At 51.0% G+C, this 249,699-nt stretch overlaps 5 protein-coding genes across 7 annotated transcripts; 2 read left to right on the forward strand and 3 right to left on the reverse strand.

Annotated features, from left to right (window-relative positions):
- Window positions 1-18,561: 18,561 nt before the first annotated feature.
- LOC131570816 (collagen alpha-1(I) chain-like) lies at window positions 18,562-22,486 on the forward strand. The gene is made up of 5 exons (XM_058823198.1): window positions 18,562-18,998; window positions 19,322-19,506; window positions 19,726-20,556; window positions 20,651-20,770; window positions 22,462-22,486. The coding sequence occupies exons 1-4, from the start codon at window positions 18,656-18,658 to the stop codon at window positions 20,765-20,767; spliced, it is 1,476 nt and encodes a 491-aa protein (XP_058679181.1). The 5' UTR covers window positions 18,562-18,655; the 3' UTR covers window positions 20,768-20,770; window positions 22,462-22,486.
- Window positions 22,487-30,176: 7,690 nt separating this feature from the next.
- Window positions 30,177-36,597, reverse strand: LOC131570827 (claudin-8-like). The gene is made up of 4 exons (XM_058823210.1): window positions 36,046-36,597; window positions 34,889-34,964; window positions 32,886-32,988; window positions 30,177-30,402 (listed from the first exon to the last, which is right to left on the reverse strand). Exons 1-4 carry the CDS (start codon window positions 36,595-36,597, stop codon window positions 30,177-30,179), a joined length of 957 nt encoding a protein of 318 aa, XP_058679193.1.
- Window positions 36,598-54,489: 17,892 nt separating this feature from the next.
- On the reverse strand, window positions 54,490-197,365 carry TIAM1 (TIAM Rac1 associated GEF 1). Of its 2 annotated transcripts, XM_058824750.1 has the most exons (28): window positions 197,254-197,365; window positions 162,478-162,537; window positions 130,724-130,902; window positions 124,447-125,435; window positions 113,186-113,636; window positions 110,955-111,127; window positions 107,827-108,051; window positions 104,794-104,979; window positions 102,395-102,541; window positions 100,729-100,803; window positions 100,100-100,270; window positions 95,445-95,549; window positions 93,407-93,488; window positions 89,458-89,544; window positions 86,010-86,234; window positions 77,756-77,859; window positions 68,190-68,369; window positions 67,742-67,810; window positions 67,391-67,516; window positions 65,400-65,508; window positions 62,757-62,936; window positions 62,527-62,645; window positions 61,699-61,807; window positions 60,913-60,971; window positions 60,022-60,124; window positions 59,790-59,877; window positions 58,575-58,747; window positions 54,490-56,739 (listed from the first exon to the last, which is right to left on the reverse strand). In XM_058824750.1, exons 4-28 carry the CDS (start codon window positions 125,422-125,424, stop codon window positions 56,297-56,299), a joined length of 4,767 nt encoding a protein of 1,588 aa, XP_058680733.1. In that variant the 5' UTR covers window positions 125,425-125,435; window positions 130,724-130,902; window positions 162,478-162,537; window positions 197,254-197,365; the 3' UTR covers window positions 54,490-56,296. The 2 variants fall into 2 exon arrangements, with proteins under 2 accessions (XP_058680733.1, XP_058680734.1); XM_058824751.1 differs by lacking the exons at window positions 77,756-77,859; window positions 86,010-86,234; window positions 89,458-89,544; ... (11 more) ...; window positions 162,478-162,537; window positions 197,254-197,365 and adding an exon at window positions 71,834-71,962.
- Window positions 197,366-208,007: 10,642 nt separating this feature from the next.
- SOD1 (superoxide dismutase 1) lies at window positions 208,008-211,023 on the forward strand. Its single transcript, XM_058824748.1, has 5 exons — window positions 208,008-208,105; window positions 208,522-208,615; window positions 209,029-209,098; window positions 210,380-210,494; window positions 210,756-211,023. The coding sequence occupies exons 1-5, from the start codon at window positions 208,031-208,033 to the stop codon at window positions 210,864-210,866; spliced, it is 465 nt and encodes a 154-aa protein (XP_058680731.1). The 5' UTR covers window positions 208,008-208,030; the 3' UTR covers window positions 210,867-211,023.
- Window positions 211,024-212,995: 1,972 nt separating this feature from the next.
- On the reverse strand, window positions 212,996-243,539 carry SCAF4 (SR-related CTD associated factor 4). 2 transcript variants are annotated; one of them, XM_058824746.1, is made up of 21 exons: window positions 243,404-243,539; window positions 235,164-235,247; window positions 234,555-234,599; window positions 232,517-232,678; window positions 230,340-230,475; window positions 227,973-228,112; window positions 227,300-227,476; window positions 226,984-227,084; window positions 226,442-226,489; window positions 225,240-225,348; window positions 224,757-224,924; window positions 224,071-224,156; window positions 223,199-223,389; window positions 222,222-222,322; window positions 221,148-221,261; window positions 220,304-220,460; window positions 219,385-219,539; window positions 218,490-218,652; window positions 218,315-218,395; window positions 218,044-218,232; window positions 212,996-214,150 (listed from the first exon to the last, which is right to left on the reverse strand). In XM_058824746.1, exons 1-21 carry the CDS (start codon window positions 243,431-243,433, stop codon window positions 213,324-213,326), a joined length of 3,264 nt encoding a protein of 1,087 aa, XP_058680729.1. In that variant the 5' UTR covers window positions 243,434-243,539; the 3' UTR covers window positions 212,996-213,323. The 2 variants fall into 2 exon arrangements, with proteins under 2 accessions (XP_058680729.1, XP_058680730.1); XM_058824747.1 differs by lacking the exon at window positions 226,442-226,489.
- Between the last annotated feature and the right edge of the window lie 6,160 nt (window positions 243,540-249,699).

The following is a 249,699-nucleotide window of genomic DNA, read 5'->3' on the forward strand; positions in this document are numbered from 1 at the left end:
GGTGTCTGGAGAGCCCGGCCAGGCTCTGAGCCCCAAGGGCAGTGACTTCTGGCAGCCCCAGCTCCTGAGTGTCCCTTGCACCTCTGCAATCCTCTCTCAAACCTCTCTTGTTCCCCTTCTGGCTCTCCACATCCTTTTGGCATGGCTGAAAACCCGAGATCCTTTGCTGACAAACTGCTGTTCCACCACAAATTGGGTCCTTTTTAGAGTCCAGTCAGTGGCAAGGGAAGGAAAAGCAGGTTTTCCTGGAGGAAGCTGAGTGCCAAGCCAGAGGTGGCATCCAGCTCCCACTCAAGCTTGGGTAACAACCTGCTGTGGCTGGGGATTTATTTATTTCACGCCAACACCCTCATTCTGTGGGCACAGGGAACGGCTCACAGAGCAAACAGCTCTCTCTCTCTGTGCTGCAGGAACTTTTGGAGGTCACCAAGGCAAAACTGGGTTTTATTGTGCTGCTGACAGGGCCCTGGACACAAATTGCAGCCAAACATTTTCACGGAGAATTAAACTCGCTGGAAGCTCCGGCTGTCCTGCCACGCACAGGCAGAGCACGAGCAAACAGCTGCAGCTGGGGAAATGGGACAGCGTTGGAGCAGGGATGTGTTCCCAGCTCTAAAAATACCACCCTTAACAAGCGCTGGAACAGGGAAAATTGTCAAGCGCAGCTCTCATCCCTTCTGCCTCCTAATGCCTCCCAATATTTCACCTTTTGTAGCAGAGCTGCAGAGTTGTCAGTTCCCAGGGGAAATGAGTTTAAAGTAGTTGCAAACACGCATGGGGTGTTTGTGCCAGAGGTGGCATGCATGGCCTACAGGAATTCAGGCTCAGAAATTCCTTTAAGGAAGGAAATAAGGGGTTTTATTCCAGTGATGTGCCTATATGCAAATATATATGCATATATATGCATATATATATGAATTTATTACGCCAGCTATTAGGATTTAGTTGGAAGTGCAGCTGTGTTTGATGTTCTTAAAATCCTTTGAGTCAATGGATTAAGGAAGAATCCAAACTTTTGAAGTTCTTCCTAACTTAAAACATAACTCCAGCTTTTATGATTTAATGCAAAATTCATGAAGAAGAACCTAAGGACTTTGAGACCCAGAACACATAGAAAGAGTCCAAGTCAGTCATTTGGGTTTAAAATAGGATTTTAAGCCAATTTGAAACATTTCATGGTGGTGGCAAAAAATTCTACACGCTTGGTGTCAGCGAGTTTGGTTCAGGTCCCAGACTCTGAGTCCCAGCCTTCGGAAGCCCCCGTATTTAATTTTAATTTTAATTTTTTATTTATTTAATTTCAATTTTCATTTTAATTCATTTAATATAATTCAAATTTTTCATTTCATTTAATTTGCTGACGTTCCTGTTTCTGTACCTCCCTTTAATGTCAGAACATCCCAAGAGAGGCACTCCATGGACACACCGAGTGTGTCCATCTCTGCAGTGCTGAATGCCCAGCTGCAGCAATTGGAGGTTCCTGTGCAGCAGGAGATTCTGGATACTCTCTCAGTGAGCAGCTACTGATGAATGAGGTGTTTTCACTCCCTGTTGGTGTTTATTTAAGCACAGGGAAGCCTCCTTTCCCTCCCCGTTGTCCCCTTTATGCCACAAATAAATGCATTTGTTTGTGTTCCCCTGCCTTGCTGAGTTATGATTTTTTTAAGGCAACTGTGTGAAAAACAAATTATTGTTATCCTGGGAAACGGGGCAAAAGGACACCTGAGCAATGTCTATAGCTCCCCACCTGTACGCCCGGGCCCCCAAGGCTGTGGTGTTGGGAGGGTCCCCAGGACAAGGGGAGAGATGAGAATTGACTCCAAGTTCTCAGAAGGCTGATTTATTGTACTATATTAAAAGAAAATGATATACTAAAACTATACTAAAGAAGGAGAAAGGAGACATCAGAAGGCTGGACAAGAATGAGTAATAAAATTGATGATACACTCATGATACACTCAGAGAGTCCAACACAGCTGGGCTGGGATTGACTATTAATAAAAAAACAATTCACATGCTGGGTAAACAATTCTCCAAATCACATTCAAAGGAATAAAACATGGGAAAGCTGAGGCTTCTCCTCTCCCCACGAGGAGATCCAAGGGCAGAAAGAAGAAGTGGGTTTGATCACTCTGCCTCAGCAATGAGCTTTATTAATCCAGGACTGAAAGCTGTGGTTTCTCTTACAATAACTGCAGAATTTGAGTTATCCTGCCCCAATCCTCTCCAAGCTAAGTGAGGAAGGACAAACAAAGCTGGATGTGTCTGTGCATGAGATTAAACTTGCTAAATTGTAACTCTCCTGGTGGGCCAAACTCTTCTGCACCTAAAGTCACAACAATGAGTTTATCTAGGACTTAAAACACGGGGAAACTATTTTTTGTTTGTTTGGAAATGTTTTACTTGTTTTACACACAAAATTATCTGCCCTTTGAATTTCCTAGAATGCAAGTGGCAAAGTAGGAGTCAAATTTAGGTGCGAAACTGTGTCTTCGGCTGGGACGCCTTCCACTAGCCCAGGCTGCCCCAAACCTTGGACTTTTCCAGGGCTGGGATTTGTGTTTCTGTGTCTGTCTACTGGATCATTCTGACCCCTACCCCACACTTTGTTCTTTTCCCTACAGAGTTCGGGGTTTACCTCCCCAAAGTGACCCAATTCCAGCACATTCATTCCTGGTTCTCCAGCAGCTCCCTGAGGGCACTGGCAGGACCAGGCTGCCCAGTGTCAGTGCTCCCTGCTGTACTGGAATCTGATTTTCACTTGGGCTTTCTGCAGTGAAATCTAAGCAAAATTTACACTTTTGAAGCACAGAGAGGGACCACCATGGTGAAATTAGCATTAAAATGTTTTTAAATAAAGTTCTTCTGCTCCAAGAAAACCACAAACTGCTAATTTACATATTAATAGCATAACTTAATGCTTGGGAAGATAAAAAATGCAATCTTTGGCCAGATGCAGAGAATTAATTACAGCGGTGAAAGGATCCCGTGAAAAGCACAGAGCAAGGCCTGAATATTGTGAGAGAATGTTGTTGTCAGCCAGGTGTGAGTGTGTGTGGGGAAATAGAGAATTGTGGTGTTGTTGCAGGGCGGGTATTTAGGGTGGGCTGTCCCTGTGGGACATGCTGCCAAAGCAGATAGAAAAGATGAAAAGGAAAAAGAGATAAAATGGAACACAGAGGCCACTGGAACCAACCCCTGGGCATTTCTTTTTCTGTACTTCCTTCTCTTGCTCTGCAATGTTGGTACTCATCCTGGCAGTGTCACTGTTGACATCGACCAAGGTTTTCTCACTGAAGTTCCAGGAAATACATTTGCCACCACATGAATTATGCAGGGAAACATGGCAGCATCAAACCCCATTAAACTGATATTTTCAGCTCTGCTTCTCCTGTTCCACAGGGGATCAAACCTCAGAGAAAAATTAGAAACAACAGATTGCAGGGAAGGTGTTGAAAGGGAGTAAGAGAAAAACAAACTAAAGAAAACAAAAAATAATTACATAAAAGAATTCAATAAAACAAAAGAATTACACAATTTTAAAAGTCCCCAAATGTACCTTAAAGGGAGGGGTGGATTTTCAGTCACTTGTTAGGGGAGTAAATACACAGTGAGTAATCTGTGCTTGGGTATTTCCTGCTAACTGTGGGAGAGCTCCATGGTTAGCACCACAGATCCACCAGAGACAGGAGACTCTGAAATCTGGGAAGGGATTTTAGGGGATGGATGCACTGTCCATCCCATTAGAAATGACCACCCAAGCATCTCCAGGGCTGCAGGGCTCTGTCCATCCCATTAGAAATAACCACCCAAACACCTCCAGGGCTGCAGGCATTGTCCATCCCCTCACAAACACCTCCAGGGCTGCAGGCATTGTCCATGGTGTGCCCTGCATGGCACAGTGACCACTTTTTGTGTACCCTGTAAGGGACAATGTGTCACCAGAGCCTGGCCTGATACACAGAGGGATTTTTTGGGCTCCTTGAGAAGGTGAGTGATTTTGCAAAGAGTTTGGTGGCTGTGGCAGGGTGAGAGCCCACGTGCAGGGCATGGAGGGGTGGCTGAGTCTGCCAGGAATTGTTTGGAAAGGGATCCCAGGTTGATGAAAGATGTGGAAGAAGGTATGAAGGGTACAGGCAAGGATAATGGCACAGTTTTGACACCCCCACAGTTTTTTACATGGGAAAAGGCACAGGGAGCCCCAGGAGCAAAGGGAAGGGGGCAGCCACCAGGACAGTGAGTGGGAAGGAGTCAGTGTGCCTTTTGTGAAAAGACCACTGGAAATGGATTGTTCAGGGTGCCAGGATCTGCTGCTGTACCCGGCCTCACCACACTGCAGCCCTGGCTGGGCCAAGAACTGTTCCTGGCAGGCACAGGACTTCTCTGTCTGGTGGGAATTTTGTGCCAGAGGGGGAGCAGTTGTTCAGATGTTTTTAGTGAAGTGGGAAGGATGAGCAGGTGCATTTGATTCAAGCACTGCTGGTGAATGTGTGTGGATGGGAATGGGCACTGTGTGTGTTACATCCACAGCTGCCATTCCCTTCAAACACCTTGTCCAGGGCTGGGAGAGGCCAGGGAGAGTGAGACATGAGCAGTCTCGTGTCCGCTGAATTGTTTTACACTTTTCTCTGTGGAACAATATGAATTACTTTGGGTTTTTTTGCCCAGTTTAGGACTCTGGGTACTGAGTGTGTGCAGCAGAACTGAAGGGGCTGCCACGAGCCAGGTGAGATCTCTGGCTGGCTCAGGTCCTGCTGCTGAGGAGCTGTCGTAGGAAGGGGACCAGGACACCAGGTGGTTCATCACAGGTCCAGTTTATTGAAGAAAGTATCAAACACTTATACAGCAAATAATAAGCTTATGAATATTCTGTAAGCCAAGCTATCTAATGGTTAAACTATACCATCAACTCTTCCTCATTCCTAAGGGGTTACATCTCTCTTTTCTCATGTCTCTCTCACTATTTGTTATCCTACTACAGCTAGGCCCAAGGACACGCTATCTCACAGGTGCAGGACTTGGAATTAGCCACGGTCTTGTACTTTTCCATTCTCTAGTCTCCTAAATTTCCCAACAAGGAGCCAACTCCTGGAGGAGAACAGATGGATGGAAGGACCAGGCAGGGAGGGAAAGTGGGAGAGCCTGCGTGGCACCCCTGCCCCTGCCAGCCTGGACCTGGGACCTGGTTCTGGTGCCTGGGCTGCTGCGGGCTGCTCCTCCCTGGGAGCTGGGGGTGCAGAACCCCACGGCTGCTTGAGGTCACAGGGGTTTCTTGAGGTCACAGGGGTTTCTTGGGGTCATTTTCGGTTTCTTGATGTCATTGCAGTCCCTGGGTGTGGTCATGTCTTGGGTTAGAACAGAAAATGAAACTGAAGGTATGCATCCTCATCTCCGTGAGCTGTTCGAGCATGTGGGACATGCTCTCCTCCATGACTCATGTCCAATACTCTGTCCACGGGATATTTGTGTGCAGGTGGCCCCCAGAATCTCTCCGGGTGACTCCCAAGTGACATCAGTGACATCAGCCCATGGTGAGATGCCCTGCCCAGGGGAGGAGCCGAGCAGTCCCACCTGCACATAAGCCAGCACTTGGAGCACCAGGAGCCTGTTGCCTGCGGAGTTCCCAGAGGAGAAGAGGCCCAGGATCCCAGGGGACCTTCAGAGGAGGACCAGGCCCTTCTGCAGGATCACAGCTCCGACAGAACCACGTCCATCCCTCCCAGAGAGCCTCAGCCCCCCTTGATCAGACCACCGGCGTGCCAGGTTGTATTCTGACTCTGTCACTTTGGGCCGGTGCTTTCTGCCTTTCTTTCATTTCTCCTATGAAATTGTAGTTCTGACTTGGGATCTCCCACTGGTTTGCTGTCACACTGGTACATATTTGGGCACCCTGTGCAGAGCCAGTCCTGAGAGAAGTGAGAATTGCAATGTTGTGTTACAGAAACCTCCTGTTCACCACGGTGCTCACCGTGCTTACACAGCTCTTACACCTTGCTCTCTGTCTGTTTCCACACATGGGGAGCTGCCTGTCTGCTGCAGTGCTCCTCTTGAGCTCAGGGAATGCTCTGGAAATTGCTTTGTTGGTGTATTGTATCTATTGCATGATAACCTCTGGGAAAGTGAACATAACTTGGGACAAAAATTCACTTTTGTTCCCTTGTCCTGGGCTGGGCTGCTGCATCTGCATCCCCCTCAACAATCACAGCCAGCCCTTGGGGGAAAGAGCAGAGAGTGGTTTCCCCCTGACTCTCAGACTTGACAGAGCAGTTTTTGAAAATTTTGAGTTGCCTCTGGCTGTCAAAGATGGCATCATCATCTTGCTGTTAGTTCTGCTTTGTGCTCTCTTTGTAGCCTGCACCCTGTGCACCCTGTGCACCCTGTGCACCATGCTTAGAGACAGAGGAACACTCAGTCTGGTACAGCAGCGTCGTGAGGAGGAGGAGGAGGGGAGGACAGAGTCAGCAGCCACCACCTCTGCACAGCCTGCCATGGAGAGAGGAGGAACCCACAGCAAAGGAACAGGCACCACAGCTGCACAGCCTGCCATGGAGAGAGGAGGAACCCACAGCAAAGGAACAGGCACCACAGCTGCACAGCCTGCCATGGAGAGAGGAGGAACCCACAGCAAAGGAACAGGCACCACAGCTGCACAGCCTGCCATGGAGAGAGGAGGAACCCACAGCAAAGGAACAGGCACCACAGCTGCACAGCCTGCCATGGAGAGAGGAGGAACCCACAGCAAAGGAACAGGCACCACAGCTGCACAGCCTGCCATGGAGAGAGGAGGAACCCACAGCAAAGGAACAGGCACCACAGCTGCACAGCCTGCCATGGAGAGAGGAGGAACCCACAGCAAAGGAACAGGCACCACAGCTGCACAGCCTGCCATGGAGAGAGGAGGACAGCCCAGCAGTGAGTGTGTCACAGACCCCACAGGACAGCCCAGCCCAGCAGTGAGTGTGTCACAGACCCCACAGCCCAGCCCAGCAGTGAGTGTGCCACAGACCCCAAAGCACAGCCCAGCCCAGCAGTGAGTGTGTCACAGACCCCACAGCCCAGCCCAGCAGTGAGTGTGTCACAGACCCCACAGGACAGCCCAGCAGTGAGTGTGTCACAGACCCCACAGGACAGCCCAGCAGTGAGTGTGTCACAGACCCCACAGGACAGCCCAGCAGTGAGTGTGTCACAGACCCCACAGGACAGCCCAGCCCAGCAGTGAGTGTGTCACAGACACCAAAGCACAGCCCAGCCCAGCAGTGAGTGTGTCACAGACACCAAAGCACAGCCCAGCCCAGCAGTGAGTGTGTCACAGACACCAAAGCACAGCCCAGCCCAGCAGTGAGTGTGTCACAGACCCCACAGGACAGCACTTTTGGGGTTGCTGCTGCACAGACAGAAGCCATCAGAGAGCTGATGCCCTGCCTGCTCTCCCAGATGAGCCCTCTGCTGTGGGACTGCTGAGAGCTGAGGAACAACAGGAACCAATCCCCAGAGCAGCCCTGCACCACCAACAATTCCTCATCATAACATGAACTGGCTGTAGAACAGCCCAGCAAAGGCAAAGTGCTTTGTTTTCCTTTCCCCCCTTTATTAAACCACAATAAAGCCCTGAATAAGCCTTGTCTCAATGTGTGTGTGAGATTCCCATTCCCAGGAGATGGTTTGGGAACTGGGGAGCCAAGGGGGGCTCAGCACGGCCTGTCCAGCCCTGTAGGGCCATGCCTGGGTCCAGTGCACATTTGGGATTATTTTCAAACCAGGACAGGTCACTTAAACTCATTTAAGTCCCTACTCAAGGGTACTTTAGGTCACAGGGGTCACGAGAGGTCATTTGAGGTCACAATTGAGGTTACTCCAGGTCATAGGGGTCATGAAAGGTCAAATTGGGGTTACTTTTGATCATAGCGGTCATTTGGGGACTCAGAGGTTACTCTAGGTCTTTTGAGGTTTTTTTTTGGTTTTTCCAGGGGTTACTTTAGGTCATTTTTTTGTCCATCCCCTCAGAAACATCCCCAGGGCTGCAGGGCATTGTCCATCCCCACAAAAACATCTCCAGGGCTGCAGGGCATTGTCCATCCCCACAAAAACATCTCCAGGGCTGCAGGGCATTGTCCATCCCCTCACAAACATCTCCAGGGCTGCAAGGCTCTGTCCTCACAAGCAGCCAAACATCCCCAGGGCTCCTGGCAGCTGCCCCAGGGTAACTCCAACTGGGGCTGACACTTCTCACCTTAAAGATCAGCTGGTGACAGCAAGGACCTTTGCAGGGGCTGCAGTAACCCCTGACCATCATCCTCCTCGGGGTGTAGGGGAACAGCCAGAGCGTTTCTGTGCCAGCCCTGCCATCCCTGTGGCTCTGTGCCATCCCAGGGCTGCAGGGATGTTTGGGCCCTGTGTGTGTGAATGGCACTGGCCCGCAGTGCCACGTGAAGGCAGTGGGGCACAGAGCTCAGCCAGTTTGCCATGGGATCGCTGAGAGCTTCCTGCTGCCAGGGGAGGGTTTCCAAACGTGCAAACAGGTTTGGGGTGTCACACAAACCCTGCTGGCTGTGGGGAGCGCAGCAGAGGAAATCCCTGAGGCAGGGCTGGGCAGGCAGTGCTTCATGGCCCTGCACACATCCCTTGTTCCACAAACTCCATCTCCTGATGGGTGCCAGGCAATCCCTCCACAGGTAGTGCTTCATGGCCCTGCACACATCCCTTGTTCCACAAACTCCATCTCCTGATGGGTGCCAGGCAATCCCTGCACAGGCAGTGCTTCATGGCCCTGCACACATCCCCTGCCCCACAAACTCCATTTCCTGATGGGTGCCAGGCAATCCCTGCACAGGCAGCGCTTCATGGCCCTGCACACATCCCTTATTCCCCAAACTCCATTTCCTGATGGGTGCAGGCCCATCCCTGCACAGGCAGTGCTTCATGGCCCTGCACACATCCCTTGTTCCACAAACTCCATTTCCTGATGGGTGCAGGCCCATCCCTGCACTTGGCTGTTCAAGAGACGTGCACAAAGCTGGGGAGTGCAGTGAAAGCTGCTGGAGCCATCCTGGGGCAGCAGCACTCACATCTGGGCACCTGCACCGTGCCTCTGCTCCCCAGGAACCTCTTGGAACCCCAGAACCATTCAGGCTGGAAAAGCATTGCCCTGCCAGTCCCTGGTGCTGCTGGGCTCATCACCTCTGGCAATTCAGGGCAGCTGAGAGGGTTCAGGCCCTCAGCAGGAATGGGGAACAGAATTCATGCCCTTGCTGTGGCTGCTCCAGGGAACAGGTGAGTTTGCTGCTTTTGAACGGTGTTTTGCACAGAGGTGTTGGGTTTGTCACTGAAATTGCTGCGAGCCCTCAATGTTTTGGTGTTGTTGGAATGAAGAGAGATGTTTAAAGGAGAGGGAGGTGCTGAAGGGAGCTGTGTGATGTGTTCATCAATACACAGATTGTGTTTGGTTAAAACTGCACCTCAGAAAACTTCCCTTCAGCAGCAGGATTTGTTCTGGGGGGTGCTTTGAAGGGCAGCACCACTGGCACCGACCCTGCTGGGCTCACTGCCTACAACAGGAAAGTAAAAGTTTACAGCAGAGATTACTTTTCCACAATGCCTCAGAATACCCCACTGCTCAGGTGTGACACATTGGAGTGAGGAGCCTTTTTGGAGGGACAGGCAAAGGATGAGCTAAAAGAACAAAAAGCCTAATGGTAAAATTAGCTCCCTCTTTCATTTTTAAAGGTCTGGGAGTGGAGGGCTGAGATCCCAGGTAGCCATTTGTGCTCTGCTTTTGTTCTGCTGCAGACAGCTGAGGTCAATGTGGATTTTCTCTTTCCCCCTGAACTGTTTTTAGGATGAGACAATTGGTTGTATTTGCTGTCACTGAGCACTCAGTGGCTTCAGTCCCTCCTGATCCCTGGAATGGAACAAACTCTGTGGCTGTACATGGCTTGTGACCCGTCCTGTCACAGCCACTCCTGCTCCTTGGCATTGATAAACCAGAACATTTGTGCTTTTGGGTGCGTTGTGTTTGTCCTCACTGACAGCCGGAGCATTTTCTGCATGGCAGCCCAATAGAGGAGGCACTGACAGAGATGCCCAGCTGGAAATGCCCTCCCTGCCCAGCACAGTTCTGGTTTCTGCTGCTCTTTGCTTCTCCAAGTGGCCAGGGAAGGCCAGGGGAGCCTCAGTCAGACTCTGGCTGGATCAGGAGGGCGGGTGGGTGAGCCAGGGAGCATTTCCAGGGCGGGCAGAGGGCAGGGATTGGTAACTGGGGCTCAGCCCTGGCCCAGCTCCCCAGGCTGCCCTGGAAAACCTCTCCTGCCTCTCTGCAGGCTCCTGTGTGAGGGCTCACAGGGATCTGCAGCAGAGCTGTGGCATTGCTGAGCACAAACACATTTACTCTGAATGCCCCTCACAGCCCAGGACTGAGCGCTGCGTGAGTTTGTTTGTCTCAGAGCCTGCCTGATCCCCTCCCTGCTACAATGAAGTGTTTTGCTAAGCCATTGTTTTCACCATCAATGTATTCCCCTGGCTGTATCTTTGTGGTGGATTATTTGCTCCAGAATGTTTTCTTTTCATCTCAGAGATGAATATACATTTCAGGAGCAGGTTTTGAAACACCCATTTGCTTCAGGAAACTTCTCATGAGCAGGTCTGGGAAGCCAGCACTAAATCACTTTTGGATATTTTATTTCCCAAGGAATCAGGCCCACTTTGTTCATTATCAAGCAAAACCCCAAGCAGAATGTAAAAACCAAGCCTGAATCAGAAAGGAGCATTATAAAAATACTGAAGCTGTCTTTCCCTGGCAATGGAGAAATACATTGCTTCACGGTAATGTGAAAAAGAAATGGTACAATGGTAAAGGAATAAAAGCAAAGGCAAATAAGAGTCTGAGAGGAAAGCTGATGTGTTACAGACAGTCTGAGGGGTGAGGCTGGGGGTGTGAGGCTCTGGGATGGCTTTGGTGTCTCTGCTGCCTTTGGCAGGTTTGTTACACAGCCCAGGCACTCTGGGCTCTGCACAAGGTGAGTTCCTGAACTTTGGGGTGAAATAACAGGGTCAGGGGGGAAATGGGGCAGGTGGTTTGGGAAGGTGTGGGAGTTTGGGATTTAAGGAAGCTGCAGCCCTGAGAGAGAGAGAGAGAAAGGAAGATAAAGAGAGAGAATGAGAGAGAGAAAAAAATGGGGGAGAGAGAGAAAGAGAGGAAAACACAGGAGAGAGAGAGAGAAAGAGAGGGAAAGAAAGAGAGCAAAAAAGGGCGAGGGAGAGAGGAAGGCAGGGAGAGAGAGAAAGAGAAAAAACAGGAGGGGAATAGAGAGAGAGAAAGAGAATAAAATAGGAGAGGAGAGAGGGAGAGGGAGGGAAAGAGAGAATAAAATGAGAGAGAGGGAGAGAAAGAGAGAAAAAAAAAAGAAGAGGGAGAGATGAAGGGACAGAGAAGGAGGGAGAGAGAGAAAGAGAAAAAAACGGGAGAGAGAATGAGAGAAAAATCCAGGAGAGAGAGGGAGAGAAAGAAAGGGGGAAGGAAAAACCCCTTGGGCACGTTCCCCAGTGCCTCTCCCTTTACTGGACTAAAGCTGCAGGACTCTCTCCTTTCTGGGACAAAGCTGTGGCATTTCCTGGCAGGTGGGGAATTGTCTGGGACCCTGGCACGGCCCAGCTCCAGCTCGTGGCCGGAGGGGCTGGGGGTGCCTGGCCCAGTTTGGTGCCCCCAGTTTGGGCCCAGCTCCCCTGGGTGCTGCTGGCACCTGGAGGTGCACGGGGCACCTGAGGCTGCCAGGACACAGGAGAGGGGACATGGGGGCCAGGGGCAGGCACAGAAAGGAGCACATGCATGTCCAGAGCGGGCACTGAGGGAAAGGCAGGAAGGGTTTTGGCAAATCTCACTGATGAGTGCTGTAAGAGCTGCAATGAGGGATGCAGGGCCCCAGGCAGCTCTCCAAAATGCAGTGTATTGTGTCCAAGAGGTTTCAGGCTGTGGGTGACAGAGCTGTGCCCACAGCTGTCAGCTCCAGCTGCAGGCAGGCCTGGAGACCCTTTGTGTGTCAGGCCAGGCTTTGGTGACACATTATCTCTTACAGGGCACACAAAAATGGTCCCTGTTCCACACGGCACAGCCTGTCCTGTGCCTCACATGGACACAGAGCTTGTCCTGTGCCTCACATGGCCACCAGAGCCTGTCCTGTGCCTCACATGGACACAGGGCCTGTCCCTGTCCCTCACACGGACACAGAGCCTGTCCCTGTCCCTCACACGGACACAGAGCCTGTCCCTGTGCCTCACACGGACACCAGAGCCTGTCCCTGTGCCTCACACGGACACCAGAGCCTGTCCCTGTCCCTCACACGGACACCAGAGCCTGTCCCTGTGCCTCACACGGACACCAGAGCCTGTCCCTGTCCCTCACACGGACACCAGAGCCTGTCCTGTGCCTCACAGTGCACACCCAGCCTTTGCTGCGGGGATCCCGGGACAGCCCCGGTGCCGGGCCCGCAGTGCCGGTGTGGGCCTGGAACTCTCATTTGTGTGGGGTGTGCTGTGTGGCCTGAGGGACAGGGATTCCTCACAGGGACAGGCAGGGCTGGACGAGGGGAATGGCCTCAGCATGAAGGAAGGCAGGTTTAGATTCAGTGTCAGAAGAAGTTTTCCCTGTGAGGGTGGGCAGGCCCTGGCACAGCTGTGGCTGCCCTGGATCCCTGGCAGTGCCCAAGGCCAGGCTGGGCACTGGGGCTGGGAGCAGCTGGGACAGTGGCAGTGTCCCTGCCATGGCAGGGGTGGGATGGGATGGGCTTTGAGGTCCCTTCCACAATTTAGTGATTCTGATCTGTAGTGATTCTGATCTTTAGTGGTTCTGATCTGGGCTTGCTGAGGTCAGTCAGTCTGAGGAGCTGCTGCAAATTCAGGCTGAAAGATGAGTGCTCATAATTTACACCGTGTAAAGCAAGAATGAATGCCTCAAAAAATGATAATGCATTATTGTTTGGGGTTTTGTTTTTGTTTTTTTGGGTTTTTTTTAAGGAAAGGGATGGGGTGAGGTGCTTCCTTTTCTCCTGAATCAATGTTATTTCTCACTTAGAGCTTAGTAGAAACCTTATTCTGCTCTGGCTGCTCAAAGACCCTCGGCAGTATCTACAGATGCACCTCAAGGAGCCTGGACTACAAGAGAGATTTGTTCTGTTTCACTATTGACTCCATTGAAAGGTGAGTACAGAATGTTTGTGTGCCAGCCCCAGGATTGCACTGAGGGCTCTCCTGTTATACCTCTGGGAAGTGCAGAGGAGGCTTTTTCTGCTGCTCTGCCCCAGAGGGGTTTTCTGTATTGCTGCTGTTGGCATCACAGTGCTCAGTTCTGAGGAACATCACCGTGTAAGGCAAATTCTAGGGAAAAAACCACCCCAAACCAGCCAGGTCTGCCTTTGGTATGAGAAATTGCATTCCTGCCAAGGAAATACCAGCAGGTGCAGGGCACGGGAGGGTTCCTTCTCCTTTTCTCTGAGGAGTACACAAGCCAAGCACCAGACAGGCCTGTCTGGAGCCCCTTTGGGGTCAGCATTGCCAGCAGGCAGCGTGGCCAGAGGGGCTCAGGCAGGACTCGGGGCAGGTCTGCCCTGTGCTGGCCACATCTGCTCTGTCTCTAGGGTGGGCAAGGCAAATCTGACAGCTGAGGATGAGCCTGAGGCTCTCACTCAGCCGTTTAAAATCTGTCTAGAAAATGAAAGTGTGCTTGGGCTTGGTCAGTTTATAGCACTTAAAAGTGGTGTTAGGGTATTGTTCAAGAACCATAGAGTGAATCAAGGCTTTGTGCCAGAGTTCCTTTATGCAAGCATTGTTCTGATGGACAGTGTTCACCTGAACTAGTTTCAATGTCTCTGTTTTCTTCTGAAGTTCCCATTCATTTTGCTGTGGATGTTCACCCTCATGCTCTGGACAATGCTTCTGTTTTGTTTTTTTTTCTTAATTCCACAGCTAATTCCACACAGCTTAATTCCACACCTGGCCAGGCCCCTGTGGGTGCTGCTGCTGTACCTGGTGGTGAGGTGATAACCAGCTGGGCTTTGCTGCCAAAGTCAAACCCAGCAGTTTTCCTGTGAATCCCAAACTGGGCCCAAGGGCTCTGTCCCTCAGCCTCTGCTTCCATTGGTGTGGAGGGGTTGGATCCCAGTTATTCACCCCAGGAGCTGCCCCTCCGTCCTTTTCCCCACTGTTCTGTTCCAGTCGTGGGAGATACTTGGGTTTTGGTTTTTTCCCCCTGCAGTTCACTGCAGATCCCAAAAAGCCACAGGAGAGAAGATGTGCTTCCACCACCAGGTGAGGAGCCTGATTGTGGAATGTTTGATGGAATTGTCCCAGGAGCTTTTCCTTCTGGGCTTCCCGTAGTCTGTCCATGGCAGGTCCAGCCTGTGCCTTTAGCTTGGAGCCCTCAGTCCTCAGGGAAATGAACCTTTGGCAAGTTCTTACAGCTCTGCCAGTGCTGTATGGACTGGGATGATTTTCTGGAACTAGGCTGTCCATTCTGACCCGTTTGTTCCCTCTCCCTGCAGACTGTGCCTGCTGAAAGGCTGAGGTGACACCAGGATCTGTGAAACCCCTGACTCCCCGTGCCTTCCTAAGGCTGAAGCCACGTTTGCTGTCAGTGACCACAGAGTGGAAGATGCTGAAGACTGAGAACTTGGGCATTTTTCTCCTGAATCCCAAGACTCTCTGCAGCTGTACACTGTCTATCTCTTAAAAAGAGTTTCTGGCTTTTTAAAGGTTTTTACATTGTGGAATATTTATCTGTAACTCCAGTAAAAAGAGTCATACTGTATCAATGTGGTGTTATTTACTTTGTTTGAGTTGGTTAATTAAAGCAAATTATTGATAAGGGGTTGGAGCTGGCAGCTCTTATTTGTTTTCTCTTCATTCCTTTAATTCCTTTCAATAATTTCTTAAGCAATTACTGCAATTAGGATATACAATAAGGGCAGCAGCATTTCTGCCCTGCTGGATTGGGAAATCCAAGCCCAATTCCTTGCAGAGACTGAGGGGATGGCTTTTGACAGTGGGAATTTGGTGAGGAAGAGAGAGGAGAGGTCCCACAAAAAGTTCTGCTGGCTTTGGGTGCTCCTAGCCCAAAAATCATCCTGGCTAAAGGAACTTGGGGAAGCAAGGGGCCCTGTGCCGGGGGCCTGTGCTGGGACCCCTCAAACTGCAGCCAGAGGCGCTGGGCACTGCAGCCTTTTGGGACACGGCGACTGAGAGGCTCCACGGCCTGATCCCGAGGGTTTTCCCATTGCTTCCTGTCGTGCTTAGCACCGGGCAAGGCATTACAGCCCCGCAGGCTGAAAATCCCATCGGAGCAGTTGGAATCACAGACGAGCACACAGAAACCAGGCTGGGAGAGGACAGGGGCTGCTCCATAGATTTATTTTTTACAATGTGTTTTGAATTGATACCAGAATGTCTCCCCTCCCCTTAGATCCCGTATCCTTGAGTTTTGAGTTTTCTCATAAAGACTCCTCGGGAAATGGTTCCTACACTGGGAAATGATTCCGTGGCACCGGGGGAGCTGCGGGGTCTGAGTGTCCTAGGGCCGGCATGGGGACTCCCCCTGCCCCGGCCGGTTCCCGGTTCCGTCCGTGTGGAGCCTCTCCGTTCTGGAGCTCCCGCCGCCCGCGGCCGTGCCGGCCCCGATCCCCGCCCCACACCGCGCCCGCCGCGGGAGAGGCGGCACCGCTCGGGACCCCCCGGCAGCCGACAGCGACAGGAGCCGAGCCAGAACCCCGGCCCATCCCGGCCCCGCCTCAGCGCTCGGGGCTCCGCGCAGCGCCGGGAGCAGCCCCGGTTCGGCCCGGTGCGACGGGCGGGGCCGGTGTGAGGGACACGGGCCGGGCCGGTGTGGGGGACACGGGCGGGGCCGGTGTGAGGGACACGGGCGGGGCCGGTGTGAGGGGCAGGGGCGGGGCCGGTGTGAGGGACACGGGCGGGGCCGGTCTGGGGGACACGGGCGGGGCCGGTGTGAGGGACACGGGCGGGGCCGTGAGCGATGACCCCGCCCCCATCCCGGGTAGGGCGGGGCGGACTCGGGGCGGGCCCGGGGCTCCGTGAGGCGGGGCCGGGGGCGTGGCCAGAGTTGCGTGAGGCGGAGCCAGGGCGGGGCCAGAGCTACGTGAGGGCGGGGCTCAGGGGCGGGGCCAGAGCTACGTGAAGGCGGGGCCGGGGCTACGTAAGGCGGGGCTGGGGGCGGGGCCAGAGTTGCGTAAGGCGGAGCCAGGGCGGGGCCAGAGCTACGTGAGGGCGGGGCTGGGGGCGGGGCCAGAGCTACGTGAAGGCGGGGCCGGGGCTACGTGAGGCGGGGCCAGGGCGGAGCTTCAGGGGCGGGTCCCGCCTCCGGCTCAGGTGTGCGTGGTTGGGGCGCGGGACCGGCTCAGGTGTGCGGGACCCCAGCGCGGCTGCGCGGGGCGGGGCCGAGGTTATTTAAGATCCGGAAATCTCGTTAACCGCCATTTGCTCACTCGGAGCACGCTGCGGACGGGTGACTCTCGTCCCCGCTCCGCAGCTTTTTCTCCTCTCCTGTTCCCCCTTCTACCTTTCCTTTCTCCTGCTTGTATTCCCCTTCTTTCTCTGCTTTTCTCTCTCCCCCCTTTTCTCTCCTCTCTCCTCCTTTTCCCTCCTCTTTCGGCCTCCCCTCCTGTCTCCCCCTCTGCCGTTCCTTTTCCTCTCTGTATTCTCCTTCTCTCTCTTCCCCCCTTTCCTCTCCTCCTCTTTCGGCCTTCCCTCCTTTCCCCTCCTCTACTCTTGCTTCTCCTCCCCGTATTCTTCTTTGTCCCCCAGACCCTCCCCTCCTCTTCCCCCTACTCCTTTCTGTTCCCCCTCTCCCTTCTCTGTCCGCTGTCCCTCTGTCCCTTCACCGCCTTTCCTTTCCCTTGCCTTTCGCTTTCCTCCCTGCTATCCCTCCTCTCTTCCCGTTCTCTCCGTTCCTTCTTTCCCCTCAGCCGCGGGGCTGGGGGTGCCGGACAATAATAAAGCCCAGAGGGCCGGAGTCCGGCGCCCCCGGCCCCGCTGGAGCCCCGCTGGTGTCCCCGTGCAGTTCCACGGTTGAACGCAGGGGGCGCCGCCGGGGCTCCGCTTCCCCCATCCCACGGGGGCCCCTCGTTTGGAGGGGGTCCCGGGATGGGGGGTCGGGTTTGGGGACCCCCTTGTTTGGCGGGGGTCCCGGGGTGGGGGACACCCTCATTAGGAGGGGGTCCAGAGGGGGGGATAGGAAGGGGCCCCCTCATTAGGAGGGGGTCCTTGGTGGGGGGTTAGGAAGGGCCCCCTCATTAGGAGGGGGTCCTTGGGGGGGGGGGGGGGGGGGGTAGGTAGGGCCCCCTCCGGAGGAGGGGGTCCCGGGGGGGGCGGGGCGGGCCCCCTCCGGGGGAGGGGGCCCCCGGGGGAGGGGGGCGGGGCGGAGGGGGGGCATTCCCCCCTCCTGGCCCCGCCCCCCTCCCCCGGGCCCCCTCCTCCGGACGGGGTCCCGGCCCGGCCCCCTCCCGGGGACCCCCTCCTCCGGACCGGGGCCCGGGGGGGGGAGGGGGGGCGGGTGGGGTGGGGGGGAAGCAGAGGGGGGCACGTCACTCCGCGCCGTGACCCGTACGTACACGTGTAAAAAAAAACACACACACGAACGGCCCTCCCCGTCCGGCCCCCCCACCCCACCCGCCCCCCTCCCTCCCCCCCGGGCCCCGGTCCGGAGGAGGGGGTCCCCGGGAGGGGGCCGGGCCGGGACCCCGTCCGGAGGAGGGGGCCCGGGGGAGGGGGCGGGGCCAGGAGGGGGGAATGCCCCCCTCCGCCCCGCCCCCTCCCCCGGGGCCCCCTCCCCCGGAGGGGGCCCGCCCCGCCCCCCCCCCCGGGACCCCCTCCTCCGGAGGGGGCCCTACCTACCCCCCCCCCCCCCCCCCCCAAGGACCCCCTCCTAATGAGGGGGCCCTTCCTAACCCCCCACCACCCCCCGACCCCCTCCTAACGAGGGGGCCGCTGTACCCCCCACCCCGGGACCCCCCAGTGTGATGTAGGGACAGCCGGAACCCCGGCGGTGTGGGGCGGTGCTTGGAACTGCAATGGGGGGACCCGCAGAGCGGCTCCGGCCCCGTGTGGGGACCCCAGCGGGGCGGGGGCGCCGGGCTCCGGCCCTCTGGGCTTTATTATTGCCCGGCACCCCGCGCCCCGCGGCTGCGAGGAGAGGAGGAAAGGGAGGAACACAGAACGAGAATAGGGGAGCGGGGGGGTACGTGAGGGGAAGGCGGGGAGTGGTCGGGGTGTGCGGGGCGGGGCAGGGGGCGGGGCAGGGGGCGGGGCAGGGGGCGGGGCAGGGTGGGCAGTGAAGGGAGAGGATGGAGGAATAGGGTAGGGCAAGGTAGGGATGAATAGGGTAGGGGTCAGTGAGGGAATAGGGAGGTGGGATGGGAGCGAGGGGCGGGGGGCGGCCGTTGGGGGGGGAGGGAGGGGAGGGCTAGGGGGGAGAGGGAGGGGGGGGGGTTTGGGGGGGGGGTGGGTGTGGGGGGTGGGGGAGGGGAGGAAGGGAGGGGTGAAAGGAGAGGTGTAGAGAAACAGAAACACAAAAGAAAAGAAACGCAGAAGAAAAGAAAGAGAAACAGAGATATAGAGCCCCCACCGACAGCAACCTACCCCGCCGACCTCCGAGGAGCAAATGGCTCCGCCGGGCCCTCCCCGCGCCTTAAATCCCCCAAGGCCCCGCCCCGCGCAGGCGCACTGGGATCGCTCACACCTGTGCAGACCCCGCCCCGCGCAGGCGCACTGGGATCGCTCACACCTGTGCACGCCCCGCCCCTCGCACCTGTGCCGGCCCCGCCCCCGGGGCCACACCTCCCCCCCGCCCCCCCTCCCGCCCATAAAAGCCGGCCAATCCGCGTCCGTCCCGCTTCCTTCGGGGGATGCTCGGCTCGGGATGCTGCGGGAGCGACGGTCGGAGCGCTACAGGAGATCCGGATCAGGGGTTGCTGCTGGTGCTGCGTGGGGCCCGAGGTGCTCAGGTAAGACCGGGATCGGGCTCTGGGTCCGGGGCCTCGGGTCCTCGTCCTGCCGGGGTCTGCTGTGGGAGGCGGGTAGGGTGTGGGTGCTGGGTGAGACCAGAATCGGCTTCTGGGTCCGGGGGCTCGGGTCCTGGTCCTGCCGGGGTCTGCTGTGGGAGGCGGGCAGGGTGTGGGTGCTGGGTGAGACCGGGATCGGGCTCTGGGTCTGGGGGCTCGGGTCCTGGTCCTGCCGGTGTCTGCTGTGGGAGGCAGGCAGGGTGTGGGTGCTAGTGTTGGATGGTCGAGGCGCAACTGAGCCCGCAATCGGACCGACATCGTTGCAGGGGGAAAGATCCGCTCCAGGACTGACGCTGCGACCGAGCCCGGCGCTGCTACTCCGGCTGCGGCTATTGTGGGGCTGGATGATCGAGGCGGGACTGAGTCCAGGATCGGACCGACATCGCTGCCGGTAGGAAAAGCCGCTCCGGGACAGGCGCTGGGACCGAGCTGGGCGCTGCTGTTCCGGCCAGTGCGAGGCTGGGATTTCGCCGGGGCTGCATGGTCGAGGCGCGACTGGGGCTGGGATCAGGACCGGTGTCGTTGCAGGGAGGAAGAGCCGCTCCGGTATGGCTGCTAGGACCGAGCCTGGTGCTGCTCCTCCGGCTGCGGCCAGTGAGGGACTGGGGTCCCGCCGGGGCTGGATGATCGAGGTAGGATCGGGACCAGGACTGGACCGGCATCGCTACAGGTGGGAAGAGCTGCTCCGGGACGGGTGCTGGGACTGAACCGTCGCTCCTGCTCTGGGCGGTGCGGGGCTGGGGTCCCGCCTGGGCTCTGGGCCGTGGGGAGCCGGGGCTATGGTGGTGCCGGGCCGCCAGGAAGACGGCGCTTCCCTGGAGCAGCCCCTGGATCACGGCTGGAAACGGGTAGGGCAGGGGAATGGCCTGTGGCAGCCCCGGGACCCCCCGGGCCCCGCCGCTCCCTCAGCGCCGCCGCCCGTCCCGCGGGGCGCCCCCTGGCGGACACGGCGCCGCTCCTCAGCCCTGCGGGGACACCGAGCCCGGCCCGGCAGCGCCGCGGCCACCGCGCTCCCCAGTACCGGGACACCGCACTGCCCTGTGAGAGCCACAGCGCCCGCATCCCCCCGCTCCGTGTCCGCATCCTCGGGGGATCCCCGCCGAACGAGCGGGGCTGGGGCCGCTGCTCCCGCTGCGGCTGTGCCCGGTGTGGGCCTGGAGGAGGCCAGAAGCCCCCGAAGGGCTGGCAGCCCTCGCGTCCTTTGGGATCTGCGGGAGGAGCTGTGCCTGCAGCGTGCCGAACACACGTCCCGGTGTGGGCACCGGGGTACCGGGACAGCGCTGGCACAGACACGGCTGAAGCGCTGCCTGTGGCCCCTCAGCCAGGGGCTGCTCTGAGCAGGCACACGGAGATACCTCAGCCCGGACAGACACCACCGACAGCCCAGAAGGACCCCAAGGAGCAGCGAGCATTGCCTGGAGTGGAGGCACGGACCGTTTGCAGAGGGGCTCAGACAGCAGTTCCCGTTTCTGACCTCCCAGAGCTCCCACACAGCTCCCAGGTATGTCTCAGCCACCCCAAATCTTCGCTCTCCTTTCCAGCCTGAGGCCATTGTTCCTCAGCAGCGCTAACACCAAAGCCATCTTCCCTCACAGATATTGAATCCCAAGCAGTATACCTGGGAGATGCCTCAAAATCAGAGGTTCAAGCGGGATGAAGTTTGGAACTTCCCAGGGAGCCAGCTGAAGTGCAGAAGTGAAGGAAAACTTTAGCAGGTGGGTCCCACTGGAGGTGTGCTGAAGGCAGGGATGTGCATCCCTTTCCTGAGGGGAAAAATGTGCAGAGGCTGCTGCTGAAGCTCTGAAAGGAGCTGGGCTTGTTCAGGGAGAGGTGTGCTGCCTCAGCACAGGCTGGGAGTGCATCCAGCCACTGCCTTGTCCTGCTTCAAAACATCAACTGGAGCCCGAGCTCCAGGAGTGGGGGTGAAATCAGCTGGGTTCCAGGGAACTTTGTCCAGTGACCCCAGGGACATCAGTGGAGCTGGGGGATGAGGGTTTTAAACAGCAAGTTCTATGGAGTATAGACCTGTCCTTGTCCTGATCCCACTCAGCTTCCCTGAAACCTCTGCTGGCTCCTAATACAGCTGGTGTAAAAGTGGTACCTCTGCATGGGAATTTCCACTCTCCATGAGGCGCTGTCAGGTTATTCCAGCAGGAATTCATCAGGGAATGTGGGGCTGTGGGTGTAACTCACCTGAACTAGCAAAGCTGATACCAAACCCCAAATCCAGGCACCCCAAATCCAGACACCACATAGAGAACAGTCTCTGTGCTGCCCTGTCAGCTAAAACCCCTGGGCTGGGAAATTTCAGCAGCCAAATACATGGAATGCTCTAAATCCCAGCAGCCAGCATTCCCCAGGGGGACAATCCAAGTTCCAGGGTGGCAGCTGGTGTCCTTCCCCTGCTGCTGGTGGGACAAATTCCCCTCAGAACGGGCAGGAGCTGGGAGCAGGAGGGGTGGGAGCGGCATGGGGAAGTGCCAGGAGATGAGGGGGCTGGAATGCCGGCTGAATCGGGAGATGAGGCCGCTGGAATGTCACCTGAATCGGGAGATGAGGCCGCTGGAATGCCGGCTGAATCGGGAGATGAGGCCGCTGGAATGTCACCTGAATCGGGAGATGAGGCCGCTGGAATGCCGGCTGAATCGGGAGATGAGGCCGCTGCAATGCCGGCTGAATCAGCTGGGAACATTCCTTCCCTGCAGGAACCAGAGCAGATCCCTCCTGGCCAGGCTGGGGGGCAGCTGCTGGGTCTGCTCTGGGGTAGAACCCCTGCCCTGCCAGCAGCCCTGACTCTGCTTTCCCTCCCAGCTCCTGAGGGTGTCAGGGCCACCGTGAGGGAGCTCAGACCCAAAAACCCCACAGCCCACAGAGTGAACGATCCCAACACAGAAATGCAGTGTTGTGATAAAAATTCTGTTAAAAAGGCTGTGACAACACTGTAATGGGATTCCCAGGAACCTTCTGGTTTGCTCCTGGGTCTGTTTTTATGTATTTTTAGTCCCTCAATGGGCAGTTTGTAGTATTTATTCTGGGACTCCGGGGTTGAGCAGGGTTGGCTTTGGATTGGCCTTCACCTCTGCTCCCCCTTGGGCCGAGCTGGGCGGACTCATCCCCTCAGCTCTTCCCTCCAGAACACCCCTGACTCATTTCCCTGCAGGTGACCCCGGGTTTTGCCCCAAGCTGTCCCCTGCTCACCTGCCCTTGCCCTCACGGTGTCCCTTCTGTTCCCCACAGTGCCCTGGGGACACCAGGGAGGTCCCTCTGCCTTTCTCCTGCTCCTCTCCAGCCCCGGCCGCTCCTCTGCTCGCTCTCTCTGCCCCTGTCCCACACAGCAGGGCACAAAATGAAAGGGGTCATTAATTCAATTAATTCTGCAATTAATTAATTATTTCCAGCTCCCCAGTGAGAAGAACATGAACTCACAGCCACCAAGGCCTGACAGGTTCCTGCAGTGAGAGCTCAGTGCACGTCCACAGAGGTAAGTCCAGCATCTGAAAAAAAAACAAAACACAGGTGAAAAAATGTGATTTATTTTGCTTCTAAGTTATTTCAGGTTCTTAGAGCCCAGCCAACATTTGCTCTTGATTTTGGTTGAGTGAATCGTGAGCAGGTCATGCCATTCATGAGGGCAGAAAAAGGAGATTGAGCTCACCTTATTTCAAGTTATTAAAAAAGATTTAGAACTCTTTAAACACAACACCCTTCAATTACCATAATGTTTCTTCCTTGATTTTAACTGATTCTCAATAGATTTTATAAAACTTAAAACAACACCTCCTCCTTAGCTGACTCATAAAATATTAGACAAAAAGTCCTAATACCAGTCCCAGGCTTACACAAGAGACCTGCCCCATAACCAAACAAAAAAAACCAAACTAATGTACCAAAAGTAGACATTATTAACATTAAAAATACAATTCAACCATATCAAAAAATAACTCCAAATTTATTTCCTCCAAACACCAAATACTCTTCAAATTCTAAATCAAAAACTCTTTAAAAGATAACAAAAACCATTAAAATTATTCAAATATCAAAAACCTATAAATAAATATTACTCAAAGCCCACAAAAACATAGAACATTCTAATCAATATCCTAAATACAAAAAAAACCCCACTTTAAAAATTAGTACCATTCTAAATAGAACATAAATAAAAATCTTTTACCAAGAAATGTAGCTCCCAATAAATAAAACCACCATGTAAAGATGTAGGTAGTAATAGTAACCCAACAATCTAAGGTTTCTCCAAAACACTTTCAAAACTTCAATGTTTATAAATAACAACCTTCAGTAAATCAAGTATTAATAAAATCAAACACAATTAAATTTCACTACATTTAAGTCTAAATAGTCTTAAATTTCATTTTATTGCTGTAATGGTCTAATAAAATTAGGTTTATTATTCCTTACTATCAGAATTAATTAATTCTAAATCTTATTTAATGAAACTTACCCTAAATTTTATTATAAATAATTTTTCCAAACTATAAAGTATGTAGTTAATTTTCTTAAAAAAGTAAAACAACTCCAATTAAAACAACTACAATAAAATTCTAACAAACACCTACTCAGAAGTAAAAAAATACAGTTTATTACATCATCCATTTAATTAAAAAATCTATTCTTAATTACAATGTCTAGTTTTTATCTTTTATAAAGAACACCAAAAAAATAGCAATTACTATTAATATCATACTATTTTAAATTTTTTACTCTATTTCCCTAATACATAAATGTTTTTAGAAAGTTATCTTAGGTTCTCCAAACACTTAGTACTAATAGACTAATTATAGAAAATTATTAAGTTTATAATAAACTTATTTACAACATGTTATTAGAATATTTACAACCGACTTTCACATACTTCACCATCTCTTTATATAATTACCAAAACCACATAATTTCAAAATCCCACTTTTTTATTCTCTAACTACTTATACATCTCTGAAACCAAGTGAACTCCCTAACTAATCTCTACACTAACTCTGTCATTTAACCTAATATTATCTCATAATTTTCAATATTTTTATTTAAAGTTTAAAAAAAACTTTATTAAAAACCTCCTCCAAACTATTAATCTTATAACTTTCCTCAGTTATTATTACATAAACACTTCTATAAAAAATCCAACTACAACATTAATTAATTTTTCTAAGTTTCATACTAAGTATTCAGCCTCTCCCCTACAACTACATTTCCTCCACCCTCACACTCTCAATATCCAAATCCAAATTCACAATCCTGTCTATAACCACTTTCAAATCTTTAAAAAATAAGTTTACTATACTCAAAACATCTCTATTCTAAAAATACTTTTCAAAACCCAATTATTATATGATTTAATCTTTAATCCTGAATTTTTTACTCATAACTACTATTTTTAAAAACATTGCATAAAAATGTATTAAGTGACATGCACTAATTACAATTTAAACAATAATCAAACTCTAGCACTACCTAAATAAAATCATTAACAACAATCCCAAATGTTTGCTATATCAAAAATAAATTTCAAATAGTTTTAACTTAACAATTCAACTTTATCAATATAGCAACTAAACCTATTTTTAACTATTGTGTAACCTTCCGCTAATTTAAAATTTATCAACTGTTACTAACTCTAAAATAATATACAATATTTTAATACTTAATAAATATATAATTTCACACATTACTAATTATATATAATCTAAATAATTCCTAATTATTTTTTCTTTACTGCATACATTATTTTAATCTAGTATTTCTCCATACTTATAACAAAAAAATTATAATAATAACATCTTAAATAAGTATCTCACAAATCTCTATGCAATTTTACAAACCAAGATGTATCAATAGTTTCTCATATGAAAACATAACGTTTACTTACATCTCAGCAGGTACAAAAACCCAGGTAAATTTCAATAGAAAACATAAAACCACATCACACAAACAACCACACTGACCACTCCAGCACTAAAAAATCAATGGAAATACAAATGGAAATTACACAAAAATCCCAACTTAGACCTAACATCTTGTATTACACCCACCAAAAACTATTAACTTTAAGTGTCTTTATAAATATAAAAATCAATAGTATAAAATTCTTATTAAGTAACTTAAAAATATACAATTCACCCAAATATTATGTCTCTATTTAGTTTGTTTACTTTTAAGTATACAACTTTACTAATTAACCAGCCTAAACCAAACATTTAAATAACTTCAAATAAAGTTTCAAGTTTAAATACTTTGTATTTGTCACTACTCAAAAAAAAAAATCTGTTCTTTACTTACCTAATCAATATACCAATTGCAAATTATCCATATAAGTCTATTAATAAAAATTTCTTAATACAGAGAGAGAGGGGAGACGTGGGAATTGGAAAACCAGAAACTTCCAGAGACACCCAAAGATTGGATCTGCAGCCTGGGAAGAAGCTTGGATTGATGTGAAAATACAACACACAGGCATTAACAGGAAAATAATACATAAAGCAGGTAGAGCTGTGATGGCTTCTAATTAATGGCCAATCACACCCAGCTGGCTCACACTCTGTGTGCCAGCCACAAGCCTTTGTTATTCATTCCTTCTTTTTCTACTCTTGGCTGGCCTGCTGATGAAATCCTTTCTTCAATTCTTTCAGTGTAGTTTAATGTGATGCATACCATAAAATAATAAATCAGCCCTGTGACCCTTGGAGTCAGACCCTGGTCCCTTCCCTCCCCCTGGCCCCTGTGAGCAGCCCCAGGCTGGGCTGGCAGCAGTGGCATCCCCAGGCAGGGAATGCAGCACAGGGGACAAGAGGAGCCCTGTGTGCCTCTGACTCACCCACAGCAGGGCAGGGCCTGAGCCCTGCAGGGCAGAGCCTGTGCTGGGGCCTCTTGCCTGTGGCTGCTCAAACACCAAAGCTTTTGGCAAAGGGGGCAGGAGGTTGGTGACTTGTCCTGGCCTGAAAGAGAGGAGGAAAAGAAAATTATTGCACTGTGGAAGTCCAAGGATCCAGCTTTCACACTTCTGCTCTGAGGGCTCACTGTGGGGTTTTATCCATGGGAGGTGACACCAATGCAAACATATCAGTGCCCTTTGCCAGCATTTCTATTCCTAACCATTTCAGACATTAAAAGCAAGCTCATTTTTCTTATTGCACTCTTTGCCTCATTTTAACAGAACCATTTTTATCTCCCATCTCACTTGTCAGTCCTTTAGCACTGGGCTTTGTACAAAGGGAGGGTGCCTCACAAGCAATCCCAAAGAGAAACCCCTCCAAAGCTGCCAGGGCAAGGTTCCAAGGCACTCCAGGGCACAGCCAGCTGTTCCTGCCCTGCCAGGCCACACAACCCTGTCCCATCCAGGGACAGGGGCTGCCCTTCCTCCTGGGAGCACAGGGAGACAGCCTGGGCAGCCCCTGGGAACAACAGGGGAAAGGCAAAATGAAAATGTTTACCGTCAGAAAATGAGTGTCTGCAATCAGAGCTTCTGGACAAATTCAGTGACAGCACTTTCATATGATAAATATGGGCCCTGCCCATCCTGGCAGCCCAGGTGAAAGCAGGAAGGAGAGCTACAGGAACAGCAGGAAGGCAGAGTCCCTTACTTGGATGGATTTACCAAAGTCTCTTCTGCATTGTACACGCTGCTCTTTAAAAGAATGGATTGCTGCTACAAAAATGACATTTTATCAGCCACAGCCAGGGCAGGGTGAGCTACAGCTGCAGAGCCAGGTGTGGGGCAGAGCTGGAGAAGTGAAGAACAGGCAATCTTGTCAAAAATAAATCTTGTTCAGATTCACCAGTGCTGGGAACAAGGAGAACACGCTGTCCTGGATGCATCAGGGACACAATGGCCTGGTTTGGCTGTTGTCCTTTGCCCCCAAGCTCTGGCCTCACCCCTCTCCAGAGGAGCAGGGAATTCCTGCAGGGTCAGGGGACTCTGCTCCCACTCCAGGGATGTGCCCAGCAAAGGAGGGAGCTGTTCACAGTGACTGAGCAGTGAGGAGCTGTGCCACGGGCAGCTGGGGCTGGGAATCCTCACTCAGGATTGCACACTGGATGTGCCAGGAAGCACATGCACTCACCTGTGCCCATTTCTGTCATGTGTCAGTCAGAAACCACGTAACCAGCACCTTGCTCCTCACTGCACCACTTAGAAATACATTAAAAACAGAAAAACCCCAAACAAACCAACCAAACAACAGCCACAAAAGAGAGGGCTCAGCGCAGCGCCATCTCACTGTTCTGCTCAGGGATGGACAGAAAGGAGGAGGAAAGCTGTTCTTCCAGTGCTGCCAGGTCTGGCCCAAGCAGTCTGAAACAGCCAAAATTGCCTCAGCTGCAGCTTCCCCCCTTGCCCTGACTGCTGAGGGACAGAGGCACCACAGAGCCCAGGCTGGCAGCACTCACACCCTGCCAGCACAGACATCTCCATGTTCCATCTCTGGCCAAACAGCCCCAGGATGTTTCTGCTTTCCTGCCAGACTTGGCAAATGTCACTGACGTTTATGCAGGCACAGACACCCTGTGTGGCTCTGGGGCCAGAGCCCCTTTGGCACAAACACCCCAGAGAAGGTTGGGAGGAATCTGATAAATCTTCCTCACACAAAGCTCCTGTTTATCAGATTATGCTCTTTTCTGACCCAGACATGGGGCAACCGAGAGGCATTTTAAAAACTTTGATCCCATGTTCAGTCTCGTGTGAAGGGTGAGACAATACAGATGTTATAATTCACCCATCACAATCAGCAGCCAACTATTTCCTAATTCCAATACACTGTAAGTGTTTCTTGGCCTCTCAGCTTTTGCCACACCATGCTGTAAATGCCTTAAAGCCAATCATCTAAATTACCCCTTGTGAATCTTATTACAATGCATCTTTCATAGTTCTATTTCTCTAAGGTATCCAGTCTTATTTACAAAGTCACCCTTTAAAACTTGTTTCCAGCTCCAGTTCTCTCTCAGCAATGTCTGTCCTATTCCGTGGCATTTCTAAGTCAGCATTTCTTATCTCAGAATTTCCATACAGATCCACACTATGTGAGCCTTCTGTCAAACTCTGGAAATTTCCTGCACATCCATTTCCCTCCCAGAGCTGTTCCCCGGCCAGCCCAGGGGCTGTGAATGCTGCTGCAGGGCACAGGGGCTGGAGGAGCCCTGCAGTGTGACATTAAAGCCAAAAAAAGCAATTGCCAAGCACAAAGAGATCCATCCTACCTGCTCTGATGGCTGAGTCCCTGGGGCTCATCCTCAGCTGTCCCTGCTCCAGGGAGGAGGGCCTGGGCTCACACGCTGCCCTGCCAGCAGGAGAGAAAGGGTTAATGGAGCTTTTGGGCACGTTCTGTCCCCAGAGGGGTTTGGCACGGGCACGGGAAGCTCTCACACACACAGAAAGGGTTAATGGAGCTTTTGGGCACGTTCTGTCCCCAGAGGGGTTTGGCACGGGCACGGGAAGCTCTCACACACAGAGAAAGGGTTAATGGAGCTTTTGGGCACGTTCTGTCCCCAGAGGGGTTTGGCACGGGCACGGGAAGCTCTCACACACAGAGAAAGGGTTAATGGAGCTTTTGGGCACGTTCTGTCCCCAGAGGGGTTTGGCACGGGCACGGGAAGCTCTCACACACAGAGAAAGGGTTAATGGAGCTTTTGGGCACGTTCTGTCCCCAGAGGGGTTTGGCACGGGCACGGGAAGCTCTCACACACAGATTATCCCGAGCCAGAGCCCTCCGGGGCACCCTGGAGACAGAGAGCAGGAACAGACCCGGCTGCAGCACTGATCCTGCTCCTGCTTTCCCAGAGGGGCAGGGACAGCATTCCCTCCCGGCCCCGAGAGCCCCAAGGACAGTCACTCATTGGGGTGGCGCTGGAGCTGCCACTTTGCTGGCACTCCTGCCCTGCAGCCAGCAGGTTTCTGTGGGAGCAGGAGTTATTTGTGCAGGTCAGAGGCTGCACAGCCCCAGAGCATTCCCTTAGCGACACAAAGCTTCCCACGTGCATTCTGCAGTCCAATTTGTAATTGAAATGCATTTCGAGAGAGTTTCAATGGAATGAGGTGCCCTGGTGCCAGCCCAGCATCAGATATGGGGCATGAGGAGACTCACCAGACACATTCCCTGCAGACTCTCCCCTCTCAGCGCTCCAGCTGCAGCATTCGCATTTCTCACCGAGTTCTCTTTCCAGGATTCCCAGCAGGAAACTGGTGGCCGCTTCCAGATGCAGATCCCCGAGGCAGCGCTGCTCCTCTCCCCCCCCGAACCCCCCCTGCCTCCATCCTTTCCTCCTTTTATAACCACGGCTCCACCCAGGATTCCAAGGGAGGCTCCCAGGTGCTTCCCAGACCCAAATCATTCCAGGTGTTTCGGGAATTAACAGCAATAAGCTCGTCCCTTTTGGGGTCACAAATTATCTGTTTCCCCATTTCCCCTTCTGTCTCCTGTTCCCTAAGGCAAAACACCCGGATCAGGTGGGGCCGGGGTAAAATGTCACGTCCAAACCCAAACCAAAGTTGTTTTTCCGTCGGTTTCCCTCAGGACTGTTCAGTTTTCCCCGCTGTTCCTCGGCCACAGGAGCAGCTTCTCTCTGGGACCCGTGGGTCAAGGACCTGCTGCCTCGGCAGGGCAGAAGGTGGAGCTGCTGTTGGTGATTGTGACAATGACCCGAATAATCAAAAATCAGTGGGAAGTTGTTCAGTGCACCGGCAGTGATAGAGAATGTGCTGGACTAGTGTCACACGTAGAGCTGGGACAATGACCCTGAACACCCCAAAAAGGCAAAGAAACCCTGAGCCACGCTGTGATCAGACCCCACAGGGGCGATTTATTGGAAGCGCCAGTGAGGAACAACGGGAATTCCCTGGCCCTCAGCTTGGTCCCGCCTGCCCACACCACCGCCCTCGGGAAGCGCTGCTCTTCCCGGCTGCAAAGCCAACAAACATTTTTTCCTCCGTCCCTTAAAACTCTTCTCCGAAAGCCTCTGTTCTCCCGCGCTTCTCCTCCTGCAGCATCCTCCTCCTCGCGTCCCTCGCATCCCTCCCCGGGCCCGTGGCTCCGCTGCTCCCCGCGCTCCGGCAATGAATAGAATGGATGCGATTAATGTAATCGATGTGAGCCTCGCCGGGCGGCCCGGGGCGCCGGGGGCTCAGGCCAGCGCCGGCCGTGCCAGCACCATCAGGCGCTGCAGCTGCTCGTAGGACACGAACACCACCACGTTCCAGGAGCCCAGCCGCAGGAAGGACGGGACGAAGCCGTGCCGGCACAAGCGGGGCTCAGGGGACGTGCGGGGACATCCCCAGAGCGGGGATCCCCCAGATCCTGCCCGCGGGTCGGGGTGTTTGGGGCTCCGTGCCGCGGCCCGGGCGGTGTCCCTGCCCCAGGGAGGATGGCCTGGGCTCGCTCACACGCTGCCCTGGCAGCAGCAGAGAAAGGGCCCCTCAGGGTGTGCTCTGAGCCTCCACACTCACACCTGAGCTCACCGTGCACGACACCCTGGAGCCACCTCTGCCCCATCCCTCGAGGTAATTTCTGTTTTCTCTTGCAGGAACATGGGATGAGAACCCCCCCCCTCCTCAGCAGCCTGGGTAGCTGAGCTGACAAGAGGAGCACCCTCCACAAGAAGGTCACCAGTGCTGCTCCAGCCTCTCGTGGACAGAACTGCTGTGGGTACAGCAATGATAACATGGCTGGCTCTCGTGAAGAAGCAGTCCTTGCTCTCAGGAACACGTTTACAGGAGAGCAGCTGTACCTTGGCCAGGGTTAGGGGGCCCTGCTGCCAGCCAGGTGGGGGAGAAGGAGAGCTGGATCTCCTGCAATGTGTGGGTCCAGGCAAACAGCTTTGTCTTCTTTCCCCCCTTAATTAAACCACAATAAAGCCCTAAATAAGCCTTGTCTCAATGTGTGTGTGAGATTCCCATTCCCAGGAGATGGTTTGGGAACTGGGGAGCCAAGGGGGGCTCAGCACGGCCTGTCCAGCCCTGTAGGGCCATGCCTGGATCCAGGGCACATTTGGGATTATTTTCAAACCAGGACAGGTTACTTAAAGTCATTTAAGTCCCTACTCAGGGGTACTTTAGGTCACAGGGGTCATGAGAGGTCATTTGAGGTCACAATCGGGGTTACTCCAGGTCATAGGGGTCACTTGAGGACGCAAAGGTTACTCTAGGTTATTTGAGAATTTTTTGGTTTTTCCAGGGGTTACTTTAGGTCATTTTTTACCCTCCTCGGGGTCATTTGAGGTCATTTGACTATTTTAAAATTTGTTTTATAATTTAGTTTATTTGCCTTTAAATCTTTCCTTGAGTTCGTTTGGGATGACTGGAACAGGAAGCTCAGTGCACAGCGACTCTGTCTGTGGCGTTTGGTGTCCTTGACGCGCAGCCAGGACAGCAGCCAGGAAGGACAGCAGGACACGAGTGGCCATCCCGCACTGGGGTCAGGTCTCCAGGGCCCTGCAGACTGGGATTTCTCAGCTGGAAGAGAAGGCTGGCAGAGCTGGGCGCTCCGTGGGCAGGGATCTCAGGGTTCAGGGGCTGGCAGAGCTGCCAGCGCTGCTTCACTGCCTGCATTTGCCTGCAGGGAGCAGACAGAGAAAAGGCAGGAGGGGCTGGTTAAACGTTCCAATGTTGTTAAAAAGGGTTAAGGCACTGATACCCGGGGTTTGTAAGGCCAAAGCGAGATGCGGAGGGACTGAGAGGGAAGATGAGTGCTCGTGTCTTTACAAACAGTTTGGGGGGTGAAGGGCTGGGTGTCCATATCTTTGCAATGTTCTTGGTATCCCTGCAGGCTGTGGGCACCAGGTTTGGTGCCAGCCTTGCTCCCAGAGGGACGAGGGGCTCTGCACTCGGATGCCAGTGTGAAAAACGCCAACCACTTGTTTTTAAATTTTTAAAAGTTTAATAGTAATGAAATGGTTATAAAAATAGTAACAAAATTAGAGTAATAACAATTTCGACAAATTGAATTTGGGCAATATGAGACAATAAAAACAAAGAGTTACAGGTGGTCCGGGTACCTTTTCCTGGGCAGCAGGAGCCCAAAAAAGGACCCCAGCTAACAAAGGATTAACCCTTAAAAACAATGGCCTGTTGCATAGTCATACATCTCATACATGATGCATAAATTCCATTCAAACACAGGATTCTCTCTGGTCAGTGTCAGCTTCTTGCTCTGAATCCTAACAGTGCCTCCAAGGCGGTAAGAAGTTCATTTCTTCTGATAAGAGGGCAATAAATTCCCTTTCTCTGAAAGATCTAGGTGTCCTGTGGCTGCTAATCTCGCTGCAAGCCCTTTCTGTTAAACAAAGCATCTCACATAGCATCGTTTCTGTTTTAACAATTTTTATAACCTAAAACTATATTTAAAACAGTACTTAAGAGAATTAACACAGCATTACTTTCTAACACAACACATACAGTATTCATTTTAATATTTGCCAAAAGCCAATCATAAAACACGTGCATTTTTCACACCAGGTTCCAGGGGATGTGGGGCAGTGGGGACGCAGGAGGGCGGAATGCAGCCAGGAATTTGGGCTAAGAGGAGGCGGTGCCCTCCCCGTGGGCTGTGCCCTGCTGCACTCCGCCTTTATTCAAAGAAAGCTGTCTCCCGTTAAAATAAATAAATTTTTAAAAAATCTCAGGCATTTGTGGATTTCCTTGACAAGTCCATGCGTTTATTTCAAATACACAGCAAGAGCTCACCTAGACACATTTATTTCCCAAGTCACTTTGTCCCGCAATCACCAAACATCAAAGCATATAAACCAGCAGGATATTACAGCAGAGATTTATTCATATTTAACAATATTAACAAATGTATTAATATATAACAATATTCATGTAACAGTGTTTACCCAGCTCTTTCCCAGCAGCGCAGGGAGGCCGAGGGCTCTGCCTGGGCTGTGAGCACGGAGCCCCAGGGCAGCTTCACCCCTGCCCTTGCCCTGGAGAGCAGAGCTGCAGCCCCCAGAACCTGACACAAGCTTTAACAAGCGACATTCCCCAGGCCGGGCCTGTCCCTGGCACAGCAGGGATCATTCCCACCCCTGGAGCACAGAGGGACTCCTCCCCAAAAAGCCTTGGCTCTTGTTCCTGAGCATCCTCGCCTCACCTGGCTCGTGGACGGACACTCAGCCATCCAGATAGACTCCAGGAATCCCCCTGGACACAGGCTCTGGCTGGATATAACCCAGCAGCAGCAGCCCTGGGCATGGGGACGTGTCCCAGCTCCTCCTCCAGCCAAACTTTTCCGCTCAGAAAACTCATCCACAGCAGCTGTTCAGCTGAAAAGTCCAGGGTTTTTTTGCTAAAGTCTTACAGCTTCCTTTTCCTGCTCCCAGGGTCGGCTCAGAGCATCTGAGCAGGGCAAAGGAGGAGGGAAATCTCTGTGTCCCTTAGCAGGCACAAATGCACCCCTTCAGTGCCAAAATACAGACATAAAACAGCTGCTGATCCTCCAAGGGGGCTTTTCCCCACCAGAATCCACGACTGGGAATTCCAGCTCTGCTCAGCAGGAGGAGGCACCCCCAGTTGCCCGTGCTGCAGATCAGCTCCGCCTGAGACAGCTGTTCCTGCAGCCAGCTCTGAAATGTGAGTGCCACACACCCTGAAATGTGCTCCTGTGAGCCTGAGATGCCCCACACATCCCAGAAATTGCCATTTGTGCCACTCAAGCCCAGATGTGCCAGCAGCCTGGCTCTGCCCTGGAATCAGGGCTGGATTCCAAGCCCACACAGGAGCACGGGCTGCCTGAGCTCCTCTTTTGATCAGTAAAAGGCAGAAATGGGGAATATGCAGTCATCAGGTGCTAATGCCAGACATGAAAAGCTCAGGTTTGCTTTGAAATGGGTGTTAAACGCTCAAATAAAACAGTTTTCTCTTTCTGCTCTTTGCAAGTAAAGTTGCCACACCCAGTTCCAGTCTGGTTCCGAGATGAGCCCACTGATAGTGGAAGCATTCGGGATCCTCTAATTAATGGTACAGAAAACTGTACTTAATTACTTCTTAAGCACTTACATCTGCATAAAGTTGCATTACACTGAGTACATCATCGTTTAAATCCATTACCTACACATAAATATGTATCAGATTTGCATTGCAAATGTCTTCATCTTCTGCTTTGTTAATCACAAATGTCATATCTAAATGACTCCAAAACATGCAATTCTGGCTTACCCACCAAATAGTTCCATATTGAACAAAATGAAAAGCACAATAAAGGAAAAAATCACAATAAAATAGGAGGTGGAGCTCCTCAGGGTGGTGGAAATTATTACCAAAGTCACCAGGATGGCTCCACTGAAATCAGCTGTCAGTGACAGCTGCCCGGACAGACTTCATAAGACAACAGAAAAAAAAAACCCAACAAACCATGGTTCAGTGCTAGAAGAACCTATTTACAAGTGTTTTCTTCAGTTTCCACCTAGGATGAATAAGTGCTGATTTGACTGCTGGAGTGATGAGCTGGAGACATCAAACCAGTTTTGTGGGGCCTAGAAAACTCCCAGTGCAGGATCTGAGCTGGCTGCCCTCCATGCAAATGCTCCTGAGTTAATCCATGTCATGAATTTCTGTGGAGCACGGCACTGCCTCATCCCAGTTTAGCTGAAGGCAAGTTAATGAAAGGCTCCTTTAATTAAATGCAGCTTTCCATGTTCCCTTTCAAATGGAGCAGCCAAATGAGTGCACAGAGACACTGCTCTCCTCACCCAAACAGCCATTGCAGACTGTCTCAGATTGTCAGGCACAGCACAGGGTCAGCCGTGTCACCAAACTGTCCCTTAAATGCTCAAATCCATCACTGCTGGGTGAGGAGCCAGACAAACCCTGCTGGGCTGGGCCTTCCCTGGGCACTCACCATGGCAGCCAAATGCGGGCTCCAGGGCTTTCAGCTGGGAATGCTGCAATTCCAACCCATGCAAATGCTGTTGGCTCTGCAGGACGGAGGGACAGACAGGCAGGAGCAGGCTGCATTCCCAAGGGCAGCGTCAGGGCTTGGCTGGCTGGGCGTGCTGGGAGCCGTGGGCAGCAGCTCCGTGCTCCGAGGGGCAGGTGGGACTGCCTGGTCCAGCTGAGGTGTTAGAACATGGGCTGGACTCAGTGACCTTAAAGGTCTCTTCCCACCTAGAAATTCTGTGATTCTGTGATTGATTCCCTGGCTGGGAACTGCATTTTGCATGAGCACAGGAATTCCTGAGCAGAGTCTGTGCTGAGTTTTACAGAGCAGGAGGGGTGGCAAGAAGCAGCAAAGCCAGTACTGGGAAAAAGATCAAAAATCTGTTCCATGAGCCACGTTCCATGCCCTGCAGAGGAGATGAGGAGGATGCACCAGCTCCAGAAGCATCAGAGACATCCATGGGCAGTCCCAGAGGGCTCTGCTGGGGCAGCACCAACATCTCTGTGCCAGGACTGGGAGCTGGAGCTTCTCTGTTCTCTGAGCCGTGCTGCCAGCTCCAGGCTTGTCCTGGGCACTCCTCAGGGACGCTGCACTCCCCAGGGAAATGCCCTGCTCCCCTTGCCCCTCAGGGTCTGGGTACTGCCCAGCACAAGCTGCTCACCTTCCCTGAGAGCCTGCTGGCTGCTGCTGCCATTCCCCGTTCCCAAAGAGATGGAGGCTGGGCTCTGAGCACACACCTGTGTGAGAGCAGCTCCTGCCAGGCATCAGAGCAGAGATCCAAGGCAGCGGCAAACAGCACAGCACCAACATCACTGCTCCTGGAGGGAAACGAAGAAGTCATCAGCACATCCAAGCGGGGAGATGACAGGATGCCCCCTGATCCCTGGCAGCGTCCAAAGCCAGGCTGGACGGGGCTAGGAGCTCCCTGGGATGGTGGAAGGAGTCCCTGCCATGGCAGGGGCTGGGGTGGATGGTCCTCAGGGTCCTGTGGAGCCCAGGCTCGCCGTGGGCAGCAGCTAGACGTAGGCATGGACGCCCAGGGCTGGCGCTCCCGCCCGGGGCAGCGCTGCCCGTGCTGCCAGCCAGGGGTGGCTGTGGCTGCCAGCCCGGCCCCAGACGTGGCAGTACATGGCCCCCGCAGCCAGCAGCAGGGCACTGCTGGCCCAGCCCACGTAGAGGGCGGCCCCCAGCTCCCGTTTGAGCGGCACGGGCACCGCGGGGTCGTAGAAATCACGGACGATGCCGCCCCCGGCCCAGGACACCGGCACCAGCGCCAGGCCGCCCGCCAGCAGGAAGGCCACCCCCGCCACCAGGATGAAGGGGCTGACTTTCTGGGGTCTCTCCTTGCTGGGCTGGCTGTACTTGACGCCCACGATGGCCACGAGGAAGGCCACGACGGCCAGCAGCACGGCCAGGCACATGAGCGCGCGCAGGGCCTCGAGCGGCGGCGGCAGCGCCAGCACCGAGTCGTAGAGCTTGCACTGCAGCCTGAGCCCCAGCTGGCTGACGCAGTCCATCCACAGCCCCTCCCAGACGCTCTCAAACACCACCAGGTTGGCCTCCACGTGGGCAGACACCCTCCACTGGGGCATGGCCGTGGCTGCCAGCGTGCCCAGCATGCCCACGGCGCCGAAAATCAGCCCGGTGATCTGCAGCACGCAGCACGACATGCTGCCCAGAGATAATCCTCCAGCTGCCCAAAGATGCTCCAGCTGCCCAAAGCTGCTCCTCCTGCTGCCCCAAAAATGTTCCACCTGCCCCAAAGGTGTTCCTCCTGCTGCCCCAAAAATGTTCCAGGTGCCCAAAGATGTTCCAGCTGCCCCAGAGATGTTCTTCAGCTGCCAGGGTCACCTACTCACACAAACCATGCTCTGGAGAGCTCCGGTGGAATCTGCAGCACAGGCAATGTCTTCTCCAGCGTTCCCTCGTGCCGGGTTCCTGGGCAGAGGCTCCATGCGGCCCGGAGCCCCAGAGCTGGGATGCACTGCCGAGCGCTCCAGCCCTGCTATTTACCGGCTGTAAATCCCCTCGGAGCGCGGCCCGTCGAGCCGGGCAGGTTTGCAGCCAGTGGCAGCCCGCAGAGGTGGGGCAGGGCTGGTTTCCCTGCTGCTCTGGGCTGCCCCAAGGGCCGCTGGCATTGAGCAAGCGACAGGATTCAATTAAAGGCGCCTCATTGCAGGGCTCACCATTTCCTAACCGCACGATTGCGGCTCTGCTGAAATCCAGCGCAGGAGGCCTGAACTCGCTCCTGCTGGAATATTGTTTGAAATGGGTCATTACAGCTGTTCCTGCAACAAAAGCTCCGCTTGAGGCTGGAGTGGGGCTCGTTTCCCGAGTGCTGGGCAAACAGCCGGTTGGTATTTGCCTTCCCATCCAGCCAAGAGGTACCTGGTGCAGCCCTTTAATGCAGATTTCTCGTTTTGATGCAGCACAAAAGCCTAATCATGATCTCAGGCAGGTACAGGAAAGTCAAGTATTCCAGCCAGCATCAAAGCCAAGCTCCAAAATTCACCAGGGCAACCAAGCAAAGAAGAGGCTGAGCTTCAGAGCTGCTGATTTTGGATCCAGAGCAGAGGCACAGCTGGGGGATCATCCCCACGAGAACCAGGAGGAAAATGTGGTCACTGTGTGCCACCCCAGGGGCCTCGGTGACACTGGGGGTGATCTGACACAGAGGACGTGCGGGGCACAGACCCAGAGTCACTCCCAGATCCCTGCAAGCCTGGGCAAACACCCTGGTGCCTCAGGCAGCCCAGGAAATGCTGCTGCTGCACCCACCTGGGCTGCTTTCCTCTCCAGAAACTCAGGGGCTTTCAGGTTTCTACCTGATTTGGTCTGCTATTATTTACTGACGTGTAAGAAAGGCACTTTTTTTCTCAGTAGAAGTATGTTTGAAGTATACTTTTACATATATTTTTAATGTGGCTTTTATATTTTTTAGATGCCAAGTGCCATTTTGTATTCACTACATCAATCCTGTACAAAACTACAGGTGGCACTCTTAGTTAATAATTTAATGTAAACTGTTGACACTTAGAAGAATTGTCTGGCCTCTGAATTTCATGGAGCTAAGTGTGTACACTTGTCATAGATTTTAGAAAACTTACACTGAGTATTAATATTAATTGATATTTAGTGTAAGTTTTCTAATATATATCAATGTATCAATATCAATATAGCAGTATATTGCTAAATACTGATATATATATATATATCAAGATATCAATATAGCAGTGTATTGCTAAATACTGATATATGTGTATATATATATATATATATATATCAGTATATCAATACAGCAGTATTGAGACAAGGCTGGATGGTCACAGCTCACAGCTGGTGGAGAAGCTGATGTGCTGCTGCTTTCTCCACCTCTTTGAACAAGCTAAAAAAAATACAAGTTAAAAAATAAACTCGTAATTTGGCCCAGCAAAGCCCTAGGAGTGCTGTGGAAGAAGGAAATATTCTGGGGGTTTTTGCTTGTGTGGAAACACCAGCCATTGCCTATGATGGCATTAATTTAATTACAGCTTGAGGTGCCTGCACAGCATGCTGAAAGCCAAAGCTAAAGCCATGGAAAGGAAACTGTCCACCCAAAGCACCCACAGCCCTGCTGGTTCCTGGAAGGAAGGGCCAGGTAATGCAAATTATTCAGTGCAATATCACATTTCCACATGGAAAACGCTCCAAGGCGTGCGGGCAGCTCAGCTTCGAGTCCACAACCAGGAACGTGGTGAGGAAAGAATGTCCTCAGCTGAGGTGTGGAACACAGAGACAAACAAAGCCAGCACCAGGTTTGTGCACAGAAACAAAGCCAGCACCAGCTTTGTGCACAGAAATAAACAAAGCCAGCACCAGCTTTGTGCACAGAAATAAACAAACCCAGCACCAGGTTTGTGCACAGAAATAAACCCAGCACCAGGTTTGTGCACAGAAATAAAATCACCACCAGATTTGTGCTTACAAGGAGAGCAGTTCCACAGGCAGAGGAGAAGCAGAGCCCTGTGATGCAGAAATTGGAGGCCCTGTGATCCCTGCCACAAAGGAGGAGATGGAATCAGAGGCCACAAAGGAGGAGATGGAATCAGAGGCCAGCATGGGAATCTCCCTTCCCTGGCAGGACCCTGCTCCCTCACAGGAACACACTGCACACAGACCTTGCTGTTCAACCTGAACACAGTCTCCATCATCTCCCTTTACCCCTCAATTCCCCAAACTGCTTTGTGGATTCCTTATTTTAACTCCAGAACCAGAAATCAATTTTTGATGGGAAATCTCTCTAGAAACCAGCATTTAAATGTAATTTTGGTTGGTCTTTTTTAGCCAGGAGAACACTTTTCAGGCAGGCAGCCCCTGCAGGTGAGCACAGCTGGAGCACAGCCCCTGCCTCATGCCCTGCCTCCCCTCTCCTGGCTGCTGGAAATGACTGGGGCATGGCTGCAGAGGGGATGAAAAGTGCTCAGAAAAACAGGATTAGAGTGCAGGAATACACCCAGGGAGTGCCCCATGGCTGGGTGGGGCTGCTTTGGGGCAGGGATCAGAGCCTTTGGTGGGTGAGACACAGCAGGAGGAGAGGGGACACCCAGTGACACTGCTGTGGGACATGGGGACACCCAGGGGACACTGCTGTGGGTACAGGGACACCCAGGGGACACTGCTGTGGGTACAGGGACACCCAGTGACACTGCTGTGGGTACAGGGACACCCAGGGGACACCCAGGTGCCAGGGTGGGCGCTGCAGGTCCCACGGATTTAGGGTCAGATGGAGGAATTCCCGGGACATCCCTGTGCACACCCCTGTGCTGCGCTGTTTGAAGGTTCTCCTGCCTCAGGAAACAATTCCTCAGGAAGCAAAATAAAATTCAGCATGGATGTGGCAAAAACATAAGGTCGGGTTTTGTTTGGTGCCAAAAGTTGATAAAATCCAATCTATTTGGGCCTTATTAAAGCACCTGGCAGGGCATGGGGAGGAACAGAGACACTGGAGGGATGGCAGGGAGCAACAAGAATGTAAAGCGCAGGCAGAACCCAAAACCACAAAACAACAAAAAGGCTGTACTGGGGGACAATGTCACATTCCTATTTCCAGACACTGATTCCTGCTGCTGTTGCAGGCAAGGATTGCCCTGGGGTCCCATCCTCAGGAGTCCAACAGCAAAGGAGGGAGTGCAGCAAGGAAATGCAGTTTATACACCCCTCTGGGGATGTGCTGGCCCTGGCTGAGCCCCACAGCCTGGATAGCGGGGTGCAGGGAGCCCCACACACCTGGGAAGGGTTCCCCTGGCTCTGGGAACCGCTTACCTGGGCTGGGATCACCTGGGGGAGCAGGGCTGCCCTGGGATGCTCCGGGCAGCTGCCATCGGGATTCGGTGTGCAGCTTCCCCTGGGGTTCTCTGCGTGGCTTTGGGACAGCAAACCTGGGAAGGGAGACCAGAACCAGCCAAAACCAGCCTGAAGGGGTAAATGGGTGTAAGGGGGGTGACAAGAGAGGAAAGGGCTGGAGGGGAAGGGGAGGACTGAGCAGGAGAGGCTGCAGAATTCAGGTGTTAGCAGGGAAAGATTTTGGGAAGGAAATCATGGAGCAGCCTCAGCTGCAGGGAGGAGATGATGGAGTTCAAGCTTCCTGGAAGGGTTTTCCTCAGGAGCAGCTGCAGGGCATTTATCCACCCGCAATCTGGGTGTGCTGGGGCTCCGGAATGGAACGGGAATAATGCAATTTAGCCTGTTTGAATGGGAACTGTGAGCAAATATTATGGTTGTTTATGTTCCTTATGCCTATAAACTGTGCTGGTGTGTGTGAGTGGGCCTCAGCAAAAATCTAGGGCTGGTTGTACAAAGGATCCCTGTATAAAAACATATATATTTAAAATATATATATTAAAATATATATATTTAAAAATCGAAATATATATATTTTAAAAATAAAGAAATAGTATATATTTTTAAATATATATTTAAAATAAAGAAATAATATATATTTAAAAATATATATTTTTAAAAAATATATTTTAAAAATAAAGATATAATAATTAAAAATTTATATATACATACCACAAGAGTTCTGCGGCAAGCATCCTGTGTTTGTGTTGTGTGCAATTCTGGAAGAGAAATGCTGTAAGCCACCAGTTTGCTGCCTCTAAAAAAAGGCTGCGAATGAGTTTGACCTTAATGGGCTACAAAGGAAATATTAACTTTCCCTGGAAGGAGGGTAATTGGGACGTACACAGAGAGCTGTGTTTATTCTCTGAAATAAGGGATATTTTTTCATGTATTCCAGCTTACCTTCCTCTGCTGGATAAACTCTGCAGGCAACCCTCCATTAAGCCTGCAATAAATCAATCCCTGAGTGAATGCTTTTCTTCTAAACCATTATTATCTTGTCTTTAGTCACTGTTATCCCTTCTGTCCCAGGCAGAATAAACCCCAAACCCTCAGCTGTTTAACTCAGCTCCTCCTTGCAGCAGGATTTCATACCGTGGTGTAATCTCAAACCATTTATTGCTGTTTGTCACACAGAATGCGCCCCAAGGCAGGGGCAGAGCCTCAGCACACAAAAGCTGTTCCAAAATATCTCAAATTACTGCCAAAATAACAAAAAACACTACCAAAATAACCCAAAGTACTACCAAAATAACCCAAGTTACTACCCAAAAAACCCCAAGCTGCTATCAAAATAAGTCAAGTTACTAACAAAATAACACAAGTTACTACCAAAATAACAAAAGGCACTATCAAAATAAGCCAAGTTATTACCAAATAAGCCAAGTTACTACCAAAATAACACAAGTTACTCTCAAAATAACCCAAGGCACTACCAAAATAACCAAAGTACTACCAAAATAACCCAAATTACTATCAAAATAATCCAAGGCACTATCAAAATAACATGAGTTACTAGCAAAATAACCCAGGATACTATCAAAATAACCCAAGTTATTCTCAAAATAAACCAAGGCACTATCAAGATAACCCAAGTTCCTATCAAAGTAACCAAAGTACTTCCAAAATAACCCAAGTCACTCTCAAGATAAGCCAAGTTACTACCAAAATAACACAAGGCACTACCAAAATAACATTATTTTTATATATATAACATTATTTATATATATACAACGTCCAGAACCCCCTGGGGTGGCTGAGCCCCCAGCCACAGCAAAGAGCAGCAAGGGGCCAAGGCAGGTTCTCATTCCTTTTTGCCAGACCTCGAATCCCTCTGGAAGAGCTGGAAGCAGCCAGAGCCACTGGGGATGAATGTCCCTTCTGAGGCAAGTGCTCTGCATGGGAATAATTATTTTAAAAATCAATAATACAGAGCCCCAAGCCCTGCCCTTACCTGTGGCTGTGTTCATGCTGAGGGATGGGAAGGCCTGGTGCAGTCCCTGGGGGGTGCTGAAATCAGGAATATTTTATATATATAATATATATTTAAAATATATATTATATAATATTTATATTTATATAAAATATATATTACATAATATATACAAAAATATAGATATATTTATAGATATAAACAAAACCAAAACCCCTTTAGATTTATGGCGAGAAGGTGAACTGCCCATTGAAGGTGTCTTGTCTTTGTTTTTTGCTTTCCTGCAAAATGCCAGGTGAAGATATTTATGAAAACCAGAACAACAGAAACCATAGGTAAAAGTCTAAGAAAAAAACCCCAAACACACAGGGAACAGTAGATTCTTTGTACAAATTCTTATAGCTATGAATGCATGCATGAAATATTGAGGCTAATCTGTGAATGTGCCCTAGCATGGGAAATAAAACCCCAGGCACAAACCAGGATACTTCTGTGGCCAAATTGAACTCCATGTGTTAAGAGAAAACCTAATTTGTTACACAGTAAAAGAACAATTTAGGCTATAACTAGCTGGATATTGAAATCCAAGCCTGCTGCTGTTCATGCGAACTTTCTTTTTCCCTTGCCGTTTATACGTATTCAAAAGCAGAAAGCAAATGCACGAGTGCTGAATGCGCAAAGGGATAAAAGTCCCGTTTCCAGGGACTATTTTGTGCTGCCCAGGTGTGTTTGTGTGTGTAAACCATGGCTAGGAGGCAAAGTCAGAAGCATTCTACAAATCTTTCCACATTCAGTTTGTCTTTCATGGCCAGCGACTTACCCAACATCTGCTGCTGGCTGCTGCCCATGAAAACATGGAAAACGTGGACAATGGGAAGGCAGGGGTTCTCTCCTGCTGCTTCTGGCCCTTGGAGCCCTGATCTGTCCTTTTGGGTTTCTGCAGGTGTCTGGGTCCAGGACTTGAGGAAAACTGAGTGAGGAAATTTCTTGGATAAGCAGATTCCTGGAATCTCAGAAGAACTCAGGTGAGAAGGAGCCCCTGAAAATCATCTCAGCCACCCCATGCTGGGGGTATATACACTAAATATAGTATAGTTTTTATTCTACAAAATATGTATATAAATATAGTAAAATATTTTCTATATATTCATTTGTGTAGTGTCTATTTTAGGTATAATCGGGTTTCTGCTGCTTTGCCTGCTGCAATCACTGCTGGGCACAGGACTTCAGGAAAAGTGAGTGGGGAAATTTCTCGGATAACCAAATTTCTAGAATCACAGAATAATTTAGGTCACAAGGAAGCCCTGAACATCATCATCTCACCCACCCCACGCTTCAAAATCACTGGGAACCCAGCCTAGGTCCATCCCCAGCATCCAAAATGTCCCCAGGGTTTCCCAGGGGATGAAATCCTGCTCCCCCAGTTTGGGTTTGGAGGACAGCATTTCCCTGCTGGAATGGATTTGGCCGGGTCAAAAAAATGGAATTATCATTGCAGCCCCCAGCCCAGCAGAACAAACAAACAAACACAAACAAATAAAGCATCAGCAGGCAAACACCAACGGGGCACAAACAGCAGGGCTGCTCCTCCCTGGGACTGAGGCTCTTCTAATTTACAGGACACGGAAAATAATTAGCTGAGCAAATATCATTTAACCATGTTATTGATTAATGTACAAAAGCATTAGGCTCCCACAGAAACTCGTGGTCAGATTGTGTCTGCATCGGGGATTCAGTGTCTGTGCATTCTTGGAAGGATTAGATTTAAGTGCCTCATCTTGCTCAAAACCGTTTTTGGAAGGGAATGTGGGCAAATTCTTATTTGATGTTCTGAATTGCATCTGCTTGTTTATAATTAAAACCCAGGGAAGGGGCAAGGCAGCAATCTCATTAGCTGTTCCTCTCTGCATTCAGACGTGTCATTTCATCAAGGGCAAGTATCAAAATGCCTGCGAGCAGCTCATCACAGCTCACTGCCAGCCTCAGGATCCTGTGGTGTGGTGGCAAACAAACGTGCAGGGACAATTTCACCTTCCCTTTTGTCCCCATTCCCAGTGTGTTCAGGAATTTGTACCCCTGCAGTCAGTTTCCAGCTTTTCTGTGAGTTTTCCTGCTTGGAGCTCTGCCCTTCTCTCCAGAGAGGGTGAGAGCTGCAGGCACTTTTATTCTGTGTATTTGGACCTAAAATGTGCTGAAAATTTGGGTCTGAAACACCTTCCAGGCTTGGAACAGGGACAGAGAAACCCAAAACGGGATTTCTGTAGTGGCCCAAGAGCTCCAGAGGCTCAGCTTTCCTTGGCTCACAGAGGGAGCTGAACCCTCAGATGGACATTGCCCCAGCTGGTTTGGTTAAGAGTTTCCCATCATTTGTGGCTCCAGCCCTGGAGGTTACACCACCACCACCACCACGTTACCTTTCATTTTCCCTGCCCACAGGTCCCCAGGCTCCTGTGGGCAGCATTCCTGCCATTCCTGCTGCCCACGCTGGCTGACAGCACTTCCAGCTGCTATCTCCATTAAAGATAAAAAACCACTGCTTTGGTTTTACCCAAGGGCTGGGCTCCAGCCTCCCTCCGTGACTGCGCTGAGATTGCACAGGTGGGAATGGGATATAAAATTAAAAATGAAAATAATAAATAAAAAATGGGAATAAAATTTAAAAATTTAAAAAAATTATCAAAATAGATTTATGACACGGGCGTCATTACCCCACAGTTCCCTCTCTGCAGGAAAGCAAGGACAGGGAATTTTTCTTATTCCAAACAGGCCAGGTTCCTTTCATGGTGGTTCTGCAGCACTGTCCTTGCTCAGTGACAATTTCTGAGCAGCTCCAAGGACAACAGCCCAAGGGAGAGGCTGGAGAGGGATGGGGAGGATGAGGAGTGTGGGGAGGAAAAGCAGAGCCCTCAACCTCCAACCCCTTTCCTGCAGTGTCCCACATAATCCTTATCTAAATATTTTGTTCTGAGGCTGTGTTGCCTCTTATCTCGTTACACCGTGGTTTTGTATTTGATCTTTATCTTCCTCTGTTCAGCTTGTACCAGCCTCTGGCCTTTCCACATTTAAGGATTTCCTGTCTGCAGAAATTCCTCATTAGGAGTAGGGGAGGATAAAAAAGTGTTTCTGTGGATAAATTATCACATAGGATCCAACATTATTTGTAGGAAAAAATAAAAGCTAAGGCCATTTGAGCATGAATTCCTTTTCCTAAAGGTTTAAGGAAAATGAAATAATTTCTTTTTGGACGGAGGCAGCGCAGTGCCATGGCACCAGTTCACCCCAGAGCAGCTCCACAGGCTCCAGGCTCCCAGCAGCAGCTCTGGGGGAACGTTCACTCCAGCATTCCCCACCAACTGCAGAGCCAACAGCAGCTCCAGGGCTGCCAAATTATCCCCCCTCACAAAAGCAGCCGTGCAGGAACGTTATCATTACACATCTCCAACAGGCCTCTTCTTTTGGGAGGCTGGTACAATTCCCACGTCAGACTGCTGCTGAATATCAATTCCCATTATCCCAAAACACCACGGAATGTGCAGGCAATCACCAGTTCCTCAGGAAGACAAGCAGGATTTCAGCACCTACAGGAAAAATGGAGAGAGGCTGTTTGCAGGGGTTTGGGAACGGCAGGACACGGGGAATGGCTGCAAAAGGAGAGAGAGGGTTTGGGTGGGATTTTGGGAAGGAATTCCCTGCCAGGGTGGGAACTTGGTGGCTGCCCCTGGATCCCTGGCAGTGCCCAAGCACCCTGGGATAGAGGAAAGGGGCTGGAGCCCAAGGATGCTCTCCTGCAGACCCAGGGTGTGCTCCTGGAGCCCCAGGATGTTCTGGAGTCAAGGATGCTCTCCTGCATCCCCAGGATGTTCTGGAGCCCAAGGAGAACAATATTCATTCCGGCAAAGAGGCCAGGCCAAGTGAAAGCCCCGCATCTCCCCCCAGAGGAAGCACAACCCACTCCCAACCCCATTTCACTCTTAATTCTGCTTTTCTGCAGCCAGCAGAATCAACAGGATCAATTAACTGGGCTGAGGCTGTTCAGAGAGCCCCAGGTGAGGTTCCCTGTGCATAAAGAGGGACACCCCACAGAAATGGGTGCCACCAGGCAGAGCTGAGCCCTCACTCACCTGGGCAGTGCCAGCCAGCAGCAATGCCCTGCCCATGGGCTGGGTCACCCCAAATTCCTCCCCAGATCCTCCAGGGATGGGCTGGGCAGGGGGAGGCACACACGGGGCAGCCTCTGTGCCTGCAGCAGTGAAAAACAGCAGCAAACCACTAAAAACACGATAAAAAACCGACAGAAAACTGAAACAAGCAAAGCAAAACAGAAACTGAAACAAGCAAAAAGCCCAAAAAACTGAAATAAGCAAAACAAAATAAACAGAAACTGAAAACCAAAACAAAACTAACAGAAACTGAAACAAGCCAAGCAAACCAAACAAAAACTGAAAAAAGCAAAACATATCAAGCAAAACACTGAAACAAGCAAAACCGAACAAAAACTGAAATAAGCAAAACAAACTCAAACTGGAAAAGCAAAACAAACAAAACACTGAAACAAGCAAAGCAAAACTCACAAAAACTGAAAAACAGCAAAACAAAACTAACAAAAACTGAAACAAGCAGAACAAAACTAAAACTGAAACAAGCAAAAATACCAAAAACTGCAACTAGCGAAACAAAACAAACATTCCCTCCTTTGGATGCTCTCTAACAGCTTTTCGTTCTAATACTGTGCTGCCCAAAGCTGCACCCAGTTTTTGCAGCAAGTGAATGAACCTGACAGAAAAAGCAGGAAAAATGCTTTTCTGTGCTTATTGCAGGCCTGAGAGCAATTCAAAATTATTGTGGCTTTAAAGAAGTGCAGTGTAAAGGGCTTTGATACAGAGACTGATATTTTGGGCAAAAAACCAACAATGGGATATTTTAAAGCACCTGCAGAGTGAGTTTTCTCAGCCAATCATGTTGTGACACACAAACCTACAGTGCTGCACTCTGAACTCCTTGTTTACCTCTGTAATTACTTCTATTTTTCTATATCTTAAACTCTAAAACTCTAAACTTTCCTTTCTCTGCTTTAAACCATAAATCCACATTCTCACTTCCAGCAGCTCCTCAGTTTGGGAGCCTTTTCCAGGGTCTCAGTCCAAATTCTGGGTTTAATCCTTTCCCAGCCCCAGAGCCAGGGACACCAGTGCAGGTTCGGGCACAAAAAGTGTAAAAATTGGCAAATTGAGGAGAGCAAATTGGGAGGATGGGACTGCAGAACCTGGAGCTGGAATTGGAGAATGAAGCCCAACATGGAAATGGACCAAAACTTATAAAAGGGTGAAAATTTGTGGCTGGTTGTCCATTTTGGGACCATTTGGGGTCCATCTGGCTGGGCTCTTGTGCCGCCCAAGGTGGATCCTCATCCATTTTAATAAATCCCTGCTTTATTCTTTAGCTCTGCCCAGCCTCTGTTCCAGGATCAGTGAACTGACCAGGTGTGAGCCCCAAATCCCTGGGAATGGGAAACGGGAGATGTTTTAGCACACCCGGGCTGTTTCTGGCTGCAGCAAATGAAAATAAACCTGCCCTGCCACCTCAGCAGACAGGATTTCCCCTCTCTCTCACGGGCAACAAGAGCCTTTGACAAGAAAAGCACATTTTTGGGGGGAGAAGGGGAGGAATCAGAATTAAACTAATTAAATGCAGCGCCTGGGAAGTTTAGGGGTGTGAATGAGCAGGGAGCATCCCTGGGCAGGCCAAAACAGCCCCTAAAATCAATGTATTCCTTGTGCTCTCTGCCTCACAGCCCTGGGCTTCCCTTCAGGCTCTGTTTTACACCAGTGGTGTTTGATCAGGCCCAAAATTCAGCTTCATAAGAACCCCCCGGTACCAGAATTGCTTTTGTCAAGTCCCTCTTCCCACTGCCTGAAAACAGACAGGAGTTTTGTTGAAACAATAAATCCATTGTGTCAACACAATTAATTCTGCTCGCTGCCTAAAACACCCTGTGGAGGAACAAAAGGCATTAAGTTAATATCTTTATCTGGCTGACAAAAAAGCAAATTAGTTCAGAGCCCCTGATGTCGCTGTGGTTGGCGTGGAGGAAAATCCCTCTTGTCAAAAATCCCATTTTGCCAGCATTTAGTGAGGGGCTGCAGCAGGGCTCTTCTGAGGGGCATAAACTTTGGGTTTGCTGATAAACGAAATTAGACATGGAAAGATGAAAGAAACAGTGGGGAAGAAACACCCCTGAATTCCTTAAGAATTAAAAATTAAAAGGGAGGGTTATACATTAGAGGGAAATCTCTGGTATCAGGTGTATCAGGGAGTCTGAACCTCTCAAGTACCTCAGAAATGGGGAAAGAGAAGGGAGATGTGGCTGGAAATTGGGATAAACAGGAGGCTGCATCCTCCAAAAATGTGAGAGATCCCAGGGGATGCCCCATGGCCTCTCCCTTTATTGGAATAAAGAGAAAGGACTCCTCTGTCTCCTTTTGGGACACAAACCTCTGGTGTTTGTGGGTTAGTCTTCCCCTGAGGGGAAAATTAATTTTGCAGAATCAATTAAAAATATTAGTTTTGCTGAACGCAAAGCTTGTCTGGCTGAGGTTGAGCAAGGCCGAGCCCGGTCTCTGGGTGCCACTGAGGGCCGGGCTGGGCTCCCTTCCCTTCAGGCCCATCTGGAGGGAGCGCAGCAGCAGCAGCAGCACCTCTGCTCCTCACAGGGGGATACAGACCTGTCCTGAGGGAGACAAGGTGTGGGGCGCAGAAATCTGGGATGGCAGAACAAGGAGGTTCATTGCAAAAGGGAAAAAAAAAACCCCAAAATTAAAAAGATCCACAAAAACGAAACAAAAAACAAACAAACAAAACCAAAAAAAAAAAAAAAAAAAAAAAGGCAAAAAAGAAACTCAAGAAACCAAAAACAAAACAAACAAAAAAATCCAATAAAAAAAAAAAACAAAAACCAAAACAACAGCAACAAAAAAGAAAAAACAAAACACCCCAAAACCAAAAAAAAACCAAACTCAAAAAACCAAAACCAACAAAAAACCATCAAAAAACCCCAAAACAACAACAAAAAAGAAACACACAAAAAAACCACACAAAAAAACCAAAACAAACCCAAAACCAAACAAAAAACAAACGCAAAAAACCCAAAACCAAAACAAAAGACCCAACAAAAAAAAACCCCAAAAAACCCCAACAACAAGAACAAAAAAAAAAAAAAAAACCAACAAAAAAGAAACACCAAAAAAACCCCACCAAAAAATCAAACCAAAAGAAACAAAAGCCCCCCAAAAAATATAAAAAAGCCCACAAAAAGACCCGCAGGAATTAAAAAGGTGTTTTCAGTAACCATCCAAGGAAAATTCTCCAATTTTCGCCCTCCAGGCTCTGTCCCAGCCAGGTTCCCCCTGCGCTGCTGAAGGCAGCGGCGCAGCTCCAGGCCCTGCAGCTGGAACGATTATTGTGGATTGTCACTCATCAGTGGGCTCCTGATCTGCCATTTTCCTCCCATTTGTGCCTGCAGGGATTGGGAAACATCCAGCCCTTTGTTCCATTCCTTACAGAGCCTTTCTGAGCCATTTTCCCCTCTTGCGTTGGGCTGGGTTGTGCTGTGGGCACACAAGGAGCTTTCCCTGGATGCTGCAGGATCAGTTCCTGTGGTTTTGTTGGATTGTGCCCTTTTCTGCCCCTGAGAGATGTTTTAAAAGCTTTGATTCCATTTTCGGTCTCATGGGAACAGTGAGACAATACAGGTGTTATAATTCACACGATCACAATCAAAACCCAACTATTCCCTAATTATAAGTGTTTCTTGGCCTGTCAGCTTTTGCTGAGCTCTCAAACCTGGGGAATTCTCTACAAATCCAAATCTCAGCTCCTGGTGGATGGTTCTGCCCCACAGCCAAGGCTCTCTCATTCCTCGTGTCCCTGTATAAATATTTGTGCTGTGACATCTTCTGAGTGGTTCTCTCAACCCTCCCATGGCACCAAATCCTCTCCCAACACGCCCGTTGCACTGTCAGCACAAAGTCAGGCATGATTGTATTCCTGGCCAAGGTTTCTGTGTGTGGCTGACAAAATTCCACACGGCCTCCACACGGATGCTGCTACACAGCTTCCCCACTTGTTTATACATTTTCAGCAAGAAAGAAGAAATTTGCATTTATTGGTTCTAAATGACATCATTCTCCTTCATTAATTAGCATTCTCTCCTCTATTGGTTATTATTTCTCACTCTCCATGCTAGTTACTCTGTATTTTTAGTACCTTTTTCCTCCAAATGTAGTTTTCCTTTCCAAGACGTAGTGAGTCTTTTTTAGCATCTTCTTTACCTTCTGCTTTCTGCAAAGTGTCCTTGTGGTCCGTAAATTCTGCATTCCAGGTGTCCAATCCATCTTCCTCTCCCAGGCTTTGGTCACCAGAGCACATCAGAGTTAGTCTATAAACAAATTAAAGTTTCAGCCATTTTCCCCTGCTGTCATCCCACTAAAGCAGCTTGTGGCAACTTTGCTGAGAGTAATCTCAGATTAACACACAATTTATCATTTCAATGGGATTAATTAAAACAACATTTTTTTCTCCTCCTCTATTCCTGGGGATCAGGGAATTCTCCTGCTCTATTCCTGGGGATCAGGGAATTCTCTTCCTCTATTCCTGGGGATCAGGGGGTTCTCCTGCTCTGTTCCTGGGGATCAGGGGGTTCTCCTGCTCTATTCCTGGGGATCAGGGGGTTCTCCTGCTCTGTTCCTGGGGATCAGGGGGTTCTCCTGCTCTATTCCTGGGGATCAGGGGGTTCTCCTGCTCCATTCCTGGTGATGAGGAGGATTCTCCTGCTCTGTTCCTGTGCCTCTGCAGCTCACAGAGCCAGGGTGCCACCATGAGCATGGATGTGGAACCGCCTATACACGTTTTGGTGGCAGTGAAATCAGTGATTTCCCCAAGTGCCAAGCCAAAAACCCCCTGCTATGCTGCAGAAAAGGTTTATTTGTGGGAATGTACCTCACACAAACTGCATTTCTTTCTGTGTTTTGTCTCTAGAGGAGAAAATGAAGCTGTTTGCCACTGTCACTGCCACCTCCCAGCAACCCCAGCTCCCTGTGAGGCAGAGAAAAGCCCTTTCCCTCCTGTAAAAACAACATATTTAAATGTGGGGACAGCCCTTCCTCACCTCATTTTGGTTTCCTTGCCTTCAGGACCAGAGAGCAGAATCCAAGAGAAAGTTTAGTTGGTGTGCTGTGCTTCCCCAAAAGATCTGCTCCACACTCCACAGGTGTAACTGCTGTTATTGGTGGCAGGAGGATGTCTGGCAGCTAAATATCCTCAATAAAACAGCCCTAACTCTCCCACAGCTGAATAAAACTGCTGTTTTATTTTACCTTTAACAACAGCTCTTCTACACACGAGACGGGCAAAGAAGAGTAATTTAAAAATCTCTTCATTAGCAGCTGCTCATTTCCTCCTGTCTCCTGAGGGTTAGTGGGGGCAGAGGATTGGATTTTCTCATCTTTTCAAGCAACTTTGTTTTAATCTCCTTTTCCTGGAAATAATTCAGCTAATAGTGTGGTATTGCAGTGACCTTAAAGAGAGCTGATGCTCTCCCTCTGCCCGAGTTTTTAATTTCATATTGGAGATCTGAAGGGCATTTTTGGTGAATCTTTTTCTAGGAACCTGTCGCAGGGGACAGAGCAGAATCTCTTTTAGAGCATTTCCACCCCAGCTTTGCTCCACATCCCTCTGCCTCCTCTAGCACTGAGCCCATTCCATCCTCAGCACCCCGAGACAAGCTCAGAGCTCCTGGGCTCTCCAACGCCCCTTGAGCAGTGAATTAGAGGGGTTTCATCTCTGCTGAGAGGAAGAGAAGCCGAACCACCGCTGGAATTGCTTTCCCTGATGGAATGAGGCACAGAGCCCCTGGAGGGATGGCAGGGGCGCTTCTGCAGCGCCAGCAGAGCGGGGATGCCGCTGCCCGCTGCCTGGCAGTCATTCCCTGTTCATGGGTCTGGTTAGGAGTGGAAAACTCTGGGATTGCTCTGGGATTGCCCAGGAGCCGGGAGGGATTCGCGGGGCTAGGGGGACACCCGCCGTCCGCGGCTGGAACGGAGCGGGAATCCAGGATTTACCTGGGAGAGAGAGGGAGAGCATCGGCACCGAATCCTGGATTTACCTGGGAGAGAGACACGGAGAGCATCGGCACCGAATCCTGGATTTACCTGGGAGAGAGGGAGGGAGAGCATCGGCACCGAATCCTGGATTTACCTGGGAGAGAGACACGGAGAGCATCGGCACCGAATCCTGGATTTACCTGGGAGAGAGAGAGGGAGAGCATCGGCACCGAATCCAGGATTTACCTGGGAGAGAGAGAGGGAGAGCATCGGCACCGAATCCTGGATTTACCTGGGAGAGAGACACGGAGAGCATCGGCACCGAATCCTGGATTTACCTGGGAGAGAGAGAGGGAGAGCATCGGCACCGAATCCTGGATTTACCGGAGAGAGAGAGGGAGGGAGAGCATCGGCACCGGGCGGCAATGGTCACTCTGGTCCTGGCAGTGAACATGGACATGGTCACTCCTGTCCAGGCACGGTCACTCTGACCCTGGCACTGGTCACTGCCCTCACGGGCACAGCACGGACTGTGCCAGCCCAGCAGGAATCACAGGGAACACTCAGGAATCCCGGGATGCTGTGATGTGGGTGTCAGCTCTGATGAGTGAGGAAAAACCTTCAGCACATCTGGGAGACCCTGATCCTTACACTAACCCTAATCCTAACCCTCATCCTGACCCCAACCCCAACCCCAACCCCAACCCCGTGCAGCCAGAGCAGCCTCCAGGCTACCACAGAGGAAATTTGAGGAGCGAGGCTTCCTGCTGGACCAACCTCGCAGCAGAGCAGGTTTTTGTCTAGGAACTGAAGGAAAAAGCTGCTGGATCCAGGGCTGGGCAGCTGGGTTCCAAATGCAGCACCAGAGGCTCCTGGGGCCTGGGCACAGCTGGTCCAGAACAGCCTGTGTCCCTCTCTGGGGTTCCAGAACAGCCTGTGTCCCTCTCTGAACAGCCTGTGTCCCTCTCTGGGGCTCCCTCCATCTCCCCAGGATTGTGCCCACAGGCAAAATGCCACCCCAGGTTGATTCAGAGCCTGCCCTCCATCCATGGGCAGCCTAGAACATATTTAGTATTCTATTCACACCCCTCTGCAGCTTTATGGATCCCAGTTTCTGCCTTTGATCTGTTCCCTGCACCATTAATTAATTTCAAGCCCTCTTTATTTTTCAGGCTGGTATTTCTAATTGTTTCCTTTTGTTTCCAGCAGTGTTTTCCCCAGAAGCAGAGCACCTGGCTGCTGGGCCAAGCTGTGATGGCAGAGGGGACATCAATTAACTGACCCTGCCAGCTGGGACCTGGCACAGCCCTCTGCCACAGGGGACACCCAGGTCTGGCCTGGCACAAAAACAAGGAACTGCTGCCCACCTCTCCAAGCTGCACAGGGAGCTGCAGGAGGAATTCCCTCTGTGGTCCTCTGTTTCTGGCTGGTGGCAGCACAGGGCTTTAAAGCCAAAGCATTCCAGCTGTGGAGCCGGCATGCCCGTGTCACTTGTCACCTCTTGTGTGCTGCTTTCTTCTCCAGGCCCTCACTGTCTTCTTCTCACCCTTTCCCCGATTTCCTGAGGAGTTTGGATTGGCCTGGCAGCCTCACAAGCCAAAAATAATCCTGCTGAAGCAGCAAACACTGCATTGCTGCAAGGCATGCTGTGGGAGTGATGCACACACCCCAGCCCACTTGGATGCCATTTCCCCTGTGTCATTTTGGTCATGCCCCAGAGAGTGCCACCCGTGGGTGCCCACGCTCGCCCACTGCTGTGCCAACACCAACCCACACCACACTCCCCAAATCTGGGCCAAACCCAGCACCCCAAAGGGAGAGGGACTGGCCAAGGAACTGGCCATGGAGAGACTGGGGAGCTCCTCCAATGCAATTGGAATTACTGGGGAATTTGCTGCTTTTTACCTTTTTCTTTGGAACACTCACTCGAAGGTTCCTTGTGACCAGCCTGGAAAAGCAGCTGGTTATGGATGCCATAGGGGAAATGGGAATTGTCCCCTCACCACAACACGAGCAGAGCCTTACCTGGGGGCTCCTTTCCAGCTGGGAATGCAGGACCTCCTCCCTGGTACCACCCTTCCCACCTCACGGCCCTCCTGTGACCTCTCCACACACCACTCTCTGCAGCTATTTTTGGTTCTTTTTTCCTCCAGCATTTTATTTCTGACAGGCATTTACAACGTTCCATTCATAGAACTAAAAACATAAAAATAGACCTTCTTTCAGCTTATAAAAGAAATATATAAGAACCTTTGACATAGACATGTCATGACATTATGTACAAGAGCCACGGTACCTTGCCAGTACCAGCCTTCCAGTATTTGAGTGCTGACTGCCTCCTCTGGGAGCAGCCCAGGACAGCCAAACCCTCCAGCACGTGGGACACCGACAGGTGATGGTACAAAAACAACCAGGTGGTCATACAAAGGGGGTAGAAACTCTTCTAAAGCTCTTACCAAAAGAAACCAGGAGATAGCAAAAAGTTACTAGAGAAAGCTTCCATAAGTCAAGTATAGTGCACCAGAAACCAGGGGAGGGAGGGGAGGATGCCAGCTGGGACACACAGACAGTGATGGATGTTTCGGGGGGAAGGGGATAATTCTTGTTATGTTTTAAAATATAGTCAGAGTGGATTTTATAAAATATAATCCTAAGGCTATTATAAAATTTCAGGTTCTCAAAGTACCTAGTGATGTGTCAAACACCAATAGATACCGACAAAATGAAACAAAATTTCATATAATCTTCCTTTTTTTTTTTTCTTTTTCCTATAGGTGAGACTGCAATGGGGAAAGCTATATAAATCCTAAAAACAAAAAAAGTGCTATTTTGTGTTTCATATTTGGAAGTCTACTTAAAAACCACAAGATTTTAGTCACATTTTACCCTGTTTTAGATGTTTAAATAAAAGATTTAAAATGTTAAAGAAGTTTACCTGCGTAGAACTTTTTTGATCCTATATTGCAGTGGAAAAGCTTTTGTAAAGTAATTAAAATACACTAGTTTCACCCACAGTAGGAGAGTGGGCTAGGTCAGTTTTTTGGCCATGAATTCCTTGTCCCCCAACCCCAAACTCTGCCAGAGAGAGTGGGGCAAAGGGATCTGTGCCTCCAGCAAGGGCACGCCACAGATCCCTTTGCTCCACTGCAATTCAGTCATGTCATTTTATTTTTCTTTTTATTAGCTAACTAAACTCCAGTCTCAAACATATACAATAAACCTTTTCCTGAAGAAAGTTGTACCTAAATAAGAGTTTTCCAGTTCATATTTTAATATAAAACCACCGTTCCTAACCCTCTGCAAAAAGCTAGCCTCGTATCCTAGACGTGGAGCTACCCTAAATCTCTTACCCCTTTGTGCCCCTGCATCTCAGGTAAAATACAAAAAAATATCTCTTCAAGTGTTAAATTTGGATCTCTTCCAAGAGAGTTTGGCATCTTTACAAGAGTATGTAAAACTAGAGCTTCCAACATCGACATTAAATTAGACCAGCCACAGACCAAGAGGACTGAACACGACATAAATCCCAAACCTTTCCTCACACGTTCCTAAAATACATGAATATTCTCTTACATTTAGAGAGGGAAAGGGAGTCAGAGTACTGTGACTGTACAGGTTAAAAAGGCAGTTTCCTCAAGAAGGAGATAAGCCTACGACCGACGGCTTTCACCAACCCCTCTGTCCTCGCGCTCCTGCCGGAGCCCATTGGCTGCACAGAGGTTAAGACACCCAGAGTCATTTGTTTTCCAGTGATTACGTTCTCCCCGTACTCAGATTCAGCCCCTGATTGTTTTAGAATAAATAAAGTAGTGTGAAAGCCCTTGGTTATCGCAAGACAGGACCTCAAGCTCGTTTCATTCCTGGTTTTGAGTGTGGCCGCACGGCTTGGGGCCGGCAGAGCTGCCGCAGCGGTGCGTGCAAGCGCGCGCCCCGCGGGGTCACGGAGGGCCTGGGGCCGCCTCAGAGCTCGGTGTTGAGCTTCCTGCCGGGCACAAAGTCCTCCCGCCGCACCCAGATGACCTCCTCGCCGTGGGGCTCGGCGGCGCCGTTGATGGCGGGCAGGGCGGCCTGCTTCCTCAGCTGGGCCATCCTGGCGGCGTGCGCGTCGCCGGCCGGGCCGGGCCGCAGCGACGTGGCCTGCAGCCGCTCCCGCAGCTCGCGCTGCGCCCCGCGCGCCGCCTCGCAGAAGTCGTCGTCGTCGCTCAGGATGTCGGTCTCCTTGATGTCCTCCTGCTCCTCGTACTGCGCCAGGTCGAACTGCTCCTCGACCCAGCGGTCAGTGTCCCCTCCCTGCGCGGGCTCTTTCTCGGGGCTGCTGCCGTGGAGGGCCTCCGAGTCAATGGTAAACCTGTTTCGGGCCAGCCGCCGCCTCCTTCTCCCCAGAGACTTGCTGGGGGCTGACACTGCACACACAAAGATAAAACCCCACAGGTGTTTTACACACGGCACAACTCTGCCCTAAAGCTAAGTCCTGTCTGGGGTGGGCAGGGCCCGTCACTCCCATCTCCCTGTGGCCATGGATCCTCACCTCCTCGCCATGAGGCCTCTGCGGCCACAGGAGGAGTTCCTGCTGCTCAGATCCACCGTGCCACAGATCACGGCCTCTGGATCCCTCATGTCACAGATCATGGCTTCTGGATCCACTGTGCCACAGATCACAGCCTCTGGATCCACCATGTCACAGATAATGGCCTCTGGATCCACCATGTCACAAATCGCGGCCTCTGGATCCCTCATGTCACGGATCATGGCCTCTGGACCCACCGTGCCACAGATCATGGCCCTCATGAACTGCTCCTCCTGAGCACTGGGCAGCCAGCCAGCACCGCTCATCTGCATCTGCTCCGCTCAGATTCTCACTCACAGCCCCTGCTGCCAGCACACCCCAAAATCCAACAGCTTCACACCTTGCAGAGGGACATCTGGGCTCAGAGCAGCTTTCCTACAGCTCTCCCAGGAGATACCTCAGTGCTGAAGACGCTGCAGGGAATTACATTCCCTGTTCAGGCTCTGCTGCTCCCTTCCTCACTTCCTCCCTTCTGGGTGAGGACAAAACCAATCTCCCAACTCAGAAGAGCTGTCAGAAGTTCCATCTACTCAGCAACTGGCCCAATTAGCAAATTCCCATCCTCTGTGCCAGAACATCTTCCCAAGCAGGGGTAAATCCTGCAGGCACCACAGTGCTTCAGGGGCACACACAGAGCTCTGAGGTTGGAGTTTCCTCCCCTGCACTGAACAGCATCTCAGCACTGCAGGATGAGTTTATCCAGCTCTGCCTTGGGGTTCAGGTCGCATTTTAACATCCCTGAGCCTCACAAGGTGCATTAACTACAATGGCTCAGCAGCTGCAAATTTTATCTGTAGGGAGAGGTCTGGACTCCAAGGTGGGATTTCAATCCCTGCAGAATTCATCACACAAATGCCCCACAGAGCCAATCTGAAAGGAGGTCTGGCATCTCCAGCAGCACTGAGTGAGAAGCTGGGCTCAGCTGGCGCTGGCCTGGCCTGCCCTTCTGAGGAGGCACAGAAAGCCTGGCTCTCTGCAGGGCGGGATCTAGTGAGCAGAACAAGAAATACACAACAGACCAGGACAAAACACACAGCTATGCCGTGCACTTTGGGGTTGGAAGAAAATACTTCTTCCCTCCAGCATCCAGAGTTCTGAAAATGAAAACCTGCTTTTCCCTGAAGTCAACTGAAAAGGAAAATCCATGGTTTAGGAGAGGCCGTTACAAAAATAGGAGTACCAAGTGCTAACTTCTCCAAATGTGGGAAGGAGGAGGATGTCCCCTTTAGCAGTTGAGCTGGAAAGCCTCAGGTGGAGGACACCCACAGATGCCCCTTCAAACCAAGCTCAGGGCAGCTGTTTTTACATGTGCATTTAGTTCAAAAGTGCTCAGGTTACCCCAAAATTCTGTACATGCTTTTCAGGATCACACAGCTGCTGCTCTGTTCAGCTGAACCCCAGCTGGGAGTAAAGTGCACAGCCAATGGGAGCTGCCAGGAATCCCATCTCCCTTCCAGGCCAGAAGCACTGCTCTGAAGCTGAGCCTCGAGTGCAAAGCAAGGGAAATAGAGGCAATTTAAGGCTCTCAAGGAAGTGAAGCATGGGAAACCAGCAGTGTTTGCATACACAGGAGAGAATGCTAATCCTAATATACACGTGACAGACACCACTGTGTGTCCTACAACGCTGCTGGGGTTACTGGGATCTTGAAAGTCTGTAGCCCTACAGTACCTGCCCTGTTCATGGCTGGCCTTGCACCCTTTAGAGCACACAATCTTTTTCCACCAAAAGGAACATATTGCTGGGAGGAGGGCAAACTTTCGGTTTTAAGGAGCTGTCTTCTGTGTTTGTCCCGCAGGATGGAGTGCACTGCCTTCAGAAAGTCCTTCCTGTGCTCTGGAGAGCTGAAAAAGAGGTGGGAATACAAAAGGCAGTTACCCCTTGAGAACTGCTAATAGCTTTCTGTAAATGAGGTAAATAATGGCCACTTCTGTGATTCAAGACAGTGCAAATTGACTGGCAGGTGCTTCCCCAGAGAAGCACCTGAACCCAGTCTTTTCAAAGCAAAGCTAAACCCATGGTGACTGCAGGGGGCATCCAAGGAAACCAACACCCAGGTGATTAATAAAACATTCAGCCTTTCAGCCCTCTCGAGGTTTCCTTTCCCTGCAGCGCCACCCACACGTGTCTGTGTCCAGTACACATCCAGTATTGCTCAGTCCATCTGTCCCTGCGAACACACCCACAGCTCCTGCAACTCCTCCTAGGAGTAGGAACTGGCTTGGCACCAGCTCTGTTGGATCCTCATGAGTTCCAAGTCCTTCCCTGAACACTAAAAACACCATCACCACAATGGATGCTCATTTAAGTGCAGAGGTTGGGAGCTGGTGCCATGAAAGGAACCAGCTGAACACAACACCTGCCATAAAGACCCAGTGCTGCAGTTTAACTGGAAAATTGCAATAAGGCCTTTCCCATAAAGGTGCAAAGCTGATCAAGTTCTTTTCAGAGGTTGTACTAAATTCTACCTTCCAGAAGTTAGGTTTGAACACCCTCTCCCCTAAGAAGTTAGGTTTGAACACCATCTCCCCACTCTCCCTAACTCCCTAACTCTCCCTAAGAAAGGAGTTCCCAATTGCTGGAGGTGCAGCAACCAGACCTTTGTCCTTGTGGTGCCCAGAGTGACCAACTGAGGGCCAGCCCCAGTTCAGGGAGATGTTATCCCATCCCTTCTCCCTCCCCTCAGTGAAGTCTGAATTCAATTAACTTCAGCTCTTCAATTGAGCTGGGATTTATCTGTTTGCAGCAGGCTTTACTTCAGTGGCACAGCAGGAAAGGTAAATACTGGATCCAGTTTAACAGTTACCAGATTGCCTCAAAAGGAAAGGCACAGGCAAGCAGGGATGCAGCTGTGAAGGCAAACAGAAAACAGGGAGCCCCACTTACCTACAGCAGAGGTGAAATGTCCTTTCTGGCCTGCCCTCAGACTCAGATTTGACGTGGACAATCTCACACACAGAATTGGTCTCTGCATCTACAGGGAAAGCAAAGAGAAATTCATGTCTACCTTGAGATGTAAGTGCAAAGCATTCACTGCATGCCCAGTGAGGGTGCCCAGGGCGCACACACACACACTGCAAGCCTGGCAGATGGCAGGTTTTAACTCCAGGGACATTACCTGCACTGGCCAGGGCCCGCACCTGCAGCGCCTCCAAAGGGATCATGTGGCGGAACCGGAACGGATCCCAGTCTTCATAGATTGAGGCTCTGTGGGATCCTCCCTGGAAGGATTTCAAACACTGTCAGGAGAGGAGACACCCTGGGGCAGGCAGACAGTGCTGTGCCCTGTGCTGAGGGCTCCCAGCTCCAGAGCTGCTGCAACCCTGGTTTTCCCACCCCACACCTCCCTCAGGGCCTCTCTGTGGGGACCTTGCTGGAGTCTGGACTAAAGCAGCCCTAAGGCCCCTCAGCTCCCAGCAATGCCCTCCAGAGTCACCCAGCCCAGCCCTGGGTGCACACACACTCAGGAATACATCAGAGTTTGGCTTTTCTCTCTGAAGTCACCCTGTGCCAGCTGCCTTTCCCCACCTCCAACCCCTCTCTGCTTTATGCCACAAATAGGGATCACCAGTTTCCCTCTATCACTGCAGACTGTGCCCCTGTGGTAGCACGGCCAAGCTCAGCTTTAAAACGGAATCCCAAACTCCAGCAGGATTCCTGAGGTAGCTGAGAGCAGCCAGCACTTGCCTGGTGGCACACGACACCCAGGGCACTGTGTGAGGTGACAGACATTAATCAGCTCTCAGACACTCACACTGACCAAGGAATCTAAGCCAAGAGACACATTCACAGTGACATCTTCATCCAGGACAGTCCCACAGCAGGGAATGGATGTGGCAAGCATGGCAACAAAGGACAGAGGAACGCTTGCTGTGCCCACCCAGCTCCTCAGACACCAGGGACCACACATGCCAGAGCACATTCCAGCTCCATGGCTTGTGGGAAGCAGAACTCCATCACAGCCCCAGAAATGCCCATGGCACCACCCAAACGGTCCCTGCACACTTACCAGTTTCTTCTTCTGTTTGGAACCATCCTTGTACACAAGGACCACGGCAGTTTTGAACACTGGAGGAAAAAGTGAGAGACAAAAGCTATGGAGTCACAGAATCCCAGAATTCCAGGACAGCTGGGGTTGGAAGGGACCTCTGGAGATCACCCAGTCCAACCCCCCTACCAAGGTAGTGTCACCCAGAGCAGCTGACACAGGAATTTGGGATTTTTGGGATGTCCCCAGAGATGGAGACTGCAGGCCTGCCCTCCCTGGGCAGCTGTTCCAGGGCTCTGCCCCCTCCATGGACACAAGTTCTCCCTCAGGCTGAGGTGGAACTCGTTGTGTTTCAGTTCATGGCCACTGCTCCTCACCCTGTCACTGGCACCACTGAGCAGAGTGTGGCACCATCCTCTGACAGCCTTGGGGATATTTGTGTGGGTTGGTGGGGTATCTGTGTGCATTGATGGGGTATTTTTGTGGATTGAAGGATTCCCTCTCAGCCTTTCCTTGCTAAGAGTGACCAGGCCTATCTCCCCCAGCCTGTCCTCAAGAGCCTCCATAGGGCTTGGGATGGCTCTCCTCCATTCCCAAGCACACAAACCTTCCAGCTGAGCCAGGAAAACTACCAGAGAGCAGAAGAGAGCCCTGCAGCCAAGAGACAAGGCCAGGTTTAAATTCCAGGCAGCCCTGGGGAAGGCAGTGCTCAGACACCCTCAACATCTGCTGAGGCACAGCTGCCAGTGTTAAATGTGAATTGTGCCACTGTTTAAGGCGTGTGAAATGCAAGTCCTGGATACAAACCGAACGCTGCCAGCTCAGGTTCCTTCTTCCACTTGCCCAGGGAAGCAGGAGGGTTCAGCCATATCACTGTGTTATGCAAGAGCAAGTCCCCCATGGAAAGGTCGGCCACCTGCCAACACAGGCACAAAGGCAAGGCTTTGAATCAGCTCCAGGAATGTGATGGCAGTCTGCAGCTCAAGGGACCTTGCATCAGGTCTAGTCCTGAGCAGAACTGCCCCCAGCAAACTTTGGGGTATTTCATCAGCTGACTGCAAACAGATGCATGTAAACCCTTAATTAATGAGCAGAAATTAGGGTCAGTTAAACTCAAGAGTCCGGCTCTTGGAAGTCAAGGTCAAACCCAGATGTTTTCTTTGCTTTTTGCTCCCCTTTGTCCATTTTTCTCCCTACCAGTTTCTTTGTGTTTTGTTGGAATATTTAAGCACATGTTCAGTTTGGGGTGAGGTTTAGAGGCTGCATCAGGGGCAGTGGCCAAAGCAGCCCCTCCCCACAGCTGCTGTGGCTCTTGACCTTGCCCAAGGGCTCCTCTGTGACACCACACTGCTGGGAACACACCAAGCAAGGAGTTCCCAACTGCTGGAGGTGCAGCAACCAGACCTTTGTCCTTATGGTGCCCAGAGTGACCAACTGAGGGCCAGCCCCAGTTCAGGGGGATGTTATCCCATCCCTCACCCTCCCCTCAGTGAAGTCTGAATTCACTTGTTCAGCTCTTCCAACTGAGCTGGGATTTATCTGTTTGCACCAGGATTTACCTCAGCAACACAGCAGGAAAGGTAAATATGGATCTAGTTTAACAGGCACCAAAATAACTCTAAATCTGATTGTTACCTCTTTTTTCTCCCCTGTTTGCTCCGCTATGAGTTGGTCAAACACTGCCCCATACTCTTCATGGATTTTCTGCATTTCATTAATGTGGCTGGCAACTTTGTTCATGGTTTTGATGGCCACTGCAAGAGACAGGGGATGAGCAGAAGGGATTTTTAACCCTCTGAGAGGAAGGGATGGGGACAGGTTCAAGGGCAGAGGTGAACCACACAAAAGCGGGGTTCAGTCCTTACCATCAAGGTGATAATGCTCTTCACTGTCCACGTCAGTGAGAGCAAAGAGCTCCTTGAGCAGGAGGGGGTATTTGAGTATCCTCTGGATGGGTTTGATGAGGTAAGACTCCAGGGTGGAGGAGTGCTGCCGGCGCGGGTTCTGGGCATCCAGGAACGCCTTGAAAGCAGTGTCTGTCTTGGCTGCCAGGTTCAAAGGAGGCATGGGATCAATGAAAAATCATGAGAAAGCAACTTTTCCAGGTTTAAATTGGTTTATCCGGAGGCATTCTGTGAGGAAGTGCAGATTTATTGGGCCTGCAGAATTAGATTTACGCCCTGCAGGATTTGAGTCACTGCCACTCTCCCCGGATGTGCTATTTAGGATTTCACAGCAGGCATCCTCCTCCAGCAGGGCAATTTTTAATGGCACTATCCATGACAGAATCTCCTGAGCTGGAAGGGCCCCACAAGGATCATCCAGTCCCACCCCTGGCCCTGCACAGACCCCCAACAATCCCACCCTGGGCATCACTGGAGAGCTCTCCAAAGGCTCCTGGGGCTCTGTGGGGCTGTGTCCATCCTCTGGGGATGAACCTTTCCCCAAAATCCAGCCTAAAGCTGCCCTGGCACAGCTCCAGCCCTTCCCTGGATCCTGTCCCTGGTCACAGGGAGCAGAGCCCAGAGCTGCCTCTCAGGAGGAGCAGTAAGGACTTCTGGCCTGGCAGCTATTTTAGATGGACTAATCATCTGCTCCCTTTTAGCAAAGTCTCACATTGGAAATTTGTGAGAAGTCACTGATTCCAAGCCATGGTGCACCCACAATATTGGCAAGTCTGGTTCTTGTTACCTCATTAAACCTTAAAATGCAGCACTGAGTCACAACAAGCAGCAGGAGCTGGGGAGAGGCAGGAGCACAAACTGAGGCTAACGCTCCAGATTTTGGGAGCACAGGCAGACTGGACACCTGACTGCCATAATCCTTTCTACCTGACTGCTATGAATTTATAGAATTGCCATTTTCTCTGTTGCTCCCTCCACTGGAGCATAAGGAGGGAAGGAAGGAGGAGGTGGTATTTATAGCCGTACAAATTATTCAGTGCAGGAGCAATTCCACACAATTGCTTTTATTGGAGTCATGTCCCCTGCTGGGGTTGGGAGCTTTTTGCAGGCAGTCACCTGATTTCCATAAAGCAACTTGAGTTTCAAGTGCAAAAGCCACCTGCCCCTCAGCTGAGGACACCAAGTGACACCTGAAATACACTCCCAGGCTGCTGAGGAGATTTACCTCTAAAATAGAATTTTAAGTTCTGTTTATGCCATAATTCAAGCACAACACTTTCTCATTTATAAATACAGTCAGCAATAGAAAAGAAAAGCAAAAGAACCAGATCTACCTAGTCTACAGCTTTAACATTAGGGTCCTATAAAATACAGCCAAAAGAAAGAATGGATGTGACTAGCAACAAATCATTTATTGATGTGTTCCACAGACCTGCCAAGTACTCTTTGCAGCACAGGGAATAAAAGTTTACAAGCAGAAATGAAAAAGGAAAAGTGCACAGAAAAAAAAAAAAAACCCAAACCAACCAAGAAACAAAAAACTCAAAATTTTTGACTGTCAGACATGCAGATGTTGTTTGAAAAACCAGAGTTCCTCCCTCAATGGCATTGCTGCTACAACTGGAGCCAGTTGTTTGTTTAATGTCTTGGCCAAAAAGGAATTGCACGAAGCACTGGTAGCTCCATGAGATTTACATTCCACAGGGGAAAACATCCCTGTGGGGCAAGCTGGCCCAGCAGCCAGACCACAGGGCTGTTCTCTCCCAGCCAGCAAGCCAAGCTCTGCTGGCAACTCTGCCATGGGAACTCCTCAGGCAAACTGGAGTGAGGGCAAGAGGAAGGACAGAGGGGAGAGAGGGCTAAAATATTTCACCAGCTTGCATAAAACATTCTCCCAGGCTGATCCTGCCCTAGTGTGCCCCCATTCCTGCCCTCAGAGCTTTGGGGTGCAACCAGCATGACCACAACCAGCATGTGGCTGTGACACCTTGTTGGATTATGCACTTTTCTGACCAGAAATAAGTTAACTGAGAGGCATTTTAAAAACTTTGATCCCATGTTCATGTGAAGGGTGAGACAATACAGATGTTAGAATTCACCATCACAACCAGCAGCCAACTATTTCCTGATTCCAATACACTGTAAGTGTTTCTTGGCCTCTCAGCTTTTGCCACACCATGCTGTAAATGCCTTAAAGCCAATCATCTAAATTACCCCTTGTGAATCTTATTACAATGCATCTTTCATAGTTCTATTTCTCTAAGGTATCCAGTCTTATTTACAAAATCATCCTTTACAACTTGTTTCTAGCTCCAGCTCTTTCTCAGCAATGTCTGTCCTCGGCATTTTTCTTATTTAATTCCATGGCATTTTTCTTATTTAATAAGAAATAATCTTTCATTATTCTAAGTCAGCATTTCTAATAATCTTTCATTCTTCTAAGTCATGAAATGAGAAATTTCATTTCTAATAATCTTTCATTATTCTAAGTCAGCATTTCTATCTCCAAGTTTACATACAGATACATACTATGTGAGCCTTCTGTCAAACTTTAAGAATTCTCTACAAATCCACTTCCCACAGCAACTCAGAAGGGGCTCTTACCTTTCACCAGGACTTTGGGGACTTTAGTGTGGCTGGCACAGAAGGCACTGTACAGCTTGAACCTGTCAGCGTAGTACAGGAAGGATCCACCCAGGGAGAACAACACTTTCTGGGATTCAAAGGAAAAAAAGCATTAGTAAAAAGGCATTTAGTTACTTTGCCTTCAGCCAGGTCATATGAAGCCTCCATCCAGCCTTTGGAGGACAGCAGAATGCAGGTTTAGTGTGTTTGCACACCAAGACATCACTGCTGGAGTGAGCCCAGGGTGGCACCAGGATGATGCAGCAGGGGGGATGGAGCAGCTCTGCTGGGAGGAAAGGCTGAGAGAATTTGGATTGTCCAGCCTGGAAAAGAGAAGCTTTGGGGTGACCTCAGTGTGCCCTTCCAGTGCCTGAAGGGAGCCTGCAAGGAAGATGGAGAGAGACTCTTTAAAAGGGGCTGGAGTGACAGGACAAGGGGGAATGCCTTCAAACTAAATGAAGAGTAGGTTTAGATGGGATATTGGGCAGGAATAGTTCCCTGTGAGGGTGGGCAGGCCCTGGCACAGAGTCCCCAGAGCAGCTGTGGCTGCCCCTGGATCCCTGCAAGTGTCCAAGGCCAGGCTGGACAGGGCTTGGAGCAGCCTGGGACAGTGGAAGGGTGGAACTGGGGGATCCTGCAGGTTCCTTGCACCCAAACCGTTCTGTGAGTCCATGATTCACCCACCAGGGAACAGCCCAGCCCTGGTGTGTGGATTCAGCCTCTGGAATCAGCACCACCAGCCCAGCCCAGCCTGGAGGCAGCCCTGGCTGCACAGGGAATTAACTCCCGAGCTGCACCTAAAAACCTCACTGCCCTCAGCAATGGCCAGAGCCCACAGAGAGGGCTGATGTGTCCGACCCTGCACTGGATCAGGGCACTGAGGAGCTGCAGGCAACCATCATCCCTCACAAACACACCAAGGGTTCACCTGCCTGGAAATGAGCTGGTGTTTGGGGACAAACACAATCCCAAAACATCTTGGGAACCAGTCAGCACCTGGGGAGGGGCTAAGAGCACATGTGGGCAGCCTGGGGACAGTCAGGGGACAGGGGAAGCAAACTGCAGAACTGAAAGCACCGAACCCCCATTTCCTTCACAGCCAGCTGCTCTCAGACAGGCCCAGGGGCAGAACTGAAAGTGAGCTCGGTGCAGCTTTGTGGGAAACAGCAGCACTCAGGAGATGGAGTTTTCTCTGGAAGGACCCTTCACTGGCACTCCTCTCTTGCAGCTCAGAGCACACAGGGGCCAGAGAAACTATTTTTATAATAATAATCAATTTCTTATTCTTCTTAGTAATAATAATATATTTTATTATTATTACTACTACTATTATTCATCTTGTCCTTTACCCATGTGAGTGGTGCTGAGAGCCAGAGTGGAACTCCCCAAAGGAAAACCAATCTATCACCTCCTTGCCAGGCCTCCAGTACCACTGCATCAGACACAAAATGAAATCTGTCTCCACATCTCCCTGGGTTTGAAGTGAAGTTTACAGAGCTGCAGTTTCCATTTCTACCTGTGCAGATGCACACCTGCAGAAAGGCAGAAGTGTTTGCCACCATGGACTGGAAGTGGAAATACAAAATTCCATGTATTGCTCTGATCTGTAGCCCCAGAGGGCTTCTGAACATGAGACTTGTCAGGGCAAAGATTTTATGTAACTTTCCATTTCTAGCATTTCCTGACAGCTGAAGGCAAGAAATCTGGCAGAAGGGCAAGAATAGAACCAAAAAGCACATGGTTGCTAGTGCTCTACATGGCTAAATGTAGCATAAACTACAATTGCAGCAGAATCATTTTGCAGCAGCACCAGCAGCAGTTGAAAATAATGGAAGAAGATGCAGGTTTTTACATGAACAGTGGCAACAGTCAGAAAAATAGATGGAGAGTGTTAAATGCTTCCTCAACATTTAAACAATGAGATAATACGAATAATGTCGTTTTAATATATAAAAGTAAACAATTATTACCTTAAATTGCTCAACTTTTTCAAGCTTTTCCAGGTCTGGAACCAGCCTTACTCCATCTTCCAGAGTTTTCAGGAACTCTACCTGGAATGCTACCATTTCAGTTAGGTTCCCAAAGAGAACATCCAGCTAATAAAAGGAGAAAAAAAGCAAAATGTTGAAAATATCACTTTGAGGCTAAATTGTGTTTTCTAGAACTGCAGCAATTCTCAGTGCAATTGTAAAACAATGTGATGCCAGGAAAAAACAAGCTGCAGACATCACTGAGCAGCACCTTGATGCTCCACTCAATCCATTATTTGAGAGAAATGGAACTCAGTGAAATTAATTTCAGACAAACAAGGGTTGACATACCTCATCTGGTGTGAGGAAGGTTTCTTTCTGTAGAGGCTTCAGGTATCTCTCCATCAGACAATTTAAATCCTAAAAATTCACAGAAAGATTCCCATGTTGGTCCCTCTGGGTATTGACTGAGGTGGGAAATTACGCTTACCTAATCTGAGGATTTTCCCTTTTTACACACAGCATGAAATAGCTGGATTTTGCACAATTTAAGACAGGAAAAGCAAACATTCACACATTTCTAGTTGCAGAACCAGATCCCAGTGAGCAGTAACTGCACACCAGCTTAGCCCAAGAGCCGAACCATTTGGAAACGCCTCATCTCCGTGGTTTCAGCGACATTTCAGGCATTGTGTATATTATATATAACATGTATTTATGTCACAGAACTGAGGGCAAGCGCAGCAAGAGCCCCAGAGGTGAGGCAGAAAGCAGGAGAGCCCTGAGGCCGAGGTCTCACCTTGACGTAGGTGCGCTCGGTCTCCAGCAGCTCACAGATGACCTTCCTGAGCTTGTCTGCGTCCGTGAGCTGCCTCATGGCGCTCAGCTGGGGCCCGGCACAGTCCTGGGGGGCAGCGCTGCACTCACAGGGGTTCATCTCATGCAGGCTGCGACAGAAAGCTGCCACCTGCTCTGTGCTCTTGGGAGACAAGGGAGAGGAAAGAGCAGTGGTAATATTGCAACTAAGAGCCAGAGGAACAAAGGGGCTGAGGAGGGTTTGCAGCTCAGCAGTTGCAGCTTGGGGACTTCTTAACAGGCACAAGTGTCTATTCTGCCTCTCTGTGACTGGGATAAAGGGGAAAAAAAAAAAAAAAGGAGTTGCAGAATTCAAATTAATTGAAGCGCTGCTCAGCTTCATTCCTGGTCTCACACACACGTGAATTTTAATTAAAACAGGCTCATCCAGCACTTATGACCGACAAACTCACAGAGAAGCCCAAGAACAGGGAACCAAAAATGCCTGTGCAAACAAAAGTCACGGGCCAGCCCCTGGCAGTTCCCCAGCCAGGCCTGCAGCAGCGCTGGGAACAGCTCAGCTGACACAGAGGCACAAACCACTCGGGCTGGGCCATGGGGAAGCAGAGCCTCCCAGCTAAATCCCCTCCAGGCTCCAAGCAGAAGCTCTCTGGGCAAGCAGCTGTGTCCCCAGGCTGTGTCTGCAAATGTGAACTTCTTCCCCGTAAGTGCCAATTCCCAGAGCTGCTCCCTCTCCCTGCTTCCTTTAGTATTTAATCAGCTGCCTATGTAAAAAGCCAGTTATCCTCACTTCACCCCCTCGTGTTAGATCATTTCCTCCCATCTTTCATTACACTGAAGAGTTTGGAGCAGGAATAGTCTCCGGTGTCAGTGATGACAGCTCCAGGCTTCCAGGATTGCCAAGGCACCGTGGGCTGCCTCCATCCCTCCCAGAGACCTGCAGGCAAAGAGCTGCTCCAGGGACCACAGCAGATCATCCTGCCAGAGCACCTCAGTCCAGCCTCAGGAATTTCTCTACAGCCACCCAGTGCAGGAATTTTCCCATGGAAAGGGTTCCCAGCTCCATGGTCTCAGAGGTGCTCTCCAACATGGGTAATTCTGTGGAACAACTGATCCAAAATCAGCCTGCTCAACCAGAGAAGAGAGCAGAGGAGGAAAAAAAAAAAAAAAAACTAACCCCAAAAAAATAAAAGAGTGAGAGAAAATAAAGTGCATCCTCACCTTGCAGTGTGGAGACAAAGCTCTGCCCCTGGGACATCACTTCACTCCCACCCACTGATAGTTGTGATCTCCATGTTTTTAAAGCCCTGCAGTCTGCTCTCAGAGCTATTTCCTCTCCATGCACCTACAATCCATGTTAGGACAAGGAAAGATTTCCACCCCCTTCTCTCAGAGGTCTCTTGGGGCTGCAAATGCTCCCCTGAGGTTTTACTGCACAGCACATGAGCAAAGATGCTCATTGCACAAAGGATCATTTTCTTCAAAACACTATTGTGAGCCAGGAACTGGCTGTCTACCCAGAAATGCCTTTTGGACACACTTCATTCCAGGGAAAATATTCCCCTTCAGTTTCTGAGGTTTAACTCAGGTGTGGAAGAAAGGAAAAACATTGCAGGTTGAGGGCAGGAGGAAGCAGTGAATTGGACCAGTCCATCTCCAGCTCACTCTGTTCCTGGCATGTGTCACTGAGATTTGAGATTTATTCATCTTAATTATTCAATAATTCCTGTTGTATCTCAGTAAGGTTCCACCTACACATAATGTGGTTTTAAGTATAAAGCCACCCAAACTTTTGGATTAGATCAGATTTCAGCATGTGTGACCTTGATCCCAACAGCCCCAAATCCAGCAAGGGCAGTGGGTGAAACCTGGCTCCAGCACAGTTAAAACACCTTCCCAAGCGCCCTGCTCTGCTGAGAGAGAACTGACAGCTCAGATGTGACAACCTGAGCCTGCAGAGCCCCAGCACCGGCAGGTTTTGCTCAGCAGTGTTTGGCTTTGCTAGCATTACCTGAGGCAGATGTGTCCAGGGGTGTTTTGCTTTTAGATCCAAATGCACAAATAAATCCACTTCTACTGCATAAAGCACAATCTGGAACCAAACCCCCAAATAAACCAAGTGTTAAAGCAGTTCCTGCCTGCCACTCTGCATTCCCCCCATCCTGTGCAGCTCCTGCAGGGAAAGATGGGTCACCCAGAAAGAGAGCGCGAAAACGCGCTCGGGGTGTGAAACACCAGCTCAGCACTGAGGCTGAAATAACTCCCAGAGGCATGTGCTGTGCCCCAGCAGGAGCAGCTACACCCACATGGCAGGAAGGAAGCGTAGAGCACTTCCAAAGCCTTATCTGCACTTGTGCACGCCCCATAAACCGCCCCAGGGCTGCAGCACTGCCCTGCCCCACATCTCTGGGGAGCTGCCCACACACCCCACGCTGCCAGGACAGAGTCACGGACACAAACCCATTCCTGTGCCTGCCCACTGACCAAACCGCTGTATTGTGTGAGCACACCTGAGAGGGAAGGTCTCTGAGGTGTCTGCTCAAGGCTGGGGGCTCCTGCCCACCACAGAGCCCTGGGAAGCGATCAGGACGTGCTGAACTTTGTGCTCTCAGCCAAGGGATACAAAGCACTGCTGTGCACACACAGTCCTTCAGACACAAACCACTGACCAAGTCTGGCACTAGAGCCGATCCAGCTGCACTTAAACCCCTCTGAATTCAGCACCTCAGAGGGTCCTTTCTGACCCTCATCCCTCAATAGAAGGCTGCAGTAAACAACCAAGAGAGCCTCACCACCAAGCCTTGTCAAACCACCATCATATTGACAAACTTGGTTACCTTATCAGCCCATATCAATAAAAATACCGTTGTTTCTCTCCTAGAACTGAAATGCTTGACTCCACCTGCAACAACTGCTGTGCTTCATCCCTGAGCACAATCCTGTCCACCTGGTATTCCCTTTAAAAAATCCATCTGCAGACACAAAGCAGGCACACGCTGCACACGGGGGCTACAGGGCACAGCTATTTTGGTGAAAACCCTCAAGCAGATTTCACAAAAACCCCTCTGTCCCCGTTTTCCCACAGAAAGTGGCTAAGTAGGGAAGGTCTGGAAGAGAAACAGATCCTTTTATCTCTCTGCAGCAGCTCTGGCAGCAGTGACAATGACAGCTCTAAACCAGGATTTCTCACGGGGAATTACGGCATCACACTTGAGGCACAATCCCGCAGGCAATCCCTTCAAAGGCTGAAAATGAGCCCGAGGGCTGCACAGCTGGGAAGCGGAGCTCACAATCATGAACCCCTCCTCGGGAAGGGGCTCAGCAGAGGCGCCAGGCTCACACCCTGCCCATGGAGGAGGATCAAGGACATCACAGCCACGGGGCGGCTGCCTGCGGAGGGGCAGCGCTGAAGCCATTTCCTGATGAGTTTGCCATGCACACACATCCAGTGCCCGGGCATCAGGCACTGCACTCTGTGCACACCCGGAGCAGCAGCGCCCGCCCAGACAAAGCCCACCAAGCCGCATCCCTCCAGCAGCGCTGCCAGCGCCTCCGCAGGGCACAGGGAACAGCCTGACAACCCCCGAGCGCCGCTCCCGAGCCCATCCATCCCCCGGGAGCGCTCACCAGGTACAGCATCCGCAGCAGGGAGTCCCCGTCCCTGCCGGCGCTCTCGCTCCGCACCCTCCGGCTCCCCCTCCTCAGAGCCGACATCGCCGCAGGGCAGCGCCGCGGGGCCGGCACCGGGCGGGCACCGCGCTCCTCCCGGGGCCGGCACCGGGCGGGCACCGCGCTCCTCCCGGGGCTGGCACCGAGCGGGCACCGCGCTGCTCCCGGGGCTGGCACCGAGCGGGCACCGCGCTGCTCCCGGGGCTGGCACCGAGCGGGCACCGCGCTGCTCCCGGGGCTGGCACCGAGCGGGCACCGCGCTGCTCCCGGGGCTGGCACCGAGCGGGCACCGCGCTCCTCCCGGGGCTGGCACCGGGCGGGCACCGCGCTCCTCCCGGGGCTGGCACCGAGCGGGCACCGCGCTCCTCCCGGGGCTGGCACCGAGCGGGCACCGCGCTCCTCCCGGGGCTGGCACCGGGCGGGCACCGCGCTCCTCCCGGGGCCGTCACCGGGCGGGCACCGCGCTCCCGGAGCCGCGCATCCCTGGCGGCTCCCCCGCTCCTCCCGGGCTGCTCCTGCTCCACCCAGGCTCTCCAAGATACTCCTGCTCCTCCCAGGCACCCCGAAATGCTCTCCCGCTCCTCCCAGATACCCCGAGATGCTCCCGCTCCTCCCAGGCACCCTGAGATGCTCCCACTCCTGCTCCTCCCAGGCACCCTGAGATGCTCCCACTCCTGCTCCTCCCAGGCTCCCCGAGATGCTCCCACTGCTGCTCCACCCAGGGACCCCGAGATGCTCCCTCTGCCCCCGGGCTGCTCCCTCCGCGTGTGAGCGGGGCAGGACAGCGCCCATCTCACCCTCCCGTGCCATCCGCTCACCGTGCCGAGCCGTGCGCTGCTGGGCAGGCAGCTCCGGAGCCCGGGCAGCCGGGGATGTCTGTCTGTCTGTCGGGAATGTCTGTCGGGAATAGCGCTGCCTGTGGCTCGGCACGGCCCGGGAATACCGAATGAAAGGAACTTCAAAGAGCCGGTTCTGCCGCTGGGAAAGCGACCCCGCAAATCCCCCTCCTAATCCTTTCACGGCTACTGCAACGCACTGAAGGTTTGGAGACTTATGCTGGTCTCGAGTAATGCTGCAGAGAGCAGCCGACCTACTTTTCTTGGGAAAAAAAAATCCCTCCAAGAGGCACGGGCGTGCACTCACAGAGCCATGGAGCACTGCTGCCAGGTAACTGGCCCTGACTGCCACAGGCACATCTGCAATCAGAAACAGGAGAAACCAGGCTCCTGCAGCAATTGGAACTGCTGACACTGTACAGCACATCCCCAGTCAAATTCATAGGGCCACGACAGGAAAAGAAAATGGACAAAGACTGATTTTGAGATTCAGTACTGGCAACCTGCAGCATCAGCAACTCATATATTCGGTTTTGTGGGTGCCCCCTTGGAACTCCAATATTGAAAATAATCAGGTCACCACAGGGGCAAGTAACCACTGAAGGAATTACAGGTGTGACACGTTTCTGATGCTCTGTTGAACACAGGCTGGCAGAGGGGCATGGCCCCGTTTCATAAACAGCCTGAAATTTGGTGCTGGATGAAAACAAGCCTGAAAAGGTGGCAGAGAGCAGGCTTTCCTTTCCCCCATTCTTCTCCCTCCCAGCTCTCTCCTCTCCTTGGTCCCCACATGAAATGGGGACAGAAAGGAAAGGCAGAAGTCCTCCCCAAAGCAAAACCAAGTTGTAGAAAAGCTCAGGGCAGGGCCAGGTGCACCTGGAAGGCACCCTGCTCGCCACCCTTCACATGGATGTCACCCCAAGAGATAAGAGGTGAAATTAGATAGGGAGAGAGCCAGAGAGCAGCAGCTATCCCACACCACTGACACCTCAGCCCACCCTGGAGAAGGTTTTCCAGTATTTTACCACAACAGACACTCAGTTTCCTTATTCCATATAATGGAATCCTTGCTTTGATAGCAGCAATGAAGAAGAAAGCTCTGCATTATCAGGCCTTTAGGATATACAGAAGACAAGCTCCTCAGAAAAGGGAGGAGTCCTCAGGGCCCCTGCTGCACCCCCAAATCCTCCAGCACCACCACAGCTCGGAGGCTTTTGCAGATTAAGAACCAAAGCAGCACTCGAAGGAAACACCCACGTGCACACATGCTGGGCTGGGGGAAGGGACAGGGGCACCACGAGGAGGAGGAGGAGGAAGGGCACGTTGCAGTGCCTCCTGTGTCACACAGCCCCCTGCCTGGCAAAGGAAAAGGGCCCAAGGGCAGCTCTTGGTGGCATTTCCCCCACTTACCTTCCCACAGAGCCTGTGCTAGAGAGCAGCGGGAGCAGCTGCAGCACCTGGCTGCTCTCCTCTCCTCTTCCCTTCCCATCAATCATTCATGTGCCCCAGGATCCCTGTGCTGCCTGCAGAGCCAGGGAGCCTCCTGGGGAAGCTGTCCCTGCCTGCAGTGCTCCCCGAGCAGGGATGGAGCCCTGCAGGACTGCTCTGGGATCCCAGCTCCTAATGCTGCCTCTGTGTTCACCTGGGGAGCTCTGCTGCTGCTAAAATGGGGACATTCCCCTGCTGACCAGCAGGGAATGGATGGGACTGCTCCTGCCCTGCTGCACCCAAAAAGGGCAGGAAAATAAGAAAAGTCTCTCCTGAGCTCCACCATGCAGGGCTGGGAGCAGGATGGGATAAAGGGGAAGGTGGCACGAGGGCAGAGCCTTCCCCATGGACAGAAATAACTAACCCCTGTGAAACAGCCCTGAGGACACCACCTTAATCTGCTGTGCCATAATCCCAGGAGCATGGAAACGTGTGGGAGTGCAGGGACAGGGAAACACCTTTGTTTTCCTCCTCCTGTCTGTGACTTCCCATGGGAAAGCACACCCGGCAAGAATCCTCCTTCCCATGCACATCAGCTTCCCAAGCACACAGAGAAGCCAAGGGATTAGGAAAACCCTCAGCTGAGCTTTTTTCTTCCCCACTACCAAACACTGGGATTTTCTATAAGCAGTGCAGGATAATTTGGGGGTTCAGCAAGGAAGGCACTGAGTACAGAGCAGGGACAGCAGCATCCCTGAGATTGCCAGATTCAGAATGTTAGACATATTCCATAGGTCCTTGGGTCTTTCATTTGTGGGAGAACATTCCAAGCAGTTTGAAACAGAAGAAAAAAATTCCTGACTCCCCTTCATCCCCCACAAATACAGAGCCATATTTCTGCATCCCAAAGGAAACACTCAGTGATGTCAACATTTCACAGCCAGACAGGCAGGAGCTCCTCCTGTTGGAAAGCAGGGTTCCTTAGAGCTGGGAGTCACTCCTGCAGGAGGGAATATTCAGCATTGAAGCTGCTAACACCCGTTTATTTCTCAGTTTGACTCCATCTGCCGAGCTGCAGGGCTAATGGGGTAATCCCTGTGCCTCGTGCAGGCAGTTCCAGCTCCGAGCACCCGGGAGATGAGGGGCCAACCCCCAGGAACAGCCATGGAGAGCAGGCACCCCCCAGCAGCCACGAGCTGTGCGGCTGCTCTGCCACAGCCTGCTCTGACAGAACGCACTCCGCTCACAGCGTGCCAGAGTCCCACGGATCTACAGGCACAGAGCCCCAAATACCAACAAACACCTCCACTGAATACAGAAATTCGCAGCTAAACATCACAAACTATCAACAAACGCTTCCACTTACCAAAGAAGAAATTTACAGCTCAAAATCCTAAATTTTTAACAAACGTTGCCAATTACTGGAGAAGAAATTTACAGTTAAAACCCCAAAGTATCAAGAAACATCTCCACTTACTGGAGAATAAATTTACAGGTAAAAATCCCAAACTATCAACAATCATCTCCTCTTACTGGAGAAGACATTCACAGTTACAAATCCCAAACTATCAACAAACACTTCCTCTTACTGGAGAAGAAATTCATGGTTAAAAATCACAAACTATCATCAAACAGTTCCACTTAACTAAAGAAGAAATTTACAGGTAAAAATCCTAAACTATCAACAAACACTTCCACTTAATGGAAAAGGAATTTGCAGTTAAAAATCCCAAAGTATCAAGAAACATCTCCACTTACTGGAGAAGAAATTTACAGATAAAAATCACAAACTATTGCCAAACACCTCCAATTCATAAAGAAGTAATTTACAGTTAAAAACCTTAAACTATCTACAAAGACTTCCACTTACTGGAGAAGAATTTTATAGTTAAAAATCATAAAGTATCACAAAACATCTCCATTTAATGGAGAAGAAACTTACAGTTAAAAATCCCAAAGTTTCAACAAAGACCTCCACTGACTGGAGAAGAAATTTACAGTTAAAAATCATAAAGTATCAACAAACACCTCCACTTATTGGAGAAGAAATTCACAGTTAAAAAATCCCAAAGTATCAACAAACACTTCCATTTACTGGAGAAAAAACTTACAGGTAAAAATCTCAAACTATCAACAAACATCACCACTTACTAAACAAGAAATTTACAGTTACAAATCACAAACTATCAACAAAGACTTGCACTTACTGGAGAAGAAATTTACAGCTAAAATTCAAAATCTATCAACAAACACTTCCACTAACTAAAGAGTAAGTTTACAGTTAAAACTCCAAACTATTAACAAGCACTTCCACTGACAGAAGAAGAAATTTACAGTTAAAAATCCCAAGCTGTTAACAAACATCTCCACTTCCTGGAGAAGAAATTTACAGTTAAAAATCCCAAAGTATTAATAAACATCTCCACTTACTAAACAAGAAATTCACAGTTAAAAATCATAAAGTATCAAAAAACAACTCCACTTAATGAAAAAGGAATTTACAGTTAAAATCTCAAGCTATCAACAAACACCTCCACTTACTAAAGAAGAAATTTACAGTTAAAAATCCCAAAGTTTCAAACAAAGACTTCCACTTACAGGAGAAGAAATTTAGTTTAAAATCCTAAACTATCAACAAACATCTCCACTTACTAAACAACAAATTCACAGTTAAAAATCCCGAAGTATCAACAAGATGGGCCCTGACTGAAGAAGAAATTATGTGTACTCACAAGCTGTTCCTCAATAAAAGCTAGAAACAAAGTGTATTCCCCTTCCCTGTGAGCATTTCACGTTTCCCTTGCACTGTGTGGCTATCAAGGACACGAGTCCAGGCTGGGCTGCCACCAGGGCTCAGGAAACAAGGGGCCAAGGTCTTTTCCTTCCTTTCTCTGCAAGGGACCAGCCCAGAGCTCACCACAACACAGCTCGGTTAAACAGGAGAGAAAAAACGAGGGGAAACGCCAACAGCCTGAGATGAATTCTCATTACACCATTAATGTGGAGGAAAACAGCTGTAAGCTCTCAGCATCACCCGTATCGCAAATACCTCACAGCAATCACGATCATCTGCTGGATTGTGCCTCAGAAGCCACCGATCATCATCACCTACTGTCACCACCAACCGCAGAGGAGAATCGATGGCAATTAGCAACCCATTTGCACAAGCTCTTAGCTGTAACTGCAGAGTTTGGCTTCGGTTTGAGGTGGACTGGCTGTGATTAGTTTGCAGCTAGACACCTGCATGTGAGTGATGCTACTGCTGCAAGGAAATACAGTTTAATTTACATGTGTCCTAAGCCTAGCAATCAAGAATTGGAAATCCTAATAATCCATGTGGTTTAGTGGAGCTGCTGTGGGGATGGAGGTGACAAACCAGCCCATTTACAAACTGTGGGGAACATTATCACAGGTACTGGAGATGTGAGCCCACCCTGGAAAAAGGGCACGGGTCTTGCTGAAGAGGCAGCGGGTGATGTGCCACCACCAAAGCTGTGGTTTGCTCCATCCAGGATCATCCAAAACACCTTCACAGATCCCATCTGGGATCATCCACAGACAGCTCCACAGTAAAAGCAGCGTTTTCCCAGCACAGGTGGAAACTGAGCCTCCTCACCTTGCTCATCTTCTCCGCTTCGTCCGATGATTCCAGGTCCTGCACCTCCGCCTCCTCTGGGGCCACCTCGGCTGAGCTGTCGGGGTCACTGCAGAGGGAGTGCCCTGCCAGAGCAACACAGGGGTGAGAACACGGCCAGAGTTCCCCAAAATGCCCAGGAAACCCTGCCGCAGCCGTGGAGCTCCCATGGAACCCAAACACCCAGGGGTGACCTGCGAGGAGGGCGCGCAGCACAGGCGTACAAACAAACAGGTCACAACCAGACATCATTCATTTCCCTGGCAAGCACCGATGCAGAGATAAGGCTAAAATGTCACATGGAAATGCTGACATCCAGCCTGCACTGCCCGGCTGCTGAGCAGCGCCAAGGAGCTTTCCACCCCAGTGCTTTCACATGGGAACTGGGAGCGTGCAGCCCTTGGTGCTGGCCAGCCTGCCCTGGCTCACGCGGCACACGGCGATTCCTGCACTGCTGGCCTGACACACTCACCTGCTGAGGAAACAAACCCAGCTTTAGACCTTTCCAGGAGTCAGGACCCAACATTCAGCGGCTGTTCAGGCAAGCTTTTAGACCCTGTTATTAAAAATAAATCGCACGACTGTGCAAGATTTCCCACTTTGTTATGTCCAGAGGTAATCTGGAAAACCCAGAGTTCAGAAATCTGGAAATAACCTCAGAACATATTCTGCACACTGGGATGGAGCCAAGTTGGGCACTGATGAAATGGAAAGGACATAAAAGGTAGCTCAGAGCTCAGGCCCCTCTTCTGAAAAGAGGGGAAAAAATGTGCCTGGAGGGGTTGTTTGGCAACACAGAATCTATTTGAAGAAGTGTTTTCTCTATAAGAAGTTCAGTTTTCTGAGCCTTGCCCAGATTTTATCAAATCTCACTATCAGCTTTCTGCTCTCCCTATTAACGTGTGAAAAAGAATTTTCCAGGTGTCCATTTAAAAAAGCAGAGAAAATAAGTGCTACGTGCCTTAATTTGTGTGGGCCAGACCGTGTTTTTCCACTGCATTAAATTTCCCTTCTCTCACTGTGTGAAATGCACCTTGCAGCTGTTTCCCAGCCCAAAGCAAGGTAATAATATTTGTTCAGTTTACTTTTAAGCCACGCTTTTCCTTTTCCTGCATTTAACCCATTCCCTGCCCTTTCAGCCAGCAGACAGGAATCTCCCACAGGAGCAGACACGCAGCACGTGTGCCCAGCCTGTTCCTGATGTCTCTGGCCAGCAGGGCCCTGAGCAGGCTCATCTGCTGCTTGTTAAATGCAGCCAGAGCCATAAAGCTGCACGTTCCTGCCCCTGAAAAGCTCCCAGCTCCCGGCCCACTTCTGTCAGCATCATTCCATCACCTGCTTTCTGCCCTGGGCATCCTTATTTAGTTCTGCCAGGAGAGTCAGTGTGCTGCTTTCCTTCCTCTGACCACTGCCATTTGCTGCCTTTGTGGGACACGCAGGAATGACAAGGGGAAACCCAAAAAAGCAGCAGGAAAAGGGGTCAGACCCAGTGAGTGCCCCAGCAGAGAGGGAGGTCACAGGAGCCCCTCACACCTGGGACAGTGTGACCAATGTCCATCAAACAACTCCACTTGTGGCCACAACCAGCACAACAGAAGGAAGTTTTCTACCACTGGAGCAAAGGGGCTGGGGCTTAAAGGTCTGGAAAATGATGGAAAGCTTCAGCACCAGCCCAGCACTTTGCTGGAAATTCCCACGACTGCTGCTTCCAGTTGTCAGGGCTGGTGTAACTCAAGGGATAATGACAATTCCACAATGTGTGGTACCTCTCCTTGCTGCCATATATTTATTTCTTACTATTTACATATTTATTTCAGTGCCATGGGAATAAATATCCTGAGCCAAGCTCTGCCAGCTGCAGCACAAAGCTCCAAGTGTGCACCTTGCTAACACAAAATGCACACCAGGAATCCTGCACCACAGTGCCTAAGCTTCAAAAATATCAATATATAATAAAAATATATATACAAAATATTATAAATATATATCTATAATATCTATAATGTAATAATATATTATATATATTATATATATATATTTATATATTGATATATAATGAATTTATATTTCAATATATAACAGAAATACCAATACCCCAATATCAACTATTTGGGCAGTTTTACAGCAGCTTCCCTAATCCTAATGCTGCCAGGGAATGGCCCTGTTATGACAACAGAGTCATTAAGCCTCTCTGAAGAGGCTCTGTCATTAAATGCACCATTTTTGACAGGAGTTGTTAGGGAATGGTGTCTTGGATTAAATTTGTATTTAAGGTGGCATGTCACCTATAAATCCACAGTAAAACAGAGTATGTCCTCTTTTTCTTCCTTGCAGAAGAATTCTGGTTAGCTCTGAAACACTGAACTATGAAAGGAGCACACACCCTGGGATGCTGGGGATGGGATTCATTTCCATGGGGAAATCGGGAATAAGGGATTAATTTCCATGGGGAAATGGGGAAGGAGGGATTTATTTCCATGGGAAAATCGGGAATAAGGGATTAATTTCCATGGGGAAATGGGGAACACCAGCCTCGCCTCCTGTGAGGAGCAGAGGCCGCCAGAGGGCGAGGCAGCACCGCAGCAATTTGGGGAACTGGGGATGGAAAACGGAATTTTATCCCAAAGCCCTCCGGTGGCTGCTGCAGGAAGTGCCCCGGAATTGTCACATCAAGAGTAACAACTGGGCTACAATGAGTCTGAAATCAGCCCCGTGAAAATAACCCTGAAGAAATCAGGGTCACTGCTGGCCTCGGCTGGTTCTGAAATCCAAATTACTCAGCCCAAGGGGGCCTGTGATGGATGAGGATGGAATAAAATTCAGTGGCTGTTCTCACAGTGCAGCAGCAGCTTGTTTCAGTTTCACAGCACAGATTTACCCTGTGTGTCAATAACTCCAGCCTCTGACTGCTCTCTGAGCCACAAAACAACAAACTCCCCAAAACACCCAACTGCTCCTATCCAGGAGACTCAAACACCATCCCAAACAGGGGGCACATTCTTTATCAGCCTTTATCCATTCTGCATGGTGATTTATGTGCCTCACATTATCCCCCATGCTAAAAGTCTCCAAAACCCAGGGGCAGGCAAAGCCTAAACCTCAGAGACTGCCCCACACTGCAAGAAGGGAGTGAAACAACCAAATCTGGGTATCAATCCCATTCCCCATCCCCTTCCAAGAGCAGAATACCTTCCTGATGGTATCAATCCCATTCCCCATTCCCTTCCAAGAGCAGAATACCTTCCTGATGGTATCAATCCCATTCCCCATCCCCTTCCAAGAGCAGAATACCTTCCTGATGGTATCAATCCCATTCCCATCCCCTTCCAAGAGCAGAATACCTTCCTGATGGTATCAATCCCATTCCCCATTTCCTTCCAAGAGCAGAATACCGTCCTGATGGTGTGGGGAGATCCAAAGCTGTGCTCCAGCTTCCAGCTCTCATTCCCTGCACCCAGGGGAGCAGCACACTCCTCATGGGGAGGGCACACAGACCCCACTGATCCTTTTAGGCAATCAGGAAAACCTGCTCTGGGGTCCAGACACAACCAGAGCTAATCCCCCTCTGCCAAATGTATGCAGGCTGTGTTACAGGAGAGAACCAGAGCCAGGAAAAGCAGAAAGAGATGAAAGGAACAAAACTTGTGGCTCTGCAAAGGCAGTGCAGCTCCATGGGGAAAGCATCCACGGTGTCCAGGACGGCAGCTCTCACATCAATCACAGATACAAACCCAAGGTCACTTCCAGAACCAGCTGCTGAGCAAACACAGCGAGGAAACCACGGCCACAGAGCTGAACTGCACCTCCAGCCCCAAGCTCAGCGTGTGCAGGGCAGCTCCAGGTGATGGAAGAGCTGTGAGAGATGTCAGATTTAACAGGAGCTGTGGCAGACACTGCAGGGAGGTCAAATACAGCCCTGCTTTGCTCCTCTGCACCTCCCATTGAGCAGCAAGGCACCAGGACAGCTTTATAAAAAAAAAAAAAAAAAAAGTATTTTCATAAAAAAAAATTTAAAAAATCATATTTTGAAAATACACAAAATCATTTGCCTCACACAAAAATGAGGTGTGTGTCTCTCTGTGCCCACAGGTGTGTGTGTGCCACTGGCACTGTCACCCTGTGCCCACAGGTGCTGTGTGTGCCACTGGCACTGTCACCCTGCTGGGAGGGGATGCAGTTCCTCAGCCACAGACTCAATCCGTGTCCCAGAAATCAAAAAGCATCCAGCAGAAATCATGGAGCTGCAACCAACAAAGACACAAATAAATAGGTCAGTGGGTATTTCATACTTGACTGCTCTCTACAAGATGCTGCGGAGCCAAGAACAAAAATCCAAGATGAACAAAAATCCAAGATGAACAAAAATCCAAGGTAACACCACAATACCCCAAATACAAGTAGAGACCCCTTTGTAAATGTCACGTAGGTAACGAATCCCTGACAAAGCACAGGGGCAGAAAAAGAAAAGATGCAATAAAACACAGAAGGAAATGGGAGGGGAAAGATCTGCTGCCTCCCAGTCACACACTTGGGTGCAAAGCCTTGATTTCACTGCCACTTTGGGCTAAGCCATCCCAAATTATTTCATGTACCAGGGACACCTGCTCTCCTCCTGCTGGCTGGAAGAAATATTTCCCTCCTTTTTTGGGGGAACAGATCCAGCCCAATATTCCAGGAGGAATGTGAGTGTTGGGAGGGCTCTGTGTGAGCACAGCAATCCCAATTCCCACTCCCTGCTCCCAGGGCACACTGACCCCAGGGAAAGCTGAGCCCCCAGCACTCAGGGTTTCTGTGACAATCACAAAGACAAGAGGCTTGTGAGAAGCTGCTGCTGAGCAGCAAATGGGGGCACCTTGTGGCCAGCTGTGAAAGTGTGCAAGACTACCTCGATTTTCCAGCACAAAAGCCTCACTGGGAAGACTTGCATGAAAACTAAAAGGGGAGAATTTCATGAAAATGTTGAATTGTAGCTGCCTGTGTAGGTTTAGTCCACATCTTACACGAGGTTGACTTCAGCAGCCCCCTCAGGAGGATTTGCCATAAGCTGTGTGGAAGCTTTTCCTGCTCCCTCTTTTGCTATGAATATCACACTCCCCAGAGCCAGACTCAGAACAATTTTGATTACCTAGAAACTCCTTAATTCTTAATCCCACTGATTTTTCCTGTATTTTAAATGATTCCAAAAAATAGAAGCAAGAGGTACAACCAGTGTCCTGTTCTGTTGCCAGATCTAGAGGAGCAGGTAGAAATTCAGGAACCGAACTTGTGGCAAACAATTCCCACTTGCTATAGATTGATCTTCTGGCCAGCTGGGCTCTCTGAGCAGGAATGTCCCTCCCCATGGCACTGGGGTCACCCGCACATGTCAACCCCTAAATTTGGGTGTTTAAAACATCCCTGTGAGTGATTTGTGCATCTCACCAAACACACAGGGCACCTGTGCTCCTGGCTGACCCCAGAGGGGAGAATCACAGAGCCACAGAATCTCCTGAGCTGGAAGGGACCCACACGGATCATACAGTCCCACCCTGGACAGTCACCCCAACAATCCCACCTGAGCATCCCTGGAGCTCTGTGGGGCCATGCCCATGCCCTGGGGAGCCTGGGCAGTGCCCAGCACCCTCCAACACCCAGCACAGCCCTCCCTGTCCCTGTGCCAGGGAGCAGAGGTTGGAGCACTCGGTTCTGTGACTGTCCCAGCTTGTGGGGTGCCTGTGCTGATGCCACCTTACCTCCTTAGATTCCCATCATCTCCACCATTTACTTCATGAAATTCCATTACGTCACAGAATTTGAGTCATTCCTTTCTTATTTCTTTTGTGTGATGATGCAACTGTAGTTGATTGTTGAAGTTCTGATTTTCTCAAGCAGCCATGAGAACCACATTCCTTGTTTAAAAGCAATTTTTTTTCCTAAGCTGTGTTTGGAACGAGCTATCACTTCACATGCTGCCTTTAGAAGGTTAATCACGAGTCACAGCTTATGCCTTACACCCAACACCTGTCCTCAGACTCAGCTACAATCCCTGAACATCCACTCAGCTCCTGAATTGTGATAATTTCCAAGTATGAGGCTAAAGCATCTGCTTGCTATTGCAACCCTATTTATAGCTTGGACAAAAATGTTCCTTTCCTGTTTCCCTAACGATAGACTGACAACTGCCCTTACTCAGATCATGAATATATATGTTATCATTTACCATAGCAAAACTGCATTTTGATGTTTAAATTGTAAATAAGACTCCCCAGAAAAGCTGAGAAGAACACTTCTCACTTACTTTGTGTTCCAGTGGGCACAGATTGTCACCAGCTGGTATCAGTGAATGACTTGGTACATGAAAACTGACTAAGTGCAGGACTTCAGTCACAGAGCCAAAGACACTGAACCTGGGCGATTTCTCTGGTAAGGAGAAAGCCACACAGCCTGCCCAAGAGCTGGGAGCCTGATCACTTTTACACACTGCTGTCACTGCCGTATTTTCTGCAAAATCCCCTTGCCCAGGATTCTTCTCCTGGGAAGCTTAGAAGCCTCAGAGAAAAAGGAAAACAATTTATCTGATTTTTTTCTCCTGTGTTTTGCTGCCTTGGAATGTGGTTTGGACATTGTTTACCAACAGATGATTGTTTCATTGCTTTCTGCTGTGAATTCTTTTGACTTATTGGCCAATAAGTGGCCAAGATGTGTTGGACTCTGGAGAGAGAGTCACGAGTTTTCATTAGTACCTTTCATTTCATTAGTATCTTTCTAGCCTTCTGTCTGTATCCTTTCTCGATCCCTTAGTATAGTTCAGTATCATTTAGTATAGAATTCCTTAATGTAACATAGATCATAAAACAATAAATTAGCCTTCTGAGAACATGGAGTTGGATTCATCATTCCTTCCTCCCTTCATTGGCGGACTCAGAAAATACAACACCCTGCAGGCAAGCCCAGCCTGATGCTGACATTTTACAGATCTTTGCCAGGATAAAGGGCACCCCTGTGAGCCCAGGACCTCGTGCCCAGCTCAGGCTGTAGCTGCCCTCTGTCCCAGCAGGGCACGAGCCCCCAGAGCGGTGTGTGCTGCCCTCCCTCTGTCCCAGCAGGGCACGAGCCCCCAGAGCGGTGTGTGCTGCCCTCTGTCCCAGCAGGGCACGAGCCCCCAGAGCGGTGTGTGTGCTGCCCTCTGTCCCAGCAGGGCACGAGCCCCCAGAGCGGTGTGTGCTGCCCTCTGTCCCAGCAGGGCACGAGCCCCCAGAGCGGTGTGTGCGCTGCCCTCCCTCTCTCCCCACAGGGCACGAGCCCCCAGAGTGGTTTGTGCTGCCCTCTCTCCCCACAGGGCACGAGCCCCCAGAGTGGTTTGTGCTCTGCCTTCCCTCTGTCCCCACAGGGCACGAGTCCCCAGAGCGGTGTGTGCTGCCCTCCCTCTGTCCCAGCAGGGCACGAGCCCCCAGAGCGGTGTGTGCTGCCCTCTGTCCCAGCAGGGCACGAGCCCCCAGAGCGGTGTGTGCTGCCCTCCCTCTCTCCCCACAGGGCACGAGCCCCCAGAGCGGTGTGTGCTGCCCTCCCTCTGTCCCAGCAGGGCACGAGCCCCCAGAGCGGTGTGTGTGCTGCCCTCTGTCCCAGCAGGGCACGAGCCCCCAGAGCGGTGTGTGTGCTGCCCTCTGTCCCAGCAGGGCACGAGCCCCCAGAGCGGTGTGTGCTGCCCTCCCTCTGTCCCAGCAGGGCACGAGCCCCCAGAGCGGTGTGTGCGCTGCCCTCCCTCTCTCCCCACAGGGCACGAGCCCCCAGAGTGGTTTGTGCTGCCCTCTCTCCCCACAGGGCACGAGCCCCCAGAGTGGTTTGTGCTCTGCCTTCCCTCTGTCCCCACAGGGCACGAGTCCCCAGAGCGGTGTGTGTGCTGCCCTCCCTCTGTCCCCACAGGGCACGAGCCCCCAGAGCGGTGTGTGCTGCCCTCCCTCTGTCCCCACAGGGCACGAGCCCCCAGAGCGGTGTGTGCTGCCCTCCCTCTGTCCCAGCAGGGCACGAGCCCCCAGAGCGGTGTGTGCTGCCCTCCCTCTCTCCCCACAGGGCACGAGTCCCCAGAGCGGTGTGTGCTGCCCTCTGTCCCAGCAGGGCACGAGCCCCCAGAGCGGTGTGTGCGCTGCCCTCCCTCTGTCCCAGCAGGGCACGAGCCCCCAGAGCGGTGTGTGCGCTGCCCTCCCTCTGTCCCAGCAGGGCACGAGCCCCCAGAGCGGTGTGTGCGCTGCCCCCGTACCTTGGGTGCCCGCAGCGAAGGGCAGGGCGCTGTCCCCGGGCTCGGGGGGGTTCTCTGGGCGCCGTGGGGGCGGCTGTGCCAGCCTCTGGGGCTCCTCTGGCTCGGGGTGGGTGCGCACGGTGAGGCACAGCGCGGGCTGCGCCAGCGCCTCCTTCAGCAGCGCCGAGTCCAGCTCCTCTGCAGCTCTCTGGTTGAGCTCCAGCACCTCGTCCCCAGCCTTCAGCCCTGTGACACGGAGGGACGGGTCAGACTCGCACAGCACAGAGCTCTCGTGGAGTTTGTGGCTAGACACGATCATTAATGCCTGCAATGGCACTGAGGTGTGATGGACCTGGTGAGGTCTGCTGCCTGGGGGCTCCTCCAGTGGCAACCTAAGAGCAGAGTGCCCAGGGAGCCCCTTGTCCCAGACTGGAAGGCAAGATGTATTCTATTTGCCTTTTTTTACCACATCTGCTGATAACAGCCATTGAATGTCACTGCATGGCTGATAAGAACTACAGCATCCCATTGGGAGATGTGAGCCCAGAGGGAGGAGCCAAGCATTCCTACCTGGATATAATCTGGAGATTCTGGAACACCAGCACAGCTTCTCCACTGGATTGCCCAGAGGAACAGCAGCTGCCTCTCCCACTGGATCTTCAGAGGAAGAATACACCTTTCTACAGGATCCCTGCTCCAGCAGAACCAGCCCTGACACTGCAGGAGGGCTGAGCCACAATTCCAATGGGACTGCTGCCAACACCCTGACCCACAGGGTGTCAGGTTGGGTTCTGAGTCTGTCAGTGTTGTTCTAGTGTACTGCATTGTTTATCTTTTTATTTTCTTCCCTACTACAGAACTGTTATTCCTGCTCCCGTATTTTTTGCCTGAGAGCCCCTTAATTTAAAATTTATAGCCATTTGGAGGGAGGGGGTTTACATTTTCCATTTCAGGGGGGGCTCCTGCCTTCCTTAACAGACTCCTGTCTTTCCAAACCAAGACATCCCTCACAATTTGCCAGCAGCAATTGATGCCTTTTTCCTCATGGCACAGCCACTGTGCCCTACAGTGACCCTTCCTGAATGTCATGTCAGCACAGGGCTGCCCAGCAGGCAGATCTGAGCCCTGCCCAGCCAGTCCTGGCTCCTCTGCCAGCCTGCTCCCAGCAGTTATTTATAGCAGCAGCACCTCAGGGAGAAGGGGATGTGCAGGAAGCAGCTGATTCCCCTGACAGGGATGCTGAGGGCAGCATGCAGCCTTGCCAGGTGACATGGCCATCCCGACCTTCTCTGAGGTGACACAGCAGTCCTGACCTTCCCTGAGGTGACACAGTGACACAGCCATCCTGACCTTCCCCAGGTGACACAGCAGTCCTGACCTTCCCTGAGGTGACACAGTGACACGGCTATCCTGACCTTCCCCGAGGTGACACAGCAGTCCTGACCTTCCCTGAGGTGACACAGTGACACAGCCATCCTGACCTTCCCCAGGTGACACAGCAGTCCTGACCTTTCCTGAGGTGACACAGTGACACAGCCATCCTGACCTTCCCCGAGGTGACACGGCACTCCTGACCTTCCCCAGGTGACACAGCCATCCTGACCTTCCCCAGGTGACACAGCCATCCTGACCTTCCCCATGGCCAGCTGGGCACTCCCTGAGCAGCAACAGCGAGTGCAGAGGGGTTTAATCCCAAATTAATCCCAAACAACCCCTGGGGCAGGCAGGCAGCAGCACTGCCAGAGCCCCGGCTGCTGGACCGGCCCCATCTCCACCCTGCCTTTACAGGGATGAGAGCTGGAATTTCCAGCACAGGGGTGAGCATCCCTGCCATGTGCTGGCACCCTGAAAGCCTGGATGGACCTGAAAGCCTGGATGAACCCTCCAGGAGTACTGACCCACACTGCAGGAGGGAGCTCCCTTAGGAAAATGGAGATCTCCCTAAATGCATGTAATTGTGCACAGAAACTCCAGTGTGGTGTGCAGTTTCAGAGAGAATCACATGCGCTGGATAGAGTAGCTACAAAGTAAATGGGCTGTAAAATCATAGCTGAAAGAGGGACAAAACAAGGCAAGTCAAGCATTTCACATTATTTAATTTATTCTACTTAGTGATTCTGTGGCATTATAGCAGCACACTAATAGGCCTGCAACCATAAACATTGGATCTGGGGCTCCATTTACTCTTTGCAGCCTTTGTTTTGGATCCTTTGGGATAAAGCCTCACATCTATCTCAGTGCAAGCAAGGAGCTCCCATTCCAATAAGGAATGCCTGCCTTGCTAGGGTACTCCAACAGAAAAAAACAAAAGGATAAACCACAAAAACTACCAGGAGAAAATAAAAATCTGTTAATTGGAGGAAAGACTGAAAATGGAATGCACTATCTCATCTGAGGGAGGGCAGTCAGATGCAGGCAATGCATGTAAATAACGGGAGGCACAGAGGGCTGCCTGCCTTCCTGCTGCTACCCCAGGGAATGCTGCCCAGTACCCTGCTGACTGCTGTCCATACAGAGGTGCCTTTCCAGGTCAGCTGTGGGCAGCCACACATCCCTGAGCTGCTCCAGTGCCTGTGCGTGCACTGCAGCCCCGCAGGAGGCACTCTGTGCTCACACATCCAGCAGGCACCAAAACCACCAAAAGCAAACCAGGGGAGCATGATGAAGCCCCCACCACCCTCTCCTGACCCTCACTTTGTCCACACAGGAGCCCACAGGTGTCACCTGCCTGTGGCACTGAGCCCCCCCGTCCCTGCCCAGGGCTTTGGCAGGATATCCCTCCGTTAACCAGCAAGGCTGCAGGGCTGAGGGACAGGACACAGCGAGAGCCTTTTCATGTTTAACACACACCTGGGTGGGTTTCTGGGTGCACCTCCAGGCTGTCCCCACTCCCTGACCACTGCTCCCGCCTCCCCTGTGCCCCTCTGGCCACTCATGCCCAGCCCAGGTCACACAGCTGCCAGGGCATTCTCCATCAGCTGGGCTGGCCCAGCACAGTGCCAGGCTCAGCACCAGCCCAAGGGGGCAGCAGCCTGGGCACAGCAGCCTTTGGAACAGCTCTTGGCAAGGGCCAGAGCTGAATGAGCTCTGCAAGGCCACGTAACCCTGACCAAGAGAGCTCTGAGGGTGTTTCTGAGGGCGCTGCACACACCAGTGGTGATGAAGAGATGAGGATATTGTCACCCCTCATGTTCTAGTCCAGAATGTGGGTGGGTTCCAGCTGCGCAGCAGGGAGTCAGTGCATGGGAAATGCAGCGGCCTCAGCTTGGAGAAGCTGCACTAAAGCAGACCCAGCCGTGCCTTGGGAGCACACGGCAGCCTGGCCATCCCTGCTGCCCTCCGCCCCAGGTGCTGCCACGCTCCCTGCAAAGGCTGGGAGCACAACCAGAGGCAGCAATCCCACCACAGGAAGCACAGAGACCCTTCCCCTGTGTTTGTCTGAGCTGGGAGGGCTCTGGGGGTGTTTTACCTTTCTTGAAAGCCAGGCCCGTGTCCTTGACACCGTTCACGTAGAGGCGGCGAATCCCCTCCTCTTCCACCGAGGACAGAGAGAAACCTGGGCAGAGAGACACCAGCAGCGCTGAGAGGAGCCCAGCCCCTTCCAGCGAGTCCCAGCAGCCCCTGCCCTGCAGCCAAGGCTGGGCTGTCCCAGGCAGGAATCCCTCCCCTCACAATGGCAAAGCTAGCAGGGACAGTGGCCCTAACAAAAACCGGAGCTGAATTTCTGAGTGCATACACCACTTATCTGCAGACATATCTGAGGACACCACAGCTGCAAAGCCTTGGAACAGACCCCCAGTTCCCTTGCCATCAAAGGCCACTCCAGGAGGCTTTGCTGTTTGCAGACCAAAGCTGCACAGAGCCCTGGTTTGGGACAAAGTCAGGAATCTGAGAGGCACGGCTGATGTGCCACCCCAAACTGAGGCAGGGCACGACACCTCCTGCTAGAACACAGTGCTATCTCTGCTTTTGGAGATTAATGTAGGAATGTCCCTTTCCCTTTGCTAGAACACAGTGCTATCTCTGCTTTTGGAGATTCATGTAGGAATGTCCCTTTCCCTTTGCTAGAACACAGTGCTGACCCCTGCATTTTGAGATTCATGTAGAAATGCCCCTTTCCCTTTGCCCCTGCTGCTGGCACAGCCTGTCCTGTGCCAGGTCTCAGCCTGGCACACATTTCATGCTCACAGAGACCTGCAGAGCAGCCCTGCAGTGGAAGTGCTGACACAGCCTCATTCTAACAGTGCAAATGGCACTGAGAGCTCTGGGCTGGGGGCTTTTCCTGCCATTTGTGGGTGACACAGTGAGATAACAACTGTAAAGGAAATACACCCACCAAGTGAAATGCAGGGTGTTTATTTACTGTGGAGAGTTATCTAAAGCAGAACATTTGCCTTTCTGAAACTTCATTACTCCCTAAATGAGTGCAGGCAACCATTTGCTCTCTCTTTTCCTAGAGACTAGAAAAACATTTACAAACCTCTGGGGGGAGCAGTTTGTTTTGACATGGAATCAGCCACCAGCCAGGCAGTGCAGATGTGCTGGGAGCCCATCCTGACTACAGGACTCCTTTCAAGCTGATCCTTATGGCTCAGAGTTATTTTTTCATCCAGGATTTAAAAATAAAATACAATTTCAAAAGAAGAAGAAGGAAAGAGGGGGAAGAACATGGCAGCTCAGAAGTGAGAAGCATATGGCCTTTCCTGACTTACTGAGCTACTTGGAACCTGCCTGCAAGCTCCTGGGGCTGAATCAAGTGAAATTTGTGAAGCTCACTCAACACCAGCCTTGGCACAGAGAAGAACCTCCACTAAAAGAGCAGCTGTAAGACAGAGTAGTTATTGGCTGTCACCACCACAAAGCCTACCTGGAAAGCCCTGGAAGAACAGCAGAGTGTGCCCAAGGCTGCAGTTGGAGTCAGCACAAAGCATTGGTTCCTAAGGGCACTTTTAAACTGAAATGCTGTTTTACTCCACACATTAAAACCGGGCTGAGGGGCAGCTCAGGCTCCCACCGGGAGGAGATCAGAGTGTCCAAGCAGCCCCAGCTCCATCTCTCTTACAAGGAAAGGCTGAGAGAACTGGGACTGTTCAGCCTGGAGAAGGGAAGCTTTGGGAATGCAGATTCCCTGAATGGCGCCCACAGGAAGGATGGAGAGAGGCTCTTTACAAGGGGCTGGAGTGACAGGATGAGGAGGAATGCCTTCAAACTGAAAGAGAGCAGGTTTAGATGGGATTTTGGGAAGGAATTGTTCCCTGTGAGGGTGGGCAGGGTGCCCAGAGCAGCTGTGGCTGCCTCTGCATCCCTGGCAGTGCCCAAGGCCAGGCTGGACAGGGCTTGGAGCAGCCTGGGACAGTGGAAGGTGTCCCTGCCATGGCAGAGATGAGCTTTAAGGCCCCTTCCAACCCACAGAATTCTGGGATTCTGTGATTCCTCCATGAGAAGACCTCTGCCTCCTTCAATCCATCAGCCTGAATGCACACATGGTTACTCCTGAATTCATCCTTCAGCCATAGCCATAAATCCTGCAGTTACTCCTGGCAGAAAGGGCATAAGGAGCAATTACACAGGTTGTCATCAGCTGTAAGAGATGAGAGATGGGCAGCTGGCACCAGCCTGGCAGTGGCAATCTCACACTCACAGTTAACCCTGCACAGACAGAATGTGACCCTGCCCTGCTGTGACAGTGGCTGCAGTGCCCTGCACTCAGAGACAAACACCTCACCAGTGGCTGTGCAGGCTGCACACAGAGGGGCACAGCAGGGATGTGCTGCTCCATCCCCTGTGCCTTCCACAGGGGCTCCACACACGAGAGGAAGGGCAGGAGTGGGTGGAAGGCACAGTGATTGCATAAGCTGGCACTGCTGCCAGGAACATTAAAAACATCACCATCAAACAGGTGGCATGGGAAGAGATGGCTGCTGACCCTGGCTGAGCCTGCTCTCTGCACTGCAAACTCCTGACGGCAGGAGAACAAAAATCTCTGAGTGCACGTGGCCTTGAGCAAACCCACCTTCAGATAATCCCCTCAGCCCCCTGCCATAACCAGCTGCTGGTGAACGTGCCAGCATTCCATCAGCTGGAATCCAGGCATTCTCACTGATGTCTGATTTCTTTGCCTTACTGGCAAAGAGAAAAGAGTGCCAGCCAAAGAGGGGAGAACATCCGTGCTCAGGCATCAGCAAAGCATCCCGTGGGAGATCCAGCACTGCCAGACCCTCCAGGAGTGCCTCTCACTGCCACAGGGAGCAGAAGCAGCACAGAGTGTTCCCAGGTGAGCTCTCCCTGACATGTGGTGGCAGAATGAGGTGATCTTTAAGGCCCTGTCCAGCCCAGACTGCTCCAGGACTGTGATTTCAGCACAGACACACAGGGAGACATACACAGACCACAGAAATCCTTCTGCCAATTAGATGCAAACCACATTTGGCTATTTTCCCTCAAGGAGAGAAAAGGCAGCTTTTTTGGGGTGCTTTGAGCATTCCCTGCTGCAGGGTCAGAGCACTGCACAGCTCCATCCTACACCTCACACAGCTGATCTCATCTCACAGTGCATCTCACTGTTTTCCCCATTTATCACTTAGGAAAAAAGAAGAAGAAATAAACAGGAAATGCTATGAGAGCCCCAACTCTTCATAAATGTGACCCCTGAACCATCACTGGGCTGGTGAAGATTCCTTTCTTAGGCCTGCAATATCCAAGCCCCAGGCAGTCCCACTGCTTTGCAGCACAGCTCAATACTCCAATGGCCTGCAGCTGTATAATAAGCAGTTGGGGATTCAGAATAATTCCAGTCATTAAAGCAGAATATTTAGATAAACAGCAAAAAGATGCAGATTGGCATCCTGTGGGGGAGCTTGCACAGGTAACTCTAAAATACACCGCAGAATTGCAACTGCCAGGCCAAAGGGCACACTCACCAGGCTGGGGGCTGTAACCTGAAATTCCCCAGAGCTGACAGGTGTGAGCTGCACAGGGATGGGAGATGCTGCTGAAATCACACAGGGAGACCTTTCACACAGCTCTGCCTGCCTCAGGCGTCCCTGGGACATCCTCGAGGGCTGGAGCATCCAGGGACACCCTGGAGCCAGGCATGCCCAGCCTCAGCAAGGATGGGGCAGGCAGGAAGCCACCCTGGGTGCCCCTGGCAGGTGAGGAGGAGCCCCACAGCCCCTCTGGAGCCGCCTGGCCACAGCACTGAGATGCCTCGCGCCCCCCAAGGAGGAAGGAGTGAGTGAGGAGTGGGATGAGCAGGACGGAGTGGTGAATGCTGCTGTGGGTGGCTCAGCAGCCACAAGTGCTTCTCTCTCTGTGCTCAAGAGACCTTCCAGGTACCTCAGTAAACAGCAAGAACCTGCTAGAACTGACTGGGGAGGAACAGCAAAACAAGGCAGGAAAACAGGCAACACAAAACTCACCATAAATATCAGAGGATGCATCAGACTTCTCCATCTGAATGTGCTGGGTAATTTTCTGACAGATTTCTATTTCCTTGTACAGCTGAATAGAGGGGGAAAAAAACAAACACAAAAATATGTTACTGTGGGAGGACACATCAATTGTAATGGTTTGGAACAGATTTTTGGGTTTTAATTACAGGCAGAAGGGACTGTGGTCATTATTTATCAAACAGTTGCTCTCCACCTGTGTGAGAGGCATTAGCAGTGTCACTCAGCTCTGCTGTTGGAACACAGCTAGAGAGGAGGAAGCAGTGTTTTCCCACCCCCAGCACAAAACAGAGCACCCATCCATTTCCCTCAGTCAATATCATCTTGAGTGCATGACAAACACAGCTTCTGTTCCTGTTTTCCTCATTTACAGGTAGCAATAGCTCAATGTTTTATCTTATTTTAACAAAGACATTGCAGGAATTCAATTATTCAACAGCATTAAAATCACAAGGAGTGATTTTGTTTCTTAAACACATTTCTTCATTATCAGACTATCAGATTGGCTATAGCTCAGCCTGACATTTCACCTTTAACACCCTGATGTTTATTTGTACCAAGGAAAGCCCCCAAGTGTTTGAAATGGTCATTAACATCCTTCCTGGGAGAGCAGCACGAATTCACACCCAGGCAATAGCCCAGAATCCCTCCATGCAGCCTCAAATCCCTCTGCCTTTCAGCACTGAAGTAACAAACCAGCCTTTGTCTTCAGAAAAAATCACAGCCCCAGGTGAACAGAGCCCACAGGTGAATATAAATTCTGTTTACACACTGCTGTGAGCGTGTAAAAATGCAATCTGCAATAATTAACATTTTGAAACTCTGTTTGGACTGCAGTACTAAACTGTTCCTTTAGAAAAGAAGAGGACCTCATTTCCAAAAGGTTTCCCGGGTAAAAATGTAATTTTATCTCCCACTTCTATCAGCACTGCAACAATCAGTATTACAGAATAGTTACAGCCCCATGGAAGTAACTCCATGTTCTCCCCAAACATGAGAAGCAAACATACAAAGTGTTTTGTTTAATATCCCCACATCAGACACCATCCTGCAGCACCCATCTCCACCACTCCCTGCACAGTCCCAGTGACAGAGTTTTGGGCTAATTACAGCTTTTCAGAATACCCAGTAAGTGACGATGACTCTGTCAATCCTACACCCTCTCAACACAAGTCCCCAAAGTCCTTCCAGACAATGACAGCCAAAAGCTGTCTCCTCTGAGCTTCCATTTTCCCCACTCTATCACACTTCTCAGTCCTAGCACTCCTCTAGCACTTTCTCACTATTTGTTGTTGTTGTTGACAGCATTAATGAAAAATCCCAGAAGTCCTTTGCTAAACGAGCAAACCCCCATAACTAGCAAAGTTTTACTTTTTATAAGTAAACCAGTCACCAATGAAAAGGACCTTAAAGAGGTTTACAGCATGCTTGTGTAGAATCACAGAGCTAAAGCATGACATTAATCCTGTTTGGTCTTTTTTTTAATCTCTCATGGCAGAATTCCTTTGAAGTCTGCTTTCGAGATGAGCGAGATGAGAACAGCCAGCTGAGGCAATTAAGGAAGCATATTCTCACACATAACTCCAGACCTTCCTGACCTCAATCTTTACCTTGCCATCAGGAAAAAACCCCAAAAAACACCCAACAACTTGTGTGTTTTCCCCCCTCTTTAAAACTCAGACAGTGTGCTGTCTGTAAAACCTCCATGGACAATGTGAACAACAGGAAAAGACAATGCAGAGAAGTTAAGCTTCAATGTAGCTCAGAGTGACTTGCACACGCTTGTGGCTGTCCCTGCTTTCTGCCCAGACACATTCACACACAAATGTGGGCTCAACAGCAACACAGGATGAAAGGTTTGGAGAGATCCCTTTGCTGAAGGCCAGTTTTCTCTGGTCTGCAGAGCCCCGTAATTGCAGAGTGAAAAGCAGAATTCTGCGTGCTCCAGAACTCAGATAAACACTAATTAACAGCAGTGTCATCCCAGCAGCCCCGTGGGCAGCATTACCAGCTCATAGATCTCCTCCTCCGGCTTTGGCACGTAGAACTGGATCTGGTTGTCCAGCAGGAACTTGAGGCGCAGGTAGTGAGCAGAGCAGTCCAGCTGGTGTGTCTGCAAGAGAAGGGAGCCCTTAGAAAAGCAGCATTCCCTCATCTCTGACCCTCACAGCAGCACCTCCTGCCTGAAGGCTGAACAAACCTGCTGCTCCTGCTCTCCCCCAGCAATAAAATCCATGAACCCATCCAGGGCACTCTGCTGGCCTGGCCTTCTGCTCCCTCCCAAGCCATTCCAGAAATAAGCCCATGCTGGAATAGAAACCTCAGAGCATGCCTCTGGATAAAAGGATTTCTAACCAAATGTTCTGCTAACAGAGCAAAATGGAGCAGGAGAGGTGTTCTCTGTTTGGTTTGGGTTTTTTTAGCATCTTCATAATTTAGCACACAAATAGGATGTGGCAGATTTCAAGCAAGGTTAATAAGCACAAAAAAATCTGTCTGTCCTCTAAATTCCAAGCAGCTCAGGTTACCCTGGCTGGAAGCAGCCAAGAGTTGCATCCTGGATTGCGTCCCAGTGGAAGCAGGTCACACCATTTTAATGAATTAGTTATAATTAGCTGAGGATAGAGCATTTGGTCTGGGAGATGTTAATGACCTTTTCTCAGCATGATTAATAAGGTTGATTTAAGCAGAGGTTAATGCAGTGTGTAATCAAAACACATTACAAGTATGATAAACACAAAGGATATTATCCAGGAGTTACTTTCAAAGTTCCTAAACTGAATCTAATGAGAAACCCCAAAGTGATTCACAGATACAGGAGGTAAATTGTCCTCACTGTCACTTCTGAAATCCCACTATTAAAGGCTTTTACACATCAGCCTTTTCATTGTACCCCAGCAAATTACCAAGGTTTCTCAGGCTGTGCTGAAAACAATGCCTTATCTGAAAACTCACGCAAGAGCAGCATTATTGCCTGTTTGTCCTGTTTTTTAAAGCCTACTTTTCCAGTTCCCGTGTGATCCAGCAGCACTGAGGTGATGAGCAATGTACCTGTGGAGAACATCCCACCCTGACCCTCCAGCAAACACCCAGAGAACAGGAAACACTTTGGGAAGTCTGGATTAGCCCAGGAGTAAAAAAAGCTACCAATAATGAGAAGGAAAAGCAAAACAGATCTATTGCTGCACTCTGCACAGTGCTCTGTTCAAATATGTCCAACCCAAAAAATCAAATTATCCGTGGATGAAATGGGGTACCTGAAATGGAACAACCTCTGTAATCCAGGCAAATTCCTAGTTAATTAACTAATGACTGAAACCTATCCAGAGCCAAAAGAAAAACAGCTGAACGTTGGAGATATCCTTGCTCGCTCACTTTCTTTTTTGGAAAGCTTCTTGCTTGCTTTTCCCAGTGATTACTGCTGTTCTCAGCGGTTCCCTCTTTACAGACACACACATACAAACACCCCTGAAACCAAAGGGAAGAACTGGCATTAAAGGTTCAGAAATGACACAGAGGAGTCCTGGGTCACTTTCTGTCAGCTTAGTTAACTGTCCCTAGACACAGAGGTGTCTCAAACAGAAGGAGACCTAAAGTCTCCTGAGTGCAGCCCCCAAGAGATGCTTTGCAGCCTGCCCAGGCAGGCAGAAATCACCACCTGGGATGAATTTATCCAATCTGGGCAGGCTGAATTTATCCAGGCTCTGGGCAGAGCACCAGCTGAAGACAGAACTGGGTGAAACATTCCTATTTAGAGCCATGCATTTCCTTCTCCATGCATTTCTTCCCAACAAACCCCACAACGCGAAGTGGATGCCATCAATCCAGTACACTGTGATCCCATCCAGGTCAGGAATGAGAAGCCCAACCATGAGCCACCCCATCCAGCTAATTAACATCCCACAGCTGCCCCAGGGCTGTGTCTACCTCAAAGTCTGACCCTGGTTAAAGTGTCTCAGACAGGGCCATGGTGTCCTACTGAAGTGAAAGGAAAAGGTCCCTGCAATGTGGACACAGCCAGGCTGCCCTAAAAGCCAAACCATTAACCACTTCTTGTTGCTGGGAGCTGCATCCACATGTGGGGAGGTGGGAGCAGAAACAGGGCAGCTTTAATGATAGGAATATCCTTTCAGGACCACCCAAAGTACCTTTCAGCCATCCAAATCAGCTTCTTGGTTTATTTATTTCTCTCCTAATAACTCTGGCTAGGTCTGGACTAAATTAAGCAGCTAACCCTGTTTAAAGCACAGCCTGACAGCTCAGCTGAGGTGCTCCAGGACAAGAATTTACAGCTGGGCTGGGATCCCATTCCAGAGGCTCCAAGTGCCACGGTGGGCTGGCACACAAGCACAGCTCCTTTGGCCAAGGAGAGGGCCTGGCACGCCCTCCAGCAGCACAGGAATGTGGCCATCTCACTGCTCCTGTGTGGCCCAGCCCTCCCAGCAGGAAAACACCAGCCCAAAGGCAAAGGAAGCCCCCAGAGCACCAGGCTCAACTTCTGAGAGGCTCTGAGCACAAACCCTGAGACCTTGAGCTCTCTGCTTCTTGCCCCTCATGCAGGTCTCTTTGAAAAATGTAAATGGTGAGGGATAAAAAACCTTTCCTGCCTCACTTTTTATGCAGTCAAAAGACAAAATGCCATGTAGTCATATGGGCTTGTTTTTTACTGCTATTATCTCCATGTTGGGTTTTGGTGTTATTATCTCCACACTGGCTCTGCCTAAATCCGTGTACAGAGTGTGATTTCCTCCTCCATTTTAAGACATACCATTATGCAAATGCTACTAATGCATATACATTCCTTCACACTGAGCAGCGTCATCACAGAATCACAGGATGGTTAAGACTGGAAGGGACCAACTATTTCCTATCAGCCAGAGAAAGCAATTTGATGCATATACACTGAGTTTTCCTGCCTTCCAAGTGATGTTGCTAGTTACATCTGAGCAGAAATCTTTGAGAAACCACTTTAAGAATGCTTTAAACACTCCTCCCACCAATCTTGAATCATAAAAGTGTCACAAAGCATCCTCCAAAGCCTAACTGGCTGTATAATAACAAGCAGCAATGTTAGCATAACAACACATTTTCCACAATGACTTTAGTGCATTGAATGTTCTCCAACAGAAGAATCAAGCTCAGTTTAGCAGCACAGATTTAACCACATCCACACAAACATGAGGAGGTTTATATGAAATGTAGAGCTTGAAATGTTTACTGTACCAGAACTTGACTGGTTCTCAGATGGCAGATGGCAAACTGATGTGAAATGATGTGGATCGGATATTAAAGGGGGGAAAATGAGCTGAATGCAAGAGACAGAAGAAAGAGATTGATTATTAAATGCTACAGAAAAAAAGGCATCTCAACAGTGCTTTTCAGGCTGGAAACTCTCACAGAAAGGAAAGAAACAGATAGTAGTGCTTGAAAACACACTCACCAACCTCCCCTTCTCCTTAAACACCCCCACCCACTGCAGCAAAAGCACAGGGAGAGACCAGACCCTGATCCAGTCCACTGAGCTAACCATCCTCACCCAAAGCAGAACATAAACCCTAAAAATAAACCATTACTAATCATGTGTCATCCAGCTTCCCTGTTATGCCTCTCTCCCAAAATGTCATCTTTTGCTGAACACAAAGCAGAGCTTTCAGAATCTGCAGCGCACCTGGCAGAGACGAGTGCACCGTGCAATTACTGGAAACAACCGCCTTTCTCTCACCTTCCCTCCCTCAGAGGCACATGCAACACGCTCTCCAAGTCCCCAAAGTTAAGCTCTCAATAGTAATAAATGTTTTCTTTTCTCCTGCTGTTGTTGTTGTACAAAGCAGACTCACTTTTCAGAGCGGCACGTGACAGGTCTCGCTCGCTCCGAAAACACACATTACGCAGCTGCCAGAGCTGAAAGCCTGTGTTTAATTTGTCAAAGTTCCCAACTCTTTGGAGATGGAACTCTTTTTAATGGCCCAACGTCTCTGATACTTCATCTGGCAAAGAAATCCAGGTGGTTTTTCTCCCCCCCCCACTCCAATGTAGATAAAAGCTTCCCTCTGTCCCCTCCTGCCACCCACGCCAGGCTGGGTCTGGTTCCGCACTGCAGGCAGCAAACACACCAAGTCTGGATTGCACCTTCCCCATCCTGGGGCTGCTGCTGCTGTCTCAGTGCCAGCCTGGGGGCAGGGAAGCAGGGATGGCTCCTGGGAACACATGCCCTGGCTCCTGGGAAGGGCTGGCTGAGGTCACCTCACCTGCCTGGCACAGGGAAAGGGGCTGTGGGAGGGATGCAGAGCTGGGGCACCAGGGTGGCTGCACCACCACAGTGTGGGGCACCCAGGGGCTGGGAGATGGGTCCCACCCTCAGCTTGGTGCCACTGCAGGGACAGGGGATGGCTAGCTTTGGGAAAGGCAGAGCCAGCATGTGCAGGCACTTCCAGGCTCATACACAGCAGCCAGAGTGGGCAGGGCAAACCCCAGCCTGCCGTCCCTGCTGTCCCTGCAGCCACAGCAGGTCAGCTCCAGCTGCAGGGAATTCTCTGCTGTGCCCCTGGCCCCAGCACTGCAGTGTGATTTGTGTTTGTCACCCCAGACAGACCTGGTGTCCCAGTGCAGAGCAGCCCAAGCAGTGGCACACAGTGATCTCCAGCTGCCCCAAGGCAGGTTTACCTTGCAGATCATCTCCAGCACGTCCCTGGAGGTGTCCCCAGGCCGGATGACAGTCAGGACAGGCTGGTTGTTGGGCAGACAGAACCACGAGGGCGTGAAGTACTCGTGCACCCAGATATCACAGTCGGGGTTGTGCTGGTGGACGCTGCTCAGGGCCACTTCTTTGTCCCTCTAAACAGACAAAATCCATCATGACAACCGCAGCCCAACACAGCTCCCTCTCCATCAGTGACTGGTGCATTATGTGCTGCACCAGAGCTCTCAGACAGAACGTATTTGGCTCCTAAGCCCAGGCTGAAGGCTTGTCTGGACAGGCACCTGCAGTTTTCTCTGAGCAGGGTAGAGTGTGCCTCCTGTGCCACCCACACACTGCTGCAGTGTGCTTCTCCTGGGGTTTCACCCTATGCCTACTGGAAATGCCAGGAATGCAACAGCAAAATAGCAGGGATGAAAGAGATTTGAATTTAAAACCGAAATGTGCAGTGTTTCTGGGCAAACCACAACAAAACTGTTGTGGGTACTGCTGCTCCAATGCTTAGAAATGGCAAAACAGCAAATCTTCTCATTTATTCTGAATTTACTAGCTGCAAACGTGGGGGAAGGAGGTAGCTGGAGAGTTGGGGTTTTACCTTGCCATCTGGGACTGTGTCATCAAAGATCCCTTCAAGGGATTTCTTCACTGAATCCACTCCTTCTCCAAACACCTGAGGAACAAGAGAAGAGATCTGCTTTAAACACAAACTGACTCCCTGTGCACAGTACATGCCATGGGCAGAACAGCCTGTCTCACATCCAGAACAGGATTCCAACTGAGAAATACAAACAGCCATCCCCAAACACACTGCTTGCACGAGCCAGAGAGCCAAAACCAACAGGATCCTGCGCGGGAGGAATGATCAGACAGGAATATGTGCAGCACCCACCCCAAATCAGCACAGGGCAGGCAGAGCTGGTGCTGCAGCAGAACCCAACAGCGAGAAGTTCAGTTTTAGAGCTCCACATCAGCACAGCCCTGGGACCAAGTTGCTGGGCTGTTAATTATTCCCTGGCCAAAATGAAGCAGGGACCAGGCATGATGGAAAAGGCCTCTGCCTTTTGCTTCCAAGAGGCAAGACTTTGCACAAGCAAGGGATATGTGTTCAGGCACTCCATTCAGGCACTCTGCTACTTCCTCAAAACTTGACACTTTTTACAACTCTCTGCACAATGGATTTCCTTTAACCTGGAACAGAATCTCCCTCCATGCCTGAGCTGTGGAGGAGTGAGGGGGGCAGGAGCAGGGGAGGCAGCGTGAAGAATGCAATTATCTCCACTGAAAGGAAAAACAAAAGGAGGGAGCTCAGGGGGATGAAAAAACAGGTCTGAAAACACAGCACAGGCAGGATCCCAGCTCAGGAGAAGGGATTTGGGGCAAGTAAATACAAAGCAACGGGGATGCTGCAGCATCAGCACAAGGAACTGGGAATGTGCTCTTGGAGCTGCATCCCAGCCAAGCCCTGGGCTTTTGCTCAGCCTCTAAATATATCAGGTGAACTTTCAGTGTCTCATCATCCTCTGCTGAACAAAACAGCCACTGCTGCTTGCACAGACAGCACCAGAAATCACAGGGCACAGAGCAGTGTGTGGCCCCAGCCCTTCTCCCCACAAGAAGTGAGGGAAGAGAAAGAAAGGCAGAGCCTACATTTCCTGCAATTAGGCGAGGTATGGCTCTCAAAAAGTGAAAGCTGTAATTAGGGATGTTTGCAAAGAATAACAGAGAAGCACCTTCCTACCACACTGGAGCACGTTTTCTACAGAAAGATCTGGGCAGTGACTGGGTGGAAACTGCACAACTTCTGCTTTTTTATAAATCTGAACCAAAACAGGGAGTGTCCCAACTAAATGCAAAGCTCCTGGTCACTTGAGGAAGTTTTCACCAAACTCAGCTACATTTAAATCATTGTACAAACTCCTCATTTTAAATTAAAAATAACCAAACAAGTCTGGATTGTTTTGGGGTTTTCCCTCCAAAGCTGTGTCTGTTTTACACTGCTGCTTTGTTGCTCCTGAGATTAGGGAGGGTGCCTGCAGGAAAAGCAGAAGGAGCAGAAATGCAACAACAGAATCCAGCTGAAGAAAAGGACAAATACCAGCCCTTTGGTAGGAGCTGCTGTGCCCTGATGTGCAGCTGCAGCCCCTGAGTTTGGAAGGGATGAGGAACACCATGACTGTGCCAGTGACTCTTTGTGAGAGCTGCGTTCTGCCCACCAGCAAACCACCCCTGCAATAACAGCACCCCAAACTCCCACCTCTTACCTGGTTAATGCTGGGCCTCCCCTGCTTCTTCTTGGAGGTAGTGTCCAGCCCCCAGAGAGAAGAAAACCTGCTCCTCCTCTTGCTGGCAGACCTGGACATGGCCTGTGTCCTTCTCCTCACTCCCGACTCCCCCGTGCGAGCCGCCACCTGTCAATGCCACGTGGCTTCAGCATCACAGCTGCAGCACCCCAGCACAAACCCCCCAAACTGGGGGGTCTGGGGGGGAAAAAGGGCAAATCCTATGGGAACACAGAGTTTTCACTGCTGGGACAGTGGGGATGCTGCCAGGCTGCTGCCTTCTCACTGCAAATTAACTCACTTCTGCCAGCATCCAACATCAAATATTGAAATGGACAGTACACACCACCTAATCAACATTGAGCAAAACCTCAGCACCAGGGAAGGGTTTGGGCTTTTTTCTTTTCTTTTTTTTTCCTAGCAAGGTTTCAAAGGTGGACATGTGAAACCTGAGATTTCCAAACTTATCAGTTGCTTCCCAAAAACCCCATCTTCCTCTTTGCTCCTTCCTGTGGAAACACTCTGGGCATGCTGGTGCTGACTCAGAGGTGCAGCAAGGCCAGATAAAGGCTTGCAGGGAGCTCATGGCATTTGAGCCTGCACTTCCTTAAAGATAAGTGACATCTGAAGGATTGAGCAAGGCACAGGAAGGGGAAAAGGGGTCTGAAATGACCCTTCCCATCAGAGCAGTGTCAGCTGCCCTACAGCAAAATGCCCTGTGGCAACCAGAGACACTGCCTTGACTGAGCCGAGCTATCTGGGGAGCTCTGGAGATCAGTGGGACATCACTCAGAGATGAACAGTTCAGGCCCAATAAAAAGTCTGTCAAATCACATTTCCCAGGTGGAGGTGGCCTGAGGAGAGGAGCTCCTCTCCTGCCAAAAAGGGAGCGGTAGGGAAGGGCAGGAGGCGCAGACAGACAGACAGACAGACCCACCCTGCTGACTGCACCTCCTGGAACACCTCAGTGCTGCATTCCCACAGCCCAGAGCAGCAGAGTGGCCCTGGGAACAGCCAGGGATGTCCCCAGCTGAGGAACTGGCTGGGTGCAGCACATCCAGAACTGCAGCGGGATGGACAGAGGCTGGCTGCTGCACCAGGGAACCCTGTGAGGAACCAGGGCTCTCCTTGGCAACTGGGGGGAAATCCAGGAACAGGAGAACTTGAGCACCACAGCAACACCTCCATTTCCACAGTGAGAGGCTCCCCAGCTGTGCCTGGGACATTTACACAGAGCCACATGGGGTAACTCAGCACATCTTGGATGAATGTACTGGGACACCTTCAGGAGACTGGGGTCATGGAGTCACAGAATCATTTGGGGTGGAGGGGACCTCAAAGCCATCCCCTCCTATTCCACCCCTTCCACTGTCCCAGGCTGCTCCAAGCCCTGTCCACCCTGGCCTGGGACACTTCCAGGGATCCAGGGGCAGCCACAGCTTCCCTGGGTAAATTCCCTTCCTGAAACTTGAGTTAGGGCTCCTCACATGAGGCTGCACTTCCCCACGTTCCTGGGGGCAAAGGAGGACATGAGAGTTTGCTGAGAGGAGAAGAAAACACGTGTCTCTTCCAACACAACATTTTTCCCAACATATTTTTTCCCTTGGCTCTCCAGAGACACCAGCATGAAGAGGCAGACTGTTTTTCAGGCTAGAGCTCAGTGCTTTGCTTGATGTGAAAAAAAAAAAAAAAAGCATAAACGCAAATTACAGCCCGCCACTTAAAAAATATAATAAATCCAGCAGCAATTAGCAGGATGATGACGCTGATCTTTTCATATAGGAAAGAATAAAAACGCCCCTGACTGAATTACAGCTCTGCATTCAACTGCAGGCTACAGCTGACATCTACGAGACAACAGTGGAGCTCAGCTATTTCTGTGAACCTCCAGGAGTCCAAGCCAAGACTACAAGAACTCAACTCAAATTCATTTTGCAAAACATTTCCCTGTACATTTAAGAGCTGGGCTGTTGCAGTATTTAAATTTAAACAACCATTATTTGCCACACCACAGGGAGCACATTTCCCTTCCCTTGTGGAGCACCAGGTGTGGATGACCAGAGTATTGGAATAATTGCTTGGAATAATTGGAATAAAGTCAGACAGCCCAGGAAGGTCTCAGCCAGCATGTGCTGAGGGTCTCAGAATGGCTCCCACTGACTTAATGGGATGTGTCCATACGGGATGGCTCCCACTGACTTCACGGCATGTGTGGATCACACCCAAATCTGTGCACACTTGAGATGACCCTGAAGACACTTGAGATGAACAGGAAGATCTGTTTCTGGTGGCAACTCCAAATGACACCTCTAGGACAGAGACGGCTCTCCCCCAGCTGCTCCTGCAGCCCAGCCCAGCCCGTGCCAGCCCTGCCCACTCACCAGCGCGTGGAAGGAGGACACGGAGAAGATGCCCAGGCGGCCCATGGCCACCTTGGTGGGGCGGCTGGCGAAGGCCAGCAGGCGCTTGGGGTTGGGCAGCTCCCCGCCCTGCAGGCTGGCCAGGTAACAGCGGTACCGGAACAGGTCCATCTGGAACTGCTCCAGGTTCTGCTCCCACACGAAGATCTGCCAGGGGACAGAAAGGGACAGAGCCTGGTCAATGCCTTGGAACAACCCACAGTGGCACACTCGCAGAACCTCTGCTGGGCAGAGGGACTCTCAGATATGTACAAGCCTCTTTTCCCAGCCCAGCAGTTGAAGAAGGAGTCAGAATTCTTCTGTTCTCATTCTCAAGGTTGTTTATTGCTTTTTATCTATAAAATTCTTTCTCCAACCTGCTGAGGTCTGTCTGGCAGGTCAGACAGAGGAATACTGCCCACCTCAGAGGTGGTGTTATCTTTTTATACTAAAAACTACATGTCAGTTACCATAACTTCCCAATACCTATCGCCTCGGTTAGACAGTGAGTTTCTACTCTAAACCAATCCAACAGTGCCCTATTTACAACAACTTCCCAATCTCTATGTCAGACAGTGAGTTTCTACTCTAAACCAGTCCAAAAGTGCCAACATCACCCAGAAGATGGAGGCTAGGAACAAGAAGGAAAAAGGACAAGGCACGCTCAAATTCGCCCATCTTGGGACCCTGAGCTCCCATTCTAAAAACCACAAAAATATATTTTTCACTCCTGTGACAAACTAGCTATTATTCTACTTAAACTTTCTTGACTTGTAATTCTTCATATAAAGGTTGGGAATTGTTTTTTTCCAAGGGCTAAATCAAAGGCAGGGGGTCAAGGACAGCCAGAGGAATTTCCTGGGTTCCAACAATACACCTGTCACTATGATATTTTCTGAAAAATCCCTCTGTTAGTATTTTTTCTCCTGAGAAGCTGAGAAGCTTCAGAAAAGACATGTAAACAATAATTATTTGATTGCTTTGGAGATTGTTTACTAACAGGTGTACCTTTAATTAGTTTTATGTGAATTGTGTTAACTTAAAGACTAATTTTAGTTGAGTTGTGCTGGGATTCTGGTCAGTCACGGGTTTTTATTATTTATTCTTTTCTAGCCTTTTAATATATCTTTTCTCTATTCTTTTTAGTATAGTTTAAGTATAGCATGTTTAATATAACATAATACTATAAAATAATAAATCAGCCTTCTAAGAACATGAAGTCAAATTCTCATCTCTCAGCTCATCCTAGAAACTCTCACAACACCACACTCACCCTTTTCACCAGGGCTGATCTCACCCAACAAACCCTGAGTGCTGATTTTCCCACATTCCCCTGCCCTCCCAACCCCCCAAAGGATGCAAACAGTTAAAGAGTTTTGATTAGATGGAAAACAACTTTCTACATTCGTGGCAAAAGTCTCCTCCTGGGACAACTGCTCCTTTGATACAATGCTAATTAAGAGGATTACATTTTCATTTTTAATTTTCTTTGTATTTCCAGGATTCTCTGCTCAGCAGTCCCTTAAGAGGCTTCTTTCACGCATCAAGAGCATCTGAAGAATCAGAAGAGCAAAGCCCACCAAACTCCAGGCACAGGGCAACCCAAATCAGCAGCCACAGCAGCAGCTTTGCTGTGAGCAACAACAGAGCTTGAAAAAGTGCCATACACTGGGGATAATTAATCTGATCAGCAGAAGAGTGCTGCAATCAGCCTATGGAAGGACTTATTTAAATAATTCAAATGGCTTATAGGAAACAGTTTCAAAGCATCCAAACTCAGTTACATAAAGAGAGAGACTGCTCTGCCCTCTCACTGTGACTGACAGCTTTGAGTAGGGTTCTTTAGCATCTCCTTCCTCTTTCTCCCCTATTTCCCCTTCCCACAGGCTTCCAGGGGGTACAAATCCCTTTAGCTGAGCCCCAGCCACTTCCCCCTATGCTCTGCATTACAGGCACACTTGGCAGCCGTGGCAGGAGAGCTCCAAATGAGGGAAGCAGCAGCCATATGTCAAATTTCCCAAAATAAGGTGCTGCTGCAGCAGTGTGGGAGACATCTGCTCGAGGCTCTCTGCTTCTGAAAGGCAGCCAGCCACGCTGTCCACTTGAAGGCAGCAGGGGAGGGCCCAGGGATGCAGCCACAATGTCAAGGCAGGCCCTTGTGACAGCAGAATCAGGCATGGCTTCATCAGCCCAGCTGCCAGCAGCAGCGTTTCTTGGTGTGTGAACAGCTGTTCCCCAAAGCATCCCCCAGCCATGGCCTGGCAGCCTCCTGCTATCCAAATCTCCTGGAGGCCAGCAGACAGCCCATGCTGGACCTTAGTGGAGCAATGGTGCAGCTAAGGCAGCAGCACAGCTCTCCAGGGAGCTCCCATCAACCTCTAAAAGGCCTTAAACCCACGCTAGGGACTTTTTATCGGAATTCAGGACATCCCTGCCAGGGGGGCTCAGAAACCTTGGCACAGAGCCCAAGACACCTGTGACTTTGATTTTGACCCATGGAAAAAATTACCAACCTTATATGAGGATCTGCAAGCCACAAAAGTCCAAGTAGAACAATAATTAGTTTGTCATGGGGTGAAAAACAGATTTTTGGGGTTTTTAGAATGGGGGTTCAGAAGGCAAGATGGAGGAATCTGGGCACGTCCAGCCTTTCTCCTCCTTCTTGGCCTCCATCTTCTACTGTGATGGTGGCACTTTTGGACTGGTTTAGAGTAGAAGCTCACTGTCTAACATAGATTATAGGTATTGGGGAGTTATGGTAAATAATGTACACATGGATTTTAGTATAAAAAGATAACTGCTGCCCTGGGGGCAGGCAGTGTGCCTCTGTCTGACCTGCTGAACGGACCTCAGCAGGCCAGAGAAATAATTTTACAGAAAAGATACAATAAACAACCTTGAGAATGAGAATAGAAGAGTTCTGACTCCTTCCACCACCAGGCTGGGAAAAGAGACTTCCCAACACATCTCGGTGTTGCTGTGACCAGCAGAATCCCCGAGAACTTTTGAGTTCACCTGATCCAGTATGGTCTTCTTCTTCTTGGAGTCTGTGACGGAGGACAGCTGCATTTCCCCCATCTTCTTCATCTTCTCGTCCATGTCGATCTTCTGCTCGAGCTTCTTGATCTCGGTCTTGAGCAGCTTGAGGGTGTCCTCCTTGTGGTGCTGCCGTGCCACGGCGGTGGCGCAGGCCGAGTGGATGGCCGTGATCCAGTTCTCCAGCTCCGTCTGGCTGCACGTCTGCCCAAGGGGGGAAAGGCAAAGAGCTCAGCACCCTCCTCCAGACTGATGAAACTGATGGCAGATTAGCACATGCAACTCCAAGCAGGTTGCTCTGCCTTTGATCTCCAGATTCAAAGCCTTAAATCCACTTATGTACACCCATCATCCCATTTTTAACTCTTGGAATTACACCTCTATCTGTGCTTTGCAGCTGGGGGGGGCTTCCTAGCAAGGTCTCAGCAATCACCTCCCTGGCCATCATTTCTAGCTTGGCATTTAGCCATGGATCTAGACTCCAGCTCCTAAGGCAGGGAATGCACCACTGCTGTGCCCTTCTCAGGATGGAGAGCTTTTCTGCCATGCAGCAGTTAGCAATAAATTAATGGCACAAAATGTGACCATGAGAAGTATGAGTAGCTTTATGGTGGTGCACAGACAAACAGCTTTTTGTTTCTGAAGGTCTTAAAGCACTCTGAAGACACCCCTGTTAGCATTAAAGGCAGGCTCATCCTCATTTCCACAGCTCTGGCACTGTCCCTTCCCAAGCATGGACATGGCAGTTTGGGCAAAGGGAACATTTCTCCTTGCTGGAAGTGTCCAAGACCAGGCTGGACAGGCCTTGGAACAACCTGGAAGAATGGAAGGAGTTCCGAGCCATGGCAGGGCATGGAACTGGATAATCTTTAATGTCGCTTCCAGCCCAAACTACTCTATGAGACAGCAGGCTGGAGCATGAGACACCAGTACTTCTTTCTGGAAGAGAACTATTCTGATTAGAGCCTTTTGACACACAAAGAAAAATCTTTCCAGATTCTTCTTTCCAAAAGAAGAAGTCTTCTTTCAAAATAAGAAGTCAATCTAAGGCCTTTTACTAAACTCCATTCCTTTTTTACAGCAGGTCATGAAACAAAGTCTTTGTGTGAGTGTCAGCCTGTGGCAATAATCACACTGGTATTTGGCTGGAAAAGTAGCAAGGTGCCAAACCACCTTGTTCTAATTAAACCTTCTGATGATGGCTGATCTATTAATAGACAGCCCAGCATGACTTCTCCACTTGCTGGGGAAGATGAGGAAGGTCATCCTCGCTGAGGTGACAACCAACAGCCAAGGATGAAGCTAAGGAAAGCTTCCCAGAGAGGCCCAGCTGGGCCTCACACTGGTACTCCCAAACTTTGGTGGCACAGGGGTGTCCCACAATGACACCACTTCTCTCACTCAGGCTGTAAGCCCTAAGCAGAAGCAGGATCTGCTGCAAAAGCACAGACAGCCAAGGGCCATTGCTCTGAGGGCATTCCCTTCTCCCCTGCTTCCCTGGCAGAAAGGACACATCACAGAACATTTCTGGCAATAGAAATGACTGAATTTTGCTTGAAAAGGCTCAGTTTTGCTTCTTCCCTATACAAAAACCTACCTGTGGCACAATGACACTGGGCTCTGGGGGGAAAAGCTTTGGGGTGAGTCTGGGAGCCCACAAGAAAAACACAGAGGGATTCTTTGTAAGGATATGCAGGGCCAAGACACAGGGAATGGCTTCCCACTGCCAGAGGGATATTGAGAAGGGATTCCTCCCTGTGAGGGTGGGCAGGCCCTGGCACAGGGTGTCCCTGGATCCCTGGCAGTGCCCAAGGCCAGGCTGGGCACTGGGGCTTGGAGCAGCCTGGGACAGTGGGAGGTGTCCTTGCCCATGGTAGGGGGTGGAACAAGGTGATCTTTAAGATTCCCTCCGACCCAGGCCATTCTGTGGCTCTGGGATTCCCTCTCACCTGGAGGAAGGTCTCCAGGTGCCAAAATACTCATCCCCTTCCCAGGGAAAACGTGAAGGAGAAAGGGGCAGGGCAGTACTACAGAAGGAAAAATCCCATTGAGGGGGCAGGGAAGTTAGCCCACCAAAAAAGATGGGTTTTTTCAGTCAGACACTCAGTCCCTCCAAGAATCAGAAGGGCTTTTCTTTTTGCACCAGTTTGAGAATGCAGCCCTTTGCAAAGACAGCTGCAAGGCCCTACAACACTGTATAAATTCAGTTTCTTGCTCTGGAATACAAGGGAGTGATGAAGTGGGGACACATCCTACCCCAGAGTAGCTTCTGACTTAAGAAGGCAAGAAACTCCATTGTCACTGGAAAGAGAAATAAAGGGATTCCTCCAGCGAAGAAAACTGAATCACAAGTGAGGAAATGCCCCCACCTCAGCACGTGCTGCCAACTGCAAATAACAGACTGTCACACCCTGGTTAGTGCCAGCCTGACATAAGAAAGGGGATGACAACCTAAACATCACTCAGGGAAGCAGTGGCTACCAAATGACAGAAATCTCTTCAAGTGAAACACATCAACTAATCTATGGTCTTTGATGTAAGCCCTGGGATTTTTTTCTTTAAAGTACCTAGTGAAATGGAGACATTTCTATTTCCTGATTAAAGAACCAAAGCCTGCACTTCCAGTGTCCTCTGGGGCAGCAGCAAGGTGTGTGAACAAGGGCCAGCTGGATTCTGCACCCCTCTGGGAGAGCATCTGCAGATCCAGACATCCCCTTGCACTTCCAGCCGCTCCTGGTCTTGTCAGCCCCTCGAGCACTCTCCCCTGACACAGAGTGGCACAGCACTTGTAGTGCCCAGCTGGGTGTCCTGTGGGGTCACTGGCTTGGTCTGTGTGCTCTAAGCATGCTGCCCAAGCTGTTTTTACAGGGGTGCAAGAGCATTTCTCCATTCTTTGCTCCAGCCATCTACACAAGGAGGGTCCAGCCAGTTATTAAAAAAGCAGATTTGACACTGATCACATTCAGCTCATGACCCTCCTCTAGTGCTGCCAAAGGAAAACCCCAAACCTCCGGCAGTGTTTGGTTTTTCAGGATTTTCCACCCCTCTCACCCAGAGCTAGATGCCCTCCTTGCTGGGAAACACAAAAAACCTTTGCAGAAGCCAACCTGGAAGAGGAAAGCGTCGCCAAGGGAGTTGCTGAGGCAGAAGACAAAGTCCTTTTTGGGGTGCTCAGGCACGGCCTGCACGATGCTGTTCTCCACCCAGACCGCGTGCTTGGGGATGCTGTTGTGGTCAATGCCAGACCTGCCGTCCGTCTCGTAGAAGAACAGCGTGCAGCCTGCAGGAGACAACGAGCAGCAGCTTCAAATGTTCTGCTGGGTTTAGTGCCAGGCAGGCACACCAGGAGCTGTAGGGCACAGTGAGCCCTGACCCCAGGCTGCTTTGTTCACCCTGAGCTTAGTTCTCCCCAGGACTGCCAAAACAGAAAGTCGCAAGCAGTAAAATACATGCCCAGATGAGAAATAGTGTAAGAAATCACAAATCTGGGGCTGTCCATGGTCACCCCATCACACAGGGGTGAGATGCTGGTCCCCTGAGGGTGACAGCCAGCTGTGAGCCAGCCCTGGGAGTAGACAGACCCCCGGGCATGGCCCAGCCTCACCTCTGCAGCTGCAGTCCCCCCAAGGCAAACACCAAGCCATTTAATCACTGCATGCAGACAGGAACTAGAATTAAAATGGGCTGGGATGAGCTGTGCTTGCTGAAAGACTGACGGACAAAAAAAATCTTAGCTGGGGCCAGCAAACAACCTGCTCGGTGTTACAAAATAATCTGTACGATCCTCCCGGGGAAGGAAAATAAAGTGCAGAGCAAGCGTGCAATTTGGGAGATTCCAAAAAGAAAGGGATCTCCTCCTCTCCCACCTTCCCACACCATCTCCAGCTGCTTACAGGCTGGCACACAGCTGCCGTGTCACTGGAAAGGGATGCTCTGGTCACTGGAAAGAGAAAGGGGTGCTCCAGCCTCCCAGAAAACAATTTGCAGCCAAACAATGGCTGCTGTTGACTTCAAAGCCCCGGTTAAACACTGCCAGTATCGAGGCACAGCAATCCGAGGAGTTAACACTCCACTTGAGCCAAAGCACTTCAAAACAACAGCACTCCCTGCTCATCCTTCCCCTTTCTTCTCCCAGATGGCCCTTTGTTTGCAGCCCCTCACAGCAAGACCTTCCTGCCCCCTCCCAGGAGATCAGGGCTGCGCTCCCCTCCCTCCTCCTCTCCCCCTCCCCAGCAACCCCAAGGAAGAGCTGGCTCCAAACTTTGCTCTTGGCTTTAAAATAGCGCTGCAAATTAAAAATAAACATAAAAATAAATAAAAGTTCTCTAGGAAGAGCTCTCTGTGGGGAGGGCAGGGTTTGACCACACTGAGGCTTCTGGGTGACCACACCTAGAGCAGGAGATAGGGCTTTGGGCACAGCACAGGAGAGGAAGGCCAGTTTCAAAGCTCTGGTTTCCCATTTCCCTGCTGATGAAGCACATGGAGATGAGTTTATGAGTTTATGAGTTCCTGCAACAATCCAGAGAGAAGAGGGTCTGTGGCCCAGGCAGCTGAGGAGGGAACAGGAACAGGCCTTCCCAGACATTTTCCCTGTGAAAGGCTGTGAGAAAGCTCAGAGAAAGACTGAAAACAGTTCTTAGCCGAACTTGCTGCACCTCTTGCTAGGAAAATGTGGAATGTGTTATGGAGATTTGTTTACCAAAGGGTGGTGGTGTTTTGGTTTGTTGATCAGTGAAGTCAAAGCTGTATTGGACAGGCTGGAAGGGGTTAGGGGTTCCTTAAGAATATAGTATGAAGATAGCATAGAAGAATAAAGGAATGGTTCAGCCTTCTGCATCATAGAGTCAGAGCTAATTACAGCTGTGTCACGGAGACGCCTGAGGAGACAATGGTGCCCCCAACGTGATGTATTTATCACCCCTTTATGGAGTTGCTCAACAACCCAGAGCACCCACCTGGGCACACCCCTGCCCCTCTCAAAGACACCCAGAGCACCCACCTGGGCACACCCCTGTCCCTCTCAGTGACACCCAGAGCACCCACCTGGGCACACCCCTGTCCCTCTCAGTGACACCCAGAGCACCCACCTGGGCACACCCCTGTCCCTCTCAGTGACACCCAGAGCGCCCACCTGGGCACACCCCTGTCCCTCTCAGTGACACCCAGAGCACCCACCTGGGCACACCCCTGTCCCTCTCAGTGACACCCAGAGCGCCCACCTGGGCACACCCCTGTCCCTCTCAGTGACACCCAGAGTGCCCACCTGGGCACACCCCTGCCCCTCTCAGTGACACCCAGAGCGCCCACCTGGGCACACCCCTGCCCGCCATCCCCGTACCTTTCAGCGACACCCAGTAGTGCTTCCACTTCCTGCGCGTGGCCGACTCCACCTTCTTGTTCTTCTTGTGCACCAGGAAGTTTTTGACGGCCAGGGCCCCGGCCTTGCGCACGGTGCCCTGCGCGGCGCTCAGCAGGATGTCGGACTGCCCGGGCGAGCTGAGCGTGCCGCTGCTCTGCTCGTCGCTCAGCGCCGAGCCCGCCTCCTCCAGCTGCTCGCTGTTGGCCGTGCTCATCTCCAGCTCGCGGCGGAAGTTCTCGTAGACGCCCTGGCGCAGCCCGTCGCCGCCCGCCGAGCTGCTGCCGCTGTCGCTGCCCACGAAGGCGCGCCCGGCGGGCGGCGAGTAGCTGGCCGTGGTGGCGTTGGAGCGCCGCGACAGCAGCTCCGTGTCCGTGGCGGCGCCCTCGATGCCGCTGTCCGTGAACTCGCTGCCCTCGCCCGCGTTCACGTCCTGCGAGGGACAGAGACATGGGGTGAGGGGACAGCTCAGCCAAGAGCCTGGGTGTGACCGTGTTCACAGGGGGCCGAGGATAAGGGAAGAGACGAGGATCTGACTCCATGTGTCAGAAGGCTTGATTTGTTATTTTATGATATATATTATATTGAAACTATACTAAAAGAATAGAAGAAAGGATTTCATCAGCAGGCCAGCTAAGAGTAGAAAAAGAAGGAATGAATAACAAAGGCTTGTGGCTTGGACAGAGAGTCTGAGCCAGCTGACTGTGATTGGCCATTAACTAGAAACAATCACAGATCTACCTGTTGCATTCCACAGCAGCAGCAGAAAAGCAGTGTTTACATTTTGCTCCTGAGGCCTCTCAGCTTCTCAAGAGGAAAAATCCTAAGGAAAGGATTTTTCAGAAAACGTCATGGCTACACCTGGGTGCACCATGGTTTTTCTCACCTCCATTTTTTCTGGCAATGGAAATCCCTTGTCTCCTCTTGTCCCAAAGGCAAACAACTGGAGGAAAAGGTGGCAAACAGGCACTGTACACCTCAGAGAGAAGGGTGAAGCTGCCTCACGCATTTCCCTCCAGCTTCACTGTGTTTTCAACATTTAACATCTCACAGCTCCAGGGCTGTACACCAGTAAATATATAAGTTATTGTAATGGAGTTTATCACTTAAAATCATGCTTTGTTAAAAACATATAAACTAAAAAACACACAAAATAAAAAATCTTTTTCTCCTTAGACCCTAAGCACGCGTGTATGTCACATCCAGCCTAACAATGACACCTGACTGCTGCAGGGAGCCCCTGCAGGTCCACACTTTGCCCTTGGGTCATCCAAGGCAAGATTCCTCCTTTCTGGAAACAAACAGCTGGAGGAAGAGGCATGGTATATTTCCAAAAGGTGGAGGCAGAGCTTCCAGCACAGGTTAGCAAAGACCAGTCCCACGTGCATCGCTCCAGGTGGTGCCTCCACAGCCTTGGCAATTTGGAATCTGAGATGCAGCATCATCTGTTTACATTAAGCCAAGTTAACAGTGCTAAAGGTTTTGCAAAGGGAGAACATATGGTAGCAAAAACTGGCAGCGTTGAGAAAAGCAGCGCCCAACCCACGCATTTTGAGGAGAAAACATTGATATTGTGCATTCACACCTACAGACGAAGATACATTTCAGACACCCCAAGGCCGACCTTTGAGAATTATGTAACCAAAAAGGCTCTGGTTGTTTTTTCCTTCCTGACAGGTTAATGTGGCTGAGATTACTTCTGTTCTCATCACAAACTGTAATGATGGGCCATGTGATATTCCCCACCAAATCCCACAGACCCTTCCTGGTCCCCAAGAACTCGCAGTGCAAGGATCAGAAGAGACAAGAATACAGCCAGTTTGAGCAAGACAGGAGAAAACCCCACTGAATTGGGGTTTTGAAGGCTGAGACTCAGCTGGGCCCTGCTACAAGGCTAGTCCCCCCAGGGGGATGCCCACCACCACCTCGGTATTTGCAGGCATCTGTGGCAGATTTCAGAGGACAAACAAAGGCCAAGCTCTGTAAATATTTTAAGTATTTGGGCAAAGAGGATGCAAAGAAGCGAAAAATATGGCCAAAACCAACAGGAATTTCAACCTCTACCTCTCCTGCAAGGGCAGCTAGCTCTCGATTCACAAGTTAAAAAAAAATTTTAAAAGATGAGTTTCTGAGAAGAGGTAGCAGAATGGAGTATTTATTTTGAGAGAAAACAAGCTTCCAGATGTTGGTTCAAGCACCAGTTTTCTTTGTATCCCAGAGCAGCTCTGTGCAAACAAAGAAAGCCTCCAGCAGCTCTGTGTGAACCCATCCTCCTGCGGAGCAGGGAGAGCTGAGGGGCAGGGCAGGGCTGACTGAGTTTCCAGGCATTAATTTGCAATGGATGGGCCCGTGCTCTATAAACACCGCTCCCCAGGGGACACGTGGAGTCCAGCTGGAAGAACAAGCACTTCCTTCCCTGCTGAACGAGCGCAGCTCTGCTGGTCCAGCTGGTTACTGGATGCAGCCAGGCTGCTCTGGCCAGGCCAGGGCCGCTCTGCTGCTCCAGTGTGAATGAGCTGAGCAGGGTTCCTGGAAGCACAACCCTGTCCCCACCCAGAGCAGCTTCCACAGCCACACGTGCATCCAGTGCACTTGGTTTTGGGAAGCCAGCTACCTTCACACTGACAGGCAACAGGTTTACATTGGATTTTGGGAAGGGATTGTTCCCTGTGAGGGTGGGCAGAGAAGCTGTGGCTGCCCCTGGGTCCCTGCAAGTGTCCAAGGCCAGGTTGGACAGAGCTTGCAGCAGCCTGGGACAATGGAAGGTGTCCCTGCCATGGCAGAGGTGGCACTGGATGAGCTTTAAAGTCTCTTCCGCCCAAATAATCCTATGATTCCATCATTCTATACAAAAAGTATAGTTAGTTCCAAAATCTTAGCTGAGACAACTTAGCATATCTGATCCTCTAGTTAAAATAAGTTGATTTAAGAAAACAACTACTAGAACAGACCGCCAACTTGAGGGAGACAGGATTTGTAAGGCTACAGCCTATTCAGACGACCTTGGTGAGACATCGTTTAAACTGCCTCAGTTTCCCTGTCAATAAATGGGGCTTATACTCTGTAACTAATGTATGAGCATATCAGCTTATAAAAACAAGTAACTTGCAAAAAAACCTCAGGGATGGAGCACTCAGAGTAAATACATTTGTTATACTTGCCCATAAGGTTAAACTGTAGCACAATTTGCAAAGATCTCCACAACCTTAACCACAACCCAAGTGACAGGCTGGACTCGAAAGAACTTTTCAGTGCAAGGCTACAGCCCTGCTCCCTGCACTGCCCTTTCCACTCCTCAACACCCCTTACCAAAGCCTTGTGGGCAGGAGAAGGGTCTGAGCAGACAAAGGTGGGAGCAGAGATGCTCAGAGCTGCCAGCACTGCTCTGCTCTATGAAATGTGGTGTGGAGGGAGCCTCAAGAGGAGATCAGGGCTGGGCTTAGGAGGGGATCCGTGGCACGGCCCAAGGGCTTGGAGGAGCAGCACCATGGGTGTCCCTGAGGTGCCCAGGGGCTGTGGAAGGAGGCTGAGCACACAGTGCTGAAGGGAAACAGGAAGGAGAGGTGCCCAGTGCACAGAGATCAGCCCTGGAACGAGGACCACAGCCGGGCTGAATGGGGCCATTGTCACCACCAAGGCCACGTGCCAGCAGCATCCCAGTGCAATGAAGTGGAATGAGTTATCACAGCCCCATCAAGTGCAGGGAGCAGCTCAACTGCTGAACCAAGTGGGTAAATAAAGTGCTGCTGCAAGCATTAGCTACCCACTTAAACACAGGCTTGTTTCTCCACATCAACACGGGGGTTCAGGCAAAACAAGCAAAACAAGGCAGTGGGGAATAGAGCTGTAATGCAGAAACTACATCAGGCTAATGTACCTGGTGCTGTAGCTCTGGCACATGCTCACATGGTACTCACACCTCTGCATGTCTGCTGCAGCCACATCTGGTAAATAATTCTAGCTGAATTTAAAAGATAAACAGAGAAAACCTCTTTGCTTTAGGAAAAATGTCTACATCCCGCTAGCAAAAATCAGGGGAGGAGCTTTGGGACAGGTTCCAAGTGTCCCCATGTTGAACATACCTGGTGCTGGCCTCTGCTGGAAGAAAGCACGGGATGGGACAAGCCTTGCCCAGCTCTGGCTCATGACTGGGCACACTCTGGGTGCCTGCAGGAGCTGCACTTCCACCACAGAAACTGTCACAGCCTGGGTGAATCACCTCCTCCTGCCCCACCAGCAGCACTGATTCATGGGCATTGGGGCTGCTTTAGTAGGAAAAATCTTACTTCCATAAATAGGAGCAGTTCCTCATGGTTAAAACTCCTTTCTGAATGAAGCATTACATTAAAAGTCCAGCTGAGTGGGGGTTTTCCTGGCAAGGGGCTTCCTCCAAGCCAGTGCCTGTCCTTTGTTCCCTGTCCTGTTGAGCAAGAGAGCAATCAGTTGCTCACACTCAGCAAGAGGGATTGCACACAACCTGTCTGGCTGCTCCTGAGGCAAGCACCACGGAATACATTTCAAAAGGGCCAGCAGCCTGATGGTTTGCATGCTTTTATCTGACTGCTGTCCCTTTGAAGCTCCTCTCTGGAGAAAGATTGGCCTGATAAGTGTTTTTCCCTTCTTTTCAGTACTGACTCTGCCATCATTTGATGGTCAAGGCATGGCTTGCTGCAAATCCAAATTGAATCCTTTCTCCACAGTCACTTGAGAAGCAGAGATAAATCATAAATCATGAAATGAAACCTGAGTGGCAGAAATGCTTTGATTCCTACTTCTCTGCACTCACTGCACTGGGGCAGCAGCTCTTGAGATGTCTGAAAGAGTCGAAATTTTTAAAAAGTTAAATTTAGAAAAAATAAAATAAACAAATCCTTCCATGTGTGATTAAAAGCTGCTCAGGGTAATTTAATAAGCAAGCAGGTTCGGGTCACGGGTCTCTGAAATCAAATTTGCTCCTGACAAAAACGGACTGGCCCAGACCTCCAGATACTCCCCCTGGCAATGAACTGCAGCCTTGTGATGAAAGGATGAGTCACAGCCACAGGTGTCTGGGCAGTAATCCCTGGGAAAGTCTCAGGGCTAAGCTGTCACCTCAGCTCTAGGCACCAGGCTTGGCAGCACTTCTGGCTCACTGATGCCCCAGATGTTTCCCAGCCAGTATGTGGCAGAAAGATCATCCCTGTGCTTCCCCAAGGAACCTGCCTTTCTTACCCTGGGTGCCCTAAAGGGAAATCCTGGACACACAGGGACTCCTGCAGCCCTGGAGCTGTCAGACATGAAATGCGGAAAATTCAACTGCCCCCACCAGCTCCTCCCTGGCTTTTGAGGGGTGCTAAATCCACAATTCCATGAAGGAGAATCCAGCCCTAATCCCCTGCTGCAGTGTGGTCCCTGCCTGCAGCTCCTGACACCTGCACGGATCTGAGGTGAGTTCCCACCTTCCACACCCTCAGTTCTCGGGTGCTGCAGTGTTCAATGCCTCTGTTCCCAAAGAAGGAACCCCAAATCCACCCTGCCCTCAGTTCTCAGGTGCTGCAGTGTTCAATGTCTCTGTTCCCAAAGGAGGAACCCCCAAATTCACCCTGCCCTCAGTTCTCAGGTGCTGCAGTGTTCAATGCCTCTGTTCCCAAAGGAGGACCCCCAAATTCACCCTGCTCTCATCCCAGGACCACCCAGCTGAAGGAGTTTCCAGAGGAACTGAGTTAGCCAAAAACTAATAAAGGCAGCCAAACTGCGATCGAGTTAAACCAAGGGCAGCGTGCCATCAAAATCCTCCCAGTTAAATTAAAACACAGGGTTGGGTTACTTTGTGTTTGCGGAAGCCAAGAAGAGGCAATTCCTCCTGAGAGGGTAGAAATGGGGGACAGCTGCTAGAACAGCAGCTTGAAACCCAAACACATCACCTGTGAGGAGCTCACCTGAACAAGCACAGGCTGCAGATAGCAGGCAAATAATGCCTGTCGTCAGGGAGGAGAACCAGGCACCCCTGCACACACTGCAAAGGAGCATTTACACGGGAAGGAGCACTCCTGCAAATTGCACCCGTGTAAGTGAGCACAGCCCAGCAAACAAGCAGCTGGGGCAACCTGGCTGTGATTTCTAAGTGCAAAATGCTTGGAAGTAAGAGCATGCAGGGTGTAGAGCTTCCCAGAGAATACAGCTATTGCCAATGTTGTTATATACACTTCAGATGTATGAATGACAAAGTCCTACTGTTTAAAAAAACACGCCTGAGTGGAGCTAGATCAAATATCAGGGCTGGTGATTTGATTTCCCTTGGCCTCCGGCCGAGAGAGAGGGAAGAAAAACAAATTAAGGTCTTTGAAAAAGTATCAAAATATTTGCCAGCAAGACCAAAACACCAATTTTCACATGCTCCTTTCCCCGACAAGGCTGGGGCAGCGCTGTGTGCTCTGAAGGGAGTGACTATTTGCTTTGAACTATCCCGACTAGGAAATACCTGATCTAATCTCCTCCATCTGGGTGACAGGGCAGGAAAGACCTCTCTGAGTCTGCCTCTGAAGCTCTCTGATCCAGCCTGCCTCGCCGAATCCACTTCCAGTCAGCCAGGCCATAAACAGCTCGTTGGGTCCAGGCATTCCAGGGCTGTGGCCAGGAACCAAGATGTGGACTCCTGAGCAGCTTGCCTTGCTGCAAGCCTGGGCTGCCCCAAAAAAAGAATGGTTTCTGTTTCCCCCAGCCTGTTTCCAGCCCTTCCTTGCCCGGGGGCCTGGGCTGAAGGCAGAGATATTTGGTTTTTCAGGCTGGCTTGCCCAGAGTCTCAGCAGGTGACCAGTGGAGCCCTGCTCCTCAGTGGGATCCAACTGAGCCAAATAGTCCCAGACCCAGCTTTTGGGAGCCAAACAGTCCCAGTCCCAGCTTTTGGGGATTGGGAACGTGGCCTGGGCTACACTGAGCCCTTGGGAACCATCTCTGAAAGGGGCTGGAATCAGTGAGCCCCGGAGTGCAGCTGCCAAGCAGCAGCACCCTGCTCTTAGCTACCCACTAACCTGTGTGCCAGCAATCACCACTGAATTGGTGCAACTCTGTCTTTAGTTCCTTCCTCCGTTCCATCTGGAGTCAGACAGCTCAGATTAAAGGTCCATCTGATTGGGAATCACACCTGGGCTGGAAACAGCAGTGTTTTCCAGGCTACAGGCAGCATTCCTTGAGGGGAGCAGAGCTCCAGCTGCTGGAGATGCTCTGCTGGAAAAGCCATGGCTGAGGAGGGCTGGAAGAGCAGGCTGGGAGGCCACAAGTGCTCTGCAGAGAGTGAACAGGATGCAGGGGAAGCCAGAAGCAGAAGATTTCAGAGAAGAGAATCCATGGGGGACAGGTCTGCCCGAGAGCCTTGGATGCATTCCTTGCACAGGAAGGCTCCAATCTCTAACCTGCTGGATTTGGGGAAAACGCCCTGAGGGAAAATTCACCCCACACTCCATCTCTTCCTTTCCCTGAGCAGTTATTTGGGGAACAAGGTACTGGGCTGGATGGTGCTTCCTATGTAGCCCTTTTCCATTTTGGGGCTATATCCTCAAAGCCACAAAATGATTTTGGGAAAAAGTTCTTTTACACAACTTAAAAGCAAGTGTCAGCTCTCTGGAGTTTAGCCATCCTACAGAACATAATGGAACACTGTAACCAGTTATGAAATTCCCTGAGACAGTAAAAAAATAATATCAGCTGGAAAGATTGTCTCATTTTAGACTGGTTTCCCTGTACATCCTGATCTCATTCCCACAAACCCCCTTGGTTTCATCTCCTGCATAATCTGCAAAAATTTTAATGTAGGACTTTTTTTTTTAAGGTTTGAAATCCCAAATTCCTGCAGGCTACCTAGAGAGGCCTAAAAATAGTAATAAATGTGAAAATTGGACAAAAGGGGATTTACCACGCCAAGGACACAGCCTGGGGCTGGCGCTGAAGCTTCCACATGAGTCAGGCAGCAATTTGTTCCTTCTCCCCACTCAGCTTCACAAGGAATATGGAATAAGGAGGTGGCAAGACAGGCCTGGAAGGGGCACAAAACCATACCTCAAGGTTTTCATCCCTTAATTCACAGAATCACAGAAGGGCTGGGTTGGAAGGACCTTAAATCCCATCTCATTCCACCCCTTGCCAAGCCAGGGACACCCTTCACTGTCCCGGGTCGGTCCAAACTGGCCTTGGACACTGTCAGGGATCCAGGGGCAGCCACAGTTTCTCTGGGAAATTCCCTCCTTGAAATGTCAATCAGGGCTCACAACAGCAGGCGGGCGTGGGGTACATTTGTCCCTGAACGTCTACCAGTAGGAGGAGGATGGGGAGGAGGCAGTCTCCTGCAGGCAGATGTTTAGCTGCCCCAGGACACAACAGGGCTGCTAAATAAAATCTGGATCCCACAGAACAGGCTGCGGGATCCTGGGGATCGCACAACCCACAGTCAGAACAAGCTGTATCCAAGCTCGTATTCCCGGAGAAAAGGGTGCAAAAGGCAGCCAATGAAGGCCTTTCCACCTACACCAGCTCGGCTCCAAAAGCCAAAGCGATCCCAGCAGGGCTCCCCGGGAAGCCTGGCTCAATGGCACAGCGCTGGGAAAAGCAGAACTGCTGCGTGGGAGCCCCTGAGCCACCCTGGGAGCACTCATCACTTGTGCACATTGAATAGAACTGGCTCTCCATGGGGAAAAGCTCCCTCCCTTTACTGGAGAGGGACTCCCACCGTTCAACTGAAGGTTTAAATTTGGATGGGGAGACATTTTCCTCCCCAGTTTTGGTGTGTTGTGTTTTTCACTTTAATGTAAACCACGTACTTGTGAAGAACCCACGGATAAGGCATTAGAACAAAACATGTCCAGCCATGATTCTGGCACCTTCCTTCTGGGATGCACTTCTCCAGGACAGCTAGTGAGAACCTGCAGCAAATTTAACTTACAGGAACCATGATGGTGCTCATGAGCATGCAATGGAATGATGGCTGGACCTGGGAACCAAACACCAGGGCACAAGGCTGTGCCCTCACACCCTTCTTCAGGAACTAAACCAGTCAAAAGTCAGCCACCAGTGATCATCAGGCCCTTCCAGCACCAGGGCAGCTGAGACTAAAGAAACAGGCAGATATCCCAGCTACAGCTTTCCAAAAAGTGGGAAAAAAACCCACAAACCACAGGCAAACACAGCCCCAAAGTCCTGTGAGGACTGACAGCAGGGATCTGAGCAGAAACTTCACTCCTGGCTAGGAGAACCCATTAGGGACTCCATGGAGCAGTGACACCTCACTGGCCCTGAAGCCAAGAGGGAAACGGCATCCAACACCCCATTACACTTGGCCCTGGGGCACCTTTGTGTGGTGGCCTCATGGCCCTAAGATTTAACAATGATTTTGTGGGATCGGGATGGGGGAAGCAGTTTAAAAGGCTGGCCAAAACACACATTTACAGCAGGAAGTGTTTTCCAGCACGAGGACACACATGGCAGGCACCGGGGCAATGGGGTCATCAGGAGTGTAAAGATAAAAGCGCTGAAAGACTGGGAGGGCAGAGGGAAACAAAACTGCCCCAAAGGTGCCCAGTGCCAGCTGGCACAGGCCAGCAGAATGCCAAGGAGCACAGTAAGGGCAGGGCAGTGACACAGCCTCACTCACACCAGCAGTGCCAAGGAAAGAGGAGCAAAGGGCGAGACTGCTGCCTGGGGACCTGCTGCAGACACAGACTGGTCATTCCCTCCCCTCACCCCATCCAAAGCCACCTCACCAGGCTCACCAAGGACTCCTTTCACTTTGTGTGCAAATCTGGACTTCATTTCTGCCTTTTCAAACACATAATGGCAGTCATTTCCCTAAGCTTGCTCAGGCTAGGCTGGGGCTGCCATGACTTCATTTCTGACAACTATCTTATACTTACAGGATGCTGCTGGGATTAAAGACTTGGGAGGAGGAATTCTGACCTTTGCAAAGCTTTAATTTTGTTGAATTTATCCATGGTAATAATCACTGCTAAGACTCCTTACAGCCATCATCTCCTGTCTCGGGAGATCCATCCAGTGAAACCAGCCCCACGAAATAATTTCCCTGGGTATGGCTGAGGCCTCACAAAATACTACTTAAATTCCAGACTTTCACTACATGCCTCAGAGGAATCTTCTGAATGCCAGCATAGGCACCAAGAAGAGAAACAAATGCTTGGCTGTTCATCACTGACTCTATTCTCTTTTTCCTTAAATACCCTCGAAAGCAGGCTGCACCCAACAGTCTTCAGGAAAGCTGTTAGCTCCAAGGCTGCCAAAACCCTTTTTTTTCCCTTCTTGTTCTCTAGGTTTTTATCCTGCCCTGGCACACCAAAGGCTTTTCACCTCGGAGAGCAAAGAACTGATTTGGAAGAACAAAGCTGCTGTTGTGGCTGCTGCAGCATCTGTTTCAGCATGCCAGTTTTATATTTAGCAGCAGCCTATGTCCCCAGATCAAGCATGGCCAGGGAGTCCCTGAGCAGCCCCATCCCAGCACGAGTCTGGGCAGGGTTTGGAACTCCTTCCTGCCCCTGTCTACAACTAACCTGCCAGCAGAACCACTGCCTGCAGCCTGGGGCAGGAACTCCCTCAGGCAGGACAGGGAAAAGCATGGAAAAATGTAAGAAAGGCCCAAAATTACAGGCCTGGTGTCTGGAGTGCAGGAAGCACACCTGACAGCCAAGCTTCTCTTGACTCTCTGCGGTCCCTGGCTCAGAGAAGCAGCATCTTCTCCACACATCTCCATGCCCCATCATTTCTCACTTTACAGCAGGCCTGGCAGTGCCAGTGCTGTTTCAGGGAGATGTTTTGCACAGACACTAACATCAGCTAATTAGAAGAGTGAAATTTCAGCCCAGGGAGGGTCTAGCACGGAGGGGAAACACTGACAGGTTTTTTTCTTTGCCTCCAGCCACGAGTGCAGGCAGGGGAGGGCGACAAGGCAGGGAGGGCAGAATGGGGGACAGCTCTGCAGAGGAGTGATCAGCTTTGGCAGTTACCCTGGGAAAAAAGGAACCGTCAGCACTGCAAAACACGCAGGGAAATCTTCTGCTGGCAAATGCACATTTCCCCTTCTCAGAGGCAGTGAAGAGTGCAAAAGGTCCAAGGAGAGCTGCAGATCAAGGAGGGACAGTGATGGAACAGAGCCAGCCCTGGAGACTGACTAGTTCTGGAAGCATCTCTCTGCTCGGAAAGGAAGAAAACCTTCCTCTATAGGCCCAGCCCAGCAAATGCCAAAGCACAGCAGAAAACGGCCTTACCTGGGTGGTTTTCGCCCTTCTGCCTTGCATGCTGCTGCTATGGCTCATCTGAGGGTTGGAGGCCCCCTCGGAGAGGCAGTGGGACTTCCTGCAGGGCAGCGTGTTGTAGTTGCTGTAGGAGGAGGGCGTGTCCTCGGCGCCCACCGAGGCCATCTTATGGCCGCCCAGCTCGGGCATGTCGGACACCAGGCTCCGGCAGTACCCTCCGAAGGCGTTTCGGGGCCCCCCGTTGATGGTGGCCCCGGGGGTTTTGGGGGAGTACAGGTCACTCATGGAGTTGGCCCGCTGGCAGGCCACCAGGGGCTGGGGGCTGCCGCCCGCCTCGGGGCCGCGCGCCACCTCGGCCTCCTTCTCCTCGGCCAGGCCCAGGATCTCCTCGTTGCTGGTCAGGTGCTCCTGGCTGAGGTCGGAGAGCGAGAACTCCAGGCTGTCCTCGCGCCAGATGTCGGCCGACTTGGAGCGCTTCTTCTTGAAGGCGGCGGCGTCGGCGAAGGCGGCTCCGTTGGCGGCGTAGCGCAGCGCCCGCGCGTCGGCCTCGGCCAGGAAGGGCGGCTCGTCGCCGTAGAGCCGGCTCTCCTCCGAGTCGGGCACGCTGTGCACGGAGGCGGCCGTCAGCGCCGTGCTGCTGTCCACGCTGGGCGTCACCGACGAGTCCGTGTGGTAGGAGACGGGCCGCAGCGCCATGTCCACGCGCTCGGCCCACGTGGCGCTGCCGAAGTCCTCCAGGCGCGCCTCGGCGGCGGCGAAGGACTCCAGGCCGTTCTCGGCCAGCGACTGCGGGATGCTGGGCGTGCTGCTGGAGCGCGTGCTCACCTCGGAGCCGCGGTGGTGCACCGCCTTGCCCGACGAGGCGTGGCGCGCCCGGCGCGAGGCCTTGCCCGAGAGGCGCAGCGAGCGCGACGTGTGCTTGCGGCCCAGCGCCGGCTGCTTGTCCCCGTACAGGGCCTGCTCCACGCTCTGGCTCTCCGCGTTGCCCATGGCGTCACGGTCTGCAAGGGACACAGCGTTAGGGGAGGGAGGCACGCGGACACCCCAATGCTCCAACAACTCGTTTTTAATTTAATTAATTACCCAGCCCGTCCCAAAACCCACACCGCAGATTCTCGCAGGGACTGCCCTAACTGCGGCGATAATCCCACAGATTAATTAATGACAGGAGCCAGCGGCTGCACCAGCAAACCTAGAAATGCAGTTAAATCAGAAGGTAGCAAACAGCCACACAAACTTGTGCAAACCAAGAGTGCAGAAGAGCGAAGGACTGAACCCTGCAGCTCGGTGTGAACTAGAACCAGTTTAGCACCACAGTGCCATCTCAGCTCTGTGCGCATTCACCCGACCCTCAGCATCAGCGCCGCCATTCCAGCCAACAGACTCAAAAAATCAACAGCTCTTGTTTATCTGCAGGTAACAGATGCTGACAAGGAGAGGCATGTACACCTTTAGCTGAGATTTCACCTTTTTTTTGGCTAGGAACTGCAAAGCAAAGCACCGAACAGCAAAGTACAAACCCACCCGTTTGGCAGCGAGCTAATGACAGGTTTGATTTCTGGAACAAAAAAACTGTGCAACATTAGGCAGGTACCGAGAGTCCCCCACAAGAAAGCCATATTATGAAAAATAAATCAGCATGAGTGACTCAGACTAGACAAAAATAACCTCTCCTTCCCACTCCCTCAGAAGCAGATAAGCAGATCTGAGCTCTTTGATCTGAGCTGGAACGCAGGGACGGGGTTGGTGTCCCCAGCCCCAGCCTCCTGCATTATTCAGCTGTGCATGTCCCGCCGTGGAACAGGTTTCCCATCCAGGAGGTGGGAGTGATGATCTGATTCAACCTTGGGAAACACTTTGAGGTCTGTGATCTCACTCAACAAATGTCAGAAATATTTTATCAGTAGTATTGGGTCCTTCCCCTCTGGCCTGACAGCAAGAAGAAGAAGAAAAGTAAATGGCAAAGTTCAAAATTAAATCCTGAATTACACACGAGACAACTACATAGAGAAAAGTAGTCCATCAGTCTTGAAAAGAAATTCCAAGACAAAACTTCTTTGTTTTGAGGCATTTCCATCAGTTTTGGTTGAAAATAAAAACCTGTCCTGACAGTAAAATAATCTGGAGTTTTTAATTTCTTGGGGCAATTTCCTCTCCCTTGCCAGGATGCTGGTGGGTACTGACCCAGATGCTGGCAGAATGAATGCAACCACCCATTTCCCCTCACCATCTGTATACACACAATTGCTGCTGCACAGAACTGAATGAGCCCCACATAAACACATGGAAAGTGAGGAACTGATGGCACCAAACAATGGGACAGCACGGCAGAACTGAGCTCTGCACTGACACTTCTGACCACAGCAGGAGGACTGTGCCTCTGCTTCTCTGCTCAGCAAAGCTCCTCGTGGCTGAGGCTAGAAGTCTGTTCAGTGCTGGAGCAACAGACAACACCATCAATATCTGGGCATTTCTGCACTGAACATAAACACAATTGCAGGTGAAATAAACTACAGCGGGAAATGCCCTACATCTACAGAAATGAATGGCAGAACTCCCTTTGGCTGACATGACTTGTTTAGAAAAATAAAAGCACTGAATAAAGGGCAGGTTTAAATCTTAAAACAAAAATGAAAAAGACAGCTTTATCAATCCCTAGACAAGGGTTCATTATCTCCCAAGAGCTACAGCTCTTTGATACAGCCTGAAAAACCCTCAGCCAGCTTTTGGCTATTGAACATTTTAAAGCACAAAACCTGCATCTTTTCTTCTGCAGATATCTAAAACAAGCCCTCAGTGCTCCCATCCCACAAAAGAAACCCTCTCAGGGCAATGCTTTCCTGCTTTGGCTCCTGCTGACCACACTTCCATCTCGGGGGATTTTCCACCCTTTATCCCCAGCCATCCCTCCCATCTCACCCTAAGGAGAATGAGCAGTTTTTCAAGTCCTCTTGAAACCTGCAATGGTTCTTTACCTTCCAAGCACACCAGGCAAGATTTCCCCAAGCCAGACAAGCAACAGGAGCACAAGTGGGCTCGGTGAGGAAAGGAGCAGCAGCTCAGGCTGCATCCCAGAGGAAATAACACTCTCCTGGAAAGAAGGAGGGAACTCTTCCCTCCACAGAAGGAATGCTCAGGGAGTGATTTCACACAATGAAGTATCTGCTAGAGACTGGCAAGAAGTGTCAGACTTCAAAGCAAAGAGCCGACCCTTTTTCAATTCAGTGGATTGTTGCTTTGGGTGAGGAGTCTGCAAATCCACAAAGGGCTGTCAGTGAGCCCACAGCTCACTCCTGCACCCTGGCAAGGCCCTGCCTGATCCCACTGAACTCCCAAACGCTGCCCAGTGCCTGCATGACATGCAAGACAGTGCCATCCCCAGGTTTGTCACCATGCCCTGGCAGAGCCCATCTCCATGGGACAGGCAGGACACAGCTTGGGTGGGACAGTCAACTCCACCAGGTCAGGCTGAGGGGCTCCTCAGAAAGGGACACCCCCAAATCCTGCCTTGTCACCCCATTTCTGCCTCCCTCCTGCACAGCTGGCTGGGCATTCCCACCAGCTACCCTGAACCAAATCGAGTGCTCGTGCAGCAGAGTCCACTAAAACAGCAGAAAATAAATCTGGGGGAAAAGAAAAACCAACAAAATGAAAAGCTTAAAAAGCTTATTAGTTAATTTTGCTGAGCTAGTTGGCCTGGCACGTGCCAGAGGCAGCACAAGGGTGTCTGTCTGGGGACACAGAGGGGACAGGAGGGGACAATGCCTCTGGAGAGTGACACCTCCTCGTTTTTGGCAGCAGGGAGCCGAGAGGGCAGACGTGGAAGGCAGCCCTGAGAGGGGAACTGGCCCTGTACAGACTCCAGCATCCCCAGAGCAGAGCTGGGCAGGGCAGGGGAGCCCCAGCCTCCCCCTCCCACGGGGCCACAGCAGACACCCTGGGGCAACAGCGGCTCAGAGTGCTCGGCTACGACTGCCAGATGCTGCCTGTCTGTGCCTTAACTGCATTCAGCACACTCCGAGAAAAAAAATCTGTATCAAATTAAGAAAATGAGTAATGTTAATGGGAGCTGCGTGCAAGCGCTGCTAGGACAAAGGCTCCCCTTGTTAGCTCGGCTGCCAAACGCACAGGCCACCACTACAGAGCCATCAAGGTACCACCAGGATGTGACACAGATGCAGTGTGACACATCTGCATGCTTTGGACAGGTCTGTGGTGGTGGGAGCAATCTGCTGTGAGTGACCCTGACCCTCGCAGGGGCTGTGAGCACGGCTGGCTGGGTGTTTCCAGCAGAAAATGCTGATTCATCAGAACCCAAACTTTTTGTGGGAACAGAGGGCCTCTGACGAAATCTCTCTTTCTCTCTCTGGGAGGGAGAGGCTTGAGAAGCAGAGCAGGGAGGCAGGCACGTCTCCTGAAGAGGCACCAGCACCCTGCCCTGACTCAGGCACTCACAGAAGATGCAGATTTGTATCTGCAGCCCCAGCCAGGCAAACAAGGGGTGGCAGCTCTGCCTCCACATCCCCAAGAGGTGGCCTGACCATCCATCCCCAGAAATCCTGCTCCTTCCTGGAAAAACATCAGAAACTTCAACAAAGCCACCTTTAAGCCAGCTTGCACATCAAGAGACAGAACAGAGGGCTGAGATATGCTTTTTGAGAGCTCAAACTTCAGATTGACATCAAGACTAGGCTGCCAGCAGGGAAAGCATGAATTCTGCAGGAAGACCAGTGTTCCTTAGACTGGGTATGTGGGAAAAGCAGCCTGACCTCCAGCTGAACTGCTGAGGTTTTGCTGGATGACTCTTACATGAAACGGTTACACATAAGTTATCACATTCTAGATGACCACTGATGATGGCCCACTCAGAGAACACAATTTCCTTTTAAAACAGTAATTCTCCTTCCTCTTTCCCTGCTCCGATATTAAATTATTTCTTAAAATAATTACAAAACCAGAATACTCATTTCAATTAAACCTATGTTACTAACCCCTGAACCCACAAAGGGTTGGACAACTAGACTCCAGGAGCATATCTGAAAAATACTGAATTTCCAACCAAATTTGAAGCACCTCACAAGACAACAGATTGCAAATTTAAAATTAGATTCTAGTGGGAGGCCCTGGTGACAAATCTGTATTTTTCTCCTGGAGCGTAGCTCGAAGGCTGTGAGAACCAGAACAATGATCAAATCCACAGCGGGCAGTGAGCCTACAGAAATAAACTTCTGCTAAAATCTGCCAGCCAACAACAAAGATTTCCACTGAACTCACCAGAACCACATAGAAAAATGTACAAGACTAATAACCAAGTGTGAACACACACATTTTCTTGTAATTAAAATGTGTTTTTTTCAAAAGGGCAACAGAGAGGCTGAAATTCCACAGAAAGCCTTGGAGTTTCTCAGAAACTCCAGCGGCGTATTTCATTGTTTTCACATCAGAACCCCTTAACCAGACACTCCTTTTTTGTGAGCCGCTCTCACACGTGCTAAAGCACAGGATGGACTCCAGAAAGACTCCTGTATTTCACTGTTTTCACATCAGAACCTCTTAACCAGACACTTCTTTTTTGTGAGCTGCTCTCAGAAATGTCAAAGCATGGGATGGACTCCAGAAAAACCCCCATATTTCATTGTTTTCACATCAGAACCTCTTAACCAGACACTTCTTTTTTGTAAGCTGCTCTCACACATGCTAAAGCACAGGATGGACTCCAGAAAGACTTTCACATTTCACTGTTTTCACATCAGAACCCCTTAACCAGCCACTTCTTTTTTGTGAGCTGCTCTCACATGTGTTAAAGCACGGGATGGACTCCAGAAAAACCCCCATATTTCATTGTTTTCACATCACAACCTCTTCACCAGCCACTTCTTTTTTGTGAGCCGCTCTCACACGTGCTAAAGCACGGGATGGACTCCAGAAAGACCCTTGTATTTCACTGTTTTCACATCAGAACCCCTTAACCAACCACTCCTTTTTGTGAGCTGCTCTCACACGTGCTAAAGCACGGGATGGACTCCAGAAAGACCCTTGTATTTCACTGTTTTCACATTAGAACCCCTTAACCAACCACTCCTTTTTGTGAGCCACTCTCACGTGTGTTACAGCACAGGATGGACTCCAGAAAGACCCAGCTCAAGTAAGAGGAGGAGGGAGGGAGGGAGGGAGGGATGGCACCCTCGGAAAGCCCAGCCCAGCAGCCAGCCATGCAGCTCATCCCTCACCCTCCCAGCAGCCCAGAGCCCAGCGGAGCCCTGCAGAAACACGAGGGAGGCACCTGTACCTTCCGAGGCAGTCCCGGTATCCAGCGCAACCTTCCCCCAGAGAGCTGTGGCATTGAGAGGTACAGAATTGCAAGTGACCCCAAAGGGAGCAGTTACTGGGGCTGCAGAAGCTGTCAGCACCTGCCACTCAGGGACTCCATCGCTCCCGCCTCAGAGTCTATGCCTACATGCCAAAAACCTGGGGAGAAAGGGGAGAGAAACAAATCAGACAGAGCAGGGTTAGCAGGGAGGGCTGGACAGAGCACCTTCTGCAGGGGGCTGTCATCAGCACTTACCTAAGGAGCACCGGGCAAAATTCAGATGGTGCGAGCTGATGGTGGCACAATAAATGGAAAACCCAGTCAAGCGCCACCAGCCACGGGATGTGGAGAGCTCCTCTTCCCAACCAAAACCCCCCAGACTTTCACCTTGCCTTGCTGAGGCCGGTCTGTCTGAGCTCAGGGCCAAAACCACACCCGCACGTGAGGATGAGCACCAAGAGAGGCACCTTTCAGCAGAGCAGGCTGAATTCTGGCAGCAAGGGGAGCCCAGCCACCCAGGAGGGTTCACAGGAGGTTTCCCTGCAGGCTGTCCCACTCATGGAAAGGGAGGTTTGCCAGGCAGGGATTTCACTGCCATTTGGAGCAGAGCATTTACATCTGGCTTTGTGAGCAAGGCTTCTCAGGTTAATTGTGCTCACAAAAGGGCAGATACAAGAGATCAGTCTGTGCTCACCTAGACCTGAGACAATCCTTAGGACAGTCCTTCAGTCAGCCACTGAGCTCATGTGGGCAGCAAATCCCAGCCCTTTCCAGGCCTGGTACCGCTGGTGAGCATCCTTGCAAGGAGCCCAGCTCCAGTGCAGGCCTGGCAGAGGCTGAGTGCTTTCCCAACCCAGCTCTCACCCAACCCAACCTTCTCCCAGCCAGGCACCAGCACTAAAACATCACCTAAACACTGCACACAAACTTGGGAGAGTTACAAACTTCTCCACAGGTCCCAAGGAGCAAAAACCTGGGGAGGGATTACTGCTGCCCTTCATGTTCTTGGAGCTGCTTGGTGGGGAAAGTGTGATCCTCACTCTTGGCTGGATTTTCAAAGGAGATGAGAGTCACTGGCTCTTTTTAAAATTAAAAATGTTCTTGTTTTCCTTCTCTTCCTTCATGTTCCCTTCTTTGCTCCCTACCTCCCCCTCTTCCCCCAAGCTGTTGGTAGAGATCTGAAAAGCAGTTCATGAATTGCTCAGGAGCTGGCAGAAATTAATAAAATGAAGCTCATTTATATTGAAATGGACTCATTATCATGCCAGCTGCCAATGATTTCCAAGAGGGGAATCTTGCTGACAAAAAAGGTCCTAGAGGCAGGAGGCTCCCCACCTGCACCCACCACACAGGGAGCAGCCCTGCCACGAGCACTCCTCACCTCCAGGAAAGGCAATTGGGACCATCTCTGCTCAGATCTGCCTGCTGCTACTGCCCCAAAAAACCTGCCCAAAAGAGGAGCAAAGCAAACACAGCCCAGCATTCTGTCAGATCTTCCAGCCTGACGTGGCTTTGGAAGAGTTTGTAACTAAAATGTGCTCCAAAGTGACATCCTTTGCCATGAACAGGTGAGTTCTGGGCACCAAGCTCCTCCAGAAAACAAGGATTTATCATTATCCATCAACTCTTTCCTGAAAAGTTTTGCTCCATTTAACTTTTCCACCTCAGACAGTCTGTCCTAAATTAAAGCAATTCGTACTTTTCAAGAAGAACATTTGTTTCTCATACTTTGTCTGACATTAACATGCACTGGAACAGTCCTCAGTGTCCTGGCTCATTCCAACAGCCCAGGCTCTGCCACAGCAGAATTTCTCGAGTTCCCCAGCAAAGCCTCCCTTCCAGCAAGGTCCTGGAAGGTCCAACAGGGCAAAATGCGATTTCCCAGGAGGAAGGGCTGAGGGAAACATGAGCACAGCCCCATCACTTCCTTTCCAGCACAGAGCCCTTTCTGCACACATGTGCTCCATGGATGCTAGCCAAGGGAAAAGCTGACCAGTGACCCACCAGCTTGTTCTCAGGGGAGACGGACATTGTAAACATCAACACGTGGAACAACTGACCTGATTTAAAAAAAAAAATCAAATAAAGCTTTTTCAACTTCCACACTGGAGACAGAACATCCCTGTCAGCACTGAGTGCTGCTGATGCTCAGACACGTCCCTGGTGTGTGTGAGCCAGCCCTGCACACGTCAGAGCAGCTCCCGCGCTCTGGAGGCTGCAGGCAGCACAGCTGTATTTACTGCACAGCCACAAAACAGCTCCAAAACCAGGCCGAGGGCTTCCCACAGGGCTGCCAAGCCTGGCTGGGAGCACAGGAAACCTCCATGCATGGACTGAACACAGCGAGGGGAGCAGAACAGAGTAAAGGAGCACCTTGTTGTTCCTCACATCTGCTGCCTGGGATTCCAGGTACAGCACAGAGCTCTGGCTGCCAGGGGCTGCAGCAGTCTGCAGTGCCAAGAGTCTGGAGAAAAATCCAGCACACCTGCTTTCTGTGTGCTTGACAGCATGGACAGGATGAAAAACATGGAAACCGTAGCTTTCTAAGAGCCTCTTTTCCAAAGCACAGCCCTTCCTTTCCAGAATGAAACAAAATCACTATGCAAATACATCCCCTTGTCCAGTGAACAGGAAAAGTTGGCGAGAAGGACGACAGCTCTCTTTCAGTTCTATTTTTACTTTTTCATTTTATGAGGCATTGCTTTTGTCAGACTTCAAATGCAATCAGTTGGCTGCTTAAGTAAATCTTCATGCAGTTTGGAGAAACCCTTGGTAACTCCACCATCAAGCAGGATGTGCGTACAGAGACAGGAGCAGTAAGCACTCCCTAGAGAAACCATTCAATGTCCATCAGCAGCTCTGGGCTGAGTTCCCCACACCCATGATCCCAGTTTCACACCACTGTAACTCCAGCGCTCAATCCCATCTCCTGAAATGGACAATCAGGCCCTTGCTTTGTGACTGGAGGCCACATTTTGTTGGTTAATAGTCAGTCAGTTAATATGAATTGCTGCTGAGACCAGCCCAGCCAATGCCCTGCCCTGAGACCACGGTAAAGGCTCTCCTGTGCTCCAGGGCTCTGCCTCTGCCCATCCCACGTCCCTGGGCTGCCCTCTGCAAAGCAAAACCCACAGGAGAGGGAACATAAAATATCCTCAGCTGGAAGGGACCCACAGGGATCAGAGTCCAGCTCCTGGCCCTGCACAGACACCCTGACAAGCCTCCAAACCCCCCACCATCCTCGTGTCCCTCCTTTGGATGCTCTTCAGTAACTTTAGATCCTTCTCAAAATGTGGTGCCCAAAGCTGCCCCCATGCCCTGAGGTGAGGCTGCACCAGTGCTGGACCCATGGATGGATGGATGGATAAGAGACTTGTCTATGCCCAGATCTTGGTTCACAAATGCAATTCCAAAATGCTCCAAGCTTCCCCACTCTCCATCTAGACACTGAGCCCCGAGACCAACTTCAGAGCATTGCAGAAGCTGGTTGACTTTTAAAGCAGCAAAAATAAATGACAAACGTGCTCCTCTCTGTGTTTTCTTTCTGTGACATTTAAAATGCCATAGAAGCTTTTCGTTTGTGAGAAAAATTAATTTCAAACCGAGCACTGCCCGTGAGAAAAATGAATTTGAAGCCAAGCACAGCTTATAGTACCTGTTGAGGAGAGTGGCTGCTCCTGAAGCTGGAGTGTGAGGGCAGTGACCATGCAGGCAGGTCAGGGATCCATCCATCCATCCATCCATCCATCCGTCCATCCCCAGGAGTGGGCTGGAGGAGCTCCAGCTGCACAACCCCTCTCAAGTGTCTCGCTAGCACTCACCCTCCGCGTCTGTCACGGCTGCCAGAACAATGCTGGTGATGCTCCAGATGAAGAGGAGGGCAAGGAAAAATAAACCCACACTCCCTTTGAGCTGAGCTCCTGAAGGGGAAGGTGTGGGCAGCCCTGCTCCTACAGCTGCAGCACCACCCCTACGACAATTCCCAAGGGAGGGAAGAGAAGGCAAGAGGAGGAGGGAGGAAGGTTTGTGTTTGTGAGACCTTAAACCTCCACAGAGGCAACAGCCAGTCATCCCCAAATCCAGCTAAAGGAACAGAACCAGGAGCACAGCACTGACAAAGCACCGTGGCAATAAATTAATGAAAGAGCAGAGCAGGTAGCCCAAGGGAAAGCCCCCTCTCCAGGGTTTCTCTATTTATAGAGGGGATGTGAATAATTGACACCGCTGTGGGTTTGTTTTTCAATCATTTTTACAACTATCTGAGCATGTTTTAACTCTTTCTCCTTCCCTTCCCTTTTATTTTTAATGGTGGGAAAATCCCCCTTTGTAGCCTGGGGGGAATCTGCAAGGTTTTACACGTTTCCAGCAAAGGGCAGAGCAGGGGAAGGATTCTAATTTCAGATCATCAGACATAAGCAAATCTATGGGAAGCCACGAGGGCAACTCCCCGGAGCCTGTGGGGCAGCCTAAGCCCAGCCAGGAGGGAGCTGCCGGGAAGGAGGAGCCCCCTTGGCCTCCATGGAGCCTCTGAGGACTGTGTGCACGTCTAAATGAGACTCGAAAAACGAAAAGAATTCCCAAAATGCAGCTGAAATAAAAAATAAGGTGTGGCTTGTTTATTTACCTTTAGGTTCTGTGTTATTGTTATTGCACTTAGCTTAAAAAGGGCTTTCTGCTTGTGCCAAATGAGCCCAGAACTGCTGATACACAGCAAGGGTGGGACGTGCCAAATGCACTCAAAGGATTGAGAAGGAACAAGAAAATGTTCAGAGCTCCAAATGGATCTGGGGGAGCTCTCCCTGTACAGCCAAGGAGTGGGACCTTGCACAGAAGAACCAGCCAGCACCACAGGCTCCAGCAATAAAACCTGAAACCCTTGGCTTGAGTGGCCAACCAGACAGGATGTGAAGGATTAAAATGGTGCGGAAAAAAATTCAGGGCAATAATTGTGGTAGGGGGAATTGCAGAGGAAGTGCTTGCTGTATCTCCTCACTGAAGCGCTGAGTTAAGTAATCTGATTTTCAAGCAATGCCAAAGACCTCACACAGATCATTAAGATGGTGCCTGAGATATGAAGTATCTAATTTTAGATACCCTGACTTAAGTACTAGGGAGGGATTCCAGAGGAAAAACCGGTGTGAAACACAACTCGGGCAGATCAGCAGAGCTCTCCCTTTGTGCTGGTGTGAAACACAGGCAGATCAGAAGAGCTTTTCTCCCTTTCTGCTCTCTCTCTCTGAGAAGGGTGAGGAACCTCACTGAGCACCAGAGCTGTGTAAGCTTCCTCAATCACTGCTTCAGAGTCAGGAGAAAGGACAGCAGAATAACTTCCACAATGAAGAAAAGGACTGGAGCAAAGGATGTCCTTAGCAGATGACAGCATGCCTTGCACAAGTTTTGGCACCAGGATCTGTCTGTCTGCGAGCTCCTGGTGAAATCACCGCTGCTCAGGACTCATCCTGCACTAAAACTGCACTGGGGTGGGGAGGCCAGCACTGCAGGGAGGGCTGGATTCCTGCTGCCAGGCTCCCCAGGGCTCCCTTCCCTCTGGGAACAGTGTCCAGAACAGCCACATCCCACTGGGAAAGGGTATGGGGTGACCAAGGAGGAAAGCAGTGTCCAGAACCAGCAGAAAGCATGCATTGAACATCCTAAACTTCCCCAAACCAGTTATTATTGCCTGGCATGGCAGTGCAGCATGGACAGGGCTCTCTGGTGGGGCAGGGACAAGGGAAGATGCTGACACAGTGCCCAGGTGGCTGCTGAGCTCATCTCCTGATATCAGCCCCAGCAGGGATGCAAAGCTGGGCTGCTCAGGACCAGCCTGGCACTGCCAAGGGTGAAGGAGACACTCGGGTTTTACCTGGCAGAACCTGATGGCACCAGCTGATCTGGGCTGACTGGTTCCAGTCACAGCTCTCCCACCCCAAGGGAGGCACACACACCTCCAAGGCCACATGGCTGGGTGGTGCTTCTTTAATAAAGAGGGGACAGAACCCATAAGGGATGGAAATCCCAGAATAAGACACCCTCAGGGCTCAGGTGAGCCCCCACCCTGGGAAGGATGGGAAAGGGATGGATCAGCAAATGCTCTGCAGAGGAAAAGCAAAAGTACCGAAAGCCAGGCTAAGGCAGCTCGGGGGGGAAAGCTGATCCCCATCAGCTCTGAGTGTGGCCTCCAACTCAAATTAAGGCTTTGCCTCCTTTTCCAGGGAGGGCATGGTGGGAGAGACATGTGAATCACCACATCTGAGGTTATCAGGAGCAAAATCCAGAGCCTGAAACGTGCCAGTCAGCTTTCAATCTGCATCCCAAACCCATGAGAGAAGCAACCACAGGGCTGTGGGAAGGAATTTTTACATTAAAACCTGTGGATCAGGATCCTGCCTGGGAGTGCAGAACAAGTGATCCCAGCAGTGATGCATCCATCTGTCTGTCCATGGGCTGCAAGGCTGGGGAGCACAGCTGGGAGATGGAACAGGGAATGACACAGGAAAAATGGGAATTAATTTCTGCCTGCTGCTCCTGATCACTCCCTGCAGGAAGATGACCCATTTTCCAGAGGGGAAAGGCAGAAGACACCTTTCCAGGAAACTGCTAGCGCAGCTGAGGATGACAAAAAGTGGCACAGGAATTATGATCTGCATAAGAAACTTTGCACAGAGGTTGTGCTGAGGAGAGAATTACCTCATCAAGCCTTTTCATGTTTTCAGTGCAGACACATAAAAATGAAATGTGCTGGTGGCTTGTGCTGAGGACACAAGGCTGGGAAGAGTCAGAGCACAGCACAGACCTCGTGTCTCACATTGATCCCAGAGGACCATGAGCTCCCTGGGTGTGAGAGAAATGCCAGGAAAAGCAAATGTAAATCAAAGGGTGCACCAGGCAGGACTTGCCAGGCAGAAACAGCAGTGCCTGATGCTGCACAAGACACTGACCTCATCTGGAACGTACAATCCTCATCATGGCCAAGGTTAACACAGAGCAGACACCTTCAGCACGAGTGAAGCTTCACTCAGGAGTTCAGAACAAAGCTGGTGTCCAATGGAACACAGGCAGAGAGGAGCTGAGCAGCCCCACTGCATCCAGCTGGGGCGCAGGGGCTGAACCCTGCCCTGGAGCCCTCCCGGCCTCAGTGGGACCCAGGGAGCACAGCTGCACTCAGGGACGCAGCTCATCCTTCCCAAACTCACGCTGCTCCTGAGCAGCCGGAAAAACCAACACCAAATCCTGCACAGTTGGTGCAGGCCCTGCTCCGGCTCTGCCATCTGTGGTCAATAAGGGCACAATGTTGTCGCTGGCACGGGGAGCTGCCTGTGAGGGGTGCCAGGTGAGCAGCTGCAGGGCTGGTACCTGTGAGCTCCTGGCATCCTGCACAGCTCCAGCCTAATTCTGCCTGAAAATGACCCAAAAACAGTGCCAGAGAAGGAGCAGGCAGAGATGCTCCAAACCCTAGTGGGAATACTTCAGCACCAGGCTCTCACTCCTTTTCATGCTGCTATAGTCACACAAACAAAACACTGAGCTCAAGTACGAAGAAGTGGGAATTTTTTTTAGGCATTCTAAAATATGTATGAGGAATGCAAACTGCTCATAAAACAACAGCTATGCCTCCTCCAAATGCCAGGCTGGTGAGGTACCAGCCTCACCACCACACAAAACCACAGCAAATCTATCCAGCACTGTAATTAATGAGTGCCCATGGCACTTAGTGAGCTTGGACCCCACACCTCACAGGTCTTCTCCAACCTGGGACTGATATTCTCCATATTCTGATATTCAGCAGCAAGTGCCATTCCATCATTTCAGTGCTTCACTTTTCCAAAACAGCCCTGCAAGAAAAGATCCAGTTTCCTCTCTACGTTTAAAGAGCAGGAGATGATTTTAGTGGCTGCCAAAGCCACTGGTGCTTTCTGCAGCAGCACTCCCAGCCAAATGAAAGCAAACCCTGCAGCAGATGCGCACTCATTCTATCCGTGCACACACTGACCACAGGCACCCTGCCCGTGCTGCAAGGGGATTACTGACCCACCTGAGCTCCTGAATTCACCTGAGTGGCCTCTGTCCCCCCCCAGAGCCACCTCCAGCCTGCAGGGACATCCAGCCTCTCCCAGTAACCTCCCAGCACTGTTTCTGTCTGCATGCACACAGCCCCCACTGTGCTACTGCTTAAAGCAGCTCTTACTCCAAAGGGTGTTAAAAATAACCAGGGACCAGGGATTTCCTCCTGAAAGACACTTTTCCACCAGGAGAGGTGACTGTCCCTTGCACCAGCAGCCACAGCCACGTCTCACACTGATCCTGCAGACCCAGGGCAGAGCAGTGACTATTTCTGCAGTGAGTGATGCACCTCAGACACACAGTGACTGCTGCCATTTCCAAGGGAAGCCCTTTAAAGAGAGAGAAGCAAAGGACACATTTACAACAGAGCTAAACAAGCACTTCATGGTTCTGCACCAGCCCTTGTATCACTTTTTGGGAGGCAGTAACCTCTGTGCCAGTCCTTCAACTTTTCGGCTCTCTACTACAGAGCCTGCCCTACATGTGCTCTGGGGACCTCTGATGTTCTACCATCAAAGACAGTCTTGGTCTGAAAAGATCTCCTTATCACACAGCATTGATGGGCTGTACATCCCTTCAAGCCACCCATGAGCAATATCAAGATATTTCAAATGCAATTCCTTCCTTACTTGTTTTCTTTGGTTTTTTCCACCACTTTTCAGAGCTGACATAACAACATGAAAAGAGGGGGAAGAGGTAAAAAACCTCATATTTTGTACTTTATTATTCACAGTTTTTAATCAACTCTTGCAAAACCTTTCTCAATATGTAATTCCCTGCACATTAAGGGAGCAAGGACAGCTCTGTGCAGTGCAGCACTCAAAGCACAGCCTCACACTGGGGCCAGATCCACAGCACAAATACTGGCCAGGGACAGGACCTCTGACTGAGCCTGCAGAGGCCACTGCAGTACGGTCACAGCAGCAAAATGCTGATGTGCTCACAGTGACACATCTCTCCTCGAGTCCCAAAGCACACCAAGCTCAGGGTGAGCTCCCCAGCAGCAGCACGGCTCCAATGGCGTGACACGGCAACACAAACGCTCCCAGAGGAGTTCTGATGGCTGCCCATGTGTGGGGCTGCAGCAGGGACGGGCAGAGGGCAAGCAGAGCTGTCTCCCTGGCTGCACAGTGCTGACTGCAGCCTTTTCTTGCCCGGGGAGCTGCCCAGCCCCGGCGCACACAAGCTGGGGCACGGCGAGGTGCCGCCCGCGCACAGCGGCTCCCTGACACCCTGCCTGCCAGCCAGAGAGCAGCCACGCTGCTCAGGGGCTCACAGGGGCAAAACCCCCTCCCTGGGCCCTGCACCAGGCCCCCAAAGCAGCCATGAGGTTTGGAGAGGGAGCAAAAGGCTCCCGATGTCGCAGAGGGAAATCTCGCCCTGCCGCGCGCACCGAACGCTCGCGGCGAGAAGGAAAAGGCCAAAGGCAGCAAAGAACAGAGGGGGAGAGCCCAGAGAAACAAGATGTTATTTCTGTTTTCCACAGACCATTTCCTCTGTTTTCCTAAAAATTTCCTCATTTTTAGGACCTTTTCCTTGACTCACAGCCCCTCAGTAGCTGCACTGGCCCCTCTCAGGGGCTGTCCCTGGCTGCAGGGAAGGCTCCTTCTCCTCTTCCTCCTCCTTCCCTTCTCCCTGCTGTGCCCCAGCAGACCCCGTCATGAGGAGGAGGAGAAGGAGGAGGAAGCACAGGAAGTTCTCTGCCATCTCCCAGGCCACAATCCCCATCTCATTTTCCCATTCAAACAAAAAAGTGCCCCTCAAAAGAAAGTCACAATAAGCTCTGAGAACATCCTTGTTAACAACCTATGTGTATTTTTTTACATACCTGAAATTTTCCCAGCAAAGCACCCCAAAAGCAGCCAGATACTCTCCTCCCTCTGCAAAAAGTGTTCCTGGCTCTGAACTGCAGGGAGCCAAAGGCAGGCAGCACAAATCCATCCCTCCTGGTGCCATCTGCAAGGCTGCAATTAGCCACCAGCATTTCTGTAACCCTACAGAGTGCTGCAAACAGAAAATCCATTAACTGGGACGTTTTTGTGGGATTTCTGTCAGTTACATTGTTCCAGAGGCTTATATTTATAAAAGTTACAAGAACCTGACGGGCTTCCTTTGTGCAGAGTTTCACAAAGATCCACCAACTTTCAGGGCTCAATTCCACTGCAATTATTAGATTAGTAATTATGTAAACAGGCAGTAAACCCCTCTTTAAGACAATAAAAACATTTACAGAGTGACTTAATGCTCAGAAGCAGAGGGAAGCTCCTCCAAGCAGCACCCGAAATCCCAGGGCACCAATTAATATCGGGATATTGTTCAGCCTGACCATTCACCAGCACAACGGGGCACGAGGGAGGGGTAATTCAAACCAGCCGTGCAATGGCTCTGAAATGAGACAAATAAACTGCTACAGGCACGGCTGCAAATGTGCTTTGAGGCCTATTTGCATCATCCCCATCCCCCTTGAGCTTTGTTTTACCTGAGGAGCCAGGATGGGCAGAGGAGAGGGGACAAAGGGGGGCACAGAGCTCATTGCCTGGATGGATGGTGGGATGGGAAAGGGGACAGCAGGAGCACCACGGTGAGGAGAGCACAGGGATGAAGGTGTCACAGGGAAGAGAAGAGCCCCCTGAGCACCTCCCCATGTCCCACCAGCCCCAGGGGACAGGGCTGTGAGCACAAGGAGCCAGGCACTGAGCTCTGGCACGTCCTCCCTCCGCCCAGCTGTGGGAAAGGAGAGCAGCGCTCCATTATCGCTCCCCACACAGGCTCCAACATGCCTCAGCTCATTCTCTGCCTCTTAAAAAAACCCAAACAAGCCATGAAAAGGAATGTATAATCACCTGGCAGGGCACCTCTCTGCTCCAGCTTGCAGGCTCTGCCCCACCACGCTCTTTTCCCAGCCCAAAGTGACTTGTGAAAGGTTTTACACAATGGGCACCTCCAACTTTACAGGTGAGACAACATGTCAGGATGGGGACTCCTGACGTGGAGGAACCATGCCCTGATGGGATCTGAACATGGAAGTGAAATCAGGAAGAACAAGCGTTCGTTTGTGCAGGAAATGCAGCAAACACTGGTAAAATCTGAGCCCATGAGGCAGCCAAGATCTGCAGCATGGGAATCACAGAACCATGGAATGGTTTGGGCTGGAAGGGACTTAAAGCCCATCCAGTGCCACCCTCTCAGAGGGACAGGGACACCTCCCATTGTCCCAGGCTGCTCCAAGCCCGTCCAGCCTGGCCTTGGGCACTGCCAGGGATCCATGGCAGCCCCAGGGAGGGCAGAGAGATTACAACAAACACACAAAAAGGCTGGAGAGCCCTGGGACGGCTCAGTGTGAGACGCGCCTCTGCTCCCAGGGCTCAGCAGGGTTAACAACCTGCTCCTCTCACAGCCCCACATGTACATACACAATTCTGGGGCACAGGGCCCCCGCTCTGAGCTCATGCTCCACAGCTCCATTTTAGTTTTCCTCCTCAAGGCCTGACTTCCAAGTGCCTTGTGAAAAGGAAACAAGCCCTGGACGTGTTTGAACAAGCGGGCAACACCTGCTCCCAGCTTTTGGCTCTACTGCATTGTCTGGGGTTTGAGGGTTGCTCTTTAAAGCCCAACCTAACTGGCTTAGGGAAAAAAAAAAAAAAAAGCCCATAACCAGTTTCAGGACTAAGAGAGAGACTTCATTCATTCCAATCCTTTGTTTTCAGGGAACTTACCCTGACATTTCTCTGCCAGCACACGAGGAAAACTGCAGAAAATGCAAACACAGGCAGGATGGTGCTTCAAAGGGAGAAGGTGCAGCCCTGCCCTGGCTCCAGCTCTGCTGGGATATTCCTGTACCAGGGAGCCCGTTCTACTGGAACCCTGAGCAAGCAGGCCAGAGCAGGGCAGCGTCCCGCCTGCCAAGGGCCATTTGTTTGTGCAAGACTTGCAGAATCCATCTCCTGCTCTGCCCAGAAACACTCTGTGCACTCAGAGGTGTGACCATGGGAGGGCTGGGCACAGCTGAGCGCTGCTCGAGTGGGAAAGGGGCTCCCAGCAGAGCCCAGGGGTGGCTCCATCCCAGCAGACTGCAGTTCTGCACTGCAGCTCTTTTCCCAGAGAAATTCCAGGTGGAAATCCATGGACACACAGCTTCAGCCCCCAGTCCAGCCTGCCAGCCTGCACTGAACCAGGAGCTGGGAATCCCACAGGAACACTGCTTGGAGGCTTTCTCTGCTCAAACTCCATCCACCCACGCGAAGCAGAGCGGAATTGTTTATCTGTCGGGGGAGATTTTGCCCAATTAATGCATTAAGGAGTTTGGGGGAATATTCTGGAGCATGCCACATGCTGTGAGCAGATAAATAACATGTCCCACTGTAGATGTTTCCTAACTTAGCCTGTATTTAAGGCAAGTAATACATAACAGCACTGAACACGGTTCTTAACACCAACATAAGATTCAAAAACCCAAATGCTGTCTAATTTTGTTGATTCCCTCGCTGTGCCAGTTGCAACAGGGTGATAAATTCCCACAGAAAGGATACCATTCATGCCTCTGCTGGGGCAATTTTGAGGGATGTACTCAGCAAAAGATGATGCACAACAGGTTATGTGCACCACAATGGGTTGGAATTGCACACAGAAAACAATTAATCAAAATAATTCCCATTTACTATCATGACAGCCAACTATAAATTTTAATTCAGCTGAAGGGAAACCAAATATTGACATCCTGGACTAGACTGACCATAAGTTTGACTGATGTCACACAAATCCTGATGCTCAAACAACAACAATTAATAAGCTGTTAGCACCACCACCTTTAAATATTTTTTTAAATAATTCCACCAATTTTTAAATAAATCTACCAATATTTTCCAATCTACTTTAAATAAATGTACCAATATTTTCCCAATGCATTCAGGTGAAGAAATACATCAACCCAAGAGCCATCCAGCTTTTTCCAAAATGACAGTGCCTTTCATGAAGGAAACCATGAGCAATGCTACCTGCCAAGTCAGTAAACAAAATTAGAACTAGAAGAGTCATAAATTCCATTTTTAATCAGGGAAAATGCCAGAAATAATTAAAAACTAATACTCTTTATGGAAGCCCAGCTGAAATATTTGCTGATTTAAAATTAAAATGGTCTTGCGTTGGACTAACAAAGGGTTATATTTAGAATATTTTCAACGTTCTCTTACTAACAGCAGCACAGCAAAGTGCATCCACGCCCCGGGAGCCCCAGAACAGGGCTATCTGCACAGGGCTGTGGCAAGCTGAGACACGAATGGTCCTTCAGCCCAAACTCCCAATTTTCAGCTCAGTTTCTGCAGGAATCCCCAATAACCCAGCCCAGGCTCTCGGAGATCAAGCTGCTCACATCCACATCCCCCTAATCCTCTGAGCACCATTTCAGAGCCACAATGGGAATGAAATAACAGCTCTGGAGTGCAGCTAGGGGGATAATCACAGCCAGGCAGCCCCAGCCCTCCCACCCCATCCCCAACAGTGCCATTTCAGAGCCTGTGCTGCTGATAAACCCAGCCCAACACAAAGCTGGGCCTGGGGAGGCCCATCTGGGGCCACTGCTGCCATGGAATACCTGCAGTGCTCACAGGGGATGGGTCCATCCCCCTGTGTTTCCCTACACAAAGTGATTTTCACCTATTGAACATCCCCAGAGAACTCTCAGCCCAGATACGGGGGATGCTCATCACACAAGGACAGGGCTATTTCATGCTGAGGGCTCCTTTTCCCACCAAGTTTTTAAATTGTGGAGGATTTCATTAAATTGCAAGGCAAGGATTTCAGCACCCCAGCTGCCTGCCAGCTTTAGTGGTTGCTCAGTGGTGAGGCTTAACCAAAGCTGTGTCTGAGCAAAAAGGTGCTAGATTAGGGCTCTGCTCCTCAACCCAATTCCAGGGATTCACAGCAAGAACCTGAAATCTCCCTGAGTCTCAAAGCCCCTTTTACAGCCTGAGAAGCTCCTTTCCTGTACCACTGAAAGAAAGTCAGAATAAATCACAGAATCACAGAATGGTTTGGGACCTTTGAGATCATCCCGGTGAGGTGCCCGTGCAGGGGACAGTGACAAATGTCTCCTCAGACAGCACGGTGCCACTTCATCAGAAAAGGCCTCTAAAAATCGAGTGAAAGGAGTCACAAGCACCTCCAGACTTGTGGGACCCACTCCATGACTCTGGGATAATGCTGCCATAAATTGTAGGTCAGGCATAGTGGAATATGAATCCCTGGCATTCCTCTGCTAGGTTTAAAAAGGGAGGTTGGACCAAGATAATCCTCTTACTGCTCTGTCACTTTTACTAGCAAGAACTCTCAATGTGAAATTTGGTCCAGCTTGAGCAATAAAATAAGATTTTCATTTCCAGGCTCCTGGAAATGAAAGCCTCAGTGAGCTCGAGGAGTTGGAGCACTGGGGGCTTTGGAAAGCCCTTTGAGTGGGAGCTGGGGAGGAGCATGGAGAGGCTTCCCCACCAGTGGATGGAGTCTGTGGGACCTCAGCAGAGCTCTGCTCACGGCGACACGTGCAGGAGCCGTCTGCTGGGAGAGGCAGGAGCTGCCAGGGGGGCGGCAAGTCTGTCCCTGCTGTCCCCAGCTCCATGGGGATGTGACTCACAGCTCGCTGCAGCCCCAGCCAGCCAAGACATTTCCTTGCCATTTAGACAGTGAATCAGGAGCTCTGCGAGGCTTCATCTCCCTGTACTCAAATCCAGACCTTGTTTGTAAGAAGAATTTGAAGAAAAGGTAATTTTGTATACCTGCTGAAAAGGTTTGGTCCTTGATTCCTTCTCAGCAGTGTTACATGCTGCCATGACCTCAAACCACAGATCTATGAGGTTTTATCTTCCTGTATTCAAATCCAGACCTTGTTTGTAACAAGAGTTCGATGAAAGGGTAATTTTATGTACCTGCTGAAAAGGTTCTGGTCCTTGGTTCCTTCTCAGCAGTGTTACATGCTGCCATGACCTCAAACCACAGATCTACAGAATATTCCTGAATTAGAAAGGACCCACGAGGATCAAGTCCAACTCCTGACACCCCACAAGGATCAAGTCCAACTCCTGACACCCCAACAATCCCATCACATTCTTGAGGAACACCTGGATGTGTTTCACTTTTCCCAAAGCAGTTTACAGAAAACTCAGTGGAAGCAACAGGTTGCAGGCAGAGGATTTGTAAAACTGCTGCTGCTGCTCCCTTAAGTGATTCATTTTGGGGTTCAACGAGCGAAAAGTGCATTAAAATTTCAAAGGGTTCCTGTGCAAAAATAGCTCTGCACAGCTGGAGTGGCTTCAAGTGAGATGCACACTGTGATGAGCAGGTTCAAGATTGCTCTGAGAGAGCTGAATAAATATCTGCAATCTTGTGTGAGTGCCAGGTGAGCTGGGCTCCTCCTGAGGCTGCTGAGCTCTGGGAACATGGCCCGGGCAGTTGTTTCAAACACAGGGAGATCAAATCAAACCAAGCCTTGGGATAAGCATGGCACAGCCTGAGCATGTTCTGGGGAGCAGCAGGATGAGCCCCTCGACCTGGAGCATGGACTAGGAGCCCATCCCAGTGCAAGGGAGAATGGGACCACAGGGATGGCAGGTCTAGGTTCCAGAAATGGGGCTGGCTGGATTCACCCTGCACGGGCTGAAACCAGAGCTCCCCATCACATGAGGATATGTGAGCCTGGGTCCAGGGCTCTCACACACAAAGCTGGAGCTGTTTTTCCTGTCATCACAGACCTGGCACTGGCAATTATTTCGTTTCCATCTCTCCAGTGCTGATGGGGGAATCACCGTCCTGCCTCAGGCAGCAGAACAGCCCAGCTCCCATTTCCTATGGAATTTAACAGAATCACAGAATATCCTGGGCTGGAGGGACTCACAGCATCAGCCAGCCCAGCTCCTGGCCCTGCACAGACACCCCAACAATGCCAATCTGACTCAGAGTGGTGTCCAAATGCTCCTGGAGCTCTGTGGGGCTGTGCCCATGCCCTGGGGAGCCTGGGCAGTGCCAGCACCTCTGGGGATGAACCTTTCCCTGAAATCCAGCCTAAACCTGCCCTGGCACAGCTGCAGCTGTTCCCTGGGTGCTGTCCCTGTCCCAGAGGGCAGAGATCAGTGCTGCCCAGCACGGGAGCCCGGTTTTGGCAGGCACTAAGTGGGTCAGCCTCCTGTTCTGCAGCAGAACCAACCAATGCACCCTGATGAGATCCCAGTCCCTGCAGAGATTCAGAGGGACCAGGCCCTCTGTGTGACCTCCAGCCTGCCCAAATCCTGACCCTGCTCTGTGCCCCCTGCTCTGCCTGGACAGGAGTTCCCAAGGAGTTCAGCTGTATGGTACTGCAAACACAAGGTTTCTCCTTTAGCTGTGAACCCCATGAGGCTGCCAGCACACCCTCCCTGCAATGCCTCCATTCCCAAACAATCCAGCCCCTTCTCCCAAGCCCTGCAGGTGGATCTACTCTCAAAGCCAAAAAAGCCCTGGTTTCTCTTTTTCCACCAGCCCAGAAGCACAAACCAAGGCTCTGTGAGTCTCTCATGGCCCCAGACACTCTCTGCCTACTCCCTGCATTGCTTCACCAGGCTTGGAAATACAGAATCAGCTCTTGGAGCACCTCATGGATGTGCAACTCTGCCCTTGTCTTGCCTCAGCCCCTGCTGCACATTTCAGCACAGAGGCACTGCCTGAGCCATCTGGGAATGGACAGCCATGACCAGGGGTTCCCAGGGATATTCCCAATAGCTTCTCACTCTGCAACTGGACATTTATATGAATTCCCCAACTCCAACAGACTTAAAACAAGTGGCTGCATCTTACTCCTCCTCAAAAATCCCTTATTTCTTTTAATTTCCCTTTTAGAAAACTCTCCACAAACTCCAAACTTCGAGGTATGCTCAGGTAAGCATGTCAGGCATAAAGAGCTGTTTGAAGCAGTAAACAGGAGCTGAAATGTCATGGATCCATTCAGGTGCCTCCAGGAATGACAGCTCCAAGGAACACATCACACAGGATGACTCTCCAAATTTTTAAAAACCAGGCTGGTAAATTACAGTGATTTATCACTCCACAACAAAGTACACACACACACACACAAAAGCACTTCCCAGAAAAAGATTACCAAGCAATCATCCAGATGTTACTAAAGCATTAAGATTAATTTGGGGGAAAAAAAAAAATCAGTGAGGAACTGACTCCCACAGGCTTGTTATTGTCATAAATGTTCTCTTGGAAGTTGTGCAGGATAAAAGAGTTCTGGACTGCGCCTCAAGTCTCACTGGCTCTGTGTGTTTGGGGGGGCGAAAGGATGGGGGGAAAAAGGATGGGGGCAGAAAAGGACAGGGGGACCATGCACAACCTCTGTGCTGTCTCTCCCAGGCTGCCCCAGAGCTCCTGAGCTCCTGGAGTGCCCATTCTGGAGATGCCCAAGGGAACAGCTGGAGGTGGCACCCAGTGCTCTGACTGGGCACAAGGTGGGCATTGGGCACAGCTGGGACTGGCTGACCCCAGCCTGAGGGATTCAGTGAGGTGGCTGCACCCAGCTCCTTTCCCGGGGTGCCCCTGCGCAATGGGGAGCCTCTGTCTGCACGGCAGCGTCTGAGGGCCTGGGGCACACTCTGCACACACCTTCCCCACCCAGCCCGGCGCAAACGAGCAGCCAGGCAATTCCCAGGGGGAAGCAGACAGCTCAAGGTGTTTTGTTCTGCCTGCTGGGGGCTCACCCAGCACTGCGACTGGGCACTGGAGGGGATGGAGGGAATCCCGGCATCCCCCAGAAACAAGGGAAGAAGGTATTCATGTAAAACCTACACACTTCCCTTCTTCTGCCCAACTTCTGCTGTTTCAGAGACCCCAAAAGCACTTTGTGGCTTTGGAAAGGTCTGGCAACTTCCCCAGCTGCTGCAGCTCAGCCTTGCTGGTGCCCTACACTGCCCAGCTTCATCTCTGCAGGGGGACAACAGCACCAGGACAACAGCTCCAACACAAATGAAAGGGACACTTCCCTCCACACACAGGAAAAAACACCTCTTGCACAAAGGCTCTGCAATTCCAGAGCTGGTTCTGCACTTACTACCCAGTATCACATCCCCTCAACAAGTGACTCACTCTTCTGCACCTCACAGGAGAAACTGCGCCCACGGCTCCCAAACTGCTTGGATGGGAAATACAAATAGAAAGGCAGAGCGGTTTTCAGAAGAGAATAACTGAAAATAACTGGTTTTGCCCCTTCAGGAATCAACACAGCTGCTCCCAAGGCCGTGGTTGCTCACTGGCACCCCTGTTGCCCTCACACCCACACAAGAGCACGCCCATTGTGACTGCCACATTGCTGAGTGGCCATGGCAGATTTTGGGCAATGCCCTGCCTCCCGGCAGGATGTACGTGTGCAGGGCGATTTGTGGTGAGCCCAGAGCAGCTCCCAGAGCTGCTGCTCGCTCCCTGTAACTCAGGGGCACTCTGGCAGTGCGGGGTGACTCACTTTGCCCCGTACCAGCCTTGCTCAAGTGGCACCACGGCACATTTTCCATGCTCCTCCCAACAACAGGCACACAGCTCTCGCAGAGAATGCCTGGCCACTGGTTAAACCCTGTAACATCAGCAGGAGCCTGGGCTCCTAACTACCCCTAGAACCATGGAATGACACAGTTGTTACAGCTGGAAAAGACCTCTGAGACCACTGAGTGTCACCATGTCGAGGCACTACTGCAAAGTGTCAGATTTGAACCACTGCTGCTTTCTGCCAGCCCAGAGCTCACAGCCGGGAGGATCGAAGGCAAAAAGGAGAGTAGGAACTGCTGTGGGTGCTGGAAGCAGGGGGATCCCTGAGGCAAACCAGGAGCAGAGCCCTGGCTGGGCTCAGCCTGCAGTCCTGCCCGGTGGGCACCCCTTCCCCTGCCCACACCATTGCTCTGCTTGGCTCTGGGAGGGCTTTCTGAGCTGCCTGGGAACAGCACATCCCAGCTCCCGTGGCAAGCCTGCCTGGCAGCCTGAAGAAGCAATTACACTAAAAGCACTGTGCAGCGAATGCAGCACCTGCGTGGCAGCGCGGGCTCCCGGGGCTGTGCCGCTGGGACACAGCACACAGAGAGCAGAAAGCCTCCACACGAGGAGCAGCACCAAGGCACGAGGGGCTGGAGCCCTCACAAACATCCATCCATCCATCCATCCCCCTGCTCAGCCCTGTGCCTGCATCCCACTGGGAACACACACACACACACACGCAGCCAGAGCGGGGCTCTGAACCAGGCAGAGGGATGCTCCTGTCTGCTTCCAGCTCACCTACAGTCTGACATGTCACAAGCAATAAAAACTCCATCCTGCTTCTGGAAACCCCTCTTTTGTGACCTGTGCCTCGTGAGGCACAATAAAAACACCAACATCTACGTGGTGACTTCCCCTTTCGCCCCCTGCCTGTGGCACAGCTGGGCTAATCCCATTCCCACCGCTCCGCATCCTGACCTCCTTAAACAACCCATGCGAGGATGTTAAAACACTCTGATCTATAAATAATGTATTCCCCTCATCCAGCAATGGATTACTGGGCCATAAAACTCCGTGGAATGCTCTGCACAGCCGCCAGTTTAACGAAATAATACCCAGGAAGACACATCAGTACAGACTCACCCTCCTCCTTGATTAATTCCTGCAAAGACTCGATGCCACTGTTACTTTTGCACTGCATTTTTCTTTATAATTAATTATTTATAGCTCGTACTTTATTCCAGCGGCCTTTTTTGCCCCCCATCAGAGCCCCTTTAATTTTTTGAGCTGATAACCCTCAGAGCTGGGAGCAGACAGCACTGGGGAGCCCACCAGAGGCAGAGGGAAGCACTGAGGTGTCTCTGCCTGACGCACACAGTGAGCTCACAGTTCAGAGCCAAGCCATCCTGCTGGGAGCTCCCACTGCTGCCAGCTCATCCTGCTGCCCCAGCTTTGGGCAGAGCATTCCCAGGCATTCCCTGGAGCAGCCCAGTCACTGATCCTGCAGGGATCAGCCGCGTTTCCCTGGGGCTCCTTTCCACACAGCCATTACCTACGAGTCCAGCCACAGTGTGTAACTTCATTGGAGACAAACGAGCCTGCTCCAAACACTGCTGCCTAATAGACTCACAGCCAAATCAATGCTTCTGCTGAACACCAACTCCAGCAGGAGTCCAACCACTCATCTCCCAGAGCAAAAGCATTAAACTCAAGCAAACGCCGAAATGATGCAAATTTGTGGTTTGGCAGATTTATTTTTTTTTCTGTCAGGCATTTTGGAAAAATAAAGTATTTCTTCCTCAAAACCAGTTAGGAACCAGCCAGGCATCCTTTAAAGAGCAGGTTCCCCAGGAAGCACGAGCAGGCCTGCCCCATTTGGGCACCTGATCCCTCAGCCCAGCCCGCCCTGCTGAGCACAGCACTTTTCCACCCCTTTTCCATAATGCACACATCACTTCAAACTCTGCAAGGATGGGGGAGAACAGGCATGGCAGTGACACCCACCAAACCTGCTCGCTCCGTTCCACAGTGCCCATCACATGTGGGAATGTAAATCCCTCCTGCAATATTCAAACACCATCCAAGAACCAGCAGCCAGCTCTGCTACGTGAAACAAAACTCCGAGAGCACACTTCCAGAGTGACTTACATCCCAGGAAAAGGCATGCAGGATCCTTTGCCTGTGCCCCGGAGGATTGCTCACAGCTAATGGCTCGCATGGCTCTGAGTCAGGGCAGGTCCCTGCCTGTGGCCCTGGGGACAGCAGGAGCCATCCCTGACATTGTCACAGAGTGTCCCAGCAGCCCTGGGGACAGCACAGCAGCAGGGCAGGAGACAGCACTGCTGCTGCTGCTGCTGGGTGCTCATCCCCATGCTTAGTCACAGTAATTGCAGAGCCAGGGCTCTGTGCTCACATTTCCTGTCACCGACCCAAGAATTAGGCAATTTAGATCCTGAGATAGCGCCCGGGATATTAAATAACTTGATAAGCCATCAAATAACTTGATAAGCCATCGCTGAAGGAACCGGCAGGAAAATGAGCAGCTGGGCAGGGCCGAGGTTCCCCCTGTCCCCCCAGTCCCAGGTGGGCAGAGTTCCCAAATCTTTGGGAAGCGGGAGCCCCCCAAAAGGGAGAGCACTGCCCTGCACGGACACCCAGCAGGGCTGCAGTCAAGTTGAAACCTTTCACGGGGCTCATTCTCAACAATTAAAGAGCGTGGCAACCTGTAATTACGGAAAATAAAGCCAGACAGCTGGAGAAGGGAACATCTCCCGTCAGTAACACGATCCCACATTTTCTCTCTTAGGGAATTCAGCTATCAACTCCCCGGGCCCCATGCAATCAGCACAAACCCTGGAGAAGCAAACAGCGCCTGAGAGCCCAACTGAACACAACTCACAGAAAGCAGCACACAAAAGAGGGGATCGGGAGGGGAGAGCCCTCCCGGACACACAGCAGCAGCCGGACAGCCCGGTGGTGCCGCATCCCGGTGCCGTTCCCTACACCAGACAGCCAGCCCGGCATCCCGGTGCCGCATCCTGGTGCCATTCCCTACACCAGACAGCCAGCCCGGCATCCCGGTCCCGTTCCCTACACCAGACAGCCAGCCCGGCATCCCGGTGCCGCATCCTGGTGCCATTCCCTACACCAGACAGCCAGCCCGGCATCCCGGTGCCATTCCCTACACCAGACAGCCAGCCCGGCATCCCGGTCCCGTTCCCTACACCAGACAGCCAGCCCGGCATCCTGGTGCCGCATCCCGGTCCCGTTCCATGCCCGGCTCTCACCGCTCATCATCAGCAGCACGAACATCTTCGCCTCCTGCTCGCCGAGCCCCGGCCGCCGCTAGCACACAGGAGGAGGAGGAGGAGGAGGAGGAAGCGCCTGCATCGCATTCCCCTGCCGCTCCGGAGTGGGTGGAACTGGCCAAGTTTCACGCCGAGATGAGATGGGTCAATGGGGTGTGTTTGAAGGTTTGGGGTTTTGCCATCCCTCCCTCCCTTCCGTCCCTCCCTCCCTCCCTCCCTCTCCCCCTCCCTCCCTCTCCTGATGAATTCCTGCCGTCACAGGCTGCAGACGAGCTGCCACTCAGCCCCGCTGGCTCCTGAAATCTGAATTCCTAGGGACATCCCTCCGGGTGACTGAACTCACCGGCTGTGAGAGGAGCCCAGAGCTCGATCCCCAGGAGCCCGAGAGATTCCGGGTGTACCGGCTCCACAACCCTCGGGATTCTGCTGTGTTCGCAGGCAGGAGACAGAAAATAAACCATTCTGACCCAGCCTGTGCCTTCTGCCGCTGCCCTGCACTCCCCCAGCACCCCGAGGGCTTCCCTGGTCCGTACGGGATGGGGCTTTGGGAAGGGACTCCTTAAAAACACACCCGCAGCTGCTCTCACAGGTGCAGAAGGGTTTCCAGGATGGGGAATTAGGAATTACATCGATCTGGTTTTACTTAATTCCCTACTTCCACACAACCATCTGTGGATTAAGATTTGAGCAGCAGCAGCAGCATCCTCCAGCCCAGGGCTGGCTAATGGTTGCTATAAATAAGAAATACCGACACAAAACCCATCTGTGTTTATCCCCCAACTTGCCTCTGCACCACCTATGTGGGACAGGAAAAACAGGTATGAAACTGCTCTGAAAAAGAAGCAGACAGCACAGTCAATGTTCTTTACAAGCAGAAATCAAATTAGTTAACAAATTAACATCTACAACTGTACACGATGCTTCAGACATACCGACTATTGAGCAATACCCTTACAGTCTCACCCTCTGCAACCCAGCAGTGACCACGAGCTGGGAAAAGGACAGAACCACGAGGAAAATAATAAAATAAAAAGGCAAAAGGTACGAGCAGGAGCCTGGTCCTGACCCAGGGCTGGAGAGACAGCTGTGGCACCAAAAGGGTTTAACAGCTGGAGTGGGGCTGTGGGGTTCCACAGCCCGGGTGCTGAGCAAGGGATGAATGATTCTATTTTGGGACAGGGACAAGATACCAGAAACACAATTTGACAAGGCACAGCCATGCTCACAGACCCCATGACCAGGAACAGGAGTGAGCAGTGAGTCCGAGCCCACTTCAAACAGCGCCTCGACTCCTCACCTCAGCTGTTTCCCACAGAGCCACCCACGCCCAGCACGAGGTGCCCCGTGACCACAGGCACGGCCCAGAGCAGCACAGGGCTGGAGGAGGGTGGGATGGGATGGGGTCAGACACTGTTTGGCCCAGGGAGCAATCCTCAGCATTATGGTGAATTTAAATCCTGAATGAACAAACCAGCAGCTCCCATGGCAGACAAACAATCGGAGAGCAGCTTTCAGGCTGGGAACCCCGAGCAGAAGAGCAGGTTTGGTGAGCCACCCATGGTGACTCAGAGGGCCACGGGGGCTGTGGTGCCTGCCCTGCTGTGCCTGCCCACGGGGCCGCTGGAACAGGGCACAGCTCCCATACTGCACAGGGATCGCTGACAGTGGAACAGGATCACTCCCATTGGAATGGGATCACGGCTGTGGGAACGGGATCACTCCCACTGGAATGGGATCACGGCCGTCGGAACGGGATCGCTACCATTAGAGGGGATCATTCCCATTGGAATGGGATAGCTGCCATCGGAGCAGGATCACTACCATCAGAATGGGATCGCTCCCATCAGAACAAGATCACTCCCGTCGCAATAGGATCGCTGCCATTGCTGTAGGATCACTCCCATCGAAACAGGATCGCTGCTGTTGCAATAGGATCTCTCCCATCAGAACAGGATCACTGCCATTGGAACAGGATCACTCCCATTGGAGTGGGATCGCTCCTGTCAGAACAGGATCACTGCCATTGGAACAGGATCGTTGCCATAGGAGTGGCATCGCTCCCATCGCAATAGGACCACTATCATCAAAGCAAGATCACTCCAGTGGGAACAGATCACTCCCACTGGAGTGGGATCATTCCTGTTGGAACAGGATCACTCCCATCGGAATGGGATTGCTACCATCAGAGTGGGATCACTGCCACTGGATTGGGATCACTCCTGTCAGAGCAGGACCAGTCCCATCAGAGCTCCTGTTGCAATAGGATCACTCCCATCAGAGCAGGATCACTCCCACTGCAATGGGATCACTCCATCGCAATAGGATCACTCCCATTGGAGTGGGATCACTCCTGTCGCAATAATATCACTCCCATCGGAGTGGGATCACTCCCATCGGAGCAGGATCGCTCCCATCACAATAGGATCACTCCCATCAGAGTGGGATCACTCCCACTGGAGCGGGATCGCTCCTGTCACAATAGGATCATCCCCATCAGAGCAGGATCACTCCCACTGCAATGGGATCACTCCCATTGGAGCGGCCTTGGTGTGCACCCACACACAGGTGTGACACTCCAGCTCCCAGAGACGCTGCAGCCACGCTGCAGCCACCCTGCACAGGAGGGACAGGTGCTTGCTGTGACACATCAGCAGCCAACTCTGCACTGAATTCACATTGGGAGGGCAAAGGCAGCAGCACCCTTGTGCTCTGCCAGCGCCACCTGCACCCTGCCACAGCACGGACAGCTCGTCCTGCTACCCACAGCAATCCCTGGGCGTGCCACAACTCCCAGGAAAGCAAGAGCTGCTGCAGAGCAGCTTGCTGAAACCTTCAGACATTGCTGTAACCACTGGTGGGTTTTAAACCACAGAATCATCTCCTTGGAAAAGACCTCTGAGACCACCGAGTCCAACCTGTGCCTGATGCCCACCTTGTCCCCAGCCCAGAGCACTGAGTGCCACCCCAGGGATTCCTGGGACACCTCCAGGGATGGGCACTCCAAACCTCCTCGGGCAGCCCCTGCCAGTGCCTCTCCACCCCTTCCATGGGGAAATTCCTCCTGGTGTCCAGCCTGAGGCTGTTCCCTCTCCTCCTGTCCCTGTTCCCTGGAGCAGAGCCCGACCCCGTCGGGCTGCCCTGGGGACAGCCAGGAACTGCCAAACCTGCTGGGAGCCAGCCTGGGATGTTCTGCCTGGAACGGCACAGCCAGCCTGGCCAGCTCCGAGGGGAGGGGGTGAATGCAGGGATGGCATCTCCAGCAGCTTCAGGAGCAGCCATGAGCTCTGTAGGGCACAAAATGACGCTCCCCTCCTCAGCTGAGTCTCTTCTCCTTCCATCCTTCTGGCAGGATGAATCCCACCAGAATGGAGAAGGTTTAGGTCACACCTCAATGAGGGATGCAGCTCTGATCTCTGCTCCCTGTGACAGGGACAGGACCCAGGGAGCAGCTGGAGCTGTGTCAGGGGAGGATCAAGAAAAGGTTCTTCCACTGCCCAGGCTCCCCAGGGAATGGGCACAGCCCCACAGAGCTCCAGGAGCCTTTGGACACCACTCCAGGGATGGATTGTTGGGGTGGATGTGCAGGGACAGGAGTGGGACTGGATGATCCTTGTGGGCCCTTCCAACTCAAGACATTCTGTGACTCTGTGAACCTTCCAGGGAGGTTCTGGGTCCCCAAATATCCATCCCACCACACAGCCCAGAGGAGAAAGGACTTTTTTGATCCCACCAGACCCAGAAAGGTCCCACAGCACAGCCCTTCTCTGTGGTGGAAGGAAGGCAGGCACAATCCAGGTCTGTATCCTGCTAAAGGTGTTTTTATCAGCCCTAATTAACATCCTGGGCCTCTCACACCCTGGCACACCTGCTAATTAGCAGGCATGAGTTAATATCATTTTTACAATGGATTAGCACTTGGGGCAGCAGAAAGGAGTCACTTCAGCCAGTGACTCAGCCTGAGCACAGAGCAAGGTGAGACAGCAGGAGCCTCTGCTGGGCTCACACAGGGCTCTGCAGACCGTATCTCCTTAACTAAGGCTTACTTTACAAAGCCAGGCTGCTTCAAAAATTCATGATTGCATCTGTCTTGTTTTCCACCTGCACACACAGGTGGCCTTGGAGCAAGTTCTGTCTCAGCACCCAGACAGGTGGGGCCACTCGGGTCCCTCTGCAAGTCACGGTGGCGTTCCTGAGGTGATCATCACCCCCTCTGATCAAACATCCTTCAGGACACGACCTGGGGTCTGCCAGCCACTGATCATCCCTCAGGAAAGCCCCAGGGAACACCGAGGAGCTGGTGTCCAGGCCAGTGCTGGTGCCTCTCCAAACATCCCGCAAGCACAGACGATGCTGGGCACACATCACTGGGACATTGGGAATCCAGGAAATCCTGAAAAAACTGCGACCCTACACACATAACCTGGCCTCCAAAGTGCCCCGTGGATGATGTGGCCAAGCCACGCACTGCTTTCACCCTGGAATCCCACTCCTGGTGTGGCCTGGCAGGAGCAAAGGGTTGGCACAGCTTGGCTCGGGCCAGCTTGCATTCAGTCAAACTGAAGAACAAAGCTGACCTAGCTTGCACTGCTTTTTTGAAACCTCCACTTTCAAACTCTGTGAAGCAGCACCTCGCAAGAGGGCACTGAAGGAAAACCATCACACCACCATCAGAATTGTTCCTACCCCCTCAAATTGATGTCTAACACTGCCTGCCTTCACTTTGTCCAATAAAACCCTGCAAAGCACCCCCTGGCAATTACAGAACATTAATGCCATGGAAAATTATCCTGGGTCGAATGTATCCACACTCCCTGCTATCAAAAAGGTTTTCTCAGCCTCATGTTTCTATTTGGGATTAGAAAGGCAGTTGTGAAAGGCATGTATTGTTCACTCACAAATGGTTCCCTTTCAGCCTCCACAGAAGCCAGGTAATGAATTACAGGAGGGTTTTTCCCTATGGAGAGGTCAGCAGATATAGCAGCTCCTGGGAAAGCTGATCCCTGCTGTTGGGCTACAAGGGAGCTGCCAAGGCTCCAGGTGAGCTCCAGGGAGGGGACGGTGGCAGCGAGCCAGCACCTCTGCCTGCCAAACCCAGACAGGTGACAAGGGGCAGGAGCCGCCTCTGGGCCCAGCACAAGGTGCAATTTCAGGGTTTGCCTGGCAAATTGAAGGGTTTGGCTCTGCAGACACCCAAGGGACCCCCAAGGACCATCCAGCCCTGCACAGACACCCCAACAATCCCACACTGTGCATCCCTGGGAGCATTATCCAAAGGCTGGGCAGAGCTGAACAGAACAGGGCCTGCTTCCTTTTTCCATGGGAATGCTCAAGGAGGAACATTTTACTCAAGACCTCTAATGCAAACACCTCCTCCCATAGATTTTTTTAAACTAGGCAGTAGCTGCTGTCATTTCCACGCTGAGTTCTGACACACTTGCACCACATCCCTGCCAATAGTTTGAATTTCATTGGGAAAAGCAGCTCTGAGCAAGAGTGACAAGCTGCACGCTGCTGACGAGGCTGTCAAGGGATGGATAATGGAGCTTCACTGGAGCTGTCAAAACTTTTCAGCACTAAAAATAGGTATCACAAGCTTCTGGACTCGCTGCGCTGAAGCATTAAACACACAGGATATTGACACCCTCAGAGGCGCCCAAAGCCACTCACAGCTGAGTAAAACCAGCACTGTGCGATGGACAGCAAAGGCCCCTGAGTTGTACTTATGTGGAGAAGAACAAAACAACACAATACAGGATGAAATCTCCTATCCATGCCAGCCAAAGCTGCACACACACCTTGGAACAGAACAGCTCAATATGGGATCCAAACCTGGGCACAGACAGAGAGAAAGGAAGGGAAAAGCTGTGAGAGGAACCCTGTGCCCTGTTATCCCAGTTCCAGGTCCCACGGAAAGGGAGGGCAGAGATCTTCCCATGGCAGCTCCTGCTCTCCTGCCCTTCATCCCTCCCCTGCCCCTGGCCAGCAGAAAGGGCTCAGAGCTGTGAGGGGACAGCCAGGGAGCACAGGAGGAGAGGGAACAGCCTCAGGCTGGGCCAGGCTGGACACCAGCAGGCATTTCCCCATGGAAAGCGTGGTCAGGGATTGGAATTGCCCAGGGAGGGTTGGAGAGCCCATCCTGGAGGTGTCCCAGGAGTTCCTGCACAAAAATAAAAGATGCTGCTCCACTGCACGTGTTCTCATTTTCAGAAAACAAGCTCCAATTCATTTCTTCTATTACAACCAGATGGTTTAAAAAGGAAAAAAAACAACCCAACAGATCTCCCCTCAATGTCACCTCAATGAAAAGCAGGCCTGACCTGGTTTCAGCCTCCCTGGCCCAAGCAGGGCACAGGGAGCACACACTGTTAACAGCTCTCCCAGGGGCCCTGAGCCTTTCACAGCCTGACCAAAGCCCCCAGGGGCAGCAGGGATCTGCACCTCAGTCCTGCCCACGGGGCCACAGCACTGCCTGTCACAGCTGACTCAGGGCTGTGGCATCACAGCTGGCACAGCTGGACCGGCCACACGTCTGTCTGTGCCTCACGGCCAGCCCTGCTCCTCCCTGCCTGCTCACCTGTTCTGAGCTGCCTTCAGGGGGCTTTTTCCCTCCTAAAACTCCCATCAACTCATTTAAGTGAAAGAGCAACACAACTGCCCATGAAAGTAAACGCTGATTTTCAACCCTCCCTGTTCATCCTCCCCTCGTTCAAAGCCATGCCACAACATCCCATATAAGTAATTCCATTTGCCTGTGTCTGTCTGCCAGCGCCGTGCTGCTCAGGAGGAACAAACCTCTCATTTCAAAGCACAGTTTGTGCCCATCTGTGCTCTCTGTGAGGCACCATGTTCCAGTGGGACACAGGGAGCCACTGGCACAGCAGCTGGGATACACCAAGATCTCCACCCCAAAGACACTCCTGGCTAAAAGGGAGGTGGGATCACCATCTCAGGAGAGGTTTTCAAGCCTGCCTTGAGAGGAGCCTGGCTTGGTCCCAGAGCTGATCCTGCTTTGGCAGGACCCCACATGTCCCTTTCCCTGACTGACACAGTGACCCCAAGCTCAGGGGAACTCCCCAAACAATTCCCAAATGCCCAGGGCCACCCATGAGGCAGAGATCTCCACCAGGGAGCACCTTCAAACCGTGACTCTTCTCCATGGCCAGCAGGGCAAGGAGAGCAGAGGCAGAACAAGGGCCACAGGAAAGCAAGGAGCAACTGGAGAGACATCTTCTCTGAACTGCAGTCTTGGGCTGTCTTTGAGTACCAGCACATTTAAAACAAAATAAAGAGCTCTTAAACCTTGTTCCAAGCTACTTTTTGGAGCAACCCTGACAGACACAGCTACACATTCACCTGAGGAAGGGCTGCTTTAGGGTCTCACCTGAGCCCCCAGCTCCCAGTGCCACTGCTGTGCTGTGATCCTGCCCTCTTACTTGTGCAAGAGTGAGGCTCAGAGAGCCACCGCTGCTCCGAGTGATGCCCAAGACTCAGAGTTCATGCACAGATTAACTTCTTAAGCAAGCTCAAGGGCACAGACCTGCTCCCTGTTACTGGCAAAAGCCTTGCATTCTGAAAACCACAACAGTTCCACAACTGCTGATTGCTTTTCCTCATTTGTACTTTATTTTTTTTTAAAGTCCTGCCTGTTCCTCCTACTTCTTATGAGGCTTTTCAGTATTTGTCTGTGACTTGAGGGCTAAAGCCAGCTTTGGGATTAAACACAACATTTGGGAGGGGGACTGCAACGCTGCCTGCTGTCACTGCTCCAGCTCTAAGAGGCATCAGGGCACATCCTGCCCTGTGCAAGTCTGTGACCAAAGCTGTTTTCCCTCCATTCTGTCCCCCACACGCACACAGACGTGATTAATGCACAGGGCAGTGCTGGAGAGGCACTGAAGCTGCAATAAATGGGCAGGGGGAACAAGAACTCAGTGCTGCACAGGAACAGAGCAGCTCAGTGTCAGGGCCTGCACTGATTGCCCAAAAGCAGAAGTGTGCTGAGGCATGCCAGGAATGCTGGGCTGGGTCACTTGCAGAAATGGCTTTGATAAGGTGGCCCGCTTCCCCCAGAGAGCCAGGCTGGGCACAGGAGGGAACTCCCAGACATGAATAACCCTGTTCCTCATTTTGGGGCTCTGCAGAAGCGCCTGAGCTGAGGCCAGGCCAGCTCACAGGGTGTGAGCATCCCTCCCCTCCCACTGCAGCAACACCAGCTCAGAGCTTCCTGCAGGAAGCAGAAAGGCACAGGAAAGCCCAGGAGGTCCCTGCACCTTCCCCACCAGGGGATCCAGAGCCTCTCCAGGAGGAGCCTCCTCTTCCTCCCTCCCCCTGGTCCTTAGAGCAGCTGTCCCCTGGGACATCAGCCTGCAGGAGAAGCTCCAAAAGCCACAGCAAAGCAGCACAGCCCCACAGAGGGCAAGGAAAGCTTCAACCAAGGGTGTCCATCAATTCCTGCGCTGCTCTGATGGCACTGCTGGGAAACAAGAGAGCCAGACAGGCTCCAAGACAGCTCCTTCCTCCACAGGGCTCTCCAAAAATGACCACAGCAGGGCTGCCACATCCTGCCTGCCTCTTCCAGCAGCCTGACTCCCAAAACATCACAAATTCATTCACAAATGCCAAAATTAAAAAAAAAAAAAAAAAGGGGATTAAGTTCTGTGTCAGCCATGGAAGAAGCACCAGGCTTCAGGGCAGCAGCCCCTGTGGCACGAGTCAGTATTTGATACAACAGAGAAAAGGGAAGAGAAATGGAAAGCTCTCCCATCTTCCTGCTATTTTGCCTTAAATGCACTGTAGTTTATGTCCTCAATAAAAGCCTGTGCATATCTTCCCAACTTAAATGTGGATTGGAACCTCGGGATTACTGCCCTGGCAGAATTAACGTATCAGACATAAAAACCATAACATTTCATTATCCATTGTACAGCACGTGTGCTTTCCCCTGGGAGACTGGAAATATCACCAGTTTCACTATCATTTTCTGCTAACTGGCTGCCCTGCCACACGTTCACACAGGGGCACGCTCACTCTGATGATAGAGCAGTCCTCTGGTGTCATCCCTCTTCCTTTATGATGCTGACATTTTTTTAAATCCTGTTTTTCTCTTCTGTTTTTGTCTCTGCGCTACAAAACCACTGGGCTGGAAAAAAAAAAACAAACTTACTCTGGAACAAAAAAACAGCTCCTATTTGTGTGGCTGGAAACACACCATACCCTGATGTCTGGAGCAAGGGTAGAAGGCAGCACAGAGACAAGAAAACCCCAAACACAACAGGGCAAGAGGACTCAGACTCATTTATGGGCACTGTGGTCAATGGTGAGGCACTGAAGGACAGAATCTCTCCCCTCTGCTGTCCAAACTCCCCGTGTCCTCCCTCTCAGTGCAATTCAGAGCTGTGCACACACACAGATTTGTCTGAAAGGCCACAACAGGGGCAGCACACACAGAATGCCCCAGGGGTGAGCACACGGTGGTCAATCTGCAGTGAGCACACAGAAATGTGGGCAGGGGCCAGAGAGCAGCCTCTGGGTCACCCTTGCACTGCACCTTCCAGGCTGCCCCAGGGAATCCTCCTGTTTAATCAGTTCTGTGTCTTTGCAAAGATTAGCGACCAACTGTCCCCATTTAGTGCTGCCGTGGTCTGTCAACATTCCTGGACTTGCTGGCTTGGATAAAACACGCGGCTCCTGGCAGGGGCTCTCACAGAAACATTTCCCTCTGCATCTCCAAGAAGCCTGGATGTTGTTATTCCCAAAAACCCCTGTTTTATTGCCAAGGGACCCCTCCTCCTGCTCTGCAGGCTGGGGGCTCTGCTCCAGGACAGGTGAGCAAAGCAGGAGCTGCAAACACACACACCTTCACCAAAGCCACCCGGCATTACTCACATGAGGCTGGCACAGCAGCAATCAGGACGAGAGGGAAACATTGGCTGTCCCACGGCGCTCCTGGAATAAGAAAATGAAAAGGTCAGCTTGAAGCACCCACATGCGCAGAGACGTTCAGCTGTGACCCCCTGAAACACACTCAGAAACACACCCCAGCAGCCAGGCTGCTATCACTGACACACCTCGACCTGTTGGTGCAGGGGGGCAATAACTCAAACCCCGATTGCTCCTCACGGGATTTGCCAGAGCCACAAAAGCCAACTGAGGCAGTTTCCCTTGGCCCTGCGGCCGGTCAGCCCCAGACACGAGGGGTGCAGGAGCTTTTCCCTGCTCTAAAGCATCTCTTTGCACAGCCCTTGGCTTCAGCTGCCCCTGAGCTGCAGCTTTACACAAAGCTTGGCTCCCACTTCAATGCTCTCAGCAGAATTAGGGTTAGTGCGGATCTCACAGAGCAACCTGGACGCACTGGCAGAGGTCTCAGGTAGCAAAATTAACGTATTTATGAAATAAAGCCCCGGAACGCCTGCACAAGCAGCGAAAGGTCACTGATCCCCAGCAAATACAACCCCCAGACTGCCCAGGATTGGAAGCATGAGGGCACTGACAGCTCCCATCCAGCAGAGATCTCCTCTGGCTCTCCCCTGCCCAGGGCCTGCTGACAGCTCCTTATGGAAAATGCTTGCTCTCCCACACCAGGGGATGGGAAGAGCAGGGCATCCCTGGCCAAGGCACCACTGAGCAGCTCTGGGCATGATGCAACAGCATCAGACACCTGCCAAAGGAATGAGCCAGCTCCGACATGCCCTGCTCCAAACCCGCACGGCAATTCCCATTCCACAGCAGCAGCAGCTTGTGCTGGGGCTTCAACCCTCTCCAAACATCCATTTCCACAAGGAAAATCCGTGCCCAGGGCTTCAGCAACACACCTTGTAATCCCTGTGAACGATGTCAGCCTCCAAAGCTGGGAATTCACTTTGTTCCTGGGGATCAGGGAATTTAAAATGTAAGAATTTGGCATGTCCTGATGGGCTTGGTAACCTGAACCCCGGGAGGAAACACCTGCTCTGTTTTATCCATCCATAATTCCATGGCAATGGCCTTTTGCTTGGACAATCCAGCTGGGAAAGAGGGGAGGGAGCTGCCAGGAGCCAGCAGCCCAACCCCACACAGCAAAACACCTCCAAAATCCACCAAACCCAACGTGAGTTCCTCCATCCAAACCCCTGCAGGGACCCCATCCACCCCAGCAGGGATTTGGGGTCACAGCTACACCTCCCCTGTGCCAGCACAAATTTCCAGGTTTTCACGGAAAATTAAATTTTCCAGGATCTCACAGGGAAGAAGAGGCGCAGCCAGAAAAAAAAAAAGGGATTTTCATCCAAAACTCACCAACAACTGGATGCAGCCATTATCCCAGACATCTGCTTGGTGGAGTCACACAGGATGAAGCCAGGACCTGTGCACCCAACACTGGTGGTGCCCAAAAAAACCCTCCTCCAGCCAGCAAAATCCTTCTCCCAGCCCAAAAACCCCTTCTCCCAGCCCAAAAACAACCCTCCTCCCAGCCCCTGTCCCATCACAATTCCTTCCCCAAGCAGCTCCCTGGGACATGAGGCATTCCCCCCTGGAGGAGCACAAGGATGGACAGATGGCTCAGGATCACCCTGCTCTGGGAGAGGCAGGAGCTGTGCTGTAATTCACACTGCATCACAGCCCTCTCAGGGAGAGAGAGCAAGGCCAGACTGGGCAGATAAACCCAGCTCTGACAGCTCCTAAGCTTAGCTTAAAGCTGCATTTCAATAATACGTGTGCAGAGGTTTTAATGCATCTCTTGAAAGGTGAGCAGAAAAACAAATCAAAGTGTTGCTAAAACCATTCAATTTTCCCATATAAACTAACAGAAGTTCAGCTGCAAGATCTACAAAGTGTTTTTATTTATTGTAAGGAAAACCTGTGATACCCAACCACCCTGAGGTCAGAGCACTGATGTTTTCTGCCCCAGGAGCTCCAGCCTTCCCAGGGATCCGTTTTGTGTGATCTACAAAAGCCTTTTCTTCCCTTTTTCTGCTCACAGGGAAGCCCAGCATCCCAACAAGCGCTGCAAATCCCCAGTTCTGTCCCTGATCTAACGTGGCTCCACAGCCTGTATCACCCTGCAGGACATGTAACCCCAGCTCAGCAATCCTATTACAGCGCTCCCAGCATTTGTACAGCACAGATTTAGCTCTCAGCTCTCCACTGCTTTATCTCTTCGTGGCTTTGCCAGGGCAGAAATCAGCTCAGGCTGCAAAGGGGTGATATCCAGATGCTTCTCATGGTTTTGGTGCAAATCTGGGGGGAAAAGCTCATGGAGCTGCCGTGCACCCCCCCAAGGATCCTGGTGGCTGCAGAGGTGACGTGTGACAAAGAGAGATGGCCAAACAAACCAAAATCGGCAATCAATCCCCAACTCCATGTGCCCTTGGACTGCTGTCCCTGCTGTTTTCAGCAAACTGAGCCCTCCCAGGGCCCGGCACACACCCAGGTGTTGCATCCAGCACTGAATGGACAGAGCTGAGCCACAGCAGCCCTGCAGCTCCTCAATCACCATCCATCTCCTCCATCAGCACTGGCACCCAGCTCCAAGGCTGCTCTCCCTTCCCAAAATGCTCCCGCCAGCTCCCTGTGCCTTGCCCAACGCCTCTTAGCTCACATCACACCTCCAACACCTTCCTCAACTCCTGCTTTACTCACTGGCAGCAGCCCAAAGGCCCTGGCCTGGCCAGCAGGACACTGTGGGAGCATCAGCCCAGCTCTGGATCCTGCTGAGAGGCTGGCACAGCCCAGGGAGCTGCCAGGGCTCTGCAGACACAGCTGCACTCCCAGGGCTTTGGGCTCATCCTGCAGCACCAACTGGGATGGACGTGGAGGGGCAAGGAGGGACGAACACAAATGGCTGTGCAGATGTGCCAGTGAGAGCAGGCTGCCCAAACCCACAGCAGCTCGGGTCTGGGGCATTGAAAAGTCATTTAGAAGAAATAAAACCACCCTGCCACTCGAGGATGTTTGGAAACCTTTCCATTTTCTTGGAAAACAGGCCAGGGGAAGCAGAGAGAGGTCACGGGCAGCCCCACTGAAGCTCTCACAGGAGTTCCTCCTCTCCTCCCCTCCAAGGCCAGCTCCTGCTTTGGCTTCCAAGGGGCCATTCCCAGGAACTCCCACAGCTTCACCCTGCAGGGAAACAAAACCCTATGGCATTCCTGGGAACGATCCCAGCTCTCTGCTCTGGAAATCATCCCCTCCCCACGCTGCAGCCCCTGAACTCCCCTGGCTGGGCTGAGGTGGGGCTGCTGCAGCCCTCACCCACCCCGGCCCACCCTCCGGCATGCCTTCCTCCTCCTCCTCCTCCTCCCTGTCCACGTGGCCTTTGCCAGCAGCCAACAAGCCCAGCCTTTGTCCTGCCTGCAGTGCCCTCTGATCCCTGCAGTGCCCTCTCCCCAAGCACTGCAGAGTTCAGGAACTTTTCCCAGAGAGAAAAGTTGATAAAGCAGCCCTTGAATGTGTGCTGAGTGGCTTTGTTTCACACAGAGCTCACACCTGGCTGCAGACACCAGTGACTGGGACACTCCTCACCTGTCACCCAGCTCACCTTTGGTGACAGAAAACCTGCTCTGGGGGTTCTGCAGCAGCCCACGGAGCAGCACAGCCTCGCAGCACTGTCTGCTGCCCTGAATTTGCTTCCACAGGAGTGGAATTTGCTTCTGCAGGAGCTGCACATCAAACACATCCAAAAAGGAAACCTGCCCTCTGCTTGCACCTCAGCTCTGCCCTCCAGCCAGCCTCTCTGATGTGCTGCTGCCCTCTCATCACTGCTCCTTTCCCCCGGTCCTGTCCCTGGCTCTGGCCTGCAATTACACATCAGCAGGAATGTTTTATCAGTGCCTGCCCCTCTCTTGTCCTCCCTGAGAGCCATCCTTGCCCTGCTCTGGGAGCAGCACAGCAGCACGTGTATAAACACCTCTGTTTATACACACACACACACAGGAACGCTGCTGAGCGCTTCCCGAGAGGGAGGTGGGCCCAGAGAGCTCCTCTAACCTACACAATCCCACCACGCTGCCAGCTCCCTGTAAACACAACCGTGCAGGCTGGAGCTGCTCACTTGGCAGCACGGCACACAGGTCTGGCAGCTCCCTGTGTCCCCTCTGCTGTGCCACTTCCCTCCCCAGAGCCAGCACAGCTGACACAGCGCCCCACAGGTCTCTCTCCATGCTCTACCCTGCCAATCCTCCTGTGAGGAAGGAGAAAATTGCACCTGCTCAGGCTCAGGAGCATCACCACAGTGTAACGTGCAGTTATTGCAGCACCTGGAAGAGCGGGATGGAGAAGGCATCACTGCTCAGAAAAACACTTCATGCTCTTCCCTTGGCCCCCTGTGCTGTCTGGCAGGGAAGGGAGGCCTGATTTCTGCAGGCAGGCTGTTCCCACTGAACCTTTTATTTTATTTTTATTGTATTTTTATTTCATTAAGCCTGCTCCCAGCCCAAGGTGCCCGTGCCTGCCAGTGTTACTTCCCAGAGGAGCAATCCTGCCCTGCAGAGTGAGGAGCTCCGAGCCAGCAGCAGGAGAGGGATGATGCTCAGTTTGACAAGGAGGCTGTCAGTGGGCTCTGAAATGTCACTCCCACACCTCACAGATGCACTTGGCTCATCCCTTGCTGCACAGCAATGTACTGGAGCTCCTTTTGTAACTGAGACAAAATGTTTCACCAGGCTGGAGCTTTAATTTGGGCAAAAACCTCTCCGTCCCTTTGCCTTGAAAGGCATTTTAATTAATTGTCTTGAGCATATTTCAACTGTTCCATCCTTTCTCAAGACATTTTTCCAGGGACAAACCATGTCCTTAAGTAAAACCCATATGGCATCAAGCTGAACTTTAAAAGCCCCAAAGCAACACCAAAAAAAATTAACTGATATTTCAAGCAGGTGGATCCTCCACCTCTCATCATCATCACTGTCCCTGCCTTTGCCAGAACTTCTATCTGTGAATAACTCTGGAGGGATAACCAGGACCAATGTCGGTATCATGGCAGCTTGTTGTGCAACAAGCATGTGAGATAAATCACAACTGGAACGACAGGAAAAAAAAACCCCAAGTGAGAGGAGACACCAAAAACCCGTGGGAGAGAGATAACACCAGTTCCACTGAGCTCTGGGATCTAATCTTGCAGAGAGCCCATCCTTTCAGCACCAAAAATAATCCATTAGATGAGCTTTCCTTTTCAGCATCCATTTTCAGTCCATGTAAAAACTGTCCCAAAAAGCACCAACCACTGCCATCTCCACATCCTCTCCAACCCTTCACATTTCTTGCTCCAAATCCAGGTGGAAAAGGAGGGAAGCCCAGCTACATGGCAGCTCAACTTCAGTCTATCCTGAATCCTGGATAAATGAAAATGTGGATGCAAAAGCCAAATTTACCCCTGAGATAATATTTCTCTCAAAAATAAAGTTTCCATTTTCACCCTGTGGCAACTCCAGCTCCCCTCCTTGCCAGTCCCTGGAATTCTGACATTTTCCAAGGGCCCAGATCCATATATCCATGTGCTACTCTTCAGCTCCACCAGATAAACACACCAGATTTGCCTCCTGGGGCTGCAACAACACTCTTTGCTCCATCACACAGAGTTAAAAAGTGAACCCAGGTTGGTTATTCATCTCAAAACTAAGGCAATGGTCACTTTATCCTGGCAATAAAATCAGCCTGTCCCCTGTAAACTGCTCTCCTGCTTCCACAGCAGGCTGAATTTTCTTGGTGGAGAAAACTGGCTATTCACAAATATTCCCAATATATAAAATATTCCTATTGATCAGCCCATGGGTTGGCTGCTGGTATTTGGCTGCAGAAAGGAAGACGAGCACACCCCACACCAAACCCTGTGCACAGTTGTTCTCCTCCATTACACAAACACTTGGCAGCCTTCCACTGTCAGATTGATGCACTAAAATTAGCTCTCACAATTGCAATCAATTGCAACAATCAAGCATGAGTAATTCCAGGGAAAGGAAATTTAAAACAAAAATAAAGAGGTGAGCATGGCAAACAATGCCAGAGCCCTGCAGTGGCTCCTCCATGGCTCCAGCCCTGTGTCCAGCAGAGTTTTCCTGCCTGTTCTTTGCACGGTGCAAATACCAAGTATAAACTCATCATTCTTCCTAGCACCTAAAAGCCAATTGAAACCCAAGCACACTGAGAGCATTTGGGATTATTTCATATTTTATAAGACAGTATTTACACTTCCAGTGCAACTGTGAGTGATAAAAGTCATGCACAAAATGTAGGAGTGGAATCAAGTTATCTAAAATTCCTCACTGTGAGTTTGCATCAAGAGCAAAAAAACATTTAGGGAAAGATTTTATAAAAATATATATGAGCTACCTGGGATAGTTTTAAATATAGATGGCTAGAGGAAAGGATCTGGAGGAAAATGAAGCTGAAAATCAGGAACGGAACAGCACACCAGGCTACAGAACACCCTCCAAAAGCAATGGAAAGGTAATCTTGGCCAAAAAGCTTTGATGGGTGCAAATAACTCAAAAACTATTTAGTGCAATGCAACAGATGACCACTGAACAAATGTCTGTAAATGTGCAACATGGAAATGCAGTGACATCCCAAACACAGAGGTGGAGAGACAGGGAACAGCAAAACAGCCACACTCCACAAGAACCTTAAACCATTTCCCGTGCTGCCTACCACAAGAACAAACAGCAGCACGTGCTCCCAGAGCGGAGAGCCCTGGAATCCAGCAGCAATTGCAGCCAGGCAGGTGCCAGGCACAAACACTGCGACACACGCGGTACTCAGGCCGCAATGGCATTTCCCTGCCCTGCACACGGCCCGTCCATCCCTGCTCCCCCTGTCCGTCCCACCCAGCACAGTGACACAGCTGCGCCCCATCCCGAGCCCCAGAGAGGCCGTGCCACCCCACAACAGCGATTCTGGGCATCTCTCTGGCTGCCAGGGCCAGCCCCCGGCGATGAGCACGGGGTCCTGTGTGCCAGCCGGGAGAGGGGGAAGCGATGGCGAGGAGGGATGAGTAAGCAGGGGAACGTGAGAAACCAAACAGAACGCCAGCCTGGGGAGGAAAACATGCTCGTGGCTCCCCCTGGAACCAACCAGGCAGCCCTGAGGCAGAGCTGGGCTCACACAGCCCTGCTGCACTGCTGCTGCACTGCTGCTGCTGCACTGCTGCTCACCAGGGACCCTGCAGGGCACACCGGCAGCAGGCACTCAGCCCTCAGCTGCTCACCAAGGCTCCTGCAGAATCAGGAAATGGCTCCAGATGCTCAAAACCCCACAAAAAACTGATGGATCGGGTTTCTAAGAGCTGCAGGCATGGACAGCTTCTCATTTTCAAAATTACACCAGCCCTTACACATCTGGATAGTCTTAGGCAGTTTACAAAAGACCATGACACTTCTCTAGGCATTTCCATCTCTTATTTTGAGTTTTCAGCCCCAAAAGCATCTTTAGAAAGTTAACAGGGCAAGGATGGTAAACAGAGGACAACGCATCACTCCATTCCATTTTCCCCACAAACACAGAAGAGACTCACACAATAATCTCACTTCTAAATAACTCCGTTTTGAAAAATGAGGTTTAAACACCACTGAAACATAAGACCATAAAGAGAAAAACATATGTGCACATGGACTTAAGAAAGCAAACAGCTTTCCAAAACAGAGCTCCTCTGACACACTCCTAAGGAAAGTGGTTTTTATTTAAACCACCAGCAGCTGAAGGGCAAGGGAAGGACTCCAGCACATGTCAGCAACAACTCCCACTCCACACAGGCAAAAACACTGGCTCAAAAGTGAATTAACTGCTTTCTAAGCTGCTGAGATGCCATTAACATTACTATCTATATATATATATATATTTATGTGTCCACGGGATACTTGTACAGGAACACATCCACTGATCACAATTTAGGGCTTTTCTAAAATAACTTCGGGGAGAATCTGGTCATGGGACATCATCCTTGTATAGAAAGGACTAAAGAGGAAGAGATGCTGAAATCCCCACAGCCAGGAGAGCCAACTTGACTGACAGAGACCCTTGGTGTGGGGAGGGCAGTCCTCATATAAAATGAGGAATTCCCAGCAAGAAAGGTAAATATTTTCATTACATAGTTACTCAACAAAATTCTCTCTCCCTAATCATGGTAGAAGAAGTGATAAAAAAAAAAAAAAAAAAAAAACAAGAACAATATCTCAACAATTAATTTTTTTAGAATACAACTGAAGTTATTCTGGAAAAATATACCCCTTCTGCAAGAGCCCATTATTTGCTGGAATTCATTACAGCAAACAACGCAGAAAATTCTCTTCTGCCAAAACCAAAGCAAAAGAGATGCCTCCATTATCATGGCACAGAACTGCTGCATTTTTCAAGATTTCTGACCATGAATGTACTGGAAAAATATTGGTACAGGTGGAATCTGATGATACCGTGCATCCACCTGAAGTTTCTAAATGAACAGGGCCACAGGAGGATTCCCTGTACAGGGAGCAGAGGGGCTGACACAGAGCCGGGCAAGGACAGTTCACTGTGGGGCAAAGCTGGCAATGCTGGCTCCTTCCTGCCCAGCAAAGCTGGCAATGCTGGCTCCATCCTGCCTGCCCAGCAAAGCTGGCAATGCTGGCTCCATCCATCCTGCCCAGCAAAGCTGGCAATGCTGGCTCCATCCATCCTGCCCAGCAAAGCTGGCAATGCTGGCTCCATCCATCCTGCCCAGCAAAGCTGGCAATGCTGGCTCCATCCTGCCTGCCCAGCAAAGCTGGCAATGCTGGCTCCATCCTGCCTGCCCAGCAAAGCTGGCAATGCTGGCTCCATCCTGCCTGCCCAGCAAAGCTGGCAATGCTGGCTCCATCCTGCCTGCCCAGCAAAGCTGGCAATGCTGGCTCCTTCCTGCCCAGCAAAGCTGGCAATGCTGGCTCCATCCTGCCCAGCAAAGCTGGCAATGCTGGCTCCATCCTGCCCAGCAAAGCTGGCAATGCTGGCTCCATCCTGCCCAGCAAAGCTGGCAATGCTGGCTCCTTCCTGCCCAGCAAAGCTGGCAATGCTGGCTCCATCCTGCCCAGCAAAGCTGGCAATGCTGGCTCCATCCTGCCCAGCAAAGCTGGCAATGCTGGCTCCATCCTGCCCAGCAAAGCTGGCAATGCTGGCTCCATCCTGCCTGCCCAGCAAAGCTGGCAATGCTGGCTCCATCCTGCCCAGCAAAGCTGGCAATGCTGGCTCCATCCTGCCCAGCAAAGCTGGCAATGCTGGCTCCATCCTGCCTGCCCAGCAAAGCTGGCAATGCTGGCTCCATCCATCCTGCCCAGCAAAGCTGGCAATGCTGGCTCCATCCTGCCTGCCCAGCAAAGCTGGCAATGCTGGCTCCATCCTGCCCAGCAAAGCTGGCAATGCTGGCTCCATCCTGCCCAGCAAAACTGGCAATTCTGGCTCCATCCTGCCTGCCCAGCAAAGCTGGCAATGCTGGCTCCATCCTGCCTGCCCAGCAAAGCTGGCAATGCTGGCTCCATCCTGCCCAGCAAAGCTGGCAATGCTGGCTCCATCCTGCCCAGCAAAGCTGGCAATGCTGGCTCCATCCTGCCTGCCCAGCAAAGCTGGCAATGCTGGCTCCATCCATCCTGCCCAGCAAAGCTGGCAATGCTGGCTCCATCCTGCCTGCCCCAGCTGCTTCCCTGTCTTCTGCCCCTCAGCATCAAGGCACTGCTGGGTGTTCTGAGCAGGGCAGCATCCAGAAACCACAAACAAATCCCAAGAATATCCACCCCACTAATCCCTCACACCAAACATCATCAGGAACAAGTCCAGGAGAAACCTTTATAGGTCAGGGAAGGGAAGCCCAATTTGGTAAAACCCCCACCAGAGCAAGAAGTTCAACACTTGTTTTACCCAGAAATCCCATTGGTTTCCACATGCCTAAGAAATGAGCATGGCCAAAGTGCTAAAGATGTTTTAGGAAACTTTCTGGCTGGACTCTGCTTGTACTGAGACAGGAGGTCACAACAGACTCCGGCCCAGAGCAGGAGATTACACCCACAAACAAACCCACTGGTGGCTGCAAAAGCATCACCTCAGCTCCCATGCTGGAAGCCCAGGCAGCACAGCCTGGGAGCTGGGAAAAGAACAAAATTAAAGACAGAAGCCTTATAAATGCCATTGCTCTGGAAATTTTGAATTTGAACAGAAAAATAAACATTAGGTTTGTTGTAGCTGATGATGACTATCAGCACATCAGGGGTTCCACGGCTTCTCCATCATTATGGCCAAAGCATCTTGCCTGAAGTGCAGGAGTTCAAAATGCAGAACATGCTGATTGCCAGAGAGAACGCTGCAAACAGGGAGTGACAGGGACGCACTTCCAGCACTGAAAAACTCCATCCATCAGCACTTCCATTCCTCAGGCACATCCAGATGTTTCACCAAGCTGGATCTGCACTCCCAGCTCTGAAAGCATGGCAGCCTGAGGAGCTGGGGATCTGGCTTGGCAAACTGCAGAGCATCCCCCAGAGGAATCCTTTTCTCCCTCTCCTATTTGTACACAGAGGAAGAGGAGGCAGCAGTGAAGGCTCTGCTGGGCTGTGTGAGCATGGCCAGCACCTGCACAGGCCCAGGGAGCCCCAAATGCTCAGCAAAAACAACATTTTTGTGGCCTCTCCACGGATAATTAGCAACAGAGCCCAAAATGTCAAAACCTGACTCTTAATTACCGACGGCGGCGCTTAATGACTCCAATTACAATTTCCACTGATTTCGGAAAATTGGATTCTCCACTACAGTTGCAGTGTTTAAATGAGTTCCTTACCTTGCTCGTGGTAATTACACTCTGACAAACTCATTTCAAATACAGTAGAGATGTCTAAAATACTACTTAAAAATGGTGGGGATTTAAGAACAAAACATTGCTTAAGGTTCCCCTTTCCACATTTTTAATCACATCCCTCTCAGGACCCAGGAATGCAGAGGGTTAAAAGATGAGAGGTTCAAAGGTCAGTATTTTGTCATAATGCCACCAAAAGAACGTTCTACAGGTAGGAAACAGTTGAATTTCTGTGATAGAAACTCACTGTATGACAGAAAGGGAAATCCTCCTTTTATCCCAAAGCCCCCAGAAGTGCTCAGAGCCACAGAGGAGCCCAGCAAATGTATTTAACAAATATCACATTAAAATATCACAACAATATCACATTAAAATTGGTATTTTAGGGCTCCTATGATACAGAAAGCGGTGGTTTCTCCACTGCTTTTTATTATTATCTTTTTAGCCTTTTAATATTATCTTTTTAGCCTTTTAGCCTAAGTATCCTTTCTGGATTCCTTAGTATAGTTTCGTATAGTACTCTTTAATATAATATAGCATCATAAAATAATAAATGAGCCTTCTGAGAGCATGGAGTCATGGCTGAGGGACAGAACACAGCCCTGGCACAGCTGCTCCCTGCAGTGACACCTTTTTATTCTGCTCTATTCTGGTTCCTGTGTTTCCCACATATCCATTCCTCAGCAGTGGCTGTAGGATTTGATGCTCACACATGGTTTAAAGAGGTGCCTGTTTAATGTTCCCTACATGTAAATAACTGCATGCTGCTCCAGTCCCTGCTGAGCAAGTGAAGGAATTAGATTATCAATCTCCAGCACAGAAACGTGTCAGGTTGCTTTTTATCTACAAACACATTAGGGCTTAGTAAATGTAGCCCAGTGTATCTCCCTTTTAGCCACGAACTCCCATTGTTTTTAATGAGCATAGAAAGCAAACAGAAACTTTTTTCTTCCCCTGTTTTTTGGCTTCTCGCTCCAGGAGGGGCTGGAGCATGTCCAGGGCAGGGAGTGGAGCTGGGAAGGGGCTCAGCTGGAGAAAAGGAGGCTCAGGGGGCACCTTGTGGCTCTGCACAGCTCCTGACAGGAGGGGACAGGGATAGGAGGAGAGGGAACGGCCTCAGGGTGGACATCAGCATTAATTTCCTCATGGAAAAGGGTTTTAAACACTGTCAGGGGCTGCCCAGGGAGGTTTGGAGTGCCCATCCCTGAGGTGTCCCAGGAATTCCTGGGGTGGCACTCAGTGCTCTGGGCTGGGGACAAGGTGGGCACCAGGCACAGCTGGGACTGGATGGCCTCAGAGGTCTTCTCCAGCCTCAGTAATTCTGTGATTCCCCCATGGGATAAAGTGGAAACTCCTGTCCCCTCCATCCACGCTCAGCAGGAGTCACTGCAGGGGCAGCCAGCTCCACCTGGAACCAGAACCAACCATCATGGAACCAGGGGATGGAACCAGGGGATGGAACCACGGCACGGAACCACGGCACGGAAGGGACCCTTGAGCCCAGCAGATGCAGCCCCTCCTGGGCAGGGACCCCTCCCACAGAGCCAGGAGGGCCAACAGCTGCATTTCCAATGTCTCTGCTTTCCCTGCAAACCAAACCACGCTTCTCAGTGTAATTTATCATCATGGCTGACAGAACTCATCTCAAATCAAAGCTCCCAGGCCAGGCACATGAAAACCCTTTCTGTTTCCAGCAGGGAATGCCACGAGGAGCAGCATTAACATACCCACATTTCCAGCCTGCCCAGTATCAGCAACCAGCACGGAGAGAACCATCTTTTGAACTTTCCCAGGTGGAGGAACACTCTTTAAATAAAGGGGAGATACACAAGCCCTTGCTCAGCTGGTCTCCCTTCCTTACTGAGCCATGACAAACCACAGCACACACCCCGACACTCCCAGGCTGTGCAGAGCCAGGAAAGCGGGGCAGAAAGCTCTCCCTGCACGCCAGGCAAACATCACACAGCCACAGGAAAATGGAGACCACAACCCACAAAGTGCCACCAAAAGGTGCCAGGGCTGCCCCTGCACCCACCTGCCCGGGTGCTGGGTGTACAAACCCATCCCTGGTGGCAAATGAATGGGCAAACCCAGGGAAAGGCTCAGAGGGCAGAAATGAGGATGCTAATGAAGGAGGCAGGAGGAAGGAACAAACCCTATCAGCAGATAGCCTGAAACTGGGCGTTAATTCAATTTACCCAAATGCAGTCCGAGGCATCGAGCTTGGGCAGAGCCTCTCTGTGCTGAGGAGTCACTGCAGTGACTGCAAGAGCTACAGGACCCAAAAGATGCAGAAGGAGGATGGAAGGAACCCCAGAGCTGCTCAGGGCTGCCTTGTCCTCCCCATCCCAGCCCTGATGAGGAATCCTCGCCCAAATCCAGCCCATTTCTGCTGACCCCAAGCTCTCCTGCAGCAGATGATGGATGCTGCCCACCCCAGCAGCCTCTCCTGGCACTGCTCTGCATATTAATGGTCCCTAATGACACCTAAAAGCCTCTGCACAGTCTCACATATGGATTTTACCACTTGGGCTGGAGCCATAAAGAGCCAGCAGTGGCAGAGTGTGTTTAATGGCCAAAGCCAAGCAAGGAGAGCATTCATTAAGACACCACCTGACTCCTGTGCAAAGGGGCATTGAGGTGATTTTTGTCCTGGACCAGTGGTGGGAGGTGAGGAAGGTGATGAGTAATAGCAGAGTGAAAGGCACCTTTAAAATATGCATTTAATAAGGGAATAAGTCTACTCAGGAGAAGCAGGGGAAGGGGGAAATGGTCAGGGGAGTGAAGGAAGAGAGTGATATTGTCAGCTTTGGGCAGTGATGGGGGATTAGAGCTCAGGAACATAAATCACCTCCACACAGGGCTCCTGGAATGCTCTGTGAGCTGCTCCTCACCCCTGAGATCAGCACATGACTGGGGGACAGGGCTGAAAAGGGGGTTAATTAACAGAGACGCAAACAGGCAAGAGACTGCAGGAGCTGATGAGCCAATGCAAGTAAATGAGTTGGCAGAACAGCCCTGGTATCACATCCAGCACATGCAGGGCTGCTCCCGTGATTGAAATTCCCACTGGGTGCTCCTGCAGCAATGGGCAGTGCTGGGACACTCACTGGGGTAAATTAATTTATTGGGGTCAGTGAAAGCACAGCCCAAACACCTCCTCTTCTACTCTGGGCTGCCAGGGACCTCCTCACCCAGAAATCCAAGCACCACCAAGGACTCGGGAAAATAATCACTCTGCCAAATAAATACAGAAAAATGCATTCACCAAGCTCCTGAGGCATTGGAGGAACAGTGCACCGACACCCACACAGGTGACCAGAACAGAAATCCCATCCTGGAGTCCTTCCCCATCTCTGCTCCACAGCCAGACTCCCTGTTTTCCACACATTTTCCACTCTCCTGTGCAGATAGATCTATTTCTGTTTGTTTGTGAAGTCACATGGCCAGGGGAAAAGCACATGTCAGACACAGAGCATGCCTGTGTTACTCATCCAAAGGTTATTTAATGCTTTTTTGGTAAGATATCAGTGAGGAATAGAGACTTCAGGCTGGTTCCAGGCCCTGAAACGTGGTGCTCATGAGGTCAGAGCTACAGCTGATACAGATTTCCTTCCCACCAACATCACCCCCAGGTTGGAGCTGAGGCATTCCGGGCTGCCCTGCATTTTTAACCTTCATTAGACACAATTGTTAATCACTGACCCATTCTCCAGCCTCCCTCGTTGCTAGGAGACCCCTTTTGGCTCCAGATTCTTCTTAAAGCTGGTTAAGAAATGGCCAAAAGTCAACAGAGAGGGGACTGAGACCAATGGGGATGGATCTTGTCAAAGTGAGAGAGGCTCACCCACAGCCCTGCCTACCCAGGGTGTGAAATCCACAAAAACCACTCAGCAGTGACACCTGGGGACCCTTGCAAGCTCCTGTGCCCTCCAGGATCCTCTGGATGTGCAGGGAGGGATCTCGGAGCTCCAGGAACTTTTACCCTCTGGCAAACTAAGAGTGCAACATCCACAGTGCTCCTGGGCCAGCTACCTCTGCTTTCCCCTCTCTTTGGGACCATTGTAAGCAACACGTGCTGTGTTATATAATCTCAGGGCAATCTCCTCCTGCTGTACCACCCTCTCATGCACAGCCACTGGGCTGTGACTTGATTAGCTATAGAAAATAAAAAAAAAAAAAATCATTTCTATTCTATGGAAACCAGCAGCTAAAATGCTACACATTCACACAGAAGCAACACTGAGCAACCACATGAACTGCTAAGGGAGGACTGAACGAAAATTCAGGCTTGGTGAGAACAGGAAAACACCAAGGCTCTGCTTTTTCTGCCTTTCCTTCTTTTAACTACAGAGTGGTGCCGTGGGCTCAGGCACAGCTGGAGTGACTGGTGTGACCAGCGCACACCAGAGCTCTGAGACCAGGTTCCAGGGCAGCTGAGCACTGCAGCAGGAGCTGTGGCCACGTGCCAGAGGGGAACTCCAGTGCCTCAACACGTTCCTGTTTGCATGGACTGCTGCCAGCTCAATACATCGATGCAAACATGCTTTTTGGGGTTTGGGGCTTTTTTAAAGTTTGTCTTTAAACCCTCAAGAAAAGTTTAGCACAACCTCACATGTCCAAGGCCAGGCCGGACAGGGCTTGGAGCAACGTGGGCTAGTGCAAGCTGCTCCTGCCCAAGGTGATCTTTAAGATCCCTTCCATCCCAAACCAGTCTGTGATTCCCTGATCCCATAAAATATTGGGCTACATCACCCAAACTACAAAGGCTTCCACTTGTGCCTCTCTTTTCCAGTCACATATCATAATCTCACCAAAAATGAGCCCAAACTACAGCACCAACGTTTTATGGGTACCAAGCACAATTTTGTAAACATGGGGAGAAAGATCTGGACAGCCAGAGACAACAAACAAACAAAATGCAGAGAACTATAAGGATCAAGAGGCTGCCACGGAATTATGAGCTTGGAAAAGAAAGGATTAAGCAGGAAGAAGTCACCCAAAAGCAGAGGGCCCTGTGAGTAATCTGAGCACTGGTGTTTGGATGCTTTTTGATAGTGTGTGATAAAGGAACGCAAACCTCAGCCCCGCTCGGTTTTGCTGCTGCTCCTGGGGCTGGGTGGGAATACAAGGGTGGGAATGGGACCAGGAGCTGTGCAGCACAAAACTCTGTCACTGCCCTGTCAGTCACTGCAGGCAACACGATCCCATCACCTCCAGCTGACCCGGGGAAGCTAAAATCCCAAAAAAGCCTGGAGCTGCCGATGGCAATCTGCCCTGCAGACAGGCCCAGCCCAGGGGATTGGAACCCAGACGAGGCCAGCACAGCGGCAGCCCCGCAGCAGGGCTTGGGGAGGCTGCTGGCAGCGCCCTGCCTGCCCCAGGGCTGCAGAGGAAGGGCTGGAGCCGGCCCAGAGCAGCAATCCCTGCCAAGCCAAACTGCTGGAGCGGGAGCGCTGGCCGCTCGCTCCGGAGCAAGGCTTCCAGGGAAAGAACACAAACCCCTCCTGGGCTGGGGAGGGCCTGGAGCACTGAAATCAGCCTCAGCGGGGTGACAGGGGACAGCGCAGGGTGTCTGCACACAGACAAACACCACGGCATGGACAGCAGGAGCCCTTCTGGCCCAGGGATAGCAACGGGCGCTGGCACAGCCGCTCCTCTCCCGTTCCCCAAGAGCCATTAATCCACCGCCCTTCAGCTCTAAAATTCATACAAATGACTTTATCCATAATTAATTAAGGCCTGCAAATGTGGAAATTAAGTTACCATTGACAGGGCAGAAGGAGATGGCACAGGCAGAGCTGGATGGCAGCGACAGCTCTGAGCGGATCAGGAGCACAGGGGGATGGGGCTCTCTGCAACCACACAGTGAAACCTCAAAATACAGATTTCAGCATCTTTAAGAGGCTGCTCAGTCCCAGTTCCAAGAGACCTTTATGTCTTAGGTTCCAAATTACCCCAAAACTCAGGTGCTCCTGTCAGCAATCCCCAGTACCTTGCATTAGGAGCACATTCCAGGACAGCAGAACCCCAGCGCTCCTTTTGTCACTTGGCTCCTCTGCTGGCAAACAAGCTGCCAGGACAACAAAGGAGCTGCTCCACGTGTGCAACCTCACCTTTCCACTTGGATCAGGCTGCCAGGGAAGGGGGAACACACAGGAAAACAGATGGGCCTGCACTGAACACCAGGCAGAACTTGCTCGAGGGGCTGGGCAGGGAATGGGGTGAGCAAACCGGGGCTCAACACCACCCTGAGCTCAGCTGTGCCACCAGGGCAGGGTCCTGCTGCCACAACCCACAGCCACCAATGTTTGCCCCTGATTCACAAGAAAGGCTGTGAAAAGGAATTCTGCTTTTTGTTTTAGTGGCAAAGGAGCATTAGAATTGGTGGTGGGGGTGATTCCGTGGCGGTGTCAAAGCCAAAGGGATGCACTCAAAGCCCAGGGATGCACTCAGGAGCAGAATCCCATACAAGAGCTGGGACCTCTTCCCTTAGAGTCAGCTCCAGGGATTTTAGGGTGAGGAGATGGTGAGAAGATGGTCGGCACACAATTACTCAAAGGGACCAGGACACAGCCATGTCCCACACACTGCCATGCCCAGCAGGGCGGGCAGATTGCAGAAAGGGCAACGGCCATGCTGGAATTCAGCAAGGAATGGCTCATGTATGTGACATTTGTGGCTCTGAGCAGCCAAAGACAACAATGCACCAAGCACAGGGAGGTTTCAGGGTGAGATTCCCCCAAAACCCTTGGAGAAGCCAGTGAGGGCTGGGTGGGTGCCTGCTCACAGAGGAAACAGGGGCAGCACCCACAGGAGCTGTGGGGATCAGGGAGCAGCACAGGCCTGTCTGGGGCTGGAAAAGCAGGCTCTGGGGAGATGGGGGAGTGGATAGCAGGAACAGAAAGAACTGCCCCATCTGCTCCTGGCACAGCCGCGGCGCCCATCCCGCCGTCTGTGTCACTGCAGCCACCCGGGGAGCTCCTGGCACACCGAGGGTGTGGGGCTCCACCAGGGAAGCCGTGATTCAGCTCCTGAGGGCTGCCTGCCCCGGGAGCACTCCCCCAGTGCCTGCAGGCACACACACACGCAGCAGAGCACCCCGAGAAATGCAGGAACAGGCAGGGAAACCCAGGCTGGGCACCCTGCAGTGCATCCAGCACACAGAACGCACACACCGCTCCATCCTCCCTCCCAGCTCAGGCTGTCCCAGCCCAGGCCCTGCATTCCCACACCAGAGCGCAAGATTCCAGCAGATTCTCCAAGTGCAGTTGGCATTCCAGTGCCATTCCCATTCTCTGTGCCTGCACCTCCAGGCTCCAGCCAGCTCACTGATACTCTGGAGCTCAACAAAACTCTTATTTCACTTGGAATGAATGGAAAAATTTCAAGATCCTGCTCAAACTGAGGCCAGGGAAGGGCAACAAAGCTGGTGAAGGGTGCAGAGGGTTAAGTCTGAGGAAGAGAGGCTGAGGGAGCTGGGAAGGGGCTCAGGGGGCCCTTGTGGCTCTGCACAACTCCTGACAGGAGGGGACAGCAACAGGACAAGAGGGAATGGCCTCAGGCTGGGCCAGGGGATGCTCAGGGTGGGCACAGCAGGAATTTCCCCATGGAAAGGGTGCTCAGGCACTGGAACTGCCCAGGGAGGTTTGGAGAGCCCACCCTGGAGGTGTCCCAGGAATTCCTGGTGTGGCACTTCCTGAGCACCTGAAGAGTTCCAGCCATGGCCCAGGCACCAGGACAAGGACATTTCCAGAAAGGAGAGGTTCCCACACTCTGCACAGCGCTGCCTTGTGAAGCCTGCCCTCAATCAGACCCCACACCTGCCAAACACACCCTCACTTCCCATTCCCACCCCTCAAACCTAACAGGGCTGCAGCCTCCCAGCACTGCCACACCATCCCTGGCACCCCCTGAGCCTTTGGGAAGTGTGAGCACCATGCCCAGCTCCTGGGGCTTGTGTGCACGGTAAAACCAGATAACCCCAAGCAGGTGGGCACCGTGGGCTCCCTGAACCCTGCCACCCCCATTGCTGCCCCAGCTCTGGGTCAGGCCCTGCAGGAGGAAAAGCCACCAATGTTCTGACAGCCCAAACCCCAGGCACTCCCCTGCAGCACCAGCACACAAAACTCTGGAGCAGGGCAGGCAGGAAAACAGCAATTTCCTCATCAGAGCAACTCCCATTCACAGCAACACCTCCTGCAACCCCCCTCAAAGGGGCGAGAGCACCTCACACATCATAAATACCACCCTGAGCTGGGCATCAAGGGCTCTGCCTCCTAATGAGCCTCTGCAAACCACAGCGGACAACGGCCACAAAACAATCACAAAGAATAATATTGGGAAATGCCCATTAGGAGGAGGACATGAAAAAAGCTTCAAAAGAGAAAGAAAAACTTTGACGAAGACACTCCTCTTGTTTTACCCAGCTACAGACAGCACTAATTTAAGGGAAAACATTTGGCTGAAAAACACAGAATCGTGGAAGAGAATTTGCTTTAATTATGTAACTGACTTCCCACACAAACAAATCCAAGCTATGGAAAAGGCTTTGAAAATGGCACGAGTTGAGCCAAGGAGGAGAATATGCCACAGTAATTAATGTTTCTCTGCAATCTCTACAAGGTATTCACCATTTGCTTTTGCCCAGGGGAAATAAACACTGCTGCAAAGTGACATAAAACACTGCTCCAGAGTTAAATCTGCCTCTGCCCCTTCTGATTTATCCCTGAAAAAATCCATGTGTGCACATGAGCTGAGAGAAAAGTGGGGGAGATCCAGACTGGGCACCCTGTGGGCAGTGGAAATCCCTGTTCAGGAAACTGTCCTCAATTTACAAACTCCTTATTTCAGGTGCATTTCGGCCAGCTGAGGCATCCCCAGCTGCCCGGGGTTATCAGCACAAACATCAGAGGTGCCCCAGCCACACAATGCCAGGCTGAAGTGCCAACCCAGCACTGATCACCAGCACCCCAGGGACTGCACACACAGGGAAAACACAAAAATTAGATATATAGATAGATACACAGATAGTTAACAAGAACGTGCAGCAGGCAATTAAAAGGAAAAGAAGAATATAAAATTCCTTCACATCACAGGCACCAGCATCATCCAGGCTATTGCACTCCATTAATTTTTTAGCAGTGCTACCCATTCAAGGCAAATATCAGACAGAGAATTTATACTGCAAGCCCTTTGAAGCAAACCTTCTTGCAGGAGAAGGAGAAGAGACCTGATAGCAATCCATCTGCAGAAAGGAAAAAAGGGATTTCCCTCTCACATCCAGCAGTCAGCAGCAAAACTGCCCCGTTATTGCAGGCTGCTCTCAGCAGCACATCTGACTGCAAAGGGCTCAGAAGGCAAGGCTCAAAACAAGCCACTAAAGTCAAATACTTCTGCAGTGAAGGGCTCAGAGGCAGTGGGGTTTGGGGAGCTTTGGCATATTTATTTATTTATTCATGGTTTTCCTCCTCAGTTTGTGACACTGCTGCAGCAAAAGCTCAATCTAAACCCCAAAGGAGAAAATACCAATTTATTGTATTTTTATACACTTTTTAAAAGGCAGGGGGAGATTTTTGGACCCTCCCTCAGCAGGCAGCAGCCCCATAACCAGGCTGCTTTGCCAGGGAAGAAGCCCAAAGCTTCTCCTGTCAGTGGGATGCTCATACAGCCCTCCTTGCTCTGATAAGGGTTAGTCCTGATCCCCTTGCCTGTGGAGAGGGAACTTAACAGTGAGGACAATTTTATGTGCAGCCCTGACATGAAACACAGCCCACACTCCCCAGCACCTAAACCACTTCCAATGGGAATTCCCACAGCAATTCTGCAGAGGCACAAAGCAGAGCAACAGCCTCCCACCAAAGACTCGTCCTGCTATTTCAGCAGGAAAGAAAAAGAGGAAAAAAATCAGATTTCTGCTTAAAATACATTTTGGAGGTTATATAAGGAATGTTTAACAAACTAAAACCCCTTTAATTCTTTGCTAAAAGGAAACATCCTGAAGGAAGGCCCCAGGAAGAAATGAAAATAAACTCTGCCACAGCAGCACAGCACTGAGACCCCTGTGCTGAATGCACACACAAGGAGCCTTCCCCTGCACTTCCCAGCGCTCAGCTCCTAACACTGCACCAAATAAATAAACCAAGCTGAGTTCTGTATGCATGAGTAAGCCCTGAGCTCAAATATTGATGCAGGACATTCTCCTTGTCCCCAGAGTGGGTCACCTGCAGTGCCAGGCCAGGCAGAGCCAGCAGGGAGGGAGCAGCAGCAGGAATGCTCCTTCTGCTGGATCCCTGCTGCCAAAGGGATCCATCCCCACAGGATGCACAGGATCAGCATTCCCAGCAGGGAGGAAGGAGCAGCAGCAGGAATGCTCCTTCTGCTGGATCCCTGCTGCCAAAGGGATCCATCCCCACAGGATGCACAGGATCAGCATTCCCAGCAGGGAGGAAGGAGCAGCAGCAGCAATGCTCCTTCTGCTGGATCCCTGCTGCCAAAGGGATCCATCCCCACAGGATGCACAGGATCAGCATTCCCAGCAGGGAGGAAGGAGCAGCAGCAGCAATGCTCCTTCTGCTGGATCCCTGCTACCAGGAGGGAAATGGGATCCATCCCCACAGGATCAGCCCAACTAGCAGGCTGCTCCCAAACCTTGTCCTGCACTCAGGCACCCACACCAGTCAGATCAGCACCATTAAAACGAGCCACAACAATCCTATTACAGCCAGGCAGGCTCCTCTAACACACACAAGCTTAAATACATCCTCAATTAGCTATTTTGAGGGAGCTCAGTGGCCTCTTTCTAGGAGCAGCTTTGCAGAACTCCAGGGAGCAGCAGCACATGCCAGCACCAGGAGCAGCCCCATCACTGTGGCAGGTGACAAACCTGACCCCTTATTGCCATTATCCAGCGAGACAGGGAGCTCCCAGCCCCTGGCAGGGTCACTGTCATGAGCATCACTGAGGCTGATGCTGCCTGGTTAGGCTGGGATTTATTTTCTTTCTCTGTTTCTTTGAACATGAAATGCTCCAGCACGCTGCCCTTGGGGTCACGGGCTGGCCACCACTTCAGCACAAATAAACACTGAAGGTTATGTTCACCTCAAATAAAAATAAAAAAAAAAGCACAGCTAGAGACACCGCTGGAACCAAAATAGCAGCGTGTTGACTCTGGGCCTCTGGAGTGGGAGCAGGTACTGCAAGCCAAGTACAAAGAGGGCAGAGTAAGTGGCAGCAGCGCTCTGATAAGGAGAAAGGGAGATAAAAACAGACCCAGAGAGCAGAACAAACCTTGAACAGATCTGAAAGCAAAAAGCCAAGGTCTGACAATCACTCTGACATCACTGTGATTTCAGCTGGATGGATGGAGAGATCACTATCAGTGTTCCAATTCCCTGAAACACCATTCCTGCAAGTTACATCTTATTCTGTAAAAAAAGCAGTCACACACAACAGCTCTGCTCTGGCTCACTTTCAGGGCCTGGCTTTTAGAATGTTCTAAAGTTAAATGAGAACGGGAAATTTTTAATCTCAGCTAGAAGAGAGAGTATTTCAAGCAGGGAAAACATTGGCACAGGTTAGCACAAGACAAATTGACTGAATCTCTTTCAAAAGCTTAGAAGGGCAGAAATTCTCTTTTTGCACTGAGCTTACAGACATAATTTTAAAGGCAGGCATCCCTGGGGCAGTGACAGTGCCATACCCAGCTGGAAAGGCAAGGTTTGGGGCTGGATTGAGCTTTGTTGGTGAGCCAGAGGAGCTGCATGGCTATCAGTTGTCCTGCAGGCTCAGAGCCCAGCACTTCCCAACTCCTCCACAAAGACACAAACCCCCCATGCCTCAAAAACGGGGCCATTCCAATCTGCTTGTGATTAGAGAGTCTCTTCAGCAGGCACCTAAAAACTAGGGATGGAGGAAGCAGAAAACAACACACACACACAATTGCCCTCCTTTGCTGCATTTCTGCCATCCTCCCATCCCACGGTGCTGCGGAGCAACAGCAGAGTCCCAAGCACAGCAAAGAAGAAGAGCTGGTCCTGCACAGGGACAGGGGAGGAGGTGCAGGGCCTGCCCCTGAAGCACAGACAGGTTCAGACCTTGCTCTCAGGGAGATAAAGAGAGTTTCACACACAGTTCCTCCCACCACCTCCAGCACTACGAAAGAAGGAAGGATGTGCTGAGAGATCATTGTACACTCTGATGGGGTGAACAGCTCTGTGTCCCCATATTAAACAGGTGACTAAGTGCACAGACATAATAGAAACAAAATTTTAAAAGCAGGGGGTTTGGGGTTTGTTTTGAATTTGTTTTTTGACACAGAACCCTTCCCTTGGGACAACTTGTTCTTTCTATCCATGCTGAGGGGAATCCCAGAATTGCCAGCCCAAGCTGAGTGAGGACACTTGGAGCTCTCCAAGAGCCTCTGTATTTCCATAATCCCTTATCACAGAAACTCCTGAGCTGAAGGGCCCACAAGGACCATCCAGTCCCGCCCCTGTTCCTGCACAGACCCCCAAATCCCACCCTGGGCATTCCCTGGGGAGCCTGGGCAGTGCCCAGCACCCTAAAATCCAGCCTAAACCCCTCCAAACCCAGCTGCAGCCCTTCCCTGGGGTGATGGTGATTAAAGTTCCCCTTCATGGTGATGAAAGGATCCCTTCTCAAAGCCCAGTGCAGACCCAGAACCAGAACGAGCCAATCACAAGATCTCCCATTTTTGGCACAGCTCTCCAGAGGATGCAGTTTCAGCACTGAAGCACAACTGGCAGTTGAGATCAAGGAAATAATTCATGGAGAGAGAGCCTGAGCTCAGCAATCAGCACACCAACCCTGGTGCTGGGAAAGCAGAGCCCAGGCAGGGCAGCACCTCTGGGTAACTCAGAAATGCTCTGTGACTCTCCTTCTTCCTTGGGAAACTTTCAAAAGGACAAAAACCACAAGAATTCCCAGCTTCAGCTTGGGAGCAGGGTTATGTTCTTTTTAGGACAGCCTGAAGAGAGAGCAGTGTCCACCATGGACATTATTTTGAACCATCACTGATGCCACTGTTTCCCCTCATTCCAACCCAGGTTTCCCTGCACAAACAGGGTCACAGAGCACACACAGGTCTGCCCAAGGTGCCCACCCAGAAATGGGAGCAGACAGAGCCCTGCACATGGAGGGGGGCACAGAAACCCAGCAGATTTCCCTGCACCTCAGAGATTCCTGGTGGCCCAGGGGATAAACAGGTCCCTGTCTGCCTGTGCTGCTGCAGAGGAGCCAGCAGGCAAGAAATCCACACATTCCTTCTGTCAACAAGGATTTGGGATGATGTGGGAGAAGGTCCCCAGCCCAAGCTGCTCACATTTTACCCTGAGGCTCTCAGGGAGGCAATTTCCCTCCTTCACTGATTCCGGAGCAGCTGCAGCAGCCACATCTCTGAGGCATTTCATGTCCTGCCATCCCAAATCCCACCAGGGTGATTCCCATTCCTCCTCTGCAGGGTTTGGATCCTACAGGCTCTCAGCAGAACTCTGCTGCCAGCCCTGCAGCACACAGAGCTCCAATCCTTCTGGAAAAACATTCCTTCCTCTTTCTTGCGCATTCTTTCCTCTTTCTTCCCTTTGGCTTTGTCCCCCATCCAGGATGGAGCAAAGAGAAGGCAAGAGCCAGGCCCAAGGATGTCCTTCTACACTTCTGAAGCACAATTTCTCTTCAAGAAAATTTGGTTTTCTGAAGAAAAGATATAGATTTTCTCCCCTACAGCTGCACCAAGCTGAGAGTTTGGTTTCAAGCCCAGGGTTCAGCGCCCTTTGCTGCCTCTCCTGCTCCCACTGCAGGGCAAAAGGAGGCAATGGAGAAAGCGCTGACAAACAAACAAAACCTAACTTGTGGCATGCTCCATTGGAACGGAGCAGTCCAAGGCAGCAGGAGGGCACCAGAGCCAGCCCTGGTTTCATGGACTGGAACAAGTTTAGTTCTGTGACACAGAACACCAGGGAGCCCTGGGGACAGGTAAAGCCCACCTGGAGATGACTCCTGCCACAAGAATGCACACAGCTTATCTCAGACCCCAGGGTCCCGCTGGGGACGCTCTCCCTGCTTTTCCAGGAAGGGAAAGGAGGGGGAATGAAAAACACAGAGCAGAGCTTCTCCCTGCTGGCCAGGGCCACAGGCACTCCTTGCACTGCCCCTTCAGGTCCCTCCTGCCTGTCCCCTGCCTCCCCCACCCTGCCCAAGCCCAGAGGGGGGGACGTCAGGGAACATTCCAGCACCAGGGGGGAGGAAAGGCAGGGAAAAGGGGATGGTGTGTGGGATCTGGCAGTTAAATCAAGCATTTGCATTCACACATGCAGCCAAGCACTGCACAGGGACATTTTCCACCCTGCCTTGGTTCAGGGGTGCCCACACGCACAGGATCAGTGGGGCTGATGGCACCGAGCTCTGTGGTGCTGTCACACACCAGAGGGACATGGTTTAGGGACCTGGCAGGGGTGGCCCTGTGACATCCTGTGATGGTCACTGCAGCCAAGGGCAGGGGCTGCAATGCCAGGGACAAACCCAGGCTGGGAGAGAATGAACCTCCCACTGCCAGAGGGCAGGCAGGGATGGGAAGGAATATTATATATTCCTTATATTACAGAGATATATACGATTATATAGTTTATATATATTATATATTATTTATAATGTTTATTTTAGATATAATATATATTATATGTAAATATATAAAAATATACAAATATAATACACATATAAAAATATAAATATATTAGCACATATAAAATACACAAATATTTATATTTTTATAAAGAGTATATTATATCTATATATAATATATAGATATATACGTGTATAGACATATAACACCGTTATAAATATATATTTATATATAAATATAAAACATATATATTATAAATATCTATTATATATAAATATATGTAAATATATTATCTATAATATAAAAATATATATTATAAAAACGTACATTATATATTTATATATAAAAATACATTGTACATAAATATATATTATATATAAATATATATAGAGAAATATATATTATATATAAATTATATATGTATATTATATATATAAGCATTATATATATAAATATATATATAATAATACAAATTGGGAAGGAATTCGAGGCTGTGAGGGTGGGCAGGCCCTGGCATAGGTGCCCAGAGCAGCTGCAGCTGCCCCTGGATCCCTGGCAGTGCCCCAGGCCAGGCTGCAGACACTGCAGGAGCTTTTACACTGCACTTCATTCACCCTTCACCTCAGCCACACACACATTAAAATAAATAAATAAACCAACCAAAGCAAGCCTAGCCTTCATATTGCAAATATAGAAATACAGATGTAGTTCAGAGTGGTAGAAAATCCAGAATGCCTTCAGGGGGAGCTGCACAAAGAGCTCCAGGTTAACCCAAATCCTGCCCCAGCAGGTACCTCCAGAAACCCACAAGCAGCCCAAGGAAAATTGTCCTTTTATTGTCCTGTCTTCTGGAGCCACCCTGTGCTGCAAATCAGAGCACTGCCCTGAAATCACACGCTGCCAACAAACCTTTCCCACGTGCACAAGAGGAGCAGGAATTTCACACCCATTCCAAGCTGAGAGCCAACCAGCTTTAATTTGGGACACAAGGACAAAAACCTGCATTGCCAACAAACAACTGCCCAAAGCACAACAAGGCCCTGGCCTCTCTCACTCACAGAGCCCCTTCAGGGAGGACAGAGGCACATCAGGAGGGTTCCAGGGCAATAATTACAATTAATCCATTACTTAAACACCATTCTCAGACATTTGTAAAGCACAGAACCGTCCAGGTACGAGAAGTCATGGAATGTGACCTGTGTCTGATCCCCACCTTGTCACAGCCCTGAGTGCCACATCCAGACCTGCCTGGACATCCCTTCCAATGTCAAATCTTTCTGGGAACAAACCCCGCTGATGCCCAACTTGAACCCTCCTAAATGACACGTTCCTGTTCAAACCATCCTGCTCAGGACAATTTCACTGAGAAAATAAACTGGAAAAGGCCCAGGTAACACCAGTGGCTCCATTCAGAGCTCCAAGAAAAGCAGATTCTCAGCCAAAAAGCTCCCCAAATTGAGGGGTTCCACCTTCCCATCCAGCTCCTTGAGCTGGGGTTTAAATGGTTCATGGTCCTTGAGCTGCTCCAGTAACTGGATATGCAGAACCCCCAGCAAGTCCCTCACACTCAGAATATTGCACCTAACACAGAAAACAGATTGAAACAGGCAGGGAATGAGTTTAGGCACCCCCTGGGACACAATAACTCCGTGTTACCAGCACAGTCAGAGAGCAGACAAGGGTAAGAATAGAAATTCTGGCAGGTTTTGTGACACTTCAGCTCTGCGTCTCACATGGCAGGTTCAGGAAAGACCTCAAACACTCATTTCCATTTGCTTTATCACCAGAGGAAAAGCAAATATTCCAGCACGGGAGCCCTGAAGCTAAAATTAAACCACAGTAATTTGGGTTCAGCACAAGTTGGGCCAATTCAGGTCCTGGCCACAATGAGAGGTCTCCAGCACTGTCAACAATTCCCGCTGGCCAGCACACAAACCAGCTTTGTTCTGCACTGCGAGCCACAAATGCAAGCAGCAGTAATTGCTACCAAAGGCAAAACACCAAAACCCAGCCAGGCCAGGCCAAACAACTCCCCAAAAACAACACAGCAAGGGACACACAGCTCTGCCATCTCCACTCACAGCCTAGGAAACCAGGAGGAAAACCCAGCACTGTGAACCCAGCAGAGCAGGGGGCTGGGGAGGAGGAGAAAGATCCTAAAAAGGCACTTGGTGCCCATTAGGAGCTGCTTAATCTAACATCCTGTTCATTAGTGCTGGAATTTCATTAGTGCTTTAAGGGAAAGAGACAAAACCAATCCATTCCGGCTGGAGCTGCACGCTCTGAGCCCCAGCAAGCTCATCCCAGCCCTGTGAAACCCCAAACCCACCCCTGCTAATGGCTCACCTTATTGTCACTGAGCCATCTCCCACTCCAGCCAGCCCCCATAAAAAAAGCACAGACATAACAAAAAGGGATTTGCACAACAGCAGCTCACTGGCCTGGATGTTTTTACATCCATTGAGCTGTGCATTTCGGCGTTTCATGGTGCTGGCAGGTGGTTCTGCCAGCTCCAGTGCCCTCCTCGCAGCAAAGGGGCAGCATGAGGCTGTCCTGCTGCTGAACCCACAGAATAAACCAAGATTTATGGGAAATCCCAGAGCCAGACTTCACTGCCACACCTGCCAGGGGGTCAGGGGGACTCTGCCAGGACACAGGGATGGCCAGGACAAGGTTAGCAGAAACAAGGCAGGATTTATGTCCCAGGGATGGCTGGGATCTCTGGAGATCACCCAGCCAGCCCCTCTGCCAAGGCAGGGCCACTTACAGCAGGAATTTGGGATTTTGGGATGTCCCCAGAGATGGAGACAGCTGGGCAGCTGTTCCAGGGCTCCATGGACAGAAATTCTTCCTCAGCCTGAGGTGGAACTCGTTGTGTTTGAGTTCATGGCCATCACAGACACCAAACCCTCTGGATCAAAACCCACTGCCACCTCCTGAACGCCTTTCTACAACATGAAGTGGAAAATTTAACTGCACTCAGCTCTCTCTGCAGGTTTTTTAACCTTTTTGTGTTCCTGCACATTTTAAAGTGCCTCTGCAAGTGCCCAGACATCGGGGAAGGCTCCTGGAGAAGGAACAAGCTCACGTGGAGGCCCCCAGCGAGTCCTGCAGGCAGGAATGCAGAAATGCAGAAATGCAGAAATGCAGGCAGGGCACGAATTTGGGCTGTCATGGAAGCTCCAAAGAGCTCAGAAACCCGTGAGGAGCTGGCTGGGTGCTCGGGGTTTCACACACACTTCCCAGCAGAGCTCATGGAGGGATGGAGAGCCCATTCCTCCCCAAACCAGGCTAAGATTTGCCTTAGAGGTTGCAAAGTGTGATGAGATAATCTGAACCAACAAAACCTGCCTGTTACAGCACTGGAAGGGACAAGCAGGGACTGGATCCCAGCAGGAATTGCCCTGGCTTGCTGAGCACTGCTCTAAGGGAGGCTGGGAAGCCACAGGGAGGGCTGAAACCTTGACAAACCTACCAGGCCACTGGAAACCACAAAAATTAAACGAAAATATATATATTAAAACTAAATATATATTTTTAAAATATATTTTCGTTTAATATACATATATTAATTTCGTTTTATATTATGTATATACATAAAATATATATATGAATATATACTATATATATTTTATATATCAGTGTATATATATAATAGATACTATATATTTTATATATTTTATATAATATATAATATATATGTTAATATAGAATATATATAATGTAATATATTTATATATTATATATATGTATATAGGATATATATTTAAATGTATATATAACGAAATTAATATATGTATATTAAACTAAAAAAATATATATTAAAAAAGGGGAGGTGGGAAATAAAAAACCCCAAAAGCCAAGCAAAACTTTCCTGATGCTGCTGTCTTTCTGCACGCTGGCTCCTGCGGGTCAGACAGGCCAGGCACAGGCAGTCAGGGGTTCGTGTTCTTGCAGAGCAGCGCAGTTGTAGCGGGAAAACCGCGGGTAAAGAATTGCAGCGCAGCTCTCTGGCACGGGGTTTTACATCTCCAGACAGGAGATGCTGTGAGTGAGAGATGAGAGATGCTCTCCAGCTGCGGTTTAACTGCAGCCCAGAGACACTGAGCTGCTCTGTAAAGGCAGCTCCTTTAGAGAGCACTTTGTGACAACAAAGGCACGGGGAACTCCTGTCTGACAGCGCTTTTGAGAGCCGGTCTGAGCGCTGATTGCCCTCTCCAGTGCCTGGTTTGGGGGACTGGGCCGAGGGAAGCAGTGCTGCCCCGCTGCCAGGCACACCAAACGAGCTGCCAGTAAAGCCCGGAGCTTCGGCGAGACGCTGCTGATGGGGAGGCAAAGGCGCACTGCCACACTCCCTGCCACCACAGCGGCAGCCCCGAGGTGTGCCCGATGTGTCTGGGATGCAGCTATTTGCAGCTGCTTTGAATCTACTCCGGGAATTTAAAAACAAATACATAAATGAAGTCACGACTGCTCCGAGCTGAGATGCACACACTTAATCAGCCCAGGTGTTTAAATTATTTATCCACGAGGAGGAAAGCTGTGCTAATGCCAGGCAGAGAGCAGACACAAAGGCTGTGCTCAGCAGCACGGAGCCCTCTCACGCACAGGGTGACCGTGGCCAGGGCTGTCCCCAGCCTCCGCCACTGCAGCCTGGGCTCTCAGCTCTCAACAGGGTTCTGCTGCCACCAGAAGAAAGGTTTCCCCACCGGCGGGTGAAATTATTGTTTTCAGCCAGCACAAAGCCTTAGTTAGCCCAAAGTTGGTACTTCGCCTAGCTGGAAGGGCAGAACATTAACACTGGGCTTTTTTCAAGCCCAAACCCAGTGTCTGGGGGAGAACACAATTCCTGAACTGCTTTGCCCCAGTCAGTGCTCAGGAGCAGCTGGAAGGGCAGAACTTGAACTGGGTTTTTTTCAAACCCAAACCCAGCGTCTGGGGGAAAACACAATTCAGGAATTGCTTTGCTCAGTGGCAGCCTGCCCCTTCTCATCCCAGCACACAGCAAAGAGCCTTGCATTGCCTCTCCTCTCTGATCTGAGCCTTCTCCTCCTGTCTCCCACCTGCCCAAGCTGCAGGGACACTGCCCAGCTGGAATATCCACAGCTCAGCCCACTGCAACCTTGCTCCAAACTAAAATCCCTTCCCTTGCTCCAAACTGAAATCCCTCCCACGCCCAAATCCTGGGCAGGAAAATCCTTCACCTCTCCTGAAAGCCGTTTAGGGAGCAGCTCAAGGCACTGCAGCTCCCTTCCAGCTGCTGTTTCCATCATTTTGTTTCCCCAGTCTGGGCAGCACACCAAAGATCACAAGGTTTGGGGGTTAAGTTTCATTCCAAAACCATCTCGTAGGAGAAGAATTCCTCCTCCATTTTATCCACGGGCTGCTGGCAGGGGGACACCAGTGGGACATGACATCCTGGGTAAATGTGAGGAGGAAAACCCTGAGCTGCTAATAAAAACGGAGAGGCAGAGCCCTGAGACACTCACTTTCTAATTCCTTTTGACACAGCCAACACTTAAAAGTCTCCGGGCTGAGTTTCCCCAAGAAACCCACACAGCACTTCACAAACCAGCACAGGCACCCAGCAGGTCCATTTCCAGGGGATGCTGTGCTTGTTACTGACACAACAGCGCTGAACAAGGAGAAACCAGCGAGGAAGAGACACACAGAGCTGCTGGGAAGGGACAGGGCTCTAACTGGGAGAGTGACCTGGTGTTATCCCAAGGCCCTTGAAATTATGCTCAGATAAGGTCTGGGAGATGCTGAGAGAGGGAGGAAGGAGCAGCAGCCAAAGGAGAGGGGAAGGAAATTAAAAAATAATAACAGAGCAGCTTTTGGCACCATGGCCTGCCTCAGGTAAGGGGATCCTGAACCCTACTCCTTATTCCAGCCTTCACTTGATGATTGTTTTCAGCCTTTGTGCACTGGTTTCTGTCACTAGTTCTGGTCACAGACAAGACCACAGAGCCCAAATATCCTCACAGAGCCACAGAATCTCCTGAGCTGGATGGGACCCACCAGGACCATCCAGCCCAACCCCTGTTGCTGCATATTCACCCCAACAATCCCACCCTGAGCATCCCTGGAGCTCTGTGAGCTCCAATTCCCAGCACAGCCCTCCCTGGCACAGCTCCAGCCCTTCCCAGGGAGCAGAGACTGGAGCTGCAGACCCCAGTGAGATATCCCTCAGCCTCCTCGCCTCCAGCTGAACATTCCAGGTGCCCTCAGCTGCTCCTTGTGTGGCCCCTCAGACCCTCCACCATCCTCATGTCCCTCCTCTGGGCACCCTCCAACAGCTTGAGACCTGTCTGATGTTTCTATGTCCAAAATTACCCCCACTCCACAGGGCACATGTCACTCCTTTTTGGGGTTTTTTTTTTTTTTGGCTTGGATTTTTTTTTTTTTTTTTTTTTTTTTTTTGTGGATTATTTGGGTTTTTTCATTAAAGTGCCTTTACCTCTGAGCATCATTCCTTCGGGGGCTGGTGTTCCCCATCCCAGTTTTCACGGCAGAGGCACACACCTGAAGATGATCTGCCCGGTCGTTCAAGGCTCTCAAACACACTCCCAGATAAGCACAGCTGTGTTTTTAACAGTAGCTGAGATTAGAGAATCTGAGAGAGGAAAATTTGATATAACGTTTCATGCTTTAGTTAACAGTCTTGCAAGACACAAAGCTGCTCCAGTTGCTCTGGAAACTGTAACTTGGACACAACCATGCAGATACATCAGCCCCCTGGCTATAAATGAAACCACTTTAGCAGCACTGCACATTTGTACGGCAAACATTTATTAAAGCCAGCGTCGCATCCCCATCCTCCTGCAGCCAGGGCACATCCCCTGGTCCCCCCAAAGCTCTGATTTCATTTCTAAGGGTGCAGCAGTGAAATAACAACCCCCAGGTGAGGGAGAGAGGGGAGGCACAGGTGGGATACAGCAACACACCCCAGCACCCAAAGGAAGGCTTGGCACACAAAGGGACACGGTGGCATGTGGGGCACACACTGCTGGCCCAGGAGAAGGCTGGGGATTCATTATCCCTGTCCCTGGAAGCTGGAATAGAGGAAGAGCAGGAAGACAGGGGGGAGATGCTCACACACGGAGTGGACATAGCACCACAGCAGATGCCAGCCACATGGGCTCCTCAAAAACGGGAATATTCCACACACCAGGCAGGCCCGAGCGCTGGTTGCTGTGGAAACCATAACTTTGAATTCAGTGGCTGAACCCCAGCGCTGCTATTTATACCCTGCTCCTCACTACAGCACGAGGAGCCGGCCCGAGAGCACAGCCCTGGCGCTCACCAACGTGGTTTTACACCTTTTACAGACACTGATCCCCAAACCCGGCACCTTTCCAATGCTCTTCATCACTGCAGGGCTGCACAACGCCAGGAAACACCAAAAAACCCAGCAGGGCCTTTCCTCTGCCAGGTAAGGCCAGGTGAACCCCTGCACAGACATGGGGCAGGAGTCATTGGATGTCACTGGATTCTACTCGGTCAGGAGCACTCAGAGGCACCAAAATTCAAACAGCAGCTCGTCTTGTCTGCCTCAAGGCAAATCCCAGCCAGCATCACCTGAGATGAAGCAGGGCCAGAGCCCAGAGTCAGTTACCATTACGGCATCTGTGCAAGAACTCCACAATATTGCCTTGAAAATCCCAGAAAGCATAACTGGGTCATTAATGCAACAACAACAGCAAGGCTGCAGAATAAACCGTTCTGGGGAGATTCCCTGCCACAACACGCATTTCCAAGCTGTGGGAGAAGGAAATGGCTTTTTCCTCCACGGGAATCACGATTTTGGGGCAGTTAAGTGGGAATGGGAGCGATGTGCCTGCAGCCAAAGCTGAGGGGAGCCAACCATGCCACATTCCTTTTCCACTTGCACCATTCCAGGCCCTGGGAGGGAAGGAACAGCCCCGTTCATTTTCCCCCAAGCAGGATGGAGGTGCCAGGGCAGCACGGCCAAAAATTGCGACCACAGGGTGACCATCCCCTTCCAGGACCCTTCCAGGACCTCTCAGCCCCCAAACCGGCGCAGAAGGGCAAAAGCTGGGAGGGAACCGCACCGGCCAAGGTCACTGACACCCTCGGGACCCCACGGGACTGTCCCATCCCTGGGAAGCGGCAGGGACAGCAGCTCTGTGCCATCCCACAGCAGCACCCGGGGCAGGGACAGCACGGGGACACAGCAGAGCAGCCCCAGGAGCTGCCAGGGCTGCAGGAAGGTGCTCCCGGTGGGACTGGGCCCTTCCAGCACAGGTGAGGGAAGTCCTGCGTGCCCTTGCTCAATAATTTACATCACAGCGCCGAAGTGTCATTGAAAACCACAGGAGCATTTTAATAACACGGGGAGCGGGAAAGATGCTCAGAGCACAGCACCCAACTCCACAGAGCTCAGCCTGCCCTGACCTATTCCAATACATTTTTAACCAGAATTTCAAAATTATGAACAACTCCCGCGCGTACCCACTCCGTAGCCCTGGTCAGCTTCTGGCAGCCCAGCCCTCGGGATCCGGGGGGACGGAAGGACATTGACGGGGAACAAGAGGAACAACAGGAACAACGTGTCACTTTCTGCCTTTGCTTTCGTGTCCCTTTCTGCCTTTCTGTCACTTTCAGCGCTTCCCAGGCCAGCGTGGTGGGGCTGGGAGCACGCACTGCCTCCTGCCACCCCATCAGCACCGCGTCGGTGCCAGTGCTTCGAGCATCCTCGGGGACCCCCAAGTCCTGCAGGGCACCGTTTCCCCGGGACCCCCGGCCTGCGAGCATCTCCCCGGACCCCCTAATCCTGCAGGGCAGGCAGCGCTTCCCTGGGACCCCCGGCCTCCAAGCATCCCCGGGACCCCCAACTCCTGCAGGGCACCGTTTCCCCGGGACCCCCGGCCTCCGAGCATCCCCGGGACCCGCGCTCCCGCAGGACCCCCGGCCTACAAGCATCCCCCCACCGGTGCGCGCCCCGGTGCCCGGGCGGCCGGTGCGGGCGCCTCCCGTGCCCCGCCGCGCTCAGCTGTGCGCGCCCCGGGCCGCTCCGCCGCGGTTCCCGGCGGGGCAGGCAGCGGGCTGGGGCTCGGCCCGGCGGGGGCATTTCCAGCGCAGCCCCGGCGCTCCCGGAGGCTGCGGCAGGGCGGGCTCGGGACCCGCCGCACGCCCCCCGCGCCGAGCGCAGCGGAGCGGGGATGGGGCCGCCCGCGGTGCCCGGGCGCGGGGCGCTCCGGTGAGCGCGGCGTTGCGGCGACGCGACCGGACGCGCACTCACCTGCACGGCGCCGGAGCTCGGTCGGTGGTCGGTCGATGGGCGGCAGGCGGGCGGTGTCGGGCGGTGACGGGGTGTCGGTGACCGGGTGTCGGTGACCGGGTGTCGGTGGCCGGGGGTCGCCGCCCGCCCCGGGAGCCGCTCCCGGTGCCCGCCGGGCGCCCGCGGCTCAGCGCGCGCCGCCGCCGCTGCCGCCTTAAGCCCTCCGCCCGCCGCGGGCGCCGCCGCCCATTGGCCGAGCCGCGCGTCAATCCGGGCCACGCCGGCCAATGGGAGGCGGCGGCGGGGCCTTTGGAGTCGGGGAGCCCCGTGCGTGACAATGGGCGCGCGCGGCCGCGGGAGGGGCGGGGCCGAGGGCCGCGGGAGCGCGGCGCGCGCCGGGGCTCGGCCAATCGCAGCGCGGTGCGCGCCGGGCGCGCGCGGCGGGCGGGAGCGCGCGGCCCCTCAGGGTCACTCGGGGCCCCCTCAGAGCTCCGCGGCCCCGGCACCGGCGGCACCGCAGCGCTCCCCGCCGCCAACCGCGACGGCAACAAACCCTCTCGCACCGTCCGGAGGAGTAAAAGCTTCGCACAAGGGTGTCTGAGCGCCAGACGGTGCTTTATTGTTGGCCAGGGGATGCGCGGCTGGAATTGCAGCAGACACGGCTACAGAACTTGTTCACCTATTCGTATGTTTCATCCAATAAAGGCGTTTGTAACTGACACAGGTCTCTTTCATGAATTAGTATTCTATCCTACTGGTTATTGGTTGCTTACGTCATGCTAATTAGTCCATATTTTTAGTCGTCTTATTATCTACTTCCTCCAGCAGGGCTTTTCCAACACATCTGCTGACTCCTTTTAGCATCTTCTTTACCTTCTGCTTTCTGCAAAGTGTCCTTGTGATCCTTAAATTCTGCGTTCCAGGTATTCGCACCAATCCATGTTCTTCTCCCAGGCTTTGGTCACTGGAGCACATCAGAGTTAGTTTATAAACAAGTTAAAGTTTTAGTCATTCTGCCCAGCTGTATTCCCACTAAAGTAGCTTATGACAACTTTGCTATATGCTGGCTAAGATAAATCTAAGAATAACACATGATAATTAACAGACATATTGGTTATGATTAATTAAAACAATTAATTTGAAAGTTAATTAAAGCCATTAACTAAAATGATAAAGCTCTATCTTTTCTGGCAATGCAGTGAGGAAATGCTTGAGGCACCCCCTCCTCCTTGGATCCTGGACCCTTTAAAATCCCCAGGACCAGGGCTGAGCTCTCCCCATCTCTGCCTCTGTCCCAAAATATGAAATGTGCCAAAATTCCCTTAAATACGGTATTTGTACACTTCCCAGCCCGATCCGCTGGAAAGGAGATGTAACCCCAGAAACAGAGAGCAGCCAGCAAGCTCTCGGTGATACCCAGGTGCTGGAAACACGAATTACCTGCCCAGATGTGGGGCTGGACGTGTTTCTGTGGTGTCAGACACAGGGGAGGTGGGCAGAGGACAGTGGGCACGAGGAATGCTGCACATTTTATAATGCACTAACAAATAAACATGAGCTGTGCCTGAACTGACAGTGGCTTTCAGCACAAAAAGCTGGGAGCAGCTCCCCAGCACCTCTGAAAGCCAGAGTGGGGAAATCCAAACCAGCCCATTGTGTATCTAATAAAGAATATTTATTTTCTAATGCTGTGTATTTGTTCTGCCTCTAGAAACCAAACACAAAATCTCAGATATCATTGATCACGTGTTGCTCGCAAATCAAGTCCAAATATTAAATGTCAGCTTTCTTCATCAAGCACTGAGTAATTAATGGCAGGTTTGAAACGGCATCACCACACCAAGCACTTCAGGCAGAGCATTTAATCAGCAGGAATAAACACACATACCTGATTCCAGGTGTGCAGGGAGTGCAGCAGGAGTCAAACGCCTTCCCAGGGAAATCCTGAGTTCGGGAATGACTGAGCTGCAAAAGGAGAGCCGTGTGTGACAGGGACACACAGGAGCAGCTCAGTCAGAAACAAACAATTTGGTAACTCAATAAACACCACCAAACTTAACTGGGGATAACCTGTGTGGAGGAGGAAAGCTCAGAAGCAAAGCTCTGTCTCTACTGCACTCCACTTGTTCAATTTTGTAAATAAAGCCTTTTCTCTCTTTGCAATACACGTTATTGTGTAAATAAAGCCTTTTCCCTCTTTGCACATTATTATGTAAATAATGCCTTTTCTCTCTTTGCAATTTCTCCTCCACACAAAAGAATGCTCCTGAGGGACAGGAACCACGCGGGACATTGCAAGTGGGAAGGTGGGCAAAGGGTTAAAAAAATAAAAATGAGGAAACTGTTCTTTCAAAAATATTGGTGGGCTGTGAGCAGTACAAGCCAGGCCATCCAAACTGGTTTGAATTAGGCCTTGTTCTGTGCTGGTGGAACACTTACCTTCCTGTCAGATTTCCCTGTAGCTCTCAGGAAATGTTCTCCCCAATCCAGAAAATGTTGCCTTATTTTTGCCTTTGAAAACAGGAACAACAAGGCAATAATGAAGGTTTCTGGATTTTATGTAAGTCACTCAGGTTGGTTGCCAGCTCCATGCACAGATAATGAGTAATCCTGCTTAGTTCGAATTTTAGTGAGGACAGTCTGCTTCCCTGAGTGCAAAATACCCATTAGGCCTCATAGTGCCTTGCAGAAGCTCTGCCAGGCTTCAGAAATCACAAAAATGCCTGCCCAGGTGTTCAGAAATCACAAAATGCCTGCCCAGGTGTTCAGAAATCACCAAAATGCCTGCCCAGGTGTTCAGAAATCACAAAATGCCTGCCCAGGTGTTCAGAAATAACAAAAACGCCTGCCCAGGTGTTTCTCAGCTGCTGTTTCTGCCAGGCCAGCAGAGGGATCACATCCTGTAGGAATATGGAGAAGAGGAGAAGCATTTGATGAGTTCTTGCCCAGGTCCCTCTGGACGCCCCATGCCGTCCCCCTGGTGTGTGACAGCAGCACGGAGCTCGGTGCCACAGCCCCACTGTCCTTGTCACCAGCAGAGACATTAAACAGCTCTGCCCGAGCACAGCAGTGGGGCCAGTGATCCCCAGGGACTTTTCCAGCCCAAACCATTCCATGATTCCATGAGATGTACAGATGTACAGATGTACAGCTGCTTGTGAAAGGCACAGGAGAGAGCACCTGGCTACATCCCTAGCCCAGAGCTTTTCCTCCTCCTCAAATATTGATGTTTTCCCGATTACCTGCTGCTGATGGGAAGGTGGCTGTGCCCGTGTGCTCCTCTGAATAATTCATTTAAATGATTAAAGCCACACACCAGTGCCCTTTAACTCACCAGTGGGTTACAGCATGGCCTGTCCAACGTGAGGGAAGCACTGGGAAGCATTCCCAGCGTCCCAGTGCTTTGGGAGAGCAGTGTGGAGAGCACAACCAGCACCAGAGGTGGCAGAGAGCCCCTTGTCCCACCTGTGTGTCCGTGTGGAGCGGGGAAGGAGGCAGGAATTGCAGGAGGAGTGGGCAGCAGGGCAGTGAGCTGCCCTTCCATTTATCTGTATTTCTGAGCCCCATCATCAGCACTGCTTCTGCAGGGCCTGTGAGCAGTGGGGTCCCTGCCTTGCCTCCAAATAAACTCATTAAACCAACAGGGCAGAGCTGGGCTGCTTGTACTCCTGCTACCTGTGGTGCCACTCACTTCAAAATCCTTTTTCCCCAGACAGATTGGTTTCATGTTCATGGGAGGGGTTTTTCTGTCCTTATGGCCCTTGTTTTTATCACAGTCTGTGCAAGATCCATGTAAAGATCTGCTCTGTGTCCCCAGAGGAATTAGAGCAATCATTTCTAGCCACGTGAAAGCTTTAGATCTTTTTCCAGACTAGTTGTTTTCAACCCTTGCAAGGCAGAATCTGTCCTGCACAAAACGATGAGCTATCCTCCACAGTTCCTGTGGGACATGGAAGGAGGCCTTTTTCCTTTTTCCTTTCCTTTCCTTTCCTTTCCTTTCCTTTCCTTTCCTTTCCTTTCCTTTCCTTTCCTTTCCTTTCCTTTCCTTTCCTTTCCTTTCCTTTCCTTTCCTTTCCTTTCCTTCCCTTCCCTTCCCTTCCCTTCCCTTCCCTTCCCTTCCCTTCCCTTCCCTTCCCTTCCCTTCCCTTCCCTTCCCTTCCCTTCCCTTCCCTTCCCTTCCCTTCCCTTCCCTTCCCTTCCCTTCCCTTCCCTTCCCTTCCCTTCCCTTCCCTTCCCTTCCCTTCCCTTCCCTTCCCTTCCCACAGTTTATGTTCTCACACAATCCAAGATGCATCGAGGTACCAAATTTACAAAGCTAGATGAAAAAGGACTTTTATTTTTGTGGAGCTGATCAGCCTACATCATTCCTTCCCTTTGCTTCCTCAAACCTCTCACTCATAAGAGTATTTTTGTTGTTTTTTGGTGGGGGGCTTCTTGGGTTTTTGTGGGTTTTTGTTGCTGTTTTTGTCACTCTCAATTTTATAGTATTTGAGAAGCACTGAGGGAGGCAGAGCCTGTCCCCCAAACGTGGAGCAGGGGCGCCATCCTGTGGCGTGCCTTGACAATTGCAAGGAGCTAAAAACCCCGACCTGCCCGCAGCAAACTGCCCCAAATTGTTCATTTTGTCCCCATCAGAGCCCACGCTGAACCTGAAAAAATGTAAGAAGCAACAAGTTGGTTTTATCTCGTGTTGAGCAGGTTTTTCCTTTTCCTATCTCTGTTTTCTGTGCAGATTAGAGCTCAGCGTCTGAAGCAGCGCCCAGAAAGGAAGGCCACAGGATGGCGCCCGTGCTCCACGAATGGATGGGCGGTGCGAGCAGCAGGGCTGCCATCCTGTGACTCTCCCTTACAACTGCCAGCGCCAAAAAACCCCGAGCCGCCCGCAGCAAACAGCCCCAAACTGTTCATTCACACTGCCCCTTCTGTCCCCATCACAGCCCACGCTGAACCTGAAAAAAATCTAAGCAGCAACAAGTTGGCTCTAGCTTGCGTTGAGCAGGTTTTTCCTTTCCTGCCTCTGTTTTCTGTACAGATCAGAGCTCGGGTCTGAAGCAGCGCCCAGAGATGAACGCCACAGGATGGCGCCCGTGCTCCACGAATCACACACCCAACCGTGGAGCAGCGGCGCCGTCCTGTGCCGTTCCCTGGTAATTGCCAGGAGCTAAAAACCCCGAACTGCCCGCAGCAAACTGCCCCAAATTGTTCATTTTGTCCCCATCAGAGCCCACGCTGAACCTGAAAAAAATCTAAGAAGCAACAAGTTGGCTCTAGCTTGTGTTGAGCAGGTTTTTCCTTTCCGGCCTCTGTTTTCTGTATAGACAGAGCTCAGTGTCTGAATCAGCGCCCAGAAATGTTCATGCCATGGGGGGAGCTTGTGGCTCCCCAAAACCCCTTGCCGGGGGTGCAGCCAGGGGCAGGAGGAGAGGAAAGGGCCGGGAGGCTGCAGGGAGGAGGATCTGGCTCTGCAGAGGTGCCTGGCACAGCAGAGCAGGGCTGCACCTGGAGCTGTGTCAGAGCGATCCTGGGCAGAAAATCCCGGCTCTCCAAAGCCTGGCTTAGCCAGGATCAGAGTGGCAGGCTGGGATTAGGGAATGACCGCAGTCAGCGCTGCTCTCCAGCTGCTCCAGCTGCAGACAGAGCAGCACTGCCAAGCTGGGCATGGTGGCTGCCAGCCAGGGACTGTCAGCAGCCTTAAACTGACCCCTTAAAGTGTCCTGGCTTAGCCAGGATCAGAGTGGCAGGCTGGGATTAGGGAATGACCGCAGTCAGGGCTGCTCTCCAGGGCTGCAGACAGAGCAGCACTGCCAGGCTGGGCACTGCCAGGCTGGGCTCTGCCAGCCACGGACTATCAGCAGCTTTAAACTGTCCCACCAGGCTCATGTGCCCACCTGGATGCCCCAGACTGGCAGGGCTGGACGTGGTTCAGCTTCTGGAGACGGCACAGCCCCTTCCAGAGCAGCCCTGCAGGCACACAGGGGTGCTGTGAGCACATTTTGGGGAGCTGTTCCAGCCCCTGGAGCTGCAGGGATGGGGCTGCCCTGGGTGCAAAGTCTGTGGGCTGCTCCTGCAATGCACTTCAGCCCCTTGGCACGGCTGGGGACTGCAGGGAAACTTCCACACAGATGCAGGGCACTCAAATATTAATGAATAAATGCTCCACAGTGCCTTGGAGCTGTATGGAGATTCGTGGCTGGTGCATTTTCCAGCTGCATTCCCACTCATTAAGTGCTTGTGTTAAAGCAGCACCTCGAAGCTTTGTTTCATTGTGGTTCCCAACCATCCAGAGCTCCCAGAGAACAAGCCACGTGTCTAAAACTCCAAATGAAACCACATCTTTATTGTTCTGGACACCTGCCTGTTATATTCTGCTTGTCCTTCCTGCTTTCCTGCAGAAACAGAGCAGTTCACCCTGTGGTAGTGTTTATTTTCTAACTGCGCAATAATGAGCATTTTCCCTGTGGTTTTGTACTTTGCATCTCAAGGATTACCCAACAGGGCTGGGTTAAACCCAAGGCACCTCTGCCTGCCACCTGCTGCACCACTGCCCTGTGCACGAGGCACAAATGAGAGTGCAGGGCACTTTGTGTCTGAAATAAACCCAAAACGAGCCCTGGATCCTCCCTCTGGCACACGCTCACCCGGGCTGGCATTCGCAAAGTTTTCTGTTCAGTTTAGTTGCCACTGTAAGAACTTTCACAAATAAAAACCTGGCAATCCAATCTAACACCAAGCTTTTCCTTCTCGTCACTGTGAATGAAATCCTTATCCAGTCACGAAGCATGGCAAGGCACGGGGGTTTCTCTGGGTTTCGGTGATGTTTACCAAGTTTATATTTTGAAACATATACCCCATAAATATAACTCTGTGTTTATGCACAGACAGGCAGTGTTTTGGTTGCATTCCTTTAGGTGCCTTTCAGTAGCTAAAATAACATTCCTGAGAGTGTAAACATTTTGAGAGACTCTCACTCAAAAAAAAAAAAAAAAAAAAAAAAAAGAAAAGAAAAAAAAAAAAGAAATAATATTTTTCAGATTGCTTTCTGGACAGTATTCTGTCTTTGGCCAGCTCCAGAAGGGACATTGCCATGCTCTAGCTAACAAACCCTTTTAAACTCCAGCTCAGTTCCAGTTTGCTTGCGCTCATCCCTCCGCGCCGCAGCAGCAGCTCCGGGATCCCTGTATCCCTGTTCCCCTCCATCCTGCCCTTCTGCGGGCCCAGTCCCACCCTGTTCCCCTCCATCCTGCCCTTCTGCGGGCCCAGTCCCACCCTGTTCCCCCCATCCTGCCCTTCTGCGGGCCCAGTCCCACCCCGTTCCCCCCATCCTGCCCTTCTGCGGGATCAGTCCCACCCTGTTCCCTCCATCCTGCCCTTCTGCGAGATCAGTCCCACCCTGTTCCCCCCATCCTGCCCTTCTGCGGGCCCAGTCCCACCCTGTTCCCCTCCATCCTGCCCTTCTGCGGGATCAGTCCCACCCTGTTCCCCCATCCTGCCCTTCTGCGGGCCCAGTCCCACCCTGTTCCCTCCATCCTGCCCTTCTGCGGGATCAGTCCCACCCTGTTCCCCCCATCCTGCCCTTCTGCGGGCCCAGTCCCACCCTGTTCCCCCATCCTGCCCTTCTGTGGGCCCAGTCCCACCCTGTTCCCCCCATCCTGCCTTTCTGTGGGCCCAGTCCCACCCTGTTCCCTCCATCCTGCCTTTCTGTGGGCCCAGTCCCACCCTGTTCCCTCCATCCTGCCTTTCTGCGGGATCAGTCCCACCCTGTTCCCCTCCATCCTGCCCTTCTGCGGGCCCAGTCCCACCCTGTTCCCCTCCATCCTGCCCTTCTGCGGGCCCAGTCCCACCGTGCCAGGCCGCTTGCAGAGGGGCACGGAGGATTTGTGCGGGCCCCTCGCGGCCCCGGTGGACGGGACCCGGCAGGATGTCACAAAGGATGAAACCCTCGGCGGGCAGGGCTCGGCAGACGGCGCAGCTCTCACCCGCAGCAGGGACAAAGTTCTGACCGACACCCGCCCCACACGGCCCCTCTCCCTGCTCCGAGGCTCGCGTTTCGGGTTCGCCCGGCTCGGGGGGCGGCACAGCGAGGGCGAGCAGCACGAAGATGAGCTCGGCTGTGCTGCGAGTGAATGTGCGTTTGATCTCGCCCGTTCCACGCAAAGGCTCTCCCGCTGACTCTGCGTTAATCGCCAACCCCCCGCACAGCAGCAGCGCCTCCCCTCCTTCCGAAAGCGGGCTTTCCACAGGTTTGCGGGGAAATAACCATTTCCACAGCACGAATTTCAGCAGCACAGAGTAAGCGCCCTGTGCCAGCATCCCCCCGAGGCAGGAGTGGCTTGTATTGACCCTGCAATGCAGGAATTGTTCCTGACACACAGCGGGATGGACGTTCCAGCTCGGTGCTTTCCCCACAGAAGCACCACGGGCAGGAAATGGGATTTGTTTGCACCACGTGTATGGTTGCCACGGGAAATGCAACTCTGAAATTCCCTCATTTTTAACTCGTATAAAATCCCACGGAGGAATTGCTCCCTCAAGGGCTTTATCCTTGCTCTGGGCCAGCTTTTTACAGGACCTAAGGGCTGGGATTTTTGCTACTTTGTCACATTTTGCTGAGAAGTTTATTAACTTTTCTCTGCACAGTTTATGTTGCTGTTAACCTCCATCACGCAGCAGTTATTTCATTCTTTAAACTAAAAAAGATTGGCGGAGAACCAAGATGCCAAAACTGCCTTTAAATTGGCAGATTAAGAGAGAATCAAGATGCCCAAACTGCCTTTAAACTGTAAGATTGGGAGAGAACCAAGATGCTTTCTCTTCTCTTCTCTTCTCTTCTCTTCTCTTCTCTTCTCTTCTCTTCTCTTCTCTTCTCTTCTCTTCTCTTCTCTTCTCTTCTCTTCTCTTCTCTTCTCTTCTCTTCTCTTCTCTTCTCTTCTCTTCCTCTTCTCTTCCTCTTCCTCTTCCTCTTCCTCTTCCTCTTCCTCTTCTCTCTGACTCTGATACTCCGGATAACAAAATAATCAATCACCATTTGATGTGGCACGGTCAAATGATGATTTTTGCGCTGTGAAACTCAGTTGCACTGGGGGTGTGGATTTTCTCACCTAATGGCAAGATGTAAGAAAATGAAGGAGTTAGAAAGAAGTGTGTGACACAAAACCAAACCAAACCTGCCCAGCTGGGGCAGCCCAGGATTACTAACGCCATCAGCCTCTGAAATTACCCCTGGTTATTTCACTTCACCTCTGAAGAAAGCTGACACATCTGGCTCCTGTCCAGCTGTTTGTGCCACATTTATGTGGGAGCACAGAGAAGGGCACATCTTGGAGCTCACTGGCAGGGAGGAAACAACAAACTAAAGAAAACATCGGAGCAGCCTTGGAGAGCAGACTCAAAGAGAAAGCCCTGCAGCGAAGTAAAACGAGATATTTGCATTTTTTAAAAGTTTAGAAACCTCTTTAAATCATGCAAGGGCCAGCTGGAGGACACTGGAAGCTCTCGTGGCGCTGGAGCAGGCTCAGGGTGCTGTGCTGTCCCTGTTCCCTCACAAGTGACTCCTCTGCAGGCACAGCAGGACTGACAGACCCTGCAGGACTGATGAACTCCCACGACTTTATCTCTCCCTTCCTAGATAGGAAGCTCTGGCTGCTCTCTTCCCAGCATCTTCCCAGGGTTAAGCTGCAAATCCCAATGTGTGTGTCTCTCTCTCTCCGACAAACGGCCTCCATGTATTTATTGGCTCAAGCTCTTTTCACCTGGTTTGGTGCTCTCTAACAAACAAATCTCTGCTGCAGTAATGTCACCTGAGCCGTGACTCTGGTCTTTGTTGTGTGTGAGGTGTGAAACAACCACAACCTCTCTGCATCCTTCCCTGGCCTGATCAGGGCCCAAAACAGTCACTTAAAACCACTTGGGCTTTACAGAAATCAATAAAACCCCATGGGCAGCAGGAAGGGGGGATTCTGTCCCTGTGCCCAGGTGAGACCCCATTGCAGAGCTGGTGGGGACAGAGCAGCAGCACCTGGAGCTGCTGGAGAGAGCCCAGAGGGGGAAAGGCTCCAAAGCGACACGGAGTGGGTTAGAACTGGATACGGGGAATGAGGGATTGTTCCCGGGGAGGCGGCAGCGCTGGCACAGGTGTCCGGAGCAGCCCCAGGTACGCTCCCGTCTCTGCCATTCTGCTTCAGGTTCCGAGCAGCGCCGGGGCCCAGCGGCTCCAGCGACAGCACAGCGGCGGGGGCGCCCTCTGGCGGAGAAGGGGCGTAACGGGGACCGGGACCGGCATCGGGACCGGGACCGGGATGACAGCAGAGCTCCTCGGGGGCGGCCTCACAGCCGCATTCCAGTTCGGGATGGGAGCGGAGCATCCGCCCGCAGCCCGGCACAGCTGCGGCAGGAGCGGGGACACCGCGCTGCTCGTCGGCACGGCACGGCCCGGCACGGAGGGGACAGCGCCGTGAGCCGTGCCGGGAGCAGCACCGCCCTCTCCGCTCCCGGTCCCTCTGAATCCTTCCCGGTCCGGGTCCCGACCCCCATCCCGTTCCCGTTCCCGTTCCCGTTCTCGAGCCCGGTCCCGGTCCCCGTTCCGCACCTTCGCCGCCAGAGGGCGCCTCCCGCCGCCGCGCGCCCCGCCCCTCCCACCTCCCCGCGCCCCGCCCCTCCCGCCTCCCCGCGCTGCGATTGGCCGAGCGGCGCGCGGCGCGCAGCGCGATTGGCCGCGGCGCCGCCCGCCCGCCCTATATAACGGGAGAGGGGGCGTGGCCTGCTCGCAGTCCGCGGGCGCTGCGGGCGGGGCGGGCACAAGATGGCGGCGGTGCGGGCCGTGTGTGTGATGCGCGGCGAGGGGGCTGTGGAGGGCGTCATCCACTTCGAGCAGCAGGTGAGGGCACGGCCGGGCCGCCGGGACCGCCCCGGCGGGTGCGGAGCCCCCGGGATGCCCCTCTCCAGCCTGCTCGCCGTGGCGGAGAGAGCGGGCGGGCTCAGCCCGAGGGCGCTGCGGCTCCAAATGGCCGCGGCCCTCCGGAGCTGCGCTGTCCCTTGCGGTCGGCCCGGGAGCGCGGCCGCGAGGTCACTCTGCCAAAGTACGGGATCTTTCTGGAAGGCCCTGTCAGATAACAGGCACTCCTTGTGCTTAGTGATAAACAGGGGAAGGAACGCGTTCGAGGGCGTTAAACGAACGCAGACATTGCGGACAGCGCTGCCTTGGGCTCGTGGCCGGGCCTTTCTGTCACCTTGGCGTGACACGGAGCCGTGCAGTGGCAAAGTCCTTGTGCTGATCAATGCTCTCCTTTGAAGGGTTCGGGACCCGTGAAAGTGACTGGGAAAATCACTGGACTGGCCGATGGAGAGCACGGCTTCCACGTCCATGAGTTCGGGGACAACACCAATGGTAAGGTGTCCCTGCCGGCCCTGGTGTCCCCGCACAGGGGCTGCTCAGCCCCGCAGAGCTGCTCGTGGTGTTGCAGCAGCAGCTTGGCTCTCACGGTTGCAAATCTGTGTGAGGAAATCGTGACCATTGCTGAGGAATTGCTTCCTGGATAATAAATACTCTGAGCTGAGCCTGTTGAGGCTGGTGGTCAAGAGCTGCCATACCAAGCGCTCGCCTGAGCGCTTGGATAACTCAGCGTTATGAAATAAGAAAGCTCCTGGCTGAGCCTGGGACTTGCAGGGCTGTGGCAGGTGATTTATGTGCAGGGATTAGCGGGGCATGGCACGGGAGAGGAGCTCTTTGCTGTGCCTGGGAGCGCTGTGGGAGCAGCAGCTTTATCCTGGGATCCTGCTCTGACGCTGTGCTTATTCCAGGGTGCACCAGTGCTGGCCCCCACTTCAACCCGGAGCAGAAGAAGCACGGGGGTCCCAGCGATGCTGAGAGGTGAGTCCAGGGCATGGGCATCGCCAGAAAATCCCTGGGAATTCCTGCAGGCTTCCCGAGGTCACTTAGCTGCTCTTCGGTAACTCCTGCAGTTTGTTTCCCTGAGAGTGTGGTGTGAAACACTCTCCTGGGGACACTTTGTGGTTTTGTCACGGCTTGGGTGGAGGGGACAGGGAGGGCCTGATGCTCGTGCTGAGTATTGGATTTGAGTGGGATGTGGGACCTGGCTGTTCCCTGGGAGCAGCTCTCACAGCAGTTCCCTTGGGTGGGTGCCAGAGGAAGTGCTGTGGCCGTGCCTGCTGGGGTTGGGGAGCAGGGCTCAGGGAGCCTGGCCTTGCACAGGGCTCGGGACAGCCCTTGGAATGCTGGCAAATCCCACCTGAGCCACAGGCCGGGCAGAGCTGGATCTGAGCCAGCTCCTGCATGACACAGCATGAAATGTGTGCTGGGCCCTGGCAGGCACTGCTCGGGGCTAAAGGTTGGGATTGCAGGACACCGGGGCTTCTGCAGCCTCGGCACATCCCGATCCTGCACTGGCTGTGGCCAGGGGCATTCCTTAGGAGGGTGCAAGAAGTGGGTCTTGCTTGTATCAGGGTAAGAAACAACTGGAGTGATGCTTCCTGGAAGCTTAAACGAGGAGATTCCTCAGAGAAGAGCTGTCATTAACCCAGTTCTGTAGGACTTGGTTAAAAATAGGAATTTTTGTAGAAAGCTGGTGGTCAGCCCTGGGCTGGCTGAGCCTGGTAGGGATGTGTCAGTATTCCAGGTTCTGTATCTGGACAGAGGAGCCTGACACAACAGGATCAGCTGCATTTGGAGGGAATGCTGTGCTTGGGGCAGGTGTGCAGGACACAGCACAGCAGCATGTCCACAAGTCCTGTGACAATTCCACTGCTCCAGGCTCAGCTCTCCAGGGAAGCCTTAGCAGAGATGCAGCTCTGATACAAGCTGTGTGGGAGAGCAGAGTGCCAAGTGATGGGGCAATGCCAGACTGGAATAATCATCCCTGGCACAGGCTGGGACTGAGCAGTTCCTGCCCTGCCTGTGACCTGCTGCCTGACAAACAGCTTCTCCTAATCCCCTTAAACCAAAAGCCTGTGCAGTAGCTGAGCTGTCCTGGACAGCAGAAGCTCTGAGAACAGCGGCGGTGTTCACCGGGTCTGCAGGAAAGGTTGTTCCACTGGATTTGGGAGCCTTTGTTGTGCTGTAACATGAACTGCCAGCCTTGCCTTGGAAAGCTTTGGGTGCGGGGCACATTGTGAGGTTGCCGTGTCTGTGCAGGCACGTGGGAGACCTGGGCAATGTGACTGCCAAGGGAGGCGTGGCCGAGGTGTGCATCCAGGATTCCGTCATCTCCCTCTCGGGACCACACTGCATCATCGGCCGCACCATGGTGGTGAGTGGGGGCCCCAGGGCAGGGACAGGGCGTCCACATCCATCCTGCTCCATCCCTCTGTGCCTTGGGTGGCACCTCCCTGCCAGCCTCCTGCAGATGTCCTGACTCTGCTCTCCCTGCTGCGGGTGCCTGAATCGCCCCTGGGCAGCTGCAGTGGGAAGTTTTCAGCCTGGAGATCGGGGTGTAGCTGCTCTGGAGGTGCTGCTGCTGCCAGGAGCAGCGATGGCTGGATCAATTAATGTCCCTTTAATTGTGCTGCAGGTGCACGAGCGGCGGGATGACCTGGGCAAAGGGGGCAACGACGAGAGCCTGCTGACCGGGAACGCGGGGCCCCGCCTGGCCTGCGGGGTGATCGGGATTGCCAAGTGCTGAATGCTGCCTGCAGTGCTCCTCCTGCTGCTCCTGCCCCTCCTGCAACTTCACATGTGTCATCCATGTCCTGCTCCTCTGCATCCCGAGCAGCACTCGCACGCCGGAGACCGACCGACTTTTGTATGATGTACATTGAATTAAAGTGTCCCTGATGGAATGGCTCTGTGGTCTCTGCTCACCTCCTGCTGCCACCATTCCGTGTCACATCCCTGCTCTGAGGGAACGTGTAGTGCTCCTGTTCCAGCCCCTGGGTGTGTCAGGCTTCCTCCTGGGGCAGGGTCAGCATTTGTAGGCTTCAAACTTGTATAATAAATGTTCTGGGCAGATACACCCCGGTCTGGCTGTCTGTGAACAGGAGAAAAAACCCAAAGGCCCAAATGTGCTCCTGCTGGCAAGGGGGGCCTGGGCTTCAGCAGGTGCGTGGTTAAATTCCATCCAGCAAGGTTCCAGGCAGAATCCCAGGAGTGCCACTGTGTGCCAGCCTCCATCCTGTTCTGGTGTGTCCTGAAGCAGATTTCAGGCTCTCTCTTCATAGAGAAAACGAGTCACTTCAACAAGGACTTGTATCAGTGTTGTTTCTTCTGTGCTTCAGGATATTCATGGAGTAGCAGGCTGTAGTTCCAGGTAATCCCACTCCACTGAGGTACTAAGGGAACTGGGTAGGAGAGCAGGAATACTGTAAAAACACTTTGAACTTACGTTCCCTGTTGCTGCCAGAGCAGTGTGTGAGTCTTCACCTCCCTGTGCCTCCTCCAGAGGGTTGCTGCTGCTGCTGCTGTGAGGGCTGTGCACAGGCACTGCTGCAGAGGGTGTAAAGAGTTATTCCACAGTTTTCCAGGCTTTCAGATCCCTACTGGGGCACAGAACAGGGGTGGGATTTGCATGAACAGAGCAGCCTTGTGCCTCTCATCGTCTCCAGCTCTTTAAGGAGGTGTTCTCAGTGAAACAAACCTACCTTCCTTACAGAGCTGGAGCAGCTTTTCCCAAGGCTCAAACCCGGATTTGTGGGACAAGGTAATGTCCCGTGGGCCCAGCAGGAAACAACCAGTGAGGATACGAGTTTTAACACATGGAAGTTGAGGTCACTACAATCTGTAAACAGGTTCTTTCTCTCTTTATTCTGCTATTGCAAGAACATAAAAATAGATGTCCTCTCCCCAGAGCTCCACAGTGGCTCTCCCACCCTCTCCCCTCCCCAGAGACAATTCCCTCTGCCCTCTTTGACAGCAGGGCAGCTGTAAAAAAGGACTGATGTGAGGAAGCAGCTGCCCTTCCCTTGGGGCAAAATCCCCAGCTTTAAAGGTAGAACACACCTATAGCAAGGAGCAAAAAAACCATTGAATACGCACAGGATTCAAACACTGGTGCTGCTGGGGTTATGGGAGCTCTGAGCCACATGGGGTGGGCAGAACTTCCCACAGCATCCCTGCCCCAGGGATCAGCCACAGAGACACTGCACCTGCCCTCGGCACAGCTGACAGCACATGGCAGGGCTCTCATGAGGAGGTGCCACAACACCCTCTGTCCCCAGCCCGGGGCACACAACCTACCTCTGGCAGGGTGAGCAGGAGCAGCCCCGTGTCCATGGAGGGAGGGCCCAGTCCTTGTCCAGCCCCGCCTGCAGAGCCAGGCTGGAATTGTGGTGCCTCCGAGGTCTCACTCCCAGCAAGTACCAAAGCTGCAGAGCAGGCACTGCCCAGCCTGGCACACTCTGTGTAACCTCAGAGCAGATGCTCGGTGCCTGAAGGGGTCACTTCTTCAAAAAAGGCAAATTAGGAGCAACAGGAACCACAGAACCAACTGAAGGGAGGGAGGGGAAAAAAAAATAAAGCAAAGAATGGATTGCATTGCAAACACTAAAACAGTTAACTCTGCAATTAACATCTTAAAACTAACGTTTACCCGGGGTGGTCAAGTAGCTCATTAAAATGCAGCAATCTAAAACTCCAGAGGACTGTTACAAATAAAAATTCACTTCTGTGAATCGCTACACAAACAGATGGATTTCCTTTAACAAACAGAACCAAACCAGTCTAATTTAGACTCCAGTACAGCATTAACAGTTCCAACTTTAGGCTGCTGAACACTCCTTTTCCACTTCAGTGCAGCGTAGGAAGAATAGCACACGTTAAAAGTTTGTTACGAAAATAGAGTTTATTAAAAACACATCCCTATTGTTTTGAGGAGCTTTCACCGTTACCTTTTCTTAAATTAAAAAAAAAATAGAAAGCACTTCTACTTCTGATTCGTAAACTTTTTAAAGTCAAAACTTTAAAAAAGTTACAGCAAAAATGGGTAATATTTTAATCATCTCTTCAGTATTTTATGTTATGTTGTGGCTATTTTAAATAGAAGGGAAGCAATCAAATTGCTCACGGCGCCCCGCCTCGGGGCGCAGGGCGGAAGCGGATTTACAGCACTGTACAAGCCACGCCGGGCTCCGCGGCCCGGGCGGCCCTAGCGCGGCGCCTCGGCCGCCGAGCCCGTGTCCTTGTCCGCCTGTTCCAGGGATGAGGTAGCCTCGGGCGCTGACTCCGCCGCGGCGCTGGCGCCCGCGGGCTCGGCGTCTCCCGCAGCCAGTTCTGAAACAAGTCCCGCGCCCTCCGTTTTGCCGCCGTGCGACTCGTGGTTTTTGTCGCCCTCCGCCCTGTCTGTCACCTCCGGCTTCTCCTTGCCGCGGCTCTCCTCCTTGTCTCTGCGCGACTCCCGATCCCTGGAATCCCTCTCCCTGTCTCGGTGGCCGCTGGAGCGCCTGTTCCTGTCCTCCGAGTCCCTGTGCCGGTCGCGCTCGGGGCTGCGGCGTCCCCAGTCTCGCCTGTCGCGCCCGCCCGGCCGCTCGTGCTCCCGCTCGTCGCGGCCGCCGTAGCGCTCCCGCTCGCCGTCCGCGCGGCTCCCGAAGGATCTCCGGCCGAACCGCTCCTGCTCTCTGCCGCTGCCCGCGAACTGCCTGTCGTTCCGGAACTGCCGCCCGTCCCTGCTCTCCTCGCCGCCGCCCTGGCCGCCCGCGGGCCGCACGAAGTGGCCGGGCGGAGGGAAGGGCGCCTTCATGCCGTGCGGGGGAGGCATGCCGAAGCCGCCGGGGCCCGGCGGCGGCCCCCGGTGCATCATGTGCGGCGGCATGTGGCGCGGCGGCAGCATGGGGAAGCGCGGCAGCGGCGGCGGCGGCGGCATCCCCGGCGGGCGCTGCAGCGGGATCAGCCCGGGCCGGGCGCCCAGCAGCCCCGTGGACGGAGTCTGCAGCCCCACCACGGGCGCGGGCGGCGGCGGCGCTACCCCCTGCGTGCCTGCAAGGAACACAAGCGACAGTCAGAGCCGGCGCCGGGGTGCGGAGCGCTTCCCGACCTCAAACCCAATAATCTGCGCTTATCTGGGAAAGGAGCGGCCCAGAACCGGGAGCGGAGCGGCCTGGGCTCTGTGCGCTGCTGGCAGCAAGGGCTGTGCCCAGGCAGCAGCTAACCCTGATCCCAGAGACTTCCCTGGGGAGAGCCTTGCCCTGGTGCAGGAACAGCTCTCCCTAAGCCCCAGCTCAGCCTCCTGCTTCCCCAAGCGACATTAGCCAAAGCCCCTTCCAGGCGAACACACCCCACTCCCTCCAGTGGGATTCAGGCATTTCCCTCTGCCACAAACAGCAGCTCAACACCCCACAGCTGCACAGCACCAGAAACAAGCACAGAGGAGGCTGGAATACAGCTGAACACAGCTCTCTTTACCACTCCACAGAAAAGGGACACAACAAAGATTCATAATAGAATAAACCTTGCAATGTAAACTAAAAGGAAATGCAACATTAGAATAAACCTGGCAATGTAACTAAAACAAAATGCAACATTAGAATAAACCCTGCAATGTAAACTAAAAGGAAATTCAACAGGTCATCCCTGGCTTCTTTTTTTTTGTAATAGTGTTCCATTCTTTATAGCACATATGCAGCACCAACTATTTTCCAGTTTTATTCCTATGCTCTTCATAGGAGTTAAAAAACTCCCTCTCCAAAAACACTGTCGGACAAAGCTGAGCCCACAGCTCCTGGACACCAACACAAGGAGCCAAAAACAGGATTTTGACAAGAATCCTGAGCTCCAGCTGAGCCCTGCCCACCACCCCAGGGCAGGTGCCTCCAGTCTGAACCAGGAGCACTGTCCCGTGCTCCAAGAGCCCTCACACTGCTGCTCCATCTGCTCCTGCTCACCAGCACCTCCTGCCCTAGGAACACAGCCCCTGCCTGGGAAAAACCAGGATGAAATGCTGTGGGAATTGATGCTGGAATTAATGTCAGCAGTGAAACTGCCCTTGGGAGCAGCCACACGAGCTGCCGTGGTGTTCATCCCTCCCTTGTCCAGCTTTGGTACCTGTCCCCAGACAGAGCTGAGCCTGCTGTGCTGCCCTCTCACCACACACTGACTTTAGGGATGTCTCTGACAGAAACCTTTTCACCTGAGTGCTCTTTAAATCCATATTGGAAGGAAGTTGGATTTTGCCAGTGAGAAGATTCATGTGACATCTTCGAGTCCATGATATCCTCTGCCCCTCCCCTGCAAGCAGTCAGACACAGCTCCCACTCTTGGAGAGAAATGGTCCAGTACCAACAGCTTTTTTTTTTTTTTCTGCATTTTTTCCTTCCTCTAAAATGCAAAGCCTTCTCCCCTCCTGGTCAATAACCAGGTCTGTAACCACCCAGTTTAAACTCCTCCTGTGACAGAACTACAGATCTAGCAAGACAAGACTCATAGCTAATGATGTCTCCCAGGAATTCTGAGATTTGGGGATATTCTTCTTGGTAAAAACATCTTTTAATCTTCCTCAGAAGATTAAAACAAGGCAGAACAGAGTAACTGAGAACTAAAGAGCTGAAGTTAAGCCTGTGCTTCTGCTTAGAAGCAGCAGAGCAGATGTGGGTTACCAGAGCATGAACATGAGGCGAGGGAGGCAAGTTTCACATTTAATAAGTCATTAAATTTCTCAATCTTATTTCTACACAAACTGCAGCATGAAGCAACATAATTGTACCTAGAACTCCTTCATTCTGAACTGCACTGGCTGCAGAGCTGGACACTTTGTATTTTACATTTATTTTAAATATCACCCCTCTTCAGTGCTGAGGCTAAAGCAACTGTAGAACTACTGGAGTTTGCTCTCTCTGAAAAATCAGGCACCAACTGAAAACCTAAAGAGCTGTCCAGAAACACATCCCAGCTTACTGAAAATGCTCAGGGAAATTCATGCTACAGACACACACACCATGTCTGGGGCAAGTTAAAATCCTCTTTTGTTTCAGGAAGTACCTGACATTCAAGCAGTTTCCTGAGCTGGGTATGAACTCCCTGAGCTCTGAGAGAAACCCTGAGGTGATTTCCTGACCCAGCTTGTCCTGCTGCAGCCAGTTCCCTCACACCTGCCACCTGCTGCTCTGTCCCAATGTGCAAAACCACACCTTGCCTTCACAACAGATTTTATGGGTTTGGGAGGAGCAACCATCACACACCAAAGCGTCCCAAGTTACATCACGCGACTCCTACAACACAGCCCAGAGTGCTGAGGCTGGCATGAAGGATCTTGTGTCCAGGGAGGGCACAGGAGCCATCCTTACTGAAGGATGAAGCCAGATTTGCCTGTCACTATGATACAGACCTGACCATCTCCCCCAGCTGGACAAAGCCTGCATTCCCTTGGGATAATTCCCATGTCACCAGGGCTGGCAGCTGATTAACTCGTACACAAACTCTGCTCACTCAGTGGTTCCAGTAACTTGAACCCAACCCCTTGAATCACCTCCCAGCACGTGGAGCTCTGTGCTGTCTGTCTGTCCCTCATGGAACACATGGAACAAGCCAAAAGCTCATGGATCCAGCACAACAGCAGCAGGGCTTCACTCCACTCTGAAGCTGCTGTTCTCCAGCATTCTGCATGTTCTCCAGTGGGGAATGTGGCATCCTACAGCTACAGTGTTAAATACTGCCAGGGAATTCCTGAGAGGGAGACCATGTTGTCAATCTGATGGGATTTTGCTGGAGTTTGCTACAGAATCATTCAGAACCTCACACATTCCCAAGTCCAGGAATATCAAGTGCAGGTTATGTTGTCCAAGACAGTGAAACTCCAGAACTCTGAGCTACCTTCACAGAAAGTGTCATTCAGCAGGAAGGTGTGAATTTCTGAAATTCCTAACAAAATTCCCTGACTCCATGGTGTCACCACAGAGTTTCTCAAGCTTTTCTCTGTTTTGAAAGGGTCTTCTGTAAAGTTTTCAACATGCAGTATCCATAAATCATTAGTCATGGATGGAAAATTTAGCCCTCACATCCAATAGAGCATTGAGCTCTCAGGGAGACAAATCTCTGATTTTCTTCAGTGATCACTGAAAATTCTGGGCAGAAACACACTAACACAAAATTAGCTTTTCATTCATTTCTTAGGCTCTCATGTAGAGGCCCAAAATCCCCTAAATGTAGTAATCTCACTAAAATTTGCACGCAACAAGTCTCCGGAGTAAATTCTTGACACTGGCCCATCCGAAGCCATCATAAAATAAGCATTTAGCAAAGTTCTGTAACAGTTCACACTCCCTTTCAAAACCTGACCAAGTTTGTATCATATTAGGAAAAGTAATTTAAGCAACATATTCCCATTACCCTGGGTTTGCTAGTCAGAAAAACATTTGGTAATAGTTAAATAAAATATTCTTACAAAGGTTTCAAAACCTGTCCTACTGCAGGGCTGCATAAAAGCTTTTCTGTTCTATTGAAAAAATTTATTGCATACATAATGTACCCTATCCTCAGAGATTTCAAAAATACACTAAAAATAGTTTCTCTGCATGGTAATTTTGTATATCTAATAGTTGAGTCTAAAATCTGGTTTCTATGTCATACAGATGTGTTGCTCTAAGTTCATTGTCTAGACTGTATAAACCTTCACTTGCTAAAAGTGGACAGTATTTGAATTTGTAACTTATACATCATGGCTTTGGCTCTTCAGTAGTAAAAAATACTGACTGTTTCTCCTGTGCAAAACTAAGCCTTTAAAATTGATTTGAAAGCCAACAGTAGGACAGAAATTTCAACAAGTTGAGAAGAATGTGCTTCCCTTTCCCCTGGCCTGTGAGTCAGTAGCCAAACCAAAATGGTATTTAAAATGCAGGGAAGAATGAAGAGCAGAACTTAGCCAGGAGGGCACTTACCAAGGAGTGGAACAGCCTGGGTGACAGGAGCAGGGACGTTGGTAGGTGCTACAGGAGGTGGGACAGTGCCATAGAGTTTGGAAGCGTCAGTACTTTCAGCATTCCCTCTGCCTCCAGACACCACTGTCGGGATGGGATTTCCTACGGACGACTCCTTTGTGGTGTCCTCACTCCCACCAGCGGCTGTAGCTGAGGAACAAGGCAAGGGCACGCTGAGCACCAGGCAGCAATCCCTGCAGGCCCCCTGCCCTCCCCAGGGCCCAGCACTCACAGTTTGGGATGTTCACTGCCGGAGTGTGCGGGACAGAGACCGGAGGGGTTATGGGAGGCGGCGGCCCGGGAGGAAGGAACCCTACAAGAAGCACAGCAGAGGGAGCCCTGAGTGCCCCTGGCACAGCCCAGTGCAGCTCTGGCCTGCAGGGCCCGGGCTGGCCCACCCCACAAACCTGGAGGTAAATGCAGCGGGTTGAAGCCCGGCCGGAGGAACGGAGGCGGCGGCGGCGGCGGCACCCCGGGGGCGAATCCAGGAGGGGGAATTCCTAAAGGTGCTGTGAAAGCTGGGGGCTGGAGTGCACCGACCACGGGGGGCCCTGATGGATGGGGGGGAACCTGGCAAAGGAAAGGGAAACATGGGTTACCCCAAGAGTGCCCCAATGGCTCTGTGTCCCGCTGGGGATCTCTGTCCTTGTCCAGCTCCACCAGGACATCTCAGCGACCCCGAACTCCTCTGCAACAAGGGGGCACTCGCACAGAATATGCAGGGGCACTCCAGAACTCCCATCACTGAAAGTGCCAACACCAGCCCTGTCTGCCTTTGTAATTAGAGAATTTTCCTCTGTGCTAATGCCTGTTGGTAACTCACCTCCACAAACCCCTCACACAGCACCTGGGGTTCACGTGCACCCAGCATGATGGATTTCCAGACGGGATCCACTGGAATGCTCACTACTTCAGAGCAACTAAAAACCTCTGCTTGTCTCTTTCTCATTACCTGAGTTTGCACATTAGAGTGACCGGTGTTTCCTTTTCCTTTATTTCTGCTTTATATTAAACTCTGAATTTAAATTAGCTCTGATATACTGACAAGAAACTACCAATATAAAAGTAGTGGAGTATCTGCCAATAAGAAAAGCTTTCAGAGGAACATTAATATATAAAACAAATAACAAAACAAAGCCAATCACAAAACCTGAAGACGCAATTCAGCCCTTCTAAAACAAAGATGCCACTGCAGCAATTCCTCTGTGACTGAGAGAACAGAGTTCCCATTCATGGCATTCCCTCCCTCCCTGAATTATTATTTCAAGTGAGTTTTGTTTGTTTCTGTGGAACAACTCTCACCTGTGGAGGAGGTACTGTTATTGGTGCAGGCATGGGAACAGGAATTGGGACAGGTAAAGCTTTGGGAATAGGTGACACTGGTTCATTGTGTGCAGCTTCTGCGCCTCCATTCTGAGCCACTTCATTCTCAGACTTCTTGGGAATTCCCTTCCACTCTGCCCAAAACAAAATCCCAGCAGACACAGGTCAGACAAGCAGTGCCACGTGAAACATGTTTAGTCATGTTTACAAAAATTGAAAATACTCAGGTAATAACAGCATAGAGCTAAGAAGCATTTATACTGTTTCTGACAATAAAAAATCCAAATTATTTTGAACACAGCAAATAAACTTGCTCCTTTCAGCAGTCATTTAACAATCCTTTGCACTGACAGTGATCATACACACCCAGGATTCTGATACATTATCTGTGACAAAAACTGCAAGGCTCTTTGGGACAAGTTTTCAACAGGTTCATTCTATTGCTCTCAGGCAAGAAGGCAGCAGCTTTGCCACTTCTCTGAAAACTCATTTCTAAAAATCCCAACATCTTCAAGTCTCAAACAAGGAAAAAGAGAATACGACTCTAAAGAATTGCAGCAAAGTAACAAAAATGCCAAATATCGCTTTAAACCTAATTTATGGAAGGAATGGCCCCTATTGTCTGTCAGAACTTCCTGGGAAAAGCCAGCTAAGCACAAAGAGGGATCAGTGAGGGGGCATTTTGGGAAAGAGAAAAGCACTGAGAGGACTGGAACACACTGACATTACGCTCACGATTCATTACATTTTTGTTTAAAACACACTGCTGATTTTTGTGTGTTCAGCATGAGGAGATGCTACAATTAGAGCACATAATCACCAGCTAATTGGGCAAACTTTACAGAATGGTCAAATCCTGAAATAAAGGTTCAATAAAAACCATGCAGTGACACTGTACCTGGACTAAGGGTCTCGTTGTCCAGCATTCCTCCTTCACAGAAACTTTCCAGATCTTCAGGTTTGACTTTGTCCCATGGTATGTAAGTCACACCCAGTTCTACATCCCAATACTGCTTGTAGTCTGGCTTTATTCCTTTATTCAGAGCCCAGGCAATCTTGGGTAGGGGGAAATACAAGTGGTCAGTAAAATGTTCCCATTTTCATGGATTTATCATTTCATTCTCACAAAACATTTGAGGGTAAAAAGTAAAAATCCTAAGTGAAACAGCTACAGAACTCTGAAGAAAGTATTTTTTTAAGCAGACTTGGTTCCTGTTTCTTGGCTTGACTCTTGCACATCATTTGTAAAAATGCATAAAGCCAGCTTCTTCTGATGATCCCCAGCCACCAAGATTAATTCCATTTCCCTTTGGAGGACAGTGTCACACTAATTTGACATTCTACAGAAGGAAGAACTTCACTAATTGATGCACATTTCCTTATTTATGAGTACTCTTTGTAGGATTATCATATGTAATGAAACTCTGTTAGGAGACAAATAACAGCAACAAGAAACAGACAGTGCCAGTCCCCTGCAATGAGCAAAAAGGCACCCTTTTGGTTGATTAAACAGATAATTATTGGCAATCTTTCAAGGAAACTGATACAAGGTTCCACTATCCCACTACAGACCAGGAACAATAATTCCCAAAAACCAGTTCACTGATGTATTTTTGCAGGATTTTACAGAATGTCATCTCCAGAACCCATATGAGTCTGAAATAGCCCAAAGCCCAGCAGAGATGAGACAGGATGACAGTAATTACAGCAGCTTTGGAAAGCCTGATGCTTTCAGGCAGTACCTTGATGGATTTCTGGTTGACTTTGAAGTTGCCTCGGCTCAGTTTCTGCAGGGCTCTGTTGGCATCTTGTCTGTGCACCATGACAATGTAGGCACATCCTCTGGGCGGTATCATCTGTGTGGGGTTGAGGGAAAAAATTCATTTTGTGGGTAACAAACAGTGAACAGCACACAAATGCACAGTTACAGCAAGCTGGGGCATCAGGGGCTGTTCCAAAGGGGCTGTGCAAGTATGGAAGGAAATGTTAGTTTAAGAGGCTAAGAAAGCCACTATCTTCTGGAAATTCACATTTCTAGTGAACTGAAAGTTTCACAACTTCTGAAACCTCCAAACTCTAAAATACAGCTGACTTTTGCACATTTAATCATTTTAAATTGCTAAACAATAGCGTTCAAGTAAATTTTAACATCTGGCAATTAGTTACTTTGTTGGAATGCACAACAGTATCCCCCTTCACTCTGCCAGCTGCACCTCCACATTCAGTTCTAGCTGCAGATTTGGAGTAATTTTTATTTGTAATGAATTTGGGGAAAAAACTCCTATGTTCTCTTACAAAATTTGGGAATAGAAAGAAAATTAGTCACTTATTTTTGTTTGTTTGAATGAATGAAATTTTTGAAGTTACTGGAACAGCTATAATTTATACATAAAATATCCTTAAATACAGCAAAATAAAACAATAGTTGTCTGTGTTTATGGCTAAAATGACAGAAGAGCAACAAGAACACCAGCTGAGAGTCCATGCTCCTATAATCAAATAAAATGAAGCAGCCAAGGAACTCAGAAGCATGGGATGTAATTCTGCAGCCATCATCCTGCAGGGAAAGCAGGATTTTTATGAAAATGGGGTAATTTTCTGTACTTTTATACTGCAGGAAACCAAAGCAGCTCCCTTCTTGTTTGTGTACAGGTCAGCCACGTGCTCTGAGTGCCCACACCAACAACACAAGACATGGAAAATGAGAGGCCAGCTCTTTGGAATGTATCAGAAATGACTCTGCCTCACAGCAGCCTGGAGAGATGTTGTGCACCCAAACACATCAAAGCAGCTCACACTGCACCCCTTCTACTCACATTGATGGACTCAATGGGGCCAAACTCCTCCAGGAGACTTCCTACATCCTGCTGAGTTGTCCTTTTGTCCAGCTGTCCTACCCAGAGTGTGGTACTGCAAACTACAACCAAGAGTTAGCACAGGTGGTCCTTATAGCACAGATAACCCACACCTATCCCATGCTGAACCCAGGGTAATCACCAGGAAAGGAGCTCAAGGTATCCCCCAGGCTGCAGGTTACTGCAGAAATACTCTACACTCATCCAGGTTTTCCACCTGAGAGATACAGAACTGCAAACTCTGACAGCCAACCTGACAGAACCTGGGAAAGGTGCTGGCAGCAGCACATCTCACAGCACTGCAGGGAGCTTCCACTGAGCAGCTCCAGGGCTGCTCTACCCCTGGGACCATCACTCACCACTTGGCTCTTGAAACACCTCAGGGTTTTGTCTCTCTTATATAAGAAAGAATCTTTTTATTTTACTTGATGAGAAGATTCCACACTCCCAAGGAACATGCACAGGACTACTACGTTTGGTGTATAAACGCTGGCAAAGCCAGGATTGTATCAGAAATCCAACCATCAGCCTGTGTGCTTTCCAGGTAAGATCTCTTCTTCAGGTTGGGGAAATACACAGGATTGATATACTTAGAAAAATTGTAATAATTTACAATTAACTCAAATCCATTTTGTTCAATCTGCTTCTATGTCTCGAAGGAAGGAAAAGAAAAACAGGGGGTTTCAGCTTTTTCGTATTTTACAGCCAAAATACCTCAAACTTGGGGATACTCCAGAAATGCTAAATATGAGTAGAGAAGCACAGGGCAGTGCGGTAAGATTCCTACCAGGAATCACAAGGCAGTTAACTCTCGTTCTGTTTGGACGAGCCCCGGAGAGCACAAGCAGCAGCGTTGACCCCAAGGAGCACAGCGAGAACACCGGGCCCCACGGCAAGGCGCAGGGTGACCCAGAGAAGCAGGAGGGGAACACACTCACCACTGACAGTCTCTGCCTTGATCTGGGGCAGCCCCTTGGAGCGGCGCTCCTTCTCCCGCTCGCGCTCGCGCCGCTCCTGCGAGCGGGACTTGGGCGAGCGCCGGCGCCGGTCCCGGGAGCGCGAGCGGGAACGCCGGTGCCGGGAGCGCCGCGAGCGCGAGCCCGACCGCGAGCGTCTCCTCTTGGGGGACCTGTGGGAACCAAGGCACCCTGCTCAGAGCCCCACACAGCCTCAGCTGTGCAGCACCCCAAGGGCTCCCTCGGGAAGGGAACATGTCAATCCAAGCTCGTTCACACAAAAAGTTTCTCGTCGTGTCCTAATTTTGTGCTGAAGTTGACCGGCAAAACTGCGTCCACCACAGGGAAAATTACACTTCCATCAATGAGGCAAATGTTCACTGCTTTTACAAAGAAATGGCTAAAAATGATTATAATACATTCTAAATAAATTCTGCCGCTGAAATTGTATTTTACATCGTGTTCACGTTTTAAACCTCTCAAGGTGTGGCAGACCTTCAGAGAAATCGTGCAGAGCGACTGCATCTTGGTGAACAAGATGACTGGCAGAGAGTGGAGCCAGACCTGCTCGGTCAGCTGGGATGTGACACATTATCTCAGTGACACACAAAGTCACAGATCACAAAGGTTTTCATAAGAAAAGTGTTTTAGAGCACAGACAAATTAAACTATCACATTCTGCCTCCCTAAAACTTGCTCTGGACCGAAAGGAATGGAAGTTGCTCTCTCCCAGTGAGAGAGAACTGCACAGATACAATATTTTCCCTAGAAGGGAGATGACTTTAGAGGTTCATTATCTTAGAGCTGTTAATCTGCTTTTCATTCCTGCACTGAAAGAACTTTCACTCACTTACCTTGATGCAGATCTAGATCTTGATTTCCTACTGTCAGAAACATGCCGTTTTCCCTCCTGAATGGGAGGCTGTTCCACTTCCATATCCTAAAACATGAAATTGACAGGTGTTAGGGGTGAGTAGGACAAGCATTCTATTTCTTGTTATGCTCAGACTAAATTAACAGTACTGAAAATACACTGAATATTCAAACGTGTGAAATTAAAGAGTGATGTGACTCAAAACCTTCACCCTGTGATCACTAGCAGGGAGACGGTCCAGTATTGCACGTACTTAACACAGCCACTGAAAAGGCACCATAGAAATAATTCACACAATTCCCATTTTCAATTTGCAAATTATTGGTTTCCACATTTCACCCCATTTCAGCAACACCTGCATCTCCACAGAACATTATTTTATTCCTTAAAATCAGTCAGTGGATCACGCTCCATCATCAAAATCCCAGGCAAAGTGAGATCTGCTGCAACTTTTCTCCAAGATATTTTAAGAAACTACTTTAAGGCTGAATTATGCTGGAGGCAGGAAAGGGCTAAGTCCTGGAGCTCTCTCCCAGCAGAGCCAGCCTCATAGCCAGCTGTGTCCTGGTCATGCTGACACTTCTGCTCCAGGACAATCCACACACATTTGGGAATGACATGTATGAGAGCATCTGAGTTGGTCTGCTCGCTGCAAGGGCTGCTCACCTGCTGGTGGGGTTTCTGCAGGTGTGGCTCAGCCTGCACTGGGAAGGGAGACTGGAAAGTTGGCTGCACTGGTGCTGCTGGAGGCATCACTGGCTGAGCCATGGGTGGGAACTGGGGGGTAGGCAGGAGACCAAAGCCTGGCATCTGCCCATTCGGAGGAAGAGGCACCTTGGGAGGAGAAAAAACACAGAATTCCAGCTAGGAGAAGGAATTACATTCACTTTCCCAGCAGTAAAAGATGGGGAAACAAACAAAAAGATGGGGAAAAGATGAAGCAGGCCAAGCATTTGGGTGCACAAGTAACAATCTTGTCCTTCAAAGCCTGACTAGGACAGACACCAAAGATACGTTTCTTTGGGAAGATGCAGGGCTAAGCCACATTCACTCTTCACCAGCAGGAAAATCACTTCCTTCCTGCTGCACCAAAGGAAACAGCAAAGCATGGAAAGCACAAGAGGGGGACAAGGGAAAAGCCTGGGTTACCTGGTGCCGCATCGGATCCTGCTGCATTCCCATCATCCGCTGCTGAAATGGATCCATGTTTGGGAGCTGAGGAAACACTGGCTGCTGCATGCCTTCTCCTGGAAACCCACTAAAACAGGAGTATTTTGGTGAGACAAGTCAGTAGATGCACAGGTTTGTCTTTATTTGACAGATTCCTATGCACATTTACACATTCTGGCTGTAATATGAGACAGAACAATTATCTTTGCTATGATCCTATTTCCAACAAAAAAAGAAAAGGAAGAAAGAGTGGCTTCCTGATCTTTGCTCCACTCTAAGAGCAGTCCTTTCACATTTAAAGCGATGCTACACAAAGGTTAGAGCCTCTCTCGCCCCTGCACTTCTATGAGCGTGCTGAAGATCTCAGCCTGCAGAAACATTTCAGAAAGGTTTTCTGCCTTAGGCTCATTCTCTCCCTTTGCAGCTCCTCTTTTGGGAACAAAAGAGGCAACGCTTTTTTCCCTCAAGGAGAAAAAACTGGCTGTACCTCTGCTGTAAGAAAACACTTTGGTTTGGGAGGAAATAGGGCAGAGCAGAAGGCGCTGGCTATCACATGAGGATTATTACAGTGATGCCCATCACTTCCTGATTCAACACACAGAATGGACAGTGCTCAGGGAATTCTGGAGGTCTGCAGGTAACAGGACCTGCTTGCAGACACAGCCTGTGCAAGAAACTCAGCAGCATTTCAGGGGAGAAAGGAATTTGATGGTGATGGGAAATGGAACCTTGCAGCGTCAGAAGACCATTCTGAGAAGATTGTGGACAGATCAGTACTTTACAGAGAGAATTACCGAGCTCACATGCCCCAGACTGGGAGCAACGGGATGCCACCCTCAGGGACACCCTGCACAGCTGTGAGGCCCTGAAGCACCACCTACAGAACATGAACATGCCCACAGGCCTCCAGCTGGGCAGACACCAGCAGTGCCTGTGACCTACCTCCTCTTTCTGCACTCCAGAGCTCCGTCTGCATTCTAAGGCAAACACTATCCATTTCCTTCAGAGACCCTGAATGAGCTACTACTGGTGGACATGAGGTGCTCGAGGTGAGAGACACAGGCAGAAAGCTGATGACAGAGTTAGTGGTTCTGGTTTTGAGAGCAGGCTTTAGATGCAGATACAGAGAGTAAGACATGGGGCCACGCACTGAAGCAGGGAAAAAAGAAATGTGGACTAACCCCGGCATTGAGCACCATCCAGCCTGTGCACTGAATGAGAGAGAGGTCCTGTGGAAAAAACTGGCATGTGGTCATGTCATTCCAGACTTCATCATAATGCACAGCAAAAGGGAAACAGGAGCCTGAGCTGGCTTGTGTGGGGATGGAATGTTTGCAAACATAAAACTGTAAAGGCAATTTTCATTTCTTGAATACTAGAATCTATCACAACGTTTGGAAGAGCACCTTTCCCCAGCCAGTAAAGCAATCCAGCTGATGCAGTGATGCCCTGACACCCTCAGATGTACTGTAAAAACATGGAACTCATCCTGCAACTAAATCTGAGCTTTTCTCTACAGAACAGAGTCCTCCACCAATGAGGCAACACCAGATCACCAAAGTAAAGAGACACAAAAATCTCCCCACCAAAAACTGTTAACAGTGCTTTAAATTTGGACTGTTAATTCAGTTAAACTGAACTAACTTGAAATTTTAATCTACTTTCTCACCTAAAAATGTTTTAGGACAAAGATTTGTTAGTTTTATTATGACACAGAACTTACAAAGCTGGCTGAGACACTGCAGGGGAAGGAGTTGAATCTTCTTTCTTAGAATCTTCCACAGCTTCTGGTTCATCATCGTAGTCAAACCGATCTAGCAGCTTCTGAAAGAAACCACATCAGCACAACTATTTTTTCTGTATCTTACCCAACTGGCAGCCAAAATATCTTTATTATCACATTCTTACAACCAATGTAAGCTCTGAAACTAAAGACAAGGTTAGAATTGGGGAAAAACAGAAATCTATATTCCAATACCAAATAAAAACTGTCCAAAACCAGATTTCTCCATCTTGAGAAAATGTAAACCAAGACTTACTTTGTCAAATGATGTTTTCTGCTCAGGTGCTGTGAAAGCAGCTTTCTGCTCTGGGGGCTGTGCTGCTGTGGTTTTCAGCTGAGCAGTAATAGCTTGAACCTGAGCCATCACAGTGTTGTCTATGACCGGTGACTGGGGCTTCTGAGGCTGCTGGAAGGTCTGCAGGATTTGCTGCAGCTACAGAAACATGAGACAGTGTGAAGTGAATGTCCTCATATAAACACCAAGTATTGAAAGAGCTGTAGGATATAAATTTTATGTCAATACAGATTATGGCAGGGGATGAACACAGCACAACCTGAGTGAACTGTGAAGCATTAACAGCAAGACCACGAGTCCCTTATTTAAATACTTTGGTGGCAGAATTCAGTAGATCCCAACATTGCAGTGCTCAGGCCCTTCAACGCAGCAAACATTTAAATGGACCGACCAATGAAATTCCTCATTTCCTTTGAGATATTCCACCTGTTCCAGAAACCTTCTTACTGCATCAATTTGTACCCAATTACTTAGGCACTGAATATCATGAAATATCACAACTATTGTATGGAAGAATTTAAATACTCTTTCCCACCGAAGACCTTCGGGAAGCTTTTGCTTCAAACCCAGGCTGTCGGTGCCACCACTTCCCCTCCTTTCAGGCAGGCCCTGAAGGGGACAGCGAGCAGGTTACCTGTTGTCCCTGCGTTGTCTGGAAGAGCTGGGCCACAGCCGCGAAGGCGTCGGAGCTGGGCAGCTGCGGCACGGCGGGCACCGAGTTCGCGGTCACTGGCGGCGGCTCCGAGGGAACCTTGGCCGGAGGGGGCGGCGAGCCTGGGGGGCCAGAACACAGGGGGGGCTGTGAGACTCCACAGGGTCCCTCCTGCTCCCCACAGCAAGTGTCAGCTGCCTGCACCCCCCGTTTATCCCAAAAGGGCCTATTCGCAGCACCCCAGCTGCATTTTCTGTTTGCTCTGCCATGAACTGCTCTGCTCACCGCTCACACCTGCACCTGGCATGCACTGGGACAGAAAAGCTGCTCCCGCACGGAATTTCAGCTCCCAGCTCTGTGTTTGTAGCTGTGCAGGTTTAGAAAAGCTCTCATCACTCAAACAGCATTAGCAGTGAGCTTCAATACCCTGAAAGTGGTGGCTCTGCTCCCACAGGCCTGGGCTCATCCTTTTGGATCAACCACCTCATGGCTCACTGCAAGAGCAGCTGAGTTTCTCTCAGCATTTTCCACCAGTAACTGAACCTCTGCAGACAAGTCTGGCAATAATTAAAGGTTTTTAAGGATTACTTCAGAGGCAGTTTTCTTTGATAAAGTTTGTTCACACGTTCCTTTTGCATGTGCACATACCACACCAGCAGCTGATGGATAAATCCTCCCACCAGGAAAATGATTTTTACTCATTTTTCCAGGAAAAGATTCCCATTTCCACTAAGCTTTGCTGAAACTGAGATCACAATTTAAGATATTCTATTAGCGTTCCCATTCTCTCTGCCTTACATTACAACACCTTTTTTAATAAACATCTTGCCAGTACCACATAAATTAGCAATAATCCCATCAATTCCTACATACTGTGAGTAACTATTGTTCACCAGATCTGTTTTAATGGACTTCATAAAGCTGTACAAGGAGTAAGTTAAAAAAACTCCACAGACAGAAATATTTAGTTTGAAACACTAAGCAAACATGTTTGCCTTGCAATAGCTACTCCTTTAAAGCCCTTCCTCTGTTTGCACTTCAAATAACTCCAGGGCTGACAGGCAGCAAGCACAGGCAAATGTGTTGAATAATACTTTCCCAGAAGTGAAATGCAACATAAAAATAAAGCAAAAAGCTATGTGTTGTTTTTAAATATAAAGTAACTCCCCAATTATTTCCTGAATACATTCAGCAGGATATTTGCTTGTTCAAGGGAGAAAATTTGCATTTCTCTCTGTTTTTATGGGTGAAACAGACTCTACTTCACATAATGCATTAATGTATTTATTACTATTATTCATTAGCATATTTATTGCAGGGCCAAATTTCCCCCTCTGGTGCACCTGACTAACCCCACAGAAGATCACTGCAGAGGGCAGCCAACCTGCTCACCCTACTGAGGAGAGAGAGCCGGCCAGGCAGTGCCCCTCACCCGCCCCAAAACTCAACTGTACAGCCACCACTCTGCCCCCAGGCTCAGATGCCAAGGCATTCCCTGGCCCTGGCAGGTTTAGAAAGCCTTTAATGGGACACACTTCCCTGAACACAGCTGGAGATATTTCAGTGTTCTGCTGTCTCTCAGCACACCTCACTCCCTCCACTCCATTTTCCCAGTCCTGCTCCATGAGCACAGTAAACAAGGAGGTTACCACAGCTCAGTGTGAAACACGAGTGCAGAGCCAAAAAGCTGCTCTCTGCAGAGAGAGGGAACTGTGGAATGCATATTCCCTGCAAGCTCTGCTGTGGCACTAAATAGGTCAGTGCAGGCACAGTGGGCAGCCTGGCACTGCTGGGCTCTGCAGGTCAGCGCTCCTCAGGCAGCAGCCCGTGCAAAATCCCAGGCACAAATGTTCTCTCTGAGAACCTGGATGTGAAACACCAGCACAAGACTGTCAGGGCTGCACACTCAGACACTGGCAGCTGCTGCTTTCAGCTACTGAGCTGACTGAAAGGAAGATGAAGCTCTTTAACATCCAAGATCCCACTTACTTATCTGGACTCTGGCATTAAAATAATGACATAAGAATTATAAAATTGAGAAATCACATAAAAATATTCCAAAGCAAAAGAGAAAATATCTGTTTAAGAGGGCACACTGAAGTCACCTGTATATATATGTACACATGCATATATATATATTTAATATATTTCCCAAGTCAGTATTCACATGCTGATAATTTCTGGAGTACAGTATCAGCAGTAATTTAAAATGAGTTTGGCTGCTCATTGTGACAAAGCTGACTTTACTGCTATGTCACTGCTGGAACCAAGAGCAGACACTTTGTGCTGAAGGCAAACAAGCTGCTGCCATGTGCCCTTTGAGAGCAGAAGTTACAATGTCATTCCTACCTTCATTGTTAGTAGCATTCTCTGCCATGGGTGCAGTGGCACTGGTTCCTGCTGCCATATCCAAGAGAGGCTGAATGATTTCAATTTTAAATACTCCATTTTTCTGCCAGAGGTTCAGAACACGAACTATTTTACTCTGTTGAAACAAAAGGAAGCACCAATGCTGAATCTACTTTCCTCTGTTTGCAGAGAAGGTGTGAGCAGCAAGTGACATAATCACACCAGCTTAACAAACCCTGTGTCGTGACAGAGGGCAGCAACACCTTTGAAGTGGCAAAGATAAAAACTGACAACTTATTTTACTGTCACAGCAACCTGTGACATTTCCCTAAAACTCTTCTGGCCAGGCAGAAATCCAGGTGTGATGGACAATCCAGGACATCATTTCAGCCCCATGTCTGCACAGGGATGAAACACCCAACCCATGTGACCAAAAAGAGAAAAGGAAAATAAGCTGGAAAGCCTGCATGAAGAGAGGGACAGTTAGACCAGAAAATGCTACCACAACACTGTGAAGTCAGATTGAGTACCTTGCTTGGTATTGTGCCTAATTCTATGTTGAGACCAGAAACTGCATCTCCATCATTATCCAAAAGATGAGGAAAGCAAGTGGAAACATCCTCACTGATCACTGCAGGATTAATTTAGAGTCAATTAGATTGTCAGCTGTTATTTTAAGCTCTTTTTTTTTTTTTTTTTGGACATGAAGAACAACGCAGCTTCCAGGAACAAGCTGCAAATTGGCCTTTCCTTCTTCAGCCCAGCATTCACACAAAAAAGTCTCAGTAGTTGTGCTGCTTCAGCTGGAACATGCAAGCAGGTAGAAGGCAGAACACATGTTGGATTGCTATTCTTTCTGCAGACTTAGTCATTCACCTGCACACACAGAAGCTTCAAGTACCTTTTAGTTCAAATGAATTGATTCTCTTCTTTCACTGTGACTCAGTTTTATACACCCATGTAAATCCACCTCTAACTAAGTGATTAAAAAATTTTACAAAATGTTTGCTAAAATAACATCCATTATAGAGAAACTTAAAATGTCTATTTTTAAGTAACATTTTGGTCTGATAAACAGTATACTTTTTGTTGCTTTGGGTATTCTATCTCTCCAAAGAACTTGAAAATCATACAAAGGTCAAAAAATGGGCAAAAGCAATACTCCAATTTTCAGTCACATATTAATTTTACAGAAAGGCTGTAAAAAAAAAAAAAAAAAAAAAAAAGCAGCATTATCCTCTTCAGATATCCCCCACAGCTGTTGAGGATCTGCAGGTCAGGGTATTTTTGGTTTTAGGAAACAGAACTTCATTAAAGCAAGTGTGTTTTAAATAATAATATTCCCTATTTCCAGTAGTTCCATGAAGGAGATGGACAGTCTCATTCACTCACATGAACAAAATGGTCATGCAGAAACAGAAAGGAGAAGGGACTGCTCTGTTTCACAGGCCAGCAACCCAGGAGCTCCCAAATAGCAGATTCAATGCCTGAAGGTCTAAATGTTCCACATTAGAGAACTGCAGAGCATCAAAGCCTTTCAAAAGCTTATTTAGAGTCAGAGAGGAAGTCAGGTAGAAAAGGACTATTTCACTCTTACAAAGAGAAAGGGAGTAGGTGATTTTCTGGAAACCAACTGGCAGCTTCTAAACCACACTGTTCTTGGCAGTCTCAAAACTGTTCTGACAGAGGTCACAGAAACCATCTTCTCTGGACCATCAGGAACTCACACCACTTTCTGAGCCTCTGTTCTACTAAAAGGTACAGCAGAACTAAGAAAAATGAGGCCTTAGACCAGCCCTGACAGTGGGGAGCACCAACAAAACTCAAGTATTGGATTGGAAAAGACTAAAGAAATCAACATGATGATTTTCTTAGAAAACATTTCTGAACAGAACAGTCTCTGCCAACAAAAGCAAAGCTTCTCCTGCAATGCTGTCTTGTTGTGGCAGGAAGTTCTGAAGGAGCCTCAAGAAGAACTTTTGGCACATTTACACTGCTGAAGCGTGTGTAAAAAAACTGATGAGGTCAGGCAAAATACATTTTAACTTGAGTTTGCATTTGGCTGTCATCTGTGATAACCCTCAGCGGCAGTCACTGCCAGGGTGAGAGAGAACCCCCAAATCACTACCCAGGCAGCACCCATCAGTGCCCAGCAACACCCGAAGGGCTCGTCCTACCTTGTCTTCAGATGGACACAGATACAAATACTGGAATGTGGCAGTGATGTTCTTGGAGAACCTGGGCCCAAAGACGTCCTTGTCGGTGCCGAACTGGTGCCGGGACTGCCGCACGATGGAGTCGATGACGTACAGGCCCGGCACTTTGTACTCCGGCTTGCACTGCAGGACAGCACCAGGGGGTGAGAGAGAGGGGAACGGGGCCTGAGCCTCCCTGCAACCCTGCTCTGGGGCTGGAGTCCTCTGAGCCTCCCTGCACCCCTGCTCTGGGGCTGGAACCTGCTCTGCACCCCTGCTCTGGGGCTGGAACCTGCTCTGCAACCCTGCTCTGGGGCTGGAGTCCTCTGAGCCGCCCTGCACCCCTGCTCTGGGGCTGGAGCCTGCTCTGCAACCCTGCTCTGGGGCTGGAACCTGCTCTGGAACCCTGCTGCTCTGGGGCTGGAGTCCTCTGAGCCTCCCTGCACCCCTGCTCTGGGGCTGGAACCTGCTCTGCAACCCTGCTCTGGGGCTGGAGTCCTCTGAGCCTCCCTGCAACCCTGCTCTGGGGCTGGAACCTGCTCTGCAACCCTGCTCTGGGGCTGGAGCCTGCTCTGCACCCCTGCTCTGGGGCTGGAACCTGCTCTGCAACCCTGCTCTGGGGCTGGAACCTGCTCTGCAACCCTGCTGCTCTGGGGCTGGAGTCCTCTGAGCCTCCCTGCACCCCTGCTCTGGGGCTGGAACCTGCTCTGCAACCCTGCTCTGGGGCTGGAACCTGCTCTGCAACCCTGCTCTGGGGCTGGAACCTGCTCTGCAACCCTGCTCTGGGGCTGGAACCCTGCTGCTCTGGGGCTGGAACCCTGCTGCTCTGGGGCTGGAACCTGCTCTGCACCCCTGCTCTGGGGCTGGAACCTGCTCTGCAACCCTGCTCTGGGGCTGGAGTCCTCTGAGCCTCCCTGCACCCCTGCTCTGGGGCTGGAGCCTGCTCTGCAACCCTGCTCTGGGGCTGGAACCTGCTCTGCACCCCTGCTCTGGGGCTGGAGCCTGCTCTGGGGCTGGAACCTGCTCTGGAACCCTGCTGCTCTGGGGCTGGAGTCCTCTGAGCCTCCCTGCACCCCTGCTCTGGGGCTGGAACCTGCTCTGCAACCCTGCTCTGGGGCTGGAACCTGCTCTGCAACCCTGCTCTGGGGCTGGAGCCTGCTCTGCAACCCTGCTCTGGGGCTGGAACCTGCTCTGCACCCCTGCTGCTCTGGGGCTGGAGCCTGCTCTGCAACCCTGCTCTGGGGCTGGAGTCCTCTGAGCCTCCCTGCAACCCTGCTCTGGGGCTGGAACCTGCTCTGCAACCCTGCTGCTCTGGGGCTGGAACCTGCTCTGCAACCCTGCTCTGGGGCTGGAGCCTGCTCTGCAACCCTGCTGCTCTGGGGCTGGAACCTGCTCTGCAACCCTGCTCTGGGGCTGGAACCTGCTCTGGAACCCTGCTGCTCTGGGGCTGGAGTCCTCTGAGCCTCCCTGCACCCCTGCTCTGGGGCTGGAACCTGCTCTGGAACCTGCTCTGGGGCTGGAACCTGCTCTGGAACCCTGCTCTGGGGCTGGAACCTGCTCTGGAACCCTGCTCTGGGGCTGGAACCTGCTCTGGAACCCTGCTCTGGGGCTGGAACCCTCTGAGCCTCCCTGCACAGCTGCTCTGGGGCTGGGGTCCTGCTCTGGGGCTGGAACCCTGCTCTGCAGCCCAGCCCTGCTCTTCCTGCCCAGGCAAGCATGAACACTGCACTCTCTGGAATTATCTATTGTCTCAGTGATGATTCCTTTCAGCTCAGCACCTCCAGGTGCCTCGCAGCTGCTGTGTAGGGAAGGTGGGAAATCTCACCATTTACTGCCTTCCTTCCCTCCTTTATGTGTTATGGAAAACTACAGTGTGGAACTCACACAGACAAAGTGATACCTAGCAAACCAGAATTGCCTCCCTCAATCCCTAAGGAACAGAAGCCTTTCTGGTTATTTACTAGCATTATTAGCAATATCTAGCAATGCATATCAATAAATTTCATTTTTTACTTTTTACCTTTTTGATAAACTTCTCCACAATCTGGACAACGTGCTTGTAGAGCTGGAAAATAAATACAGCCATTCATTTATCATCTCCTCAGCAGTGGCACATCATTTTAGAAGCATTTTAACTCTTTGTGCTTACTACCACTTTGGAATGTTGCAGTCACATTCCAAAAAGCACCATGTTCCCAAACAGAAAAATATTCCATGGGGGAAAGCCAGGCCCAAGCCAGAAGTGTGTCAGTGTGCACACAACGCACAGAGCTTGCCAAGTATTAGTGAAAGCTTTCTGGATTTACTTTCTCTGCAATCCACACTGGTTTCACATGCTAAGGTGCAGCTGCATCCTGCAATATTTAGTTTTATTACACACAATCACAACACTCGAGTGGGTGTAGCATGAAAAAGCAACGACTCAAAGAAATCAAGCTGGCATTTTGCTCCCAGCCCAAAACCAAGGGATGAGATTCACCACCCACTTGTTTCTAGACAACAGCCTTAACAGGAACTAGAATAAACCATCCCCCAAGCTGAGATTGGGAAATCCTGAGTATTTACTTACAAGTGAAATAATAAAACATTGCTGCTGCTCCAGTTTCATCTTTGTTTTGTTGTACTTTACCTTAATAGCTTTAATGGCAGCTTTTGTGATGAGAATCATCTTTGCTCGGGAAATAGGAGGTTTCATCTCCATCAGTGAGAAGAGCTAAACAGAGAAAACAAACATTAGAAATGCACTCTGAAGTTCAGCAATTAAGCAAAAACAACATTTCAGGTGGGTGATTGGAGCAGTGCCATCCCACACTGTGCTGGCTGGCCCTGGGAAGAGTGGCTGCTTTACAAAGCCAAGGAAATCAGCATTTACCAGGTTACTGCTAAAAAGAACTGCTCTGCACACTTGGCTGTCTGACCCTCCATGTGGCTCCCAGGGGAAAAGTTCACTCCTCAAGGACAACCTCTGCAGAAGTTATTGATATTATATGAAGTTTAGAGAGGTTTATATGAAGTATACAGAAGTTATGTGTCATCTTTATGGGTGACATTTGCCATAACTGAAAATAAGCATTGGCTCCACATTTCAGAAACTGAGGGAAACCAGGACTGTACACAGAAAGCTGAGCACACACACATAATTGTTTTTACCTTGAAATATTCCTCACAAATCACAGAAAAAACTGGTTTGTGTTACATAATTTCATTTTTGTCTTCATCATAAAGAAAAAATTGAGCCCTTGAATGCGAGTGAGAAATGTCATCAATTATTTGCCACACAGCAAAGTAAGAGAATCAAAGAGTCTCCATTTGTCAGTGTAATGGAAAGTAAGATGTCATTTAAAACTTTGTCTCTTATGTTATTAATTAATAAGTTCCAAGATACTGGTGAAGTGACCAACTTAGACAGATTTATCCACTGCCTCAGTTAAGGAAAAAAGCCATCAATGAAGGAGATAAAAAACTGGCCACATGCTCAGAGAAAAGGGAAATGCTAACAGGGCTTGGAGCTGTACAAAAGGAAGCCTTAGGAAACACCAAGAGAAGGAAATTTACTTTCTTATTCTGTATCTACTTTCTTAATTTGATTCCTGATCCAGGAGACAGGAAAGAAGAAAAGCTGTCCTTGCAGACAGTGGTAGCCACATGCCTTTTCCAACACCAACACAAGCCCATGACTTTTCATTTTTCATCCCCACAAAATGCAAGTTCTTGTGCCAGAACGTTGGGGTTTTAAAGCCACTGCAGCTGTAAGAGATACCCCAGCTAACAGCACTGCTTGCTGAGAAATCACAGTATGGACAAACGAAAACTGCCAGATAAAACACAGAAGGAGAGAGGGCTCTGTGAGCTGATATGGGTTTTTTAAAACATCTTTTCAGTTTAAACTTAAGTGCTTTAGAATTAAGTGCAGAGACTCCTGATGAACAAAGTCAGTGCTATTATTAAATCTCAGGAAAATCTGTTTGAAGAGGTTACAAAATGGGGGGGAAATCCAAACCCCAACACCCACAAACAAACCACCAGAAGGCTCCAAAAGTGAGATGGGGAGGAAGAAAAAGAGGCAGCATTACAACAGACACTCCATATCCCCTCCTTTACCCATGAAGAAGCCACTGGCTCCTCCAGGAAAGGATCCAGTCCCACAGAAAAAGAACAAAGCAGCTGGTGTGGAAGCACTGCTTTGATGTTTGGATTTCAGGAACACAAGGAGAGACCCCAAGGAAATTGGCAGAGCTCAGAGCAGGGCCCAAGGCGACATGAAACGAGTGCAGCAAAATAATAAAGAGAAATGTCCTAAAAGTATCCCAAGCAGGACATTGCAACTGGGGGAAACACAGAAAAAAATAAAAATCCCAGGACACAAACTGCCAGGGAGAAAGAGGCACATATACATGAGTGTCCATATCTATCTATCTATCTATCTATCTATCTATCTATCTATCTATCTATCTATCTATCTATCTATCCATCCATCCATCCATCCATCCATCCATCCATCTCTCTTCACCCCTCCCACCACCTCCTGGAATTTCACCTCAGTATTTTGCTCCTTTTCTTGAAATTACCTAAGATGTCAGAACACCAAATAACTATTTACAGTCATTTCTAATGTCATTCTTGGTATGTTACATGTCAACAGCATGTTTTAGAGATGGCTACAGCTAAACTTTAGCTCCCTTCCTAGTTCCTCGTGGTTCCTCCCTGCTGGAAGGAGGAGCTGCTCAGAGGACACCCAGGTATTTCCAGTTGCATTTGCTCAGTTAGACCTGGATCTTCTTGCACACACATTTCCCAAACCAATATACAAAACAGTCACCCCAGCACTATTTATAGAGGGCTGGTTCACAATAGTACATCCAGTTTCTCATGATCAGCTCAAGGAACAACTTGGACACAAAAATTTACACTCTATTTACAAAAAAAAAAAAAAAAAAAAAGGATGTAACAAAGGCGAAGAAAATGTACAGCTTGAGGTTTTCCAAAGTCCTGCCGCACAACAGGAACCTGTGCCTGCAATGCTGTGACCTGCTAGAAACGACTTTCTGCTTTCCCTGCCCCTAACTGCCCGTTTACAGGATGTGGATACAAGAGAAGCAGAGGTCTTCAAGGGTATTACACTCAAGCCACAGTACAAAATACTGAAGATTTAAGGGCATTTCTGGGTGCCTCTCCCAGCAGGATGGAACTACAAGGTAAAGTATCTGCAAAGCCAGGGATGCAGAAGGCAGAACATTCACCTGCTCAGTTTCAGGCTAAAAATGCCTGAAAGCACAGCAGACCAGCAAAAGGGAGAGCAAGGCCAGAGGGGCTGTGCCCAAAGGCACAATGAGTGTGAAACACAGGAGCTCACAGGGGGCAGAGCGAGCACAGCCCTTCCAGCTCGCACTGTGCCCCTGCTCCAGCCCAGCAGCCCTGTGAGTGCAGGCAGCGCACGAGGAACGGGTGCTGGTGGCCTTCACTTCTCAGCCTTTTGAGCAGCAAATGATTAATTTCTCTCATTCTGTAATTAATGTCCTTTGATGGTGTAGTTTACATGGAAACCTGAGAACCAGGGGGTTTTGAAGTACAGGGGAGAAGTGCTACTTTTACATTTACCCAGCTTGAGGTATGATCTTAAGAAAATCTGTTTTATGTCTGGGTAACACAGTGAAAGTGCCTTTTAGGACTTGAGCTGACTTCCTTGGCTTGGCCCTCCTGCTCAAGTGTCTGTGCCATAGAAAGGTGTCTGTATTTACAAACAAAGAGCTGTGGGCCCGTTTCATCCAGTCACTGAACAAACCCCAGAGCACAGCAGCTGCACAGAGAGGAAGGAGCTCCTGAACCAGACAGTGGTTAGTGATTAGGGGATATCAAGCACCCAGGTCATTGTCAGGACACCTCATTGAGCCTCCCCTTCTCCAATTTCCAGAGCAGTCTAACACACCCTCAGCCATTCCAACATGCCTTGGGTGTCCAACAACCCTTCCCAAAGCAGGCTCCACGTTCATTCACCATCCTTTGGAATGGATTTTATTCATGCATTTAGAAAGCAGCCAACCTCCAGTGACTCACAGGCCTAGCTGCAGTTACATGTTCCTGTACAGAAACAAAAGGATTGTGGAGGCCACAACCAATAAGCACAGCTATTGCACTATTTTGTTACCAAAACTCCTTTACTGCTAATGCACGGCCACATCTCTGAAAGCAATGCTGTCACTCTAGACATTTCCCTTCCCCTACAGAAGTCACTGATCCCTTTCCTCTTCAGGCCCCCGTTTTTCCTCGAGGGAAGGAGGCGGATGTGTTGCTAAGCTGTATCTCAGAGGACCAATGCAAGTCTGCAATGCCTGACCACCAGCTGTGAAGCACAGCAAGCGTTAGGTGCTGCTGAAGGTAAGAGAGCACCACAACATCCAGAGCTGCCAGGCTGCATTCGTTGGGAAATAAGTGAGATTTGACTTTGACCAGCTCTGACCCCCAGGCAATGAATGAAGCTCAGCAGCACTTCATCAACCAAGCTACTTCTGTGGCCTGGAAAGACCATTCACAAATCCTGAACCACTGGGGAGAAACGTCTTCACAAAAGATACTCTCATGAAAATGACATCATGCAAGGGCACAGAATGGAGTTTTGTTTCTCCTCACGTGCTCTGGAAACGCAGCTTGGGGAGCAGCGCAGGGCTCTTTGTCCAGCCCATCTCCTGGAAAGCTGCTGGTGCCACTGCTTCTAACCAGGAATCCCCACGCAGTGTCACAGCTCCCAGGGCTCCTGGAACAGCCTCGGGGCAAAGAGACCCAGCCAGACCCTGGCACTTGTGTCCTTGTGCTTTTCTGTGCACGGGGAGCCCCGCTGGGGATGCTGAGCTCCAGGAACTGCAGCAGAACCACGGGAAGGATATCCTGCTGCCCTCTATTTATAGCTCCTCAGGATGGAGGGAGGGCTGTCCCCAACAGGCACAAACTGCCCCACTGATCCCAGCTGTCCTGTGCCCTAAGGACGGCAAACAGCAAAAAGGAAGGTGCAGCTCCAGCTCTAAATAACCAGCCCCAGCGCTCCCATGGGTTTGTCTCCAGGCACATGAGGGGGGTATCAATTGTTTCAGGGGCACACATTAACACTGAGACACGGGACTGAGTGAGTGATGCGCATTACTCAACACAAATAAAAGATTACAAAACAGGAAAGTTGACTTTATTCTACTTCCAGCAGCAAGACTGTGAGAAAAAAATCTTTATTTCTAATTCTTATACCCAGTAAACTATGCCTCAAGTTATCCAGATTCAAGAAAAAGGCATCCCCTAAAGTAAAACATGCCAAGGATTTATATGGCAGATGTTCAGTGGGGAGTTTTTTGTTTGTGTTTGGGGGGGGTGATTTTTAATTTTTTTTCAAAGAAAAATGTTTGCTTGTTTCCTTAAAACCAAAAAAAGTTCTGTCCCATTATGCAGTTGACTTTTGTGATGTATTTATACTGTAACATAACATGCCCACCTAACACCTGAATCCTAACTGGTGAAATGAACTCCTCAGAGAACACACACTGCACTCCAGACCTGTCAGATCCCCCCCCTTCAGCTGGCAGCACCTGCTCAAACCACAGCTGCAGGGAAATACAGCAGCCAATACAAAAGCCCTGCACGCTCCTGTAGCAACATGAGCACTTGGAGGAGGACGTTCACTGGCAAAGCTGCACTCAAAATGCAGGTCCAAAGAACAGGATCGGCAATGGCACCACAATCCAACACAAATTACACAACCCAGGAGTTCCCACCCCCTGCCAGAGCCAAACTCACTTCTCTCCCTGCCCAAGAGGGGACAGCAACCCCACCAGGTTTACAGCCACACTTGGAACTTGGGCCTCCCACCATCTGAGAAACTGCTGCCAACACCCCAAAAACCCCAAATGGTGGGAGCACCTGACGGAGTAAATGGCATTTCCTCTTTCAGGCAAAGTGGCCAAGAGCTGGCAGGTGCCACCTCCAGGGAATCACCTCCAGCAACCACGGCGAGTGCAGCACCAAACTGGATTTGCAGCTGCATTTGCCAGGGTTAAACTGCAATTTTCCCTGGCTACAGTGGCACAGTACTGGAATTCCTGCACCTCCAGCAAGTGCAGGAACTCCAGGCCAGTAGTGTATTCTGTACTCCTGTGGGGTGCCCTGTACTCCTGTGGGGTGCCCTGTACTCCTGTGGGGTGCCCTGTACCCCTGTGGGGTGCCCTGTACTCCTGTGGGGTGCCCTGTACCCCTGTGGGGTGTCCTGTATCCCTGTGGGGTGCCCTGTACCCCTGTGGGGTGCCCTGTACCCCTGTGGGGTGCCCTGTACCCCTGTGGGGTGCCCTGTACTCCTGTGGGGTGTCCTGTATCCCTGTGGGGTGCCCTGTACTCCTGTGGGGTGCCCTGTACCCCTGTGGGGTGCCCTGTACTCCTGTGGGGTGCCCTGTACTCTCCTGTGGGGTGCCCTGTACCCCTGTGGGGTGCCCTGTACTCTCCTGTGGGGTGCCCTGTATCCCTGTGGGGTGTCCTGTACCCCTGTGGGGTGCCCTATACTCCTGTGGGGTGTCCTGTATCCCTGTGGGATGCCCTATACTCCTGTGGGGTGTCCTGTATCCCTGTGGGGTGCCCTGTACTCTCCTGTGGGGTGCCCTGTACTCTCCTGTGGGGTGCCCTGTACTCTCCTGTGGGGTGCCCTATACTCCTGTGGGGTGTCCTGTATCCCTGTGGGGTGCCCTATACTCCTGTGGGGTGCCCTGTATCCCTGTGGGGTGCCCTGTACCCCTGTGGGGTGCCCTATACTCCTGTGGGGTGCCCTGTACTCTCCTGTGGGGTGTCCTGTATCCCTGTGGGATGCCCTATACTCCTGTGGGGTGTCCTGTATCCCTGTGGGGTGCCCTGTACCCCTGTGGGGTGCCCTGTACTCCTGTGGGGTGCCCTGTACTCTCCTGTGGGGTGCCCTGTACCCGTGTGGGGTGCCCTATACCCCTGTGGGGTGCCCTGTAGCTGCCCATGTTCACTGCTGAAGCTGCTCCCCTCCCAATAAAGGCAGTAACTCCCCAGGGAGCTGGGAGTGGCACCCCGAAGGCCTCACCAGCCCTTGCTACCCCACCACTGAGGGAACAACCCCCAGAGCTTTGCAGCAAGAGCTCTGTCCCTGGCAAAGGGCAGAAAGGAACAAACCCTGCCGTACACGCGCCCCCCTCACAGCTGCTGCAGCGCGCACAGCTCCAGGAGCGGGGCAGGCAAAGGGAAGGAAGGCAGCAGTGTGAGCTGGGCTTTCTGCCCTGCACAGCCCCTGAGAGGGAGCAGGGCAGGAAGCACGGAGCCCCTGCAGTTATCCACGCGCTGCTCCACACCAGCAGCTCCAGGGAAGCGCTCAGGCGCGCCCAGGGCTGCCGACAGGGATTTCGGCGAGCGCACTCCTCTCCCCCAGATGCGAGATCCGGCTGAAGCCAGCGGCAGCCCCCAGCAGGATTTCCCTCAGCATTCCCGAGGGAAGGCATCCCCCCGCTCCCGCAGGACAGCAAGAGGTGGGATGCAAACACGGGTTGCCAGGACACGGGCCGGTCACGGGATCCCCGAGCACCAACTCCTGCTCTGCGGGCACGCTCAGCACCGGCACCGGCACCGGGGCCACCGTGCCAGCCCCGGCACTGCCTGCACCGCGCTCACACCGAGGCGGGAAATTCACAACGTCGCCGCTGACTCTTTCTACAACACTGAAAATGACACACGTGTGCCGTTCTGGGTTTTTGGGGAAGGTGGCCTTGCACCTGCCATCCCACTGGTTTGGAGCTGCACAAACCCCCAAAACACTGGCAAATAAACAAACCACTAACGGGATCTGCATGCCATCCACTTTTCCCTTGGCTCTTGCACAGTTTTGGTTCAGATGAGGGCATTCCCAGGTGCGTGTGTGACAAAGCCTTGCAGAGAGGGAGCCTCACAAATCCCGAGTCCATCACAGGGGAGCAGCTGCCATCCCTCCTGTTTCTGTTCAACGGGCAGGCACAGCCACCCAGCCTCCAACACGAACCTGGCAACAGGCTCTGCCTCAGCTCTACGTGACTTTGTGTCCACGGAGGGGCTGCACAGCCACACTGTCCAACTGAGGCAGAAGTACAACTAACAGTAATTAATAATAATTGAAGTCACGTGTCAAAAACTTTACACAGCAGAGGCTGGATGGAGTTGCTATATATTATGCAAAAAACAACCACGGCCCTCTTTGCTTCCCACTGACTAAGAAATAAACCAAGCCAAAACCAGAAGAAGACGGGGAGGGACCTTTGCGCCGTAGGAAAAGCGAGTAAACGGCTTTCAGCCTGTCAAGTCCCCGGAACTGGGATCGATCCCCGAGTCCCATCCCCGGGACGAGCCCCGTCCCACGGCTCCCTGCCCCTGCAGGCTGTGCCCGTGCCGCGGCTCTCTGGCCCAGCCATTACCGGGAAGGGCCGGTCCCGACCCGCGGCTTCCCCGGCACCGCGTGACGGCCCGGGCACCCCGCGATCCGGCCCGGGATCCCGGACCCCGCTCTGCGCCGCTGCCCGGAGGGGAGCGAGGCAGCGGGAGCAGGACGGAGGCGGCCGGGCCGGCCCGGGGCTCCCTCCAACGCCTCCGGCCGTGCAGGCCCGGCCCGGCCCGGCCCGGCCCGCGCGGGGCCTCGCGGAGCGGCCGCTGAACGGCCCGGCTGCGCTCGCCTCCATTTTCCCCCGCAGCAGCGCTCCCCGCCCGGCGGCGGGCCCGGGCCGGCGCTCCCCGCGCAGGCCGCAGGCGGCGGGCCCGGGCCCGGCCGGAAGCGCGGGGAGCCGGGGGACGCGATGGCGGCCGCCGTGTGTGCCCCCCCCCGCGCCGCGGCCCGCGCTTCGCCGCCCGCTCCCCGGCTCCCACCTCTTGGTTGAAGGCGTTCACGGCCTCCATGTCGGCGCTGGCGGCGGGAGGCGGCGGCGGGCGGCGGGCGTGGCGGGCGGGCGGCGCGGCAGGGCCGGTCGGTGCCCTCAGGGCGCGGCCATGATGGCGGCGGCCATGGCGGGGCTCGCGGGCAGCGCGCGGCCCGGGCCGACCGCGCGACGGGCGGGGGGGGGCGAGGCGCGGTGCACGCCGGGATCGGCCGGGCCTCCTCCCGGCCCACGCGAGACGTTGGGCGGGAGGGATGGCGGCGCCACGTGACCGCCCGCCGCCATGTCAGCGCCACCCCCGCTGTGGCGGGCGGGAATGGCGGCGGCGGCAACGTTAGTGCCCTAGCCCCCGGCACGCCCACCGGTGCCGTGGGGCCGCCCCTCACAGCGGTGGGGCGGCTGCCCCTCATGGGCTCGGCTGGGTCCGGCTGAGCTCGGCTCCGGTCGGCTGCACTCGGCCGAGTTCGGCTGAGCTCGGAGCCGCTCGTGCGTTCGGCTCGGCTCGGTTCGGTTCGGCTGAACTCGGCTCGGTTCGGCTGAACTCGGCCCGGTTCGGCTGAGCTCGGAGCCGCTCGTGCGCTCGGCTCGGCTCGGCTCGGCTCGGCTGAGCTCGGCTCGTTTCAGTGAATGCAATAAAATAAAAATGAAATTTCGAATTTCGTGTCCTGTCAGTGTTTTTTTTTGTAGGATGTAAGCACGGAGTATTAAAGCCTGATAAGGAATGTGTGACTAATTAACTTGTAAGCATTTTTGGTTTTGCAATACACTGGTAAAAAAATAAATATTTATATTTGTGTTTATATTTATATTGTATTTGAAGGAGGATAAAGAAATCCAAAGCAAGTGACAACTCTCCGGTCAAAGATGATAACAGAAGATCAAGATGATTTCCTTGGTACACTAGAGAAGCACTGATCAAATCCTAACCTGTGATTTCTATTAAACTTTCTGGGTATTGGGGAGGAAATAATTCCTGAGAGACGTCACACCTTCAATTTCAAAGCTTTTTTAAAATTTTTTTTGTTTTAAATTTCCTGCTGTTCCACCAGTGCCTGCAGTGGCCAGGAGATGGCTCTGATGTCCGCACTAAGATTAAAACCAGGGAAAACACTTTTCTCTCCCCTGAAACTCTATCTGAGGAGTGCCAGCAAATCTCTTCGGCCAATGGTGGGGAAAATAAAGATAATTTCCCATTTTAAAAATACTAAAATTTATTCCAAATATAATTCACAACTATAATTATACACCTAATTTATTTGAAAAACCCAAAAAATAAAACTTTTCGACATTTGCTTTCCTTCTTCTCCTCTAAATCTATTACATCCCTATTAAAAATATTCAATTTACCCTAAATATTAAAAAAATCTATCTTTCTAATATTTCATCTAATAAATTCCTTTCTATTCTAATAAATTCCTAATCTAATAATTCTAATAACTTCCTCTATACAATCTACAACTTCTCTAAAATAAAAACTCAAATTTCTAAAAAAACTAATAAAACCCCTAACCCAAAAATAAACCCAAACATTAAAAAAATCCTAAATAATATAAAAACTAAAAAAAAAATAAACCAAATCCTAAAAAAATTATCTAACCCTGTAATCTAAAACTTTACACATGAACAAATTCAAAACCCAACTAAAATTAAAAATACCTAAGAAAAAACAGGCTTGATGATATACTACTACTACTAATAATAATAATAATAATAATACTGTGATGTCAGTAATTATAAAAATATCATTTTGTATATACATACTCTTATATATATGTATATATGTGTATGTTTTGTATATACACATATATACATATATACATACATATATATATATAATATGTCATACATATATATATATATAATATGTATATATATATTAAATGCTTCACTTGCAAACCTCACTGCTTTGGCTCTGCTTGGATTTTATTGTGAGTTGGGTTTTTAGTTTTTTGTTTGGGTTTTTTTTTTTGTCTGTTTGTTATTTGGAGGGTTTTTTTTTTATTTTCGGGGGTTTTGTTGGGTTTTGGGGGTTTTTTGTTTGTTTCTGCATTTTTTGGTGGGTTGGGGTTTTTTGTTTTATTTTTTGGGGTTTTTTGTTTGGCTGGTTTTGTTGTTGTTGTTGTTGGTTTTTTTTTTGGCAAGGTAGAACCCCCATCATTTCCAACATAATTATTAAAACAAACCCTGCCAAAATAAACATTCCTGTGCATGTGTGCGTGGATGCTCTCTTCCCCAAAGACAGGAAACAAGTGGTGGGACGGCTCTGTTGGCTCTCCTGCTCCTCCAAAACACAGGAATGCTGCAGAAAGGGGAGCTCCACATCTCCTGGAAGCACTTTGGCTTTGCCCTGGATTTTAATTTAATTTCCCATTTGCTGTCACAAGAGCAGCTTTCCCCAGCTTCTGCTGCTCCTCTGCAGTCCCGTGACTAATTGGCAGTGACAATTTAGTACCTGCCTCTTTCACAGCACAAACAATTTTTAAATATTTTTGGATTTTTTTTTTTCATTTATTTACACGCCCGGGGATTTTTGTGTGATGAGAAGCCCACATTGCAAAGGTTTTTGGTTTGTTTTTTCCCCCAATACACGCATTTCTGTGTTCTGATTTCCTGCAATTCCCCCATATCCACAAATATGGCTCATATTAGGAAAATATGGGCAAGCCCAGATTGGATTCTAGGAAAAATACCTTGCTGCAAAGTGTACAAGTACAGCTGGGGATATATTCATGTTGAATACATGTGCTTGTAAAAAAGATCTTTTATTTGCATGTTTGACTCAGTGTGGGGATTGGAACACGCTTCGGAAGTCATTCCTGCCAACATTTTGGGGAGATTCTTAGATTCTTAGAGCTTTTCTGTGTTTTTGATATTACACTATTTGGAAATCAACCAGCTGGCACCGAGGCACGTTTGGCATGAGCTGATTCTGCTTTCAGTGACCCTGAGCTCTGCTAGCATCTTATTCAGAAGCTTTAAGAGATGAAGTTCGTGTAATTACGCTTTTTGTACACACTTTTGTGTTTTGGGGAAAGGAGGCCTTAATTTGGTAAGGGAGTGACTCATTTATTTATGTTGTTATTGGTTTGCTGATTGGATTAAACCTTGGCTAGTGACTGCCCAAACATTTCAGTTGTAATGCTTGTATGTAAAAAGGGATGTACATTTGATACACAAATGCTTGTGTATCATCCTGTGATATTACCAGGGTTACTTTTGTAAAAATGGGCTGGCTTTCAATATTAGGCTTTAAATTTATTTTTGTGCGGCTTTGCTCTGCTGAAAATTTACTTACTCCAAGATTCACATCCACTTTTCACAGAATCACAGAATCACAGAATCACAGAAGTTCAAGACTGGAAGAGACCTATAAGATCATCAAGTCCAGTCGATGTTCTAACTGTTCAACCTGTCCTGTCTCCTATCCTGTTTTAACGCGTATTAGGGGCCAGAATAAAGGAGTGAAGCTCCAGTGGAGCTCCTGAGAGCGACCAGACCCCATCAGCTGATGGAACAAAACCCAAAACCCTCCCCGTGAGCTCTGCTGGACCTTCCCCCTCTCTGTTCCGACAGCTCCCAGCTCTGATGGCAAAGCTTTCCCCGGATCCTGCTGCCGGCCGCCCTCCTGCTGTCCTGCCTGGCCCCCAAAAGCACACCTGAGTCTGGTCTGCAGGCTCCCACAGAAGGAGGCTTTCCTGGCTTGCTGTGCTGCCTAATCACCCTCCCTGTTACCAATGTGTGTCTTGTCTCACAGCACGAATTTGTGTGGATCCAGCTCCCCAGCCCCAGATCTCATTATGGCCCTGCCTGTGAGCCTGGGCTCCCACTCAGGCACACACACGCACAGAGCTCTCCATTTGCCAGCCTTGAAAGGACCAAGCTCCTCACTGGAAAGTTTATTATTTAAATCTTTTCTTCGCTCTCAGAGCCCTTTCCTGAATTCTCTGCAGTTTACCAACTCCTTGACTCGTGGAGGTGCAGTTTTCCGGCTGGGGTTGCAGGAGACTTGGGTCATTGAGCAGCCTTTCTTTTCCCTTCTTTCCCTTTTCCTAAGAAAAAATCCTTTTTCTGCTGGTTTTGCCTTGGGCCAGGGACTCAGATGTTCTTTGTGATAAGCAGAGGGCCCTCCCATGCCTGAGCCACGTTATCTCTTTTGGCCGCTTTGGAGCAGCAGGGTCCGAAAGTGCTGTCAAAGCCTGAGTGTTCATGAGCAATTCCTCTCCCCCGCCAAATATTTCATGGCACTCAGTGCTCCTCAGCCAGGTGGATCAGTGCTGATTCAGGGGGGAATGTGCCTGCAGCAGAAACAGGTGCAGGAATGAAAATCCCTCTGGGGTTTGTAAATAATCACCCTGATACTCAAACTCCATTCTGTAACCGTGTAAATATGCAAACCCGGAGCTGTGGTTTTGTCTGTGCTGTTTTTCTTCTTTCTAGAAATTCTGTCAGTGAAATATTTTTTGGAGCATTCAGGAGCTGCCTTCCAGTTTTCCACTGAGGAATTTAGTGGGATGTGCTGACTGGAACCTCTCTCCCCCTGAGTGTTTGAGACAATTCCCCCCCTGGAATCCCTGGGATCAGAGCCCAAGTGCCTGCAGCAGCCACAGTGGGAGCTGGGGGCAGCAAACCCATCTGTGTAATAGGAGAAAGAGCAACAAAACCTCATGGGAAATATGATTTCACCAATTTATTTTGCATGGGGAGTTGGAACAAACGGTCCCAGAGCTCCTCCTGCTTTGTGCTCCTTGAACCAAGGTGTTAGGGGGTTGAGATTGTGGGTAACCCTCCTGAGACTGAAAAATAAGCAAGAAAGGGAAAATAACCTGGAGAGAAACAGGGATTTGAGGGGGATGTGTGTCTGTGTGGAAAGGGAACCTTTCCTGGGCTGGAACATGGTGGGATGCAAAGGAGCTGTATTGGTTTTCTTGGCTTTTACAGACATGGGGGCAACTGAGGGGCACTTTAAAAGGTTTTATTCCATGATCAGCCTCGATGAATGGTGAGACACGAGAGATGTAAAACTCAACACGCCTCACCTCAGTATTTACATACAAACACACAAAACTATATAAAGTTCCTGTCAAGTTTTAAAGATTCTATTAGACAGAGTTGTGTGCAGTGTGCTGGCAGGCTTTGGGGAGCAGAGGCAGAGCAGCAGTTTCCCTGTGAAATGCACATTCCGGGCCTGTTTCCCCCGATGCCGTGACCCCAAAGCCCCAGTGTGCAGCAGAGAGGCAGGAATTTGCTCTTGCCCTGCTCTGAGCTCTCTGCTGACAGCTGAGAGCAGCCAGGGAGCTTTGCCCTGAGCTGGAACATCTGGAGAGTGCAGCTCTGCTCTCCCTGCAGCATCCCCAGCTCAGGAATGCTCTCGTGCCAAGGAAAAACTTGGAGGTGAAATACCTGTTGGTTGGAATATGTATGGAATAATGCCAAGGGCAGGGACACCTCCCACTGTCCTATGTTGCTCCAAGCCCTGTCCAGCCTGGCCTTGGGCACTTCCAGGGACCCAGGGCCATCCACAGCTTCTTTGGGCACCTGTGCCAGGGCCACAGCACTCCCAGGGATTCTTAATTTAAAACTGAATCTATTCATTTGAAGCTGGTGTCACTTCAGAAGTGTTTCAGGTGCTGAGCACAGCCCAGAGTGTTCACCTGTAAATAATTGCACATTTCACACCGGGGTGTGCCAGCCCTGAGCCTCTGATGTGGTGTCCAGAGACCTGAGTGCAGCAGGGAAACTGAGATTTGCAGCTGAGCCTTGCAGTCCTCACCCAGCCAGCCTGTCCTGGGCACACAGGAAAACCCTTGCAAAATTCGTGTTTCCAGCTGCCAAGCACCCAGGTGAACTTTCATAGCTTGCTACCAGGCTGCATTCATTAAAAAAAAATCTTCATTTCAAGGTTTTTCTAATCTGATTTTCCAGCAGTTCAGTCATCCATCCAAAAGTCTCCCACGATTAAACAGAACATGGGGGTCTTTGTTCAGGGGGGAATCGCTGCTCTGGTCACTTTTAACAAGGTGTTTGGGATATCTCTTGCAAGGAAGCATTTGAATATCTGCATTTTGTTAAACACCTTTTACTAGAGATGCAAGCACACAGCCACCCTGGCCTCTGAGGAATTGGGATATTTTCTGACCTGTTGCCAATAAAAAGGAGGAGAGTGAGGAGATACAACTGTACATTTTTGGGGGCATCCTGTCAGGAGGGTTTGGAGCAGCAGCAGCAGTCCCTCCTGGACGTAAAGCTTTATTTAACCCCATTTTTAGCCTCAGCATGCTCTGAGAAGGC

This window comes from Ammospiza caudacuta, chromosome 2 (genome assembly GCF_027887145.1).
Source record: "Ammospiza caudacuta isolate bAmmCau1 chromosome 2, bAmmCau1.pri, whole genome shotgun sequence".
Lineage (NCBI taxonomy): Eukaryota > Metazoa > Chordata > Aves > Passeriformes > Passerellidae > Ammospiza > Ammospiza caudacuta.

Excerpts from the sequence above, each read along its gene's own strand:
- TIAM1 (XM_058824750.1), bottom strand. The coding sequence starts at position 125,424 with ATGGGCAACGCGGAGAGCCAGAGCGTGGAGCAGGCCCTGTACGGGGAC. Across the intron at positions 67,517-67,741 it reads CCTTCCTCACACCAGATGAG|CTGGATGTTCTCTTTGGGAA; the intron begins GTATGTCAACCC and ends TCCTTTTATTAG. Across the intron at positions 61,808-62,526 it reads AAACAGGGGAGAAAAAAGAG|GTGGCCGACCTTTCCATGGG; the intron begins GTAACAATCAGA and ends CTGTGTTGGCAG.
- SOD1 (XM_058824748.1), top strand. The coding sequence starts at position 208,031 with ATGGCGGCGGTGCGGGCCGTGTGTGTGATGCGCGGCGAGGGGGCTGTG. Across the intron at positions 208,106-208,521 it reads TCATCCACTTCGAGCAGCAG|GGTTCGGGACCCGTGAAAGT; the intron begins GTGAGGGCACGG and ends TCTCCTTTGAAG. Across the intron at positions 209,099-210,379 it reads GGTCCCAGCGATGCTGAGAG|GCACGTGGGAGACCTGGGCA; the intron begins GTGAGTCCAGGG and ends GTGTCTGTGCAG.
- SCAF4 (XM_058824746.1), bottom strand. The coding sequence starts at position 243,433 with ATGGAGGCCGTGAACGCCTTCAACCAAGAG. Across the intron at positions 224,157-224,756 it reads TGCAGAAACCCCACCAGCAG|GATATGGAAGTGGAACAGCC; the intron begins GTGAGCAGCCCT and ends TTCATGTTTTAG. Across the intron at positions 218,233-218,314 it reads GGCAGTGAACATCCCAAACT|CTACAGCCGCTGGTGGGAGT; the intron begins GTGAGTGCTGGG and ends CTTGTTCCTCAG.
- LOC131570816 (XM_058823198.1), top strand. The coding sequence starts at position 18,656 with ATGGCTCCGCCGGGCCCTCCCCGCGCCTTAAATCCCCCAAGGCCCCGC. Across the intron at positions 18,999-19,321 it reads GTGGGGCCCGAGGTGCTCAG|GGGGAAAGATCCGCTCCAGG; the intron begins GTAAGACCGGGA and ends ACATCGTTGCAG. Across the intron at positions 19,507-19,725 it reads GGGCGCTGCTGTTCCGGCCA|GTGGGAAGAGCTGCTCCGGG; the intron begins GTGCGAGGCTGG and ends GCATCGCTACAG.
- LOC131570827 (XM_058823210.1), bottom strand. The coding sequence starts at position 36,597 with ATGTCGTGCTGCGTGCTGCAGATCACCGGGCTGATTTTCGGCGCCGTG. Across the intron at positions 34,965-36,045 it reads CGGGGGCCATGTACTGCCAC|AGCCAACAGCATTTGCATGG; the intron begins GTCTGGGGCCGG and ends TCCGTCCTGCAG. Across the intron at positions 30,403-32,885 it reads CGCTGCTGGGAAAGAGCTGG|GGACACCGCCCGGGCCGCGG; the intron begins GTAAACACTGTT and ends TCCCTGGGGCAG.